The sequence below is a fragment of the Dreissena polymorpha genome, chromosome 3, assembly GCF_020536995.1.
Source record: "Dreissena polymorpha isolate Duluth1 chromosome 3, UMN_Dpol_1.0, whole genome shotgun sequence".
NCBI classification, from domain to species: domain Eukaryota; kingdom Metazoa; phylum Mollusca; class Bivalvia; order Myida; family Dreissenidae; genus Dreissena; species Dreissena polymorpha.
Genome location: NC_068357.1, coordinates 9866105 through 10101217, shown reverse-complemented (window position 1 = coordinate 10101217; position 235113 = coordinate 9866105). Strand labels below are relative to the sequence as shown.

Here is a 235113-nt window from a genome sequence, read left to right as displayed (position 1 = left end):
TAAAGGAATTCTGATTCATTATAGATCTTGGCATCTCCACTTGAACCGTATCCCGAAAATACAAAAGGATAAGAAATTGTCAGTTTACAACTGTACATTTAAAGCAGCGCTAAATGTTTATAATTTATGTAATTACAAAATAATGCAGTTAAATTAATGTAGACTAATACTCAAAACCCAGATCACACCATACCAACTTGTAGTCCGAGTCGACCATGGCCAGTAAGATGATGCTGAAGAATCCCTTATAATTATTATATAAGGAACCAGTGTTGGCAGGCTTTCTGATAGCTATGTGCGTGCCATCAATAGCAGCAACGCAATTTCCAATTCTTGAGGAAACCATTAGCCAGTTGTCTCCATTCTTCAAGTGTGGAGGGGGCTGTCATGACCTCATCAACATATTCTTCACATATAGCATGACACACGTCTCTGACCACTACAGAGAGGGTATTCTTAGCGACCCGCCAGAAATACTGCATGTCTGAGTACTTGACATCAGAAACTAGGTGACGTAGTGTGACAGCTAACTTTAGCATTGGATCCAAGAGCACCTTGTACCAAGTGTGTTGCTTCACGAGGCGATGACGAACCTTCCCAAAATTGTATCGTACATTTCAGTAGGCATGCGGAAGAATTTCTTGAATGTTCCAGGATCTTCTGAGCTCAACCATGAGCTGATCATAGATGCCAATTTGCGCCGTCTCCCGGAATGTAGCCATGGTCTCAACCTTAGTCGGCCTCTCAGAAAGCGGTCAATGTTAAGTTGTTGCTGGACTACTTCTTGATTGGCCATAGCAGCAACATACTGCAGTTTCAGGCGTTGCATATCTTCCATTTGACGAAGAAATAATGTTACCTTCAACATTATATATATGAAATATAGGCATATGTCTGCACAAACTACTAAAAAAATCATGAGCGCTATGGATTATTCGGATGGATTCGCATAGATTTGCCTATCGTAGTTACCCTTCGGATTGATTCGTATACGAGCGTATACCATTCGTTTTCTGAACGTTAACTTATCGTTATAAACCGCTTAAATGCGTCGGATTTAATCCGACGCCTAGAAATGCTATTGTTCGCAAAAGTTCGCAAGCTATCGCAAAGATTTGTTTTCGGATCGTCCTCTTTCGCTTGATATGCAAATCAAGTAATCATGATATGCAAATTAGCTGAGAGCTGCGACCTCTAACACCAGTTGACGAACGCTATGCGAAGACTTTCCGATCGGTCAACGTATTGAAACGAATTTTAACGAACGACGACACTTTTATTCGCCAACAATTTTTGAACATGTTTAAAATTTTCCGACGAACAGAACTAATCGCAACGGACGCAAAAGCTCACAAACGCATCCATACGAAGACCACCAACGATGTGCAACGTACATATACTAATGAGAACGAATTTCGCTATTTTACACATAGACGTAACGTCGTTTTAACGACGTTCTGCATATCTACGCATTTGGCGGACGCCAAAAGATCAACAACTGGTTGGACATGATATTATTTTATGTGTTTTTTTTCTACTGTACATTTTACAGTTCGATGCATCATTAACAGTTCCATTATTCAGTATAAAAATGGATAACATAAATATCTATTAAAGGGATCATTTCACGCTTTGGTAAATTGACAAAATTGAAAAAAGTTGTTTCAGATTCGCAAATTTTCGTTTTAGTTATGATATTTGTGAGGAAACAGTAATACTGAACATTTACCATGGTCTAATATAGCCATTATATGCATCTTTTGACGATTTTAAAACCTAAAAATTATAAAGCGTTGCAACGCGAAACGATTGAATAATTTGGACAGTTCTGTTTTTGTCGTTAAATTTTGTGAAACTACGAAGATTGCTTATATAAGGTATAAAATACGTCATGCATATGTACTTGGCGGAATAGCTCAGTAGGCTAAAGCGTTTTTACTTCAGGACTCTGGCAGGACTCTAGGGGTCACTGGTTCGAAACCTGGTCCGGGCAATGTTCTTTTCCTTTTTTTAATTTTATTCTTGATTTTTTACTGGAGCTTTTACGATCCAATGTTTACATTTATCGATATAAAGCATTTAATGAATAAGTTAAAAAATGCCAAAATCTGTGAAAAGGCCCCTTTAACAGTAAAACAACCTCGTTTTTTTCAGTAAGTATTGTCAAAATTGTCAAAGAGTACTCGCGACTATTCCGTTTATTTATACAATTATTTTTATCGGCAATATAAACAGCATGTAAGATACATCAATAAATAAAACAAATAATGCTATTTACTTCTGGTATTATCAATTTTATTATTATTATTATTATTATTATATTTTCTATGCAGCTCGTGGGAATGCTTTTATTTAAATATTTTATTTAAAATGGTAGTTTTCCACCTTCATTAAATCATTGATACACGTCAGTAAATCGTACAACGCGTCTATGAAACAATATATGAAGTATTTTAAACAGGATTTTCAGAAAGACAAATATTTACTGCGTTCATCTCCAAAACGGATGTATTATACATTTTATTCACGCCATGTTCCCAAGTATTCCCAAGTTTATTTAAAACAATGGACAACATTGAAAGTACTTCATTTAAAAAAAACAGATATACGGCGTTGATTGTGGTTGGAGTTTATGAAAGGTAAAGAGTTCAATGAATGAGATCAAGGATAGCGAATGTCTTTCTGTGCAGTTCTTAGCTGCATCACACGCAGTACGGATGTTAAGCGGAGTTTTTGCGGCTTATTTTACATTATTACATATTGCTGGTCATAAACCTTTAGATACAAAACAGAAAACATATGGAAGGGAATATCCGCCAGTCCATTCATGTTGCCAAATGACAATTACATATTGCTAAATGACAATTGCATACTGCTAAATGACAACTGCATACTGCTAAATTACAATTGCATTTTGCTTTATTTTATTTGTTACAAAATAACTGCGTCTTCCTTACGTCTTTATGCTTGTTTCTATCAGTGAGTGAAATATCGCTTGCATACTTCTTTTTAATGTTTACTCGATGTATGTTAATCATGTATTCTCTCGAGTAAATGACAAATGAATTATTTCAGTTAAATTGTTCATGTGGCTATCTTCTTGTTGCTGACATATTATCATTTCAATACTTAGTATTGCTAGATATGGCATTTTTTTGTAAGTTCTACTAAGCGAAATGAATAAGCACAAGGCAGCAGCTCACATAAAGTAAGCCGAATGCCGAACGAATGCAGGTCATAATACACCAAATAGTTTCCCTATATAATTCAATGTAAAAGCGACAACTTTGAGCGAAAATAAATGCAACATTTTGCACATAGAGACCCCCATAACCATACCTTTTCTAAAAGGCCATTCTAAGCGGAATCGATTTATGCAATAAAAAAGATATGTCATGTACAATGCAAGAAAGAACTTGACACAAATCAAAATCGACTGTTTTTGCAACTTTTTTTTTCGGCCGTTTCTTAGTGGAATGTAACCTTTTCTAGTGCAATGGTTTACTATAGTCTTCAAGTGTATCATATTTCAGGGATTCAGTAGTGAACACCTATTCATGCCCTACCATTATCTCCGCAAGATAACACCTGAATAATGGTAAAAAGTGTAAAACATGCCTTCCTGTCAACTATGATATTTTTTTAGGGAGTACAGCCCTACATGAAGCGTTCATTTAGTGTATTGTAACCTATAAGACAACGTTTACTGTTAACATCGCGAAAAATAAGCACTTCTCGATACTTATAAACCTATTTTCTATGTGCATGCCAATTTTCAGACCGATCTTTCACGTAGAAATGCTTGAAAATGCATTTTATTATAACGCCTGATAAGCCATGTGGCTTTCGCGTTCGGAGCTTTGATTTATAACGGGCGTTCAGGCGTAAAACGATTACCCTAAATAATTACAATCGGTCAAAAGACTGGAATATTGTTACAAGCTTTGTAGAAAAAGAAGTAAACAACTATTAAAACGTGTTCATGAGCTCTTTCAGCACAAATTGTTGCGATTTGAGATGCTCAAGACGAGTTTTTGTACATTTTTTTTCTTATTTTCCTCTGAAAACGTATTTTTTTCTTAAAAACTCACGATGCTCCTTAAATTCGTGAAACAAACGCATTTATTCCGTGAAATTTGCCAAAACGCATCATATCTCACTAAAAAAATGATGATTTTCTGTAAATACAGCTTCTTTGTGACTAGGCCTGGTTTTGCGTTTAGGTCATAATACACCAAATAGTTTCCCTATATAATTCAATGTAAAAGCGACAACTTTGAGCGAAAATAAATGCAACATTTTGCACATAGAGACCCCCATAACCATACCTTTTCTTAAAGGCCATTCTAAGCGGAATCGATTTATGCAATAAAAAAGATATGTCATGTACAATGCAAGAAAGAACTTGACACAAATCAAAATCGACTGTTTTTGCAACTTTTTTTTTCGGCCGTTTCTTAGTGGAATGTAACCTTTTCTAGTGCAATGGTTTACTATAGTCTTCAAGTGTATCATATTTCAGGGATTCAGTAGTGAACACCTATTCATGCCCTACCATTATCTCCGCAAGATAACACCTGAATAATGGTAAAAAGTGTAAAACATGCCTTCCTGTCAACTATGATATTTTTTTAGAGAGTACAGCCCTACATGAAGCGTTCATTTAGTGTATTGTAACCTGCATTAGTAATACTTAATTCATACACGACGGAGAACCAGAGTTGTCGGTCGTATCCGGTAGTTTTCGTAAAAGGTTAATATTTAGAACGGTGTTGTATTATATATCTTCCAGATGAATTACTCTACCGCGTCGTTTCGAATGTATTTTCACTGTTCTTATTCAGGTTTACTTGTTAAGTGAACTTGTTAAATTTGATAATAGGTGCTACCTAATTTACGGGCAAAAGCTTATTTGATAACCACGTATCGTAAGAAATATTTGGACATTATTGTGTACAAAACATTATAGTTGTTTCAATTATAAAGTAAATCAGCCAAAATAAATCATATGTTTTGCTTGATGAAAAAAAAGCATCTGCCAAGCTTTAACATTTAATATCTCATAATTGTGTGCTTTTTTAGCCTCTGGAATTTAAAGCTGGTTCGGTGGCTGCGGCGTAGTAGATATGGTGTCCGCTTAGCGACTTAGGGGTCTTAAAGGGGCCTTTTCACAGATTTTGGCATTTTTTAACTTATTCATTAAATGCTTTATATTGATAAATGTAAACATTGGATCGTAAAAGCCTCAGTAAAAAATCAAGAATAAAATTAAAAAAAGGAAAAGAACATTGCCCGGAGCAGGTTTCGAACCAGTGACCCCTGGAGTCCTGCCAGAGTCCTGAAGTAAAAACGCTTTAGCCTACTGAGCTATTCCGCCGAATACACATAGTTGACGTTTTTATACCTTATATAAGCAATCTTCGTAGTTTCACAAAATTTAACGACAAAAACAGAACTCTCCAAATTATTCAATCGTTTCGCGTTGCAACGCTTTATAATTTTTAGGTTTTAAAATCGTCAAAAGATGCATATAATGGCTATATTAGACCATTGGTAAATGTTCAGTATTACTGTTTCCTCACAAATATCATAACTAAAACGAAAATTTGCGAATCTGAAACAACTTTTTTCAATTTTGTCAATTTACCAAAGCGTGAAAAGATCCCTTTAAGATGAAAACTGTGTACTTAATCGCGCAAAAAAATAGAATTTTCTTAAATTCTAGGGGAGATAATTCTGGACTTATAACTCCGATATTGCTCATTTTCAATAGGGTTTGACTCATCATTCAGATAAAGACACTGTGCAAGTTCGGAAATAATTGGATGAAAACTGTGGACTTTATTGTGTAAACAAGCCTTATTTCACAATTTTCTCAAATTCAAGGGAGATAATTCTGGACTTTTTACTCTGATGTAACCCATTTTGAATAGGGTTCAAGTCCTCATTAATATAAAGACACTGAACGCGCAAACAAGGAGAATTTTCTCAAATTCAAGGGGAGTTTATTGTGTACTTATTTCTCCGATACTGCTCATATTCAATAGGGTTCAAGTCCTCATTGATATAAAGATACTGTGCAAATTTTGAAATAATTGGATGAAAACTGTGGAATTGATTGTGTAAACAAGCGGAATTTCAAAATTTTCTCATATTTAAGGGGAAGTCATTCTGGACTTATTGCTTCGATATTGCTCTTTTTAAAAAAGGGTTTGAGTCCTCATTGATACAAAGACACTGCAAGTTTGCCAAGAATTGGATGAAAATTATGGACTTAATCACATAAAAAAACAAAATTTTCATTTTTTTTCTTAAATTCAAGGGGAGATAATTCTGGACATATAACTCCGATATTACTCATGTTCAATAGGGTTTGACTCATCATTCAGATAAAGACACTGTGCAAGTTGGGAAATAATTGAATGAAAGCTGCGGACTTTATTGTGTAAACAAGCCTTATTTCACAATTTTCTCAAATTCAAGGGGAGATAATTCTGGACTTTTTACTCTGATGTAACCCATTTTCAATAGGGTTCAAGTCCTTATTAATATAAAGACACTGAACAAGTTTGAAAAGAATCGGAAGAAAACTGTGGACTTGATCTTGTAAACAAAAAAGTCTAACGCACGCACGCAAGGACAACGGAAACCACGCCATGACATAAGCTCTTCATGCCTTCGGCCAGTAGAGCTAAAAATAGGGGAAAAAAGTATACTATTTTAAGGGAGGAATGGGGACGAATTTCAAAACGGCCAAACTAGGGCCCTGCCATGCAGCATTTTGTTGCAAAAGATAAACATCTATCAGTGGAAAACATGGAATCTAAGAAAAATACTTTTCAAATGCAAGATTTTATTACAGATGTTCATCATACTGGCTGTGTATTTATCAAGATCATCACCTGTCACATGAACAAGTTGCAAAAAACCTGTTTTCCCAAGCATACATTGTACTATTATTCTCCTGTTTATTCTACCACTTAAGAGTTAAATAGTGAAGGAAAATAATTATAAGACATGTTATGAATCCTTCAATATTGTTAAGTTTGTAAAACAAAATAGAGGCAAAATTATTTAAGATATTTTCTTAGAAACAGGCAAATTCTAAAACCCACTCTCCCTCTGAACCCTGATTTGTTTGAAAATCCTATATATCTGTTCAGTAATCAGTTTGAAATGAAAGCTCTAAACTTTTGCAATATTTGTGTACAGTAAATTTCATGCAAATTGACAATAACAAACAAAAAATAATTTTCTAACTATAGAGAAATAATTTATATGTTATCAGGAATGTGTCATTAATCCCGAAATATGCCAGAAGCTGATTTTAAAGGGATTTTAAATCTTTTTCACAGATTTTGGAAGATAATGACGTTTGTCATTAAATGCTTTATATTGATTAATGACAAATGTAATCATTGGATCTAAAAAGCTTAAGTAAAAAACATGAATACAATTAAAGAAAGAAAAATAGTAACCCTCAACTGGGCTCGAACCACTGATTCCTGAAGTAAAACTCTTTCACTTAGACCACTTGCCGATCCATGCTCTTAGTCTTACAATGAGTGATTTATTCTATACTTAAAATATGCGGCTAGATTGAAGTAAAACTCTAACGCTTAGACCACTTGCCGATCCATGCTCTTAGTCTTACAATGAATGATGTATTCTATACTTTAAATATGCGGCTAGATTGAACTTTTAAAGTACACAGTTGATTACCACTATCGACAAAACGGGGGTTTGGGGGCGGTAGCCCCCGATACTAAAGGATAAAAAGGATTATTAGGTGTTGCGTTGTGTTATGTATTGTGTGCTTAGCAATCATACAATTATAGTTTTTATAGGCTTTTCCATTTTTTTTTCGTACCGATAAAGTTCAATCGTCCCAAATATGCAATCCTCGTAATGTCACAAAATATGACAACAGAACTTTCCAAATTATTCAATCGTTTCGTGTTTCAACACTTTATAATTTTCAGGTTTTTAAATCGTCAAAACAATAGGCATTATGTCGACGGGCAAGTTTTTTACTCTATCACAGCTTTTTACGAAGGATTACAGAAATACCCCGGTAGTCGATGTATCACGGTTGATACCGGAGATTTTGATTTTGATGTTAAGAGTGATCTGCGGGGTCCCTGATCTGCGCTGGAATTAGGTTTTTTAATACTGGTTCCCCTTTATGAAAAAGAAAAAAAAAATGCCAAGACCATGTATCAGAAAGCATAAAATGAGAATGTCATTTAACATCATGCATGGACTGGCGAATATTCCCTTCCATACGAATGATTCCAGAAATAGTCGATGTATCACGGTTGATACCGAAGATTTTGATTTTGATGTGAAGAGGGATCTCCCGGCAATAGTAATTTACGCTGCAATTTGCGCTGGAATTATGTATTGTAATACTGGTTCCCCTTTCGGATTGTGAACTATTTATAATGGCGGTGTATGCAAAACCAAAGACTAATTCTTAAACAAAGACGCAATAGCAATCGACTTAAGAAGTAATATAGATCCTTAAAAATATTAACAGCTTGTTAAATTTAGTAGCAACATAGCCAAATGCACATAGATAAACAAAGAATGCCGTTAGAATAAGCATTAATACAAATCCCCAAAGTTCAACTGCAGTTGTCAATAACACACACGAAGTAAAGATATATATGAATTAATTATTAAATTATCAACATGCGACATCGAGATGAAATGCTTGCGTAGCAAATGTAACTAGGCAAAATGCAAAGACCATGTGTCAGAAAGCATATGACAGAAGTTAAAATGAGAATGTCATTTAACATCATGCATGGACTGGCGGATATTCACTTCAATACTCGTCGAACTATTTTATGTCTACGAGAATACATATTTCCATGGGACTTTAGTATTCCTTATTTTCTTGGTAACGTGTGTACAACATAATTGTGTACGTAGTTAAAATGACAAAGGTCTTTAGTATGACTTGTGTATAAGAAAAAGGGTCGTATTTAGTATCTGAACTGTATAAAAAAGGATCATGCAATAAACGAAAGGGGCAATAGCAATATGTACATGTTTGAATGAAACGATTTAATCGTTACTTCTGGAGTTCAAATAATACGTAAACGAACAAGTTTCGATCACTCTACATGTCGATTGTTCAAATAACACACGACAAAAAGGTATTTAGTTCGACAAAACCAATATATATCGTTAACTTATTTCCATTAATCCATTTAAAGGGGCCTTTTCACAGATTTTGGCATATTTTGAAGTTTGTCATTAAATGCTTTATATTGATAAATGTAAACATTGGATCTTAAAAGCTCCAGAAAAAAATCAAGAATAAATTAAAACAAGGAAAAAAAAGTAGCCGGTACCAGGGCTCGAACCAGTGACCCCCGGAGTCCTGGAGTCAGTCTGAAGTAAAAACGCATTAGCCCTCTCGGCTATTCCGCCGAGCATACACGGCATTTGTATTTTATACCTTATATAAGCAATCTTCGTAGTTTCGTAAATTTAAACGACAAAAACAGAACTCTCCAAATTTTTAAATCGTTTCGCGTTGCAACGCTTTATAATTTTTAGGTTTTCAAATCGTCAAAAGATACATATAATGGCTATATTGGACTATGGTAAATGTTCAGTAATACGGTTTCCTCACAAATATCATAACTAAAACGAAAATTTGCGAATCTGAAACATTTTTTTTCAATTTTGTCAATTTACCAAACCGTGAAAAGATCCCTTTAACCCCGGTATACATCATGTAGATACATTTAAAAAAGTATTGAAGACTTAACGCGCATATTGAGCACAAGCTGGTATTTTTGTCACCGACGCTCCACGAATTACTTGCGTACACTCCAACCCTGATTAAGTAAGTGAATTAAAGCATACAATGACGCTAATTAGAAACAAAAGAAAATGAAAATGTGCGGGGAAATACCGAATATTATTGTATTATGCCTATAAATTGAAGTTATGTTGTTGGTCACGCAGTAGGAGTAGATCGTTTGTCTTTATGTGCGTTAAATTCTTGAATGATGGTTCAGTTGATTGTAAAGAATTTTTTATTGTTACTTTCAAAACTTCATTAGACTTAGGTAAAAACAGATATAATATATAACATTGATCGTGCTTTTAAGCTCAAAATGCTCGAGAATTTAACATCTGCCATTTGAATGCTTTATCTTGTGTTCAACATATGTTAGATAAAATGCTCAATTGGCGATATTTCAGTTACTAACGTCTTTTGATCGGACATTATGGGTTTACATCGTGAACAGTTGTCATGCACAAAGGCTGAAAAAGTCAATGTCTTGAAAACAGCCATAACTCAGTTAACGATGAACCAAACGCAACATTTAACTGCACAAACAATTAAACATCGCCTTGTTTTTTCAAGAACAAAATCCTGACATTTGATAAATTTTTGTAGAACATATCCCATTATATATTTGTGCAACAAATAACAACATATAGGTTTTATTTATTAACAAATACGTTGAATTTTGTGGTTTTTACTTCTTTATTTTCAAACCAAGTCGAAAAACCAAATCCCCATCATTCCGTTAACCGGTCTGGCCGGTTTGGGGGGGGGGGGAGAGGTAGTGAGGGACGACGAGACAGATAGCCTTCGCCAGTCAAGTCTGTTGTGTTGTAGGTCACTCATGAGGAGGCACGCCCACTCGTTCATACTGTCAATCCACATTTTTTTCTGACGGCCTGGACGGCGACCTCACTCTAGCATGACCTGAAGAACAATCTTGCACAGTGAGTCGTGCCTGTTGACGTGCCAAAACCAAGACAGTTTTCATCGTTTTACGGTCGCCAGACACTTGTGTTAACCCATTTAAGCCTAGTGGACTCTCCCATCCTTCTAAATTGGATCTATTTATTTCCAAAATTAGGGATGTCTTGTATATGTATTTCTTCATTAAGAATATTTCTTACAGAAATTCCTTTAAGCAAACAGCGCAGACCCTGGTGGGACGCAGCATCATGCGGCGTCTCATCTGGGTCTACGCTGTTTGCCGAGGCCTTTTTCTAGACGTTAGGCATAAATGGGTTAAAAGGCCTTTATCCTGCATTCTGTGTCAGAATTAATTGTCAAGGTCTAGCTGTCGAACGGTTGAATGGAGAGGTGTATGCCCTTTTCAGAAAAGAAATCAGTGAAAATGTAACCTATAAATATTTGATGATCAGATCAACTTATTATAAAGAATTAAGAAAATATATCAGACATGAAACCAAATGGCATGTCCGATCATAGACAAACCTTTTTGCCAATCTAGACAGCCACGTATAAATCAACCCGGATGAAAATTGGTAAGAAAGTTTATTTTACAACAAATGAGCCATGTTTTCATGCGGATCAAGTGTGTCCAGAAGCTATGTCCAGTCTTCGACAAGTGGTATATCTTGAATAAGGTGTACTCTTCAGGGCTTTAAATTGATGGCTCGCTTGTTTTCTTTAAGTAAGAGTTCTCTTTTCCATACAACGTTTGCAATATGTTAGCTCTGTAAGTAGAACACGAGATTGTTAGTTCAATTACGGAAACGTGTCAAGGTTTCCCCTTCATGGGGCGTTTTTAGACAATCATGTAATCTTATTCATCATAATCAATTGGTTTTAATTCAAATAGTTTTATTGTCAAACATAGGAAGCAAGCTTTTTTCATTGCTAATTATATTTATATTATTGTCTTAAACAATTACAAAACAAACAACCTCAAAAAAGGTTAAAGGTTGGTTGAATTAAAGGTTATTCGCGCTTAACAAAAAATCCCATAACTACCAGTTTTGGAATGTGCATCTGCATTATCGTTATTTATAAAAGCGTTGAATAATATGTTTTAGCCATTAAATTGAATGAATATATTATATATGACGTCCAATGTGATTTTAAAACGGCATTGTTTACTTAAGATGGCAATAAAGAGGTCTTAGAGCGGCCTTAGACTTTTTTGACATTTTATTTTCAGCAATCATTTCAGGTATTTTTTTTAAATATCCGTGAATACAACTCGAGCTTTAACTATGTTTTCTTAATTCCAATATTGCGTATACTGCATAAAGTCCATATGAGCCTTGTTCTGAGAAAACTGGGCTTAATGCATGTGCGTAAAGTGTCGTACCAGATCAGGGACGACACTTTCCGCTTTTTGGTATTTTTAGTTTCAAGGAAGTCCCTCCTTACCGAAAATCACGTTAAGGCGGAATGTGTCGTCCCTGATTAGCATTTGCGGACTGCACATGCTAATCTGGGATGACACTTTACGCACATGCATTAAGCCCAGTTTTCCCAGAACGCGACTCATATTTACGGGAATTGATGGGACTAAGAGCTGTAAGCCTCACGTCTTTTATGTTAGTTTTGTGTAATTAAAAAAATGAAGACGACAGGAGTCGAACTTAACAAATGATTCTAATACTGCATGGATGGCTGCCAGTTCCATATATAAACGTTCAGTTCATAAAACATTATTCACAAATAATTTACCAAATTAAGTAAATTGAACCCACGCTTAGTTTTTTTACAATATTGGTAAACATAACTTATTTTTATAATATATATCTGATATGTCCATGACTTAAGATCCCAGTCTACTAACATGTTAAATAGGATTATGAAGCAATCGTTTGAAAGGGCATCTTACCTTCCAAAATGGTCATTAAAATCGGAGTTATAATACGGAGTTTGTGAGTATATATCGTTTCTATGCACGCAATAGCGAGTGTTGCCTCTGGAGTCAACCTATTTTTAAAATAACGCTTCGTTCTAATCGTACGGTTAAGTATACATTGTATTCCCAATAAAACTTTGGAGCATAAACATATTTAATATATGTGTACAAGAGGAACATTGTTAAGTAAAACAAACATCAAGTTGTTTCATAAGCACTGATGCCATTTCAGCATGCATTGAATTATTGGATGTGGACAGGAACTTCAACTATGGTACACACAGAGAGCAAATACGACACAAGTATTTAACAAAAGAATACAAGCATAAGAAACTGCAACAGGACAGCTTACAGTAGCAATACTCTAACATTTTCAACACAACACGTTTGAGAACGAAGAGCCCCGCCCTGAGAATGTAAGTTAACCCAGTTATGCCTAGTGTCTAGCAAAAAGGCCTTGGCAAACAGCTTAGACCCTAATGAGACGCCGCATGATGCGGCGTCTCATCAGGTTCTAGGCTGTTTGCTTAACCCTCTCCCACTCAGAAATAAAGTGAAAATGGCTATGTGCAAACAGCATAAAACCAGAACAGCCTGCGAGTAACTCACACTGTTCAGGTTGTATATGCTGTTTGCTGCTCATCAGTTTATAAGGGTTGGAAATGAAGCCTTTAAAACTTGAATGTAGTAAGAAAGGTCTTTAATTAATTTAACTTTTTAAGGAACCACACATGTGTCAAAATACGTATTTGAATGGTAAAGGGTTAAGGGAATTTCTGTACGAACTATTCTAAATATAGAAATAAATATACTAGACATCCCTAATTTTGGAAATTAATTGATCCAATTTAGAACGATGTATAATTTAGTGCGGCAATTCTTATACTGCATTGATTCTGCTTTTATTCTTTGGTTCTTGTTATGATACTGCAACAGGAACAATATCGGAATTTACGATGAATTCAACTTTCCCGCCTCACATTAGTTCGTAATGTACCGGTATTAACTATTTAGACCATTGCCCCTTGGTGTCGTTCAACTGTGGGTATTATAGGCATCATTGTATCTTAATTCGCATTTCAGTTTTACTATCATCTCGTATTGGCGTTCGTGGTTGCGCCTACTTTCGTACGGAGAAGTTTCATTTTAAAAATACTGAGATATACACACATTTTGTGGATTTATATAAATGCCATACCATGTTAATATTTCGAGTTGATGTCATCCTTACATAAAGAATGGCACCATGCTTTTCAGCTTCAAGAACATACTAATGGTTGAACACATAAATACAACCAGCATTTCTCTTTCATCGTTTTTTTTGTCCAATGTTTAATAATATCAGAATTTCTTTAGTGATTACTGGTTGTTAAAATTCCATGAAGATATTGTCCACTTAAAACGGGTAAACATCGCTGATTATGACTGGAGTCAGGTTGATATTGCACTATATAGTGCCGCATCTTTCCTGAATGCCGAATCTGTGTTATTTTATTTTTTAAACTTTTTATGATTGCCAGTTGTTTTAAGAGAGATTCGAATAAGTATTCGAACACAATATGGCTATATTGTTATCAGAGTCGGCATAATATTGTATCGGAACGTTAACGTTATGTAATAGAATGTTATATAACCATCGTGCCAAAATAAATAGTGTCATACACCAATCAGAATACATCAGTGTAACACATACAGTTTAAATGACTGATACACATAGCCGAACATGTGCGTGTATATAATACATTTTGTATTATCTATAAAATGATTTTCTTGGCATTTCAATCTTTGTCATTTTAAAGGAAACATTTAAATCTTGGGTCACCATGGAACGGTCTATGAAATGCATTTAGGAACCCCAAATCTTTTACACACAATTAATGAAGACATGCAAGTGGAAATAAACATTGTCCTCAAACATTGTTAAGTCAAAAAGCAATTCAAGAGAAATGTTTATGTCTTTTATTGGACATAAAAATAAGTAACACAAAGCATAAATAGCTTAGTATAAATATTGTAAACATAGAAATCCATACTAAATCAAACATAGATCATCCTGGTATTTGATAACAAGTCATGTGGTAGGATCCAGTGTGGTCTGCTAGGCAGTGATGGGCTGCTGGTTGGTCTCCCCTGCTGACTCTCCCACCTCCCCATCAGATTTCTCCCACTGAGTGAGGAGTTCAGAGGTCACCTCAGTAAACAACCTGTCCCAGTCCCACGGCTTGTCCTCCTGAAAGTACATTCATGGTCAGTTAATACTTATGGGTAACACAGGAGATCATTTCCTGAGTACAGCCTGTACATGGTTACTTAAAAGAAAATATGGACAACAGTCCCAGAGTGATAATTAAATCCATGACCTTCTGAACACTAGGTGCACATCATATCCACTACACCACACTCAAGGTTCCTATGGAAGATATAAACATTATTGTAAGACTTAGTTTAATATTTGAGATACAATGACTTCTTTTCCCACTTTTATTTCTTTGGGTCTAGGGAAGATAAATTGAACACTGTTTGGACATAAACAAGAACACATAGCTTTAAAAGACTGATTGCTTATGATCTAGGATCATAACACTAAAACATATTAGGCTATTACGCTGCTTATTATACAATGTGTTTGATCATTTTTCAGCAATAAGTTTGACCCAGAATGTGTGCTTAAATTTGTTTCATTCAATTGTTTGACGAAAAAAACAGCATTAAATCAATGACTGACATTTGTAAACAAATTAATATATATGCATATATAATATGTATCTACAAACAAATTAATATATATGCATATATAATATGTATCTACTATGAAATCAGTCATAACTGTTTTGCAGACAATTGCATGCATATACGATCATTGGCTTTATTGGCAAAGTTTCTCAAAATTAATGGGCACAACACCATGCACAATTCTTTATCTTTGCAATCATTTTGTAAATTTTCCACACACATTAGGACTGTTCTCTTTTCTTTTTTCTTATTAAATAGTACCTTACTATTGCAAGAACATTTGTGAGACATATTTGTTTACTGTTAAGTATCCAAATAGTAGCCAGATCAACCTTAATCCCAAATGACTAAATGAGATGCATTCTGAGAAAACTGGACATAATGCTTGTGCGTAAAGTGTCATCCCAGATTAGCCTGTGCAGTCTGCACAGGCTAATCCGGGATGACACTTTCAGCTTTTATGACATTTTTCGTTTAAATGAAGTCTCTTCTTAGCAAAAATCAAATTGAGGCAGAAATTGTCGTCCCTGATTAGCCTGTGTGGACTGCACAGGCTAATCTGGGACTACACTTTACGCTAATGCATTAAGCCCAGTTTTCTCAGAAGGCTGCTGAAATTGTCCCAAGTGTATAAAAAAGAGAATAAACACAGTTACCTCGACGAGGTCTGCTTCTGTGGAGAGGGACTTGGTCAGTAATTTCAGATCTATCTCGCCATCCTGGAAACAAAATTAATAAAAGGATCTTAAATACATGTACATTTATATTTTATTATTATCATGTATATTTATATTTTATTGTAATGTTAACAGAGATGGAAGATGTTACTTTAAACTTTAACCTTTATTAATACATTGCTCGTCTTTAAACTTTGCATGAACCAATCCCCCCCAAAAAAATGTAACTAAATTTTAAATGCAAATATATCTAAAATATTTTTTTTTAATGCATATATGAAGAGATGTAAGTACAGTAAGTTTTAACACGACTTAATATCTTAATCACCATATACAAACTGTAACTTGTCATTAAGGCCAGATTTATTTGACTTAGAGTGATGTCAGTCCCAGAAAAGGTTTTAATATTACATAACTATTTAAGTCTCAATCTAGGAAAAGGGGGCTTAAAGCATGGGTGTAAAGGGTTGTCCCAAAAGAGCCTGTGCAGTCTGCACAGGGTAATCTGAGATGACACGGAATACACACGATAATCTGTAACAAAACTTTACCGACGTGCATTAAGCCCTGTTTTCCCAAAGCAAGGCCCATTTCAATGTAAACAGAATAACTGACACATCTCAATCTGACAGTGCCTGCCCTACCAGCGTGAGAAAGGCTGCCTGCTTAAGCAGGTCATTATCCAGCTCCTTGTACGTGGCCACCCTGTTGACTGCCACACTAAAAGAGGCAAGGCATGCAATACAAATAAGACTCACTTTGTGAAAAGGGGTTTTATGCGTGTTCATAAAGTGTCGTGGACAGATTACCTTTAAACTAAAATTACAAGGAAAAGGGAAAGTATTATCCTTGATTTGCCTGTGCCGACTGCACAGGCTAATCAAGGATGACACTTTGCACACATGCATTAAACCCTTTGTTCACAGAGGGAGGCTGCAGATTAACAGTTGAATTACATAACATGTATGTATCAATAATTTCTCTGATGAACATCACTTAAATCTGCTCAAGGTATTTTGGTGGAAACATCCGATTCTAATTTCACGTAATTTAAAATAATTAACTTGCAAGCATAAGCTATATGACTTACTTCATAGCACTAGCTATATGTTTTCTCTGAAGCAATGGCTATATAAATTACTTTGAACACTCCTTTTGACTGATGTCACTTACTTTGGAGCACTTGCTCGGGACTGATGTCACTTACTTTGGAGCACTGGCTATAGACTGATGTCACTTACTTTTAATAACTGCCTTTTCACTGATGTCACTTATGTTGGAGCACTTGCTCTGAACTGATGTCACTTACTTTGTAGCACTGGCTATGGACTGATGTCACATACTTTTAAGCACTGCCTTTTGACTGATGTCACTTACTTTGGAGCACTTAGTCTTGCTCTGGACTGATGTCACTTACTTTGGAGCAATGGCTATGGACTGATGTCACTTACTTAGGAGCACTGGCTAAGGACTGATGTCACTTACTTTGGAGTACTGGCTATGGACTGATGTCACATACTTTGGAGCACTGGCTATGGACTGATGTCACTAGTATTTTGGAGCACTTGCTATGAACTGATATCACTTACTTTGGAGCACTTGCTATGGACCGATGTCACTTTTTTTGGAACAGTGGCTATGATCTGATGTCACTTACTTTGGAGCACTTGCTATGGACTAATGTCACTTACTATGGAGCACTGACTATGAACTGGTGTCACTCACTTTGGAGCACTGTCTATGGACTGATGTCACTTACTTTGGAGCACTGGCTATTGACTGATGTCACTTACTTTGGAGCTCTGGCTATGGACTGATGTCACTTACTTTGGAGCACTGGCTATGGACTGATGTCACTTACTTTGGAGCACTGGCTATGGACTGATGTCACTTAGTTTGGAGCACAGGCTATGGACTGCTGTCACTTACTTTGGAGCACTGGCTATGGACGGATACCACTTACTTTGGAGCACTGGCTATGGACTGATGTCACTTACTTTGGAGCACTGGTTATGGACTGATGTCACTTACTTTGGAGCACTGACTATGGACTGATGTCACTTACTTTGGAGCAAAGGCTATGGACTGATGTCACATACTTTTAAGCACTACCTTTTGACTAATGTCACTAACTTTGGAGCACTGGCTATGGTCTGATGTCACTTACTTTGAAGAACTGGTTATGGACTGATGTTAATTACTTTGGAGCACTGACTATGGACTGATGTCACTAACTTTGGAGCACAGGCTATGGTCTGATGTATCTAACCTTGGAGCACTGGCTATGGACTGATGTCACTTACTTTGGAGCACTGGCTATGGACTGGTGTCACTTACTTTGGGGCAATGGCTATGGTCTGATGACACGTACTAGTATTTTGGAGCACTGGCTATGGTCTGATGTTACTTACTTTGGAGCACTGGCTATGGACTGATGTCACTTACTTTAAAGCACTGGCCACTTACTTTGGAACACAGGCTATGGTCTGATGTAACTTACTTTGGAGCACTGGCTATGGACTGATGTCACTTACTTTGGAGCACTTGCTAGGGACTGATGTCAATTACTTTAAAACACTGGCTATGGTCTGATGACACTTATTTTGGAGCACTGGCTATGGTCTGATGTCCCTTACTTTGGAGCACTGGCTATGGACTGATGTCACTTACTTTAAAGCACTGGCTATGGACTGATGTCACTTACTTTGGAGCACTGACTATGGACTGATGTAACTTACTTTGAAGCACAGGCTATGGTCTAATGTCACTTACTTTGGAGCACTGGCTATGGTCTGTGTGATATCTTCCTCCTGTTGGTCCTCCAAGTCAGGTATCACAGGAATGTCTGCAAAAAAATGTGAGCTAATAAATTAAAAACTCATCTATGACAAAATGCTTAAATAAAACATCAGAAAATCATTTTGTATTTATGTGATGACAACATAATTTCACAAATTAAGCATAACAATAGAGTTTCATTGTAAGTGATGACACATTTCTGTTTATTACTTACTTTACTATACAAATGCTGCAAGTATTTTAAACACTATGTTGGGACAAGCCAGACATATTGTATGATGTTTCCTGCTTTTGATACACTGGAGACAATAACGATCTACAAATAGTCATAAGTTGTATTAAAGGTTTAAAAACGTAAACCCTACCATTGTCTGATTCTTCGCTTTCCGGAGTGTGGGGCCTCAATCTTTCACTGCTCAAATATACAGCAAATAGTTAACAACAGGTATAAGATACACTCAATCAAATAATAAGGCAGCTTTACTCTAATATTAGGATTTGGAAACAACTACATTAGACATTACACAAACAAACACAACAATAAGTCACCGAACATGCTATCATATTATTCTGATTAAAAATAATCAATATACCTTATACAGGTGAGCTCATATTTACTTGTGACTTTTCTTTATATCCATGATTAGGTTTATTTACCAAAAATATCAGCAATGTCTATGGTCTTTTCATCATATGGCTCCAAAGTCATGACTTGGATACTCACTTTAGATGTTTGTTTTTTACTTTGTGCTTTGATCAGATTTCTTATTTTGTATTTTATTTGATCAAAGTAGTGAATATGTTTTTTTTATGTCCATCAATGTATAAGTATACATTTCATAACTGAATGAATCCATTTTCTCCATGCCAAGTCCTTTTAGCATTGAAATGATTATAGAAAGTCTACAATTCAACCAGAACACATGTTGTTCAGAAACAATAAATTTTTACAATTATGCTAAATTTAGTAGCCAGTTTGTTACAATTTAAAAGCTTCAACCAGTTTTATACACTAGGTGACCATGTGCGAATGGTGCTGGTAGATCAGGTAAATGTGAGAACAATTCAAAGCATTTTCCACACATCATTATTTTGGGTGTATTAAGACATTAAACCATCCATGCAGCTTACAATGTCATACACAAACATCAGGAAAGGGGTATACAAATTGAACATGTTCTTTATATGAACAGTTGCATTTTTGTGTAATTCCTTTTTTAATTAAAGAGTTTGTTTCATCATGTATTACTTTTAAAAGTTTTTTTCATTGGATAGAAACTTTTTTGGTTCATATTTGTTCATTTTGGAATTTTCGCTGTCTTCAACTCAACTTCAGTTATATCACGGAGGTCAGTTAACGCTTTCCCACTCAGAAGCGAAGAGAAAATGGCTTTGTGCAAACAGCATAAAACCAGAACAGCCTGCGAGTAACTTGCAGTCTGTTCAGGTTTTATTCTGCTTGCTTCTCATCAGTATCTAAGGGTTGGAAATGAAGCCTTTAAAACCTGAATCTAGTAAGAAAGGTTTTTAAATAATTTTATCTTTCTTAGGGAGTTCAAATGCACAAAAAGTTTGTATCTAAGTGGTAGAGGGTTAAATACGTTTTTAAGTGGTAAAGGGTTAACCACCTCACACTTGTCCTGAGTTCCCTGATTCACCAATTGTTTGTTCACTTTGTTATACCAGTAAATTACAATTTGCCCTCGGTGACTCACAAGGCGGTGGAGGATGGCAAAAAAACAACAAGACTATTGCCAAGCAATAAAAGTCCCCTACCTCTCCATATTGCCATCAATCCATGTTTTCAAGTTTCATGAAAAAAATTAAGAACTTTAAAAGTTATCGCAGGATCCACCATATTCAGCAATATTTCTAGTCTATTCGTTGCCATAGCAACCAGAATTCTTGAAGTAGGAACAAAATGAAATGACGTACATAATCTCAATATTACCCTCTGTCCATTTTTTAGTTTCATGAAAAAATATGAAGAACTTTTAAAGTAATCGCAGGATCCACCATTTTCAGCAATTTTTCTAGTCTATTTGTTGCCAAAGCAACCAGAATTCTTGATGTAGGAACAAAATGAAATGACGTGCATAATCTCCTTATTCCCATCTGTCCATGTTTCAAGTTTCATGAAAAAATATGAAGAACTTTTAAAGTTATTGTAAACCCAGAAAAGTGTGACAGACTGACAGACACACAGAGCGCAAACCATAAGTCCCATTTTGGTTTCACCAGTAGAGGACTAATAATTTCAAGAACAATGAATTTGCAGTCCAGCACTATAACAACTGTGCTAGCAACCAGGAATGAAATTTTGTAACAAACCCATGCTTTATTGTACTATTGAAAAATCCAATGTGCTCACAAACACGTAGGATATAATCATCTTTGAGTAGTAAGTTAACTGCTTTCAGTGTGAAAAGCATTGATACGCACCATGCAAGCAATATAGCATGCTATATACCACATAACTTAGTATTTGTTACTATGAATTTGCAACAAGCATACATATGTATATGAAGCATTCCATTAAAGCCATCCTGCTGAATTTCATCTTCCAATTATACCATGTTATGAACGGAAATATCTGGTCACTCATGTCTCCAAGTACATAAACCCTTTCATATTTATAACCAGGTGTTACTCACCCTTTTTTCCTGGAAAAAAATCAGACTTTCTAAAAATACTTTTGTTTTATTTACTTAGAAAAAGAAAATTTATATTGCTCCAAGTCAGAGATTGAATCACGAAAGTAAAACAAAATGCTTTAAACAAATATATTATTCATAAATATATCCAATATTCAAATATAGAATGGTCGAAACAACAAACCTACGACAAAATTCTTAGACTGACACCTTGTAACAATTTATTGGCAAATCAAAAACATGAAAACATTAATATACCAACTGAAATGAAAGCAATGCAATTACCAAACACTTAAACACATACTATTTTCATTAAGTGTAATATTAAAGAAAATCAGGGTCCAGATGCAAGGTCACAAGTTGGGAAAATGCATTGAAACAGGGCACAAACATAGGGAGACACACGTGATATGGGGAACAAATGGGACCCAACTCAGCCTCTGTTTGCCATCCAGATTTTTGACCACGTGAACGACGAGAGCGGTCAGCAATCTTAGCCATCTCTGACTCAATATCAAGTCCTTGAAATATCTCGCTACAAACACAGTAGTGAACACGGAATACGACAAATGAAAACATGCACACCAAATATGGTAAATGTGGTTTGCACAAAAAAAAAATTTAATTAACCAAATAACACTTCAAGACAAATACCAGTTTATGCAATAACATTTCAAAATGAAAGTTAAGCAATCTTTTACTAAATGTTAAGCCATTAAAGCATTTCGTTGTAGCATAACACTAATCGAAGTCAAAACGGAAGACGAAAAATCCACACACACATTTTAGGGTTTTAATGTTAAACAATTGTACCTGTTTAACATTTCTTTTATAAATGAGCTGTGCTCTGTGAAAAGGGGGTTTAATGCTTGTGCGTAAAGTGTCGTCCCAGATTAGCCTGTGCAGTCCACACAGGCTAATCAGCAATGACACTTTCAGCCTAAACTGGATTTGAGAGACATTCTTTACACAGAAAATATCATAAAATCAGAAAGTGTCGTCCCTGATTAACTTGTGCGGACTGCACAGGCTAATCTGGGACGACACTTTACGCACAAGCATTAAACATCCTTTTCACAGAGCACGGCTCAAATACAATAGTTTCATAATAAAGCCATGATATTCATTGATACAAAAAGTTTAATAGACAAAAATAAATACCACTTTAAGAAAAATACTGAATTCAAGATAATTCAAATGCTAAATAACAAAGTCCACCTTGATCTTGGCAAATGCCAATGCTCTTGTTATTACTAAAACTAAAAAATGTCTTGGTGGATACTTCTGTTTAATTTTCATTTAATGTATTTTCAGAGTGCCAACAATAATGTTGTTTCTCAACTAAAATGTGCAATTTGTGCTGAGAATGATGGTGAGTACTATTTTAATTTTGCCCAAAAATGTGCAGGAATCTATAAAAACTTAAATTTTGCAAAATCACCATAACATAGCTAAAAATGTACCTTTGGGGGACTTTCTTGGCCGTGGAGAGCCTTAATTTGTTAAAGGGCAAATTAATGTCTATTTAAGAGATACATTGTATATAGTTAAATACAATAGACCCAGCCTAATATATTATATTTTCTATCATCGACGTAAGCCAATAGATTATACATTACTAGTCTAACATGGATGAAAAGACAAATGTTAAACTGGGTACCACAAAAAGTTAAGTGCTTGATTTCAATTCATTTGAGATGGATGATCCGGATCCAAATATTGACCATCCTTCCTTTAAATGCCATGCAAAAACGTTTTTTTTCCGCTTTATGCAGCCAGGGTAGCTGCATAGCAGCCTGCGCATTCGCCAGGAGCTAACCTGCCCACACTTAAGTCATGTTTGATTTTTTGGTCTAAACATCAGATCTTACTCTTGACTAGACTTGCGAATATGGCATAAGACCCATGTTCTCATAATGAAGCTTATATGTAATACTTTAATAAATGCACTATGCGTCTAAACAACATCTAACTGCTAAATTACTATAATAAAGACTCAAAGAAACACTTATCATAATTATCACCAAAAGACTTACTCTTCAAATGTTTCCATTCCTGTACCAGGTGCACGTCTGAAAAATACAAAACAAACTAGAGTTTTTTAACAGGCGTGACATATACCCCCACATGCTGCATTGACACAGAATATTTTGCATGCTGTCTTCACAAAACAAGAGAACCTAATTAATGGCAATTTTTAAGAATTATTATGCCATTATCATTTATGGCCATTTTGACCTTTGAATTCTTTCGCATGACACACCGTCCAATCACTGTGAACAAAATTAATGTACAGAGTCATTTAAAAATCTCACAATGAATGACATAGTTATGGTCCGGACAAGCTCATTTATGGCCATTTTTCACTTTGAACTCCAAGTGTGACCTTGACCTTGGAGATATGGACGTAATTTTTTCGCATGACACACCGTCCAATGATTGTGAACAAATGTACTGAGAAATTTTAAAATCTCACAATGAATGACATAGCTATGGCCCGGACAAGATCATTTATGGCCATTTTTTACCTTTGAACTCAATGTCTGACCTTGACCTTGGAGATATCTACGTAATCTTGTGCATGACACACCGTCCGTCCAATGATTGTGAACAAATGTACTGAGTAATTTTTAAATCTCACAATGAATGACATAGTTTAGGCCCGTACAAGATCATTAATGGCCATTTTTGACCTTTGAACTCAAAGTGTGACCTTGACATGGCAGATATCGACGAAATTCTTTCGCATGACACACCGTCCAATGATGGGGAACAAATGTGCCAAATGATTTTAAAATTTCACAATGAACAACATAGTTATGGCCCGGACAAGCTCATTTATGGCCATTTTTGACCTTTGAACTCAAAGTGTGACCTTGACCTTGGAGATATGGACTTTATTCTTTCGCATGACACATCGTCCAATGATGGTGAACAAATGCGCCAAATATTTTAAAATCTCACAATTAACAACATAGTTATGGCCCGGACAAGCTAATTTATGGCCATTTTTGACCTTTGACTCAAAGTGTGACCTTGACCTTGGAGATATCGACGTAATTCTTTCGCATGACACACCGTCCAATGATGGTGAACAAATGTGCCAAATGATTTTAAAGTCTCACAATAAATGACAAAGTTATGGCCCGGACAAGCTCATTTATGGGCAACTACAAGTGTGACCTTGACCTTGGTGATATTGACATACTTCTTTTGCATGACACATTGTCCCATGATGGTGAACAAATGTACCTATTCATTTTAAAATCTAACGATAAATGACATAGTTAAGGTCCGGACAAACTTTCGGTTTAAAACTCACTAAGTGAACCCTGTAACCTAGTTTTTGACACGGCATGACCCATATACAAACTTGACCGAGACATCATCTAGATACAACTTCCGACCAAGTTTGGTGAAGATTGGATGAAATTTTTGGGACAGACAGACCGACCGACAGACAAATTGTGTTCTCATTAATACCATTTATAAATGTACAAAGTTGACAAAGAAAGCTGGTATTTTTTAAAACCATACACATTATTATAGGAATGAAAAATCATAATGACCTATTGCAACAATATTATGAGGACACCTAATTTGTTAGTGAAGTTTTCTTCTGCATGTTTTATCTAATTATAATAAAATACGAAACTTAACTATCAAAGTAATTCTTATAAATATTATGTGTTAAATAGTTTAGTATGGACAGTGAACAGACAAGAAACATATTTGAACAAACTATTATATTCAATGTGTTGTAGTTTGACAATATGGTGAACAAAATATATTAAGCGAATAAGGAAGCTGACTTGGGATATTTTAATAAGACTAAGGCTTTGCAAGCTTGAATAAATTGTTTTAGATTTAGTATTTTACAGCCTTGTTTGCTATGATCACACATATATACATACATTTATATGTGGAAATAAAGGTAAATATGTTTAGTTAACAGAGAGCTCATGTAGATCATGAAGTTTCAAGTAACCTATACAACAATGGCAGACAGACTACACAAACCTGGGCCGCTTGGGTGCATCCTCTCCCCAGCCTGATACTCTGTTGGGCTTTGGTGGACCATCATCTGAAGCCTTAAGCAGTAACAGGACCATTTCATATGTACAAAATACATGGACTTGTATTAGTTCTGTATTCGTCAGTTATACCTTATTAGGTCAATAGCTACACAAAATATAACAGAAGGATCCCTTTCAGATAATCAAATGGAATATCTGTTTTATGTTTTACAGCGGTCGAAAGGAACATGTATTATGTCAGAATAATGGTCCATTTCCCATAGATGGGAAGTCCCAGTATACCTGGCTTTTCCTTTACAACAACACTTGACAATTTAACAGAAACAAATCAAATTTGGGAAGCATGCATGGATTTCAACTGAATATGAAACTGGGAAAATTTGATTTGAAACATACTTTTTTGGGGTCACAAGTTTATTAACTGTAAAATAAAATTGTATAAAAATGGGCCAAAACTTGGGTTGTTTTAAAAATGTACAAACCAAAACATGGAGGTGTAATTATTCACATGCCGATTAATGTTTTTATAAATTTTCAGCTCATCAACAGCAATCCTTTTTTAGTTTTGTGTGAAAAAAGTTAAAAATATAATCTTTAAATAAGAAAGGGGCCATGAGTCTTGTTATAGTAATAATATCCTTCTCAAAATATGGAGGTATCTCAAAATATGGAGGAAAGCAAGTTCAAAATTATGCTTGTTAATATTTTTGTAAATGCTTGAGCTCCATGCGACACAAGTGGAAAGTACTTTATTTAATGTTAAGTGGCCATAATTCCAGAACGCCAAACACATGCAAATCATACAATATAGCTGTGATTGTTCACATGCTGGTAAATATGTATCTAAAGTTTAAATCCTGAAGTAACAATACTTATTGAGGTTTGGGCCAGAAAAGTTCTTCAATGTAATTGTTTACTTAAAAAGGTTTCCATTTCTTCGCATAATAGCTGAACCCAAAAATGTAGGTTTGCAAGTTTGCATGCTGGTCTATATGTTTCAAAAGTATCATTCAAGCAACACAAATAAGTTTAATAGACAAAATGACGGATAGATGTAAGTACAGAGGACAAAAGGGAATCTCATTAAGTGGGGAGAGACCAATTGACACGACTGCTACCTCTGCATGAGTATTCTGAGGAGACTGGTTCCCTGTGGATTCAAATTCCGGAGTGGCTGGAGCCTTGGCTGGCTGTGCCCGACGACCCTTTTTTGCATCCTACAGAGAACAAGGGACAAAATTGTCACAAAACCAGGTTTTCATTGTGAAAAAAAAATCTGATAAAGGGAGAAAACTCAAACTGAACTTTTGAAATGACCAAAAAAAATTAACCCCCTTTGTAATTTTTTTTTTTTTTTTAAATCTATTTTTAGTCGTGGCGACCTTGACATTGGAGATATTGACGTGATTCTTTCGTGGGACACACCGTCCCATGATGGTGAACAAATGTGCCAAATGATTTTAAAATCTCACAATGAATGACATAGTTATGGCCAGGACAAGCTCATTTATGGCCATTTTTGACCTTTGAACTCAAAGTGTGACCTTGACCTTGGAGATATCGACGTAATTATTTCGCGCGACACACCGTCCAATGATGGTGAACAAATGTGCCAAATGATTTTAAAATCTGACGATGAACGACATAGTTATGGCTCGGACAAGCTCATTTATGGCCATTTTTGACCTTTGAACTCAAAGTGTGACCTTGACCTTGGAGATATCGACGTAATTATTTCGCGCGACACACCGTCCAATGATGGTGAACAAATGTGCCAAATGATTTTAAAATCTGACAATGAACGACATAGTTATGGCCCGGACAAGCTTATTCCACCAGCCCGCCAGCCAGCCAGCCCGCCAGCCAGCCAGCCAGCCCGCCCGCATTCGCCAATCTAATAACCAGTTTTTTCCTTCGGAAAACCTGGTTAAAAAACCCACTTATGTTGTTAAAATTCTAATATAACTTGCAATTTGATTTCCATGGACAAAAAATGAAGTTTAGGTCACCGTAATTTACTCTACATTAAATGTTTTAACATCCTCATGTTTGCACAAAATACTTATTTTCGGGCATCCTTTTATGTTCAGACATAATTAAAGAATATAAAGTTTCTTACAGTTGAATGCAATAATATATTTTATACATATTAAAAGCTGTTTGCTGTTTTATCAGCACACTAACAAAAAACATGCAATCATTGCCACATGAAACAACCTGCCAGCAACATCCACTAGTTTTAAAATTACACATGGTTATTGGCATTAACAGAAGCACTGATTCACTGAAATTGAAATAGGAGCATACAGCACTCTCACATTCAGATAAATTAGTTTTTTGCAAGTTTTCTTTACCCAGAGCTGGACATTAACAGTAGTCAGATATTAGTTGCAATAATTCAACTCTCAGCTTTATAACCCAATGGGCTGCTGAGAGTTGCAATGTGCTCTCTCTTGTCCATGGGTGCAAAATGTTATCAACAATGCAAGGGTTAAGGAACACTGAAACTGCAAGAACTTATTTAAGTTTACCTGTCTAAGCCACAAACTCATCCAAATGGTACCATTAAAGCAATAAATAATTGCTTTTTATTGACTTAGTTTTTCTTAATTACGCTGTATCCGCCATATTGGAAAATTGACGCAATATTGGTTAGGTTGCAGTACACCAATATTTTGCACGTCGGGTTATGTGATGGAGCCTATTAAAGTCGACAACGATATCGAAAATTCGACACAGAAAAACTGTTTCAAATTTCAACATAAAAATGTCAACGAGAATAGTGTGTTGAAACATTGTTGTATTTATTAGGGTGCATGCAAAGGATAACGTCCATACGTTGCTGTTCAGGTAAATTTAACATGTTTATTAAGTTTATTCATTATTTTTATCAATATGTCTCGAACGATGTCTGTTAAGTGAAGCGCACGGATCTCTGCGGTGAACTGCACCCATGTTTATATAGGGGTGCAAATGGACTGCCAGAGCCGCCATAGCAAAAATTATCACAGGCTCTGGGAGTCCGTTTATATGGACTAGTCAGATATGTTCATGTGTGTAGTGGTTACAATATGCTTCCATAGCTTTGTAAATCTACGAGCTGGTTATTGTGGGTTTGACTTCTTGGTTCAAATGCAACATTAACCACCCTATGTCTCTCCATTTTTTCTTTTACCTGTGTTAAGTCAAGCTGTTGTTACATTGCTAAAATGTTTACCGTTTATAAAACACAGACAAAACATACTAAATTCTTACGGAATACATTTAAAATGCAGATATAGATATTTGAACATTTTAGTTGAATAACGATATATCTTAATCTACTACGAAAAGCATTTCATCCGAACGAAAGCGTCCGAAATTTGTATCATATTTATCCATCTAATAAATAATCCATGCTCCCTAGTTTTCACAGAGATGATTGTTACTTTCAGGAGGTCAATGAAATCTGTTTTTACCCTTTTGCTTGCGTCGTTATCGAAACCTATATCTTCATTCATTTTAGTGTTGTCAAATTAAAAGTGCACAATTGTTTACATTGGATAGGAATTTGTCAAGGGAGGTAATTAAGATTAAGATACACTTGTGATATGGAATGTCCCTGACGTTGTCGTCAACTTCTAATATCTTAGCCCTCCCGAGCACATTTAAGCATACAGTGGTTGACTTCGTCCGTCAGTCCGTGCTTACTTGCGTGACTTTATTTTTTCCTTCAAATAACTGAACCACTGGACTGATTACAATAACAATTCATACATTTGATCATTTAGTTAGATCTACCCTCATTAAAAGTTGTAACAAATAATTACAGCAAGACACTGGGCACGGTCACAAATATAATTAAGGATTTGAATTGGAATACCTTGCAATCAAGAAGACAACAAGCTAGACTCATTCTGTTCTATAAAATAGTATATAACCATGTTGATGTCAATCCCCTTCACTATCTCACTCCATACATTAGACACTCACGCCATCACCATCACATGGCATACCAAATACCAACAAGTACAGCTGATTACCACAAATTTTATTTCTTTCCAAGAACAGTTGTACAATGGAACACACTTCCATCTTATGTAGTCAGCGCTGATACGATCCCTGGATTTAAATCAGTGCTGTCTACATCAGTGTTCCTTCCTTAGATCACATGATTCTGCTTTTATCCTGTTTTTAACTCTACTAATATTCTCACCACATTCACAGTTGTATATGTATATATTTAAGTCTTAAGGGCTTAAGGTGTTAGGTTTTGCACCTTTTTTTATCACTGTTGATAGGATTTCCCTGAGTGGATTGAGTAACTCGAGAAACCTATCAATCTATTTCTTTGTAACCCCCCACGCATGGCCATAATGTATCAGTATTGAACATAGCCATTATTATAAAAGAAAAAAAAAGAAGAAGTTCAAATCGTATTGATCCATTGCATATGTTGGTCATTGGAGCTTGAAACACATTGAACACAAGACAAGGTTAAACAATCTCTGAAACCACACGTGTTAGGACTTATATGGGGTGAATCATTGTCTTGTGGTAATCTAAGACGTTTTTTTCAATCATGTCACTAGGTTAAAAACTGGCCAGGTCACAGGGGCCACATGATTTTTACAGACTTACATAGTAAACAACTTAAAAAATATTGTATGGAACTGCAAAGTTCGAGGGTTTCTTATTCGGTGTGAAACATTGTATGGTGTCCCAGTACAAAGTTAGTTAAAATACTCCCCCTTGATTCAAAATTGGCTTCACCCTGGGATTTTCTGGTTTTCCTTATGTGTACATGTATATAGTATTTTTTAAATCTTCATCAATGTAACTGGCCTGCAAGGCTGAGGTCTGGTATTTGGCATGTATCATAGTATGATTACCTCCACTAAGTTTGCTCATATCATGCCTCGGAGGTCAAACCTGGCCAAGCCCAATGGTTAAAAGTTTAAATAGACTTACTAAGTAAAAACCTTTTAAAATCTCTGTAGCCACTAGGGTCAGGGGTTTGATATTAATTTTGATGTTCAACATTGTATGGTGGTTCTCTACCAAGTTTGTTCCCATCATGCCTCTGATGTCAAAGTTGGCTTCGCCAAACGGGTTTCTTGTTTTCCTTACATTAATATAGTATAGATTTGTCATTTGTCATATTACGTCTTATAGTGGTCCTCTGTTAAGTATGTTCAAATCATGCTCCTGTGGTCATAACTTGACACACGTTGTGGCTTAAATGTTTCTATAGAATTGTGAAATTATTATGGATAAACTTAAAAAAACTTTTTTGACACTGCAAGGGTCAGGGGTTTGATATTTGAAATGTAACATAGTACAGTTTTTCTCTTATATTTTTGTTTAAATCATGCGCTGAAGGTGAAAACAAAATAAGCCTAGATGTCACATGATTTATATGGACTTACTTCTACTTCGTACTTCCTACAGTCAATTGCTGACTATTAAAGGAAGGCCTATTATAGGCAGATATGGACACGGTCGAGTCCGTTTCCTGGAAAGAACCAGTACTTTGTGTCTATGGAGGAGATAATGAGAACGCACCCCGAGTAAGGAGCGACCCACAAACTCCCTATCGCTAGGCCGACACCTCATCCACTCTAACACCGCGTTTATAAGACAATATTTTTGCCAAGCCTTTCCGAGGTGTTTCATAATCTGTCATGACTATTCTTGCTGCATTTAAGCTCGTAACTATAAATCCTGGTTCCACACTAATAGATTTCATAAGCTGGGAAAAGAACTTACAGCAAAACAGATGGTTTATCATTTTTTTAATGTTTATGATAATTTGCAAAACACAAAGATCAGTTTTGAATATAAATAAATTCATTACTCTTCATACTGGGCTTAAACTACAAAAATGACGGTTTATTGTGATAAAACTTGCTGAACAACTAGCTAAAATGATATTAAACAAAATGCAGGCATAACATAACAAATGAACTTTGTCTGCAAACATCTACATTCATCAAAAAGATATAAACAAAGTTTTGTGTCAATAAATCTGAAGGCTGAGAATAAAAGCTTAAACATTAAGAGTGGACATGGCAGTAAACATCCATACAAATGAAATTGAAATTAAAACCTTTACAATAAAAAAGTGAAGTGCAATCAAACTAAAAAAATATGTGTGAAATGTAAGCTTATGTTAACTTCGGATGTAATTTTCTTCTTCCAATAGATGTTTGGTAATAATTAACAATGCTAAGATAATATTACTTGAACACAAGGTGAGCTCAATGATAAACAAGAGCACCGCCTTGCGGGTGCAGACCGCTCATCTATTTTCTTTTTAAAGGTGAAGGGACTCTCATTTTCAATCACAAAGGATGGAGGGGTGGAGTGAAGAGCGGTGCATTGTGTGGGGGGGTGGACATTTATTACATTTTCTTCCAAAAATGCGAAAAAAAAGGAAAAAAAAAATCGGTGGGGGGGGGGGGGGGTGGACGGTATTTCAAACATAAAATAATAAAAATAAATATTTGTGTTTTTTAACCGTTTCATAAAAAAAAATTGGGGGGGGGGTGAGGTGGGGGGGTATAGTGTGAGGGTGTGGTGGTAATTTGTGAGATGATCTTAAAAAAAAAAAAATAGGGGGGGGGATTCGGGTGGGGGGAGGGGGGGTGGGGGGTGGGGATTCTTGGGTGCGATGGTTGGACGGTATTTCAAACATAAAATAATCAAAATAAATAGTTTTGTTTTTTAACCGTTTAAAAAAAACATTGGGGAGGGGGTGGGGTGGGGGGGGGGTATAGTGTGAGGGTGTGGTGGTCATTTGTGAGACGATCTTAAAAAAAAAAAAAAAAAAAAAAAAAAATAGGGGGGGGGGGGGGGGGGGGTTGGGGCACGGGCGATGGTTTGGGTGGAGTCTATTGTGGTATGTCAGGTAAGAGTAGTTTTGTCAATGTATCAATCAAATCTAATCATAAATAAAGAAGTTATGGCAATTTTAGAGAAATTTAATAATTTGACCTTGAGAGTCAAGGTCATTCAAAGGTCAAGGTAAAATTCAACTTGCCAGGTACAGTAACCTCATGATAGCATGAAAGTATTTGAAGTTTGAAAGCAATAGCCTTGATACTTAAGAAGTAAAGTGGATCGAAACACAAAATTTAACCATATATTCAAAGTTACTAAGTCAAAAAAGGGCCATAATTCCGTAAAAATGACATCCAGAGTTATGCAACTTGTCCTTTTACTGTACCCTTATGATAGTTTGCGAGTGTTCCAAGTATGAAAGCAATATCTATGATACTTTAGGGGTAAAGTGGACCAAAACACAAAACTTAACCAAATTTTCAATTTTCTAAGTATAAAGGGCCCATAATTCCGTCCAAATGCCAGTCAGAGTTACATAACTTTGCCTGCACAGTCCCCTTACGGTAGTTAGTAAGTGTTGCAAGTATGAAAGCAATAGCTTTGATACTTAAGGAATAAAATGGACCTTAACACAAAACTTAACCAAAATTTTCAATTTTCTAAGTATAAAAAGGGCACATAATTCTGTCAAAATGCACGCCAGAGTTATCTAACTTTGCCTGCCCAGTCCCCTCATGATAGTAAGTAAGTGTACCAAGTTTGAATGCAATAGCATTGATACTTTCTGAAAAAAGTGGACCTAAACGCAAAACTTAACCAAAATTTTCAATTTTCTAAGTATAAAAAGGGCACATAATTCAGTCAAAATGCACGCCAGAGTTATCTAACTTTGCCTGCCCAGTCCCCTCATGATAGTAAGTAAGTGTACCAAGTTTGAATGCAATAGCATTGATACTTTCTGAGAAAAGTGGACCTAAACGCAAAACTTAACCGGACGCCGACGCCGACACAGACGCCATCGCAGACGCCGACGCCAAGGTGATGACAATAGCTCATAATTTTTTTTCAAAAAATAGATGAGCTAAAAATCAATATGCTCTTAACTATTGGAGATCTTAACAAAGACACAGAAAACCTGCAAGAAAAGCTAAAAAAATATCACAAGATATAAATGTATTTATCTTAAAACTAACAGAACTTTCTAACAAATATAACAGAAACACATACAGCCACTCTCCACCAACAATACCAAAAAATCGCTGCTTCAGAGGGAAACTATTGTAATTGCTAACATTTCCCTATCAGATATCAGTTCCAAACCCAAACAATGAAACAAATCCCTATTAAGAATGTTCTAGTGTATTTAAAACTGTATGAACTTATTTTTCCAATAAAAGTAAACAAAAAAATACAGTAAAACCTATTTGATAGCGACTAGAATATTGGGTTACCCACATATAATATAAACATTCGGAAAATAATGTTTACTAAAAGGGTATCAATGCTGTTAAAAGGATAGAGATACACTGTTTAAACGGTAGCATTTAGTTTAATGCATTCCAATTAAAGGTAATTTTAGGTAAACCAAACAATGTAAACATCAGACCATATAATCCCTAAAATTTAACCTAAAACTAAATTCCAATTCTTGACAGTGACACATAAATGAGCACTTAAACTGGTACAGGGAACAGAAAACTTTTACTAACTTCTCAAACACAGCTATGTAACAGTAAATCAGGTAAAACAAGAGGTGTCAGAGGACAGTGCGCTCGACTATTCGAGTGCTTGACGGTATAATGTAAGCCATCATGGAGAGGGGGGGTATAATGTGGGTGGGTGTTCATTTAATAGATGATCTTTCCAAAATAAAAAAATAAAAAAAAAATTTGGGGGGGGGGGGGGGTGGGGGTTGGGGGGGGGGGAGGGGTTCTGGGGTGGGGCGTGGGGGATGGTTTGGGTGGAGTGCATTGTGGTATGTCAGGTAAGTGTTGTTTTGTCAACGTATGAATCAAATCTGATCATAAATAAAGGAGTTATGGCAATGTAACCTTGAGAGTCAAGGTCATTTAAAGGTCAAGGTCAAATTAAACTTGCCAGGTACAGTACCATCATCGTGTAAGAAAGTATTTAAAGTTTGAAAGCAATAGCCTAGATACTTGAAAAGTAAAGTGGATGTAAACACAAAATTTAACAAAATATTCAAAGTTACTAAGACAAAAAAGGGCCATAATTCTGTTAAAAAGCCAACCAGAGTTATGAAACTTGCCCTATACAGTCCCCATACCATAGTTAGCGAGTTTTCCAAGTCTGAAAGCAATAGCTATGATACTTCAGGAGTAAAATGGACCAAAACACAAAACTTTACCAAATGTTCAATTTTCTAAGTATAAAAGGGGTCATAATTCTGTCAAAATGCTTGATACAGTTGTCTGCTCTTGTTTATAGATTGGGATCATATTGGTAAAGAAGTATGCAAAATATGAAAGCAATATGTCAAAGGACATAGGAAATATTTGGGGTAGTATGCAAACTTTAACATAGATTTATCAATAATATGCATATTCTAAGTATAAAAGGGGCCAAAATTCTGTCAAAATGCTTGATGCAGTTGTCTGCTCTTGTTTATAGATTGGGGTCATGTTGGTTAAGAAGTATGCAAAATATACAAGCAATATGTCAAAGGACATAGGAAATATTTGGGGTAGTACGCAAACTTTAACATAGATTTATCAATAATATGCATATTCTAAGTATAAAAGGGGCTATAATTCTGTCAAAATGCTTGATACAGTTGTCTGCTCTTATTTATAGATTGGGGTCATGTTGGTTAAAAAGTAAGCTAAATATAAAAGCAATATGTCAAAGGACATAGAAATATTTGGGGTAGTACGCAAACTTTAAAATTTGCACGCTAACGCTAACGGGAATGCCGACGCCGGGGTGAGTAGGATAGCTCCACTATATAATATGTCATATATAATAGTCGATCTAAAAATGAATAATGAAGTTAAACAGACTGATTGGACTGCACAGACAATGTAACAGCCACATCCTATGTCAAAATGACGACAGTTGCATTCCTCTAAAATTCACCCATCAAAATGGTTCACCCAAGAGGAAATCTAAAACAAATTGTAATTGTACTACAATTATAATTACAAAACATGTCTCTTGGCAATAAACTAGGTTTCAAACATTGAATTACAATTTAGGTATAAAAGATTCATGCTTCTTGATACAAAATTACACACTTAGTGTGCATTTATATCAATAAGTAGTAATTTTTATTTGTGAGGGCATCTTAAAAATGGTAATGATGTGTGATTAGTGCTTAGCAAAAATTCTGACACAAAATGATGATTTCAGACACAAAATTATTCAAATGACATTTCACTTTCCCCATGCAAACATTAAGAATATAAATTTTTAAGTAACTACAATGTTATATCAGCTGATCAAACAATACAAGAAGACTGCTTACCATACAATAGAGGGTTAGAGAAGATTATACAATGAGGCATGCTTTCAAGCTAGCACTTAACAGTGAGATAAATGAAACTACAAGTGCCACAACAGTCAACAACAATAAAACCAACACCTTAGAGACTATGAAATAAGCGATACAAAAACATTGACATCTGTACAGATAAAAATAAGATCTATACACAACAATAAGTTTTCTGTACAATAAAACTTGATAACTGTGTTATATGCACTTTGTACATGCATATTTACAAGAACTTACAGATGTTTTTACAAATATTGCTGTTAAAAGTGTGACTGGGCACTTATACCTTGCCATGTAAGGACTTCGTGTCCCGTTTATCTGTAAACAAATATAAAGTGACATAATGGCCTATTATGCATATATATTTCCTTTATCAACATGCCTCTAGGTAAAAGGACAAAATGTTTATTACTGTTAAGAAAGAAAGTACATCCCATGGTTTAGTGTGAAACTATAGTATCTGCATAGCATGTCTACAATATATCCCATACTATGGTTTCACACCCAACTCTTTACATTCTTTGACCATCCAGCAGTTGGAATGGGCAGTTTGGCCTGGCAATTCAGAATTCTGCCATTAAAGCATATTGATTTAGGCTAATTTTGGATCCCTGTGACTATCAAACAAAGAATAAAAGCTAGAGGAGTCAAGGACGTGTCTTAAATTGAATGACAATACAGATTACATAATAAGACTCTTTTAAATGAAGAAATGGCATACATGTGGTGAATTTGTACATTTTATAAGTCAAGTTTTTAAGACATCATTTCTCTATTTTAAAATATAGGATATTTTAAATGGGAAAACACATATTTAATACAGTCCAGATAAAGAATACATAAGTTAAATGTAACTTGATAAAATACAAGTTAAAGAAGAAAGAATATTGAAATGAACTTACCATATATAAGCTTCAAATTAATGTAGAAATTGTAGGATTGTTTGCAGGATAAGTATTGCTAACCAAGTAGTGACTAACCTATACAAATAATTGTATTAATAGTAATACTGCTAAACTCATAACTGTGTCATACCATAGTAATGGTGATTTTGAAAATTGCAACAAGTGGTTGCTACCTTTGCATAAAAATAATTCTAACTTTTTAAAAATCAACACTTTATTTTGATATAAGCCATAAAATACCCTAACTACTTAAGATAATGGTACATAGCGATATAAAATATGAACATATACAAAAAATAAGACTAAAAGTTATAGGAAGAGTTATCTGAACTTCAAAGTTATTACCCATTTTACCCATCGAGGGCAAGCAAAAATGATGTTTAAATAAAAACTTATACAAAATGGAAAATGCTATTAATAAAAAAAAACAAAATTTTCATATAAAAATGATTTACATTAAACACAAATGCATACTGGTCATATGAAAACATCTATGGCCACAACAGAATTTGTTGTTAAAATAACAGCACCAGAAAATATAGGCTCTGACAGGATAATCTACACTGTGCAATTAAATTGTGTGCATAAGTTTGAGTTGTGATCATTGTATATAAAAAGCTGTACAGCAGTTGAAGAACATACTTATCTTCTACATTAACTGTTGTTCACAGATATGATGAATTGACAACTCTACAATTTTTTATATCAAAAACCAAAAGACAAGTGTACACAATAGAAGAATGGCACTACTATATCAAAAACCAAAAGACAAGTGTACACAATAGAAGAATGACACTACTGACATTAGAATTAAGTTAAAATACAAAAAGTCATTTATGAGTAGGGGATCATTGCTTGCAATGGATAAGATTACGAGGCATTACACATGCAAAACAATTGAATGATTTGGGACTGCTTCTGTTGGCTTTCTTTGAGATTTTAATCAGCGCGTGGTTTTCTTACTTGTGCTAAAACATGCATGATGCAATATAACTGTCAAGATGGTTAAGGGGTGAAAAAGGCAGATTTTCATTCCAAAACGACCCCGGTTGGGTCTAACATTCTTAAAAATATTTTAACGTTTGTTTTATGTTCATGTTGTTATATGTTAGTTTTCTAAATCCTTTTAGTATGTCAAGTAGGCATTCATGACAGGTCAGGCATTCATGAAAAACTTTAAAAAATGCTGAAAATCTGTGAACAAGTACCCATTGTGTATTTAAAAAGTTAATCTCTGTCTTCTTCAAAGAGCTATATGTACGTTCATCACTGGTTTCTACAGCTGTGAATATACAAAACAAAATCAAATTCCATTCCCTCATGACTGCATTTCTTAACAGAAAAATAAGTTAAGGTATCTGTAACACAAGGTATTCTTCTACACAAGACACACTTTTTGGCTTTTGGCATGGTAAGTGTTGGCAAAATTATTTCCACTGCATGGTAGGTGTTGGCAAACTTATTTCCACTGCATGGTAGGTGTTGGCAAACTTATTTCCACTGCATGGTAGGTGTTGGCAAACTTATTTCCACTGCATGGTAGGTGTTGGTGCCCATTCAGCATGAAGGTTCAGTTTAATCGCACTGTATGAGACTCCATGGGCGCAGCCGAGTCGTAAAGGGTGTCCGTGTCTTGCGTAGGCTCACCCTGTAGTCGACACGAATTGTTCAAAGTTCCTGCGCCACAGTCACAAAAGAAGCGGTCATGTCGTATAAACTCAACATCATGACCGCCGTGGCAAGTTTTAATACAGTTCACACATATGGCATTTCTTTCTGTTGTGTTGCACGTCTTGCACCTGAAGGACAGAACCATTTTTAAGTTAATAAATTTCTTCTTATCTTCTTACAAAATCAGATCCATTTCACAAAATATAGGGATGATACTGTCTTTCTATTAAATAAAAATGCAATTTATACAAGACAGCATGTTCCTCACCCAGAAGGCTAGGGACCAGAAAAAAAGCATTTAAGTGTAAATTCTAAGTGACACTTGGATAGTAGTTTAAGATTCAAACAGTTTCGCAATGAACAGGCCATAATGCTGTGATTATGTGAATTTGTGTCCCTTTTTTGGAGAACAGCTTAGTGCTGAGGGTAAGTTAGACCAAGACGCTGCATTCAATCAACCATTTGCTTTCTTGTCAGTTTTGATTGATGGGTTCTTTTGAATATGTCCATTAGTAGGTACATGTAAAGGTGAAAATGCTTTCAGCGATGTAGAAGTATTGATAATAGACAAAACATATCATTTTGGGTTCATCTAGAATATTGAGCACCAGAATTAGTTTCAGTCCAAAAGAAGGTGAACATACAGGTAAAAATAAATTCAGGTGATGTGGATGTGTTGATAGTGCTTAAAGATATCATCCATTCAAGTATTAAAGCTTCGTAGGTAGTATTATTGATGTTTGCGAAACTTGCTTTAACCTGTTAATGGTGGACGGAAAGAAAGCACAAGGATGGGCAAATCAGTGTATCACTGGTATTTGTAGATGCTAGTAGTATAACAAGATGTGTTTGTGAAACACTATGTCCACGTATATAACGTTTGACCTTGAAGGATGACCTTGACCTTGACCCTTCACCACTCAAAATGTTTAGCTCCATGAGATACACATGCATGTCAAATATAAAATTGCTAGCTTCAATATTGCATAAGTGACATTACATGAGAAATTTTGACCCATATATTTGACCTTGAAGGATGACCTTGACCTTTCACCACTCAAAATGTGCAGCTCCATAAGATACACATGCATGCCAAATATCAAGTTGCTATCTTCAATATTGCAAAAATACTCATAAAATTTGGCCACATATATTTGACCTCTGACCTTGAAGGATGACCTTGACCTTTCACCACTCAAAATGTGCAGCTCCATGAGATACACATGCATGCCAAATATCAAGTTGCTATCTTGAATATTGAAATATTGCAAAAGTGTACATTAAATGAGCGATTTTAACCCATATATTTGGCCTTTGAGCTTGAAGGATGACCTTGACCTTTCACCACTCAAAATGTGCAGCTCCATGAGATACATATGCATGCCAAATATCAAGTTGCTATCTTCAATATTGCAAAAGTTATTGCAAATGTTAAAGTTGGCGCAAACCAACAGACCAACCAACAGAACAAAAAAAAGGGCAAAAACAATATGTCCCCCACTACTATAGTGGGGGACATAAAAAGACAAGCTTTGAATTGTAGTAAAAATCATTAATGCCATTACACTGAATAACAAAAATAACAGCACATTCACTAGTACATTTGAGCGGTGCTCTATGAAAAGGGTGTTGAATGCATGTACGTTCACACAGGCTAATCAGGTACAACACTTTACACTTTTATGGTATTTTTCGTTTATAGAAAGTCTCTTCTAAGCAAAAATATAGTTTACGCGGAAAGTGTCATCCCTGCACAGGCTAATCTTGGACGACACTTTACGCACATTTCTTAAACCCCTTTATCACAGAGCACAGCTCATATCTGCATACCACAACAGAAATACACAAGACTATTCATCACCTGTAGAAGTCATGCATGGGGAAGCTTGTGTAACTGGATATCTTGTACAGGCACTGGCCGGAGCTGACTGCTTTCTGAACCATGTTGTGGTTGCCGTAGATTTGATTATCTAAAATCAGTACAAGACAAGGGTTGACATTCAAGTTTCAATGTCCTTCACAAATGTTCTTCACAACATATATGTGCTGAATAGGTGACATTAGATACTTAACTGGCACTAAACAAGGGCTGTTTGTAAAACATGCATGCCCCACATATGGGCTCTCCGTTGTAGTGACAGCCATTGTGTGAATATGTTTTTTGTCACTGTGAAATTGACCTTTGACCTAGTGACCTGAAAATCAATAGGGGTCATCTGCGAGTCATGATCAATCTACCTATCAAGTTTCACGATCCTAGGCATAAGCGTTCTTCAGTTATTATCCGGAAACTATGTTACTATTTTGGGTCACCGTGACCTTGACCTTTGACCTAGTGACCTGAAAATCAATAGGGGTCATCTGCAAGTCATGATCAATGTACCTATGAAGTTTCATGATCCTAGGCATAAGCGTTCTTGAGTTATCATCCGGAAACCATTTTACTATTTCTGGTCACCATGACCTTGACCTTTGACCTAGTGACCTCAAAATTAATAGGGGTCATCTGCGAGTCATGATCAATGTTCCTATGAAGTTTCATGATTGTAGCCATAAGCGTTCTTGAGTTATAATCCGGAAACCATTTTACTATTTCGGGTCACTGTGACCTTGACCTTTGATATAGTGACCTGAAAATCAATAGTGGTCAACTGCGAGTCATGATCAATCTACCTATCAAGTTCATGATCCTAGGCATAAGCATTCTTTAGTTATCATCCGGAAATCATTTTACTATTTCGGGCCACCGTGACCTTGACCTTTGACCTAGTGACCTGAAAATCAATAGGGGTAATCTGCCAGTCATTATCAATCTACCTATCAAGTTTCATGATCCTAGGCATAAGTGTTCTTGAGTTATCATCCGGAAACCATTTTACTATTTCGGGTCACCATGACCTTGACCTTTGACCTAGTGATCTGAAAATCAATAGGGGTCATCTGCGAGTCATGATCAATCTACCTATAAAGTTTCATGATCCTAGGCCTAAGCGTTCTTGAGTTATCATCCGGAAACCATTTTACTATTTCGGGTCACCGTGACCTTGGCATTTGACCTAGTGACCTAAAAATCAATAGGGGTCATCTGCAAGTCATGATCAATGTTCCTATGAAGTTTCATGATCATATGCCCAAGCGTTCTTGAGTTATCATCCAGAAACCACCTGGTGGACGGACCGACAGACCAACATGTGCAAAGCAATATTCCCCCTCTTCTTCGAAGGGGGGCATAACTATCAGTACAAAACTATACTGACTAACTTAATAAGCATTGAGCTTTTGCCTTTGATTCCATGGTATCTACCGGTATACTTATACTTTATTGTACTGAAATTTCCACATATAACTTGACTGGATTTTTTTTTACAATTAAAACAATCTCAACCATATCAAAGTGTACCCATAAATTCCCAAAAGCAAACAGATATAATTTTTTTTTAAAGGAAATGAAAGTAGGAGCAATCATACCGCTGTAATATATTAACATTTTTGCTAACAAATACATCCAGCCAATTTTTATTCTACCTTTCATTATAGGGTTAACACCACTTGCGAGACATAATCCTCCAAACTTATTATTGAACACTTTGTTGCCATCGAGATTGGCCGTCGCGTTATTGGTGATTTCAACACCCGCCGCTTGGCCATCAAAGATCCTGTTCCGTCGCAGTACTGGGTTACTCTGAGTGCTGATTAGGAGGCCTGCCTGAGCGTTGCGAAAAATGTCGTTTTCTTCAAGGATCCCTGGAACAGATTAGTTTTGCAATAAGAGCTAATGCACAAAAATGCCCTGCCCCACTTGTTTTTTAACCAACAGGAACAATTTTGGAACTAGTCCAATATATTATTGGGACAAATCTTCTGACTAAGTTTCATGAAGATCAGACAATGAATTTGGCTTCTAGAGTGTCAACAAGGCAAATGTTGACGACGGACAAAAGGTGATCACAAACTTGAGCTAAAAACATTCTCAAAGCTGAGTGTATATTTTCTGACAAATCTACAACAATTTTGACCGGACAGCATAACTACTGAAGCAGAAAACAAAATACTAAGATACCTAGATTATTTATTTTTATATATGCCGAACATAAGCATTACACTAAACCCTTTACAAACTTTGAATACAATAATCTAGCAGCCCAATTCCCATACCTTTGCCACCATTGAATATGCAGATGCCACCATCACGGCCATCATGGATTTTATTATGCCTCAACACTGGGTTACTGTCCGTTTTAATCCACACGCCAGCCATGGCATTGTCAAATATCTCATTGTTCTCTATCATCCCGAGACCACTATTATACACTAGGATTCCTCCATTTTGTCCACCCCAGATCTTGTTCCGTCGAATCAGTGGATTACTCCCAGTTCTGAAAAACCAATTAAAATAATTGTCAGTATATCTGACAGTAGATTGTGATGAAATTCATTGGAATTAGACAACCATACTACCTCGAAAATTCAAGTTTACTACCTCGAAAATTCAAGTTATCATGGTTTTTAAAGTCATCTTGCAGACAAACCAGACAACCATTCATACAGTCAAAAATACATATTCACCAATTCAAAACCGAAGGTTTTAAACACTGAAAATTATATAAAAAAAAAGATCCTTGAACACCTTTTTCCTTCACAATACCTTATTTTAAACACCTCTATCCTTCACCCTACCTTATCTGAACACCAGAGTACAGATGATTGAAGATATCATTATCCTCCAACACTCCATGACCATTATCATAGAAGTACACTCCAACCTGTAGTAGAAATAAACACATGGAAGATCACAGGTAAGAGATCAGATGAATTTCTCAAAATTATTTGAAGGATGAGACATTTTCCCTGTTAATAGTTGTGCTTTAGAGAATTTGAAAATACTAGTACAATTAATAAAGTCTACATCTAGGTTTAATTCCTTAATGCTAAGAAACGTATGAATATTAGCTTTTTGGTAGTTAAAATATATAAATTAGTTTTTAATTAATAAGGCCATTGGGTATACAGACTTCAAGTATGAAACAAACACATCAGGAGTTTATATTTGAAAACCTGTCAGGGGGAAAAAACAACATACCCCTGACTGGGTAAACCAATTCCTTTTTAACATAATAATACAAATTAAGAACTATTTGTGCAGCAACATTGACACTCAAAATGGAGAATCAGCTGAAAGACAAAATCTCACCCCATGAACCTATACATAGTATTTTGAAAATGTAACCTTGATGTTCTCCCATACCTGTTTCCCGCTGTGTATCCTATTGCGTCGCAGGACTGGCGTGCTACCTGTGGTAATCCACACGCCGGCAAGTGTGTTGGAAAACACTTCGTTCTCCTCAATAAGGCCCTGACCTTTCTCATGCTGCAAACAGAAGAGTACACATATGTATACCATAGTATCTTGGACCTACACATGACCTGCATCATGCTAAAATGAGTCTTATACCATATGCGGCAAGCATAGCTCCAGACCAGCCTGCATATTTGCCCAGGCTAGTCAGGAAATACCCTGTCTGCTAATGAAACAATTAAGCCCTGTGTGACTATTAAGTGCACATAGGTCCTGGAACTATGGACCGAATTGCGTAGGCTCGTTTGGTGCTAAGCTGGGCACATAACACCCATTTTTTTCAATGACACAGGTCATATCAGGAGTTGCTTAAAGAAAGTTTAGTATGTAGTAATTTTGTCCTCAATAATTTCAAAACTTCAGTTATGGATTCATTAAACCATCCTTAAACAAGGGACAAAATTGTCACAAAACCAGGTTTTCATTGTGAAAAAAAAATCTGATAAAGGGAGAAAACTCAAACTGAACTTTTGAAATGACCAAAAAAAATTAACCCCCTTTGTAAGTTTTTTTTTTTTTTTTTAATCTATTTTTAGTCGTGGCGACCTTGACATTGGAGATATTGACGTGATTCTTTCGTGGGACACACCGTCCCATGATGGTGAACAAATGTGCCAAATGATTTTAAAATCTCACAATGAATGACATAGTTATGGCCAGGACAAGCTCATTTATGGCCATTTTTGACCTTTGAACTCAAAGTGTGACCTTGACCTTGGAGATATCGACGTAATTATTTCGCGCGACACACCGTCCAATGATGGTGAACAAATGTGCCAAATGATTTTTAAATCTGACGATGAACGACATAGTTATGGCTCTCGGACAAGCTCATTTATGGCCATTTTTGACCTTTGAACTCAAAGTGTGACCTTGACCTTGGAGATATCGACGTAATTATTTCGCGCGACACACCGTCCAATGATGGTGAACAAATGTGCCAAATGATTTTAAAATCTGACAATGAACGACATAGTTATGGCCCGGACAAGCTTATTCCGCCAGCCCGCCAGCCAGCCCGCCAGCCAGCCAGCCCGCCCGCATTCGCCAATCTAATAACCAGTTTTTTCTCTTTTCCTTCGGAAAACCTGGTTAAACATGTGCTGCAACCATACGTGCAGAATTCTCCCACAGCATCATTTTGACCATAAGAGTGATTGTGACCTTCAAAGTTGGAAACACAACCAGTATTTACTTATTATCTTACTAAAGAACATAATCAAAGATAGAAAATTAAGAAGCCAAAACACATTGACATAATGCTACCAAACATTATTCACAATATTTTTTTTTAAATCACTTAAGTGTCCGAGATTTGTATCGTGTAAGTAGGTTAGCTAAATCAAACCAGATGGTTATTCAATCTACGAAAGCAATATTAAAAGTGACATTTATACTATGTTGTGGAAAATTACAATTAAATAAAGCTGCATCGTTGAGATACAAAACAGCAGCCTTCCTATCTGTACATCAATGTACCTATCAATGCACATGTAATTTAAATGTGTCTTGTTCTGAGAAAACTGGGCAAAATGCATATGCGTTAAGTGTTGTCCCAGATTAGCCAGGGACGACACTTTTCGCTTTAATGGTATTTTTCGTTTAAAGGAAGTCCTTTTTTACCGAATATCTAGTTTAAGCCAAAGGTGTCGTCCCTAATTAGCCTGTGCAGACTGCACAGGCTAATCTGGGACGACATTTTACGCACATGCATTATGCCCAGTTTTCTCAGAACGCGACACATTTTTGTATTACTTACAAAATCCTCGTCATCAAATTTCTGATCCATACATCAAATGACAAGCAAATCTGCCAATCCAAAGAAACAGCCTCATTCTCTGAATAATGAATGCAAGTATATTTTTCTTTACTCACCACATAAATTCCGCCATGTTGACCATGGTGTATTTTGTTGTGTCTAACTATTGGATTGCTATTGGTTCGGATTTGAATGCCCGCAAGAGCATTGCCTGCAACACAAAAACAAATATACAGTATGTATGCTTTGTTAAAAATATAAGTACAGCTGCAAATAAAAATTATTAAAATTTAAAGTAACTAATACCATGAACTTGTTGAACATCATCAGTTACAGATTGATGAATTTTCAGCAATATGGATCCACATGACAACAATAAAACAAGATATGTGTTTGTCAGAAACACTATGTCTCCTTTTGCGCCGCTTTGAAGCTATATATTTGACCTTTGAGCTTGAAGGATGACCTTGACCTTGCACCATTCAAAATGTACAGCTCCATGAGATACACATGCATGCCAAATATCAAGTTGCTATATTCAATATAGCAAAAGTTATTGCAAAATGTTAAAGTTGGCGCGAACAGACCAACCAACCAACCAACCAACAGACAGGGCAAAAACAGTATGTCCCCCACTATAGTGGTGGGGGACATAAAAACATGAACAAGAGGTGTGTTTATCAGAAACACAATGCCCCCTTCTGGGCCGCTTTGAAGCCACATATATCACCTTTGATCTTGAAGGATGACCTTGACCTTTCACCACTCAAAATGTGCAGCTCCATGAGATACACATGCATGCCAAATATGAATGTCTTCAATATTGCAAAAGTTATGACCAATGTTAAAGTTTTCGGACGGACGGACTGACAGACAGTTAAAAAACTATATGCCTCCCTTTGGGGGCATAAAAACATAATCATGCATTCTGCGCCAAAAATGTCTTGGCTGTTCATTGGACTAAAAATTTTGCCCAGATCAAAGTCTCATTGAGCTTTCAAAAAATAACAATATTGCTAAGAAACTTTTTCCCAAACTTATAACTACACAATCAATACTGAAAAGTTCTTGCATCCAAAATATCAGCCAGCTAGTTCTGGAAAAACAGAGCTAGGTGTATAGAGATAAATGACTTATATGTTCCCACTTCAGTACGGAGTTTATGTTTATAAATGATATAAAATCATTCCATTGTGATTTACAAAAGGGTTGAACTTGCTGGAAATGAAAAATGCAGCTATGCAACTTTTGCCACTTGTGTTATTGTACATTTTTGATAACTGTTCAAATGTCTGTACTTTATAAATAAATAACGTCCGTCATTAAAGAGAAACTACCTAAAAATGCAGTTTATTGTCTACATATACTTACTATTTTTTTGTTTTGCATACAAATAACAAATGAAACAGATAGGGCAAGCCAGCCGGCCTATTCCCTACTCAACTTGCGAGATTTTCCTTTGTGCATATATTTATGAGTTAAACAAAACAAGAGATTGCCAAGCAATATTGTCCCCTACCGGTGAAACTCCACCATTAGCAGTACAAAAAATATTTTATTTTATATTTGTTACCATAGCAACCACAATTTTTTGACGTAGGAACAAAATGAATTGATGTGCATAATCTCCATATTGCCATCTGTCCATGTTTCAAGTTTCATGAAAATATGAAGAACTTTTAAAGTTATCGCAGGATCCAGAAAAGTGTGACGGACTGACAGACAGACTGACACATAGAGCGCAATCCATAAGTCCCCTCCGGTTTCACCGGTAGGGGACAATAAATACACATTTATAAGAAGTGGCACTTCTATTCTAGACTATAAAGCAAACATTCAAGCCGTAAAATTCTTCACATCTCATAGTCCAAAGGTCTTAAGTCTAAAAAAAGGTCTTTGGGACAGACTGATCATCACATATTAGAGAATCATAAAAAATGATTTATCCACACAATTTCATTGAAATATCTTGCATTAATAGACAAATTATAAAGCTTACAAACAATCAAAATTACCATAAATATTATTATGTTCTATGAGGCCCCGGCCTTCCCCAAATATATACACGCCCCCTTGATGCCCATTGTAGATCTCATTCTTCCTGATGGTTGGATCACTGTTTGACGTTATCCAGACACCAGCAAAGTTATTTGAGTGAATTTTGTTTTCGATAAACTGGCCACGGCCGTTTTCATGGACGTAAATGCCACCTGTCTGGCCGTGATGAATCTCGCACTGGGTGACAGTTGGATTGGCACCTGCCTTCACCTCAAACCCAGCAATCCGGTTGTTGTGTATATCACAGTTCTCAAAGTAGCCCTGTGGGGAAACACAATGATGACGGATGAAAGATTATACACATGTGACCATTGCAAGTTCAACATCAGTCATTAAAATTAGAATTTAGGAAATCAAGATGATTTGTTGTATTGTTTGCAGGAGAACGAAATTGTAACAAGCCTCTATACACATTTGACACTTTAAATACACATGAATCAAAATTTTCAGTTCAGGAAAAACATGTGAAAACAAACTCCATATTTCCTCTTGATTGTGGACCTTGCACTCAGTATGACAAATAGTATATACAAAACTAACATTCTAGATACAAGATAACAAATGAAGCTAAAATATCCCTATTTTGTATTTACATCAAGTGACCTTGTTTTTGATGTGATATAATAGTTCTTTAATTGTGTACAAAAAAATTAGTCTTAAAAAGATTTCTGTATTGATTGTGGAAATTCTTCTCAAATCCAGCAAACCTCACCTCAGAAAATTGTAAATTATTTCAGAAACAGCTAACAACAAAGGTACTGACCTGGCCATAATCAAAGGTGAAGATCCCAACGTCACGCCCATGGTGAATGTGGTTACGTCGCATGATGGGGTTGGCATAGTTCTTCACCCAGATTCCTGCCAGCGCATTTCCACTGATTTCATTATCCTCATAGGTCCCCTATTGCGAAACAGAAGTGTTACTTTAACCAAACATATAACTATGTTGTGTTATTTAATTAACAGAGTGAACTGATTTTCTGTGCATGCAATTACAGTCCAACCCCTCTTAAGCAGCCAGTCAAGGGAAACGGTTAAATTGGCTGCTTAAGCGGGGTGGCTTCTTAAGAGGGGGTTGGGTCATAGGGAGTCTGGAGTTGATGAGTGCATGGCCAACTGTTCATTTTTTGTATAAACAAAATGGTAAATATGTGTACATGTACTAAACAATGTATAGATGTAAAATCATTTTATTTCTTCTCTATAGATAAGCTATAGAACAACATTTTCATTCAAAAAAATATTCATCCTTCTAATCATCATCAATATCATCATCAGAAATAAAGTCCATGAAAAAGAATACGTGTAATTCTCATCATCATCTTAAGTATCATAAGAATAAACATTATTCTTATCACCGTCAATCATAGTCATATGAACTATGACAATAAAATAAAACATCTGACAATTTATTGTTTGAAAAAGTCACTTATTTTGGTCTGTTTACATGATGCCTCCACATGCATTTCAACAAACAAGTCCTCAATGTGCATGACATGATCTAACATTGATCCCTGACCCTTACACAAAGCAAAGTCCATCAGACCACTCAGATACTCTGCAACCTGAGCGAAAGTCACATTTTTAGGTTCACTGGTGTCCTCTTCTTCCTCCGTTTCAAAACTTCCAGTCAGTGGACTCACCATTAATATCATTCAAAATCTCAGATACGTCCCTCTCCCAGTTCGTCATATTGTTATCACATGTATGCACTGCCTTGTCAATGTCAACTAAATCTCTAAATTTACAATTAAACAGATCCCTGGCCATTTTAAGGACAGCTAGGGGATATTCATCATCATCATCAGTGTCTGACTCTTAACACTTCAACCTCAGCTGACTGGAATAAAGCACTAGATAGCACCTCTTCTGTGAACCCACATTTTCCGAAGCACTTCACAATTGTGTCACTCTCAACCTCCCTCCAGGCACCAGACACCCAGTAGATAGCCTTAAATTGGTATCTGTCGGAGGATTTCTGGCCCGAGTTTGGTCTTATCCTTCTCCAGTTCAGCCAAGACGTGCTAAAGTTGGCGTCGCCAGTAGTTCAGTTTGACTGCCTGAATGATCCCAGCATCCATGGGCTGTAACACAGAGGTTGTGCTCTTGGGGAAGAACTTCAGTTTCACATTCTGAAAAATTCTACAAAAAATTTACAAAATAAAAAATTATTCAATTTAAAACCTAAACCTTGATTAAAATTTAAATGTGTAATAAATTTACCTTCAATGTTTATTATTTTTACAAAATGAAAAATTATCCAACTTCAAACCTAAGCCTCTATTAAAAATTAAATGTGTAATAAATTTACCTTCAATGTGATTTTTTTGTGTATTTTTTGTTAACACAATGAAAATTTATTCAACTTAAAACCTAAACCTCTTTTAAAATTTAAGTGTGTAATAAATTTACCTTCAATGTATTATCTGGATGGACAGGTGCGTTGTCCAGCAGAAGGAGTATCTTACGATTCTGTGCCCGCATTCGTTTGTCAAGGTCTTTTACCCATTTCTCAAACAGCGGTGTCAGCATCCAGGACTTGCTGTGAGACTCCTACTGGACTGGTAGTTTATCTGTGCTCATGTGTCCGAAGCAGCGAGGTCTGGCTGATTTACCAATTACCAGTGGTTTTAGTTTCTCTCCTGAAATTTAATGAAGCCACGCTTAGGTAAATTACGCACACCAGCTACTACTGTCTTCGGTGTATATGGCCAATATCAATTTTTCTAACTCTGCCTACTATCCTGTTATCAGCGTGTCGCTGTCATGATGTTTACACAGGTTTGATTGACAGCGGCTATTTTCGGAAAACATAATTGTCAGAGTCAGCAAAACATCAAAGAAAATGTCAAATAAAATCTTTCTATTTTCTTCTGCACTAGGAAGTTTTATTTATCAATAAATACGCCCACGCTTTTCTCATGGAAAACGTGACGTTATACATGCGCGGTTCTTGTCGATCAAAAGATTTACGCGGAATAAACGTGTCCTGTTAAAACAGTTGCTAAATAAAGTCACCCGAAACTAAAAAATCGGAATGGTGTTTCAAAACAAAAACACTTACCAGTCATCGAAGCACATAATGCTATTGTGTTACGTTGTTTTGAGGCTTTTCCTCCACTGCATGAATCACCTTTCTTAAAGAATGTTGTTTTAGCGGTATCATGGTAGAACACTCCACTTTCATCCATGTTGAAAATATCAGATGGATCGTATCCTTGACACACTTCTGAAAGACTGTCTTTCCAATTTTTCACAGTATCCTCGCACACTTCCCCCCGTTCACCAACACGCGAATTAAACACTATGTTGTTTCTCTTAAGAAATCTATCTAGCCATCCATTTGAACCCTTAAATTTAGTAATTTTCAAATCCACTGCAAGTGATTGGGCTTTCTCTTGTATCATCAGACCAGTCACATTCACTAAACGGGCGGTAGCATCCATAAACAACCTATACACAAGTGTGTTTAAATCTCCAAACTCAGAACTAGGTCGCTGCCGTTTTATCTCAAGATTACCGACCGTTTCCCTCATACTCATCCATGATCTCGCATTTTCTCTTAAGAACACCCTGAACCTGGGTACGGCCAACACCCATTTCAGTTGCAATGACACGTGAACTTGCCTTGTTCTAATAATTTGATACACTCAACACATTCCTCTAACGTCATACATTTTCTCTTTGTAGCCATTATTCTAAACACAAAATATCCGATATGCACATAAGAAAAACTTTTGAAAGAATGACGGTTTCTAAAATCATAGACACCTTAATTATCGCGACAAATCGCCAAGCAGAAACTTTTAATTAGCCGATAATTGTCATAAAGGTTCGATTTAAATATTATGATTCAACAGCTACAAATAATAAATTAAGATTCTCTTTCCCAGTAATAATAGGTGATATTCGCATGTGCGGAAACAAAAAGATCAAACGGTCGCATATTGCTTTTAACCTGATAACCCGATAATCTGCTGCTAACTAATTGCAATTTGCAAACTGGCTGTCAAAATGTTTATCACACGCTACGCTTCAGTACTAAAGAGCCTAAACCGCACTCTGGAAGTACGTATTGATTTTTTCGCTGTTGCGTCGGTGTAATTTTGCTGATATACATGACCGACTTACTCCCGCGTGACCACTCATATGGGGGAAATTTAACATTTGTGATGCAAAATTGCTGGCCGCTGGCCGGAGAAACGGGGTTACCGCTAAAGAGGGGTGCATTATATAGTGTTTATGGACGGTCGCAGCACAGACCGGCCACATACACGGGGCGACCGGCGATGAGGGGTGACCGGAAAAAGGGGTTGGACTGTATACTTGAAAAAAATAGTTGCAAAGAAAGTTACATGCATTTGAGAAACAATCCTCCTTATGTAAATACTATTCTTAAACCTAATGTTGTCTGAGATTTCAAAGTGTCGTCCCAGATTAGCCTTTGCATTCCGGTCTGCACCTGCTAATCTTTGATGACACTTAACGCACATGCATTTAACCCCCTTTTCACAGAGCACGGTCCATATGTTAAATATATAATTTCAATCAATCAACACAATACAACCACCACCACCCACCTGTGCATAGTCTGTAACATATAGGCCAACATTTTCACAGTCCTTGATAAGACAGTGGTGAATGAAGGGGTCAGCACCTGAGCCTGCCACACACACTGCAGCACCTGAATGTGTGCAAATACATATCATAGAATACTGTGAAACCATTATTAATCGTCAGGCATTAATTTTCATAAATTTCGTCAGTCAACCGATCGGCGAATTTAAGATCCTTACGAACAATCATGCTCTATGTTTGAACAAAAACAAACACTAAGTTGAACAATATTTTAAAACTTTACCGTAGACATGAGGCATTAAATTCCAACATAATCCATGCACACATTCACTGCTGTTTCATAATCAAGATTAATCCGGTTTTGACACAAAGGGATGTAGATTACACAAGGTACTTAACTGACACGTTACACTTCTTTAAAACGCGTGTGCAGTACAGCTGTATCAAATGCGTTGACTTCGTTTATGTAGAATGGTAATGAATTAGCGCTAATTGTTTATAACTTAATTACCCATTAGGTGCATTGTGTTTTTTAGGGGTGTTGCATATTAGCCATCACGCAGCGAATGCCGATGAAAGACAATAAACCAAATGAAAAGATGACGATGTGTGATCAACATGCGTATTTATCACAAATTAATAAAGAATATTTTAATTGCTGTTTGTTATTTGATTGTTTGCGTTTAACCGCACTTATTACTATTTTATATGTATCAATTTATTTATTTTTAAATTATTGACATTATTGATTTATATACCGGTAGTTTACTTTTTAAGAACAAACACACACATAGAGTTTATAATTTTGTTCGCACCTTCCCTAATTGGTGCCGATAAAGGTACGATTGTTATCAGTATGGCAATTATAATAATAGAATAAGACTAATTGGCAATTGGCTTCGTTGTTACAAACACTTGTTAACGGTTATTCGATCCCACTTGTCCGCTAATCATAACAATGAACGTGTGAATGGCATACATTAAGAGGGTCCATTACTGTCCCTTGATAACAAAAGACTAGTTATTTGGCATGTTACAAACAGGCCCCACCTCCTGCAGTGATTCTCAAGTGTGTTTCCGCATTCGTACCACGATGTTTCGCAACTTCGCGAATATGTATTACACACAAATCGGATATTGACTGACGCATTTTTTTAAATTCAAAATCAGAAATCGGCGAATTTAAGTGCTGACGAAATCGTCATTTTTATAAAAATGACGAAATTTTGTGCTGTCGAAAATAAATGATTTCACAGTATGCAAAACACATCATGAACTTATACTGAAGTAAACTGTGTTCACTTATTTTAAGGATGTTCAAGCGGTGCAATTTAAAATAATGTTAAACAATTGCCTTTTGCTGTTTCAAAATACTAATGTAAGGGAGTACATTTAATGGTTCATACATCAAAGTTCTTTTCAGGCCAGGACTCTTCAATGAGAATTGAAAGAAAAGCAAAAATAAAACATTTTTCAAGGAAATTGCATCAAATTTAAGGTCTATGTGAACCACGATTGCCTGCGCAAAGTAATCCATTGTGTGGATATCTATTTCTTTTTATAAGCCAACAGCTACCTGATTGTGTACACATACAAGTATGATAAACATAAACAAGAAACCGTCGGAGACGGGTGATGCTCCCCAAAGGTTTTTTTGTCACAATATTGCACTATATATTCAGATAAAAGGAAACGTCTTGAGGGCACAGTAGTTGGGGGGACAAGAATTTTTTTATATAAAATTTCAAAGGGCCATAACTCTATGAAAAATCATCCGTCCAGAACCCGCTGATAATATGCACACCTTCTCTTGGTAGTGAAGCTTCCCATAAAGTTTCATTGAATTTCGGTTATAAGTTGCTGAGAAATAGCCCGGACAAGAATTGCACTTTATGTACAGTTAATGGAAAATTTCAAAGGGCCATAACTCTGTGAAAAATCATCCGTCAAGAACCCACTGATAATATGCACATCTCCTCTTGATAGTGAAGCTTCCCATAAAGTTTCATTGAATTCCGGTCATTAGTTGCTGAGAAATAGTCCGGACAAGAATTTCACTATATGTACAGTTAATGTAAAACTTCAAAGGGCCATAACTCTGTGAAAAAAATCATCCGACCAGAACCTGCTGATAATATGCAAATCTCCTCTTGGTAGTGAAGCTTCCCATAAAGTTTCATTGAATTCCGGTCATTAGTTGCTGAGAAAAAGCCCGGACAAAAATGGTGCACGGACGGATGGTCAGACGATGCGGCGACTATATGCTCCCCCCCAAATTTTTTGGGGGAGCATAAAAATAACTTAATAATTATTATTTATTTGTGCAACAAAGACAGAGTAAAACAGAAACAGTTTTGTTTTAGATTTTTCAAATTACTTTATTTTTTTTTTTTCATCTTCAAAATTTAATGTCTTTTGCTGCCATTATTGATGTATGCACATACCAACTGACGTGCTCTTGATTCTGCAGTGGGCAATGGTGGGCGAGCAGTTCTCTGTCACTTCCAGTGCGTAGTGTTTGTGATGGGGCACAGACGATGCAATGTCTGGGGTAAACTGAAACACAGCAGTTGGATATGAGAACAGTCTGTGGTGTAGAATATCCAGGATAAACAGAAACAGAGCAGTATGGATTACGTTGACTTACCCAATTGCAAGACACTAACTGGAGCTGTTGGACTTGGGGTTAGCACAAAGACTACACTTTCAATGAAGAATTCACATTAACCATTCAGCATATAATCTAAGCTTTAATATTACAAAAATTAAATCCCTGTACACTGTTTGAAGTAGAATTTGATACAACAAAATGCCTTGAATCGATATCCCCCGCCAAATAAATTGTGTTTATGGATGGGTGCAAATCCCTTGATATACAGTCTTATCTTAAACAATTTTTAAGTGCATGGTAATTGTTTTTATGCATTGCAATTCTCCTCATTAATACGTATACACCCGTGAAGTTTCATGTTGAAATCTTGTAGCATATCTGAGATATAGCCTTGCAAAGTTTGTTAACATCATACGCAAACAACAAAGGGCAATAAGCAGAGAATAATCTAGAATTTACTACCTATGGATCCTTGAACTAGCACATTTTAGACCAATGAGTCCAAGGCCATAATGAATTAGTCCACCTTGAAAATGAATGAGTCCCAAATTTTGAAAGATACCAAGTAGTGAAAACAAGAGGGCCATGATGGCCCTGAATCGCTCACCTGACTCATTAAGATCAGATGAAAACTATGACCTCTATTGTCTACACAATGTTTTTCTATGATTTGACCTAGTGACCTAGTTCCTGACTCTAGATGACCCAAATACAATCCCAATTCAGATTTCATCAAGATAAACATTCTGACCACAGTTCATAAATATTGGATGAAAACTGTGACCTCTATTGTCAACACAAGGTTTTTCTATTTATTTGACCTAGATTTTTACCCCAGATGACCCAAATACAATCCCACCCAGATTTCATCAAGAATTCTGACCAAATTTCATAAAGGTTGGATGAAAACTGTGATCTCTAATGTCTACACAAGGTTTTTCTATTATTTGACCTAGTGACCTAGTTTTTGACCCCAGATGACCCAAATAAAATCCCAACCCAGATTTCATCAAGATAAACATTCTGACCAAATTTCATAAAGATTAGATGAAAACTGTGACCTCATGGTTCAAACAGAAATCTCAAACCTAAATTCAAGCACTTTTCAAGGACTTTTCAAGGCCAAATTTTCATTTTCAAGGCCGAGCACCGTACGTTAGTTTCCTTTAAAAACTGCATTTTCAAACCAGATTTACATAGTAAATATCATTTTTTTATTTGCTCAAACACATTACACTTATTCCACAATAACTCATACGTGTTATTTCTAGTTATTACATAGAAATACAGGTTATCCATCCTTAACACAATGAGTGTCACATATGTACAGTACAGCCAACGCGGCTCAAACATAATCCGCGGCTACGCCACGGCCAGATTATTAGTACGCGGCCGCCGAATCGTGTGTTCACGCGGCGTATCGCCGTGGCAATCGGCATCGATCCGCGCAACGACGCAGAGTCTGTATTAACCTCGCGTAATTTCGCGGAGTAAATCCGCCGCATACGTACGCGGCAGATCGAGTGAAAAGATATCCACCCACATGTACATACATGTATGTGAAGCGTAGAATTAATTACGCGCAACTGTTAATGTTTCGTTCGATTATCATTATTAAATTTGTAATCCGAAACACACTTTCGAATTTTAATGCTAACGCGACCTTTGGCAAATTCTAGCGTCAAATAAACAGTGCTAAAATATCCTTTGTTTCATAAAAAGCGCGCGAAAATTATGCAGACATGTAGAACGTCGTTTGGAAAGTTTGGGTGTATTTTATGTTGTATAAAAACATGAACATCACGTCAAGCGTAAATCGCGTGTTCAGTTGAAAAAAAGCACCGATTAGACGTTATTTCATCATCTCTATAAATAGTAACACATGCCAAAATGTATTTGATACTTAAGGAAATATCGAGAATGTTTGTGTATCATAAATATTTACCAGCATTTGCTTTAAAACTGGAATATACAGAATTACCGGGTAATTAGTAGCGATATTAACTGTATAATATGAACAAAATAAAACGTGTTTACATACACATATTCAAACAATAGTTATAATAAGCTGATAATTAACAAAACAACAAATACGTCGTCACCGTCTTGATTATTGATGTTGCTTCACGCTGCTAATTTTCTTAGCTTAAATATAATAGCAAAATCAACATGCAATTAATTCATAAATCAACCATATGCTGGAGCCTTGACCACTTGTATGTGCGAAAACATAATTACGTGACAGTGTTTATGTGTGAAATACATACACTACGGGCGGGAAACAAACTTAATTGGCCAGACACATTAACTATGCTTACATGTATATGCTAAGACAATCCGCGCACAATACATTTATTATGATTTTAATTATTATTATAATTGTTCTTTCAAAATTTGTAAACTACATGTAACTAAAAAAATTGAAGATTTTTTATTTCATGATGCGCATCGATTCGGCATCATGTCGCGGATCGCGGCATGCCTCGGCGGACAGATGCGAAGTTTCGCGGCGAAATGCGACTTGCCGCCGCATACTGACGCGGCTTCAACGACTGAAGCGGCATCGACTCGTTTCGCCTTGCCGCCGCGGATCGCGAAATACGTTTGTTCCGCATTGGCTGTACTGTATTTACATTTAAAAGTTATTACAAACAAACACATTGTCTCTTTCTATGCTCACATCAAACAGACTAGTTCATTACATTTGAACAGCAGTCAGTTACTATAACATTTTGTCTTTAACAGAATTGATTTCCTTTTCCAGTTCTTCCAGCTCTCTCCTCTTATTCAGTTAACCACCCTGGTTTGAAACGACACTTCCCCATCCCTGCGTTTTCACTCGCAAAAATTGATCACAATGAAGAACCTCTGACGTAGTACACATAATCTGTGACGTGTACACATAACGTTTCGTACTAAATAGTGTACGAAACTTATATTTCGTATTCAACTTTTTTTGCGCGAAGGAATTTATGATAAATTTTCATAATATTTCCCTTAAGAACGATTTAAGTAAAATAATAAAAGCGATGATAAAAGTAATTTTGAGCATAAATAAACATTTTCAAGGCTTTTTTACATGAAATAAGCACTTTTCAAGCACTTTTTCAAGGCCAACCTTTGTTCAAGGGCTTTTCAAGCCTTGGACTCGTTTTCAAGCACTTTTCAAGCCCTGTGCGAACCCTGGACCTCTATTGTCTACAGAAGGTTGTTCTATTATTTGACCTAGTGACCTTGTTTTTGACCCCAGATGACCCAAATACAATCCCAAACCGGATTTCATCAAGATAAACATTTTGACCAAATTTCATCAAGATTGGATGCAAACTGTGACCTCTACTGTCTACACAAACAAATTGTTGACGGACGGACGCACGGACACACGCAGGCACGCACAACGGACGCCGGACATCACACGATCACATAAGCTCACCGTGTCACTTCATGACAGGTGACCTAAAAATATGTGTCGGAGATAAACATGAACAGTTGTGGTTAAAATCCCATAGAAACAAGGGCTGTTTGTAAAACATGCATGCCCCCCTATATGGGCTATAAGTTGTAATAGCAGCCATTGTGTGAATACGTTTTTTGTCACTGTGAATGGTGGTGGTGGTGGTGGTGGTGTAGTAGTAGTAGTAGTAATAGTAGTAGTAGTAGTAGTAGTAGTAGTAGTAGTAGTAGTAGTAGTAGTAGTAATAGTAGTTGTAGTAGTAGTAGTAGTAGTAGTAGTAGTAGTAGTAGTAGTAGAAGTAGAAGTAGTAGTAGTAGTAGTAGTAGAAGTAGTAGTAGAAGTAGTAGTAGTAGTAGTAGTAGTAGTGGTAGTAGTAGTAGTAGTAGTAGTGGTAAAAGTAGTAGTAGTAGTGGCAGTAGTAGTAGTAGTAGTAGTAGTAGTAGTAGTAGTAGTAGTAGTAGTAGTAGTAGTAGTAGTAGTAGCAGTAGCAGAAGCAGTAGCAGCATTACAAGACCAATACTTAAGAATGATCAAATGGGAAAAGGTAACCTAGCACTGGCAGTAAATATGGGGCTCATTTACAGGTCAGATTTGGAATCTCTGCTGTAAAATGAGATTTTGAATGAATTAAAGGGAGGCAAATCTGTAATAAAAAGAACATGCATAAACCGTAGTTGTTTCCCTTGTTTGAACCATGCAAAATCCTTACAAGTTTGGAAAGAATTGGATGAAAAATTTGGACTTTATTGCATAAACACCATTTTCTCAATAGAAGGGGAGGTAATTCTGTACTTCATGGACAAATAATGCTCATTTTTTGTAGGGTTCGTGTCCTCATTGATATAAAGACACATTTGGAAAGGATCTGACAAAAAATGTGGAAGATTTTTGAAAGTTTTCACAAAATAGGCAAAAACGAATAAACATGCAAAGTTCAACGAGCTCCTGCGGCCATATTTTTTGACGAATCAAATTTCTTTGAACAACTTTTTCAGGGGAGCCCTCAAAGGTCATCCCTGTGAAATTTTTTGAAAATCTGATGAGCGGTTTCTGACAAGAAGATTTTTTAAGGTTTTTACCATATATGGTCATGGCGGCCATCATGGTTATGTGATCAATTTTTTTTTAACAATTCTTTTGTCCCATGACCTAGGGATGCTCCACATGAAATTTAGTTGAAATTGGCTCAATGGTTTAGTAGAAGAAGATGTTTACAAATTGTTTACAGACAGACAGACGGACGGACGGACGGACGCCGGACGCTGAGTGATCACAATAGCTCACCCCGAGCTATCTCTCAGGTGAGCTAAAAATGACACTAGCTCAATAACTTTATTTTGCATTAAAACTTTAATGATCTCAAAAACAGTAACAAAATACAAATGTTTGCCTCCACATTAGCTATAACAGTGTATCAAATGTTTAATTTGTTACATGAATGTAAACTCTTTATGTGTCTACAGAGTGTGGTTCTCTCAAAATTTCTGTTTTTTGACTTTTTACATATACATGTACCGTTTTTTGCCCAATGCTGCTCACGGACATCACAGAACATATAGTCGTTGTCACGTACGAAAATGTATCCAACCAACTGCGTTGGAAAGTACATGCTTTTCTTTTCGAGTTAGAATCCGGTTCACTGATAGTATTATTGCTTACATTGGTTGACCGGCCATAACTGGTATTAAAGTTAAGAGTGGTTTGTTTAGGGCCCAGCTTTAACACCTTTTGGCAGTATTATTTCTGCGCAAAAAGTTAAAACAGGCCTCCACCTAGGGACTCCAGAAAATATCATAACACACTCTATTTAAAAGGTCAATTCTGATTGGTTCGCATACAGCAGTGGCTCGACTATAGCCAACCAAAAGACTTCTTGCATTCTTGTAGCCTCATTCGATTAAACTCAGCGTTCATCGCTACACCTTTTGACTCATACTAAAAATGTTTTGAACTTATCGTGATTCGCATATGCATTAAAGGATTCGTTTCAGCAATGCGTCTGAGTGGACGCACATATTTCAAAACAATGCGTCTATTTCGATATTTGTGCGTCATCGACGTGGGATGCGCTGGTAGATTATTCCCTGAATAAGCCTTAGATAAGAAAGAGTAGGTTAATGGATCTTGTTTATGGCACTTCTTCCCATTGATTTCTACACACCCATGAAGTTTCATGTTGAAATGTTGTATTGTATCATATCTGAAATATAGCCCTGAAAAGTTCCATGATAAAAAAAACAAAAGGCAATAACTCTTATTACAGAAAGTGTATGGTTATGGTTCTTGTGCACTGAACTTCTGCTCATTGGTATCTATACACCTATGAAGTTTCATGTTGATATCTTATATAGTTTCTGAGATATAGCCCAAAAAGCAAATAAGTTTTGTTAAAGAGGGACAACAGTGTTGTTGTTTTTTCATTCTAAATCGGGTCCGGTAATTGACCCCATTCCCTATGGAAAAAAAAAGGATATATTTTTCCTCAATGGGAGCTAAAAGTTTCCAAAAAAGGTTTTCATAAATATTTTTTTTTTATATCTCAATATTTTTTTCATCTCCCATCCATATAAGTTCAACCTTAGTTAATATAAAACCAAAAATATTTGTATTTTCAAGTTTGAAGCTTTTTTTTAGCAAAACAACAACACTAATTTCCCAATTTTAGTCAAAACGCCGCAAATTTTTCCAATCCAAAGGGACCCATCCCCATTCCCAAAATGGTGGTAAACACTGGACAGACAACGACAATTCTATATCATTAAGCCTTTGGTCAGGACCACAAAATTGAAAATGTTTACTACCTTTAATGTGATATATCCAAGATAAGCATCCTTTGATCCCTCTGCAAACACAATGGTGGACTCACTCTCTCGTTCAATGATCACCTGGTCCATCACGTTTCCTGGAGCTGCAAGTAGTTTGGTATATCAGCAATACAAAAAACACACAGTCTGTTTGGATGCTAGACAAATATTTCATTTTTTTTGGCAGATATAACAATTAGAGACAGCTTCTACAACTAAATGATTGAAATGAACAAAATATATTTTTTGACAATTACAAGTGAATATATTGCAAAATACCAACAGTTGTACTTAACATTGAAGTGATTCCAGAAAATAGCAAGAAAAAAAAACAATTAGTTTTTTCAAGTGGATATTAATTTTACTGTTCCAATTATATCATTTACTCCGATTAAATATCAGCAAGGCCAAGGTGCATGATTAACAAAGTCAACAACCACTTTTCTCCTCCTCCTCGTTGTCATCACAATCATCACTTATATCATCACACCAATAAATTAACAATCAAACATCATCATCATTAGCAACACTACAACCACAATCATCACAATTACTAGTGAGTAATATAAATATATGTACCATAAACATTAACTGTACCATCCAGTGATTTTTTTTGCTCAAAATTACAGCCGATTTTCGGCTGCTTCCCAATCGCCGAAATCCACGTTTGTTCCCAAACATCTGACCAAAATTTCCCAAAAAGAAGCCCAATTTCCCCCCCCCCCCTTAAGAAAGAAGTCTAAACTCTAGATCTCAACTTTATTTTTTAAACATCCTACAAAATATATAACTTTAATTTAGTCCTTTTTGTCCATAAATAATTCCTTAATTTGCCACTTTTATTGATTTAATTAAAAAATCCCAATTTGACCAGACTCTTTTTCTAGAAAACCCCCAGAACATGCATTTAAATTCAATATCTATTCTGTTACTTATAATCCTATTTATAATGCTTATTTTTTTCCAATTTCATGGTTTATCGCGCTATTTTTCCCAATTTCATGGTTTATCGCCCTAATTTTCCCAATTCAAATGGCACAGGCTGTAACAAATTAAAGCAAAAAAAATCACTGCCATCAAATAATGACAACATGGTGCCTACCTGCCCCAATAATGATGACCCCCAGATCAATGAGCAGGAACTCCCCCACATATATCCCAGTGTGCACAAAGATAAGAGGGTCCTCATAGACCTCAGAGTCCACCCACGTATATGCCTGCTCTATGGCATCAAAACACTGAAACAAGACAGTCACATTGTGTGTGTTTTTCATTTTAAAAATAATGAAAGATCAGTTGTAATTATTATTTGTAAAAATGTCTTCAATATACATGTACTCAAGCTAGTTCAATACAGACAGCAAACCCATACTTAAAGTCAATTTATTGAATTAATTACATTCACATCACCCTATATCCGTTTCAGGGTCTTCCCCAGGCCATTTAAGCGCCCCTTGCCGGGGCGCTTGAATTTCGAAATCAGAGTCCCCGGGGCGCTTGAAATTTACCGATCAGTGTATTCTTCAGTAAAAGAAAGTGGAGATTTTCCAAAAAAATCAAGGTTTCCCTATCAGTTGTATCAATATTCCCTGTTTTAAAAGAGCACTCGGTACCAACTTTCACATGTAATCGCCATAAACACCACATGGGGTAATGGATAATCCACTGCAGGGATCGACATTAACTTTTGAAGCCACTTGTCCAGTCGGACAAGTAGACCATAATTTCACTTGTCCTGACCAAAAAGCAACTTGTCCTGGCCATTATATCTTATTCTGCTCAGTACTTTGCAAAATAATGAAATAACACAAAATGCTCAAATCATAAAGACTTGAATCGTTAAAAATACATGTAAACATAATTGTAGGCAATTTCAATACAAAAATAACTGACTAGAATAACAGGAAAACTCAAGATTGTTGATTTTTAAACATTTTACAAAGCCATAATATCTGACAAAATCTTTCCAACATCAAACAGAAAATGTTAAAAGTGGTGTATATGTACAGTACTTAACTGATATTAAAAAACAAAAACATTCTATACATAGAGAGGACGTCACTACGTTAATTGTCTGTAAGATCGGTGTGTGCCGGTGTCGTAAAATGCATATTCTTTACAAGGGAGAATATTCTTGTTATCTTGGCAAAGAAAAAAATGTTATGGGTTGCTTCCCTTGTGAACAGTACAGTGTAGTGCATGTATCACATGGAACTATCGGAATATCTCGGGCTTCGACGATTAAATGTATACAAAATATACTCGGAAAAGTTGAGTGATATCTCCACAGAAATAATGGCTTTAAAGGCATTTTTTCTAAGTTATACAATTATAATGACCACTTGTCCCGTCAGACTAGCAAATTCTTTATTTACTTGTCCGGACTAACAATTTGGTTGTCCCGGACAGTCGGACTACCTTTAATGTCAAGCCCTGCACTGATAAGAGAATAGCATGACGCGCGTATCGATTATTCTAGCCATATAACACGGTCATTAAAATGCTGACAAGGATGTATCTGGTAACTTTCCAGTCGTCAAACTGTGAAGTTCATCGTCCAATCGGTTACGCGAATGGTTATGAGGGCGGGTTTAACTATCGACCATTATTTTTGATTGACGTCGGGCATGAAGTAAGAGTTTATCGCAGCTTGATTAGCAAGAAGTTGTACCATTTGAGTAATATAAAATCGGTAATTAGTACAGTACAGAACATTAAAGACGGTTTCGGGCATCATCATCACACCTGTTTACTGTAAACAAGTGTTACCTATGACTCATAATTAATACGAGAAATTAATTGCAAGTGGTAAACAATTAATTATTTTAGCGAGTAAGTTGTGCAAATGACTCCCGGTTACAATTATGTGATAACAATTTATTTAATTCCAGTACATGTATATGTCAACATGTCCATTTATAGAACTGATTCACCTCGTTTTTCTGACATTTATGCGACACGTAATGCGCTTTAACAAATTTTCGTTGAATTAATTACGCACACTTGTAAATGTTTCGTCCGATAATCGATAGTTAGAAGACTGATGATGGCAACCGGCCGTGATCCTCGTGGACAACGTGAATTTCATGCATAATTCCGTCAAAACATTTATTCGACTCGTAAAGTGTTTTAACAAATTATCGTTGAATTTATAACGCAATGGTTAATATTTGTTGAAATCTCAAATGGGAATAATTAAATTTGTAATCCGAAGCCCATTCCGTAAGTCGATGTTAACGCGTTTTTAATCCGAATGTAAATGTTACCGCAACGTTAAATATTTTTGCTTCAAATTAGCAGTGCAAATTTATTTTGTGTCGAATCTTTTTCTCAATTAAAAAGAGCGCGAAAATTATGCAGCATGTACAACGTCGCGTCTATTGCATACAAATGGCGTGTATTGAGCGTTTTACCAAGCACATAACAGGTCAGGGGATTGACGCATATTCAGAGGCAATATTTCATCAATCTATAAATAGTCACTTAAAAAATGGCAAGGTTTGTGTTAAATAAATAACTGAAAGCTTTTATCGTAAATATTTACCAGAAAGAGATTGATAAAAACGGAATAAACGGGATTATCGGTTAATAAATAGAAACTTGAAAAATAGTAGGTATACAGTAATAGAGTCGGGTTGAAACGGATGTATTGGGGAATCGTTCGAGTCGGGATTTTACTATCTGTGCGGAAAAGTTTTAAAACAATTAAACAATATTAAAAAAATATATATTTTTAAATGACTGGGGGATTTTTTTGGAGAGTCATAGCGCACCAAATGACGTCTTTTGACGCTGTTTTTCTTTGAGTTATAACGCACCACAGAACGTGAATTGACATGTTAAATTTAAAAAAAAATCAACGTCGGGAGGGGACACCCCTCCCCAACCCACTCCCGATCGGCCCCGGGGTGCCTGAACAAATTCCTGGGGAAGGCACTGATCCGTTTCTTAGGTTTCACTATCAGGTGCATGACATATATTTGAATTGCAGTATTAAGTGAAGATATCATTTTAACCTCTGCCTACTTACAAACATTTTGCGACTGGCCAGCCTTCTACCGCCATAGTAAGAGTACATGTTACTGCAGCCGGGTCGTACATGAACACCATGATACTGGAAAACAACAGAAAAGTTACAGTGTTTGGAGGGAAGGTGTTGAGGGTCCTTTAAAAGGGGAAATTTTATGACAAAAGGGGAAATGTATTTGTTTGATTGGCTTGATAACATGTTAATATTTTTGTTTTTAATAAAGCAAACATCTAATTCTTTGCATCTAAAAAAGTAGCTAGGTCTTAAAAAATGTAAATTTGTATTGTTATAAACTCCTTATTACTAGCTGGTGACCACACTATAATATTCAATTAGCAAAATTGAAACATCTGAGAAGTAGTATGGGATAAAATCCTTTGTTTGTTGGACTATAACCAGGTTAACTGGTTTTGTCTCTTTAATTAAATTATGGAGTTTTGGAAGGCTAGCTATTATGCCTGAGTGATACTATTAAAAGACTAAAAGGACACTGATATATGCAGAAAAACAATAATGCAGTAGTGATACCATACAGGGAGTAAATAAAGAAAGGTACTTTACCAGTTGTTTAAAGCTTTCTTTCCATGGATTTGCAAACTCTTTGTCATCCTTTTCAAGGAATGCAAACACCTTTGGCTCACGTCTGATTAAGGGCAGATCATACTCAAATATTTCTTGGTATAACTTTCTCCTGAAAATATAGGAAACTCTTTCAAAAAGAAAAACACTAACAATTTACCCATGGTTGGCCACCAGTGTTGTGTAATTACATGTATATTCATTGTTTAAATATTTACCGACACCAGTAAAATTAGAGGGCCACCACATATTTAAGGGGCCACTGGCAAGTGGGCACTTACTTATTACTGTCCTTTGAGTTGGTCAATTACCAAATGTAGATGCAGATATTACTTAATTCAAAACGTTAGACACCCAAATACTTTATTGATGAAAAAAATGCAGTTGGACTTAAACCTGAGCCTATAAGAGTAACTTATTTAAATTGCAGATGTACACAATTAAAACAATAATAACAAGGGACAAAATTGTCACAAAACCAGGTTTTCATTGTGAAAAAAAAATCTGATAAAGGGAGAAAACTCAAACTTAACTTTTGAAATGAACAAACAAAATTAACCCCCTTTGTAAGTTTGTTTTTAAAAAAATCTATTTTTAGTCGTGGCGACCTTGACATTGGAGATATTGACGTGATTCTTTCGTGCGACACACCGTCCCATGATGGTGAACAAATGTGCCAAATGATTTTAAAATCTCACAATGAATGACATAGTTATGGCCAGGACAAGCTAATTTATGGCCATTTTTGACCTTTGAACTCAAAGTGTGACCTTGACCTTGGAGATATCGACGTAATTATTTCGCGCGACACACCGTCCAATGATGGTGAACAAATGTGTCAAATGATTTTAAAATCTGACAATGAACGACATAGTTATGACCCGGACAAGCTTGTTCTGCCCGCCCGCCAGCCAGCCAGCCCGCCCGCATTCGCCAATCTAATAACCAGTTTTTTCCTTTGGAAAACCTGGTTAAAAATTAATGGTCAGACAAAAGCGATTTTTGTTTAAGTGCTCCCAATAAAGTGGCCCAAGAACAACTTTCATTATCATTGATTATCAAAATGTATATTTAATGGCGCATTTACAAAAGTGAATCAGCTGATGAGCAATACATTAAGAAATTCTCATCAACAGATAATCTTTGGTGTGAAAGTGCATTAACTATTAAGCCTTCGATATTCCCCATTTCCTAAGAACTACGAAAAACTAACCCAATATAAGTTCATTCAACTGAAAGTGCATTGTGATAAGTTTGCATGGTAAGTCTTTTCTATACAGTGTAAAACAACTGTAATATTCCTGCATACCACAGTTCGATATCCTCTCCGATAGCCCGAAACCGCTTGCAGACCCTAGCCGCACGACACAGGTCAAACTCAAGCAGGTAGCTGAATATCTTGAGTAGCACTTCGTCTGGTAGATCCTCCTGGAGGTACCTGCCCCCCACTGCTTCACCTGCAACCAGAGGCACACCCAAATGTTACAGAGTTTAGAAACAGCATGTAGGTTTGCTGTATACAATGTAGTTTTGATCTGATTAACCAGTCTTTTTAATCAAGTTGGATTAGTTTGACCAAAGGTTGCACATGTTTAATACTTTGAATACTACCATAAATGCACATTTTGAATTATTTACCCCTTGGGTCTCTTTTTGATTTCCATCTAGTTTAGCAGCATGCGTAACCACCAGAAAATCAAACATAGACACTTGATGTTTATGATGTATGTGCACAATTGATAATGATATTTTTGCACACCAACTAGCCTCAGGCTTAATCATCAAAAACAAACACCAAATAATTTAAGAATGTGTGGAGCGTCCCTTTGAAAAAAAGTAAACAGGATTTATCAAGATTGAAAAATGAACAGACCTCTAATTTGTGGAACAGATGGTTTGGAGTTTTTCTTCCTTTTTGCTGGGACAGTGGTGTTACTGGCATCACCTGGTCTGCGGCGTAAATTATACTGTGGCACGTTTGGCTGCCCTACAGCTCCAGATGTGGAAGGTGTCTCATCGCTGTGTTCACTCTCAGCTACATAAACAAATGTTATCACTTAAGTTACAGGGCCCTCAATCTATCAAATCTGCCGCCGAATTTCGGCAGCAGTCCCCACCTGAAGTTTTTTCCCCCAAAAAACCTGATTTTTCCCCCTCAGAAAAATAAAAAAATAAAAAAAAATCGCTGATTTAAAGTTGAAAATTGAATCCAATATATCAAGCTAGTATTTTACCCTTTTTTCACCCACTTTTATTTTGTGTTTAATCTGACATTCATAATCCAGTTTTGACCAGATTGTCTGCTTTCATTGTACATCACTTTAACACATGTGTACTGCGATAAACAATAACACCATTTGCCAAACATCACAGGTCATTTCGGGTGTACCATTCTCTGTTGAATTTGCTCTGAACTGCCGAAACACACCAGTGCACACATGAAGGTGTATACAATTATAACTGTAAATTTCACGAGTCAATACTGACCTATCCCAACAATCTTTGCGCGTTAGATACAGTGTAAACTACTTGCTTTTAATTTAGAGGTACTATTAAAGCCCATGCTTTCCATGAGAATGAATGACGTCATTTTGTACATGGGTCTAATTTGTGCATGCTTTCTTGAACAATAAAACTTGACAATTGTTTTCGGATCACAAATTTAATTACATGTATACGCATTTGAAAATACTTACATGGAATAATTAATGTTTTGTTTTATACCAATGAATAACATATGGATATAACACATACTTCAATAAGGTAGGTAAATAGCGTGTTTTGAGATTGCCAAACTAAGCTTATACATACATACACATGCATGAGTAACCTGACAATTTGTGTCTTGTTCTGATAAAACTGGGCTTAATTCGTGTGCGTAAAGTGTCCAGTGTTTTTTTTCACTTATAGGGGAATGGTGGCGGGGCCCGTCCAAAGGGGAAAAAATGCGTCGTGTTTTTAGGAAAATTAAAAATTCACTCTTTTATATGTAATGATATTTATTATATGAATACACATGTTTGTATGAATATAATATTCACAGCAGAATGTCTCTGTCCTTTTTCTGAAATATATATCAATGATTTTTTCAACATTAGTTTCAGACAGTTCAGCCTTCATGCACAGTCTCAGTTTTCTTAGCCATTTTGAGTCTAATTGAGTTTTTTAAATCAATTAAATGGCAAATTTGAGCATTTTTTATCAATAAAATGGACCAAATTGGAATGTTTTTATCAACAAATATTGACACAATATAGATACATCAGGCCTTTTCCTGGCCATTTTGGGAGAAAAATGCAATTTATGTGAAAAGTCCACCGATTTGGGAAATTCTAATCTAATTTAATATAACACTTTATAATAATTAAAAATCATATCATGTCCTATATAGACAGTCACATATATAGAAATATATGTTTATAACAGTTAAACATAGTTTGTTTGTTTTTTTCGTTATAAAACTTCCCCCATTTACAAAAAAATCCCCCTCCTAAGGGCTGCGGACCCCTTCCCCCAAAGTAGCATGAGGGCGCTGAGTTACTTTGTATGACAACAAAGAAGTATGATAAAGGATCCTTTGGTAGTTACATAAAGGTAGTGTATCTGTTAAAGAATTCTTTTTAACCAAAAATCATTTTACTATTTCCTAAATCTGCAACACTTCTGGGATTGAAATACAAAATACACCTGTATTATCAGATGGTTTTCAGCACTGTCTGCGCCTCCGGAAAACTGAGGCATTCCCAAAGCAAACGGACCTGATCCCAAACGAAATTATGAAAAAAAAAATAATTTTTTTTTTAGAAAGAAGTGTCTTATGACTTATGATTATTAGAATATTAATGTTTCAACTCGTCCAGCTGATGTGTATCATACCAACAAGCACTGCTGAGGTTGAGCGAGGATTCAGCACCATGGACCTGCTGTGCTCCCTATTACGCAGCACTTTCACACAACCAAACTTACTCATCTGAAGCTTAACTGCATTGAAAGTCTAGACCTGAATGACAAAACATTGGAGGAGCTTTGTGATGCTTTCAAAAACAGAAAGCAGAGAAAAATTATGCTGTAACTTGTGTGACTAGCCAGTGTTTGTTTTGGTCAAAAATATCTGCTATAAGTTTTTGACTGTACAGTTCTTATCTCAGAGTGTAACTGTAACTGAAAAACAAAATTGAAGTACTAGAATACAAGTTGAACATGCCCAATATTGCAAGAGTTTATATAAAGAAGACAAAATGATAAATTCACGAAATGAGCTGTTTCATTGAAGCAAAAATTCCCAAAATGGACAATTATGTCGATAAAAAATTCCCAAATTGGTCAGACTCCTTCGCCCAAAATAGGCAGAAAAACCCTGATTATGAGCTTTTACCATATAATTAAAAGGCTAAAATATCTTATTTAATCCCGAGAACAGTTAACTATTTTAATACAAATTAGTCGAACCTGGGATGTCATAAGTAATGCACCACACTCGATTGTGTGAATATATTTTCAAAATCTGTGTCTTTGAAATCTACATGTATCAACGCTGTGAACTTGATAAACATTTTTTACAAAAAAAAACAAGAACACAAAAATCATTAGTGCCTGTATCTTAATTTGTTTATGCACAGATGGTTTGTCACAGCTTCTGGCAAAAACCAGTTTGATAGGAACTGGCAAGCACTCTAACATTTCAAGTGTTGAATAACCATGATCAGACAATCTGGCCTTATGGCTGTGCTAAAATTCCAACTGCCAAGAATACGTAAATTATTAATCAGAAAGGAAAAATGAATTCATGAAGGGCCAAACTGGTTTTTATACCGTAAAGAAGTGAGTTAAATGGTTAAAAAATACCAAAATTCTCTTTAACAAGTATATCCTCCAATTACCCTGTATTGAGCGGTTAAAGAAACAAGTAAACATATTTCTGAAATAATGCAAACATTGCAGAAATAAACGATTTACCTTCAGATATTTATTAATTCCCAATACATCTATGTCTAAATTGCTTATTGAAAGCTTGTTTAACCACACAAAGCCAATAGTTCCAGACGCACACACACACACAACAACATCCACTATACATGTTGTTTACCTGGTATCAAGACGTTACATCCGGAAAGGGAGAGCACTCAATTGCAATAGGCCAACAAAACTAAAATTTTTGATTCACTAAACTATTAAAAGATTTGATATAATAAACGTCCAATGGGAATGGGGGTATTCCTACTGAACACGGGTATATTGTCTGACGCAATGTGCAGGAACTTCTCTTATGCTAGAATCTACAATTATTCCATGTAACTTTTTATGAAAATGCAGAGAAAGTTAATTTAAAGTGTTGTATTACCACTACAGAATGCAGTTTTCATTTTCACTTTGCAATTTAGGAGGAAATTTAATGAAAAGGACAAAAAACATGGATGGAATATAGATACCGTAAATCTACAAATATAATACGCACTTTTTTACCTGCCGATTTTTTTTTCAAGTAGGGGGTGCGTATAATATACGAGTTTAGAGCAGAACAAAATTTTTCCTGTGCAAACTTTCAACTTAATCGCTGTTATTCGCTTCGCGGCAGCCATTTTGAACTACACCATTACATCAAAGGGGTGCAACAGGGCTCGCGCTGTCGTTTGCCATTTGAGTCATTTGCGATAATATTGAGAATTTGGCTCAATAAAAATCTTAATTGTTAAAATGCGAAAACCTAGTAAAATTTCATTGAAAACATCCGCCATTTATATCGGACTGGTTTTCTATATTTGTCTCTTTGTTTTATTGAAATTGTTTGCAATTTGAACAGTAAACGAAACCCGGTCTGTACCCGATTATGAGACATCGCTTGACCTTATTGTTATTGAAGTGCGCATGGTAGATGGCCAATCAACATTGAGCTCGCTTACACATGAAATGACGTTGTCGAATGAAACGTGAGAACGGGAGGAGCTATCGGATAATATTGGGTCATCCATGTGCAGACACTGTATACTTTGAATACACAGTTAATATCGTCGTCTGCTTACAAAATAGCGACTGGACGCCAAGTCGTATAAAGAGATTAGCAAATAAAAAAACAAACTGACAATACCCGTAAATAAATATTTCTTAGCTGACCACTATTTATCTTTCTACCGCATATTTATCATATCTGAAGTAAGGAGTGGTAATTAAATAATTAGTTTTATGATGCTAATAGAGTCTATTACACCTGTCTGACGATTGCCGCATTACATTGAAAGGTGATAATTAATTAATTTTTTGTTTAACTCCCAAACTAGCCTTAATGACAGCAGCATTTTCAATTAACTAGATCATGAAAAACACGAGCGGTTTATTTGTATTTTAAGTTATATTAAAGTATCGAGTTTGTAACTCGAAAAAAGAAAAAGTAATTCATGTAGAAAACTATAAAAACGGAAGTAACCATTTTGTCTTCTTATTACTTTATTATTATTACAATTATTATCGTCCCGAATATTGTCAAATTGAATTAAATGTGAAAACAAAAAACAGCGTCTCTGCTTCTTTCTTTTTCAATTATGACTGCTTGATCGGGATGTCAGCAAGGGGCCGTGTGTATCGGTAACAATCAATGGTAATATAAACAATAGACAGAGATATTTATTATGCAACTGTCATAACAACAGCCCTATAACACATCCCGATCAATATACCGGGGTAACAGATAGTTGACAACACCAAATTGATTTGCTATTTTCACAGCACAAAAATATATTGACACATTTTTTCGGAAATGGCCGAGTTCGGACACTGATTTTTTTAATGCGTATTTTACTCAGATTTTCAAATTTTACCGATAAATTTTGACCAAACTCGGGGGTGCGTATTATGCACGAGGGCGTATTATATTCGTGGATTCACGGTGCATTTAGATTAGTTGAAGTAAGATTTTGAAATGCAATTATACCAGTTTTTCCTCAATTTAATTGTGTTTATTTTCAAGCTTAGGAATGTTAGGAAAATCAAATACTCGCAGCACTTGCCTGTGACTTCATTAAAAGAGTGGCATCAGTGCTTCTCCTGACTCAAAAATGTCTTTAGCCAAATTCGCCTTGCTATGGGAAAATTCTTCTATTTCTTTTTAAAGTTTTAAAGGGATCTTTTCACGGTTTGGTAAATTGACAAAATTGAAAAAAGTTGTTTTAGATTCGCTAATTTTCATTTTAGTTATTATGATATTTGTGAGTAAACAGTATTACTGAACATTTACCATAGTCCAATATAGCCATTATATGTATCTTTTGACGATTTGAAAACCTAAAAATTATAAAGCGTTGCAACGCGAAACGATTGAATAATTTGGAGAGTTCTGTTGTTGTCCTTTAAATTTACGAAACTACGAAGATTGCTTATATAAGGTATAAAATACTTAAACTGTGTATAACCGGCGGAATAGCCGAGAGGGCTAATGCGCTTTTACTTCAGACTATTTCGAGGAATCCGGGGGTCACTGGTTCGAGCCCTGGTACCGGCTACTTTTTTTTCCTTTTTTATATTTTATTCTTGATTTTTTACTGGAGCTTTTAAAATCTAATGTTAACATTTATCAATATAAAGCATTTAATGACAAATTTTTCAAAACATGCCAAAATCTGTGAAAAGGCCCCTTTAATGAGGAAAAAGTTGTAGCCAAATATAATGTTCTTTAGCCAAATAGGTCAATTTGTAGCCATTGGCTAATTTGGCGAATGGCAGAGTAAGCCCTGGGCATTCTTAGTGTTAACAAAATGACTGATATCAGAAGACGCTTGATATAAGTGAATGATAAGATACAAATTCAATTTACAACATTCCAGGAAATATTACATTCTCTACAGCATAACAGAGATATGCCTTTGTTTCATTTTTTCTTTACAATTACATTTTTTGGGTAATATATTTAAACCCTACGCCAAAATGATTGTGCTTTCATAGAAACAGATTAACAAACCTAATAGCCTGACTGTAATTGGGTATAATTAACTTACCTCCCTTGTCATAATTGATAACATTATGTCAAAATCAACAATTCAACATTTATATCAGATAAAACATTTTTATTGGCAATTTTTTAACTTTTTTGTCTATAACAAACACGTGGATTAAAATTAACCAAAATACATTTCTTATGTTTACACGAAATAAGCGTGCACAGTTGTGATATTGATCCATTCCAATTTCTTAACAAGAAAAGTTGTTCCAAACAAAGAATAATTTACCTGCAGATGTGGCTGAATAGGTCCGTTTCTTGACTGACGAACGCCGTCTTTTAAGTCTTGAACCCAACCTTGTAGTTATACCACTTTGTGATGGCATTTTAAGAGCTTTAGTCGACACGAATCGCAAAAAGAAATATTATTTATGTCCGATGTTTCTCTCTAGCAGCCATATTGAAATTTACAATTATGCGAATGGGCAACTGACATTGTCACGTGGATGCGATCGACCAATCACTCGACCGGAAAAGGGATTTCCTGTCGAGGCTAGACAAACGTGCAAGAACGAAAATTGAAACACTAAAACGTTGAGATGTCTGCTAGAATTGGATTTACATTGAACCCTGAAGGTTATGAATTTATAAGAAGAGAAGTTAAAAAGGAAGATGTCGCACTGATACAGCGTGTAAGTTGTAGGCTACGAATGATGTAGTGTTGTTTAGCATTTGGCTGCAAAAACCGCGGTTTGAAAGTAAAAAGCGTGGAACGTGAAACTGCAGCAGTGAAAGAGGGGATTAATCTATTGTTAAAATCTACATGCGTGTGTAATGACTAATGGTCCCTGTTTTATTATTATTACTTATAATTTGTATTATTTAATATGACATTAATTTGAAGCAAACAAAATGAATTATCATGCAAATTAGGTCGCACCATAGTCAAAATTAATTGCCGCCTTAGAGTCTTTAGATGATTTTTGCTTTGGCAGACTCTTGGCGTCAATAGTCCACTCTATCTTTTTAATAGCGAGAGTTATCCTTCTTTGTCTATATTGATGCGCAAGGAATTTGGTGCGCAACATTCAAGCCCCGATATCAGACAGTTAATATCAACGGATTGCAATAATATTTACATACCTGTGTAGATAATTCATTTCTCAATAATGTTCCTTAAGAATTACTGGTCATGTACGTAATTCCGGCATGTACGTAAAAAATCGGCCACCTGTGTAAAATCATTTTCATGATCTTAACGCACATGTTTTGTTTTTATTCAGAAAAATCAACATGAAAACCATCCCTACTCTCAGTATTTTGCAAATGTAAGAACCATATCACTGTAAACTATTGTGTTAAAATGTCACAAATATAGCAGGAAATATTTGGCTCGTGGGGAAAGTGATGTCATCATTAGTTGCAACAATTATATTCATATAAGAAACAAATATATTTGATAAAATTATTTTTATTTTATCTAATAAACTTTAATTAAAGTTTTACCAATTAATTGTACAAAAAATTATATTCAAAACATAAAAATCAGAACCTAAATATAAATTTTTAATATATGAATTACCTCCCTTGATAAGAATATTACTAGGTTACATGTTTTAATATTATATATAAGCGTTTACTAATAATCAACACTGAAGTAAACTTTTTAGACAAAATGTTTTACTTTTTTTAGCTTTGTTTGAAAAAATTGATTAAACCCTTAAAAAAACAAATATTTTTTATGAATTAGCAGTTTCCCATTGTTTATATTTATTAAAATAGGTAGGGGGAGAAACTGGTATAATAATTTTGCATTTATTTTAAATTTCAAGTCAAAAATTTTAATATTATGAACATTGATTAATACTCTGATATTGAGGACATTTGTTTAAAGATATTGCTTTGTAATTTTATCTGCAGATCAAACTGAAAAGTGGCCGATTTTTTAGGTGCATTTAACCTACGAAAATGGATAGTTTACATGTCATCATTTTCTGTTCATTAAGTAACATTCACCGATATAATTCTATTTAAATTTTCATGCTAGGTGAGTTTTGAACCCAGGATTGTATATGTGAAGTTTAGTTTCAACCAGTTGCCTAACACTAAAGATTTTTCTTAAAAAGTCCCAAAAGTGGCCGGAATTACGTACATGACCAGTATGTAATGACTCTTTCAATTTTGCACGCCTGACCAATTTAAATCAACACACTACTCACATTTTCCAATCGCTGTGCCCGCTGTATACCGCAGGTAGATTTTAATCGATAACGCAGCGTATAACACCGTAATGCCTTCTTCTGATTGGTTGATATTTAAATATTTCATAACATGGCGAGAGGTCAGTGATTGTATTGTGATTTAAGCAGAAGTTTAACTGAAACAAATTATGCCTTTTAACTTCAATTTGACGCTATTTGAGGTAAAAATGGACTTCTTAACTAAAACTTGATGAGTTGGTAATGTTATTTTGCAATTTTAAGCATATTGATATAATAGTATTGTATTTATTTTTCGTTATGGTTTTTACAGACCGCAGTTTCAGCGTTCAGATTTATTCTGAATGCGAATTATTTCAGCTAGGTCGCACCATAGTCCATATGATATAAACGGACTCCCAGAGTCTTTGATAATTTTTGCTATGGCGGCTCTTGGAGTCCATATGCACCCCTTCATTAACATGGGTGCAGTTCAGCGCACGGAATCCGTGCGAGGAATCCGTCCGCTTCACTAAAATGACGTCGTTCGAGACAAATTGAGAAAAATAATGAATAAACTTCATAAACATGTTAAATTTACCTGAATGGCAACCTACGGATGTTATCCTTTGCATGCACCCTATTAAAACATGACGATGTTTCAACACACTTTTCTCGCTGACATTTTTATGTCGAAATTTGAAACAGTGTATTCTGTATCGAATACCACATCTTTATCAACTTAAATAGGCTCCATCACATAACCCGACGTGCAAAATATTGGTGTACTGCAACCTGACCAATATTGGGTCAATTTTCCAATATGGCAGATTCAGCGCACAAAAGTAAAACTAAGTCAATAAAAAGCAATTATTTCTTGCTTTAATGGTACCATTTGGATGAGTTTGTGCAGGGGGTTTTCTGCCTTCTTTGGGAAAAGGAGTCTGACCAAATTGGGAATTTTTATCAACAAAATTGCCCATTTTGGGAATTTTTGTTTCGTGAAACGGCTCATTTTGGGAAAAAAAATGAATTAATCATGCTTAAATAAGTCTGTGATTTAAAAATTTTCAGGGCCCTCAATCTATCAAATCTGCCGCCGAATTTCGGCGGCAGTCCCCCACCTGAAAAGTATACTTTTTTCCCCCTAAAAAAACACATCAGGGCCCTCACACTACTTTGGGGGAAGGGGTCCGCAGCCCTTAGGAGGGGGAATTTTCGCGGCGTTTCCCTTTTTGGGGGATTTTTTTACTTTCTCTCTCATTATTTCATTTGTACATGTTTGCACTATATTCATTGCATTTTTCATAATTTAGTATGTTTGAAAAGATTAAATTGAAATAGAATTGAGATATAATAATCATGAGACACATCTTTCTATTAAAAAAAAAAAAAAAAATTTTTTTTTTTTTTTTTAAGGGGAATTTTTCCCCCCAAAAGGGGAAAAAAAGTATACTTTTCAGGTGCGGGACTGCCGCCGAAATTCGGCGGCAGATTTGATAGATTGAGGGCCCTGCACATGCAAAACAAACACTGCCCAAACACAAGTTACAGCAACATTTTTGGCCGAGCTAAAATAGAGCCATGGGTATTTCATTTCATACTTTCATGTATTAAATGACGATTGAACTACAACTTTCTTACAAGGCTCTGAGCATTCAGTTGCCTATTTTGTGATTGACGGCCCTGGCATTACTTCGGTTGCTGTTACATTTTTCTGCGTATCGTCCAAGCCTGTCTGTTCAGGGTTATTCGCGGCAGTAATTTCGGAAGATTCTGAGCGTTTCGAAAACATCGATGATATCGTTACACATCCTTTAGCGCCTATTTTTCGTGTTTTTTTTTAAATGTAATATTTACTATTGTGCGAAGCCATGATTGAAAATAAGCGTCTACAGATATGGTATAGAATGTGTATTGTGCGGCTCTATATACTCTTTTGTATAATGCGGAACAGTTCGAAGGTCATTGCTGAGAGTAAATGCATCCGGCAAATACACCAAAAAATCTGTGTCACTAAAGGTTTTATTACGTCGCGAATGAAGGGAAGTCACTCTTTCGATATAAATAATGTTTACTTTTTAAGATTTTGGAAGATTTTATTTTTTGGAATTGGGAAAAATGCAATCAAAATTCGATTGGGAATGGGTCCATTTGCTTTGGGAATGCCTCCGTTTCCCGGAGGCGCAGAAAGTGCTGAAAAACCCCTGTTGTGGTTTAGACAGGTAAACTTTAATAAGTTTCGGTGTTCCTTAAATATATATTATTATAAATATTATTATAAGTAACAGAATTAATATTGTTTTTAAGTGCATGTTCAGAGGGTTTTCTAGCCATTTGGGGAAAAGGAGTCTGGTCATATTGGGATTTTTTTTTAATCAATAAAAGTGGCAAATTTGGGAATTATTTATGACAAAAAGGACTAAATTAAAGTAATATATATATTTTGTAAGATGTGTTAAAAAATGAAGTTGAGATCTAGAACTAAGAAATAATAATTAAGTCATAAGAGACTTCTTTCTTTAAATGTTTTTTTTTTTTTTTTTTTTTTTGCAAATTTGGCTTTTTTGGGAAATTTTGGTCAGATTTTTGGGAAAAAAGTGGAATTTTTCGATTGGGAAGCAGCCAAAAATCGGTGGTAATTTTGGGCAAAAAAAATCACCGATCATGCATGCATACTCAAATTAAGTAATGTAAAGGTTACGGAAACATTGAGTAAAAATCACTAAAATAATACATTTTAAGATTCTTCTTAAATGTTTTAATATTGTCAGATTTACAAATATACGGTGGTAAATTGTTCCACAACTTTGGACCAACGGTAGAGAAACTTATGTCACAAAATGTCTTTCGTTTGTTGAACAGGACTACATAACACCCATACAGTCTGTCAGCGGATCTCATGCCTGTGTGGCTGGGTGCATACGGTGTCAGGAGTTCTTTGTACCCTGGTCAGGGCTCAACATTAACGGTTGTCTGATTGCCCCCGGCAAGTAAAAGTTGGGTCCGGGCAAATTATTTTATAATCTAGTTGTCCTCCCGGGCAAGTGCAAAAAGAACAAAGAAAAACATGTGTTTCTGTGGTTAAATTGTACAAGTACAGTCAGACCTGAGAACAGCGGTCGGTCAAGGGAAATGACCAAAGTGACAGTTGTCCACAGGTGACCGTTTAATTCGGATCACAATTTTAAAATGGTTCGTCAGTTGGTAGTATTGCTACGTTGTTACCCCACCCAGTCGTTTGCATACAGTGTAAAACAATGGCTCATTGCCGTTAACTAAGCATACTAACAGAAATAACTTACGTGTGTTAATTGAATAATACAGAATAATATCTTATAGAATGATTTAATTTCATATTATCAGGGGTCTAGCTAGGCTCAAAATTTAGGGAGAAGTCACTTCTAGGTAACATCTTCCCATTTGATCATTCCAACACTGTATTATGTGAATTGGGAATAAGACATCAAACTGGGAATGGACATCATTTTGGTGATTTTCTCAAACAAAACTATTCATTTCATGATCTACATATATTTTTGTAATACATTATCTATAATTTAAGCTTAATAAGAAATTTTCCATGACTTTTTCATTAACAGTGATTGAATTTGTATCATTTAAAGTGTATTGTAGTTTCATTTCATGAGGATTTTTTTTTAAATTAATAAAAAATCCAGTTTTGAATTAAAATCAATTTAAATGATGCTATTATATATGCAAGTATATGTTTTAATTATAATTTGTAAAACTAGATAAATGCAACATATAAAACTGCATATTATGCACTTTTGATGAAACACAATTTATTCCCAAATTGATGTCTTATTCCCAATTCACATAATACAGTGTTATTCCTTAGTATTGTTTTAATGGACCATTTAACATTGCTGAATCATAGTTATTGGTAGCCAGCAGAAGGCAATTAATCAAGGCATCATCTATTAACAATTTCAAGAAGTGTAATAGCTCCAGACTGTTCTTTTGAATGTTCAACTTTGCATGACCTGTAAATGGGACAACTTATGGCTGAAAATCCTCCTGTGTCCAATTCTCCTCATCAAATTGATTTAAATCAGTCAATGTCTGGCACAAAGTAAATCATTAAAAGGAGGAGTAGTCACTTCCCCTTCATGAAATTAATGTGTGCAGTGATGGCGAAGTGAAGATTAATTGGGCGAAAAAATCGCCCACTTCGCCCACTCGCAAGACCCCTGATTGTTAAACTAAAGCAATGACTTTTATCAACTCTGGTATAACTGTTTACAGGGGTTTTTTTTACTAAGAAAGTGACGCCGATATTCGGCGTCTTCCCCTACCAGAATGTTTCCCCTAAAAATACAATTTCCCCTCCAAAAATATAATTTTTCACCAAAATATAATATTTTACCCTCAAAGCAATGTTTTTTTTTCTTTTGGGAAGTCGACACTTATCCAATTTGTACCATGTACAACGATCTCGCTCTCTCTCTCTCTCTCTCTCTCCCGACGAACACTCAAATCTGGGAATACCAGTGATTCTAAATATAGCTCTTAAATTACGTCATGGAAACCGAGCAACTAATCGTATTAATCATGGGACTATTTTACTGGATTCCGGTCTTGCGCGAGAATGGCGTTTCGTAAATTAATTACCGGAAACCAGTCGAATTTTCATCCGGGTTATGTGAAAGCCAAGATATAAACGTTAAAACAGAAAAAGTCTAACAATTGGCGTTCAAACACAAACAAAATAAAACATTCGGACTCGGAAAATATTAATTGCGTCGACGCATTTTTTAAGAATGAATCATCAAAAACAGTTGAAACCCAGCAAAATTCGGAGGTACATGTAATAAACATCGAACATTGTGAAAGTGAAAGTACACAATCGGCAGCTGCCGCACCTTTCCCTTCCAATACTGTAGCAGATCTAAATCATCTACCCATTCATCATGAAATTGAAATCACAATATTGACATCGTCCCCCGGCCCCAGTTGAAAACATTTCCCATTTTTAGATCTACCCCTGCAACTTTATTTAGGACTTTGACTTTAATATCATACTTGTTCATGTGTTTAAGAACAAAAAGGTCAGAGACATTCCTCTTTTTCTAAAAAACAACAACTGAAGTCTGTAGGTGAGTTATAGAAATTGAAATGAACAGTTTTTATTTTTTCCCCAAATATGACTCTTTCGCGCTCTATTTTCCCCTTTTACCCAGCGTCCAGCGTCTTCCCCTTTTTCTAAAAAAAACCCCTGGTTTACTCGTGCATCTCGTTCATTCAGTAAATAAAGCTTGTCACGTGCCGTTGACGTCACGTCTGTACAATTCCATAAAGCTGATTGGCTGTCATAAATCGATAGTACGATGTAATTGTACTTTTCGAGCTTGCTTTTTCTTGAATCATTGGTCCAGAAACATTTATCAAACGAGCCGTAGCCTCGGTGAACCACTTTAACACCAGATCGTTCAACCGTCTGTATTCCGTGTCATATTTTGGACGCTTCAAACTCACATTTGCATTCAATTCATACTCCTCCATAATTTCTCGCTTACGCTTGAGCACACCCTGCACTTGCGTACGTCCAACACAGCGCTCACTTGCTATTACACACGAACTTTTTCCTGATTCAAACAGTTTCAAACACTTGACTCGCTCCTCTAATGTGAGGAACTTACGTTTACCACTCATTGTTATTCCGTGATTCATTATTCTGATTGCTTTTAAAAGTGTTGTGTACGCTAGAAAGCTCTTTTAAAGAATGATCCGAAAATGTTATTTTCAAATCGATACTCAATGTTGTAAGTACAATGTACTAATTAGCAGTCATTTAATTAGCGATAATTACTTAAAACGTATCAGAAACTCTGACATATTTTCTTTTGAAGATACCTCACAATTATCCTCGGTAAACAAACCGTCTCAACGCCTTATTATTTGTTTACTCGCAGCGGGCCACTTTGATAATATCAAAGACCATTACCGCTATCACACGCTTTAATCGCAAAATAGACGGACAAATGATGTGCTGTGTTTTTAATTTTCGGAACTCGAGACGACTGATGCGTGACCGTTTATTACAGGTCAAACATAAATTTCTGAGTGGAATATAGTGGCCGTTGGCCGTTATGGACAGGTGGCCGTTAAATTCAAGTGTAATATAGTGTTTTTCGTCGGGGGAATTCAGACTGACCGTTGTTTGCAGGTGACCGGTAAATTCAGGTGGCCGTTAGGTCAGTTTCTACTGTAATCAAGAACGATTTGCCTAATGCACAAATTTACCTCGGCAATTGTTGTTTGCGGTCCAAACTAACTACGCATGGTGCGCATGCATTTCCAAACTGATTTTTAGAAACACCCTAAATGGTTTGGGATCCCAAACATCGGCTTTCGAATGCTTTTATGTTTATCTTTTTCATAGCTATTTAGTTACAAATCACATCCTTGGTGTTTTCAGTCACGAAGAAAACTACTAAAATTATATAAATACATAAAAACAAAAACAAATAGCTTCAGTATATATATATATATTTCATATTTTGTGACATGCATGTTCAACAATCTTTTGCTTAACGTCAATTTTACTCATTTTTATGATCCTCTTCGAAGAAGAGGAGGTATATTGTTTTGCTAATGTCGGTTGGTCGGTCCGTCCACCAGATGGTTTCCGGATGATAACTCAAGGTCACTAGGTCAAAGGTAAAGGTCACAGTGACTCAAAATAGTAAAATGGATTCCTGATGATAACACAAGAATGCTTAGGCCTAGGATCATGAAACTTCATACAGTGCCCTCACACTACTTTGGGGGAAGAGGTCCGCAGCCCTTAGGAAGGCGAATTTTTTGTAAATGGGGGAATTTTTATAACGAAAAAACAACAACTTGTTTAACTATTATAAACATATATTTCTATATATGCGACTGTCTATATAGGACAGAAAGGTGGACTTTTACTCAATCAATATAACAGTTATCTTATTTAAAAGTCCACCATTATGTCCTTTTTGTTCCTAAAACAAGCTAGTGCTGTGTCCATTTGCATGCAAAGTCTGTCATAAACCAAAGATGGTGACCATGATATATCCGGCGCCCGATATAAATTGTCAGGTTATTCATGCATGTGTATGTATGCATGAGCATAGTTTGGCTATCTCAAAACACCCTATTTACCTACTTATTGAAGTGGTATATCCATATTTAATTATTGGTATAAAACAAAACATTATTCCATGTAAGTATTTTCAAATGCGTATAATTTAATTTGTGTTCCGAAAACTTTTGTAAAATTTATTGTTCAAGAAAGCATGCACAATTATTAATTGACGAAATACCCTACTCGCGCAAGACAGGAATCCAGTGAAATAGTCAGGTGATTATTGCGGTCAGTTGCCCGGATAAAATTTCCATGACGTATTTATTTAATTGCTTAATTGCTATATATATTTAGAATCACTGGGGTTTCCAGTTTTGTGTATTCATCAGGAAAGAGAGAGCGAGATCATGGTACAAATTGGATAAGTGTCAACTGACCCTAAGGAAAAAATATCTTTGAGGTGAAAATATTAGATTTTGGGGGAAAATGATATTCTTAGAGGGGGAATTGTATTTTTGGGGGGAAAAATTCTGGTAGGGGTTCCTAGTAAAAAAACACCTGAATGTGCAAAAATAAGAAAGGTTTTGTGGTGTATCATTTTGATCTTTATTAAAAAATATGAGGTTTACAGTTCATGTGATATTTTATGTTTGGGCAAGTGGCTTTACGTTCAAGGCAAGTAAATTTTTAAGTACTTGCCTGGTAGGGCAAGTTGGAATTTAGGTTAATGTTGATCCCTGCTGGTGCTCTTGAAGTATGGCAGTTATACATATAACACAAAATTACTGCTACGTGTATCTCAGTTATGAGTTAAGATTATAATTCAAAATTGTACATGTGATCATTTGACTACATTCTAAGCAAGCTTACGATAAAATATCTGTGACAATCAGACGATTTAGGATGTGTTGTGTGTATGGTTTTATCTTTTGCAGTTGCCATCAAATAATATTTAATTATTCAAGAATGTTACTATTTTTTTAGGTGTTTCACACAAATGATGAAGGGAAGAAAGGGTACCTTACAAGAGTGGACCTAAAAGTTGCAGTGGTCGAGTTGCTGGGATATAAACCTGCCAAGGTACAGTGAGGGGAATACAGTGCTTGGAGAGATATTAAATGTTTACTTACATGTACAACAGATTGAAGTTATCATATTCAACAGATAGAAAAGTGGTTTCTTTGCAAGATCTTTAACATTGTAATTATACCCCCATTACCATTTGTAATGGGGGCTATATAGGAGTCACTTTGTCGGTCGGTCTGTCCCAAAATTTCATCCGATCTTCACCAAACTTGGTCAGAAGTTGTATCTAGATGATGTCTGGGTCAAGTGTGAATATGGGTCATGCAAGGTCAAAAACTAGGTCACGGGGTCACTTAGTGTGCTTTAAACAGTTTGTCCGGACCATAACTATGTCATTTATCGTTAGATTTTAAAATGACTTGGTTTATTTGTTCACCATCATGGGATGGTGTGTCGTGTGAAAAAAGTATGTCGATATCTCAAAGGTCAAGGTCACACTTGGAGTTCAAAGGTCAAATGCTTGTCCGGGCCATAACTTTGTCATTTATTGTGAGATTTTAAAATCATTTGGCAAATTTGTTCACCATCATTGGACGGTGTGTCGCGCGAAACTAAGAATTACGTCAATATCTCCAAGGTCAAGGTCACACTTTGAGTTCAACGATCATAAATGAGCTTGTCCTGACCATAACTATGTCATTCATTGTAAGATTTTAAAGTGACATGGCACATTTGTTCACCATCATTAGACGTTGTATTACGCGAAAGAATTACGTCAATATCTTCAAGGTCAAGGTTACACTTAAAGTTCAAAGGTCAAAAATGGCCATAAATGAGCTTGTGCAAGCCATAACTTTGTTGTTCATTGTAAGAATTTAAAAGTATTTGGCATATTTGTTCACCATCATTGGACGGTGTGTTGTGCAAAAGAATTAGGTCTATTTCTCCAAGGTCAAGGTCACACTTTGAGTTCAAAGTTCAAAAATGGCCATAAATGAGCTTGTCCGGGCCATTACTATGTTGTTCATTGTGAGATTTAAAAATCATTTGGCACATATGTTCAACATCATTGGACGGTGTTTGGCGCGAAAAAATTACGTCAATATCTCCAAGGTCAAGGTCACACTTTGAGTTCAATGGTCAAAAATTGCATAAATGAGCTTTTCCAGGCCATACCTATTTGGTTCCTTGTGAGATTTTAAAATCATTTGGCACATTTGTTCACCATCTTTAGACGTTGTTTTACGCGAAATAATTACGTCAATATCTTCAAGGTCAAGGTTACACTTAAAGTTCAAAGGTCAAAAATGGCCAGAAATGAGCTTGTCCGGGCCATAACTATGTCGTTCATTGTGAGATTTTAAAATCATTTGGCACATTTATTCACCATCTTTGGTCGGTGTGTCGTGCAAAAGAATTACATGGATATCTCCAAGGTCAAGGTCACACTTTTAGTTCAAAGGTAAAATGGCAATAAATGATCTTGTCTGGGCCATAACTATGTTTTTAATTGTGAGATTTTAAAATGACTCTGTACATAAATTTTGTTCACTGTCATTGGACGGCGTGTCATGTGAAAGAACTCAGAGTTCAAAGGTCAAAATGGCTATAAATGATAATGGCATAATAATTCTTTAAAATTCCCATAAATTAGATTCTCTTGTTTTGTGAAGACAGCATGCAAAATAGTCTGTGTCAATGCGGCACGTGGGGGTATATGTCACCAGGGGTTTTTTTTAGAGAAAGGGGAAGACGCTGGACGCTGGGTGAAAGGGGAAAAAAAGAGTGCGAAAGAGAGATATTAGGGGAAAAAATAAAAACTGTTCATTTCAATGTCTATAACTCATCAAAAGAGACTTGTCTCTGTCCTTTTTGTTCTTAAACACATTTAACAGGTATTAAAGTCAAAGTCCTTAATAAAGTTGCAGGTGTAGATCTAATAATGGGAAATGTTTTCAACTATATTTTTGTACTGGGGCCAGGGGACGATGTCAATTTTGTGATTTCAATTTCATGATGAATGGGTTGACGATCTTGATTTGCTACAGTATTGGAAGGGAAAGGAGCGGCAGCTGCCGATTGTCTACTTTAACTTTCACAATGTTCGATGTTGATTACCTCGGAATCCTGCTGGGTTATAACGGTTTTCGATGATTCTTTCTTAAAAACTGCCTCGATGCGTTCAGTATCTTCCGAGTTCGAATGTTTTATTTTGTTTGTGTAAGAACGCTAATTGTGAGACCTTTTTTTCTGTTTTCACGTTTATACCTCGGTTTGCACATAGCCCGGATGAAAATTCGACTGGTTTCCGGTAATTAATTGACGAAACACCCTTCTTGCGCAAGACCAGTATCCAGTAAAATAGTCACATGATTATTACGATTAGTTGCCCAGTTTACATGACGTTATTTAAGAGCTATATTTAGAATAACTGGGATTCCCAGATGTTGTGTGTTCGTCTGGAGAGAGAGAGCGCGAATTCGTTGTACATGGTGCAAATTGGATAATTGTCGAATGCCCCAAGGAAAAATAAACATTTCTTTAAGAGAAAATATTATATTTTGGTGAAAAATAATATTTTTGGTGGGGAAATTGTATTTTAAGGGGGAAAATTCTGGTAGGGGAAGACGCCGAATATCGGCGTCACTTTCGTAGTAAAAAAAACCCCTGGTCACATCTGTGACAAAGCTCTAGTTTAATTTTACCTTCGCTTATACTAAGATTCAATAATTTGTGTGTAGTACATTATTTGTAAACAAAACTTCCAAGCAATTTTGTTTGAGATTATTATCATAATTGCTTTGTTCTTATTGCTCACCTAAGCATTGATATTCAGAATAACATAGTTCCCATTATATAGAATACTGAATAGTTTGATTGTGGATAAAATTATGGATAGTTCATTATCAACTCAGTGTTTTTATGCCCCCTTTCGAAGAAAAGGGGGTATATAGTTTTCGCACTGTCTGTCGGTCTGTCACACTTTTCGTGTCTGCTCTCTAATTCAAATAGTTATCCCCCGCTATAGGCGAAGGGATATTGTTTTGGCGTTGTCCGTCTTTCCGTCGGTCCGTCCGGAGCCATATCTTGGAAGTGCTTTGGTAGATTTCATTGAAACTTGGTATGAGTATATATATGGATAAGAGAATGATGCACGCCAAATGGCATTGTACACCAACTGTTAATAACGGCGTAATGGCCATTTGTATCTTGAAAAATGCTTTTTGTGTGTGTCCGGAGCCATATCTTGGAAGTGCTTTGGAGGATTTCATTGAAACTTGGTATGGGTATCAGGGTTTTTTTTTACTAAGAAAGTGACGCCGATATTCGGCGTCTTCCCCTAACAGAATTTTTCCCCTAAAAATAACATTTCCCCCCAAAAAATATAATTTTCACCCAAATATAATATTTTACCCTCAAAGACATGTTTTTTTTCTTTTGGGAAAGTCGACACGTATCCAATTTGTACCATGTACAACGATCTCGCTCTCTCTCTGTCTCTCCCGACGAACACTCAAATCTGGGAATCCCAGTGATTCTATATATAGCTCTTAAAGTACGTCATGGAAACCGGGTAACTAATCGTATTAATCATGTGACTATTTTACTGGATTCCGGTCTTGCGCGAGAAGGGTGTTTCGTCAATTAATTACCGGAAACCAGTCGAATTTTCATCCGGGTTATATGAAAGCCAAGATATAAACGTTAAAACAGAAAAAAAGTCTCACAATTGGCGTTCATACACGAACAAAATAAAACGATCGGACTCGGAAAATATTAATTGCGTCGGCGCATTTTTTAAGAATGAATCATCAAAAACCGTTGAAACCCAGCAGGATTCGGAGGTACATGTTATCAACATCGATTAATACTGTCGGATTATTGTGAAAGTGAAAGTAGACAATCGGCAGCTGCCGCACCTTTCCCTTCCAATACTGTAGCAGATCTATATCGTCAACCCATTCATCATGAAATTGAAATCATAATATTGACATCGTTCCCCGGCCCCAGTTGAAAACATTCAAAACATTTCTCATTATTAGATCTACACCTGCAACTATATTTAGGACTTTGACTTTAATATCATACTTGTTCATGTGTTTAAGAACAAAAAGGTCAGAGACATGCCTCTTTTTTAAAAACAAAACCTGAAGTCTGTAGGCGAGTTATAGACATTAAAATGAACAGTTTTTATTTTTTCCCCAAATATGTCTCTTTCGCGCTCGATTTTCCCCTTTTACCCAGCATCCAGCGTCTTCCCCTTTTTCTAAAAAAAACCCCTGGGGTATGTATGTTAATGAGAGGATGATGTAGCCAAATGGCATTGTACACCATTTGTTAATAACGGAGTTATGGCCCTTTGTATCTTAAAACAATGCTTTTTTGAGTGTCAAATATAACACTTTTGTGTCAAGAAGCATATTGGCGGGGGATATAAATTCAATGAATTTGCTTGTTTTCTTCCGATCTTTACCAAACTTGGTCAGAAATTGTATCTAGACAATATCTAGGTCAAGTTCACATATGGGTCATGCCGGGTCAAAAACTAGGTCATGGGGTCACTTAGTGCATTTCAAGGATTTAGTTTTTAGGTTTCGAAAAATGCTCATAACTTCTATCAAAGTGTTTATGGGGGGCATATGTCATCCTATGGTGACAGTTCTTGTTTTCGTTCAAATTTTGGGTCTATCAAAGCGTTTATAGGGGGCATATGTCATCCTATGGTGACAGCTCTTGTTTTCGTTCAAATTTTGGGCCTGTATGGGGACCCATTCCCTCTGGAAAAAACTATATATTTTTTCCAAATGGGATTACAAAAATTCTCAAAGTTTTAAAACAATAATTAAAAAATAAATCTCAACATTAATTTCATCTCCCATCAGGCTCTATATGCAAGTTAAACCTTGGTAAATGTATTCAAATAACTTTAATTCTCAATTTTTAAGCATTTGTTATTCAGAAGACCGCAACACTAATTTCCAAATTTATGTAAAAACATTCCGATTTTTCCCAATTCAAAAAGACCTGGTCCCATTCCCACAATAATGGTGAAAAGAAACACTGCATGGTGTTCATGATGGGCAACAGATAAGATTTAACCCTTTACTTTGCATGATGGGAAATTTGTCTTCTGCTAAAATGTCGTCTGCTGAATTTCTAAAATTAGCATTTTCTTCATTTTTTTTCAAAGAATACTATCCGAATAGCAAACAGTTTGGATCCTGATGAGACGCCACGTTCTGTGGCGTCTCATCTGTATCCAAACTGTTTGCAAAGACCTTTAAAATTCGGTTCCCGCACTGAAAGGGTTAATATAAATTTGTTTTTACTACAAGCTTTTTGTAACAATTAGTTTTTTCCCTCAACACTTAAATACACGTACAATGAATAAATACACGTACAATGAATGCGATGTTGGGTGATTGCCAATCAATAACTGTCTATTGATCGTCCAATCTTTTTTTAATCTCAACTCGATTCCTTTACGAGCCTATGTGGGGTTACATTTTAAGCGACACTTAAAATTAATCTGAAAGCCACCCGATGCTACCAAATGACCTGATGTCCATGCGATCATCGGCTGGGTGCCAGCCTGATGAGCGGAAAAATACATCATCTGCTTATTGGACGGTGATGTGTCTTTATATGTGACTGAGGTATTAAACTGTGTCACTCATCGGACGGCGGATGGCTCCGACGTGTTAAGTCTTCCCAATACCCGGAGATCGGACACATCAGCTGGCGACCAGATTATTTGTGACTGAGGCATAAGCACATTTTCAGAAAGAAGTACACAAATTCAGCACAGTATCTGTTTCAAACCATTCCATGGTAATCCAAAAACAGGAAATATTGTGAAATTTCAGTTTGAAGTCAACCAGATCTTTGAGAAGTATGCAGTGGAAGTAGCTGAGGATATTCAAGGTATTGCTTTATTTGAAAAATATGCTCCTACGATACAGTGACTATGTTTAAAATCTCTCGTTCGTTGATATCAAACTGAATTTTTTATTGTCATATTTATGCAGTCAAACTAAGAAAGCCCAAATTCTTATATTTTTACTTATGATCAAGAGAATAATTGAAGCCTGTTTTGATGAGGCTGAAAATCTGAGCAAGCTTTGTCCAAAATTTACACCAGAGCTCAGCATGGGCTTGTCGGTATTTGGATCACAAAGTTGAGTATCAATAGGAATGTTCTCTTGGAAAAATGTAACATTGTGAAAGTGAATGAAGGTAAAGAAAAAAAAGTTAGTAAAAAAAGAAACCTTTAGCTTATTGTGTTAATGTCCTAGTGATCAATGTTATTTGTGTATTTGTGTACATGAAACTTTTTAAAATGGTGATAAATAAACAAGAACATACAAACAAAACAAAGGGCTAGCATGTTGTTTCAGGCCTTCATCTTGAAGGGTTCACCTCATGTATGTGTGCGAAGCTGGCAGGGCAGGATGAAGATGATGAGATCAGGCATACCTTCATGGCCCTGGACGCTCAGTGTAAGGATAAATGGTGCTCAGAGTGAGGCTTGAGGGATGATGCTAATCCGTCAAACTCATTTGTTCTAAGCTCACCTGAGCTTGTGTGATTAAACCTTGTCCTTAGTGTATCATTCACTCTTTAATTGGTATCATTCTGGGGGCTGCATTTATTCGGTCATCAGGTTGAAAGCACCTTGGTCAGAGCATTTGCACTGCAGCATTATATCTGTGCCAAGATCCAAACTGGTTGGTAGGGACTCAAATAACTTGGTCAAATTAAAGAAAGCTGGTTAACCCTGTTAGAGGCCACATTTGTTTTCAAATCTGTATGAAATATGCAAAAAAGTAAAAAAATGTATTGAGAATCAGCAACTGGCGTTATATATATGACAACCCACTGTCATTTCAGACAAATCTTATTTAACAGATATGATTTGTGACTCAAAATCTTATAGATAATGAAAGCATTTATTTTACACCGATAGACCAAATTTATAAGATTCATTGAACATTACGTTAAGACAAGCCTTATAGTGGAGTTTGATTGCACCTAGAGTTGTGGTTGTTATCTTTGGTAATAAATATTAGAGATTACATTATATAATTTTCCAACCTAGTTCCTAGCTCAGTTGTCAGTGCTATGTAATGCTAATAAAACGACTTTTGGTTTAGTTTTTTCCCTGCAGATCTTGAAATCATGAATTTATTTCTGACATTTATATTGACAATCTTCCTCTTCTGCTGGTTCAACAAAAGCAATTGTGTTTTGTTGATAAAATGTATGTGCCTCCCAGTGTTGTAGTAGCTTTTTTATGTCCCCCACTATAGTAGTGGGGGACATATTGTTTTTGCCCTGTCTGTTGGTCTGTCTGTTGGTCTGTTTGCGCCAACTAACATTTTGCAATAACTTTTGCTATATTGAAGATAGCAACTTCATATTTGGCATGCATGTGTATCTCATGAAGCTGCACATTTTGAGTGGTGAAAGGTCAAGGTCATCCTTCAAGGTCAGAGGTCAAATATATGTGGCCAAAATCGCTCATTTTATGAATACTTTTGCAATATTGAAGATAGCAACTTGATATTGGGCATGCATGTGTATCTCATGGAGCTGCACATTTTGAGTGGTGAAAGGTCAAGGTCATCCTTCAAGGTCAGAGGTCAAATATATGTGGCCAAAATCGCTTATTTTATAAATACTTTTGCAATATTGAAGATAGCAACTTGATATTTGGCATGCATATGCATCTCATGGAGCTGCACATTTTGAGTTGTGAAAGGTCAAGGTCCAGGTCATCCTTCAAGGTCAGAGGTCAAATATATGTGGCCCAAATCGCTTATTTTATGAATACTTTTGCAATATTGAAGATAGCAACTTGATATTTGGCATGCATGTGTATCTCATGGAGCTGCACATTTTGAGTGGTGAAAGGTCAAGGTCATCCTTCACAAGGTCAAGGTCATCCTACAAGGTCAAACATCATATAGGGGGACATTGTGTTTCACAAACACATCTTGTTTAGTTCAAATTTTTGGAGGGTATTCAGTCCCATTCCCAATTAAAAAAGTATATATTTTTCCCAAATGGGACCTAAAAATTCACAATTGAGGGTTTTCAAAATAAATAAATATTTTTTTTTATATCTCAACATTTAGTTTATCTCACATCCATTTCTATAAGCTGAACCTAAGTGAATATATATTTGAAAACACTTGTATTCTCAATTTCAAAGCATTTGTTAGCAAAACAACAATAACACTAATTTCCCAATTTTAGTCAAAACACCACTATTTTTCCCAATCCAAAGGAACCTGGCCCCATTCCCAAAACCGTGAAATAAAACACTGCTTTCAGGACTGGTAAACCAGCTAGCAATGGTGAGAATCCTCAGTTGTGTGTCCATTAGGTATAATAGTTAGTAGATAAAGAAAACAAACACTCGTCAAGGCTCAATAACCTTTTTATGTCCCACACCACTATAGTGGGGGACATATTGCTTTTGCCCTGTCTGTTGGTTTGTTTGTGTGTTTGCGGCAAACTTTAACATTTGCCATAACTTTTGCAATATTGAAGATAGCAACTTCATAGCTGGCATGCATGTGCTCATGGAGCTGCACATTTTGAGTGGTGAAAGGTCAAGGTCATCCTTCAAGGTCAAAGGTCACATATATGGGGACATAGTGTTTCACAAACACATCGCTTGTTAAAGTAAGTTTTTTAGCTCACCTGAGCGATAGCTCGAGGTGAGCTATTGTGATCACTCAGCGTCCGGCGTCCGTCTGTAAACAATTTGTAAACATCTTCTTCTACTAAACCATTGAGCCAATTTCAACTAAATTTCATGTGGAGCATCCCTAGGTCATGGGACAAAAGAATTGTTTTAAAAAATTTGATCACATAACCAAGATGGCCGCCATGACCATATATGGTAAAAACCTTAAAAAATCTTGTCAGAAACCGCTCATCAGATTTTCAAAAAATTTCACAGGGATGACCTTTGAAAAAGTTGTTCAAAGAAATTTGATTCGTCAAAAAACATGGCCGCAGGAGCTCGTTGAACTTTGCATGTTTATTCGTTTTTGCCTATTTTGTGAAAACTTTCAAAAATCTTCCACATTTTTTGTCCGATCCTTTCCAAATTTGCACAGTGTCTTTATATCAATGAGGACATGAACCCTACAAAAAATGAGCATTATTGGTCCATGAAGTACAGAATTACCTCCCCTTGAATTGAGAAAATGGTGTTTATGCAATAAAGTACAAATTTTTCATCCAATTCTTTCCAAACTTGTAAGGATTTAGCATGGTTCAAACAAGGGAAACAACTACGGTTTATGCATGTTCTTTTTATTACAGATTTGCCTCCCTTTAATTCATTCAAAATCTCATTTTACAGCAGAGATTCCAAATCTGACCTGTAAATGAGCCCCATATTTACTGCCGGTGCTATGTTACCTTTTCCCATTTGATCATTCTTAAGTATTGGTCTTGTAATGCTGCTACTGCTACTGCTACTACTACTACTACTACTACTACTACTACTACTACTACTACTACTACTACTACTACTACTACTTCTACTACTACTACTACTACTACTACTACTACTACTTCTTCCACTACTACTACTACTACAGGGTTGGACATTAACTTTTTTTAGAGCAAGACCGTCGGACCAGCTCTTCATAAAATGTACTAGCCCGAACCTGATGTCTACTAGACCATAAATGACATAATCATAGCAAATTAACACAATTGTGTCATGTAATTGTTCGATCAGGATTTATCAGTAAATAATCAGTGAACACCAGATTTTTTTATGCATAGAGTAAAACAATAAAATAAATCTTTTTTTTTTTGCTTTTCTTCGTCAAATTCAAGCCATGGGAACTGACTCGATTTTCCATCTAGGACAAGATTGACGTTTTCGTGTTTCTTCATATTTACGTTTCGTGTCAGTTTGAGCGTCGGATTCTTTTTAGTAACTGATTTGTCGGACGAAAATCCTAACTTGAACAAAGCCATTCTTTTAATAACATTCTCTTGTCTGCTACGCAAAAATGTTTACATTGACGATACCGATTTTCGATAGAAGTCGTAAATTCATGCTCTACAGTTTTACGACACTGCAGAAAATCATTAATATTCATGACAACTTGACCAATGGAAACCAGGAATTTCTGCAGGAAGCTCTCCTTTGCGTCTAAAAATACCGATGAATCATGTAAATGCTCTGCGTTTATTTAAATACACTAGTTTTGTTTTAATGTAAATAACGGATACGACAGTAATTTTACACATTAAAAATAAAGGTTTTCACAGCGGTTAGTTATAGTTATATATATGAATCAGTATAGATTTTTTAATGTACGACCAGTCGGACAAGCTAGCCCGCAGTTTTACTAGCCCGACCACCAATCTTACTAGACAATGTCTGTCGGACGTGCCTTAGTGTCGAACCCTGTACTACTACTATTACTACTACTACTACTACTACTACTACTACTACTACTACTACTACTACTACTACTACTACTTCTACTACTACTAGTAGTACTACTACTACTAGTACTACTACCACCACCACCACCACCACCACCACGTCTACTATTACTACTTCTACTACTACTGCCACTACTACTACTACTTTTACCACTACTACTACTACTACCACTACTACTACTACTACTACTACTACTACTACTACTACTACTACTACTTCTACTACTACTTCTACTACTACTACTACTACTACTACTACTACTTCTACTACTACTACTACTACTACTACTACAACTACTATTACTACTACTACTACTCCTACTACTACTACTACACCACCACCACCACCACCACCACCATTCACAGTGACAAAAAACGTATTCACACAATGGCTGCTACTACAACTTATAGCCCATATAGGGGGGCATGCATGTTTTACAAACAGCCCTTGTTTCTATGGGATTTTAACCAAAACTGTTCATGTTTATCTCCGACACATATTTTTAGGTCACCTGTCATGAAGTGACACGGTGAGCTTATGTGATCGTGTGATGTCCGGCGTCCGTTGTGCGTGCCTGCGTGTGTCCGTGCGTCCGTACATCAACAATTTGTTTGTGTAGACAGTAGAGGTCACAGTTTGCATCCAATCTTGATGAAATTTGGTCAAAATGCTTATCTTGATAAAATCCGGTTTGGGATTGTATTTGGGTCATCTGGGGTCAAAAACAAGGTCACTAGGTCAAATAATAGAACAACCTTCTGTAGACAATAGAGGTTACAGTTTTCATCCAATCTTTATGAAATTTGGTCAGAATGTTCATCTTGATGAAATCTGGGTTGGGATTTTATTTGGGTCATCTGGGGTCAAAAACTAGGTCACTAGGTCAAATCATAGAAAAACCTTGTGTAGACATTAGAGATCACAGTTTTCATCCAACCTTTATGAAATTTGGTCAGAATTCTTGATGAAATCTGGGTGGGATTGTATTTGGGTCATCTGGGGTAAAAATCTAGGTCAAATAAATAGAAAAACCTTGTGTTGACAATAGAGGTCACAGTTTTCATCCAATATTTATGAACTGTGGTCAGAATGTTTATCTTGATGAAATCTGGATTGGGATTGTATTTGGGTCATCTAGAGTCAGGAACTAGGTCACTAGGTCAAATCATAGAAAAACATGTGTAGACAATAGAGGTCATAGTTTTCATCTGATCTTAATGAGTCAGGTGAGCGATTCAGGGCCATCATGACCCTCTTGTATTATAAATTGGCTAGATTTTCCGTTATGTTACTCAGAAAAACAATTGTATATTGATGTTATAAAGGAAATGTAAATGATGTTAGAATGTTAACCCTTTCCCACTCAGAAGCTAAGTGAAAATGGCTATGAGCAAACAGCATAAAACCAGGACGAGTAACTCGCAGTCTGTTCAGATTTTATGCTCTTTGCTGCTCATCAGTTTCTAAGGTTTGGAAATGAAACCTTAAAAACTTGAATTTGGTAAGAAAGGTATTTAATTAAATGTTACTTTTTAATGGACAACAAATGCATCAAAATACATATCTAAGTGGTAAAGGGTTAAAGCAGCAGTGATGCAAATTAAAGCCCAAAGCAATCACATGCTCTTACAAATACTCTTTTATTGTACTCTTTTGTTGTAATAATGATGATAATGACCATAAAAGAAAAAGTAATAATAATAACATCAAATTTCAAGCAACAATAATAATAAAATATTAACAGACATGTAAGTGGTTTAACTGAATACAATGATATTACAAAAATATTTTTTTAAAACAGCGCCTTCTGTCATGAATTTCTAGAGTAAAAGTTATTTTTACAGAGCCATAAAATTATTCTTTTTACGTAAATCACAATGATTTATACCACATACAATTGATAACCACACCCCCTTTGGTCAAAGCCCTAGAAACAAGCTTTATAGCAGCAATTGTTTATGTCCCCGGTAGGGTGGCATATAGAAGTTGAACTGTCCATCAGTCCCTCTGTCCGTTTGTCAGTCTGTGCATCCGTCCGAAAACTTTAACATTGGCCATAACTTTTGCAATATTGAAGATAGCAACTCGATATTTGGCATGCATGTGTATCTCATTTGCACATTTTGAGTGGTGAAAGGTCAAGGTCAAAAGGGAAGAACATTATATTAATTTTGTTCCAAAAGTGCATTATCTGCAAGTTTACAAATAAAATGACCACAGAAACTGATCATTTCAAGCTAACATGCATGTACATGAATATTTGAATTGATTTGTGCAGTTTAAAACAAGCAATTAAAAAGACACAGAATTCCCAATCTGATGATATCACGACAAAAAATTCTCAACTTCAAGGTTTTTCGCGTTTTAAATCCCCACTAAACAAAGTTTAAGGGTGTATATAGGAGTGAGCTTGTCTGTCGTCCGTCTGTCCGTGTCCTCTCTCATCTTAGTAGTTTTGATCAGATCTTCACCAAACTTGGTCAGAAGTTGTATCTACATGATGTCTAGGCCAAGTTCGAACATGGGCCTTGCCGGGTCAAAAACTAGGTCACAGGGTCACTAAGTGCGTTTTAAACATTCAGCATGTTGTCTGCTCTCTCATTCAAGTAGTTTTCATCAGAGCTTCACCAAACTTGGTCAGAAGTTGTATCTAGATGATGTCTACCGTATACTTTCGCTTGTAAGACACATTTTTAAGACTCAAATTAATAAGTTACAAATGGGGTCGCGTCTTATAAGCGAGATACTGGTGAACATAAACAAAAAATATCAAAATATCGAGTTTACTTGGCTTATTATGCTAGCCAAGTTGGACACTTGTCAGTTGTTTTGAATCATCGCGGCAGCTATTTGCATTTTCTCTAAAGTCTGTATTGGCCCGTACCGTGTGTTGGAACGCTATGTTCAGTTACCGATTTATTTGTAATAAAATGTATTGTTACTCATTTTGTTGTCTATTATTTTAAATTTGAATTTTGTTATTTTTGGGGCGTAAGACGTTATATTGTCCGTGATTATTCTTGAAAAGTTTGTATCACCTGATTGTCTGCGCGCGACGTTGTTAAATGTCATATAAATTGGCCATTATAGTATATAGCCCATATAGGGGGGCATGCATGTTTTACAAACAGCCCTTGTTTCTATGGGATTTTAACCACAACTGTTCATGTTTATCTCCGACACATATTTTTAGGTCACCTGTCATGAAGTGACACGGTGAGCTTATGTGATCGTGTGATGTCCGTTGTGCGTGCCTGCGTGTGTCCGTGCGTCCGTCTGTCAACAATTTGTTTGTGTAGACAGTAGAGGTCACAGTTTGCATCCAATCTTGATGAACTTTGGTCAAAATGTTTATCTTGATGAAATCCGGTTTGGGATTGTATTTGGGTCATCTGGGGTCAAAAACAAGGTCACTAGGTCAAATAATAGAACAACCTTCTGTAGACAATAGAGGTCACAGTTTTCATCCAATCTTTATGAAATTTGGTCAGAATGTTTATCTTGATGAAATCTGGGTTGGGATTTTATTTGGGTCATCTGGGGTCAAAAACTAGGTCACTAGGTCAAATAATAGAAAAACCTTGTGTAGACATTAGAGATCACAGTTTTCATCCAACCTTTATGAAATTTGGTCAGAATTCTTGATGAAATCTGGGTGGGATTGTATTTGGGTCTTCCGGGGTAAAAATCTAGGTCAAATAAATAGAAAAACCTTGTGTTGACAATAGAGGTCACAGTTTTCATCCAATATTTATGAACTGTGGTCAGAATGTTTATCTTGATGAAATCTGGATTGGGATTGTATATGGGTCATCTAGAGTCAGGAACTAGGTCACTAGGTCAAATCATAGAAAAACATTGTGTAGACAATAGAGGTCATAGTTTTCATCTGATCTTAATGAGTCAGGTGAGCGATTCACGGCCATCATGGCCCTCTTGTTTTTCAATACCTATCAAACAATACAATTAAGATGACTGATACAATCAATTTTGCTTGTGCATTGATATTACAAACGTAATATGTTTGCAATTGTTAGGGCAAATGATTAAATACGCAATTATTAGAAATTTTGTTAATTTGATAATTATTTTTTATTGCATGAATAATACTTAAAAAATAAATTAAAACCCATTAATATATCATAAAATAAACGAATATTATTTACTTTGTTGTTTGATTGTTTTATTTTTCAGACTTGCGTGAATTACTAATTGTATGCAGCGCGAGTTTGAAAAATTCTCAATGTGTTACTTATTGATGAATTTCTTTAACATTCTGTCTTTTTTCGGCCGATGAAAACGGCTAAATTTGACCGCGTCTTACATGCGAGTCAGTCTCAAATCCACCCATTATAAAGTCCGAAGTCGGGGTGCGTCTTATAAGCGAGGGCATTTTATAAGCGCAAGTATACGGTAGGTCAAGTTCGAATATGGGTCATGGTAGGTCAAAAACTAGGTAACGGGATCACTTAGTGCGTTTTAAACATTGAGCAAGGGGTCCGCTCTCTAATTACAGTAGTTTTCATCCAATCTTCACCAAACTTGGTCAGAAGTTGTATCTAGATGATGTCTAGGTCACGTTCGAACATGGGTCCTGGCAGGTCAAAAACTAGGTCACGGGGGTCACTTAGTGTTTTTAAACATTGAGCATGGTGTCCACTCTTTAATTAAAGTAGTTTTCATCTGATCTTCACCAAACTTGGTCAGAAGTTGTATCTAGATGATTTCTAGGTCAGGTTCGAATATGGGTCATGCCTGGTCAAAAACTAGGTCACGGTGTCACTTCGTACGTTTCACACATTCAGCATGGGGTCTGCTTTCTAATTCAAGTAGTTTTCATCCGATCTTCACCACACTTGGTCAGAAGTTGTATCTAGATGATGTGTAGGTCAAGTTCGAACATAAGCCATGCTGGGTCAAAAACCAGGTCCCGGGGTCACTTAGTGCGTTTTAAACATTAATCATGATGTCCGCTGTTTTTTGTGAAAAATGCAAAATATTCTGTGTCAATGCGGCATGTGGGGGTATTCGTCACATCTGTGACAAAGCTCTAGTTCTTTCCGAATTGGTATTGTACAGGTACTTTTTCCAATTTTGGAAAAAAATGTAATTGTATAGATTATTTGTATGATTGCTCACAGGGTGGCAAAATCTTTTGTCTGTCTTATCACATTGTAAGGTCAAGTTAAACTTTTGTATAAAGTATGCCATATACACAACACGTCCAGTGTTATGTATGCAGGTCGAGGGTTTCTGACGCTGGAAGAAGTGAAGAAGGCATTCAGCAGTGTTGCCCCTCATGTTCCTGAACAGGTCATACACTCTGCCTTCAGGTAGGCATTACAAAGGGTCTTGACCCATACAGACTGTACTTCATAGGTATTACATAACATTTTGCCAACATTTGCCCACAGTTGTTCTGACTGCATTTCTTGTATTAAGAGCTGAAGAAAAACTGTGGGCCCAGCCCAAATTTAAGGGGCTAAGGGCTGCCTGGCTCCTTCTTATTCATATCTCTGTATGATCTTAGCTCAGCTATTTTCTTGCTTACAGTTGTCACTCTAAAAGATTTAGAATTTATCAGCTCTGTATATATAAGACAGGTTAGGTAGTGGTGATAAGTTTGTGACATCAATTTGAAGGGATCCAGTGATTATTTTTAGCTGACACCTGAGCACAATGTGTTCATTAGTGCTCACATGGGTACCTGAAAATACCCGAAACTGCGGGTAAAAAAATACCCGCGATTTCGGGTCAAAGTTAACGCAAACGGTACCGGGTCGGGTCAATATTTTTTCAAAAAACGGGGTTAAATCAACTCTGCCGTTTTGTTCTTGCCGTTTTGAAATGTGCCGTTCTGACTTTCCATCTCGCTTCCGGAACAAATAATATAAGAGCGTGGTTTCAAATCTTGTGCTTCAAAGCTCATGTTTCTGTGTAGTTATAAGTATTTTGTCAATCTTTGTGTATTGATTACCAACTGAATGAAGAGGAATGAAAAATATTGACGCCGTAAGGGGTAAGATTCACAGTATTTCGGTTTTAAATCTGAAAACAAAAAGGACATTATGATACTGACAAAGGCATGACTGTTTGTAAAAATTGTAAAGTTGAACTTGTGTACAAAACTCCTACTACTGTCGAGGTGGTAGAGCTACCTGTCCAGTCGTTTTTCCTAAGATTCTGATGATAACAACAACATTCCGAAGCTCTGGTGTGGTGTAACAACAAACTGCACTTACTGAACTGTTTGGGTATATCTTTTCTGAGCGTTGTTTTAGTGTTCCTGATTCTGATAAAGTATCAACTGAACTGAATGGTTACCATGCTGAACCAAGTATCAAATTGGACGAAAATCCACTTCAATGGTGGAATTCCAACAAGGAGAAATACCCACAATTAGAACACATCGCCAAGAAGTATTTAATTACTCCAGTTGCCAGTGAGTGCGTGTTCTCCACAGCTGGTTACATTGTGTGTGCGCAAAGATCCTGCATGAAAAGTGAAAATGTTGATATGTTGCTGTTTTTGAAAAAGAACTTAGTGATTTGACTTGTATAGAATTGTTTGCGCTTAAGTTTTGTTATGATTATACCCCCACAAACGAAGTATATAGGAGTGAGCAATTGTCTGTCTTTCAGTCGGTCCAAATTAAGTGTCCGCTCTCTATTTCAAGTAGTTTTCATCCGATCTTCACTAAACTTGGTCAGAAGTTGAATCTACATGATGTCTAGGCCAAGTTCGAACATGGGCCTTGTCGGGTCAAAAACTAGGTCACTGGGTCACTTAGTGCGTTTTAAACATTCAGCATGTTGTCCGCTCTCTATTTCAAGTAGTTTTCATCCGATCTTCACCAAACTTGGTCAGAAGTTGTATCTATAGATGATCTTTAGGCCAAGTTCGAACATGGGCTTTGCACGGGTCAAAAACTAGGTCATGTGGTCACTTAGTGCATTTTAAACATTCAACATGTCCGCTCGCTAATTCAAGTAGTTTTCATCCGATCTTAACCAAACTTGGTCAGAAATTGTATCTAGATGATGTCTAGGCCAAGTTCGAACATGGGCCTTGCCTGATCAAAAACTAGGTCAGGGGGTCACTTAGTACGTTTTACACATTGAGCATGGTGTCCGCTCTCTATTTCAAGTAGTTTAAATCCGATCTTCACCACACTGGGTCAAAAGTTGTAACTAGATGATGTGTAGGTCAAGTTCGAACATGGGCCATGCCGGGTCAAAAACAAGGTCACTGGGTCACTTAGTGCGTTTTAAACCTCACCATGTTATCCGCTCTCTAATTCAAGTAGTTTTCATCCGATCTTCACCAAACTTGGTCAGAAGTTGTATCTAGATGATCTCAAGGCCAAGTTCGAACATGGGCCTTGCCGGGTCAAAAACTAGGTCACGGGGTCACTTAGGGCGTTTTAAACATCACAATGTTGTCCGCTCTCTAATTCAAGTAGTTTTCATCCAATCTTCACCAAACTTGGTCAGAAGTTGTATCGAGATGATGTCTAGATCAAGTTTGAATATGGGTCATGCCGGGTCAAAAACTAGGTCACAGGGTATTTAGTGCATTTTAAACCTCACCATGTTGTCCGCTCTCTAATTCAAGTACTTTTCATCCAATCCTCACCAAACTTGGTCACAAGTTTTATCTAAATGATCTCTAGGACAAGTTTGAACATGGGCCATTCCAGGCCTAAAACTAGGTCACAGGGTGGGGTCACTTAGTGTGTTTTTTAACATTCAGTATGGTGTCCGCTCTCTAATTCAAGTAGTTTACATCCGATCTTCACCAAACTTGGTCAGAAGTTTTATGGAGATGATCTTAAGGCCAAGTTAGAACATGGGCCTTTCTGGGTCAAAAACTAGGTCAAGGGGTCACTAAGTGTGTTTTAAAAATTGAGCATGGTGTCCGCTGTTTGTTTTTTTTTAAGACGACATGCAAAATATTATGTGTCAATGCAGCATGTTGGGGTATTCGTCACGCCTCTGACAAAGCTCAAGTTTAAATTAGTTAAGAAAGTATTTCCTTTCCCCAGTTTTCTAGTCATCTTTCATCTTATATACGTCTTAATTAAGTCTTGATGTGGTGAGATAAATCTTGTTTACAGTTTGATACATCAAGTTACATTTGTTCACAATTATTGTAACAAAGTTATGAAGAATTTTGTTTTAAGGCAGTCTATATTGTGCATTTTAGCCTTTTGATTTTGTGTGCCTAATTTGAAGAAAAGAATACTACATATCGAAATAAGATGGACCTCTATTCCCATGATCTCTTCTAACTTTATTTGCTCTAGTTAGTCATTTTGATTCTAATAGATGCACCTACATTCTTATAGAGAAAGCACATCGTAGCAGTGTTTTTTTATTGAAAAAAAAATGATTTTTTTAATACCCGACCCGACCCGAAATTACCCGTACTTTGAAAATTTGACACGCCGACCCGACCCTAAGACATTTTTTGACCCGTGGGAGCCCTAGTGTTCATGGTGAGCTTTTGTGATCGCCTTTTGTCCGTCATGCGGCGTCAACATTTGCCTGGATAACACTCTCGAGGCCACATTTATTGTCCAATCTTCATGAAATTTGATATCTTTGATGAGTTCGAAAATGGTTACGTTTGCTTGAAAAACATGGCTGCCAAGGAGCGGGGCATTTTCTTTATATGGCTATAGTAAAACCTTGTTAACACTCTAGAGGCCACAATTATTGTTCAATCTTCATGAAACTTGGGTTTTATAGATTCATACCAATAATATCTTAAATGAGTTTGAAAATGATGCCAGTTGGTTGAAAAACATAGCCGCCAAGGGGCGGGGTATTTTTCCTGATATGGCTATAGTAAAACCTTGTTAACACTAGAGGCCACATTTATTTTCCGACCTTCATGAAACTTGGTCAGAAGATTTGTCCCAATGATATCTTGGATGAGTTCGAAAATGGTTTTGGTTATTTTAAAAACATGGCCACCAGAGGGCGGGGCATTTTTCCTAATATGGCTGTATATGGCTTTAGTAAAACATTGTTAACACTCTAGAGGCCTGATTTATTGTCCAATCTTCATGAAATTTGGTCAGAAGATTGGTCTCAATGATATCTTGGATGAGTTCAAAAATGGTGTCGTTTGCTTGAAAAACATGGCCACCAAGGGGCAGGGCATTTTTCCTAATATGGCTATATATGGCTTTAGTAAAATCTTGTAAACACTCTAGAGGCTACATTTATTGTCCGATCTTCATGAAATGTGGTCAGAAGATTCATCCCAATAATATCTTGGACGAGTTAAAAATTGGTTGAAAAAAAATGCCACCAGGGGGGGAAGGCATTTTTCCTTATATGGCTATAGTACAACCTTTTTAACACTCTAGAGGCCACATTTATTTTCCGATCCTCATGACACTTGGTCAGAAGATTTGTCCCAACGATATCTTGGATGACTTTGATAATGGTTTCGGTTGTTTTAAAAACCTGGCCACCAAGGGGCGGGGCATTTTTTCCTAATGTGGCCAGGGTTTTTTTTAGAAGAAGGTGAAGATGCTGGACACTGGGTAAAAGGGGAAAATAGAGCGCGAAAGAGACATATTTGGGGGGAAAATATAAATGGTTCAATGTCTGTAACTAATCTACAGAGGCATGTCTCTGTCACTATTATTGTGAGTTTCAAGTCTCCTAGAGGGATTGTCCCCTAATACAGCACCAGTTGTGACATAGGAACCCTTGTCAAATAAAAACGCACTTTTTACCAAAACACACATTTAGCGCACTTAAAAGTGCGTTAATTGTGTGTTTTTTGTTAATATGTGTGTTTTCAGTGTTCAAAAGTGCATTTAAGTGCGCTTTTTGTGCGTTTTTTCTTTTCAAGTGCGTTATTTTAGTGAAAAAGTGCGTTTTTTGTGTGTTTTCTTCATCTGTAAGTGCGCTTTTGAGTGTAGATGTGAGCAACATGTGTGTTTTTTATCTAAGAAGTGCGTCTTTTATTTAGGAAGTGCGTTTTTTGTGTGTTTTCTTCATCTGTAAGTGCGCTTTTGAGTGTAGATGTTAGCAAAATGTGTGTTTTTTTATCTAAGAAGTGCGTCTTTTATTAAGGAAGTGCTACTTTTATCTAAGAAGTGTGTTTTAAGGTTTACAGATGTGGGTTTTTTCTCACAAAAGTGCCTTTTTCTATTGTGATGTGCGTCTTTTTTAAGCATAAGTTAGTCTTTTATTTCATAAGTGCGTTTTTATCATATGATCTGTTTTAAACGGATGTATCTAAAAAGACACATGTTTAACACACTTCTTAAAAAGTGCGTCTTTAACAACCGTTTAGCAAATGTTGTACAGAAATTGAACAAGAAACAAAATTGTTGCAGGCTCTAACAATTTATTTACATCAAATGAATAAACATAGACATATATCTCAGTAACCTGTAATAATATAAGGGGCAGTTTGAATAATTACTGTTTGTCCATATTAACCTGTTGAATGTTGACATACTTTATCATACAATTCCAATGCATACCCTATTGCTTACGTTTTAATCTCAAACATTTCTAAAAAATTCCACCTAAATCAGACTGTGTGTAACTAATTAAAAATATTGAAAGTGTCAAAAGTATTATGTGGGCTTGATAGTATCAATGATATTTCCTTAACATAAATAAGTATTTGAACTTTCTTATACTGATATTTATACCCTAATACAATTAATGTCTACCACATTGACCATAAACATACATTTTAAAAGGCAATTTAAATAATATTTACATGTATACTATTAATATTATTTGCTAAAACCATTCAGCATGTTATATTTAAATATTTACAATTAAATATAATGTGTTAAGGGTGCTGTGTATTATTCAATAAATATTTTGGTGTTGAAATGACTGCCTTATCAGTATTTCTCAAATTATGCAATTTTTGGCTTAGACACAGCATGGAATCAGATAAGAGAATAGCCAGTCCCTATCAGTCCTCCATCTAAGCCTAACTAAGGGGTGTTGATATACTTTTGATTTGTTCAGGCACCATCTATTTGAGAACCACAGATAGGAAGTTATTTTTTTAAAACAAGCAGCATCAGCAACTGACTTTAAGCTAGAATTAAGACTTATTATTCTAGTGTAAAATGTCTTGAAATACTTTCAGCATGAAGTATTGTGTGATGAAAAAAATGTGTATTTACTACAATGTGTAAATCAACAATAAGTTTGTTGCAAAGGAGATTAAAAGTGGGTGGTTAAAGACATATAAAGTGATATGGTCTAGTTCAACAACTGCCTGTATTTTTGGAATACTGAAGAACAGTCTGTTGTAACAGGTTCGTATTTTCAATTCTGCATCCCTTTTTTATTTAGTTTTTGAATTAATTATGATCATTATCATATTTATGTATTGTCACTGGGAAATGTAAATGGATGAGTAAATGTAATGCAATTTTAAAGAAAAACAACACCATTTGAATTATTATGGCTGTATTTTATGGTTATTGTCATCTTAAAGTTATTAATACCTATTTTTGGTCATTAATGAACAGATTTTTCCCCCATATTAAATGAGAAATTTTAAATTTAAAGGTTAAACCCCATGGTGACCGTGAAATTTACATTGATCAGAAGATCCTTTGGAAAGAATGTGCATCATCGCATCGCCTGCCAAAAAAGGGAGCAAAAGAGAGACTACCTGATGTATGGACTTGAATACCAGGTTTTACCCAGCACAAGCTGGCCGACATGAGGAGAACAGGAGTGGGGAAACCGCGCCCTCTCCTTGACCAAGAAAAGCTGGATTTGTTTAGAGGTAAAACTATACAGGGTACTGGTTATTGCATTTTAAAGGTGTCACACTTCCGACCAGTCCACACAGCAAAATGAGACCACGTATCTTGGTACATTTGCGAACAGTATTTTCTATCAAACGTATTTATTTATGAAAAGCGTTAAGTCACATGTGATCAGGGGATTAAAATTGCAAAATAAACAACCAAAAACAACAAGCAAACAAACTAGTTTTGATTTAAATTTATAATTTTTATAGCAACAAGATTACCATAACAGCAATATTCAACACTTACATTATAAAATATCTTTCAGGACCTGATCAAATGAGATCATGCACGAGACGCATCGCGCAAAGGCCATGACAGTATAATAGTTGCAAAGAAGTTTGACCGGCTGGTGGCAGACTTGGAGAGAAAGATGAGAGCTGCACTCCGCCGCCTCAAAGAAATGCTGACAGGCCTTGATTGATATGCATCTTTCTTATGTATATAGCTGTTCGTGTGTATATACTGTACATGTTATTATAGTATGCTATTATTTTTTGTTTATTTATAATCAAATTATGTTTATATTTATTTCATCAAATTGCCATTGATATTTAATTACTCATGTATGTTAAAAAATGTTGGTGTACATTAAAGTATAAAATTGAATTATCTTGTAATTATTAAAATACACAAATATATATGTTTATATAATTATTGGTTTTTATTGCATATCTGAATTAAAAAAAACTTTTAACAGCATATAATTGAATCAACTGTTAAGGCAAAAGATGCACCTTTAACGCACATGTGTGCTTTTTGTGAGTGCGTTTTTTGCTGCCATTGTGCGTAAATTGTGCATTTTGTGTGGGTTATAACTGCGCTTAACGTGCGTTCAATGTGCGCTTTTTGTGAGTTAAATGTGCGCTTTTTTATTTAAAAAGCGCACATTTAACGCGCATAAAAGCGCACATTTAACACACATGTGCGCTTTTATGTGGGTTGTGGGTTATAACTGCGCTTTTCGTGAGTTAAATAAAAAAGCACACATTTAACTCACAAAAAGCGCACATTTAGCGCACTTAAAAGCGCACATTTTACACACATAAATGGCAGTCAAAAACGCACTTATAAAAAGCGCACGTTTAACGCACATTTAATGCACTTAAAAGCGCACATTTTACACACATAAATGGTAGTCAAAAACGCACTTATATAAAAAGCGCACGTTTAACGCACATTTAACGCACATAAAAGCGCACATTGAACACACTTATAAAAAGCGCACGTTTAACGCACATAAAGCGCACATTTATCCACAAAAAGCGCACATTTTTTCTTGTTTGTTTGTTTTTGTTAAAAACTCACTCGGTAAGAAAAAGCGCACTAAAAACGAAGTGCCAATACCGCCATGTTTAACACACGCAAAACGTACTTAAAACGTACATTTCACACACTTTTTTGAGAAGGGAAATGTTTGGGTCACTACTTGATCCAAATATCTCGCAATATTTACACATAATTTTTAACCCATGTTTGGTTTGACTGTGATATAGCCATAGGTATCGGGATTCGTATACTTGAGAATTGAAACTATCTCGCAATATTTACACATAATTTTTAACCCATGTTTAGTTTGACTGTGATATAGCCATGGGTATCGGGATTCGTATACTTGAGAATTGAAACAACGACTATCACGTTTTGGTTGCGTTTCGTCTGGCTTGGAAAATAAAGTTGCAGGGGTAGATCTAATTTTGGGAAATGTTTTCAACTGTTTTTCTGTACTGGGGCCGGGGACGATGTCAATTTTGATATTTCAGTTTCATTATTAATGGGTAGACTATCTAGATCTGCTACAGTATTGGAAGGGGAAAGTGCGACAGCTGCCTATTGTCTACTTTCACTTTCACAAGTTTCGATGTCGATAACTTCCGAATCCTGCTGGCTTTCAACGGTTTTTTATGAATCATTCTTAAAAAATGCGTTGATGGGTTTAGTATTTGCTGGGTCTGAACGTTTTATTTTTTCGTGTATGAACGCCAATTGTGAGGCATTTTTTCTGTTTTCATGTTTACATCTAGGCTCTTTTATAACCCAGATGAAAATTCGACTGGTTTCCAGTAATTAATTGACAAAATACCCTACTCGAGCAAGACCGGAATCCAGTAAAATAGTCAGGTGATTATTGCGGTCAGTTGCCCGGATAAAATTTCCATGACGTATTTATTTAATTGCTATATTTAGAATCACTGGGGTTCCCAGTTTTGTGTGTTCGTCAGGAGAGAGAGAGCGAGATCGTGGTACAAATTGGATAAGTGTCGACTGACCCAAAGGAACAAAAATATCTTTGAGGGGAAAACATTATATTTTGGGGAAAAATGATATTCTTAGAGGGGAAATTGTATTTTGAGGGGAAAAATTCCGGTAGGGGAAGAGGCAGAATATCGGCGTCACTTTCTTAGTAAAAAAACAACCTGGTGGCTATATATTGCTTGAGTAAAACCTTATTAACACTCTAGAGGCCACATTCATTGTCCGATCATCATGAAACTTGGTCAGACGATTTGTCCCAATTATATCTTGGATAGTTTGTAACTGGTTCAGGTTGGTGGAAAAACATGGCCGCCAAGTGGGTGTGGCATTTTTCTTTATATAGCTATAGCAAAACCTTGTAAAAACTCTAGAAGCCATAATTATTGTCTGATCATCATAAAAAATTGTCAGAAGATTTGTCCCAATGATACATTGGACAAGTTCGAAAATGGTTCCAGTTGCTTTAAAAATATGGCCACCAGGGGGCTTGGCATTTTTTCTGATATGGCTTCATGAATCTTCATGAAACTTTGTCAGAATATTTGTTTAAATGATATCTTGGATGTGTATGAAAATGGCTTTGGTCTGTAGAAAAACGTGGCTATCAGGGTGTTCACTAGTCATGAAAGTTGGTAAGAACATTTTATTTTATGATATCTTTGGCTGCACAGAACAGGTCCATGCCTTTGAATCTCAGGTGAGCGACTTTGGGCCTTTCAGGCCCTCTTGTCTGTTTAGCTCCTTATAAGTACGAAAAAATCATGGATGGATATTTTGGGATGATATACACAATATATTTTTGTGTGGTAATATGTTTTCCTCTCAAGCGCATCTCAATGACGCCAGCATGATTCTATTCCATGTAGGGAAATAGACCAGGACGGAGATGGTAGAGTGAGCTTTAAGGACTTCCAATTTCTGATGAAGTACAGCTTGGAAGATCACATATAACTGTCATTATCAACCAAATTCACCATGGGAACAGCTCAGTGTGGACAGATACGTACGGCTGTGAGGATGTAAGTAGATCTTTTATTTTCTTCTGCCTCTGGTACCTATACGTTTGGTAAGTCAAGATTGTTTACCTGCAAATTTGTCCAATAGTTATTATTTAAAATATTGTCCTAAATTGTTGAAAATCTTTTTTCTGCTCCAGTAAACAACTGGTCTTATTTCGGAACATCTTTTGGTGGATGGACAGCATCATAGGTGAATTGTGTCAGCTTACTATCTCAAATAGTTTTAATCGGATCATCATGAAATTTCTTGATAAATGGTTCGGTTCATGTTTCTTGGGGTAATTTCTTTGTGTTTGTTTTGTTTGTGGTGTTAACACTGTCTTACCAGATCGACTGGCATTATATTCGTTTCAGAGCAACAGGATTTAACTTCTAAAACAGACCCACAATAGGGCTTTGTTTATGATGTCCCAATGAGTGAGGCATTATGCATCAAAATTTTTAATTCATATTTTTATGCCCCAGAATCGAATGATCGGGGGTATGTTGTTTTTGGCCTGTCTGTCTGTCAGTCATTCTGTTCCAAAACTTTAACCTTGGTCACAACTTTTGCAATATTGAAGATAGCAACTTGATATTTGGCATGCATGTGTATCTCGTGGAGCTACACATTTTGAGTGAAAGGTCATCCTTCAAGGTCAAAGGTCAAATATATGGCTTCAAAGCGGCGCAATAGGGGGTATTGTGTTTCTGACAAACACATCTCTTGTTTCCCAATCCAAATGGCACAGGCTGTAAAATGTAAAGTAAAATCACTGCCTGGACTGGAAAAACGAAAGGCTGGGCTGCTTTAGGGGGGCCTATGCGGCTCTCTTGAAGCAGGATGAGGCTGGATGATTAGCCCCACAATTTGTACAAACGTGGGCGAACCTACAAACAGTCCAAGCACATGAGCCCTTGTTAAAATCAATAGAAAGGTAAGAGTTACCAGTCCTACCCCTTGCAGTTTCGCTGGAAGATGGCAGATTATCACTTGAAAGGGAGCACCGCAACCAAAGATCTGTATTGATCACTGCCCTAGACGCTGGACTGACTTTCTGTCGAAGTCTAAACTGTACGTCATAAGCTCGCCAAGCAAATCCTACTTGCTTGTTGGCAGCCTCCCTTTTGAACATGTATTTCAATAGACTAGGGGCCTCATCTTTATGGTGAACTATGTATACGGCCATGAAGATAATAGATGCATCAGTCCATTGATTGATATTTTGAACCTGGGAGTTGTCCACTTTGGGTTTAGTTACAATTTCCCCGTTTGGCCCCTGACATAATGTGCCCACAGCACAAAATTTCTGCAGCTCTGAGGAGCCCTTCAGCAACAAGACTTCATCAATATTTTGGCCTTTCCAATTTTTTTCTCTTATCTGGATTTGGACATGTGCAAACACTTTGTCGCTTGTGCAACGAGTCATGTCCAAACCAGCCAAAGAAGAGGAACGAAGACCACCACATCCTGAAGCCATGTTCAAACATGTGGTTGTTTGAACTTCAGGACTTGGAACAATTTTGGAATAGCAGACTATTTGGTCATAATCGATAATAGCATTACCTGCTGGCCGATCGACAGTCAGCTCGGATAATATCTCTGCTACTGTTGTTGCCCTCCTTTTTCTACCGCTGCCTTTTGGCATGGCGATGCAAATACATATTAAATCAACGTTCTTGTCTGATGCGAGAAAGCTGCTGAATAATCAATGAAACAGGATGCTTAGTTAAATTGACTGGTGCATATTCTTTATCTAAGAAAATGCGTTTCTATCGAAATATATGTGTGGCACAGTCTAAACACAGGGGTTGTAATGGACCGAAAGTCCCAATTCTGAAAATCAGCCGGGGTCCAGGGGCTGCAAGCCCCCGGTGGGGTTTAGGGGTGGAACCCTTGTAGGGGATTCCGAGGGGCAAAGCCTCCCAAAAATTCGCCCCCCAAAGCAAAATAATTTTGAGCCTTTTAGGACTTAAAATGTGCATCCTTGCTATGTCAAATTGTGTTTTATTGTTAAGGTAAATGTATTGACTGACAGACTAAAACTTGACCTTGCTTTGGACACATGAAATCATTATAAGCCTTTTTTTCATGTTGTCACTTATTCCATATACACCCAATAATAATTAAAAAAATGAATAATTGAAAAGAGACAATTAGTAATTGACTTTGAAAAAGCAAACACACAAATAAACTTTGACTATTTTTATCAGAAACTTGTGCAGCTATTTGTGAAACAAGAAAATTTCAAATGACTAGAATTAAGAAATCAAATGCATAGCAACACTTAAATATCACATATAAATGATAAGTATACACATATAAAACAACATGTAGATCACATATCTGTCTTGGTACTGGTGGGTCTTGTTACATAGAATACAAAAGGCCTGCCCAGGTTGCTTTGTTTTTCTTAAGTACTGCTTCATTAGATCGTTCTCAAACCAATCCCAACGCCACTTATTTCTAACAGAACTGTCAATTTCCCGCACACCGTCTTTTGGAGTAGCAAAGTCCATCGTAAGGCTTGAAAAATAAACACTTATTTTCAAACAAAAAAATTATCAACTTGACAAGCTCAGATTTCAAAATAATAGACTAAATAGGACAGGTTTCTCCTTAACATTTTGACCACAGTGGCCCATCTTTGATCTTCAGTACTTAGTTATTGAATAGGTGTAAACAAGTTATTAAAACTTGGAACAAATGACATGAAAACACAACGTATTATATACGGTGCAAAATTGGTGGGTGGGGTACATTTAGAAACAATACGAAGATTTCGATGTTCATCGCTTCTCGATTCCATATTTTTGTTAGAACAACGAGATAAAAAAACTGGGTAGGGTAAGTTCAGGAAATCGAAATACTTGCATTATATTTTATAAAACCATTATAAACAAGTTTATGTTTGTTTAATACAGATAGGTATGGATAATCGCAGATTTTTGCGTTCGTATAAATATGTAGATGAGATAACTTACCATTTATTGTCGTTGTTTTCTCGCACTTTGGATTTCTAGTGTTTTTTTGTTTTTTTTCGCACATTTAGCAGAATACTTTTAAACATAAGCTCCGAAAATAACCGGCCAATCAATTTATCGCTTTAAGACAGACGGTATCATACGAAAAGTAACACATGCAAACGACTGGCAGCCAGACTTTTACGTTTCTGCAGAATTTGACACGGTCCAGATCAATCGCAAGTACCCGGATTTCGCTGTTCGTCACCAATATACTTCCTACGGAGACTTTTTTTGCACCCTAACCCTCTCACTTCACTGAAAAAAAACTCCTCGGATTTAGGCCGATCTCAAAACTGGTCCGATAGCCTCCAAATCCGGATTTCTGGATTATTCCGGAATTTTACAACCCCTGTAAACAATATCATTCGGAATTATGATGATAAAGACCGAAACATTCCGTAGAAATGTCAACAAAATAAGCTTATTCATTTTTTAAACCTTATTATGATATAATAAATATCAAGTAAATCTGATAAGCTGTTTCTTTGCCAATTCAGCCTACATCCTATATATTTTTAATTCATTATAGTTCTTTGGATTTAGAGGATAATTGGTTAGTTTTAAATACTGATGTTCATTTGCAACTTGCCAAGACTTACAGCTTCCTAAACTTTGGTTGCCCAGGGCTAATGGGCAACCACTTAATTCAATCCATTTTATGTAGATAAAATGTGCTGAACTACTTGAAATTTGCAATAGCCATTTTAGTGATTTTATAATAACTAATCTGTTTCATGCTGATGGACAAACCATACAATATCAGAGCCCCAGATAAGGGTCGTATTTTTGTAATAACGAATTATTTTCAAGTCCGTTACGTATTTATTTTAAAATCGTGTCGTACCATTAAGAATAAAAAAATCAAGTTACGAATATTATTTTTACATCGGTTCATATCAATTTTTATTGAGTTCTTTTCGCATATTAAATATCTTTTCGGTTCTTAGATAGAATGGTTATCGAGTTTGTTTAACAAAGCACATTTTTTTTACAATTTAAGCGGCGTTTACAGTCTATCTGTCAAAAAACAATGGCGGCGCCCAGAGAGCGTCCTAAAAAACTGCAAAGCGTGCAAATACACGCTTTTAACATATTGTACGCAAAGTGAGCCGAAGTTGAATGTTAAGAAAGACATTATAGAAAAGATCTTATACGATGTTGTATGTTCAGTTGCCGACACAGTCGGAAAAGCTAAAAAAAACGCGAAACGACGGGTCCAAACTTTAAAAAAACAACATTGAACGAGTGAAAGGGACAATACCCATTGCTAATCGTTGAAAAGATTGAAGGGGAGATCCATTTTAATTGTGAAATATGAAAAAATTCATCGAAGGCACAGTTTCGGAATATGAAGGTATTTGAAAAGTAAAATCTTATCATACTGAATAGACACTGTTGAACTTGTATAAATAAAGTTGCTAGTATGTTTATCTTGATTGTTTGCATGAAAATAACCATTATTATTCATTTTTAGGTCATTTAGAAAAGTTAAGAATTATTTTCCAAAACTTAATAGTAACGTTAAGAATAAAATTTCAGAGTTAAGAATTCTTTTTGAAAATCTGGTAGTAACGTTAAGAATTTCACAAAACCTTATCTGGAGCTCTGATACATGTTGCTCAATCAAATGTATGCAATGCAAGCAAAACTGCTTAAGACACAGTTATCCTCACTAAACATAAATCCCAGCATGCATTCCAGCCATCACTGTAACTTTGTTTATAGTTGAAACTTAATGATGTATTTAACTCATTATAATAACCTATTAAAGCAAAAACTATTGACACATTTGACATCAAATAGACAGTGTATTTATTATGCATAATCGAAATAAATAAATACTGGTCTTTGACCAAGAAGGTTCATATGAAACATAGAATCCATCTGGATCAGGGAAGGTGTTTGGTATTGCCAAGGTGCAGCAGGAAGGCACTGGCCGCCTCACGCCCAGTCCCAGCCGACCATGGTGAATAAGGATGTACTGACGATAGCCAGCATGTCGAAACGACTTATTATCTTTTTCTATTGCTGCATGTCTAACAAAAACATAGTTCAGGTACAGCATCTGGGTGTGCAGGACACCAGCATCTAGGATCATCAGACGCATCTCCTGAAATGTAAATAACAAGTTTGAAAAAATGCAAACATCTGGGTTATCAAGTCAAGAAATCCAATAAAACACATGTAGAACAAATGGTTACTAACTAAAAAACTTATTCAAAGTTATATAAGAACAATTAAATGTGTCTCTGTACAAATAACTTACAGCATTTATGCTATTGCACAGTTCTGGGCGCATACCACAGCACACATGCTGCTGCACCGTCTCCATAGGCCTGAACCGTGTGCAGACACACTAGTCCGGAAAGTCGCCCAGCCTGGATCTAAAAAAACTAGGGATAAACGATAATTCGAAATAAACATTTGACCGACGACTTCTTTGATTCTGTAAAAATAAAACGTGGCATTCGCATGGTTGGGTTTTACACTACTTTTAATAATGTTTTACTTAAACACGTTAACTAGTCAGATAGCAATAGGTTTGTACTTGTAACAAACAGGGGAATAAAACGATTCTTTTTCTTTTTATATTTCTTTAATTACAGAACATATAAAATATAACGAATAGCACAAATTTTCATACATGTAAATACATATGAATACATTATCGGAAATTAATTAAAACATTTGTTAAATAAGACGCGATGGCTCTTTCAACACCGGTGTTAGCAGCACTAAACTGGTCGCGTATAACATATTTCTCCAATTTGTCAAGGAACGGACGGATGGCGGACAATATCCCCACGCTTTTCAAAAAGCGTGGGAATAATAAGTACTTGCCTTGTTTCACAGCATTTTCTGCATTCCTTTTTAGCAATGTTTCCCACCCCATTGCAGGGGCCCTTACCATGTCCTGCTTCGAAGTAATGCCAAGATGCAGTGACCCCAAAGTGTTCCTCGAAATGCCCTATTAGATCAAACATGGTTTTGTTCCTATAATATGATGATGTGGAGTCGGTCCAAAAATGAACAGTTTCTACATTCAGCACTACATCTTTTACTAGAGACATCAGCTTATCTATGATTGTGATCACCATTGCAGCGTTGTGATTGAGGACCTCAGAGATGAATAGCTAGTGTGCTTTAACTCATTATCATCATTCCTGGAATAGATCACGGTAGGATGGAGAGTCACCATGCAACTGTTCCAATATGCTGATTGGATTTTCTTCCAGTGTGTTGCGTGTATAGTTCTCACTGAAATCCATTAGGACATGATTCTTTTGTAATTTATCTTTCATATCACACTAGAGGCTCCGCCTCTCGTGATATACTTCATCCCATAAGCCACTCGACTGATACAAACACTTGGAACAAGTGACAAGCGTAATATTAATATTAAGTGTAATTTAGCGAGATTGTTAATATAAATTGTAGCAAGAAATCTCATAACAAATGTTATACTTTGTTCAAAAGTAAAAAATATATAACTAATATCTAACCTCTCATTTGAGTCATCAAAATTGATTTTGCCTCATCCAATAGCATCCCTTTGATAGAATTTTCTTGGCTGTTGTTGTTTAAGGCTTTCTTCACATCTTCAGCAGTGGTATTCAGATCCTCATACTTAAATTTAAATTGTATTCTCAAACCATTTCATAATAGTCAAGCTAAAAATCCGGTAAAGAAGATTAACACGGAAGAACTGCACACATGGATTTCTCAGAACCAAATAAAGTGTTATTATGAAATTGGACGTTTAAAAATAGGGTTACATTTTTATGCTTAATAGTTCTGAACTCTTTATTCAAATTACATAGAATGTTTGAATTTTAAAAACATTGTAATAGACAATGAATTTTTATTACTGAACTGTTTCCCATAAGACCAAAAAAAAATCTTGTTTATGGTCACCAGATTGACCATCTTTTTTGTATCCCCACCCAATCTTTTTTTATATACACTTTCTTTAAATATGTCAAAAGTCAATTATTTATAAGTAAGTTCTTTTTAAGGTAAATTTGATCCTTTTTCAACCAAAATAAGCATAGCAGCACAATTAAGAACAGAACAGAAAAGAACTTTATTAGGTAACTTATACTACATGGTATATCGTTACAAACAAATGTTAATTTATAAACATAAATCACGCAACTCCCGTACCATTCTCACACAGTTTCACCCATACGTACTATCCTCAGAAACACACAATCATACACACACACTCACACTAACATATGCATTAATTCAACATACAATATACATTTTCATCAAACATAAATGATAAATAAATCAATCCAATCAAATATATTTAAAATATTCGAGGATAGACTTTCCTAAAAAGATGTGAAAATTCAATTAATCAAGGTATCTTGTAATAATAATATGTATGCTAGTAGTTAGGTGACAGTTTACTAAAATCATATTCTATCCCCACTTCATTATTACACAAATCACAACAAATTGAAAACTGTTAGACTTCCTTAGTTTCAAAACCAAAATACTGGTTATGCTAGGTTTACATCTGGCCACAATTACCACGATGTCCCCGATTCCAGAGCATCGTGGCAAACGTAACAGAGCGTGGAGTCGAATCTTGGTGATCGTGGGGGAGCGTTACGGAACGTGGTTGAATCGGGGACATCGTGGGCATCGGGACAGATTTTAAATCAAACTTAAATTTCACCACAATTGCCCCGATTCATTTTCTAATCTCAAATCGTAGGTCAAATCGCAGGAGATCGCAACAAAGCGGCTTTGTTGTGGGAGATCTTAACAGGACGTAACAGAACGTGGTGGAGCGTGGAAGCCAATCGTGTTGATCGCAACAAAGCGTAACAGAACGTGATGCAAATCGTGGGCTCGATCGTAGAAACAAAACGTGCTGATTTCGTAAGGAAGCGTAACAGAACGTGGAGTATACCATTTAATCGTAGAGCTCCCCGATTTTTTAGCCTCTGGCTAATCGGGGAGATCGTGGCCAGATGTAAACTTAGCATTAACTAAAGTTCTTCGGCAGATAGTTGAGTTTCCACAATATTCCTTCATTTCTCTGGCCATATGTGCAGATGCAATGACTGATTTGATAAAGAGAATGGCCAGGGCTTCAACATGGCTTCTTCCTGCTCTGCCGATATCTTGTATGTAAGCTGCAAATATAATGTGTGTGTATATATATATAAATGAAGATGTTCAGGATATTCATTGGTTTACAATTGTACATTTTGCTAAAAATATTAGGAAAATTGTTTCTAGTTTTAGGAAAACTTTGTTTATAGGTAATAAACAGCTTCAGAAAAAAATAGGATTATTTGTGGTCATGTTTTAGCTGAGAGCACAGATTAGAACTTAAAGCACAAAATAAAATTGTACAAGCTCAGGTCAGTTTGTTTGCATCAGCAGATCAAAACTTCATTATCTATTATCTTGTTTGTGCTCAATGCTCAATTCTGTGATCATTGCTTAAACTGCAAATAGTTTTGTTGACTTATATATCTTATATTGGAGCTTAAATATGCTTACATTATGACCAATGTTGTTTAATTCTGTGTTCGCAATCAGAGACGTAGATAACAACGTCTCTGTCGTAATGCATCTGTAACTGACTGGCTGTTGATAACCTTAAAAAAGAAGAAAGTAGTGTCAGGGCTAGTTTAAATAATTAGACCTTGGTTACACAGGTTTATCATCCCACCAAGAAAAATTACAAGCATCTGGATATAAGCTCGCTTGGTAGGCATGCTAGAATAATGGTCATCACAGGTTTTAGTCTTGCATGTGTCATAATCTCTTTCTCTTGTGTACTATGACTATGTAAATTGCTTAGCAGTTGAATTTAAAATTTAAAAAAAAATACTGATTATTTACAATAATAATTATTTAAACTCAGCTCTCTCAGCCATCTTGCAAGTACAATAGGACAATGTAAATAGTTCTATTAGAATGAGCAGTGGCTTGTAAAATTTATTATATAGTTGTTTGTTATAAATGAGCATTGATAAAACAATCAAATTAATGGATGTACAAAAATTAATACATTATCGATTTTTAAACAGAATAAATTGTATTATGTAAGCCAAAAATGTATATATTATTGGTAAAAATAAGGATTTTGACGGTACTATTAATCCATATAATTAATGTTATCCGAAATTTACTTTTTCCATTTATTTATCCGAAAACTATTCAACTTATGAAGAATGAAAAATCTCATACAAAATCAATCGTTCCGTGAAAATGAGTCATACCAATGAAATACTTAATTATAATACTGATCAAGAGATAAATAGTTTGCAAAACGAACCACCTTTTAAAATTTGCTAGTTAACTTACTTTTGCCATGGCCTCCGCTATAACTTCGTCTGTACCTGCTGACTCTTTGTATACAAAGGGGCAGGTAATCCAGACTTAACAATTTGATTGGCTGAGCTAAGTCGGGATCTCGAGATAGCGAAAATTCTCTACTCTTTTGTTTAATGCACTCTGCCTTTTTTTACTGCACCGCTATTTTTTTAATTGTACGCCGCTTTTATTTAGTTTTGCACTCCTCCTTTTTCTATCTCGTGGCCACGACATAGCTAACTCTTGGCTACGAGATAGAAAAAAGAGGAGAGCAATTTAAAACAAGAGAAGCACCGCTCTTTTTTTTATTTGTACGCTGCTTTTATTTAGTTTTGCAATTTAAAAAAAGAGAAGTGAATGCCATATATATAATTTTTTATGCACTTTTCATTTGTTTTTTGTTCAACGATAGATCAAATTAATGAGACAACATTAATTAACAGTTGCTATGACAACAGTAAATTGTCAATTGCATATACCTGATATTTGTTATCAAATAAATTCATTCATTGCATAAGCAGTTTGAAAACATGCTTTTCAACTAAAACAAAATTAAAGCAACAAGCACTACATATTTAATGCCAAAAATCACCATTGTTTGAACTTATCACAACGAAATGTGTGTTTATAACAAAAAAATATACACATAACATGAACATGTACATTACATCACATATCTTGATGTCAATATGACCTACTTAGTGATATTTTTAGAACACAAACTAGGTATGTAATACAGTGTATTTACTCTTATGTAAAGAAAATTTTATAGTGAATATCACTATGAAAGAGTTAATTATCATTATTCATTAAATAGAGTTAAAGTATAAGACTTAGTGTGCAGAATTAAAAAAAATGTATACAATGTACATTATATTCCCTTATGATTACTGAACATACTGTAACTTGCTTACTATGTTTTCTTACGGTACAGAGTGATTAAAAACATCAAAACTTAAGCATAGTTGATTTTATGTACTACAAAATCTTGAGTATTTCCCTAAGGTCCCCACGATTTGATACCACACCTGGCCGGGATGAAATCCTCGAATTTGCATCCGTACTGATGACTAGGGCATTTGTAATCTCTGGGGCAGATGCCAAGTCTGTGTCCGGCGTAAGGAAGCGCTCAGCTGGTGGGGGTATCTGGGGGCGGAAAACCATTTGGTCCTCCACTAGCTCAATTTTGACTGGTGCCTCAGTGGGTGCTGAGTACTGTACAATACCGAGTGCAGTACTGGTTGACACTGCAGTAAATACTTCAGCAGGAGCTGAGGTATTGATAGTCTCGATGACAACAGGATCGCTCAGAGCGGATTCTGGCCTGACATCTTCTTTGCTAGCAACTGTTATTTCTGCAGATGCTGAACTAAGAGTCACGGTATGCACTGTTCGGGTACAGGATATACCAGATTTAAACCATATGTCTCTCGTGCAATGTCTGCTGGTGGCCTGCGTCCCCGGTGCTGACCAACGGTTTGGTTGCCTGTAGCCCTAATGACTCGTCAGCCATGAATCTGCCTGATGGAGAGATGCATACAGGTGCAAATCTTTAATGAAGCTGGAGCGTTTCTCGGCCCTGGCAGTCTCGTATTGAGCCACTAGGAGCTGCTGGATCAGCTCATTATCCGTCTGACTGGACAGTTTGATGTGGAGTTGTGTCACCAGCTCTCTCGCTGATGGCCACAACCTTCTCTCGCAATTATGAGTAAGTACTTCATCCACAAACGTCAATAATTTCTTGAGGGTAAGCCCTGGGGCAAGCACGGGTTTCCGTGCCCTCCAACTTCTTCGAGGGCTGGACTCCGAGGCTTCCGAGCTGGACAACGTCCGCTCCGGTGATCCCCCCTCGGCCATTGCTCTGTTATAGACAAAAGCAAATTAAACCAAAATGCATTTGTGTTGTGTTATCCCTTGATAAAACATTATCTGTTATGTCTGGAATAAAAAAATATATGTTCAAAAAAAGTCAATCACAACACACTATGAGCACAATATATTGTCAATATTATTATCCACACAATGTCCAAATGGACAGTAATATGTAAACTTGGTAATCTGAGGTTGCACCAGAATTGGAAAACTTCATATTTAAAGATTCTTGACTCATTATATGCAACCTTCTACAAACATGTAAAAAATACATCACACAATGGAGACCACATAAAAGTCCACAATTTATTGCAATTACAATCAATAGGATATGCAATCTTTTTCTCCATTTATATTTTTCTTTTCAAACTTGTTGGTGTGAAATTTTTCTTTTCAAACTTGTTGGTGTGAAAATAACACAAAAAAATAATTAATCAATTTTTTATTTTGTTTTAAAATATTCTTGCTTTGTTCAAAATTCACTCGGAACCCTCGAGATATGCACAGAGAACAGAGCAAAGTAAATGTTCTTAATTAAAATATTAATATAAAGTATAATGCATAACATGTCAGTATTTTTTTTAAATCTGTTACACAGGTTTAATGTCTACCAGTAGTCAAATGTCTACCAGTAGTCAATGTATACGACTGTGTATTGTCCCCTACCGGTGAAACCGAAAGGGGACTTATGGTTTGTGTTCTGTGTGTCCGTGAGTCTGTCAGTCAGTCTGTCGCACTTTTCTGGATCCTGTGATATATTTGAAAGTTCTTCTTATTTTAGACCATTAGCTGGACCCCCATTTTTCCCCCTTAAATGTTCCCACTGACTCTGAGGCTTTTTCAATGGACCTATCATTTTTCTACCAGGCGTTTCCCGATGATCATGGCAGGGTTCAACATTAACTTTTTTTACAGCCAGACCATCGGACCAGCTCCTCTTTAAATGTACTAGCCCGAATCTGATGTCTACTAGACCATAAATGACATAGCAAATAAACACAATTGTGTCGTGTAACTGTTTAATCAGGTTTTATCAGTATATAATTAGTGAAAACAAGACAGTTATTTTGATGCACAGAGTAAAAAATAAAATAAAACTATTTAACAACATAAATTGTTTTTTATAATTTCACTGTTTACCACCAGTTAAACAAATCATGTCTGTACAGCAGGTGACATTTATTCAACGTCATCAAATTCTGGCCTCCTTGACCGCTGTGCTCCATGCTACCACAGCTCCAAGGCTCTTTTTCCATCATAATCTGTGTCAATTTTACCGTAGGATTCTTATTTATTAACTTATTTGTCGGACGAAAATCCAATCTTGAACAAAGCCATTCTTTAAATTACATTCTCTCGTCTGCTACGCCAAAATGTTTACATTGATGATACCGATTTTCAATAGAAGTAATAAAAACATTATGTTAAGTTCTAAGACACTACAGAAAATCATTACTATTCATGACAACTTGACCAATGAAAACAAGCAATTTCTGTGGGAAGCTCTCCTTCACGTCTAAAAATAGCAATGAATGATGTGAATGCTCTGTGTTTATTTATATACGCTAGTTTTGTTCTAATGTCAATAACGGGTTTATTTATATACGCTAGTTTTGTTCTAATGTAAATAACGGATACGAGAGTTATTTTACACATTAAGAGAAAAATGTTTTCGGTTAGTTATAGTTATATGAATCAGTATAGATTTTTTTATGTACGACCATTCGGACAAGCTAGCCCACGGCTTTACCAGCCTGATCACCAATCTTACTAGACAATGTCTGTCGGAGGTGCCTTAGTGTCGAACCCTGCATGGTGTGAGACGGTTGCACGTGGCCACTGGCAATTGGGTACTGATCTATCATCTCCCCCATACTCCCATTTTTCCACCCTTGAGATAGACCCCAACGGTGTGGGTTAAAAACTCTTCCGGTTCACACCTACCATACCAGGGCCGACCACAACCATGACCTCTGGGGACACACTTTTTGCTACAGCGATGGATTTTTATGCCCCCCTTCGAAGAAGAGGGGGTATATTGTTTTGCTCATGTCGGTCCCAATGTCCGTTTATTAGATGGTTTCCGGATGATAACTCAAGAACGCTTAAGCCTAGGATTATGAAACTTCATAGGTCCATTGATCATGACTCGCAGATGACACCTATTGATTTTGAGGTCACTAGGTCAAAGGTCACGGTGACCCGAAATAGTAAAATGGTTTCCGGATGATAACTCAAGAACACTTATGCCTAGGCTCATGAAACTTCATAGGTACATTGATCATGACTCACAGATGACCCCTATTGATTTTCAGGTCAAAGGTCAAGGTCACGGTGACCCGAAATAGTAAAATGGTTTCCGGATGATAACTCAAGAACGCTTATGCCTATGATCATGAAACTTCATAGATACATTGATCATGACTCGCAGATGACCCCTATTGATTTTCAGGTCACTAGGTCAAAGGTCAAGGTCATGGTGACCTGAAATAGTAAAATGGTTTCCGGATGATAACTCAAGAACGCTAATGCCTGGGATCATGAAACTTCATAGGTACATTGATCCTGACTCACAGATGACCCCTATTGATTTTCATGTCACTAGGTCAAGGTCACGGTGACCTGAAATAGAAAAATGGTTTCCGGATGATAACTCAAGAACGCTTACGCCTAGGATCATGAAACTTCATAGGTACATTGATCCTGACTCTCAGATGACCCCTATTGACTTTCAGGTCACTAGGTCAAAGGTCAAGGTCACTGTGACTTGACACAGTAAAATGGTTTCCGGATGATAACACAAGAAATCTTATGCCTAGGATCATGAAACTTCATAGGTACATTGATCATGACTCGCGGATGACCCCTATAGATTTTTAGGTCACTAGGTCAATGGTCAAGGTCACAGTGGCAAAAAACGTATTCACACAATGGCTGCCACTACAACAGACATCCCATATGGGGGGCATGCATGTTTTACAAACAGCCCTTGTTCGGATTTGAGCTGGTGTGTTTCTACCGACCTTAGTTAGGTAACTGGTTCTCTTACCTTGACAGGCATGCATGGGGCAGCTGCCGGCAACACTACCAGACCGCTCAGCTGTTATAAGTTGGGCAGCCTCTGCCCAAACCTTGTCACAATCTTCCATCTGTTCTGCCCAACTAAGAGGCTGGCGTTGCTCCCCCTCGGGGTCAAGCAAACATGAATCGGAATCAATCTGAATCTTACTTCCATGAATAGACTGCAAATAGACTAGAAATATTGCTGAAAATGGTGGATCATGCGACAAGTTAAAAAGTTATTCATATTTTTTTCATGAAACTTGAAACATGGATAGAGGGCAATATAGAGATTATGCACGTCGTTTCATTTTGTTTCTACATCAAGTATTCTGGTTGCTATGGCAACACATAGACTAGAAATATTTCTGAAAATGGTGGAGTTTCACCGGTAGGGGACAATATTGCTTGACAATTACAGTCTTGTTGGTATAGGTAATGTCGAACTATATGTTCACCATTCTAATTATACAATCATAAATAATTTACTTTTAATTTGTACAAAGACTGATTTTGAAATAGTTGGAAACCCTTCTCACTTGTAAAGGCTTGAGTCTGTCTGACAATGGTCAGGCGTGATTAGTTTCTCTATGCAACAGAAAGTTTTATATTAAATACTCAATATACAACTTATATAATATTTTTTCTTTATGGTACTACATGTTTATTAAAGAAATGAGATAATAAAAAAATCACGCAGTTGTGAAAAATAATGCTTCATGTGAATTATGGCATGATGGAAAACCGGCAGTCGGCCACATCTGGAAATATGTGGAAAACTTTCCACAAATCTCTGGCACTTTCCTGGCACCATGTCACGTGGCCCCCTGTAGCATCTACAAATAGGAAAAGGTCAATAACAAAAGGTATTAATAAAATAAGACTGGATAATTTATATAAAAATATTTCAGATGTCTGAAACTATTATTAAGATTGGCCATTATCTACATTCAATGTATTTATGTCATGTACAAGAAAAAAAAATCAATGCATAAATTAAAGCGACTTTCTTTTCTTTCTTTTTTCAAAAATAAGATGCCATTGAAAACAATTACTTCATAGATTGACTGCAGGGTTGGCAGTCACTTTGCAGTGGGGCCTCCTCTGCAGGCACCTTCTCCACCTTAGACATGCTCGCAGCACTGATATTGTTAAAATTTTCGTATAGACAATTAAGTATGCCAGCAAAGTCCTTTTGAAATGTGTTTTAGTTAAAAGAGACAAATTATAATGGCAACATATTAAAAGATATGTCAAAAATTTACATTTTGCAACAACAGTGTATTGTAACTAATGACGACATAACTTTTACAGTTACCTCCAAGATGTATTCTTCAAAAAACACTTTATGTTGTGTTTATGGAAGACAATCAGTCAAATAAAAATGTATAGAAAATAAAACAATCCCAATACCTGACTCGATATAATCTCCAGAGGATTGTCATCGCCTTCATGTTCAATGGGCATCGATGAAGTGCTACATTAAAAATGCATGAAAAATAACCACAAAATCTTATCTGCATATCTGTGATTGCTGACTGATAGGATGGTTTATGTTGAGTAGATAAGCAATACAAATAAAAAAATTAACAGTTTTTATGTCCCCCACTATAGTAGTGGGGGACATATTGTTTTTGCCCTGTCTATTGGTCTGTTGGTCCGTTGGTCTGCTGGTCTGTTTGCGCCAACTTAAACATTTTGCAATAACTTTTGCTATATTGAAGATAGCAACTTCATATTTGGCATGCATGTGTATCTCATGAAGCTGCACATTTTGAGTGGTGAAAGGTCAAGGTCAAGGTCATCCTTCAAGGTCAGAGGTCAAATATATGTGGCCAAAATCGCTCATTTTATGAATATTTTTGCAATATTGAAGATAGCAACTTGATATTTGGCATGCATGTGTATCTCATGGAGCTGCACATGTTGAGTGGTGAAAGGTCAAGGTCATCCTTCAAGGTCAGAGGTCAAATATATGTGGCCCAAATTGCTTATTTTATAAATACTTTTGCAATATTGAAGATAGCAACTTGATATTTGGCATGCATGTGCATCTCATGGAGCTGCACATTTTGAGTGGTGAAAGTTCAAGGTCATCCTTCAAGGTCAGAGGTCAAATAAATGTGGCCAGAATCGCTTATTATATGAATACTTTTGCAATATTGAAGATAGCAACTTGATATTTGGCATGCATGTGCATCTCATGGAGCTGCACATTTTGAGTGGTGAAAGGTCAAGGTCATCCTTCAAGGTCAGAGGTCAAATAAATGTGGCCAAAATCGCTTATTATATGAATACTTTTGCAATATTGAAGATAGCAACTTGATATTTGGCATGCATGTGCATCTCATGGAGCTGCACATTTTGAGTGGTGAAAGGTCAAGGTCATCCTTCAAGGTCAGAGGTCAAATATATGTGGCCAAAATCGCTTATTATATGAATACTTTTGCAATATTGAAGATAGCAACTTGATATTTGGCATGCATGTGCATCTCATGGAGCTGCACATTTTGAGTGGTGAAAGGTCAAGGTCATCCTTCAAGGTCAGAGGTCAAATAAATGTGGCCAAAATCGCTTATTATATGAATACTTTTGCAATATTGAAGATAGCAACTTGATATTTGGCATGCATGTGTATCTCATAGAGCTGCACATTTTGAGTGGTGAAAGGTCAAGGTCATCCTTCACAAGGTCAAACATCATATAGGGGGACATTGTGTTTCACAAACACATCTTGTTTAAATAGGTTATGAAGTGATTATTCATTAATACCCTGTAACATGTCTGTTTCTGTAATAGGTAATTTAAACTACCTTAAAAAGAGCTCCACGGCCGGAGGCTGATGCCCCCTAAAACAGTGTTGAAGAATAACTTTATTTTCATATACTGTCAAAAATTACAGCAAACAATATGAGAATCCAATCAAAATCATTTAGTACTGTTTAAGACCTATGGCACGTAACAATCTTGTTAACATTGTTCGCAGCAAACACACAGGCATTTTAAAACACGTTTAGTATTGAATGCCATATGAATGGTCCTAGCATGAAGTTGACAGCTGACGAGAGTACAGGGACTCCTATAACAGCAGTCAATTCGAGACTATTTTCTGTAGGAAGTATCGAGATTGTTTGTATTCATGAGGCTTCTTTTCCCTGGAATGGTACTGCCTTTTTTGGTCAATTCGCTTTAAATTGATGTACATTTGTGAGTTTTTCGTCACATTAATGCCAACAGCCCTTGCTAGTATCAGTGTAGCCCGTCCTCAACCCATTGTTCAACAGCCCTTGCTAGTATCAGTGTAGCCCGTCCTCAACCCATTGTTCAACAGCCCTTGCTAGTATCAGTGTAGCCCGTCCTCAACCCATTGTTCGCGAATGTGTTGCTGAGTGGCAATGTCCCGAGAAGTTTCGCGTCCAGCATGTGGTTGTATAATGTTTCTTAAGGTAAAACAACAAATTATGAAATGATCAAACACCCATGAAATATGCTTTTGTCTAATTATTTATCCCTAAGGTTTTGTTTCTTAACAGGGCCCGTATTCACCAACAATTCTTTCAGCAATTCTTAGACTTAGGAATAAAGAAAATTCTTAAGTCTAAGAAAAATTTCTTAAGTCTTATTTACCAATTCAATTTGCGAAAGAAAATTCTTAAGAATAAAGAATTTTATTTAAAATTCTAAGAATGCTTAGGGGCATTCTTAGAATAATTCTTTAAGCTTCCAAGATGGCCGATCGCGTTATGCGTTACGCCAATATGAAAACGTCGTAAATGTCCCGCATAGAAGATTGTTTGACAGAGAAAATCCTCTAGAGGGTTTGTTGGAAATGGAGGTTTATAGGAGATACCGATTTTTTCAGGCAACTTATTTATAATAATAACAATTTGGATGGCATCATTTGAGATTGAAGATTTAACATTCATTACTTGAAGCTTTTAACATTTGAATTTCTTCCTCGATTTTTTGGGCCTTTAACTTAGCAACTTTCAGTTGGGCCAGTAGCAACTGATTCTTCAAGCGCAGATTAATTTGTTGTAGATGGATGTTCTTTTTTTCAGCCTTAAGGTTTTCCTCTGCCAATTTGTTGACACTTGTCCTAGCTGAAACAAATAACAAACACTTAATTAAAATTTATAAGGTTTTTTGTTATCAATGCAAAAAAAAAAACAAGCGTGTAAATGTAGATGCTACTAAATCGATTTTACAGTTTTCAGCCCTGAAAGTTTCTTAAATATGTTTATTTAAGTTTCTTAAATATGTTTACTTCACGCATATCACATATTAGTCGTCTCTTAGTTTTCTCAGAACGCGACACATAAAAATTTATATTGACAACCATTCAAAGAAAAGACACATGTTGTTACTTCAAGTTTACATTTTTCATATTGACATTATAACATGTATATTGTTTATTACCTGCATCAGTACCAATGCTTTTTTTAACATTGAATAACACAAGTTTAGTTGTTGTTGTTAGTCTTCTCTATATTGTTATCCTTGCTTCAGTTTCATGAAAAATGTATTTGTTGATTATCAAAATGTTTCTGGCATTGAAATATTTCTTAAGCGTTCATTATGGATTACAAATTAATAAATTCTTTACATTTTGGTGAATTACACTTTTTACTACTTAGTGTTATGTTATATGCATGTATGCCTTTGTCATACAGTATTGAATGTACAAAACAAATCACACATACAACTGTATGTATAACAACTGCATTAAAAAACAATGACTATAATACTATAATACAAATAATTGTGAATATTCAATAATTGTTTACCTCTTTTGCTTCTGTTGATTGTGGCCACTTTCATTGATTTGGTCTCTGTAAAACAAGTATTTGAACATGTACTAGAATCCTGAAAGTTCATTGAAAGAGTTTGCAATGATTATACTAGTTCTTCATTTTCATACCTGCACATTGACATGGACCTTGACCTAACTAGCCACAAATGCAACCACATAGGTATGCATGTCATCTAGAGGAATGGTTGGTGACCTCACACAATTACATTGATAACATGTGTGATGGTTCAATTGGATAGAGATATGAAGATGTTGCATGTTTACATCAACAAAATTACTAAGTCAAATCACATGTTTTAATTTATTACTTGTTGTAAAAACAGTGATATATAGATGCTACACATAAACATTAACCAGGGCATTGTGTAAATAACATAGCTCGGACAGTTCTGAGGAAAATTGAGCTGGAAGATTATTAATGTTAAAATTCAGCTAAAATTGTAAAGAATTCTAGCTAAATGTATTTTAAAATAACACATAGCACTGTAAATGTGTAAGGAAATTGGCTAAATACAGAGGGAAAAAGGCATGAACTTATTATGAATACATTTGATGAAATACATTGACTTATAGTACTCACTGTATGTGGTCCCTGAAGAACATGGTACAGCTAAATCTGCCACTTCTTGTTGGCAGTCACATGACTTAAGAGCACCTTCACATATCAAACAATTAGTTAGTTTTTAATAAAAAATAATGAAATTTAAATAAATGCATTCCTGTAATAAACAAAGTTCATCTTCACAAGAAGTTAACTCACATGCTAAAATTCTTCATTTTCTTCATTGAATTTACAATGGAATTTTTGTACAAATTTACCTGTTGAAATGTACTTACAAAACTTTCATATTTTGAATAGTTTTGGCAAAATGTATAATTCACTTTCATACCTGCACATTAGTGTGTAATTGACTTAACTAGCTTGTGACCTCACACAATTACATGGATAACATAAGTGATGTTTCATTCAATTGGAAAGTGATATTTCAATGTTTCAATTTATTACTTTTGAAAAAAAACCAGTGATATGAAATGCTACACATGATAGGGATGAATTGAATATGTACATGTATGCATTTGGTGAAATATAAAATAAATTCACTTATAATACTAACTAGTCCCTGACGAACATGGTCCAGCTTCATCTACCGATGCAAGTTGTGATACACAACATGAAGTCTTTTGAGCACCTTCAAAAATCAAACAATTTTTCATATCCAATAGCATCAGCAGCTCCTGTCTTGCGGCTTAGAAAATATATCTCACATCCATCTGGGCCAACATCACAGCTCCTTGTGTTCTCTTGGCATTTCTGAATGAAGCAGAAACAATAAATTATACAATTCATCAATTTCAAACCCAAGTCCACCACGCAGAATCGAAAAAAAAGGTCAAAATTTAAAGCCGATAAAAAATGGCGATCTGCACGGTGTGTCTCCAGAAAAGTAAGATGATTTGCGGTTCATGATTTCAGGTTAGGTTACATTGTACTATGTTTAACCCGATCTGTTTTCAGTAAGAGAGGCTGCCGAATTCAGGCGCTTGGAAGATTTCTGGAGAAGCTAACCCACCTTGAAAGGTATAGCTAGGGATAGCAGGTAAGTATTTAATAATTAAAATGAATTTTATTTTAAGAAAATTTGTTTCACAACTGTGATCTTAATAAATAATTAGCAATTGAAATACACATAGCTGTAAATGAATGCACTGTTTTTACACCCACCTACTTACCTACCAAAACCATTTCATACATACATACATATGTCCCCTTTGTCTGTTGATTTTTTTAATCTTCTGTACTTGCGTTCACTCAAAATCTACTTTACTTTGGAGCAATTAAATGCAACTTAAGTATATATGTAAATGAAATAAATCGAATTAACATGTCATTCAGACTTAGTTTTTCAAATTTATTTAAAACCTTAAAGATAAAGTCTGCATCATCCCTTCCATTAATTCTGTTACAAATTGGGTTTGTGCATGAATGCTTTCTAGTAGATTGGTGCAATCATCAGGAAGTGGTAATTGCATGCTAAGACTTAGATATTCCCAGAATTCACCTTCATGGTTGAAATGATGACCCTGGTCAAAGATACCAAGGGTCATTGTTGTCTTGTACACTCTGGTCGTGTGGTCTGGTCATCCGGTCTGGTCATCCTCATTTGTCTCATCCAAACCCAATGTCTATGTCATTTTACATTTTCATCCTAACTAGCCTGTTGTTTGGAATTACTAGCTTTCCTATGTATATTTATGATTCTGTAATATTTCGTAATGTTGACAGAGGTTTTCAGGTCTGTCTATGTAAAAAAATGTGTGTTTAAGAAAACAAAATGGTTGCACCAAAATAAACAGAGAAACCTGTCAAGTAGTTTCACATTAGACAGCTTAAGTCAATGTCAAGAATTAAAGAAAAATGTACATATTTCTTTGTTATTTTTGCTCTCAGTTTTTTCCAAAGTATTTTCTGAAAGTAAAGGGTCAGTTACATTTTGAATAATGAAATGCTTGAAAGGTTTTATCATTTATCTAAAAAGGAGCATATGGCAACATTTGACATTGGAAACATCAATAGTGGCCATAAAGGAAATACTTTGTTGAGTATATGCCACATGTACAAAACATGTCAGGATTGTCATCAACATTGGAATATGATAGATGAACATAAGAATCATCTTGGAAAAATCCAATTGAAAAGATTGGAACCTAATTGTAGCAAATCAGCATAATATTGAAGAAAATTGTTTACTTTGCCTGAAGGGTCAATGCTTGCGTTTGGTTAACCATTTTTGTTTCATCTCATGCCATACTGTCACTCTTATGCTGATTAAAATAAATAAATAAAATGTTCCCTGAAAATTTTCAATTTATATCACACGTGTTGGAATGTAAGAACCTATTAATATTCAATACCTATCAAAAGCTAACAAGATGAAGACTAGTCAATGATTTTGTTATGAATGTTGAACGAACATTAATTTAATTAAAACATTGTACAATTGATGCACTTTAATAAATTTCACATAACTATGTCCACCAAACACTCATTGACATGTATGTGTCTAGTGGTATTCAGCATTCCAGTACGATGAACTCCTGCAATATGACACATTCGTTTGATATTACACTCCATGTGCACAAATTATTCTGTTTAACTGTGAGTCACAATCTTGAATGTTCATATTTTGTTTCCAATTATAATATACATAATAAATTTTGTTAATCCAAGTCCATTCATGCATGGATGAATGTTGATTTGTCCATGTGTGTCTTGCCTGTTTGGATAAATGTGTGTGCATGGAATAATGAAGGTTTGTCCATGTGTGCATTGCAGATTTGAATAAATTTATATTGAATGGTTCCTGCAATAATGTTGATGTCTATTATAAACCTGTTTAATGCTTATTACAAAATACAGGTTGTGTCAATCGTTGAAATAAAAAGTCCTGTATTACGCTACTCGCTGTTTCCAATTCCGTATTACCATACTAGCCGGACTACTTCGACCCATTTAATGACGTCACATTACGCGCACCGAAAATAGAAATATTTTATATTAGGAAAAATATTACGTAGTACGTCGTGTGACGTCATTTCTGGGACGAAACACAATGGTTTTATCTTAACTCTCTGGAATTTAAGGACATGTCGTACATGGTGGTTTTTAACAGTAAACTATTTGTTAAAAACATAGAACGAATTCAAAACGTATTTTGGAGTGTGTGTTTATCATGCATAAATGCATCTTTCGATAGGAATACAATAAAATATTGTGGTTTAAACTAAGTTTCGATTAAGACTTGGAAGATAGAAGAGGAAGTGCATATCGTTTCAACATCATAACATATGACATCATAACAACATATCGTGCTCTCGTGGCTTGTGCTATTTCGCATCACGCTGAAGGCTCCGCCTCTCGTGTGATATGTCATCACACAAGCCACTCGAGTGATACAAACTCTTGGAACAATTGACTAGCGTAATATTCTGTTTGTACATGACTGTGTGCGTACAAAATATGGGTTTGTTAGAAATTTGAAATAAATCAATTGAAAACAGGAAGAAAGGACTATTATTACACCTAAGCATACAGTATAAACAGTTTATTCTTTTACACATATATTTTCTATATTTCCCCATTTTACAGTATATGGAACATCTTTAGAAACCTTTTGTATTGCATACAAATTAACTACATACCTGCTCCTTCTTTAAATAATATTTCATGTTAGATGAGTGGCATATTTTGCTGAATATTTTCTTAGATTTCTAATTGTTTTCAATTGCTTACTTAATTTGGTCTATTACTGACAGCTTAGTTGGTGCAAATTCCGTTGTTGAAGATTTACTATTTCCCTGTGGAGTTGGTTTTAGTTTAGTTTCGTCATCTAAATACTGAATCAACATGAATCTATCAGAATTAATTAATTTATAAGTAAGTCTTTGAAACGCCGTTGAAATACCTTGATCATTTTTTGACTTGTCCCTTATCTTGTAAATTGGTTTGAAAACTTTAGGTTGGTCCGCAGTTCTTGTGTATTGCTTCGTCCCGTCATGTCTCCAAAAGTGTATGTCATAAAAAGCGTCTTTTCTGTTTGGTAATACGTCCGTGTCCATTAAATATAACTCGCCTCCTTTTGGTTTAATAGGCACTTCTGTTGAGACTTTTTCGCTAACTTCGCTGTTCATGGCGTTGTTTAATATGTCAATTGCGTCCTTGGTTTTAATTCCATTTGATAAGTTCATGTACACTTCCAAAGTACCGCTGCCACATGGAAGAAAGTGGTCATCATTTGTGTGTTTCTTTTTCAAATGGCAGGTTGACCCTCCTGATCCTGGCCAGCGGGGCGGTACATCGCACCGCTCTGAAAGTCTGCAGTGTTTTTGTCGCTGGCGACATTTGGATAGGGCAAAATCATGTAGTTTTATCTTTATAATAACTCTTTATAATAATTTAAATTAGAAAAACAAGATCATATCAACTATAGTTATATACTTTGTTAGATGTATTTTAGATGTAATAGAAATTTAATAAGACACTTCTTTTTTTTAGCTCATCTATTTTTTGAAAAAAAATTATGAGCTATTGTCATCACCTTGGCGTCGGCGTTGGCGTTGGCGTTGGCGTTGGCGTTGGCGTCGGCGTCCGGTTAAGTTTTGCGTTTAGGTCCACTTTTCTCAGAAAGTATCAATGCTATTGCATTCAAACTTGGTACACTTACTTACTATCATGAGGGGACTAGGCAGGCAAAGTTAGATAACTCTGGCGTGCATTTTGACAGAATTATGTGCCCTTTTTGTACTTAAAAAATTGCAAATTTTGGTTAAGTTTTGCGTTTAGTTCCACTTTTCTCAGTAAGTATCAATGCTATTGCATTCAAACTTGGTACACTTACTTACTATCATGAGGGGACTGGGCAGGCAAAGTTAGATAACTCTGGCATGCATTTTGACAGAATTATGTGCCCTTTTTATACTTAGAAAATTGACAATTTTGGTTAAGTTTTGTGTTTAGGTCCATTTTATTCCTTAAGCATCAAAGCTATTGCTTTCATACTTGCAACACTTACTAACTATCATAAGGGGACTGTGCAGGCAAAGTAATGTAACTCTGACTGGCATTTTGACAGAATTATGTGCCCTTTTTATACTTAGAAAATTGAAAATTTGATTAAGTTTTGTGTTTAGGTCCACTTTATTCCTACAGTATCAAAGCTATTGCTTTCATACTTGCAAGATTTATGAACTATCATAAGGGGACGGTGCAGGCAAAGTTATGTAACTCTGACTGGCATTTGGACGGAATTATGGGCCCTTTATACTTAGAAAATTGAAAATTTGGTTAAGATTTATGTTTTGGTCACTTTACCCCTAAAGTATCATAGATATTGCTTTCATACTTGGAACACTCACAAACTATCATAAGGGTACAGTAAAAGGACAAGTTGCATAACTCTGGTTGTCATTGTTACGGAATTATGGCCCTTTTTTGACTTAGTAACTTTTAATATATGGTTAAATTTTGTGTTTCGATCCACTCGAAGTATCAAGGCTATTGCTTTCAAACTTCAAATACTTACATGCTATCATGAGGTTACTGTACCTGGCAACTTGAATTTTACTTTGACCTTTGAATGACCTTGACTCTCAAGGTCAAATTATTAAATTTTGCTAAAATTGCCATAACTTCTTTATTTATGATTAGATTTGATTGATACTTTGATGAAACTACTCTTACCTGACATACCACAATAGACTTCACCCAAACCATCCCCCGTGCCCTCCCCCCCCCTCCCCCCCTCCCCCCCCCCCCCCTAATTTTTTTTTTTTTTTTTTTTTTATAAGATCATCTCACAAATGACCACCACACCCTCACACTATACCCCCACCCCACCCCCCCCACCCCCCCCCCCCAAATTTTTTTTTTGATTTTTTTTTTTTTTTTTTTTTTTTTTTTTTTTTAAGATCATCTCACAAATTATCACCACACCCTCACACTATACCCCCCCCCCCCCCCGATTTTTTTTTTTTTTTTTTTTTTTTTTCGCTTTTTTGGAAGATAATGTAATAAATGTCCACAACCCCACACTATACACCCCTCTTCACTCCACTCCTCCCTCCTTTGTGATTGAAAATGAGAGTCCCTTCACCTTTAAAAAGAAAATAGATGAGCGGTCTGCACCCGCAAGGCGGTGCTCTTGTTTTTGTATGGTGTAACTTTTCAAGGCTATACAATGTATATCAGATAAACCTCAAGACTTCAAAATGAAATTCCAAGGATGTAAAGATATCAATGAGGAAATTTGCAATGCACAAAAACAATTACCCTGCACTAAATTGTTTTTAAGGACTATACCATATATTCTGGAATTTGCACCCTGGATGGCTCGAAATTAACACTCGCACACTCGCAAAATGCGAGTAAAAAATACCGATTGCGAGTTAAGTTTTAAGCCACTGGTATTTTTTTGCGAGTAAATAAATAGTGAAAAGAAATGAGTAGGTATAATGCTGCTCGACGACATGATCGCTAAATCTTAGGTCAATTTATAGAACGCCCAAATACCCTTATGCGGAAGCGCGCACCTTGTATGTAGACTGGTATATACAGATACGCGGATGGTATTGGTACAAAGGAAGTGAAACAGTCGACTATTCACACATGTTCATTGAAGCGAAAAATAACTTGTCACTTTATTCCCACAAACGGAAATTACACAAAATATACATAATACAAAAGATAAAGCAAAGTTAACCGTTTAGTTAGAAAAAAAGGATTTTAAATCCTGCTACGAAAACAGTGAATAAGTGGGAAAAATAACTTAAAATAAGACTAAAACTTGTTGTAGATGAAGATGGTCAATCAACCTGATGTGGGCCCTTATGGTCGAAGGAACTGATATCTTTGTATGGTTGCAGAAATTAAATGTATATACATGTTAAGTACTTTTATTTTGTTTAAATAGTACTAAAGGTTTTTTATGTTTTTGATTTTGCGAGTTGGTATTAAAGCTGTTCTCAATTTTTTGCAAGTAGAAAAAAAGTTAAATTCGAGCCCTGCCATCCTTAAACAAAATGTATTTGGCAGGAGTGTAACCGGTTTCCCTTCGTAAATACTGTTTACAACCAAAACACCTTTATGCAAGACACATTTTTATTTAGATTCTCTGTTGTTCCATATAAACACAAGTTAAACATAAGGCCACGACTTTTATATTTCTTGGTTTACAAAACCGCCGACCCTAATTTTTGGAAAATGGGAAAAAAAATAAAATCGGAAAATCGTCTTTTTTTATATATTTTATTCCCGACCGCACTGAAAAACGAGCGAAACGAGAAAAAAAACGATCCGGTTTGAGAACGGTTGCGAATAAAATCAAGTAAGTACAATCAACGATTGGTTCACATATATTAGGCCACGACTTTTATATTTATTGGTTTACAAAACCGCCGACCCTAATTTTTGGAAAATGGGGAAAAAAATCGGAAAATCGTCTTTTTTTTTTAAATATTTTATTCCCGACCGCACTGCAAAACGAGCGAAACGAGAAAAAAATCGATCTGGTTTGAGTACGGTTGCGAATAAAATCAAGTACGTACAATCACCGATTGGTTCACATATATTGCAGAGATCGGGATATTTTTCAATGTGACACATTATGTACCAGTCCTTTTATGGGCACTTCTCAAAATTTATTTCGGGTAAAAATTACAGACAATAAGAAAATCAGCGTCAGTAAAATGTCGACCCCATCAAAATTTATTTCCGAGTCTGTGACGCAACTATATTGTTTAACATGTTAATTATATTAAACAAACCCGATATTATAGTAGATAAAAAAGTATTTGATAATTAGTATAAATAATACAATAAAACACTGCCATTATCTACGATATATGTGTTTAGGAATTTTGTAAACACGTCCGCCATAGTTTATAGGAACTGTACAGAAAGTTTGGCAATCGGAACAAATCGGTATATCTCGGAAAATCATTGATAAATGTATTTGTCGTTTCAATGCTTAGGGCCGAGTAATTTCGGCAAATCGGAACTCAACTTGCGTAAAACACTTGCTCAATTAACAGTTAAACTCCGCCTCCGTTCTCTGCAAAAGATTCGAAGGCGGAGCTATGCACGTGCTTTTATTAAATTGGAGGATTGCAATTGAGAAACAAACACACGATTGGTTCGGCATGTTGATTGCTAGACAAAGGAAGCCAATTTTTTCGGCGCGAAAGTTGTCGCTTTATTGCTTCCGACAGAAAGCGGCTTTCCTTTGATGACGTCAAACTGTCAATTCACACAGGCTGCACATTTTCGGAAGACTTTAACTGACTCCTTGTTTACAATTCCAGTAAAAAAAAACACTTGCTAACATTAAACTTTGGATTAAATTATCAAAATAAAGCAAAAGCGAAGTTGACAAATATGATTAAATTAATTCGCGTCAGTTCAAATAAGATGTTTTGCTTTGTAAATCAACGAGTTTTCATGACAACAACAACTTTGACAAACATTACCGCGACGACGCATGGATCGATCTACCTCGATTTTTTTTCATGCACGATCTCATAAGTCGAGTAAGAGCAAACACATACCAGGTAATTTGTGTATGAGTAGTTTATCTTATATAAGATTTATGCAACGGGCATCGCATTGCGTAATGGTGCGCATCGAATTATGGAAATGAAGCGCAGTTTTTCGTTTTAATGGGAGAAGAACGCATGTCATGTAATGGAGTGTTTAAAATTGCCTGATGTTACAAAAGGTGCTTTTAGGACTCATTTCAATTGAAGATATAGATGTGTTTTATTGCATAATTTGATTTTTTGTCTCTGTGTTAAGGTTATAAAAGATATGTTGTCTTTGTTCTGATGTTATTAGTATTAACTTTTTTTTCCAATGATGTTTTTTTTTTTTTTTTTTTTTTCGACCGCCCGATGGACCATTTTCAAAATAATTTTTGTAAACCAATAAAAAAAAAAGTCGTGGCCTTACAGAGATCGGGATATTTTTCAATGTGACACAGTATGTACCAGTCCTTTTATGGGCACTTCTCAAAATTTATTTAATTACAGACAATAGGAAAATCAGCGTCAGTAAAATGTCGACCGCATCAAAATTTATTTCCGAGTCTGTGACGCAACTATATTGTTTAACATGTTTATTATATTAAACAAACCCGATATTATAGTAGATGAAAAAGTATAACCTTGCAATTTGATAATTAGTATAAATAATCCAATAAAACACTGCCATTGTTTACGATATATGTGTTTAGGAATTTTGTAAACACGTCCGCCATAGTTTATAGGAACTGTACAGAAAGTTTGGAAATCGGAACAAATCGGTATATCTCGGAAAATCACTGCTAAATGTATTTGTCGTTTTAATGCTTAGGGCCGAGTAATTTCGGCAAATCGGAACTCAACTTGCGTAAAATACTAGCTCAATTAACCGTTAAACTCCGCCTCTGTTCTCTGCAAAAGATTCGAAGGCGGAGCTATGCACGTGCTATTATTAAATTGGAGGATTGCAATTGAGAAACAAACGCACGATTGGTTCGGCATGTTGATTGCTAGACAAAGGAAGCCAATTTTGTCGGCGCGAAATTTGTCGCTTTATTGCTGCAGACAGCAAGCGGCTTTCCTTTGATGACGTCAAACTGTCAATTCACACAGACTGCACATTTTCGAAAGACTTTAACTGGCTCCTTGTTTACAATTCCAGTAAAACACTTGCTAACATTAAACTTTGGATTAAATTATCAAAATAAAGCAAAAGCCAAGTTGACAAATATGATTGTATTAATTCGCGACAGTTCAAATAAGACGTTTTGCGTTGTAAATCAACGAGTTTTCATGACAACAACAACTTTAACAAACATTACCGCGACGACGAGGGGATCGATCTACCTCGATTTTTTTTTCATGGACGATGTCATAAGTCGAATAAGAGCAAACACATACTTTGTGTATGAGTAGTTTATCTTATATAAGATTTATGCAACGGGCATCGCATTGCGTAATGGTGCGCATCGAATTACGGAAATGAAGCGCAGTTTTTCGTTTTAATGGGAGAAGAACGCATGTCATTTAATGGAGTGTTTAAAATTGCCTGATGTTACAAAAGGTGCTTTTAGGTGACTCATTTCATTTGAAGATATAGATGTGTTTCATTTCATTGCATAATTTGATTTTTCGTCTCTGTGTTAAGGTTATAAAAGATATGATGTCTTTGTTCTGATGTTATTAGTATTAACTTATTTTTCCAATGATGTTTTTTTTTTTTTTTTTTTTTTTTCGACCGCCCGATGGACCATTTTCAAAATAATTTTTGTAAACCAATAAAAAAAAAAGTCGTGGCCTAATCACTGTTTTATAAATACTTTAAATACTTAATTTAATGAAATAATCTAAACTTATTTGACAAGTCCTAATTAAATGAATTTAGCTTTCTAATTATTGAAAACAATTTACTATTTAAAGGGGAGGGAAAGGCTCCGTTCTTGACTTAGGTAAAAGTTACCTTGGGTGTCTCTTGAACTCGCCGATCAATTTCAAAAATCCAAAGCCTTATATACCCTTTTAGCAGAGACAAGCATGGGAATCTCATGCACAAAAAGGCGGCAACTGCCTAATGTTAGAGGGACCATACAAAAGTAATCTATACATTGAATAGATATTTAAATTATCCAATATAGACTAAAAGGGTTTATAGCTTATAGTAACTCTAGTTTAGTTGTGAAACAGCCCTCCTGTGTATTAAATAAAATGCACGAGTGATTCAACATGTACACAGGCTTAGACAACCTTAGTTCAATAACTGGAAACATTTGCAGAATAAGATCTATAATATATAACAATAGTAGACTTATAATAGAATGTTAATCTAAATAGTAAAGACTAGATTTAATACTAAATTATATAAGACTGTAATGTAAAAATCATTCCTGCTACACTTCCCCTACCTTAAGACTAAAATTAATTAATTAATTTTATCAATACCAATGAAAGCAGGAATATAAATGAAGAAAAAAAATAAAATGACTTGTCGCTTGATCAAATACAGATAATAACAGAACAAATGTGGGTTTACTTATGAATTTAAAACAAAGCTTTAAGTTTTTCTTGCTTAATACCATTATAACAATTGTACTTCCATAAAAATATAAAAAACATTTTTAACATCAATATCACACAAGTATTTCCAGTAAAATATCATTAACATTTTAAACACATTTTTAAAACTTTAGATATAATTATTTCATGAAAATTCCATTATATATTTTTTTTTTAAATCAACATTTCAAAACTGTTCACTGTTCATAATTCCCACAGTGACTGATGTTTTAATTTAAATATTGTTCTTTAAGTTGTCTTGAATTTTTTCCCTGTAACGTTTCGCTCTTCATCAAAGGTGGTTTCTTCATCCCGACAATCGGCTCGCTCGGTGGTTAGGTCTGGGGCCACCTCTGTCTGCTTCCTCTTCTGGCGCAGCCGTTGCCTATGATCTACCTTATAAGGTAGGATGCCCTTAGGATCCATATAATGGATGTTTGGGATGGTCTTGGATGTCAGCTGACCCGGATATTTATGCACTTTAAATAGTCACAGTTGCATTGTGCTTCATGGCCCAGTGCCTCTGGTATGAACTGTGACCGTTGTACGGGCCGGCATCGCACGAATTACACTTCGTTGGTGTCATAGGCCAGTTTGGCCTTTCTTCATGATTGAAGAACGAAACTTCCTTTGACCCCGTCTAGAATATCTAGCGACATTGCAAATCTGTAAATATATAAGAATTATTTAAATACATTAAGTTAAAACATAAACTTTATTCTCTGATCAACCCGAATTATCTCTCAGCCTGGGAGCATGTAAACCTCTGAGCTGGCTCCCATCGTAGAATAAATTCTAGGCAATACTTTGGTCATATTATTTAAAAGAGATAACCATCCCTTTATAAAACACATAAGCACGACATGTCCCTTATAAGAAGCGTTTATTGGAGAGTAAAGATTACAGTGCTAACTTAAGCTTTTCAAGTTTAAAATGATAAATATAATAAGCATCCCAAAATATCTTTACAGAATATAAACTTTATATGAACATAATTAATGGAAGAGTAAAACTATTAGGTTTCCTGAGCTGGACGATTGTAAATATTCAGGATAATTTCCATAGTTGGACCTTAAAGTCCTAGGCATGTCCGTACCACACAGCACCACAAAGCCATAAAATATGTTGATAGAAAAACCATATTAAGTTCCCCTAAATGTTATATGTGATTACAACATTTGCTAATCTTAAATAATTATTTAAAGAGAATTCAGAAATAAAGACTTAGAACCCTTACACGAGTTTATTCATTTGTTTGGGCCATCCAAAGATGGTACAACAACAACAACATACAAAGATTCAAGAACATGTTAATAGTGTGTAATATGTGGGATGAAAAGGCCGTGTTACGTTACTGACTATATGATTATGTCTTAAGGACTCGACTATAGTCAGAGGTCGGGAGGTCTCCGTGGCCGAGAGCAAGCCGGGCTGAGCAACAAGAGTTCCCTCTTAATAAAATCAGGGTTCGCACAGGGCTTGAAAAGTGCTTGAAAACGAGTCCAAGGCTTGAAAAGCCCTTGAACAAAGGTTGGCCTTGAAAAAGTGCTTGAAAAGTGCTTATTTCATGTAAAAAAGCCTTGAAAATGTTTATTTATGCTCAAAATTACTTTTATCATCGCTTTAATTATTTTACTTAAATCGTTCTTAAGGGAAATATTATGAAAATTTATCATAAATTCCTTCGCGCAAAAAAAGTTGAATACGAAATATAAGTTTCGTACACTATTTAGTACGAAACGTTATGTGTACACGTCACAGATTATGTGTACTACGTCAGAGGTTCTCCATTGTGATCAATTTTTGCGAGTGAAAACGCAGGGATGGGGAAGTGTCGTTTCAAACCAGGGTGGTTAACTGAATAAGAGGAGAGAGCTGGAAGAACTGGAAAAGGAAATCAATTCTGTTAAAGACAAAATGTTATAGTAACTGACTGCTGTTCAAATGTAATGAACTAGTCTGTTTGATGTGAGCATAGAAAGAGACAATGTGTTTGTTTGTAATAACTTTTAAATGTAAATACAGTACAGCCAATGCGGAACAAACGTATTTCGCGATCCGCGGCGGCAAGGCGAAACGAGTCGATGCCGCTTCAGTCGTTGAAGCCGCGTCAGTATGCGGCGGCAAGTCGCATTTCGCCGCGAAACTTCGCATCTGTCCGCCGAGGCATGCCGCGATCCGCGACATGATGCCGAGTCGATGCGCATCATGAAATAAAAAATCTTCAATTTTTTAAGTTACATGTAGTTAACAAATTTTGAAAGAACAATTATAATAATAATTAAAATCATAATAAATGTATTGTGCGCGGATTGTCTTAGCATATACATGTGAGCATAGTTAATGTGTCTGGCCAATTAAGTTTGTTTCCCGCCCGTAGTGTATGTATTTCACACATAAACACTGTCACGTAATTATGTTTTCGCACATACAAGTGGTCAAGGCTCCAGCATATGGTGGATTTATGAATTAATTGCATGTTGATTTTGCTATTATATTTAAGCTAAGAAAATTAGCAGCTTGAAGCCACATCAATAATCAAGACGGTGACGACGTATTTGTTGTTTTGTTAATTATCAGCTTATTATAACTATTGTTTGAATATGTGTATGTAAACACGTTTTATTTTGTTCATATTATACAGTTAATATCGCTACTAATTACCCGATAATTCTGTATATTCCAGTTTTAAAGCAAATGCTGGTAAATATTTACGATACACAAACATTCTCGATATTTCCTTAAGTATCAAATACATTTTGGCATGTGTTACTATTTATAGAGATGATGAAATAACGTCTAATCGGTGCTTTTTTTCAACTGAACACGCGATTTACGCTTGACGTGATGTTCATGTATTTATACAACACAAAATACACCCAAACTTTCCAAACGACGTTCTACATGTCTGCATAATTTTCGCGCGCTTTTTATGAAACAGAGGATATTTTAGCACTGTTTATTTGACGCTAGAATTTGCCAAAGGTCGCGTTAGCATTAAAATTCGGAAGTGTGTTTCGGATTACAAATTTAATAATGATAATCGAACGAAACATTAACAGTTGCGCGTAATTAATTCTACGCTTCACATACATGTATGTACATGTAGGTGGATATCTTTTCACTCGATCTGCCGCGTACGTATGCGGCGGATTTACTCCGCGAAATTACGCGAGGTTAATACAGACTCTGCGTCGTTGCGCGGATCGATGCCGATTGCCACGGCGATACGCCGCGTGAACACACGATTCGGCGGCCGCGTACTAATAATCTGGCCGTGGCGTAGCCGCGGATTATGTTTGAGCCGCGTTGGCTGTACTGTACATATGTGACACTCATTGTGTTAAGTATGGATAACCTGTATTTCTATGTAATAACTAGAAATAACATGTATGAGTTATTGTGGAATAAGTGTAATGTGTTTGAGCAAATAAAAAAAATGATATTTACTATGTTAATCTGGTTTGAAAATGCAGTTTTTAAAGGAAACTAACGTACGGTTCTCGGCCTTGAAAATGAAAATTTGGCCTTGAAAAGTCCTTGAAAAGTGCTTGAATTTAGGTTTGAGATTTCTGTTTGAACCATGAAAATGCATATATATCAATTTGGCTAGCAACTGTTAATAGTGGGTAACGCAACAACCCAAGAAAACGCAACACGCAATACAACACGCAAAATCCGGGTCGCCAAGTACTGTGGGCGAGTCCCAGGCCACCAGAACGACGCAATGCAACTCGCCCCACGCAATTGGGGTGACGGACAACAGTCAGTGTAGCAAAGTTGAGACACAACATGTGTCGTGCATTAACACCGACTCATATGCAATATAACCCACAGAATTATATATATAATTACATTATAGTTTATTATTTTCTGCCCAACTGCCTAACCATAACTCCCTGTTGATTGGCGACACAGAGGAGCCGGTGAGACAAGCCCAATGAAAAATGAAGCCTATAGTGAAACCCTTGATGTTTTTGCCCAACTGTGGTTCCCTCAAACCACCGTGATAAACGACCGATTGTAAGAGGATGCACAGGTCCCAATGTGAGTACTAGTATACATTAACAGCTCAGTGAAAGTATATTACTGTAACCAGCCCGACTGACTCTCGGCCAATGTAAATTTTCCGCCACAAAATTGGTGAAAGCAATTTCCCCAGAAATTTACATTCCTTGCAACAGATTTCTCTTTACAACTTCAGTGAGACCATCAAGATAAAAATGGAGCCCCAGAGTATTTAGGTGCACACCATCCGGGCGGAAAAAACCCTGCTCGTCGGCGGAGATGTCCGGCCGCCAGTAGTCCGACTTGCCTGTGGACGACACCTCCACACGACCGAAGCGATTGACTCTCCTCATCTTGCGTCTGTCTTGTAGGTCCCAGCTACCCAGGTCCAGGATGTCGGTCCATATGAGGATTGTCTCAGGCCAGGCATCCCAGAGGTAGCGGATTTCAGCACACATGATGTCTAAGAGGTCCTTAAGGGGAACCTTTAGGTCATTTCCACCAAGATGGATGACAGCAACCTTAGGGGCGTTGTTAAATATCACCGCCATTTCAATTTCCTTGCGCAAATCCCCCCAGCCTGCTCCCCTGTAACAATGCCAAGCAACTTGCTGTTCGAGCCTTGGTACATTTCCCGTCAAATAGAGTTGTGACGCCCAGTATGGATTGGAATCGCCTATTACCCACACATCTAAAAGGAATAAACGATAATGGTACACAAATTATCACAAACGAATATATGGGTGTGTTATTTTCTAACGGATGTAAGATTTGTAGGCAGTAGACTTCCAGCGGCCCAATTCCATAATGGCCTCTGTTGTGACACCCTGTGTTGCTAAGTCTGTTGCCCTGCCAATGTGGAAACTATGTGTTCTGAAATGTGAGCTGGAAAACTCTGTTAAGTAAAGGCACTTCTGAAGTACAGCATTGAATTGGTACCTTGTCACAGCTTTTCCATCTGCATGACAAAAGAAAGGACCCGACACTGCTGTGCGACGTGCCAAAAAACGTTGAATTGCTTCTAGCGGGCAAGGTGGGGAAGGTTCACATGGAATTTTGACCTGTATGGGCAAGCCATGTTGATTAGTTTTAAAAACATTAAGGGTGATAATAAGCTTCCGGGCACTTGTGTCGACCTTTATTGCTGGATACTGTATTCCAGAGTTTGGTGACAAGGGGTAAGACGCCACTAAACCGGGTTTTCCATGATTGTGCTCCAAAAGCTTGTCTTTGAGATGATGAAGTTTGAGCTTGTGAATGGTTTGGGCAGTTCATCTCTGCGTGTGACGCACCACAACTGGAGCAGTGGTGGGCAAACTTACAATTTGGCCAAGAGCATCTGCCTTTGTTAAAATCATTACAAGTGTATCTCGGGTTTGCATTTGATGTGCGAGCGGCATTTTCCCTCAACGAGATGCAGCGCCACCACAGGTCATTGTTGATGCAGCCCCAAGACGCGGGGGTCTGAGCTTGGCGGAGACGGAACTGCTCATCGTACGTCCTCCATGCTGAACCGCCTTGGCGGACTGCACATTCACGGATTGTGTACGCATAGTGAAGTAACTCCGATGTTTTATCAGGAAGAGCCTTCAAGTAGATGGATACAAAAATTAAAAAGGCATCGGTCCACTTTTCAATGGACATGATCTTGTCTTTGCACTCAGACTGTTTGGTTTCTAACTTGCCTTCTGAATTGATGATCAGATAACCCCCTGAGCAAAGAGCATTCAGCTCAATTCCTCCTTTTAGAAGGATTGCCAAGTTAATATACTCTCCACGAATTATTTGTTGTTTAATTTGAATTGGTACGTGGATGGCTAGATCGTCGTTTGAAAGGCGGACTTGCTGCAATGCAGCGGTGTTTGAAATAGCAGGACTGTCGATTAGGGGCTGTTGCATGAAAGGTGTGTTTGTTACGACGGACAGTGTAATGGATGGACGTTCAGGGTGATCAAATGGTGGTAAAGTGTTTCCCACCGAGCCACACCCAGCCGTGTTAATATCTTGCACAATGCCAGACTGAGCAATAATGTGTTCGAAATCGATTACATTGCGATTATTACCCGATTCCCCCGAATCTGTGGGTCCATCGATGGGTGGTAATGCCTCCTGCACCCGGCGTTTCCTACCACGACCTCTGCCCGACATGGTATACGATTACAAGCGATTCAATTTCAAACCAAGAAAATGTGTCTGACTGCAAATGCTCGTTACCGGATGAAGTAATCAGACTGGTTTAAATATGGTCTCTAAATTATTGCTATGGAACAAGATAAGCATCAAACCCGTCAATAACTTTAGACAATGAAAACCGAGGGTTCCGAATGTGATATGTAAACAAATAGATGACGAAACAGCTGAATTGCATAAATAATATAATTTATTCTTAAAGGAATAAATTGCTTTATAATACTGTTTGAAATGACCTCAGTAGAATTTCATTTTACCATTTAATACTCTATGCCATTCTAAATGATGTGTAGGACTTGTCAATATTTTTTTTCAAATATGAGTACTGTTCAAATTGTTTTCGATCAATCAAACTTTGAAAATGTGTTGTTATTTTGTTTTTAACTTTTCTTGTAAAAGAAACGTGTTTTAATTACTTTAATAAATGATAATACATTCAACTAACCATTTTCTAAAATTCTAAATATGTCTTGCATATTTTTACTGCTGTCTTAACTTCTACTAGTGAAATTCTCTTGTAAACATTTGTAAGCAAATTAACAACTACATAACTACCAACAAAATATGTAGGAGATAATTTATATTCTCCCTAGCATAAACATTTTACGACAATCAACAACACTACAACTTTAAATCTGTGAACCAATGAATCCATTTAGGTTAACAGATACAATGTCAAAACTACCTACTAGCAAATAGTCGAGAAATAACTAATACAAAAACGAAGTGCAATTTACAAGCTACTACCTTTATACCGTAATTATAATAAGGTCAAGGTAATTTATATAACCTTTTGACCCCTACAATCAAATAACTGCATCTAATAGAAGTTATCGGTGTAACATTCTAACTTTAAATGCAATTACAAGCTACAATATATTGACTATGTACAGATAGACCACACAATGCAACTTATTGTCAACCAAATCATTATTAAATCAATACAAAAATATGTTTCACCAATCAAACCGACATGTATCAACAGATGAACAAGTCTGAAATAGATAATAAATCTCTCCTTGTATAAACAAGAAATATGCTATCATTATTTCTAATTAACTTAGAAATTTAAAGACAATCTAATAATCACATTATATACACCATTTCTTATATACACTATTTGTTAAACTAAGGAAAGCTATTTACTTTAGCCTAAATTTTCTGAAACTAGAGAGAAAATATTTTCTTTGGCTTAACTATTCTCCCTGCTCTGGTAGTATAAGGATTTTCTATCCTTTAATCATCAACTTTCTGTGTATCTGATTCTAGAATCTCCATAGAATCATCAGGATGTACCTCCTCCTCATTTTCCACAGAACTTAACTCCATATCATGGGGTGGACTTGGAGAAAGACAAGGTTTTAATTGATCTACATGGACCACCAGTATTTTCTCGGAATGGACATGTTGGATCTGATAGGTGACATCAGTTACCTTTCTCAATACTTGATATGGCCCTACCCACCCTAAACCTAATTTTACTTTTGCATTTGGTGGATACCAGCGCCATACCATGTCATTTTCTTGAAATGTTCTGGGGTTTAAACCCCTGGCATATGCTTTATTTTGTCTTTCAGCTGCTCGCTGTAGGTTTTCAGCAACCTTTTCATAGGCATTTTTCATTGTATTTCGGAGCCATATCACATACTGTGAAGGACAAGTAAAGTTGCTGGGACTTTCTCTTGTACTATACATAATGTCAGTAGGCAGCAGTAATTCTCTACCAAACATAAGTAAATTATGTGAACATTTAGTGCTCTCATGAACAGATGAGCGATAAGCCAACATTATGAAAGGTAAATGGTCATCCCAGTCATTTCTAGTTTCATTCACAAACATTGCCAGAAGTGATTGAATTGTTCTATTATGTCTCTCTACCATTCCATCTGATTTTGGATTGTATGGAACTGTTCTGTTTTTTTCAATGCCCAGTAATTTACAAGTATGTGCAAATAGATGAGACTCAAACTCTGGACCTTGATCGGTATCTATGATAGAAGGAACTCCGAATCTACATATGAAATTTGTAACTAGCCTGTCAGCTACTGTAATGGCTGTATGATCAGGCAAAGGATATGCCTCTGTGTATTTCGTGAAATAATCACGGACTACCATAATATATGTCATACCATTGGTTGTTGTAGGTAAGGGACCCATTATGTCTATGGCTATCCTATCTAATGGTTGGTAAGATATGTCCTGTTTCAAAGGAGATTTACCCATACCAGGCCCAGGTTTGCGCCTTTCACAAGTTTCACACTCAGCGACCAAGCGTCTTGTGTCAGCATTCAAATTTGGCCAATAAAATCTTTGTCTGATACGAGCAATAGTTCTATCTCTACCCAAATGTCCTGCAGTTCTGTTTTTGTGCAAAGAATCGAAAATCTCAGACCTAAGCTTCTGCGGCAAGATCAAACGTTTGTTATTACAGTCTACTCTATACAAAACATTGCCTTTGAACTGTAAGCCATCCCACAAACTCCACAAAGTTCTGTTATGCCGTATAACAAAGAAAACAAAGAGTTAATTCAAAATTTCTACTTTTACTTTCATTTTCAGTTTCCTTATCAATTCTATTACAACAAAAGCATATATTCATAAATATCATATGCAATCAACAATAAAATATCAGTACCTGCATCTTATTCTGTAGTTATGTTTCTTGTTTAATAATAATGTTAAATAATTTACCTTGACCGGATGTTAACTTTTCATATCAATATTCCAAACTGAAACTTGTTTATTTTTGAAACCGCTATTTATACTTTTTCGGACGTGACGTCAATGACACGTGACGACCGTTAAAGTAAAAATATCTACCAATGAACGTTATATGAAATGGCGGATTTAATGAATGAATGAGATGCAAGCGTTAACAACAATATTATACAAATACAATGACAAAAACGTAAGTTAAGCAATAGACATCGGTTGAAATACATAAATATGATGTTTATGCATATTGTGAATAACAAGTTATTTTAATAATAAGCATTTTAATTTAATAACGAGCGTTTGTTTACGTTACGCTTTGTATAACAGAATGGGTGGGTTAACGGCCTAGCAGTACCCTCACCTTTCTAAGAATTGTCCCAATTCTTGTGAACAACAGATCAATTATAAGGTAAGTATACTATTTTTAAATTACATAAATTACTTTGACATAAAAATTTATTTGAATAAATGTTGCAATATATATTATATAAAAACAACCTGTCAACATTTATGATTTCACATAATATTTACATGAACACCATGACCTTATGACAAAACATTGATAATGTTATTATCCGAAATTTGTTTTATGATATTACATGAACAAAATAACTTTCTGACAAAACATTGATTCTGTTATGAAAAAAAAAAACAACATAAAATGTTGTAATGACAAATACTTCCATGAAATGTACAACATGTATTTATATCATTTTACCTTACACTTTATGACTAATGTGACTGTTCTAATACACAAGAACAACATTATAATAAATTGAATATAGACTATGTCAATATGACACATACATTCAAGATAAAGAAAACAAAGCAACTTTATGTTTATCAGAGATATTCATATATTATGTTTGATGAACTATAAATTTATATTTGAAATAAAATTAACCTATAATTAGTTTCATACATATACATTTGAAATAAGAGCAATACATACCTATAGTCTAAACAACAAGAAGCACATAGTCTGTTTTATTTACACTTTGTATTTTGACTCAAAGTTTGTATTTTCTGCTCACTGTTTTTATTTCGTAAAGGTACCCGTCATTTACGAAGCTGCTCGACTCTACGGTCTCGGCGATCAGGGTCCTTGCCCGATTAGAAAGTTCCTGTAATTTTGCCCGCGCATTGTCCAGCGACTTCATCTCCTCGTCTGTCGTACATGGTTTGTTTTTTTTCTTTTCAAGAATGTCTGCTTGTTCATTTTTTCTCTTCTTTCCTCTGTTTGTTGATTTGTCTCCATCAATGTCTTTTATCATTTCTTCCTTATTCTTCTTTTGTTCTTCTTTTCCTTTCATATATCTTTCTTCTTCCTTATTTTTCTGTTCTTCTCCATTCATAGCTTTTTCTTCTTTTCTTCATTCTTCCTTTTTCGCTCTTCTAATATTATTATCTCCTCTGTTTTATTTTTCTGCTCCTCTTTTTCCTTCTTTACTTTGTCTTCTTTCTTCTTCTGTTCGTCTTTCGTTTCTTCTTCTTTCTTCTTCCGCTCTTCTGCTTTTTTCTTCCGCTCTTTTCTTCCTGCTTTACTTTTTCTTCCTTCTTCTGTTCTTCTTTCATTTCTCCCTCCTTCCTTTTTTGCTCTTCTTCTTCCTTCTTTACTTTTTCTTCCTTCTTCTGGACAGTATTTCAAACATAAAATAATAAAAATAAATATTTGTTTTTCAACCGTTTAAAAAAAATAATTTGGGGGGGGGGGGGTGGGGGGTAAAGTGTGAGGGTGTGGTGGTCATTTGTGAGACAATCTTAAAAAAAATATATATATATAGGGGGGGGGGGAATTCGGGTCATGATTAACATGTCTCTCTTTTCTCTTTTCATTCAAATATATTTGAGTTTCTTTCAAACGCCAGCTGGTTACAACCACAACAATCAATTAAACTTTGAAGAATAATTAATTTATGCTTCTTTCAACAGAAATCATTACGTTTAGATATATGAACAAAATAATACAATGAATTAACCTGAATAACCAAAGTTCTTTGTGCTGTAACCAATTATGTAACGATTATTCGTATCAATTTCATTTCTTTTTATGTAAGCTTTTGCATCGTCAAAACAATTAAATAACATTTATGATTATTTTGTCTTCGATGCGATTTCTCGCGTGGAGATTTATAGACGCCATCATGAAAACTACGACCAACTTTCGGTATCGGTCTCTTTACGGCAAATTTTTTGTTTTCTTACATTGTTGCCAAATTGCCCATATGATACTGACTTGACAGTTTACTTTTATTACCGGTGATGACATTATAAGTGTTCACTCAGACTAAAGACATTTTCAGAAAATCACAGTTAACTAAACTAAACTTCTGTACTGTCGAATATATACAAACAAAATTCCTACTTACCCGAAGAAAAGACATTATTTAGAGTACTTTTCGTTTTGACAGGTACCGGCAAAAATAGTAAACAGTCTGCGACGGAAGTTGTAAATGAAAATGCCGAAAAGGATTTATGACTAAGTTACAAAAAGTTAAAGTGGAAGCAAACACAACAAGGAGCGAGGCATGGTATTGTAATGCGCATGGACGGGTTAGAGGGTTAGGGTTAGGTTTCACCTGATCCTGTTTTATTAGCTACTAGTAGTAGAAACTTATTAGACTTGTTAGACTACTACTACTAATAATAAAAGATGCCTTTCCTACTGCGGTAAAATTTTAGTACTACTGCCAACACTAATAAAAAGATGCTTTCGCTAAACGGTGCTTGTTCATTTGGCGGACAATGGTGTTCCATGTGTGAGGAATTATGCCGTTATTGCATAGCTGATTGTATTTCCTGCCTTTAAAATGCTCGAACGAATATGAACTCTGGATGTTTGGTTTCAATAAATTAAAGCAGATTACACGATTGAAGCACAATTTGATACCTATGACGAGAATTCAGTTTAGTGCTACTTTTAAAATAACTATATAAAATATATAGTTTCCGGTTATGTAGTATTATGAATAAATATTTACGAGATATCGCTGTTCTTTTTTACAAATGATATTATTATGCCCCCCTTCGAAAAAGAGGGGGTATATTGCTTTGCTCATGTCGGTCGGTCGGTTGAAACTTGATAGGTAGATTGATCAGGACTCGCAGATGACCCCTATTGATTTTCAGGTCACTGGTCACTGGGTCAAAGGTCAAGGTCACATTGACAAAAAACATACTCACACAATGGCTGTCACTACAACGTAGAGCCCATATGCGGGGCATGCATGTTTTACAAACAGCCCTTGTTTTTAATTAAATTTGTCTGCGCAGTGATGAGCATTTAAAAGCTATTGGAGTGGTTCGATTGCGCTTCAGCTTTACATCAAGTCTTATCTAGCCGCAAATTGAACCTTTCTGAAAGGCGCTTATACAGTCAATCGTCTGATAATGCTGACGTACCGGCGTTCGCGGGAGATACGTGTCTGTGTTATTTTAATTATAGAATACAAATAATTATGGGATAATAAAGTGATCAGCCTAAATTAACTAAACATCATGCCAATGATCCAGATGCGAAAGCTTCATTCTATTAAAACGGTGTACAGGGGGAAAAGCCGGCGAACAGTACATGTCACTGAGAAGTGGGGCAGTAAGCAAAAGCTTGGAACGCAATCACATGAACTTGCAGAAGTTCAGATTGAGAATGAGAATCCAGAAACAAACTTAATTGCTAACTGTGCTACAAGTAGCAGTTCAGTATCAGACGTAGATACTTTGGTTACATTTGGTTAGTAAACAACAACCTAATTGGTGCATTGATTGAGATTAATTCAAGCCTCCGTCCAAGGCCGGCTCTAGTCACATGTCAGCTGTCCTTGGTTTATGGGTGTCTGTGATCATATATATCTATTCACAAAGTAATGTTTCCAAAACCAATGATACAGTATTAAGGAAAGTTTAAAAATCTGAAGTTAATTATTATTCCAGACTTGATATTTGGATAATTTTTTAGCTCAGCGTTTTTCGGAGAAAACCATTATTATTGTCATAGCCAGCTCGTCGTCTGACGTTGGCCATCCGCGTCGTGCTAAAACCTTAACATTGGCTCTAAAATCAAAGTGATTCCACCTACAACTTTGAAACTTCATATGTAGATGCACCTTGATGAGATCTACACGCCACACCCATTTTGGGGTCACTAGGTCAACGGTCAAGGTCACTGTAACATTTAAAAAAAAATCTGACAAGCTTTCATTTATTCAAAACTGCACCCGTAGCCGAGTGTGGCACCCGTTATGCATTGCTCTTGTTTTTAATTCCCAGCATAGTCACACAACTTCTGACACAGGGCTCTTGCTACACTTTGGGGGATTGGGGCCGGGGCCCTTAGAGGGGGGAATTTTGCGTTTTTTTGGGCGAAAAGGGGAATTTTAGAAGATCTTATCACCAACCATTCAACACTTAAAATTGCTATATTTTAATGTAATTAACATAAATATACATGTAATCAAAGGTTCATAGCACGATGCCAGCTGCCAACATAGGTATTAAAGTAAAAAAAAAAATTTTTTTTTTTGGAGGGGGGAATTTTTAGTTGAAATAGGGAAAAAAAAGTATATTATTTTAAGGGGGGAATGGGGCCAAATTTCGGCCCCAAAAACGGCCAAACTAGGGCTTTGTGACATTACCTTATAAGATCACACAGCTAGTATAAATATATCCTCCAATTACCTTCAGTCAAGCGGTTAAGGAAACAAATAAAATAATTTCTGAATTAATTCAAACATTGCCGCAATAAACAATGTACCTCAAACAATTTATTTCATTCCCATTAAATCCATGTAAAAATTGTTTATTTACAGCATGTTAAACTACGCAAAGTCGATAGTTCCATGCACATCCGCAAATAATATATACTACACGCGTTGTCTACCTTGAGTCAAAAGGTTACATTAGAAAAGCTCTAGTACTCGATTGCAATAGGCATGATGTCAATTAAACTAAGAAAATTCGAATCACTGAACAAATTTAGAGAAACTGAAAGATAATTTAACTTTTTTATAACTTCTATTTACCATTTAACAAGTTTCTGTTTTATCGGTAGATCTTCTGTGACAAAAAGTGCTCAAGAATTGGAAAAAACAAAAACGTTCGCAATTTGTTCAAATAAAATTTTGGCATATATGTTGCTATTAAAAGATTTGATAAAAATATCAAATCGAGACAGGGTATACCCACTGAACATGTGGATAAGGGATGTCACCTATTTTCGTGATGTACCTGCAAAGATTTTTCCATGCAACATTTTCTGGGAATAACTATTAAGCTAAGCTAACTTTGATGACCTGATTATATTACGAATTGATAATCATGGCAGTGATGCTCCCGAACAATACCCCATCAAAAAGTCCCTTAAAAATGATTTTTAATCCTCCAGCAATAGATTGTTTCTGATGCATTCAGTAGATGTCAACCGGTACCTGTGATGTTCAAAATGGTCCTTAAATCGTTTTCTATGGAAACAGGCGTGAAGAAGTTCAGGGCCTTTTCAGTCCCTACTGCAATCACTGAGCTTCCGTTGGCATCCATTCCTATCCCACCAAAATGGTACCCAGCTTCCGTTGGCATCCATTCCTATCCCACAAAAATGGTACCCAACCGAGTTCAAAACTGCAGACTGTAAAAATACAGGTCAAATTGAAGAGTTATAGCTGCCTTCTATTATTTTAGTTATTTGTACAAAACATTACAATTATAACTTATTTTAATGACAAAGCTAAGCTAACGGCTTCTAATTGAATAATTTCGCTTCATCGTATGATTTTTTTTCCAAGATTAAGCATTTGCTATTGTCTGCACAATAATTATTCAGTTACGTGAATTTTAAATTCTAATTACACACAAATTTGGGTTTCATACCCAAATCATTCATATTAATAGACCAGTTCTAAGTATTACTTGCATAAACAGATGGGACATCACAATAATACGACTTGCTTACTTTGCGTATCAGACAAAACAAAAATTAACAAATATAGCGATATTTAAAGTACAGTATTAACAAAAAAATGTTTAATATATCAATCAATTTACTTCATTTTAAGATAAATTATCATCCAGGTAATTGGGTGTTGAGAAAGAAGTCCGGAAATTATGCTGTTGTGTTTTACATGAAATGACTCACGTCCTCTTAAATTGTCTATTATGGTGATATTATTCTGAATAGTGCAGTGTAAAATAAGTTAGCCTTCAACATTGAAATACCGTCTGTGTTAATGGTATGCTTCAATTTTGTTAATGTTCTTTTCAAACAACATACTGAAATTAATGTAAAATACAACTGTACAACAATTATTCAGAATATTGTTATAATTATAATTTTAACTGTATACTAAGGACAATTAATTACACGCCCGGAAATCATCGTTGAATAAACTGCAGATTTAGCATATGGTTACCATATTTAAAAAGCTACAGATCAATTTAGCACATCTACTTCTATTGTGTCATTGTGTCATACATACTATGCAAAATGATATATGCAAATTCTTAAAAATCAAGATAATATATATATATATATATATATATATATATATATATATATATATATATATAATACTGTATCTGATATAACTCGCATCTGTTGTTTGACAACTTCTTTAATATCGGCCTTCTGGTGTGGTTTGTGGCGGATTTTTTCAGCTTCTTCTGTTAGCTGCTTTTTTGTATGCTCATCAAGGTTTCGCCAGGCTTCGGACGTTTCCTTGAAGAACTCTTTCTTATCCTTTCAACCTGCTATTAAGACTTTATTTTATCTTAAAGTGTTTTTCTTCAATTTTGTGAAAGCGCATGTTTCAGGTGTTGAGCCCCAACAATGTTTAATGCGCAAAAATTTACAGTAAATTTTATGGTATCGAAGCCAGACTCGAGTGTATTCTCATCAGTGCAAGCTTTCTACGTGCATTAACATTGAATTTAGTCAAATATTGATACCTGAAATCATTGTCATTAAAGGCCCAGATAAAGATAAGCATTCAAATATAATAAACGGTAATTGATTGTATATTGATATATATATTACTTTTATTATTACGCAAAGGTTTTCATTCTGATGAACTGCACTTTTCCTACATACGTTGCGTAAGCAAGTTCACTAAAGATTTTTTTAACATTCTACATATATGGAACTAACAATATGTTTGCCACATTTTATCCATACATGTTTTTCGTATTGTATGTTCTTTACTTACAAAACAAGTGGAGTCTATTAGTAATATTTGTAATATACATAACATATACTTTTGATTTCAAACGTTAAATTACAACGACATTACCTTGTTTTTGAGTGCTCACGAACATGGCGTATGCATTTGGCCCGCTCTTGTAGACTCTTTTTCTATGGTATTATTTGAACGTACTTTTATTACCTGATGAGTTGGTGTTTTTCATTTTTGACCTCTAAAAGCGATGTTAAATTTGTATGACTATAAAAACTACATATCCATGAAATTAATACTATTTAAGGATTACCAAGTATAACTCGTTTACAAACATCCCTACATGTGTAACTAGTAAAATTAGTTACTAGTATTTTCTATTTGCACGGACCTGCCCCTTTTGAAAGGTAATACAACTAGATGACCCTAGGCCCTACGAGACACAACTGAGAAATAAAGTGAAACGGTCAAATTAAGAATAATAAAGTACATATTTTTTAAGTTGATTTCTATGGGAAATACAAATCTTCACACAACCCGCATTGGAACTTCTGCTGTAAATAAAATATCATTCTTCTTTATGTCCTTATTCTGTATACCATTTGCTTGAAAAATATATTTTTAGAGGTTGCACAGTATTTTAATATTTCATGTTTGTTTGAGATCAAGATACATGAATTATAGATATTCCACTACCAATCAGGTATCATTTTCCCTCTGTAAGGTTTAAGTTTATTGTGATGAACTATTTTTAGCGCATCTATTTTTTGAAAAAAAATTATGAGCTATTGTCATCACCTTGGCGTCGGCGTCCGGTTAAGTTTTGCGTTTAGGTCCACTTTTTTCAGAAAGTATCAATGCTATTGCATTCAAACTTGGTACACTTACTTCCTATCATGAGGGGACTGGGCAGGCAAAGTTAGATAACTCTGGCGTGCATTTTGACAGAATTATGTGCCCTTTTTATACTTAGAAAATTGAAAATTTTGGTTAAGTTTTGTGTTTAGGTCCATTTTATTCCTTAAGTATCAAAGCTATTGCTTTCATACTTGCAACACTTATTAACTATAATAAGGGGACTGTGCAGGCAAAGTGATGTAACTCTGACTGGCATTTGGACGGAATTATGTGCCCTTTATACTTAGAACATTGAAAATTTGGTTAAGTTTTGTGTTTTGGTCCACTGTACCCTTAAAGTATCATAGATATTGCTTTCATACTTGGAACACTCGCAAACTATCATAAGGGGACAGTAAAAGGACAAGTTGCATAACTCTGGTTGTCATTTTTACAGAATTATGGCCCTTTTTTGACTTAGTTACTTTGAATATATGGTTGAATTTTGTGTTTCGATCCACTTGACTTCTAAAGTATCAAGGCTATTGCTTTCAAACTTCAAATACTTTCATGCTATCATGAGATTACTGTACCTGGCAAGTTGAATTTTACCTTGACCTTTGAATGACCTTGACTCTCAAGGTCAAATTATTAAATTTTGCTAAGATTGCCATAACTTCTTTATTTATGATTAGATTTGATTGATACTTTGATAAAACAACTCTTACCTGACATACCACAATAGACTCCATCCTAACCATCCCCCATGCCCTCCCCCCCCCAGACCCCCCCCCAATTTTTTTTTGTTTTTTTGTTTAAGAACATCTCACAAATGACCACCACACCTTCACAATATACCCCCCACCCCATCCCCCCCCCATTTTTTTTTGAAACGGTTAAAAAACACAAATATTTATTTTTATTATTTTATTTTTGAAATACCGTCCAACCATAGCACCCAAGAATCCCCCCCACCCCCCACCCCGAAAACAATAATTTTTTTTTTTGGCATTTTCTTTGCCGCATTTTTGGAAGAAAATGTAATAAATGACCACACACCCACACTATACACCCCTCTTCACTCCACCCCTCCCTCCTTTGTGATTGAAATTGAGAGTCCCTTCACCTTTAAAAAGAAAATAGATGAGCGGTCTGCACCCGCAAGGCGGTGCTCTTGTTGATTTGTTTCTTGGCCCTGTTTTTATTCGGTAAAGAATATCGTTTACTTTATTGATAACCTTACATGGATCCGTCCAAGGTCTAAGAAATTTGCTACTAAGTCCCTTCTTTCTTACTGGATTAAAAATACCATACCAAATCATATTCTTTATAATTTTTATACGCCCGTTTTTAAAAACGGGACGTATTATAGTTTCACCCCGGGCGGGCGGCGTCCACAGCAGTGTCCGCTCTCTAATTCAAATAGTTTTCATCTGATCTTCACCAAACTTGGTCAGAAGTTTTGTCTAGACAATATCTAGGTCAAGTTGGAATATGGGTCATGCCGGGTCAAAAACTAGGTCACGGGGTCACTTAGTGCATTTCAAGGATTAAGCATGGTGTCCGCTCTCTAATTGAAGTAGTTTTCATCTGATCTTCACCTAATTTGGTCAGAAGTTGTGTCTAGATGATATGTAGGTCAAGTTCAAATATGGGTCATGCCGGGTCAAAAACGAGGTCGCAAGGTCACATAGTGCATTTCAAGCATTTAGCATGGTGTCCGCTCATTAATTGAAGTAGTGTTCATCTGATCTTCACCAAATTTAGTCAGATGTTACATCTAAATGATATCAAGGTCAAGTTCAAATATTAATGTTATCTCAAGCCATTTCATACACCTTGTGTAATCTATTTTCTAAATCTGTGACATATTGTGCTTTTGAATGTTCCGTTTCAGCTTCATCTTTTTCAGTGCTTCCATATATCATGTCAACCGGTAACCTTATTTCTCTACCAAGATGTAACATTGATGGTGAAAATTCTGTAGATGACTGGACAGATGACCTGTAGGCCATGAGTACTAAATCAATGTGTTTATCCCAGTCATCTTGATTTGAAGAAACATAAGGTGAGGGCATGTTGATAATGGTAGAATTGTGCTTTTCTATAAAACCATTTCATTGAGGATGAAAGGGAGAAGATCTTGTCTTTTCTATGCCTTATAGTTGTATTACTTCTAAAAATAATTTTAACTCAAAACTTTTTCCTTGGTCAGTGTGACATAATAATGGACATCCCCATTTACTTATATACTTGTTAACTAGTGTTTTGGCAACTGTACTAGATTCTAAATTCTCTTTAGGATAACACTCAGTCCATTTACTAAATAAATCTCCTACTACAATCATGTATCTTTTTCCACTTTAAGTTTTTACAAAGGGCCCCATGAAATCAATAGCAATCTTTTCATTTGGATAACCAACATTATATGTGGTCAAAGGAGCTTTAGGTTCCCGCAAAGTACCTCTTCTACTATTGCAAACATCACAAGTCTTACACCAGTTTTCCACATCTTTTCTCAAAGCAAACCAGAAATAACAATCTCTAACCTTCCTTAGAGTATTCTTTACACCTAAATGAGCTGCTGTTTTATTGCTGTGTAACTGTTTAAGTACATCATCTCTATGTGACCTTGGTATCAAAATTAATAACTTAAACTTCTCCTTGTAATTTGCATCTTCCCATTTCAGAGCAGCGAGCCGCCACCGGGAGGAGCAAGTCTGGACGGGCGCACCACCGTTGCGGCATCTTCAAGCGGGCTGTGGTTAACACAGTCAAACACCTGACCTCCACCCATGGGCTCACCAAGGGCTCCGAGGAATACCTCCATCACAAAAGCCAGTTGACGAAGGTAAGTGTTACATTGTGTTGATGTGTATTTCGTATTCAATATGTTTAAACATTATACACACTTTGATGCAATTGTTTATAACACGTTCAGTTAAATGCCATGGTAAACTTTTCAGATGTAGGCACGGAAGCAACCGGCCACCACATTGGCGTTGGCGTAGAGGTCCACATCTGGGTCCACCTCTAGGTCAAGAACCGGATCCAGGTCCTCATCCGGCCTTTCGTCTTCATTTCCTTTTCCTTTTCTTCCGCTTCTTGAGCCAGCGCCTTTGCCGCCTTCACCCCCAGCCTTTACATCAGCCGTCACCCCAGCATCTGTTCGGCCCTGCTTTCCGCCATCAGAAGAGGTCTACACGGCTATCCAGCAGTGGATGGCGTGCCTCCCGAACCGAAAGAAAGTATACTTGGACCCTGGCATTCGGAAGACTTCTTTGCAGGTATCCGGCAGCAGGCCCAGCAGAGGTAAGTTTCTGTAATATTAGCTGACATTTGTGTAATATGACTTCATGTTCGCAAATGTTTGGCTATTGATGTTTATTAGTGCGAAAGTTAACAATTATAAAATCGCGTTTTATATTTGTTCCTTTTCAGATCAACCCAGAAGCCCTACCAGCGGTTTCGGTGGCTTAACGCACAGAAGGCCGCCGCATACCCTAACTCGGAGCTACCCACCGTGAAGATCGTCAAGAAGTGCGCCACGGCGCCGAACTGAGCCAGGGCTTTAGTTCGTACCCCTGCTAGTGGACAACGCACCTGCCCCCACCCACTTCCCGTCCGTGTGGTCCAGGACCCGTGGTCGTACCCTTGGTCATACTTGTCGTCCCGGCTGGACAAAGATACCAATTGTAAGAAATTGTAAGTTAAGCCAATGATTTCATTACGTTATTATCAATTCGCATTGCAGATTTCATAACAAATATCAATAAATCTTTAACGGGAAAAATAGCAACGTATTCAGAGTTTAAAAAATCATATATGATATCATGTTTAATTCATTTGCAACAGGTCACGGAGTCATCGTCATTGTCCCCAGCTTCCACAGACTGGTCAAACTCAGACCTGAAGATCACGACAGACTGGAGCCAGGACGACGTTTTTCTGCCTCTACCTAAATTTACGCTACGCCTGTCCTCCATTAACGAGGAGGTCCAGCAGGTCCAGCAGGCCCTGAACACGTCGTCCTCGTCGCGGCCACGGACCACCAGGACGCGAGTCTTATCAACCGAGACTGGCGAGATTTGCGAGGTCTTTGCCGACAAAATCACACAGTCTGCCAACACGGGTAGAAATGTGTCTATTGTAGCTGTATGCACTAAGCTTACAGCTGCGATGGCCAGACTCACGTATCAGCAAATCCGTGAGAAGGTGCGCAACTTGGTTAAGTCATATGTTGTATATATTGAAGTGTAGTTTTGCACAGAAATAACTGTTAACATCATGTTTTGTGTCTTCATTGTATGTATCTTTCAATTGTGCTTTATATACCAATTCAATTGCATGTTGTAAAATACAGTTTTATTTGCATGTTTTGTAATGCTAGTAGTAGTAGCAGTAGCAGTAGTAGTAGTATGTTAATTTTTGCTTAATAAAATATAATTAAACTTTATTTTACTTTTGTTATGCTGCACACAAAACATATTGTCTGTAAAGGCATTGCGTGCAGACTGTTTGTAAATAAAAATCCAAAATATTTTTTTATAAAAAAAACTGTTGTCAGAGATGATGATGATGATGATGAGGGTGGTGATGAAACGTGTTGAAAGTCTTTTTGGGCATTAATCATGATAATGATACTGCAAAAATATAAATAATAACATGTTGTCGACGATGAATATGATGATGATGCAGATGAGGATCATGAGGTGAAGAACCGTGTTTAAAGACTATTTAAACATTAATCATTATGATGATACTGGTGTAATAACAAACAAATAGACGTAGAGAAATTATTAGTTTCCTATGCATATAAATTTTGACAGCTGTGACCTACTTAATAAACAACCAGTTTTATACCCTTTTTCACCGGTAATAAGACAATTTTAGGCTTTGTAGAGAATTCCAGACTATTAACTGTGCTATTAAAAAAAACAATATATATAATATATATATACTTAAAAACGCCCACATATTGGGTCTATCTTCCTATACCTAATTATCGGGTCCAAGCAGAAAGACTGGTGTTATAGGCATACCAAAGTTAAAATCACATAGGTATACTTTCAAAGACTGGTGTTATAGGCATACCAAAGTTAAAATCACATAGGTATACTTTCATTATAGTATGTATTCCTTTATACATCAGTTTAAGCTGACAGTTTTTACAAATATACATACCCCTACATATTGGGTCTGACCTAATAATTCAAAAATATTTATTGGGTCTACGACCCAATATTAATGTCTATAAGCGAAAAGATTTTTCAAACACAAAAGTGTTTTGAGCTAAGCGAAAAGACTTCAAACACAAAAGTGTGAACTATTTAAGTTAGTGAGTGACTGACTGTGTACAATTTGATGACTTTTCTATAAAAAAAATTAGCCTGTGCAGACTGCACAGGCTAATGAGGGACAACACTTTACGCACAATTGACTAACCATTATGTTTATTTTTTTTAAAAATAGCCTGTGCAGTCAGCCTGTGCGGACTGCATAGGCTAATCCAGGACGACACTTCACGCACAATTATAATGCCTAACCCTCATGTTTTATTTAAAAAATCGCCTGTGCAGTCAGCCTGTGCGAACTGCACAGACCTAATTCGGGACAACACTTTCCAGACAATTATGACTTTGCAGCTCCATAACTTTTTAACGGCTCAAGATTTCTAAACAAATCAAACGGATTCGTGCTCAGCGTGGTGAATTCTTACAGATTGACACATTCAATTATTTTATTTCGAGATTAAGTTGTTTGACTGAAAGAAAACAATAGCGGGGTATAATACAAATTCTGACAATGGTGGAGCCGGTAGGGGACATATTGCTTTGCAATAGTCTTGTTTACTTAAATCACTTATAAACTAAAAACATGTATGCCATTTTTAGTCAGATCATTCACATTCACATAATTGTATGAGCTATACTACTTGTTTAAATGTCGGCATTTGTTTAATGCTTTGATTAAGGTAACAGTGCAACTTCACTTTTTTTACTTATGTAGTGTATTGAAACTTCTTACATGTTTTTGGGGCTGTCATGTGACATCACTTCCCTAGTGGAATAACTGTGACTTTCAATTTAGCAGAATTATGTCCCTTTTCATACTTGTATATATTTACTACATATAATGAAGTGAAAATGTCACACATGTGTTCAGAGATCTTTATGAACATTCACTGATTGCAGAACAGCCTATAAACATGATAATGCCTTCTACTGTAAAAGTTGCCTGCAAGTTGACTTTCACTTACAAGTTTGCATACAATATGTGTATATCTCTGTTACTACTACAGATATTGAATTGAAACTTCACGAAGTCATTGGGTTTATCATGCAAGCTTTGTTTGTTTGTTTTATTTGTGCATACATGTCGAGCAATTTACAATTCGATGCAATCAAGGCAATAAATAACTTATTGATTGCATTATTATCATATTCAGAAACATGCATTACATGAATGGTGCCATTTATCACAGATCCAAATAAGATTACGACATGATGTATACACAGGATAACCCGTAAAGCTTAGACATGTAAAAATGAAAAAGCTTATTTCCAATGGGGTCCCTGGATTTAGTCGAACAGATCTTCTAAGTGTCTATAAATATATCGTTTTTTCAGTTTTTAATATAGAATCGACATGATCCTACACATTATTTCTTCTACAAATTAAGTGAATCTTTCAAAAGTTTACATGATAATACACTGACACAAATAAATAACATAAAAATAATGAATTACATAACATAAAACAAATCTAAAAGTAAAAATACATGGAATTCTCGTCTACCTTCATATCATTTAATAGATGTGTCTTAACAAGTTTCTTAAAAGTAAATTTCGATTCGATGGACTTTATATTATCGGGTAATGCATTCCAATCCGTAATACTATTGTAGTAAAATGAAGAACTATTAAAGCCATCAACTTGAGGTACATAAAAATTAAATCGGGATATATTCCCATACTGATGGACATCTGTACATTTGACAAAATTGTCTTTCATATAGCTTGGACATTTATTGTAGAAAATCTTATGGATGTGGTTTATTTATTATTCCCAGTATTATACTTTGTTGAATTGTCCAACAAATTATATCTCTAATTGACATGCAGATCAAGTATTAGGCTGCAGTTTTGCTCGTTGAATTGTCCAACAAATTATATATCTAATTAACATGCAGATCAAGTATTAGGCTGCATTTTTAGCTCGTTGAATTGTCCAACAAATTATATCTCTAATTGACATGCAGATCAAGTATTAGCATGATTAGGCTGATTTTTTAGTTCGTTGAATTGTCCAACAAATTATATCTCTAATTGACATGCAGATCAAGTATTAGGCTGCATTTTTAGCTCGTTGAATTGTCCAACAAATTATATCTCTAATTGACATGCAGATCAAGTATTAGGTTGCATTTTTAGCTCGTTGAATTGTTCAACAAATTATATCTCTAATTGACATGCAGATCAAGTATTTGGCTGCATTTTTAGCTCGTTGAATTGTTCAACAAATTATATGTCTAATTGACATGCAGATCAAGTATTAGCATGATTAGGCTGCATTTTTAGCTCGTCTGTTTTCGAAGCCAGCTCGTCGTCCGGCGTCTGCCGTGCTTGAAACTTAACATTGGCTCTAAAAACAAAGTGCTTTTGTGTAGCTTAAATGCAGCCACTGTTTTCAAAGTAAATTCAATTCAACTTAATTAATTGGTTAAAGATGGAAATCTTGTTATCTTACATTGTCACAATTCTTGTTTTAATTGATAAAGTTTCAACTTAAGTTTACATAGACTATATATACATGCTACATATATTCAACATCTAATATGTCTTTGTGGTCATTATAACAGGTAACTGACAGAGCATGTACATTATAGTTTCAAAGTGGAAGAAAAGTCAAGCCTTTGGAACTGTTAACTAAGTGGTTTCTGTTTGATGAAAAATGCCTTGTGCGATGATCTCATAATCTCTGTGATTTTGATGTGATTAACTCGTGTAGATACTTTTTTATCATAAATATTTTAGTAAGTTGTGCATAACCACCTCAGAATTCTATGACAAAATGAACAAGACAATCATACTTGAGAAAATTATGACTTTCTGTTTCTTATTACCTGTCACTTTATGTTTACATCAAACTGATAGTATTATCACTATATATATATATATGTATGAGTTGCTGTTAGATTAAATCCATATTGTAAACAAGCATAATTTTGTATACTTAATTTGTATTTCTTAACAATCAACTATAATAAATACTATAAGAACTTCAAATATGTGCAACACATTTATCTAATTATGCATTTAAGTTTTATATTGTCAACATGAAATAAAACATACATTAAAATAACGTAAAATTGCACGATTGCATGTAAATATATGCGCACAATTATTTACATACTATCTCGTTAGGAAAACCAGGCGTTTTTTTACATTCTTATGAAAGCTGATGTGTGTAATATTTTACAAACTTTAAATAGATACATGTAGGTCTGATATGTAATTGCTATATATACTTCTTAATTACTTTTCGTTCCGTATCTGTCATAATGACACCGATGACACTAACGTTTTATTATATAAAAAACCACATTATTGGTGAATGTCATTTCTTTCCAACATGCTTCAGCATGCATTTTCAATTGTTCTTTGACTAATGTCATTTAATTCAATAAAGAGTTTTACATTTAACTTAGCAAGCTATGCACTATTAGTTTTTAGGCTTCTTCCGAATCTTAATGATGGCAGTATTTGTGTCTCATCGACCTTATAACAATACCGAACCAGCTTTACTCCTTTTGTTAGTTCATTCCACTTGGAAATTCTTCCATGCTTCAAGCTCTTGCGACCCGTCCTTTTATCGAACATGTGATACCTTAAATTGATCGTAACGGTAGTTAAACATTATTGTAAGAATGCGTAAATGCTGTTGGTTTATCAATACAAATGATATATTTTATTGCGATTAATCTCAGAACATTTTACCAATATGTACGTATCCAATATTAACACTAAAACCCTTACCCAGATCACTGTTATTGTGCATAGATTTGCAAATAATTATACCTGATTTGAACTGCCGATAATTCTTCCGTAAAGTCGAAGTTTGGACCGTGGTAGGTCTGTCGTTATGCTCTGTTGATTGGTTCGTCTGCTCAGTCGATGTCACATCAGGTTCAAGATCGTCGCCAATGCAAATCCCAATATCCTGTGGAACTGAATAGGTCCTTGATTGGTATGTCTTCATTTGATAGGACCTGGATGCGAATAGTATTACATATGTAAGTATAAAACATATGTTAAGTACCAATGTTTGGAAAAAGAAGCTTAATCGTTTACATTTTAGAGTGTGTTTTGTAGTTGCTTACAGTAACTTTTGTATCAGACCTGCGAGGCCGGAGTCGTGAAGTATAAGTGAATACATTAACATTTACAACAATGTAGGGTTATTCAAAATGGTTAAAAATCGCCGCTTTCAATATCCCTGAAATTAATAAAGTTTGATAACTATGTAGTGTAATATTGGACGATTGCTACACAATGTTCTGAAGAAAATTTGCGAGTATGTGTTCAAAAAATTAACTATCCGTGTGGTTTTAACCTCATAAATTGGAGTGCCGAAATTTTCATTTCCATGGGTTAAGAATTCCCAGCCGGGACACTGGTTGTTATGTGAGCGTTCAGCAAGTTGACTCATGAAGTTTTCCGCTACAAGCGTCGATACTGACCGCCAATTGTATGTTCCGCCCTTAACCAGGGCCCGTATTCACCAACCGATTCTTAGACTTAAGAATAAAGAATATACTTGGAACCAAGAAAAATGTGTTCAGTGTTTGAATATATACAGGCCTCCACTGGTGATTATGTCATTAACAAAATGTTCTATATGAAGAATAATATAGATAGAGATGTTTACTGCAGAGTTTGACTCAAAATTAAAGAAATACTTGAATATTCTAATTTAAAGAATTTTCTTTATTCTTATACTTAAGTCTAAGAATTGTTTAGTGAATACGGGCCCATGGCGTAGATGAATACATGGGTGTCAATACTACAAACTAATCTCTCGAACGTGACCGTTGGAACTCCATGTACAAACATTGTAGTGGGATGAAATGTACCAAAATCGTTTCCTTCCATAAGCCAATCACGGAATCAAAGACTCCGTTTAACTCTTTCTTCTGCCGGGATACTGGCTTTGTCCTCGGCATCGTGCCATTCGCGAAATAAACGGCAAAACTTTGCCTCTACTAAATCAATATTTGTTTGCATGACACGTTCAACATCTTCTGAGAACATCGTGCGCACGAAAGGATCGCTCTGTTGGTGCATTATTTTCCCATCATGTTGAACCTCCAGCATTTCAGTCGGTGAAGAGATGTCTCAACTTGCAAGCATCTCCGATCCATGTTTTGGACAACGATGTAATTTTTATCTACTTTGATTATCTCATTATCAGCCAAATGCCCATCTGTAACCACTGCCCAATCAGGATTTTTGTAGAAATCAGAAATGCTATTTATAAGCTCCCTTTACGTACGTTTAAGCACGTCAGACCAAACATTTCGCTGCTATGCGAATAATGTTAGTGGCTGATCCATTTCATCGTAGTCCTTCAGTCTTGCAAATTGGCAATCAAAAGTCAAGCATGGAACGTGTGCATTCGCTTTGTAGCACGCATTTAACATCTCTTCAAGTATTAGGCGAGACGTATTTATAGAAAGACTTTACACTTAAAAAAGATACGTAATTGGTAATCCATGACCAACTTCTCTATCCCAAGACCTGTCTATGTCGCTCATCAAGAACACAAACACTTTGATGCAATAGGTTCTTGAAGCGTATATGCCTCCGACAGTTGTCCTAGTCGTTTGTGAAGAAATTGCCTTGTATGTTGCAATGGTAATGGCTCTATGAATTGCTCAACAGCCGGGTTCTGCTCGTAGTACACATTACGGCTAAAGTTCGAAGTGGCCATTCTACAAGATAAATTAGCTATTATGGATGGAAACTCTCCGTGAAAATCTGCTTTTTTCGACTCCACATTGACCATCTTCGTCAGCGTTTTTGCAGGATCTGATAGTTTTCTTGGCACCGTAGGATACTGACTGTAGTATGCCTTGTTTACATCATTCAAAACCAAATGTACTAAGTCGGCGGATTGTGTCATTTTGAACACCGTCGTTGTATCCTTACTCCAACTTAAGTAAAGGTGTTCGTTGGCGCTCAGTACTTGTGCTTCAAGGTTGCACTACATACGACGTGTCTCGGTTTGACTTCGTAGAAGACTGGTATGGCACCCGTATATGATGTAAATGGACATTTTATTTCAACTTAAATCATATGGTTACCATTTTTCAAACTTCCATCTGGAGAGACTAGCAATATTGTGTTACCATCTCCATTTGCTATGCGATACGCACCTTCTTCATGATATATGAAGTCCGGATAGAAGACTGGAATTATATTTCCTATCAATGTTGAAAATTCATTAATTTCATTCACGGAACCACGTGCCATTGCTAGTTTTTGTTGTGTGTTTGGTTCTGCTGGAGTAGCATCGCTAAACACTATATTAAAGTGTTCATTTTACTTGTTTAACGACTCAAGACCCAGCGCGTTATGTGCAACGCTTCCAGTAACCTTGGTTGTTTTCCTGGCCTCGAAGCATTCTGGAGTTTTCTGTTTGATAAATTAAAATGGAACATAATCGGTTTCAAGATGTTCTCAACATTTCTGGTGGTTTCAGCTGTCGATAAGACATGTGCTTTGACGAGTCGGACATCTTTACTCGTAACTTTTTGATGGTCTGGTTCAATTCTGCACAAAACTGTCACAAAATATCAACAACTTCCATCAGGTCTTCTACACAGATCTTATTTTTACACATTAAAATTATTTATTTTATATCAGGAAAACTTCAGATTCTCTTCATTACTCTTAGAAAATGTCTTCTCAATAGTTTCTAGATACAATGCTTTTTTTGCACTTACATTCACGTAATGACTTTGTGACGGTTCCAATTACTCTGATTGCTTCTTTGCTGAGCTCAAGAAGTTTTCTTCTAAGATCTTCATCGAAATCGCATACCAAATTGGTGTCTTTTTTATCAAGTTCTCTTTTGTAACCAACAGATCATTTAAGCATTTTCGATTCATTTTATAGTGGCCTTCTATTGGTGATATTTTTTGCTTCTTCTTTATCTAGCAAATATAAGTCGGCAGAATTCGGAATGATCTTTTTACCATCAATCATGACAATATGCGATGTGTCAGGCATGGCTTTTGATGACATTTCAATATTGCTTTTGAGGATTCCAGGATGTATTTGATCTTGTAGAACGTCAACGACGTAAGGCTGTGTAAATTCAGCTAATACTGAATCACAAGGCACGACACAATTTATTTGCGATTCCGAAGGATCAAAAACTCCTTTTTGACACTTCCCCTCCGAAACGCACCCTTGATGGGCGAATCCTCTCATGAACCGTATAAATTGGCCACCAAGTGAACGTTTACCGGTCCAGAACAGTTCTTTTGTTTCGTCGAAATACCGCATGCCAGATGTGTTTCCACTTGCATGCCAGCGGAGAGTTCAAGAAACAATTTATAACAAATGTTTGACGTCGAAAATCTTACATTCGATAATAGTGTGTTTAGTAAACTTACGATTTCTTAGTTTCTTCTAAATGATGATGGTCTTTCTGCTGCTGTTGAGTGTCTGTAAAAGGCAGTTTTTTAGTTTAATATTATTGGCAGTTGTTGGAGTGAAAATGGCTTAGTTTCAATAATACATGTAGTTTACGGGTGTATTTATAGAATCGTCTAAATGATTTTTTTCTACCGTTGCATGATATATTCAAACGCAGTCTACTAGTACCCGGCTTTTCCATAGATCTTGGAGAGGCTGATACATTTGTACGTTTGACCGCTCCGACAGGGGAAAACATATGACATCGTTTTGTGGTTTTAATTTGCGTGGCACCCAGACGAAATCGTTTCATTTGCATGAAGGATGTGTTTTCAGGAACCGGCCGCTTTCTTGAGCGATACACACTTAGTGACGCTATTTTCTCGAACCTTGGCATTCTTGACGTCACAACGTCTCAGCGTCTTGTTACGTTGCTACTTGGAAAAAGTACGCATATGAATCCGTTTTTGGCATATTCAAACTCAGGTATGTACATACGTTTGACAATACACATGTTAAGCCTATACAGCGTAACTAAGGCCGTAAAATGCATTAAATTACGCATGCCAGATGTTAGGATTCAGTATGTGAGTAAAGATATAAAAAAAAGTTTCATGTGCAAATAGCTTAAAACTAAACAATTCACCATATATTACATACCGTGTCAACTGTATGGGAATACAATATTAACATTTAATCTCTTATATAACCTTAACCTTGTGCATAGGGGTATTGAGTCTTATAAACGTACTTTTTAAAAGGATTTTACACATGGGCCATAGTTTGAATATAATCATAGATCTTTCTGTAATTTGTTTTTTAAAAACTCGCACACATTTTGTCCGGTTAAGAGTATGGCCGTTTTGAGGAGTTGATACGTTTACCTGATTTGCTGATTAAGCATAATTGCAGCTACATATATTATTTGAACTAACACGGATACGGTTTCATTAGTCAAAATTTCCTTTTTCAAACGATCAAATATGTAATATACTCGATCTTCTGCCTCTGAAATATTTTTATAGGGCAGTCGATAGTAAGTTGGAAACCAGACGAAAAACGTATTTGTTTATTACTATAATTGCAAGCATGATTGTCACCATTTGTTGTTCTTAAATGAATATAACAGTCTAGTATTTTTATGTCCCCCACCACTATAGTGGGGGAAATATTGTTTTTGCCCTGTCTGTTGGTCTGTCTGTTGGTTTGTTTGCACCAACTTTAACATTTTGCAATAACTTTTGCTATATTGAAGATAGCAATTTCATATTTGGCATGCATGTGTATCTCATGGAGCTGCACATTTTGAGTGGTAAAAGGTCAAGGTCAAGGTCATCCTTCAAGGTTAAAAGTTTCAAAAAAAAAACTAAATCAAAGCGGCGCAGAAGGGGACATAGTGTTTCTGACATAGTGTTTTTTGTTTTTGTATCGATGCACTTCATTAATTATCTGAAGTGTTCGCAATCTTCTTTGCACAATAGTGAAAATGGTAAAAAGAATTACTGAATCTCGGTTGCATTTCAACGGCCATGACACTATTATTTTTACTTTTTTACTGAAATTAAATTGACTGAAATGAAATTCAGAATTATAATTAAGCGCATAAGTCGTGAAATCGAAGTTTTACTGCGGTTGGAACATAATATTCCTTCCCGAAAGGGCGATATGAGGCTTAATAGTATATAACAAAAAATAGTGAAGCTCCCCACGTATAATGTCGCACTTTAAATCAATTAAAGTTCTGTTTGATCTTTTGTAATGTAGCTTGAGATTTCATTTACTTGAAAAGTATGAAAAAGGTATACATTTTAACAGACGAAACGTTCTTTAAAACATTCAAATCAATCGCAAATTCATTCACGACAGAAAATTCGTGTATTAGCTTCTTACATGGGTATGAGCTGTGTTGGTCATTTGGAAATCATGTCCCTAAATATGCTGAAAAGGAAGTAAGTTCCAAAAAGGGGGGTAAACCAATAGTTTTTATGCCTCCGGTAGGGTGGCATATAGCAGTTGAACTTTCCATCAGTCCGTCCGTCCGAAAACTTTAACATTGCCCATAACTTTTGCAATATTGAAGATAGCAACTTGATATTTGGCGTGCATGCGTATCTCATGTAGCTGCACATTTTAAGCGGTGAAAGGTCAAGGTCATTTTTCAAGGTCAAAGGTCAAATATATGGCTTCAAAGCGGCGCAGTAGGGGGCATTGTGTTTCTTACAAACACATCTCTTTTGGCAATAAATTAGTTATAAGAGATAAAACGGCGCTGGGAAAATGAAATAATCATGACTTTAGTTATATTTTACCGTACACGTGCGTCAATACTGTGTATTATAAGAGAAAATGAAAATTGTACATCCCATTTCTCAAACGTCACGTTAGGAGACAACAGATTTGTGGACGGTTTTCCTTCAATATCTTTTTTATCCCGACGTCTACGATCTGGAAACAAAAACCCGAGGGAAGCGCAACCAACGGAGAGCCGAAAGGGCGTATTCATTTAAGATAACTATAAATACAAAGGGGCTTACCGGATGAAAATATTTCCTATTCCTTCAAGAAACCCCAAGAAACGACGCCATCTTTTAAGTTTAGTTCCAACTGACCTCATTTTAACCCGGTAAGCTCCCGTAATCGCATGACCCCCTGATATTAGAGGCAACTGAATGCTTCTGAAGAGTGCTGATTTTGATTTCCGAAAGGAATTCATATAGTTTTAAGAGGAGAAAAGCTTTAAACCTCTCTGGTTAGCCCATTTACAAGCATATCCCAGCCTACTTGTGCTGTTTTTTGCTGTTGGACCTAATAGGACTCATTTAAGCTCCTGAGTAATCTGCAAACTGGCATATAAGCATTCCTGAATCTTGTATTGTTTCAGGCAACCCGTCTTTGATGACAAACAACAGCTTATACAAAAGGTTTTATCCTTGTGAGGTACTTCTAGAGGGAGATGTAGCAACTGAGGCTTGATAATCTGCATTGACTGCGATGTGCGGCCCCTAAAAGGTAGCCATAACGAAATGGAAGCCGTGCTCAGAGATACCGTAATATACCCTCAAATGCCATGTCAAATCGAATACGGCTTGCATATCTAGAAATATTGCTAAAGATTGGCAACCCGAATTGTAACCAAAGGTAATATAATGTTGTAGTATGTTCAACGTTGGAGCTACCTTTTCTAACAACCGAACTGATTTTTAGCTCGGCTGTTTTCGGAGAAAAACCGATGTATTGTCATAGCCAGCTCGTCCGCCGACCGCGTCGTGCTTAAACTTTAACATTGGCTCTAAAATCAAAGTGCTTCCACCTACAACTTTTTAACTTGATATGTAGCTGCACCTTGATGAGTTCTACACACCACACCCATTTTTGGGTCACTAGGTGAAAGGTCAAGGTCACTGTGACCTCTCATATATAAAAACTTCGAACAAGCTTTCATTTATTCAAAACTGCACCCGCAGCCGAGCGTTGGCACACGCTATGCGGTGCTCTTGTTATTAATACTATTGATAGTTTCCCAAGAAATATTTATCTCTGTTCTTAATCATACAGTTCAATTATTTTATATGAATTAATTGTTACATTAAAGAAAATGGTATATAAGATTTGTGATCATTTTTATTCTAATTTAGGCATCACGCTGACCTCCCTATACTCCCTGGGGCTCTCGCAGTACACGGGAATTCTTCTTTCTCGAGATGGCTGTTTTAAGTGTGGACATTGTATTAGAAATATATAATGGACTATCGTTATCATAAGGCTTGTTGATATGTCGTTTTGTTGTGATGGTTTTAAAGATGTCAAAGTGCCTGAACAAAAATTAGAATCATTACTGGCTATTTCATAATGTTTAATTAAATACTGAACCTCTGTCTCTGGGATTAAGTGCAGTTTCTGTGTTTTTGAAAAATGCTGCTGGATAATACATATTTCCGTTAATGTATGTGCTTTTTTTAAAGCAAAAGACCTTACTGACCTTATTGTTAATCTTAAGCGATTCATAGAATGAGTGCCAATGTTGTTTTTAATTGTACAAAATTCCCCTCTCTTTGATGTTTTCACATCATAGGCCATCATACTTCTAGAAAAAAGATTGAACTGTACATTATGTAAGAATGTTTTGTCAGACAGAAATAGCCGTGTACAAGTTGCAATTAATCAATTAAATATTCAAATTTCTGTACATTGCCGGAGGTTTTCAAAGTCAATTGTTAAAGAAACTATGTGTTGAGATTCAAATAAACAAGAAAAAAATACAAAGAAAAATCCTTTATTTATGCAAAAGACGTATATTATCTTAAAAAAGAAAACAATACAAAGCAAAAAAGTAACATTATGGCATGGCTTAACTATATGTTAAAAAAGTCAAACGCACACAAAAAGCCAGTTAAAACACGAGTTTTAATAAAAATGGGTTTATGTGATCATATAAACCCGCTTGCATGATCATATATGTCTGTTTTAAAGATCTAATCATTTGCATTAGGCCTTACAACTAATATCAAGTCCATAAGTCACAACACTTCCCAAGCAAGATATGGTTTAGGTTCTTCACACATAAACATTTTTACAAAATGATTATTATTTGAAGTAGCTGACCATTTGTTTTAAGTACCTTTTCGACAGCTTGCAATGAAAGCAAATGGTTTTGCTTTAATGATAAACCTGTTTACGTAAACATAATAATGTATGTTTTGGAATTAGGTTCTTAACATTGTAACTTCTTATTTTTCTCGATTCATAACGTCATGTACTTAAAAAATACACTAATAAGATTTAACATAAGTTTAAACAAAAAACAATACAACTTGTTAATTTGTATATAAAAAGAGGTTTATGTGATCATATAAACCCGCTTGCAAGATCATATATGCCTGTTTTAAAGATCCAATCATTTTCATTAGGCCTTACAACTAATATCAAGTGCATTAGTTACAACACTTCCCAAGCAAGATATGGTTTAGGTTCTTCACACATAAACATTTTTACAAAATGATTATTATTTGTTGTAGCTGACCATTTGTTTATAAGTACCTTTTCAACAGCTTGCGATGGAAACAAATTGTTTTGCTTGAACGAGAAACCTGTTAACGTAAACATAATAACTTATGTTTTGGAATTCGGTTGATAACATTTTGACTACTATTTTCCCCGCTGGATAAGGCCGTGTACTTAAATACACTCATCAGATTTAGCATACGCTTCAACAAACTACAACACTACATGTTAATTTGTTTATAAATAGAGGTTCATGCGATCATACAAACCATACTTGCAAGATCATATATGCCTGTTTTAAAGATCTTATCATTTTCATAAGGCCTTACAACTAATATCAACTGCATTAGTCACAACACTTCCCAAGCAAGATATATTTAAGGTTCTTCACACATAAACATTTTTACAAAATGATTATAAGTTGAAGTAGCAGACCCTTATAGTTTGTTTTAAAGTTCCTTTTCGACAGCTTGCAATGAAAACAAATGGTTTTGCTTGAACGAGAAATCTTTTTAAGTAAATATAATAAAGCATGTTTTGATATCAGTTTCTAACGTTTGAACTACTTTTTTTTCTCGTTGATATTGCCATGTATTAAAAATACACTGATCGGATTTAACATAAGTTAAAAAAAACTACATGTTAATTTGTTTATAAATAGAGGTTTATGTGATCATACAAACCATACTTGCAAGATCATATATGTCTGATTTAAAGATCTAATCATTTTCATAAGGCCTTACAACTAATATCAAGTGCATTAGTCACAACACTTTCCAAGCAAGATATGGTTAAGATTCTTCACACATAAATATTTTTACAAAATGATTATTATTTGTTGTAGCTGACCCTCATAGTTTGTTTTAAGTACCTTTTCGACAGCTTGCAATGAAAACAAATGGTTTTGCTTGAACGAGAAATATTTTTCAGTAATTAAATAAAGTATGTTTTAAAATCAGTTTTTAACATTTGAACTACTTTTTTCTCGTTGATAATGCCATGTTTTTAAAAATACACTGATCAGATTAAACATAAATTTAAAAAAAAACGCTACATGTTAATTTGTTTATAAAAAGAGGTTTATGTGATCATACAAACCATACTTGCAAGATCATATATGTCTGATTTAAAGATCTAATCATTTTCATTAGGCCTTACAACTAATATCAACTGCATTAGTCACAACACTTCCCAAGCAAGATATGGTTAAGGTTCTTCACACAAAAAACATTTTTACAAAATGATTATAAGTTGAAGTAGCCGACCCTCATAGTTTGTTTTTAAGTACCTTTTCGACAGCTTGCAATGAAAACAAATGGTTTTGCTTGAACGAGAAATCTTTTTCAGTAAATAAATAAAGTATGTTTTAAAATCAGTTTTTAACATTTGAACTACTTTTTTCTCGTTGATAATGCCATGTTTTTAAAAATACAATGATCAGATTAAACATAAATTAAAAAAAACACTACACGTTAATTTGTTTATAAAAAGAGGTTTATGTGATCATACAAACCATACTTGCAAGATCATATATGTCTGTTTTAAAGATCCAATCATTTTCATTAGGCCTTACAACTAATATCAAGTGCATTAGTCACAACACTTCCCAAGCAAGATATGGTTTAGGTTCTTCACACATAAACATTTTTACAAAATGATTATTATTTGTTGTAGCTGATCCTCATAGTTTGTTTTTAAGTACCTTTTCGACAGCTTGCAATGAAGACAAATGTTTTTGCTTGAACGAGAAACCTGTTTACGTAAACATAAAAGTATGTTTTGGACTTCGGTTTATAACATTTTAACTACTTTTTTTCTCGCTGGATAAGGTCATGTACTTAAAAATACACTTATAAGATTTAACATAAGTTAAAAAAACACTACATGCTAATTTGTTTATAAAAAGAGGTTTATGTGATCATACAAACCATACTTGCAAGATCATATATGTCTGATTTAAAGATCCAATCATTTGCATTAGGCCTTACAACTAATATCAACTGCATTAGTCACAACACTTCCCAAGCAAGATATGGTTAAGGTTCTTCACACATAAACATTTTTACAAAATGATTATTATTTGATGTAGCTGACCATTTGTTTATAAGTACCTTTTCAACAGCTTGCGATGGAAACAAATTGTTTTGCTTGAACGAGAAACCTGTTAACGTAAACATAATAATTTATGTTTTGGAATTCGGTTGATAACATTTTGACTACTTTTTTCCCCGCTGGATAACGCCGTGTACTTAAATACACTCATCAGATTTAACATACGCTTCAACAAACTACAACACTACATGTTAATTTGTTTATAAATAGAGGTTCATGCGATCATACAAACCATACTTGCAAGATCATATATGCCTGTTTTAAAGATCTAATCATTTTCATAAGGCCTTACAACTAATATCAACTGCATTAGTCACAACACTTCCCAAGCAAGATATATTTAAGGTTCTTCACACATAAACATTTTTACAAAATGATTATAAGTTGAAGTAGCAGACCCTTATAGTTTGTTTTAGAGTTCCTTTTCGACAGCTTGCAATGAAAACAAATGGTTTTGCTTGAACGAGAAATCTTTTTAAGTAAATATAATAAAGCATGTTTTGATATCAGTTTCTAACGTTTGAACTACTTTTTTTTCTCGTTGATATTGCCATGTATTAAAAATACACTGATCGGATTTAACATAAGTTAAAAAAAAACTACATGTTAATTTGTTTATAAATAGAGGTTTATGTGATCATACAAACCATACTTGCAAGATCATATATGTCTGATTTAAAGATCTAATCATTTTCATAAGGCCTTACAACTAATATCAAGTGCATTAGTCACAACACTTCCCAAGCAAGATATGGTTAAGATTCTTCACACATAAATATTTTTACAAAATGATTATTATTTGTTGTAGCTGACCCTCATAGTTTGTTTTAAGTACCTTTTCGACAGCTTGCAATGAAAACAAATGGTTTTGCTTGAACGAGAAATCTTTTTCAGTAAATAAATAAAGTATGTTTTAAAATCAGTTTTTAACATTTGAACTATTTTTTTCTCGTTGATAATGCCATGTTTTTAAAAATACACTGATCAGATTAAACATAAATTTAAGAAAAACGCTACATGTTAATTTGTTTATAAAAAGAGGTTTATGTGATCATACAAACCATACTTGCAAGATCATATATGTCTGATTTAAAGATCTAATCATTTTCATTAGGCCTTACAACTAATATCAACTGCATTAGTCACAACACTTCCCAAGCAAGATATGGTTAAGGTTCTTCACACAAAAAACATTTTTACAAAATGATTATAAGTTGAAGTAGCCGACCCTCATAGTTTGTTTTTAAGTACCTTTTCGACAGCTTGCAATGAAAACAAATGGTTTTGCTTGAACGAGAAATCTTTTTCAGTAAATAAATAAAGTATGTTTTAAAATCAGTTTTTAACATTTGAACTACTTTTTTCTCGTTGATAATGCCATGTTTTTAAAAATACAATGATCAGATTAAACATAAATTAAAAAAAAAACACTACATGTTAATTTGTTTATAAAAAGAGGTTTATGTGATCATACAAACTATACTTGCAAGATCATATATGTCTGTTTTAAAGATCCAATCATTTTCATTAGGCCTTACAACTAATATCAAGTGCATTAGTCACAACACTTCCCAAGCAAGATATGGTTTAGGTTCTTCACACATAAACATTTTTACAAAATGATTATTATTTGTTGTAGCTGATCCTCATAGTTTGTTTTTAAGTACCTTTTCGACAGCTTGCAATGAAGACAAATGTTTTTGCTTGAACGAGAAACCTGTTTACGTAAACATAAAAGTATTTTTTGGACTTCGGTTTATAACATTTTAACTACTTTTTTTCTCGCTGGATAAGGTCATGTACTTAAAAATACACTTATAAGATTTAACATAAGTTAAAAAAACACTACATGCTAATTTGTTTATAAAAAGAGGTTTATGTGATCATACAAACCATACTTGCAAGATCATATATGTCTGATTTAAAGATCCAATCATTTGCATTAGGCCTTACAACTAATATCAACTGGATTAGTCACAACACTTCCCAAGCAAGATATAGTTAAGGTTCTTCACACATAAACATTTTTACAAAATGATTATTATTTGATGTAGCTGACCATTTGTTAATAAGTACCTTTTCGACAGCTTGCATTAAAAAACAAATGATTTTGCTTGAACGAGAAACCTGTTTACGACAACATAATAATGTATGCTTTGGAGATCGGTTCTTAACATTTTAACATTTTTTTTCTCGTTGGATAAGAAACTCCGTACTTAAAAATAAACTACTCAGATTTAACATAAGTTAAAAAAATACATGTTAATTTGTATCATTTTTTTGTTTTTGATTTTAAGGCTCTATTTGTATTCCCTATTTTATGCATGACGAATTGAAACGAACATTACTTATTTACAGATCTATACACATCAACATGGTTTGTTTCTTGTAGTGAAATAATAATTAAAACACTCGTTGAATGAAATTTAGAAATTGACATGTTCAACAATTTTTTAAATAACTATATATTCATCTTTAACAAATGTATCCTTTGAGGTTCAGTCTAAATAATTAAGGTTTTAATTATTTTAAGAGGCATTTCTGTTAAATATAACTGAGTTGTTGAATCTGTGCGTCGTCCGTTTAATTTAGAGCTTCTTTGTTAGAAATCAGATCAGCAGAAGGGTCATTGATGCTTCAACACCAGCTGCGTCTGAAAAGTAACAGATCACGATAAATTTGAAGAATAAGTTAAATGTTAACATACCAGGTACAACACTGATTAATAAAGAGTTTGCGTGAATGACACAATGCAAAACTTGTCAAACTTGACAATCTTAGTTTTGCGTAAAGATTTGTTTTAAAAATGTAAATATGATCATTTGACTTCATTCTGTGCAAGCGCAATATAAAATCATTCATCCGTGACGTCGGTCGCTTTAGTACTGGGTTAATTCTTTTGCAAGTGGAATTGGTTAAAAGCGATGATTCTATTTTTGTTTTTAATTTCATCACCAGGAAAACATAACATTAATTAAAACAAGTAATATCTATAAAAAAAAGATATACGGCGTTGATTGTGGTCAGTGTTGATGAACGATCAAAAGTTATATCTATGAGATCAAAAATAGCGAATGCCTTTTTTCTTCGCAGTTCATAGCTGCATCACACGCACATCAATTACGGGGTGTTGCGCCAGATTTCGTGGCTTATTTCGCTGTATTAGTTCTTATTGATCAGAAATCTATATTTAACTAATAGAAATACACAAGAAAGCATAAAGGTAAGCCGGCAACACACGAATCATCCGAACATATTTGAAATATTTATACGCGCGTTTGAACAGATATGTTTTTTGTGGTTTGACGGACATTGTCATTTGACTCCATTATTTATAGTATCGTGAATCATAACGCTCATTAAATTGGTCTACATGGTTGAATGTTTCTAATTAAAATAATCAAAACTGGTACGTATCTTGCAATTGTTGAAAATACATTATAATCTATGCTTGGAAAACCACAATAATATCACCGAATATCTTCCTTTTATATCTGTCTGATAAAATTAACTTCAAATGCACATATTTAACGCAATTATCGCCTGTACGCAGGCCAGGCCCCCCCCCCCCCCCCCCCCCAGCTGGCCGTCAAGTAAGGATTTTTTTAATAATGGGCCTACTGCTCATGAAAGGACCCATTGTACACTTTCAATCAATACAAAATAGGAAATGTGTTTTATTGTCCTGATAAACAAGGGTATAAGCGCTATTGTACGCGCCATTGGAGATAAGCCCCTAAGCTATGTTTTATTGTACACACATCCCTGATCAGTCAATTGTACGGAATCCGGATAGTGTCATCTATAATCTCGGCGGCGACGCACGATATTTTATTTTTCAGATATTGCCCTAGTAACCGAATCTCGTGTATCGCGGTCAAATTTCAGACCGCAACACTAGACACACGAAGCGATACTCGATATTTTTCTTCGTGTGTCTAGTGTCGCGGTCTGAAATTCCATAATTTCACTCAGAATCAATGGATCAATAAAAGTCAAACTTCATCCGTAAGTCATATAGGTAGAATTACACACCAAATATAAAGTCAATATCGAAAATAAAGTTTGAAAATGAAATGCCGGCCGGACCGTGCTATATGCCACCCGACCGGGGCATTATAATCAGGTCAATTTCAGAAAGAGTTCGCAAAAAAACGTCAGGAAAACGATTTATAGTATAAAGAGAAATTTTTTAGTTGAATGCCCATAACTTCGCCAAATATCAATGGTCCGAAACGAATTCCACACTATCTGATGGTCATGAAGGTAGACTCACATACCTAAAATCAGCTCAATATCTTAAATATTTCCGTCAAAAACTAGAAAACAGTTATTATAGAAAAAAAGGTCCAATCTAATGTCGCAGTTGTAGACGATTTTGATAGTTGATCCGTGTTAATGATGGGGAAAGTAAAACTGTGTAGTAGATTATAAACATTTCATTAGGAATTTACTTTGAAACTTTTTAGGCGGTTTTAATTCAAAGAGAAAATAGTATAATGGTTATATGTCAGTCATACTTTATGATACATTTCTTAAGAAAGGTTTTTGATTTTCAAAGTTTGCTTTCTTTCTTCATCAAACGTCAATAATTTCTGGCATTTAATATTTTAAACATTGGTGTGAATTTCACACCAATGTTTAAAGCTTTATACTTCACGAAGGTGCTGATTGACTTGTTATATTCCATAAATTTATATAACAAAATAAGTTGTGTAAGCTAAGATGAAAATACATGTATTTGAAATTGTTTTGAAATAGACCGTAAAACACGTCAATATATATATTTCGAATTAGGCGGTAAAACACGTAAATGTTTAAAGATTAAAACAAGCCGTCGTTCCAGCAGTAGACTCGGTTCCTCACTTAAATGCATTGCATGCCAACCCGCAAGGCATCTAGGTCAGTTCGCGGTCAGTTACGGCAATCGTTATATAAATGCTATCGCAGGACCGTTCCCAGGAATTTTTGACTGGGGGCCAACCGAGGAGAGTGCGGGAGGGGTCTCCCCGCCATACATATTTTATTAATTTGGCACTATTCATGGTGAATTTTAATGCTTACACTACTTATTTTGTAATATAAATTTATGCAATATCGTAGTAATTACCAAATATGAGAAAACAGCCCTTAAGTAGAAATTCTCTTGCGCTAACAATCTTTTAAATCTAAAGGGGAACTCACAAACTGTATTGATGTCGAGAGTTGAGTGTGAAACTGCGTTATCTCTCAAGCATTATCATTAGAGATAACATTGATACATGCTGAATACGAAGTTAGCATCGTTGCTAAACGAACTGTAGTATCCCTGTTAGTACTCTATACTTCCCCAAAAAATAAAGTCGATTGTATGACATTATTAATGTAAATGTGGAAATTGTTTGTAGATTGCACGTTTTTTTACTTCGAAAAGTTTCAGGCCTACCGGCGGGAAATTTTATATTCGAATTGATTGGTCGCTTACAAAGTCAGGTGCAGGTGACATCTTTCGTATAGACAATCCCAGAAATCGATTACTCCCGGATTACCGCCCCTGGCGCCGCCATCTTGGCACTGATTAACAACGACGCGATTTTATTAAATGTATTTGAAGATTAAGAAGGCTTCTGTTATCGATACAATAATCATATAACAGTTCGTATGTTTTAAATAAATATTTTTATTAGGTCCATCTGCATTGTTAAAGAGTCATAAAACCTGAGACGAAGATCTACGACCTTGATAAAACTCAGCATGAATTAGGCCTTTATTGTCATTTGCCATGTTATTAGAATGTGAGGCATGGTATCTTATCTTTATAACAGCATCTACACATATGGTGTCACAGACATCAATTAACACTTTTAATTCACCATTGGGACATCGTCTCCCACTGAGGGAATGCTTTCGTTCCTCAATCGCAGATGGTGTTTATTTTACCATTAATTAATTAAATTAAATTTACAATCCGTAATTAACGAAGAAAAACATCACTGCGTTCTTGTTTTAATAGTTTATTTTAAATCTTAACTGTAAAGTGAACAATTAAGAAATAAATCGATACGTTGACGGAATGTAGCGAACATTATTGGGGCTATTTAAGTTTACGTATGACTACGTAAGTGTCATGTTGAGCATTTTAATGGTACATTTAGATTGTATTAAGAAATTAAGTAAAATATATAAGAAAGTAAACACATAAGTAAATATTTAGAACAAAGCAAACACAGTTTGTTCAGGCTACAGACTTTGATTCTACTATTAGAATGGTATTTAAATGATAAAATAAAGATAAAGTTATAAGCAAAAATAGATATTCACATTGCAATTAAAAAAACCTGCCATGTTCTGATATCTTACACATTTTCGCTAATGAATATCACCTGGACTAGTACATTTAAATCACAAACATATTTTCCGGCAAGAGATTTTTGTTTGAAAGCGATTTTTAAATAAAATATATTAAATAAACACAACAAAGTTTTAGACTTGACCATATACTTTTTAATAAGAAAAGTTTGCCACTACATGAAATCTTACATAGTTTCGCTTATAAATATTTCCGGAATAATTTTAGTTAAAATCACAAATTTTATTTTGGCTAGAGCTTTATCATTACCTTAAAAATGATACTTTAATAAGCAGTATTATTAAAGAATTAATAAATCTCTAGAAAAACAAAGATATGTACTATTAAAAAAGTCTGTCTCGGTATTGAATGGTATACATTTTCTTAGTGAGTATATCAGGAACTTTCCCGGTATATACTTTTTTTATAAAGAAAGTATAACGTTTTAATCAAAGGAAGATATCTGATTTTCAAAGAAATTGTATATCTCGGTAATAAATCTTAAAATATTTCGCTTAAAAAACATCTCTGGAATTATTAACTTTAAAATTCACAAAGTTTTCATCAGACTTTATATGCGAAAATAACCTTAATAATTATCTTCGAATAATAAAATTCAATAAAGAAATAATTGTGTTTTAAACAAAAGGCATAACTGAAAGGATTTCCTTAAAAATAACAGCAAGTTCGGCCTTACTTATTACGTGAAGAATTTGACAGATAAGTTCTAAATCGCTGTTATTTGTCAAATTCTTTAGTACCAAAATGGCGGCGGGGTCACGTGATAGCCAATATGGCAGCGGTCAATTTATCGATTCTGGGATTGTCTATACAGCTGCGCCGAAGAAAGATAGGCTGGCATGCATATTGAGTAGAGCAATTTGCATGTTGCAAGCTATCTACCCTACGAGCTTTAGCTTCCGATCGTCACGGATTTTATCGTGAGCTCATATATATATATATATATATATATATATATATATATATATATATATATATATATATATATATATATATATATATATATATATATATATATATCTTGCATTCTTGCAACACCATTATAATTCATGTTAAGGAAAAGCAGTTACAACAGACGTTTTGTTTCTATCAACTGAAAATGAAGACCGCATGGTGAGATAGATCTAAAATGCTATAAATTATCTTAGTTCTTTATGATTGATGTCTACCATATATTTTTCAAACGAATACACTTTCGAAGTATCCATATCAGGAAACGACTTACTAGATTTAGTACATTTTCCGTCGACCCAGAGAACATAGTCGGTGTTACAGATGCATCTGTCCGTGGCCTGGTTTCCAGAACCCATTAAGTTGGCACTGTGCATAAAGAAAGAATATATGGCTTAATAGTAAAAACGAAATTTACATGTCAATTCCGTAATTGTTGTAGTATATTTTGACTTTACCTCATCACTGGTTTTTATACTTATATTTTTGGTTTTATTTATTATGCAAGTTCTTTGAATATTGTTAAATATAAACGTATCTATATTGCATGCAAGGCAGGATGCATGGAAACGCGTTTGTTACACACTTTTTGAAGCAGTTGCCTCCATTGTCGAATATTTCATAAACTGTATGAGTAGTTGATTTCATTAGTATTGTTTTATACATAATTAAAATCTGTATTTTCTATTGTCTTTGAAATTTTTATTGAACTAAATATTGATTTATAAAAAGTATAAACAAACCGTCGTTTCTGATTTGGAAGAATGTTACTTAAATCCAAACTGTGTGCATATTATCCAATTTGTTTCCACAAGAAAAAACGAAAATAATTTATCACGTATTCGTAAACACGAACTGGCTTAAAATTCGGACTGTGTCAAAGAAAGCGTACGAGTTGCGAGTTGAAATCCAATGAGCCAATTTTATAGGATCAGCATTGTTAATAAATTTGACATATAGAGCGTAACAACAACAGCGATACTTGCTTGCTCAGCCTTGAACAAATGGTAGTCACAAATAAAAGGACTAATTGAAGGTTTGAAAGTCACAAATAAAAGGACTAATTGAAGGTTTGAAAGACGTGATTGACCGAACGTATTTATGTTGACATGAAGATAAACCTTAATAACTATTGAAAATGTTCAACCGACACGCTCGTTGTATTATCGGGTTTTCGTTTATTTTAGGCTTTAAGTAAGTTTTGAATATACATGTCTTGTAATCCCCCCAAGTATTTCTTTTACATACAAATGAAGTTTATTGAAAGCAGCGCGAGAACCGTTGATATGAATACGATAAGAAAGGGGTGCCTATACTGATCAATATCCTGAGGGCGTTAGTATTCAAACATCCGACCGAATGGGAAGTTTATTTTAATTCCCGTTTGCATAATTCAGAAGAGGCTGTTTCCTTGGAGACTTAATTGTTAAAGTATCAAGCACTAAACCATTACAAACAGGCACAGTTTTTTAACGGACGCCAATCTCTGGTTGGTGTTGCACATATATACGCGGGTCCTAATTTGCCCTAATTTTAAACATTAACCGTGTTTTTCCTTCTAATTAATCTCATCTAGTCAATACGCGCTGAAGAGGGATATTGTGGTAAATCTATACCCGACGCTTAACGGTCTGCGTCGTTCATCGTGAGCTCGTCATCACTACACATACCACGTTTCGTTCATCCAATATGGATGACACATGGTCAGAGTGTTTTTGTGAGAATATCTTAACCACGGTTGAAACAAGTTCATGTGTTTAAAACAATATGTCACCAAATACATCATCTACCATAACAAGAGGGTCTAAAGGTGACATTCAGAAACTTAATTTTTATGTGCAGATTTTGTGATGCTTGTGTGTGTTTTTTTTTTAATATTTTCGGAGACACAGATAGAACGAGTTAAAGTTTTTTCTATGAAAACACATTAACATCGACCATTTAATGGCTTAAACATGGATGCAGATTTGAAATTTAAAGCAATAAAGCAATATAATTGTACTTAAAATCATAAACCATGACCGATGTGATATAATATTTGTTACCAGCGAATCGGAACCATAGTTCTATAATATTAAAGGATTTCAAACAGAAATAAAAAAATCTGAAGGCAAATAATGGACTTTGTGGTATGAGGGTCCAGAATACACAACACGACGATTGATGCACACTTGATCAGCAGATTGGGAAAGCGTCATATCTTGCTTAGAATTAAAAATACTAAATTATCAACAATTTGAATTCCAGAGCAACTGAGAATACAAAAACGAGACAGGGGTCTGTTATTTCAGAGATTATTATCGTATCGTACTTTGAATCCATAAATAGCTAACTATAATAAAATTCAAGTACCGGTAGCTGAGATAATGAAATTAGTAACGTGTACAAATAGGAAGATTTAAATAGTTAAATATTAAGCTGCAATAATACAACTCCAAGCCATTGACCCTCCGGATCGCTTGGAATTGCAACTTTTTTTCATATTTACTATTAAATCGGTAATATTAATCGGCCTAATTAAAATGGGTAAGTTTTTGCAATGGACAACGCCGAGTATTTCGAATTTAAAAAAAAATGTATCGACTATCTGTGGAAACCTCCACAATGTAGATCTCGTTTCTTATTAACCATTCGTGATACTCCGTATATCTCTGAAACCTCAAAGATAAAACGAATAGTCTTTTCAAAACTTTTGCTTTCGGTTTGATAGCGTTTTTTATATCAAGTTTTTGTTTTGATCCTTTCTCCATAAATGACACGCAAATTGGTGTCGATGGTTACAGTTACGTTTTGTGTTTTGTACGATGTATTCGGTTGATTGAACTAGATTTTATAGACATAGGTGAGTCATACGTTTATATGTGTTTGGTTTTATCAAAGAGAACGTCTGTCACAGCCTTATTTCGGCGTGACTTAAGCTGACGACATTATATGTGTTGTGACCGCAAAATTTCTTGAAGAGGATATGCTCAAATCATTCACTAGGATAGAATGCTATTACAAAGCCTTTTACGCGTAGCCACATGCTATGCAAAGGCTTTCCCCTTAACAATATGCTATAACAAAATTACCACAAACCAAAAGGCTTTTCCCTGTAGCAACATGTGCATTTTGTTTTCATCAATGAAATGAGACATCATCAACGAACCTTGGGACAATGTGTCTGCTTACCAAAGATCGCGATATAATTTAATAATTAATTTTTAAAAAATCCGATCAACTTAAAACATTAAGGAACGCAATTTCGTTACCGAAAACTCTCTCTACTTTTAAATGGCCCTTACAGTGGACACTAAGAAAATCCGCTTGTAATAACAGGGACCTTTTAACATGTGGGTAAATTGACAAAATTGAAATAAACTTTTTCAAACTTACAAATTTTAGTTTTATTTATGATATTTGCGAGGACTTAGTAATGCTGAACATTTTCCATGCTCTAAAATATCAGTTATATGCATCTTTTGTCGATTTAAAACCTGAAAATTGTAAATGTTTACAAACGTAAAACGAAAAAAAAACCTTGGAGAGCTCTGTTGCTCTGTTGTTATCGTTATAGTTTGTGACATTACGATGAGTGTTTATATAAAGTATAAAATTAACGTTTCAATTCGTGAGCACGGGTGGTAATGTGGTGTAGGAGTCAGTATTTTACTCAAAGGGTCAGTGGTTCGAGCCCAGTTGAAGATTACTTGTTTTCTTTCTTTGATTGTATTTATGTTTTATATTTGAGCTATTTAGTGCCCATGTTTACATCTATCAAATATTAACTTCAAATTCAACTTCATATTAAGCCAAAATATGAGAACAGTCCCCATTAATAGTATAACTAAATAATACTATACAAGAAGATATAATGGTATAGCAAGCAAGAAGCCACGAGTTAGCTTAGTCGGGATCTCGAGATAGCCAAAATTCTCTCATGTTGTGTTTAATGCACCCGTCCTTTATTTACTGCGCTGCGCTTTTTTAATTGCACTCCTCTTTTATTAAGTTTTTTTCTATCTCGTGGCCACGACACAGCCACGAGTTAGTAAGTCGTGGTCTCAAGTTACTAAGTTGAGGCCACGAGATAGAAAAAAGAGGAGTGCAATTTATAAAAAAGAAGTGAAGGTCACCTCTATGTCATCGTAGGAATTAGAAAAATATTTTATTTTTTTTTAATTTTATATTAATTTGCAAATGCGGCAATTAGAATGTTAATATCGTTACTCGATCTGGTTATATGGCAGAGAAATGCACGTGGATGTGCGGCTGATATGATTGGTTATTATTTTCATATGGAGATCGGGTTGTTGACTTGCGAACTCAGTGTTAGGTAATTGTTTTTGACAGTGAGTGTGATTGGCTGTTTTTCCATATAAACATTGGTTGTTGAGAAAGTGATCGTTGAGTGGCATTATAAGGTGGTTGTGTTGGCTGTGGAACTCGGTTTGGGAATAAAGATACCGTGTCTGAAATATCGACATAGGCTTGGGTTTGTGCGATATTACAAGTTTGATTGGTGAGGTGGAATCTTTAAGAAGAGCTGCTTGTGTAGGGTTTGCTGTTTTGCATATTAGAAAAATAATGATATTATTGACAAAAGTAATTAATAGATAGCTTGATTTTCCCAATATTTACTGTGACAGTTTGATATTGTTTTAAGCTTCGCACTCTTGTGTATTAAAATAAAAGTCCGAATTAAGGATATAGAAACAAACATATTCTTATTTACTGGTTTTACAAGTATACAAAAAATAATATGTTTTGATCAATGATCAATTGATGCTAGTTAAACTAATAGATATATTCTTTGATTTGATGTGCGACTATTGGAGACAAAAATACTCTTATGTGAGCTAGAATTGCTATCAAAGTAATATTCTGTTCTTTTGTGCAAGTACTTAAGATATTATTTTACTGAGTCAACCTAAATCCTCATGTTATTGGTGTAAAATAGTGATGTTTCATTTTTATAATTCTGAAGGTGCATGAAGATAATCATGTAGGTATAAACTAATAAAGAATCAATAACCTTTTAATGTTATACTCTGTTATTATTTCAACATTGTATGAAGGGTTTTTAAGTCATTGTGTTTCCTTGAACTATAACAATAACGATACACTTTCTCAATGAAGACATCAAAATTGGAGTAATCAAAAGAATTCATTCAATTTGTGGTTAATATTGCCTCGTTATTTATCTCTGTGCCAGCGTTTTACATACGTGTTTAATAAATTCAAAAACAATATTAGCGCATCATAACATAAAATGTAAACAAATTTCATTGATCAAAAACAGTCAAATGTCTTGAGTCTTAGATGACATGTCGATTTCTTGAAATTTCTTAAAGATCATGCAAAGCATAATTGTATAATTATATAGTCAGATGCACGAGTGGTTTTTATATTACAATTTAAAGCCTATAATTAATCAAAACAGTGCGAATTTGATGTTAATTGTTCAGACCTTTTTGTTGGAAAGTTAAAAGGCAAGCTATTTCTAAATTGTTCTTCCAATAACAATTCCATATCCAGTTTAATGTCTTTGAACACATTCGAATATAACACTGCTAAACTGTCAAGCGATATCAAATATAATTAGAGTTCTCAACTTTGCGTAATGTGCATCTTTACCCACTGTTTTATCGAGCTTAACCTTTTAAAGGGGCCTTTTCACAGATTTTGGCATTTTTTAACTTATTCATTAAATGCTTTATATCGATAAATGTAAACATTGGATCGTAAAAGCTCCAGTAAAAAATCAAGAATAAAATTAAAAAAAGGAAAAGAACATTGCCCGGAACAGGTTTCGAACCAGTGACCCCTGGAGTCCTGCCAGAGTCCTGAAGTAAAAACGCTCTAGCCTACTGAGCTATTCCGCCGAGTAAACGTACTTGACGTATTTTATACCTTATATAAGCAATCTTCGTAGTTTCACAAAATTTAACGACAAAAACAGAACTCTCCAAATTATTCAATCGTTTCGCGTTGCAACGCTTTATAATTTTTAGGTTTTAAAATCGTCAAAAGATGCATATAATGGCTATATTAGACCATGGTAAATGTTCAGTATTACTGTTTCCTCACAATTATCATAACTAAAACGAAAATGTGCGCATCTGAAACAACTTTTTTCAATTTTGTCAATTTACCAAAGCGTGAAAAGATCCCTTTAAACATGTTCGCTAGTGTGTGTGTTTGCGTGTGTATCTAATGGCAGATATGCAAACATCAGAGGGGGTAATCACGTGATGATCTAAAGGAAATCAAGATGGCGGCGTCCGTTCCGAAACAGGTATTTTTCGCCGTTTTATACTCTTTATTACTTTAATTTAATTATTAAATGCAGCTCACTTTCCAGCCAATACAGCAAGAAAGTGATTAGCGTTTATTTCGTAGTAATATTCGTTTTATATCTCGACTTTACCCTGTGCACACTTCCTTAGCGGGAGCCGTTCACCATGTAATTTGTGATCTTTGCTGGGTTTCACTTATTGAATTACTGTCCTGCATACACCTAGATGCATATTTATATTTTTAATCCGTATACGAGTATGCTGTTTATGTTTATAAAGCGGTCTGGTATGAGGTAGATGTCTTAAACCTGTCTTATACAGTTTTATTAACCAGAATCGTGCATGATCTAAATGGGTCCCAGATTTGATATGATCACAAAGGGGTCCCGTTTTTAGGAAACAGCAAATCCTCATTTGATACTTATGTTTTAAGGTCATTTACGTCCCGGTATTCACACAGGTTGCAGCTATATATGCTTGTGTGTGTGCGCGCGCGTGCGTGCGTGTGTAAAGTGATGCGTATTTAGGCTTAAGGCAAAATTGTAATGTTACCCTTAGTTGTTGATTTATTTTGCTAGGTTTTGCTAGAAATATTTCATGTAATGTTAAGATGTAAACACGTAAAATAATAATGATCAAACCGAAATTTTCAGGCGAATATGGCATCGACCTCAAGCCCTTCAAGCACGGCGCGTCTCTGCACTGAGTGTGGCCGACTGTTCAAATCAAGGATAGGCTACAGCCGTCATATCAGACAGCACAATGGACAAGCCCCATACCGGTGTTGTGGGAAAATGTTCTTTGACAAGGACAAGCTGAAAATGCACAGGTATTGCAGATCATCTCGTGAAATAGATCTCGATTTTACTTGTATTTAATAGATCTCGGTGTGTCTGTACCTTTTTATACATAACACAAGTTGTTATATTATAAGACAAGTTGCTATCAACTCTATTACTATAAATACGTGTACCTCTTGTGAATATATTGTATGATGAATATCGATGATCGTTTTTCGTTGTTAAATGTCTATAAGCTTGTGAGCTTTGTATTCATAATTTATAATCGATAATTATTAAAGTACAGTGAGTGGTATTCAAAGCATACGTTGTCACAAATGTATTCAGCTAGCGCACAAGCTATATAAGCCCGAGTTGTTGAAAATCCAACAATTTCTAACACGTTACATCTATCATTCTATTTTTTTTTACAGAAATCATATTCACAGAGAGGCGGCCCGCGAGGCATGTTCACAGTGCGGGAAACTGTTTCGCCAACAGGTGAAAAAGCACGTGACTGTTACACAACGATAGTACAGGAAACTTTACCTGCGACACGTGTGGTTCACAGTACACGTCAAAACAGGGCCTACAAGACCACAAAGCTAGTCAGCACGAGGATCGTGCGGCGAATGCCTGCCAATGCGGTAAATAATACCGACACGCAACAAATCTGTACAGGCATACAAAATCAAAAAAGCACTTAACATATGTATCGAAACAGTTATAACTATGTATATGCTTTTTATGTTATTTTATGTGTATTTCCTCTTAATTAATTGATCTCACATATTTGGTCTAATGTTGTTGAAAATTGTTATATATACTTGATCTCTTATACATTGATTTATGTGATTTAAAGCTGTGATTTTATGTTAATCTCATTTATATATTGATTGATGTGATTTGAACCTGTGATTTACTGTTATATTGTGCAATTGACAACCAATAATACTCAAATATTGTTTTGAGTCGCTTTACTCTTCTTGTCTGAATTTAATGGATAATTTTATTCTGATCAGTGATCTGAAATTCTACCCATGGTGTATCATCTGTTTTTTTATAGTTTATAATATGTTTTGAATGAAGAAACGAATTAAAATAATAAGACATTACTTTTTTTCTTGATATATAACTTACACAGGGTGATTGCAAAATGATTTATTTTGTATACATGTAAATATATATTAAAAGTAGCACATAATACAATTAAGACAATTAATAAAGACAATGCGAATGCTAGTTTTACACTGTTATAACACTTAAGAGGTCAACAAATTTGAAGTTAAAAGTAAGATGTAATTCCTGTTGTCTCCAAGATAGAGTTGAAATATCTTTGAAATAAAAAATATCACTAATGAATCAGTTTTGTCAATATCAGTGAAGTATACCCACGAAGGTATAAGTTATAAAATGGGCATCATTTGGAATAAGAGAAAATTATATTGGACGTTTCATTCTTTGGTGGGTGGAAACAATGAAGATGTGTGTTGACAGATCTAAATAAACCTATCAGATTCATAATTATCTAAGACTTTAAGCAGACAGACCTACAGTTAACACAGATTATAAACACCGTATGAAAACTGGTGTTTTGCATACAAAAAATGTAATACATATAAACGCCAAAATTAGGATGCACGGCCCGTTTCACTATATGTCAATGGTCAGTTAATTGTTAATAAAAATGGAAAAAATGGTACACTTACGTATTAATAAAGTCTTAATTAAAGATATAGAAATGTAAGTTGGTATACACATTTTACAATGTGGGGCTACTACTATATGTTCATGTGATAAACCTAGAATATACAAACACGGCAGTGACAATTGAACATGGTACATGTATGTCGATGCAAAAATAATGCACACTTTTATTTTTTAAGGCTTTTCACCAGCGTCACTTAAGTATTATTTAAATACTGTCACAGTCATTTTACTCTATGCCCATTATTTTGGTTGGCAGCATTTTGCTGTAGTTAGTTCGGGCCTTCTCCCAGCGCACCCAATAGCCCCTTTCTGAACAGCATTTCTTTCCGTGGCGACATGGTCAATTCTTTTCCGCCCAGGCAATCGCTTCCTTCCGGGCTAATCGCTTCCTTCCAGGCTAATCGAACGCGTGGTCACTGTCATTATACATTAAAATAGATATTAATTCATTATACGTTAAAATGAGGATAAATGAAGTGCTAAATAAAATTAATGGCATATGCAACATGAACATTATTGGCAACTAACGTAAGTTTATTTCAGAAAGATTTGATAAACTGTTGTAATGTATTGGTAGGCTGAAGAAACATTACTTAAACACTACATTTAAAGGTGGGTTAACACAATGCTTATTGTTTAGGCCGGTTAGCTCATTTCATGGACCGCTCGATAGCAAGTCAAGGATTCGAGGTAGATCCAGCTCGGCACTTCATCCCGATATTAATGGTGATTATTAAATTAAGACAAATACCCTCTGTAACTAGTTCATACTTACATACCTTGCAGTTATTATTCTTGCGGAAGCCCTTTGGTAGGCCACACGTTTTCCCGTAAAAAAGTGTTTTAAAAACCTTAAAGTCATGCGTAATTTTTAAATAAAAGGGAGCAGCATTCACAAGTTGTGTTTGGTTTTGATTAATTAGATCTGCTAAGTTTCGTTCTAGTTAACATGTATCTTGTCTAAATACTTCTATAGCGTTTACTTTTACACCAGAAGGGCATTCAACGACCTCACGTTTTTCGGCTGAAATCGGGATCCCGTTGTGATCATCTCAAAAGCGGGACCCGTTTAGATCTTAAAACATTTTAAGTTCTTATTACTTGAAAAACGATTCGTACACATCTGTATTTTACCAAACACATTAAGAAACATTCAAAGAATAGTCGTATATGGATTATAAATACAAATATGTCTCTATTTGTATGCAGAAGCGTTATTTCACAAGTGAAACCCAGCAAAGATCACAAATTACATGGCGAATAGCTCCCGCTAAGGAATTGTGCACAGGGTAAAGTCGAGATATAAAACGAATATTACTACGAAATAAACGCTAATCACTTTCTTGCTGTATTGGCTGGAAAGTGAGCTGCATTTAATAATTAAATTAAAGTAATAAAGGGTATAAAACGGCGAAAAATACCTGTTTTGGAACGAACGCCGCCATCTTGATTTCCTTTAGATCATCACGTGATTACCCCATCTGAAACATGCGCGCCGGCATTTGCCAATTTGAACTTTGTGTCTGAATTTCGACGACATTTGGCGCGGCCATATTGTAAGAAGTTCAAATTAGCGAAAATTGTACCAGATATTGCTTTATGCGATACATCGTCTGCTGATTCAGTGTTTCGCATGCAAACAACGGCGTCCCCATCCGTTAATGACTGCCCAGTTTTAGACCTTCATACAGACCTTCATACTGCATATAAATATTTATATAATTTCAGAGTTATGAGAATATTAATAGCTTTATTGCTTAGGTTACATAAAATTCAAGCACATTCAGAATTCAGAATGCGCATTAAGGAAGGCATTAAAGCTAATAAAGCTATCTTGCAAAGTTTAAGATACTAGTTTGGGAGTTTTTTTTCGAACGTGCATTTATGATGTTTTTTAGGAATATACCACATAGGAACTTAATATTGGGAGGGATAATTATCACTGATGATTCCATACGAACTTTAAGTATGGGTTGATAACTCTCACTCTATACGAATCATCGCTCTATTCAATACTTGAATTATATATCAATACATAAAAATTTACTTCTTATAATAAAATTCCCTCATTTACAAAATAGTAATCACGTCTTGATTTTTACAAATTTATTTAATTGCTTTAAACACCAATGTTGTTTCCTTATATTTTATGTTTGTAGGATATTGATCGCACGGGTATTATCTTAATAGGTTATTTCAACGGTGGCCTTTAGTAGTAAATTAAACATTACTACAGTAGCGTGATAAACTCGATCGTGCGTTAAGCGAAACAGTTTGTTGCTTGTCAATATGATCAAAATAATTGCTGATTGCTGTTATAAGAGACCATAACAGTGTTATTAAAATACCTTCATAATTATGTTTCGTTAGTAATGTCAACACACTAAGAATATCAATTACACCACGTATTGAGGACTAAAGTACCATGTCAATAACTCAAAGTGCGATATATGGTCAATTATCTGCTTGTACAAAAGATAATAATCTTTCCGAAACTTTGTTGAAAAGATTGGGGACTAGGTTACATTACACCAATTTATAAAAGTGGTGACCCAAATCAATCAGAAAACTATCGCGGAATAATCCTAAATAATATACTATCAAAGATCTATTCACAAGTATTATTAAACCGAATAACTAAATGGTGCGAATTGAACAAATCAATATCTGAATTCCAATACGGATATCAAAAAAAAAAAAGTACGGTAGATTGTATTTTTATACTTAACAGTCTAATAAATAAAGTACTAAATTCAGGGCAAAACTATACAGCGTCTTTATTCATTATGCTAAATGCTATGATAGCATAAACCGCACACTATTATGGCAAAAACTGATATCGCAAAAAATTAGTACCAAGCTAGTATCCGCGTTGCGAGCTATGTACTCTTCTGTTAAGGCAGCTGTTAAAATTAAATCACAAATATCCGATCATATAACATCCCACACAGGAGTAAAACAAGGAGACCCGTGTTCGAGTATACTTTTTTTAATGTTCGTCAATGATATTGTAGAGAATATAAATGCAAACCTTGAAGGAATTATAACGAGTAACGACATTAAGTTTTTCTTGTTATCATACGCAGATCAAGTTTTATTTTCGACATCACCAACATCATTACAATCAATGTTGAAAGACATTGAAAACTACTGCATAGCGTCTCAACTTAAAATAAATACAAAACAAAAGTCATGATCTTTGAAAAAAGTAATCGCCATACAAATTACAGCTTTTACCTCTACGGAGAATTATTAGAAATAGTGACATCCTTCAAATACTTAGGTATAACACTATTTAAGCATGGTAAATGGAATAGAGCAGCCCAAACACTAGCAGAACACTAGCAGAACGCGTAAATAGAGCTCTACATAGACTATTCACTATTATAAATCAATACGAATTCTCAACACGCGAACAATTAAATCTATTTGATAAACTAGTCACACCGGCCCTACACTATTCAGCAGAAGTGTGGGGATTTGCGAAGGGTAAAGAAATCGAAAAAATACATACAAAACTACTTCGAAAAATCTTAAAAGTAAACACATCCACAAATCTAGCCGGCATGTATGGAGAATTAGGACGATACCCGCTATTAATAACACGCAAATTACATATATTCAGATATTGGTTAAAAATACTTAGATCGAGTGATAACAGTAACACAAAAACAATATATTCTGTAATATTCAATGATGCACAACAAAAGATCACATACAACCATCGAAAGTGGGCGTCACACATAAAAAACGCTCTTGACGAGCTTGGGTTAAGCAACATATGGGCAGATCAAACTACTATCACAAATCAAACAGATCAAACAGTCATCTTAAATACAATTAAACAACGTTTATTAGATAACTTCAAGCAAAGCTGGTATAGTGAAATAAATAATTCCCCTAGACTCATGAGCTATTGTAGATTTAAAAACACATTTGAGTTAGAACCATATCTTGATTTTATAACAAATAAGAAATACAGAACATCACTAACACGGTTTCGATTATCGTCACATAAACTGGAAATAGAAAGAGGTCGGTATAATAACATACTACGCGAAAATAGAAAATGCAAGATGTGCAACGGAAACGCTATAGAAAACGAATACCATTTTTTACTTGTTTGTCCTCTATATAGAGAAATTAGAAAAGAACATTTTAAACCATATTTTCAAAGGTGGCCAACGTTTAATAAATTTGATATTCTAATGCAGTCGGCAAATAAAAAAGACATTATAAACCTCGCTAAATATATTTTTAACGCTAATGAAATTCGTAATAATATAGACAATCAGTTATAATTGTTAACTCTTACAAGACTATAGCCAGCAATGTTATTTGATTTTTCATTGAATATGTTTGTATAAGTAAATAATTCTACAATTTCCTCGTGTAATAATTGAAGATATAATTATATTGATTACTGATGTATTACTGTCTTTTTGTAAACTTCTCTTAAATCATTGTATATATATTAGTATACACACTGCGTAACTTTTTGTTTTGTGGCAAAAAAAGCATTGTATTATGCTTATATGCTAATAAAAGTTGTTGTAGTTGTTGTTGTTGCATGGTATGATTAGTTAAAGCACTATTTATGTTACAATACTTTGAAGATATATGCCATTTTCCCTTTGGAAAAGTGTTACAGATGACTTTGTGCTTGACGGGAGACTATTCAATGCACAGCTGAACAGAAAATGAAATAAAGAAACATCAGAAAGATTATAATTGTTTATTTTTGTACTGAGCATTCGTTTATGGAAGGCAAAATATCAATTGCTTATGTAATAAAAGACAATTTAAACTGTTTTCTGCATGACGTATTTCATATTTCAACCCATTGTCAACAAAAGTTGATATTTCCAAGAATAGATTCTGCTGTAATACACGTATTCAATTGCAATTATTATTTAACGGAGGGAATAGGGACACACAATTATTTTGCCCATTATTTTATGACAGTGTTAATATTTGAACATATGAAGGCACTTTTGGAAAATACAGTCAAGTAACATATTGGTGAATGAAAACTCAAAAGTTATCTGTCATAATTGAATATAAACCAACTGGTATAACTAAATATTAGCTTTTTTTATTCGTTGCTCATCACGTCACGCAAAGTTAAAATGTGAATGAAATATGACTTACGGATAACTGAATGACAAGCTTATAATACAATGTGCATTACCATTTTGGCACTTAACTTCAAAAAGTTGCAAAATGTTTAGAATTTGAAGAGTGTGCTTTTAGAAATCGGGTACCTACGTTGAAATTAGATTCTGTTCGGTTTGTACACAATAGTTGTATACTTTCAAGTGAACACCATACTGATCTTTGGCCACCCTATGCAATAGAAAAAGTTCGTTGGGAGTGAGTATTTGCAGATTAAATCTAATCATTAAGTTACACATCCTGTAAAACCTGTCATGCTACCACCTGGTGTACTCTATCGTTTATATGTTTGAAAATGTGGAACAATACGTATGAGATGCAAATAAGCCGAAATAACAGATTATAACGTCAGGAGCACCATTGGTAACAACATTGACAAAAGATGAAGCAACAGTGTAGAAATATCCATAGCACAATGAGAATGATAATGTAGAAGGAGTCGGTAGCAATACATACACTTAGGGAATAGAAGCAACATACACAGATAGGAATGAATTGAACAAAACTAAAATACTAAATGTAATGTTGACGGTTATAAAATTGCAACCAAGAAGAAAACAAGAAATGTCAAATGTAAAACAAGAAACATTGTGTACTCTGCAAAATTAAAATTAGATGTAATTCTATTCATCTACCAAATAAGAATATTCTTAGCGCAAAAATAGCATGTGCATGAGAATAAACAACAACCAATTACATGAAATTGGTGAAATAAAATACCTTCAAATTCAGAAACCCTTTCAAATGATTAAATGCAATTACTGTAGTCTTGACATATTTCAAATACTTATAATTATATAAATTAAAAATATAGCAATTTAGCCTAGTACCGTATTACCGTTATCTCACGGACTAAGTTATTATGCCGATATTAAAGAAGGTACCTTACACAGAATATTTAAAATTGCGATCGTACCTCGTGAATATTCGAACTGAATTAAACCGGTTTGAACCTCCAGTATCTTGAATTGTAACAATGTGGTTTCAGTTGTTTTCATGGTTGTATTTGTTATGAGTTTTTGTTATATTTTATGAGTTTTTGCTGCGACGTTCTGTTTGGCAAAATGTCATGTTCCACAAAACAATTAAAGCACCTCGATTTACAATAACTTGTTTTTATGGCTGATGTAGGTGTATTTTACGTTTTTTTATTTGTACGTATAAAGTACGGTGACAATATTGACAGGTACATGTGAAGCATCACTCTAATGTGAACGGGCAGTGACGTAAAGCAGACAACTGATAAACACCACATCACTCTAATGTGAACGGGCAGTGACGTAAAGCAGACAACTGATAAACACCACATCACTCTAATGTGAACGGACAGTGACGTAAAGCAGACAACTGATAAACACCACATCACTCTAATGTGAACGGGCAGTGACGTAAAGCAGACAACTGATAAACACCACATCACTCTAATGTGAACGGACAGTGACGTAAAGCAGACAACTGATAAACACCACATCACTCTAATGTGAACGGGCAGTGACGTAAAGCAGACAACTGATAAACACCACATCACTCTAATGTGAACGGGCAGTGACGTAAAGCAGACAACTGATAAACACCACATCACTCTAATGTGAACGGACAGTGACGTAAAGCAGACAACTGATAAACACCACAGATTTATATAGAAATATGTACTGTTCTGAAGAGACGGAAATACATCAACCACTCTTACATACCGTCCCTAAATCCTTAAAATGGATTAACTATTCTCTACTTAGTATGACACACTATTTAAATTATACCCCACAACCTGTAGGTAGGGAGTTGGAATAATGTGCGCCACAGCCCATTCTGCACTAAGTTGAAAAAATGTGTTAAAATGTGCTGTAATTATAACATGCTCTTATAGTCGACTAAGAATTCTCAATAGTGTGTACATAAACACACAACGATCTCACGAGTAATTAATTACTGTCTTTATTACTATGTTGTTTTTTTTCACGCATGTATGAATTTTTATATTGATCACGATGAGCTGTAACATGCTTTAGTGAATACAAATATTTGATCTGTTCTTAAATTCCCACATCTGATTTGCAGGATGAAGTATCAAATGTCAAGTAATAAGATAATTTTATTCAAAGTTGCTTTTGTAAAGATTGACCTCTAAAGTAATTAAACATTTTTTTAAGAAAGTCGCCTGTTAGCTTTTAAGTTTGCATAAGTGTTTGTGTGGTACATAACAAGAGTTTCGATTTATGTTGAGGTAGCAGATTGCTTTTACTTTTATTGTTCAACATGCCTAATCCTGACTAAAATGAACCGGTTTAATGCGTTGGTACTAAAACAAGTTATAAAAAGCGCTTAATAACATAAATTATCTTTTAACTCATGCGTGTATTGAGATTCAGTCAGCTGAACGTGTGATCAGTGCTCACACGACCGCATAAACGAAGCTTAAATATCTTATAACCAAGACGATTCTCAAACGGCCACAGATAATTTGTTGATAATTTTACTAATGGGTTAACCTTTTCTCGTTAGTTAATAGACGTTGAAATTTGGTATTGATATGCATGTGATAAAATAAATAGTGTTGAGACCAGATTTTTAAAATACCACAGGTTAGTCTCACACGAAAACTTGTTTACGGATTCGTTCATTTTCTTCATTAAGGTTAAGCTATCCAATGTCTTTATTAGGTATTTTTCAACTAAACGACTATAAAAGGTCATGCATAATTAAATATTTAAAAATTGTATTAAAGAAAGATGTTGCGACGATCTGAAAAATTGATCACCAATCATCGCTAATAAACAGAACAGAACAGAACAAATATTTTATTTCACTTAAGCATATAACAGCTCATCGTGATGATTCAGAATAATACATGCATGCGTGAAAATAAAAGGCGTACACCGTTACCAATCGGTCATTTTTCCTGTACTAATTAAATGTTCAAGACTGTTAACAACAGTTAATATAATGCTAAGTTCAGACTATTTTGCATGTTTAAGTAAGCATTCGGAAAAAATGTAATATCATACAATATAAAAGAGTAGCTCACCAGTATGTGGAACTTGAATTTACAATCCGTAAACATCCAGGAAACAACCTGACTTGTCACTTTAAGTCCAATTATAATTGTCCAACACGATCCGCGGCGAATCCTCCCTGTCATCGGCAGAATTTAGAAGTCTGTCCGTTCAAATGTTTAGGCGCACAATTGAAAATGTATGTCCCCGGGGAAGAAAGACACGCAATCGGGTTATCCTTGGAGCAAAGAACGTCCGTCTTTTTCTAGGTAGGACTCCTCCTCCCTGGATACGTCGTGTGTCGGAATGTTGCGCTTGGAGTCCGGGTACGGTCGTCGGTTGTAAAAGCCGTGTACTATGACAACATCGGAACCGTGTGTCGACGATAGTCGAATATGTTTACTGGTGTCTGAATGTTGCGCTGAGAGTCGAGTAAGGCCGGTTGTACACGCCGTGTAACATGACACCATCCGAACCGTGTGTCGACAAAAGTCGCAGATATTATCTGATACGTTACAAAAACGAGTCAGTAGGTTGCGTCCAGGAGGTCCACGATTGTATATAGCCTAATTCGCAGTCGATGTTTATAGTACTTCTTCTCGTCTTTAAATAACGTTGGGCGCAATTGTCACTGTATGGGTTTTCATGTATATTTGTTGCGGTATGTTGCAGCCAATTCCCAATACGTGAAAACCAGGGTGGTTACAAAAACAACCCTGCAACGAACATAATATATTTCAAATATATCTATTAGCGTTCACGTCAAATAGCTGATCACATCATGATCTAAAATGCGCCTTTTTGTCACCTCCATGTCGCAACGACACATTTCATTGGTTAAGACATTTAAATATCATCTATTTGATAGGTTAACTATAAAATCAACTCATAACTGGTGTATGTGATAATGTACGAGTAATTTGTGAGCATTAGTTAACGTGAAACAATGGGGATTTGTACTAGTTTCTAATTGTGATCCACTATAATAACTTAAAGTAACTGCTACAGGTCTAGTTATGCGATAATTATACTTTATTTAAAATGCCGTTACCTTAACAAAGAATCGTCAATTAAATTATATACATCTACACGTAAATATACGATACATAATACAAATGTAAGTCCGGTAACATACTTTAAAAGGAGGCTCTTCAGCGTGTTTTTATTTAAATCTATCCAGAGTAGTTCCCCTTCGTAAAATTTACTTTAAATTGGGGGTAACAATGGGGAAACCAAAGATATCTAAAAATGGTTCCGGTAAAACAATAAACATTATCGATAATTTTCACTGTTATGTTTCACTGTTTGAAACAGTGAAATATCAGTTTATTTCACTAATAGTTATCTATAAACCATCGGAAAGCATAATATAATAAATAATAATTTATTGACTCACATCAATATTTTCTTTCATTGTGGATGTTATTGACTTGGGCAATAATCAATTCATTCACCAAATTATCAGTTAAAGTTACGTTGTTTTATTCCATTCAGACAACATTTACACTGGTATAATCAAACTATCAAATGCTTTTTGAAAATCGACGCAAAGCACATAAAACCTACCGCCAGGTTTGCACGTATATTTTTGAACCATGCATTGAAGAGTAAATAAAGTATCAATGGTTGAATATCCCTTGCGAAAACCGGCTTGTGATTCCGCTATTTTATTGTTTAAATCTGCCCATTTGCATAGTCTGTTGTATACGATATTGGAGAATATTTTATACATTACATTAATTAAAGATATACCTCTATAATTAGAGGGGTCATCTGTAGCGCCTGACTTATATACCGGCAGAATTATACTTTCCCGCCAAGTATTTGGAAAAAATCCTGTATTGAGAATCTTATTAAATAAATCGCGAAATAAATGTGTTATCAGATGCATCGTACTTTTATAAAATTCCGCCCCAAGGCCATCGGTCCCTTGCGATTTTCAATCTTTGAGTTTTGAAATACTTTTTATTATTTCTTCGTTAGTGATTTCTGTGTTTAAAATTTGATCTTGATCCTCTTCAGTTTCGTTAACCTCTAGGTTTATATCATTTAGACTTGGTTGATTGTCTTTCCAAAGAAGGCTTTTAAAATAATCTTACCATGCTAATGGAGCTATATAACAAGAAACTTTGTTGTTCGTCTTATTACTACCTTTTATTATTTTCCAGAACAAATCTGGTTTAGTACGCGATAAAACCAATTCGTTCCGTTTCGTCGTTTGATACGCTGGTTTTTTGGCAGAGCACATATTTTTAAACCCGGAGTGATATGTAGTATTGAAAGTCCGATATATCATTGCTTAACCGGAATCTTCTTAATGCTGCGTACTTCGTTTGTTTAAACGCGTTACATTCTCTATCCCACCACGGTTGATTTACTGAACTGGCCTTTTCATTAAGATAGTTTGTTTTATAATTTACCTTAATATCGGATGCAGCGTATTTGACTAAATTTAATATTTTATCGATCGCTTCGTCAATATCCGTGCACGCGATTGATTCCAATATTTGCTTGTGCGCGTCTTTCCATTTATACTTTTCTATTTTTGGATAGTCTTCCATACCGTTATTTAAGTAATATTGATTGACGAAGTTAGCACGAATAATTTTCTTTTTGCCTAAAACTATTTTAGAGCTAATAGGCATATGATCAGACTCGTCCCTCATCTCCACGCAAAAATAAGTAATATGAGAAAATAGCTCAGTGGATACAACATGGTAATCAACAACACTAGCGCCATTATATGTAAGACATGTAAAGTTTCCTAAAAAATCATCGTTGCTACGCCCATTTAAAATATGCATACCTTGCGTACAACAAAGTTCAACGAGTGATTTCCCAAAATTGTTATATCGTTCAGAGTCTTTATTATTACGTGTGCGATCAAAAGGATCCGTGTTATAATCAACCTCTATATTAAAAATGTTATCCACATTATCATCAGGTTTATAATCTAATAAATTGTTTGTGCGTGCGTTTAAATCTCCTGCTAGGTATATACATGCATTAGCATAAAGTACTCTTAAAGAAGAAATATTGGAGTCAATACTAGTGATACCATAAATCTCATTCATTCTTTCATAAATTGGTGAACCTTCTGGTGATACATAGGCTTTATATAATATGATATCTTTTAAAGAGCTATAAATAGAACTTTTGATATACAGAACAATACAATCCTGATAGTTATGACATATTTGTGAAATAAAGCCATCTTTTAGCAGCTCGTTTTTTACAAAACACGGCTATTCCACCACTATTACGATATGCATTAGTTACTTTAATTCTCACAGAGTCAAAACATGTATAATTTGCTAATAAATCACAACATTCATTGTTTTTCTAACCCCATGTCTCTAATAGACCTATGATGTCAAATGAAAATAAATAATTTACAAAGTCACAGATATGTACAAGTTTCCTAAGACCACACACATTCCATGTTATAATGGTAATGTTTTCTGTTGGGCCTTGACCTCGATCCTATTCCACCCCGCCTGTTGCCCCAGCTTCGCTTTTGCCATCGGACCGATCCGCCTCACTGCCATCGCGGTAATCCCCTCTCACCACATTTCGCTGGCTATTGTTCATGTGTGTATGTTGTCTTCCGCGGTGTATTTCCAATTCTCATAATCTCCCCGGTCAAGTCGTCGTACTTGAACACCTCGCTATCAATAAATAGCTTGTCAAAACGCAGTGAAGCCTATTGTCCTTGTTTTCGCGCTTGAAATAATCGCTTTCCCAGTTCACGCCTGTGTAGTTGAACTCGCTCAGTAAAATCCTCGCGCACGGAAAATTGTGAATGCCTGTCCAAAACCTGCCTTGATTTTTTGAGTATGGTCTCACGGTCTTTGTAACGAGAAAACTTTGCGACAATCTGTTTTTTTTTCAGAATTTGTATTACCCACTCTGTGCGTTCTTTCTATTTTGACGTGCTCAAAATCGGGCAACCCAAGTGTGTCTTTGATGTAATGTCGTACCTTCTTTCCGTATCCTCCCACTTCTCCCCTCTTGTACCCGATATCCCGAGAAAACGCAGATTATTCCGTCGTGAATGACCCTCTTAACTGTCAATTTTCGAACAAAGACTATGCATTTGCTTCTTCATTTCTTGATTTTCTTTTTTGAGCGATTCATTTTCCGATTTTAACATATTTACTGTGTTGCTTATGTCATCAACTTTTGAGTTTATCGTAGATAAGTCCGAGCGCACTTCGGCTTTCAATTCTCTGTAACTGTATTTAAATCGCTCAATATGTATGTACCTGTAAGGTCGTTAGCTGTATGGTTTAATCCATTTATTCCTAGTGGACTCTCCCATCCTTCTAAATCGGATCAATTTATTTTCAAAATTAGGGATGTCTAGTATATTTATTTCTATATTTAGAATATTTCTTACAGAAATACCTTTAAGCAAACAGCATCATGCGGCGTCTCATCTGGGTCTACGCTGTTTGCCACGGCCTTTTTTCTAGACGCTAGGCATAAATGGGTTAATGAAGCAGCCATTTTAAAATGAATTGATATTTTTGTACAATAGATGACAAAAACATAAAAAGAGATTTTCATTTATTAATGTTGTTTAATTACTGGCGCCTGTGTTACAAATTGTCGATGATATCAGTTTTTCTATCCATGTTTTATTTGAAAATGGACTAAATTAATGTACATAAATACCGAATAACTTGTGTATAACATTTACATTTTTGGCTACTTACTTCAGGTAGAGGACAGTGTGGGGTCGAAAGAACAGCTCCAGTGTAGGCTTGCAGACATAAGTCATCGATGTCATTCTTCAGTATGGGGTGGATACAGTAACGCTGACTCTTCGAATAAAGTTGATAGGTTTACTGCACAATAATATGCTTCAATCATATGTATTTCTAAATACATGTATACAAATTAAAATGTTTTTCATAAGTTAAGTTTAAATATTAACTGAGAATGCACATGTATGCGATGTAATATTAATTGTCTTGTTATATATTCATAACTCCTTTTTTATTTTTTTTACCAGTCAATATTTTAAATATTATTGAAAATTGTTTAACTCTATTTGGACATTGATAGCTGTTCATAAAAGTTTTAAGTCTCATTCAGGTGCAAATGTTCCATCATTTTCAACATACTGTCATTTTATTATATAGTGATGTGATAAATATAGCAAGGATTTTTAAACAAAAAAGCGCTCATTGTTAACTTGTATTGAAACTATTTTAAACAAACATATGGCAAGACAAAAATCTACATTTTCATAACTTAATCATTTTCACCATCTAGTGCTGTACCGGAAGTTTCGAACAACACTGCATCCAGCAGCCATTTAAGAGGTCGCCCTATATCAGAAGTGCGTCAGCCATACAAGAGCCACCTGAGGGATAGTAGGCCAACTGACTGGTTTGCAGATCATGATCTGCCTTCAGTCGAAGAATCTGTCCTTCCCCAGCAGAGAGATCTTGCTTGCAGTGGTGGGTAAAATGTGGCATTGCCTACAGCAGAGAAAGAAAGATATGTAAATTCTGATTTCCAGAAAACCATATATAACACTGGACTGTTTGAATTTCCACTGGGTGCTAATATGTCAAGTGATAATCGTACATGTTTTACAAAGCCAATCGGCATGTTAATGAGATTCAATACCACCCAGAAACAGGATGCAGCAAAGGTTTGAGCGGGCAGGTCGGCATTCCCAAGAATATAAAGAATCCCTTTGTCATTCGCAATTGCAGCAGCTTGTGAATACAACGCCTGATTTGAATCAGTTTGTTAGGTTTGATAATTCAACTGATTATACAATGTTAAAAGGTTAACATGTTTGACACTCTTTCTATTATTAAGGTGCAAGAAAATATGATTGACGACATCAGGCAATATTTGAACAATCTTAAACGTAATACGGATGTAAATGCGTCTATAAAAACAACTGATATATTTGTAAAAAATGTGACCGCACCTTTCCTGTTACTGGAAAGGGATGATCTTTTTGAAAACGAAATGCTCGTAAATAGTTTGCGCTTTAAATCTGAAATTTCAAAGACAAACACAAACAGAAGGGAACCTGTACCAGATATGTCATCAGTTAATAAAGACGAGGCGGGCTGGTCACCGCATCAGCTCCCGGTAACAGAAGCCTGTGATGGTGATAATGTAGGTCAAACTACTATTAGCAAGGTGAAACGTAAGTTACACCAGCATGACCACACTCCAGACATTTCACATATTACGCATGAAATGAAGGTTCTGATTTGTTTGTATTTTGGTTGAATGGATTTTGATTCGTCATTATTTGACATAAACTTGTTCGCTGATACAGGATATTGCTCCACTATTCACCAATTATTGTTGGCATGTATGTTTAGTATGTAGTATTCTAAGAGTTCGCTTGATCATTAACACAACTTTGATATTTAATTGTGATTCTTGATTATTGTACCTCCACCAGAAAAAAACCTGTATAACCATTTCTTCTACCGTCTAGTCGCCCGTATGACATTAGTTTTCTGATAGAAAAGATAGTAGCACAATAAATGTTCGTGTGTCCTTTTATGTTTAGATTTTGAACAGATCAAAGCTTCCGAGCTAGACTTAGCGCCAAACTTATGTAAGAATCAACATGAATAACCCTGACATTTTATTCATCTTCTGTATCTGCCTTATGAACAAGCGCAAAGAAATTCAATTTAAAAAAGTAAGTACAAATAAATATAACATATTGCGCCAGCCCGATGAGCAGAAAAATACGTCGTCAGCTCATCGGACGGTGATCGGTCTCTATTTGTGACTAAGGTATTAAACTGTGACACTCATCGGACGGCGGACGGCTCCGACTTGTCCAGTCTTCACGATGCTTGGAGGTCGAACACATCGGCCCGCGACCGGATTATTTATGACAAAGGCATAAAAGCAGTTATACCCCCGATGGCGGTTATCGTCGCTGGTTTCACATCAAAAATTGCTTTTCAGTTGTAGGAGGGAAAATTGCAACTCAAAAACATATGAGTCGCGCTCTGAAAAAAATAACTGGTTTAGATTCATATTCGTAAAGTGTCGTCCCACATTAGCTTGAGCAGCCAATCGTTGCCTTCAAATGTTCAATAATATAAAACAATTAACATAACAAAGTGTGTAGATGTTAACATCAGTTTAATTGCTTAAAGTGTATATCAATATTTATCTTTATTATACCCGCATGAACATACTGAATATGCAACAGTTCCATTCCCACAAACTATAGATCCACTTTTCTGATGCTGAGATTATGCAGTGAAAGGTTATCAAACCGTCAAACAACAGACACACTTGCAGCCTTAGAGTGCTTAAATTATCATGTCTTCATTGATTTGCCACTTAAAAGCCTTGTAAACGTAACAATATGCTGTTTCTTGCACACTATTGTACCGGCAAGTTTATGTGAATTGTATACGTGTAGTTGTTGGCACACAATTGTGCTGGCAGGTTCCGAACATCCCTTGCGTGCCAATGTGTTGTTATTTGACGAAATTTTACCCGCATTTTTGGAACAGTCACATAAACAAACCTACGTTTTGTAATTTGAACGCTACTGTACGAAACGTTTACGCACAGCCATGTAACTGTACCTATATTTTGTTACTAGCACGCAATTGTACCGGCAGTGTGCGAACAGTAATGTTAATGTGCTGATGTTTTGCAACTTGCATATCAGTTTGCCCTCAGGTTTCGACCAGGCACCAGCGTTTTATTTAGTTCAGTTATATAACCACAGTGGCAGTGTCGACATAAACTGATCTACTGACCGGCAGACATAAAAACTGACAGACAGACAAATATACAGACAGACAGACAGACCGGCAGACAGACAAACAGACAGACAGGCAGGTAGGAAGGCAGGCAGATAGTTTATTAAAGTCTAATTTATGTACACCCAATTGTACATATGGTTAAAACATGAGTCATTTAATAACATATAATGAAAGAAAGTTTAGTTAAAATCTATACAATAAAATGTACAAAACCACTCAATTTTCTCATTTAAAAGCATGTGATAAACAAGATCTGACACTCGTTGTCATTTCATACCATATTTTATTAAACTCGTCCATGAAATTCGTAAGTAAGCTCGCCAAAAGCTCGCTTACTAATGTAACCAGTCACAAATTCTATTTAAAAGTTGTCTCCCTTGTGTGCATAGTTGTTTTTAGCCTATTTTTTTTTCCTGTACATTGAATCTGTTGGTCAAGTTTTCTTTCCCGCTCTGGCAGTAGTATTTCATGGGTTGAGCTGGAAGGACATGTTTTTTTCAAATGTAATTTAAGAGCCGTGCTTCTTTGAGGTTAGTATAAGTCTCTTGGTTGCAATAGTGTTTTTATAAAGATTGTGGCTAATTGATTTGTGTTGTACAAGTAATTATCTAATATATTGTGCATTTATATCAATTTGTAATGTGTTTCCGCGACTTGGCAAAATGGCAGCACTTCTCAGAATTGCTCTTTCCTATCTTAGTCACTATTTCTGTATGCTTTATTAGCACATGCATTTAACTTGCAGAGCTTAACATCTGCACGGAGAATCCTGTGTGTAAGATCAGTGTGTGAGGGTAAAGCAGCCATTCCATAAATGGTAAAACAATATTGAAATATTGTTAAAGTCATGAATGTATTATAAAAGCGGATATGTATGTTTTATATTGATCATTATATGGTTTTCTATGCAACTTTGTATAAAAGCCACTAGATGACCATCATATTATTATGTATGTTATTTTACTATAATTTGTGTTATTATTAATTTCAGGTTGTCTTCATATCTGGAATTCAACAATGAATATTTAATATGTAGCACTATAATAAAGTATAAAACAACCTTATAAAAGGTTTGCATGTCTTAAATCTTCCTGAACATTAACGAACCCGCACTTGTGGAACAATATAATTAAGTATAATTAATATATAAATACCACCAGTGTTACAAAATGGCGCCCAACGTGTGTTTTTAACAGAATTTAAATTTTAAGACATTTTAAGTGCTACTTCGTGCTTAACTATTTTTTCAACTATTGTCGACATATTGCAAAATGTGATCGACGAGGACATCGAGTTTCGGCTTCGGGAGGAGCAGGAGCCGCTCGGGTTGGCAGACCAGATATCGTATGTACATGTACTGTACATAGGGTTGCTGTTCGTTGCTGTTCCATCTGCAGATTTTTGTACTTCACCTGGACGGTTTGGTGCAGTTTTAAGTGGCCATTGTGCTTCCGCTTTTGTTTCAAGTTTCCAGTTATACTGGTTGGACTATTTTGTGGGTATTTTGCCCTCATAAGGCAAATCTTCGAGACCGTCATCCTGCTCGTTAGATCTTCACGGAAGATGGGAACAATTAACATTTCAAATTTCCATTAATGTGAACATTGAACTATTGAACAATTGTGCATCTAGTGGCTAAAACAAATTGTGTACAGTATCCAGGTCAACTGAGCGTGAGTAGAGTTTTTGTATGAAAGGTTCACTTGCATGATATATTAATATTTGGTGATGGAATATCTCTATTTTAATATAAAACCTAGTTAATTAACTAATATTGCATTTAATTCTGTAGAAATGCTGCTATTGTCTTTAAAATAAGTTAATTTTTTTAAATCACGGTGTATTGAGAAAGTAAAACTATTGGCAACCTTCCAGTGTTGGTGTCTGTTTTTTTCATGGAAATTGCTCACCTTTTGTATACAAAGTCTTAAAACTGGATCAATCCTGTTTGACAGTGATTTAATCTTGTGTTATACTTTTACAAGGTGTTTGATTGCTTGATAATTTTGATGTTTTGTGACATCACATAATTTCTTACATTTCATTGGTTGACTTTATGAATGACATTCACTGACCAGTCTTTTGTAGTAGTAATTCCTTTTAGGGAATACACAGATAGTAAAACTGTGTTTTGGTTGTACAATGTACATGAATGGTAGTAGTTTTGTGTAGTGTAGACATGATGCATAGGTTCTTGTAGTATTGCTCTGTGGATTACAAGGTAAATGAAACAGAAAAAAATTAAATTGAAATATTGGTTGAATAATTAAATCAGTGACCGAAAAAAATAATATAAATAATAATAATAATAAATAATAATTGTTGTGGCATAAGGCATAAATGTAGGTGTTGCTATATGCACAACAACAACAGTAGTCATCAACAACAACAACAGTAGTCATCAACAACAACAGTAGTCATCAACAACAACAGTAGTCATCAACAACAACAATGATCATCAACAACAACAACAATAGTGATCAACAACAACAACAATAGTAGTCAACAATAATAAACAACAGTAACAACAATACGTCAAATATTAAACAATTATTCGCAATTTTTTTTATTATTATGGCATTTAATGTGGTTTATTTAAATCTGAATTTGAAAAATATTTTATATAGTTTGTACTTGGATGTTTATTGTGACATTCATTACCATTGATTGGAATTGAACTTGCATGTGGAAGGGAAATAGTTATTTTGCATTTGAGTTGAAGTGTGATGTTTGTATTTGAAACATTTAATTGGGTACACACTGGAATAAGGGAATTGGAGTGGAAATAATTTCAAGTTGAATACTGTGTTCAATTATTTTATATTGTGATGTGTTATTGACATTACACACATTCAACAGAAATGAATTACACATTGTCTTATGCAAACAACTTGTGTGTGTACAGTGAAATAAAGTGTCTTGAAGTAGCATATTTGGACATTGTTGTGTCGTAATAAATATGTGCCTGTGTATGAACAATATAGTGTGAAATTGACAATTATTTGGCGTGAACATTCAAAGCGAATCGTGTTCTTGAAAAGTGTTGAATCGTGAAGTTGTGTTTTATTGTGAACAGCTCAAATGGCACTGGCGTAATGTGTTTTGAGATTGAATTTTTTTTAATTTGTAGTACATGGGTAACTGGATTTCAACCTCAAGTGACAATTGTATGGTGTTTATTGAGTATATGTTATACCAATAATCAATAAATGTTATGTGAACATTTATTTAGTTTTATGATGTGTAATTTATATGAGTTTGCTGTATGTGGTGACTTGAGGAGGTAGTGAAGTGATTTTCAATTTTTTTATTGAAGTCTAGTAATAGTAGAAACATGTCTAGCGAGGATTTGAAGTCAAATGAAGCATCGAGTGGTACTGAAGTTACCGCTGCTCAATTAAAAATTATTGAAAGCTTTTGAAGAGCTTCATATTGATACAGAGTTTGAGACAGCTGCCGACTTAGCTACTTCTATGCACAATTTTAGTGTAGTAAAGCCAAAAACAAAGTCTAATGTGATTATAAAACAAGACCCTGTACATACTGATAACAAAAGTAATGTTCATGGGGGACAGTTTGCATCCTTTAATTTCCCTAAAATACAAAATTTTAGTGGGGAACAAAATAAGGGAGAAGTTTCTTGGCCATGTTTTAAATTTGAAGTTGATTCTCTATTGGCTGAAGGATTGTTCAGTCAAGAACAAATATTACATGGTATACGAAAGGCTGCCAAAGAAAACGCAGCAGAAAGTCTTAGGAGGCTAGGCGTTGGAGTGAATCTTCAACAAGTTTTGATTAAATTAGAAAGTGTATATGGTGACATTGAAAGTAAGGAAGTTATTCTAAGAAGTTTGTATAATTGTACACAAAAACCCAATGAATCGGTGTCATCTTTTGCATCGAGAGTGGAAGATCTTTTTGATAAAGCTGTGGGTGTAGGTGGTGTTAAAAAGAATGATTTTGAAATTTTGAAAGGTGTTTTATACCAAGGTTTGAGAAAAGAGTTGAAACACATGGCAGCATACAAACATGATACTGTGAATAATTATGATACCTTTAAAATTGAGCTGCGAAAATTAGAATTGGATTTGATTGATGAAAAGAATAGTGAAACAAAACCTTGTAAACCAGTAGTAACACCTGAAACTTCTGAGATTAATGAAATCAAGAACCTTTTGAAAAAATTAAATGAACGCATAGATAAAATTGAAAATGAAAAATCAGGTAAGTATGAGCATGTTCAGTACATACCCTATACCAGTAGAGGTGAGAGGCGAGGACAGTTTTATCCCAATAGAGGGGAAAGGCGGGGTTTCCGAAGTCAGGTAGGTAGAAATTTTCGACCCTCTAGGCCAACCTCCAGTTTTACGTTTGCCAGATCCTGTCATAAATGTGGACAAACTGGACATTTTCAAGCTCAGTGCCCAAACTAGACTGTGCTCCAGTTAGGGGATCGAACCTGAGCACTAAATCTATGAAAGATCCCACATTAGTAGGGGAGATCAGCGAGGTAAGTATAGTGTTAAGTAACATCAATACCAGAGCATTGTTAGACACTGGATCTTGTGTAAGTATCATTTCAGAAAGTTTTTACAACAATAATTTTAAAAACATCAGCTTGGAGCCATTGAATGATTTACTTAACATTGAATGTGCTGATGGTAATCAGTTGCCATATCTTGGTTTTGTTGAACTTGAAGTACACATTTGTGAAGGACTTGAGAGTTCGAAACCAAGTTATTGTTTATTTTTAGTGTCACCCGACACAAAATATTCTTCAAAAGTACCAGTTATTCTGGGAACCAATATTTTGAACAGATTGTTGGAAGAATGTCATGATACATTTGGTGAACAGTTTTTACAGAAAGCTAAGTTACATACACCATGGTATTTGAGCTTTAGAGCTATTTCATTGAGAGAAAAGTCTTTGAAAAGAAACAATGGCAGAGTTGAAATTGTAAGAAGTTTGAACAGAGAGACTATTTTGTTGAAGCCAAATGAAGTAAGAAATTTTAAATGTTATACAGATAAACACATTGCTTATCCATCTTCAAGTGTTATAACTGTAGCTTGTACTGATGTACACATTCCAGATTTCATTGATGTTACACCTTCTGTGAATGTGTTTGAATTTGGTAAATACAATGAAATATTTGTCACATTGTCAAATTTGACAACAAACACAGTTGCCATTCAACCTAAAGCAATTTTAGGGGAGTAACAACCTGTAACCATAGCAACGGAAATTACAAATGTGAAAGAAAGTGATTTAGATTACAAAAGATCAGAAATTGTTCACAATATTGTGATTTGAAAATAATGATCTACTTACTGCTGAACAAATTGTTGAAATAAAAACTTTGTTGTTAAAACATAAAGATATTTTTTCAACAAGTGAAACAGATATCGGTCAATGTTCAGAAACTACACACCGAATTGACTTGACGAATGACACACCTTTTAAATTGCGTCATAGGCGTATACCGCCTGGCATGGTTGACGAAGTGCGGGAGCACTTAGAACAATTACACTCATGTGGTGTAATTAGACCATCAAAGTCACCATTTGCTTCACCAATTGTTTTGGTTAGGAAACGCAATGGGAAATTAAGAATGTGTGTCGATTACAGAACTTTGAATGAAAGAACAATAAAAGACTCTTATGCTTTGCCAAGACTTGAAAAAATATTTGATTGTTTAAATGGTGCTCAATACTTTACTACTTTGGACATGAAGTCAGGATATCACCAAATTGAAATAGAAGAATCACATAAACAAAGAACAGCATTTACTTTAGGACCATTTGGACTTTGGGAGTTTAATAAAATGGCTTTTGGTTTGACGAATTCGCCTGCCACATATCAGAGAGCAATGACTGAATGTCTTGGTGATTTAAACATGAAAATTTTTGTCGTTTTTATTGACGATATTATTATTTTTAGCAAAACTTACAAAGAACATTTGGATAATATAGAACAAGTATTTGAACGTTTAAAATCTTGAAATTTGAAGCTTGCACCTGAAAAGTGTAAATTTTTTAGAAAGAATTTATCAGTGATGGAGTAAAAACTGACCCTGAAAAAATTGATAAAGTTAGTAAGTGGCCAACACCTACAAATCCAGATGAACTTCGAAGTTTCCTTGCTTTTGCAGGATATTATTGTCGTTTTGTAAAAGATTTCAGCACCATTACACGTTGTTTGGCGGATTTACTTCCACCCACTAATGAAAAAAAAAGGGAAATTGAAGTCTAAAAAAGAATGGCAATGGGGTGCAGATCACCAGAAAAGTTTTGAACTTTTGAAAGGTATTTTAACTTCTTCGCCTGTATTGGCATATCCCAATTTTAAACTTCCTTTTGAATTGCATACTGATGCTTCTTCCAAAGGACTTGGTGCAATTTTATATCAAGAACAAGATGGGCTCAAACGCGTAATTTCATACGCTAGTAGATCTTTGTCCCCATCTGAAAAAAAACTACTCAGCTTTTAAACTAGAGTTTTTAGCTCTAAAATGGGCAGTAACAGAAAAGTTTTCTGATTACTTGACCAGCAATCACTTTCGTGTGTTAACAGATAATAATCCGTTAACATAAATTTTAACAACTGCTAAATTAGATGCTTCTGGCCAACGTTGGGTATCAGCATTAAGTTCTTTTTCTTTTGACATTCAATACCGTAGAGGTATAAATAACAAAGATGCGGATGCTATGAGCCGTTATCCATATTCTCAGTATTCAATGGACACTGATGTAGTGAACGCAATATGTGGTTGTATTTCACCACCTTTTGTAGAACTACTGCCATCAATGAATGTCAATATTGTTGAAATTACTGAAAATCCTGGAAAGCCAATGGCTCAAATTGAACTAAGAGAAATTAGAAAACAACAAAGAATGGATCCTTTGATTGACAAATGGAGAATAGCCACCATCGATAAAACAATTCCACAATGTTTTTCCAGAGAAGACCAAATAATGAAAAAACAATTTCGTATTTTTGTCATTAAAAGAGGAATCTTATTTAGAAAGATTAGGGAAAATGATGAAACTGTTGAACAATTAGTTTTACCTATAGTCTATAGGCAACAAGTTCTTTGTGGTCTACACAAGGATGTTGGTCATCCCGGAAAAGACAGAACAGCACGTTTGCTGCGAGAGCGTTTTTACTGGCCATTTATGTTAACTGATGTTGAAAACTGGATTTTAAATTGTGACAGATCTTTGAGAAGAAAAACCACATATTGCGTTAACTACATCAGTGTCCATTGAATACTTACCTGACTCCAGTTGAGAATATGGATAACGGCTCATAGCATCCGCATCTTTGTTATTTAAACCTCTACGGTATTGAATGTCAAAAGAAAAAGAACTTAATGCTGATACCCAACGTTGGCCAGTAGCATCTAATTTAGCAGTTGTTAAAATATATGTTAACGGATTATTATCTGTTAACACACGAAAGTGATTGTTGGTCAAGTAATCAGAAAACTTTTCTGTTACTGCCCATTTTAGAGATAAAAACTCTAATTTAAAAGCTGAGTAGTTTTTTTCAGATGGGGACAAAGATCTACTAGCGTATGAAATTACGCGTTTGAGCCCATCTTGTTCTTGATATAAAATTGCACCAAGTCCTTTGGAAGAAGCATCAGTATGCAATTCAAAAGGAAGTTTAAAATTGGGATATGCCAATACAGGCGAAGAAGTTAAAATACCTTTCAAAAGTTCAAAACTTTTCTGGTGATCTGCACCCCATTGCCATTCTTTTTTAGACTTCAATTTCCCTTTTTTTTCATTAGTGGGTGGAAGTAAATCCGCCAAACAACGTGTAATGGTGCTGAAATCTTTTACAAAACGACGATAATATCCTGCAAAAGCAAGGAAACTTCGAAGTTCATCTGGATTTGTAGGTGTTGGCCACTTACTAACTTTATCAATTTTTTCAGGTTCAGTTTTTACTCCATCACTGCCCACAACATTACCCAGAAAAGATACATTCTTTCTAAAAAATTTACACTTTTCAGGTGCAAGCTTCAAATTCCAAGATTTTAAACGTTCAAATACTTGTTCTATATTATCCAAATGTTCTTTGTAAGTTTTGCTAAAAATAATAATATCGTCAATAAAAACGACACAAATTTTCATGTTTAAATCACCAAGACATTCAGTCATTGCTCTCTGATATGTGGCGGGCGAATTCGTCAAACCAAAAGCCATTTTATTAAACTCCCAAAGTCCAAATGGTCCTAAAGTAAATGCTGTTCTTTGTTTATGTGATTCTTCTATTTCAATTTGGTGATATCCTGACTTCATGTCCAAAGTAGTAAAGTATTGAGCACCATTTAAACAATCAAATATTTCTTCAAGTCTTGGCAAAGCATAAGAGTCTTTTATTGTTCTTTCATTCAAAGTTCTGTAATCGACACACATTCTTAATTTCCCATTGCGTTTCCTAACCAAAACAATTGGTGAAGCAAATGGTGACTTTGATGGTCTAATTACACCACATGAGTGTAATTGTTCTAAGTGCTCACGCACTTCGTCAACCATACCAGGCGGTATACGCATATGACGCAATTTAAAAGGTGTGTCATTCGTCAAGTCAATTCGGTGTGTAGTTTCTGAACATTGACCGATATCTGTATCACTTGTTGAAAAAATATCTTTATGTTTTAAGTTTTTATTTCAACATTTTGTTCAGCAGTAAGTAGACCATTATTTTCGATCACAATATTGTGAACAATTTCTGATCTTTTGTAATCTAAATCACTTTCTTTCACATTTGTAATTTCCGTTGCTATGGTTACAGGTTGTAACTCCCCTAAAATTGCTTTAGGTTGAATAGCAACTGTGTTTGTTGTCAAATTTGACAATGTGACAAATATTTCATTGTATTTACCAAATTCAAACACATTCACAGAAGATGTAACATCAATGAAATCTGGAATGTGTGCATCAGTACAAGCTACAGTTATAACACTTGAAGATGGATAAGCAATGTGTTTATCTGTATAACATTTAAAATTTCTTACTTCATTTGGCTTCAACAAAATAGTCTCTCTGTTCAAACTTCTTACAATTGCAACTCTGCCATTGTTTCTTTTCAAAGACTTTTCTCTCGATGAAATAGCTCTAAAGCTCAAATACCATGGTGTATGTAACTTAGCTTTCTGTAAAAACTGTTCACCAAATGTATCATGACATTCTTCCAACAATCTGTTCAAAATATTGGTTCCCAGAATAACTGGTACTTTTGAAGAATATTTTGTGTCGGGTGACACTAAAAATAAACAATAACTTGGTTTCGAACTCTCAAGTCCTTCACAAATGTGTACTTCAAGTTCAACAAAACCAAGATATGGCAACTGATTACCATCAGCACATTCAATGTTAAGTAAATCATTCAATGGCTCCAAGCTGATGTTTTTAAAATTATTGTTGTAAAAACTTTCTGAAATGATACTTACACAAGATCCAGTGTCTAACAATGCTCTGGTATTGATGTTACTTAACACTATACTTACCTCGCTGATCTCCCCTACTAATGTGGGATCTTTCATAGATTTAGTGCTCAGGTTCGATCCCCTAACTGGAGAACAGTCTAGTTTGGGCACTGAGCTTGAACATGTCCAGTTTGTCCACATTTATGACAGGATCTGGCAAACGTAAAACTGGAGGTTGGCCTAGAGGGTCGAAAATTTCTACCTACCTGACTTCGGAAACCCCGCCTTTCCCCTCTATTGGGATAAAACTGTCCTCGCCTCTCACCTCTACTGGTATAGGGTCTGTACTGAACATGCTCATACTTACCTGATTTTTCATTTTCAATTTTATCTATGCGTTCATTTAATTTTTTCAAAAGGTTCTTGATTTCATTAATCTCAGAAGTTTCAGGTGTTACTACTGGTTTACAAGGTTTTGTTTCACTATTCTTTTCATCAATCAAATCCAATTCTAATTTTCGCAGCTCAATTTTAAAGGTATCATAATTATTCACAGTATCATGTTTGTATGCTGCCATGTGTTTCAACTCTTTTCTCAAACCTTGGTATAAAACACCTTTCAAATTTTCAAAAAAATTCTTTTTAACACCACCTACACCCACAGCTTTATCAAAAAGATCTTCCACTCTCGATGCAAAAGATGACACCGATTCATTGGGTTTTTGTGTACAATTATACAAACTTCTTAGAATAACTTCCTTACTTTCAATGTCACCATATACACTTTCTAATTTAATCAAAACTTGTTGAAGATTCACTCCAACGCCTAGCCTCCTAAGACTTTCTGCTGCGTTTCCTTTGGCAGCCTTTCGTATACCATGTAATATTTGTTCTTGACTGAACAATCCTTCAGCCAATAGAGAATCAACTTCAAATTTAAAACATGGCCAGGAAACTTCTCCCTTATTTTGTTCCCCACTAAAATTTTGTATTTTAGGGAAATTAAAGGATGCAAACTGTCCCCCATGAACATTACTTTCGTTATCAGTATGTACAGGGTCTTGTTTTATAATCACATTAGACTTTGTTTTTGGCTTTACTACACTAAAATTGTGCATAAAAGTAGCTAAGTCGGCAGCTGTCTCAAACTCTGTATCAATATGAAGCTCTTCAAAAGCTTTCAATAATTTTAATTGAGCAGCGGTAACTTCAGTACCACCAGATGCTTCATTTGACTTCAAATCCTCGCTAGACATGTTTCTACTATTACTAGACTTCAATAAAAAAATTGAATATCACTTCACTACCTCCTCAAGTCACCACATACAGCAAACTCATATAAATTACACATCATAAAACTAAATAAATGTTCACATAACATTTATTGATTATTGGTATAATATATACTCAATAAACACCATACAATTGTCACTTGAGGTTGAAATCCAGTTACCCATGTACTACAAATTAAAAAAATTCAATCTCAAAACACATTACGCCAGTGTCATTTGAGCTGTTCACAATAAAATACAACTTCACGATTCAACACTTTTCAAGAACACGATTCGCTTTGAATGTTCACGCCAAATAATTGTCAATTTCACACTATATTGTTCATACACAGGCACATATTTATAACGACACAACACTGTCCAAATATGCTACTTCAAGACACTTTATTTCACTGTACACACACAAGTTGTTTGCATAATACAATGTGTAATTTATTTCTGTTGAATGTGTGTAATGTCAATAACACATCACAATATAAAATAATTGAACACAGTATTCAACTTGAAATTATTTCCACTCCAATTCCCTTATTCCAGTTTGTACCCACTTAAATGCTTCAAATACAAACATCACACTTCAACTCAAATGCAAAATAACTATTTCCCTTCCACATGCAAGTTCAATTCCAATCAATGGTAATGAATGTCACAATAAACATCCAAGTACAAACTACATCAAATATTTTTCAAATTCAGATTTAATTAAACCACATTAAATGCCATAATAATAAAACAAATTGCGAATAATTGTTTAATATTTGACGTATTGTTGTTACTGTTGTTTATTATTGTTGACGACTATTGTTGTTGTTGTTGTTTATTACTATTGTTGTTGTTGTTGATAATCATTGTTGTTGTTGTTGTTGATGACTACTGTTGTTGTTGATGACTACTGTTGTTGTTGATGACTACTTTGTTGTTGATGACTACTGTTGTTGTTGTTGATGACTACTGTTGTTGTTGTGCATAAAGCAACACCTACATTCATGCCTTATGCCACAACAATTATTATTTATTATTATTATTATTTATATTTTTTTTTTCGGTCACTGATTTAATTATTCAACCAATATTTCAATTTAATTTTTTTCTGTTTCACTTACCTTGTAATCCACACAGCAATACTACAAGAACCTATGCATCATGTCTACACTACACAAAACTACTACCATTCATGTACATTGTACAACCAAAACACAGTTTTACTATCTGTGTATTCCCTAAAAGGAATTACTACTACAAAAGACTGGTAAGTGAATGTCATTCATAAAGTCAACCAATGAAATGTAAGAAATTATGTGATGTCACAAAACACCAAAATTATCAAGCTATCAAACACCTTGTAAAAGTATAACACAAGATTAAATCATTGTCAAACAGGATTGATCCAGTTTTAAGACTTTGTATACAAAAGGTGAGCAATTTCCATGAAAAAAAAAACAGACACCAACACTGGAAGGTTGCCAATAGTTTTACTTTCTCAATACACCGTGAATTAAAAAAATAAACTTATTTTAAAGACAATAGCAGCATTTCTACAGAATTAAATGCAATATTAGTTAATTAACTAGGTTTTATATTAAAATAGAGATATTCCATCACCAAATATTAATATATCATGCAAGTGAACCTTTCATACAAAAACTCTACTCACGCTCAGTTGACCTGGATACTGTACACAATTTGTTTCAGCCACTAGATGCACAATTGTTCATTAGTTCAATGTTCACATTAATGGAAATTTGAAATGTTAATTGTTCCCATCTTCCGTGAAGATCTAACGAGCAGGATGACGGTCTCGAAGATTTGCCTTATGAGGGCAAAATACCCACAAAATAGTCCAACCAGTATAACTGGAAACTTGAAACAAAAGCGGCAGCACAATGGCCACTTAAAACTGCACCAAAACGTCCAGGTGAAGTACAAACATCTGCAGATGGAACAGCAACGAACAGCAACCCCATGTACAGTACATGTACATACGATATCTGGTCTGCCAACCCGAGCGGCTCCTGCTCCTCCCGAAGCCGAAACTCGATGTCCTCGTCGATCACATTTTGCAATATGTCGACAATAGTTGAAAAAATAGTTTAGCACAAAGTAGCACTTAAAATGTCTTAAAATTTAAATTCTGTTAAAAAAACACGTTGGGCGCCATTTTGTGTGTTTTATTTTGTTCTAAATATGTGTTAGTCTATGTGAGGACACATATTAAAAACAGAGGAGAGCTAAATGTGCTGGCTACATGGTAAGTATGAGTAGTCTGTATCTGTAGTCTGTACAGATCTAGTTTTACGAGTTGTATATTTGTACTTGTATAGTTAGTTACTGTACAATTGTAGTGGTAATATATTGTAAGTTGGTGTAATGCTTACTTTATTGTATTGGTATAGTACTGTATCATAGTAAGTTTGTATTTTCTTATGTAAGACAGGCTATGTTATGTGACAGGGACAATTCTTGTGACATTTGACAAATATTATGGACATACACATGTTATGATAAGGACATCATTTCTGAGCTGGGGGAAGTGTGTAAACAGTCACAAATTCTATTTAAAAGTTGTCTCCCTTGTGTGCATATTGTTAGCCTATTTTCTTTTCTGTACATTGAATCTGTTGGGCAAGTTTTCTTTCCCGCTCTGGCAGTAGTATTTCATGGGTTGAGCTGGAAGGACATGTTTTTTTCAAATGTAATTTAAGAGCCGTGCTTCTTTGAGGTTAGTATAAGTCTCTTGGTTGCAATAGTGTTTTTATAAAGATTGTGGCTAATTGATTTGTGTTGTACAAGTAATTATCTAATATATTGTGCATTTATATTAATTTGTAATGTGTTTCCGCGACTTGGCAAAATGGCAGCACTTCTCAGAATTGCTCTTTCCTATCTTAGTCACTATTTCTGTATGCTTTATTAGCACATGCATTTAACTTGCAGAGCTAAACATCTGCACGGAGAATCCTGTGTGTAAGATCAGTGTGTGAGGGTAAAGCAGCCATTCCATAAATGGTAAAACAATATTGAAATATTGTTAAAGTCATGAATGTATTATACAAGCGGATATGTTTGTTTTATATTGATCATTATATGGTTTTCTATGCAACTTTGTATAAAAGCCACTAGATGACCATCATATTATTATGTATGTTATTTTACTATAATTTGTGTTATTATTTATTTCAGGTTGTCTTCATATCTGGAATTCAACATTGAATATTTAATATGTAGCACTATAATAAAGTATAAAAAAACCTTATAAAAGGTTTACATGTCTTAAATCTTCCTGAATATTAACGAACCCGCACTTGTGGAACAATATAATTAAGTATAATTAATATATAAATACCACCAGTGTTACACTAACAAATTACCTGAACTCGTTTAATAAAGTATGTTATGATATGACAACTCGTGCCAGATCCTATATATATATACAGACGATGTAACTGCTATTCCTCTATAATTTGTTGAATTTCGTCGTTCTGTATAAGAGTCTTTTAAGATCGAGGTTGACGTTCCACAGCCACAAATGATCTCGTATGAATACCCTTTAGGTTGTTTCGATACTATGTATATCCGTCTATTTGAATATTTTCACTTCGTTTTAAATGTATTTCTGCTAATTCTACCATGGCAAGGTCACGGTTACTTTAAATTTATTTTCTTATCATATAGTTTGCCGAACATTAGTCGTTGTTAAAACCGTTTGGGTTCCAAAACCCGCACGTTTCTTATCGTCTGTAGTAGTTACGATTTGCCCGACCGCCTCGACCATCATAACTGTAGCGATGTCGTCTGTGGTCGTCGGTCGTCTCTCGGTTGTCAAGACGGCTTGGTATACGCCGGTGCGTTTTTTCGCTTTGTCTCCTCTTGTCTCTGAATGGAATCTTGTTCCACTGCGCAAAATCGTATTTTCTTGTTGTGTCGCCACGAGTCTTTTTCCAGAATCGTGCCCTTATCGCGTCCGATAAGGTTGGCAATTGTTTGCAGGTTTGCTTCGTTGGCACGGGTATCTTTGCTCTTTTCATCTTTAATGTAAACAGTTTTGTACTGTAGTGTACTTTGAGTTCTTTTTAATTGACAAGATGGTGTCCTTATTTTTTTCTGTTCTGGCAATATGTGCTTTATCCTTCGTTTGGATTTAGTTCCATATAGAAAATAGCCCATACTACACTGATAACGTCTCATAATTAGACCTTTGAATTGTGCTCACCATGCTCGTGGTTAAAAATGTGTTTTAATCCTTACACAGACAATATTAAACAATATAAAAAATATAAAGAACGTTTGTTTTGACATACCACATTTGACATTAAACTTTTACATCAGCCTTTGTCAACAACCTCGGAAAACATCATTGGGAAAAACATGGAAACAGCCTTTGACAAAACACATGAACAAATAACCGTCAACTGAAACTTTGAACAACCTTAGGCAAAAACCTTTGGCAACAACCAGAGACAACAACCTTAAATAAAAACCTTAGTAAAATGTTCTGAACACATTTTTTTTTGTAATCAGGAAGTTGAAAGGGATAATAGGTAATAGTCTTTATTTTAAAGCCAACAAAAGCCAGCATCAGTATTCAGGAAGCGAAGAGTTTTCTTCGGGCTGTTTGTATCATGCAACGTTGTTCGGCACACTACCCGCCATCTGTATAATACAAATACTAATACCTAATACTTACATTAATAGTACAAATGTTACCACTAATAACACTAATTATAACTATAACTTTTATAATATTATAAATAACAATATAATAATAATAATTATAATAATTATAATAATAAAAATAATCATAAATAAAAATAATAATAATAATAATAATAATAATAATAAAAGTATTTATATTGATAATACTGAAAATAATAATTAAAAAAATAACATCATTGGAATATCATCATCATCATCATCATCATCATCATCATCATCATCATCATCATCATCATCATCAAAAGCATCAACATGATCGTCGTCGTCGTCGTCGTAATGGTCATCATCATCATCATCATCATCATCATCATCATCATCATCATCATCATCATCATCATCATCATTAAGCGAGTGAAGAACATGTGCATACAAAGAGAAACACATTATCTAGGGACAAGAAGATAGAATACTGTCAAGTTCATGACCATTATACTAAACACAATGTAACATTGTTGACCTGAATAAATACGTATTCTGAAGTTGAAACACCATAAGAAAAAATTAAATTACCCTAGTCGCTGTAGACATTGATCCTCCAGTCTCCTCCACATTTCATGGTGCTGTTCCCGGGGCACACATAATTACATTCAGACTCGGGCTTTCTCACATCCGGCCACACGTTTCCACAGAAACACTGCTTGCCAATCTACATAAAAAAAATCACAATTATGATTCCGCACGCATACGTTAAACGCATCGTGTATTATATCTTAGTATTATACAAAACACCGTTTTGCTCTCTATTTACCTCGATGCGGTTTAACTGAGCTACTGACGCCAATTCTACGGTGAAACACCGATTACCCAATTGCACAACTTTTCGCTGAATATTCGAACATTATTGAGGTAAACAGCACATAAACGGTTCCTTTTTTTTTCTATGTGCTAGCCGATCTTTAATTAATGAAACGAACCGAAATTATCTTCTGTGCGAATTGCCAATACAAAAATCGTCAGCCAGTAAATATGTCTATCATAAGAAAAAGTAATCGAGTTTAGTAAAAATCCTTTAAAGGAACATCATCCGATCATGATTGAAACAATCTAATAATTAAGTGATCCCCATTATGAACTGTAAATTTCCTGTCCAAATTATTGCAAAATGCCGTCCTGTTGGAAATTCAAAATGTTTGTCAGATATCTAAAAAGGGTGATCCATTTCTAGCAAAGAATTACTGATCGATATTATTGGTAAATGCCACCGAAATAGTATTTCAAATAATAATCTAACAGGACACATTTAATATCTTTGCAAGGTAATGACCTCGGCTTTTTTTTTCAATTTAGAATTTGAGTCAGTTGCTCAGTAAAACCGAATCGAAATGTACAGAGATAAACTATTAAAACAAAACTTTCTATAAAAATTGCTACATAGTTCTACTAAAAAACAATATTATTGTATGATTAAAGATTCATAATTATATAAACTGAACGCGTACTTCAAAGAGAGAATATATATGAGGGAAACAATTATTGTAACTTCGATTTCGTATAACACAAAGTTGTCAACCTTTTAATGAAATGTAAGCAGCAAAAGATTTTTGCTTACCTCAACGCCAGCAACTATGTAGGAATGGCATCGAGACGCACACTCCAACGGAGAGTTTGACGTCGAGTCGGGGTACCGCACAGGCAAGACACGTAGCGCCTTATCCTCAAAGCATCCGAGGTAATGGAAATCTGTCAGTCAGAGAACTTAGAGAAGCATTCCTCCCAACATCCTCCTTCATTAAACGGTTACGTAAATACTTGGTTACATAAATACCTTTTATCACATGTCACACCCTGTTTCCCATGTAATATAACCATTACGAATAGTTTTATCTTACACATGTGTAATATACTTTTTAAGCGCTTCATTGGCTTAGTTTTCCTTCGATTGACCAATCGCCTTTTGTTATTTTGCTGAAATGACGTTTCAACGTCAAATGACGTCACGAAATGTAAACAACATTCAGGATTTATCATTATGTTTGCGTCAATATTTATTTAATTTGCTCATTTAAAAGCATGTGATAAAAAGATCTGACACTCATACCATATTTAATTAAACTCGTTCAGGAAATTCGCTAGACTCGCTTACTAACAAAATTCCTGAACTCGTTTAATAAAATAAGGTATGATATGACAACTCGTGCCAGATCCTATATTTATAGTGTTTATGCATTTGACATTTATATGATCGAGCTAATGCCTAAATGCCTAATGCCTGAATATTTATATATAAATCTGATTAAAAAAATGTTTGTATTAGGTATTCTTTGAATAAAAACAATACAAATGTATATATTAGTACGTTATATGTCAAAGGTGATTGCTACTCAGGTGCTGGGCAGGATTGTTCTTCTTTACCCAGTTCTTGGCAAACAATTAAAAGATTTTTTTTAACTTCAGTGTTAAAAAAGTACTTAAATCCGGCTACTTCATCTTTGGATTTTGTTACGAAGACATTTCTTTTTATAAAACTTGATTCTGCAATTCCTCAATACACAATTTAGTATCGTATGCAATTATAATATTATATGCGATTACAAATGAATAGTTGTACACGTATGTGCATATCACACAACTTCTTTCAAACCACATTTCCTGATCTGAGTCACCTCTCACCGAACGATAACGCTACATGAAATAATGTCAACGACTTACGTTTCGAGCAGATGGGTCCGTCCCAAACTGGTGCACATGCGCAGACAACGTCTTCACTATAGACCGCATCAGTACAAGTTCCTCCGTGTAGGCACGGATTGGGAACACAACCAGCCAACACGCTGGATGTAACGAGTACGTTAACAAACATCTCGAAACTGAATCAAAATACATCAATTGAAATGTTTAGTATTATTTTTTTTAAATATCTTGGGTAAAAATTATATTTTAATAAACAATCTCAATATAATTGATAAAACAATAAAGTTTTTATTTCAAAAAGTCATACATTTACCTTTTTCATTAGTCGGATAATTCAAATCGAAAATAGTAAAGGTAAAGAATAATTTAAACTAATGTACTTTATTTTTTGTTTAGTAGTTTTCAATACAATACCACTAACCGTTTGAATACAGAAGTAACTCAAAAGAATGTAGTATAGTCTAATTGATGACTGGCAATATATACTAATCGAAAGTGTTTGGTAAGTGTGTTTTACATAACAACTTTGATCAATTTCAAGATTTTTTTTTAAATAAATAGGTTTAAACTAAATCCCATTTGCGGCGTTTATCACATGTAGTTTTAGCTTTTTTTTTCATTACGATTTCATCAAAATGTCAGTGTTATAAAATACATATATGCGTGAAAATAGAGAATATGCAGCACTATAATCTATTAAATAATAATAGTTTAAAGTGTCTAAAGTTATGATGATGTTTTATCACATTTAACAGTGTTCTATGTAAGAGATGTCTATTTATGGGTTTATACGGTACCGAAACGTATTCATTTTCATATTAACCATGTGTACCTGAATTTTTTTGTAAGCAAAATACACCGTTATTCAATAATATAAATGTATAATAAGATATAAATAACATTGCCTATGTTCAGGAGCACATAACTTGGCAAAATTAAAAACAAATTGTATTTTATACACACCTGCTTCGAATAACGTATCAGCCACTCGTTCCAGTTTGAAAAGATGCAAATGATTAGCGATCTTCGGGTAATGGCAGATTTATTTATTCCGATAGATGTGGATCTGAGGAACTATCTAGAAGAAGAATGAACAAAATGTCGACAACCAATCAAAACCAAGACATTTGCGTTACCCATTTCAACATTTATAAAGCGTATTCGTTAGCTGGTTAAATCTAGGTAACACTCGATTGTTTTCGTGAAGATTTGCCAACTGTATTTGATGGCGTTAGTTTTATGTTTATCTTTTCGTGTGGGCATGATTTAAAAATATACCCCTATAATACTTAAAGGGTAGTTATATTAACTGTGAATGTGCATGTTGATCTGTGTTTGAAATTATGAATTCGCACTTTAATTCCATTTTAAGATATGAGATGTTATTAAAACTGTATAAATCTGAAAAATAAAGCGTGAATGCCATATGTTGTAATGTCATTATTTCGATTTATTAAGTATGCCGTTGGTAGTCAGGAGTTCGGCTGCCCTATTGTGTCTGTATATTTCTTACGATATGTCGTACACGGTATACAATGATTTCATTTTCGATATGCTCGTATTTAAAATACTTTTGTTGTTTGCAAACGGAATGACCTTGGCAGACAATCAGTCTGAAGAACATAGTATCATAGGATCAACGTTTCCAATATAAGGGTTTTTTGTTTAATAGTTAACACAAACATCATTGTATTCGTCATGTCATTTCACCGCGACTGGATCGAAAATGTTAAACAAGTTACAGTCCTCTAAACCATCTGTGGTCTAGTGTATACTGTTAATGGGATCCTATAGGCATTGGATTCAGTGAAATCCTTCCAGCATAATAGTAATGATAAATGTAAGGTACACGGTTAATGCTGCAGTAAGCATTTATACAATAATCAAATCGATTGTATTTTATATACTATTGTTATTTGCTTGCAATGTGTCTGTTGTGAATGTACATAAAAGCAGACGTTATTTACCTCAACATTGAAAATACATATCAATCGACTTATAGTCGGTCCCTTTTATTTACGTTATCATTGGTCCAGCAAGGCCTAAATTGAAGGGCGCTCCGCCCTGCCCTTCCGCAGTCCCGCCCCGCCCTAATAAAGTTTGATATTTATTTTTTGTGTTCGTATTGTTTTTCAATTCGAGCACGTGGTGGTCTATTTTATCTATTTTAGCATTTAATATTACCGAAAGAAAATAGCACATCCTTGAACTAAATTTAATGTGATTAATTTCCTAGCATATTGTTCTCCAAATCGTAATTTATTGTACCAAAACGCGACAGATGCCTTCTTCCTTCTGTGAACATACTCCATCCTTTTAATTGCGGAAATAAAGTACCAAAAGCATTGTAAATTTACAGCATAATTAAACTTTTAGTTTCCTGATTGTGCATTTATTACTCCACTCTATTTCTTAGGTCGAATTATATTAAAATTGTATTGAATACAATACCACTAACCGTTTGAATACAGAAGTAACTCAAAAGAATGTAGCATAGTCTACTTGATGACTGGCAATATATACGCATTGAAAGTGTTGGGTAAGTGTGTTTTACATAATAACTTTGATTTATTTCAAGATTAAAAAAATTTAAATAGGTTCAAACTAAATCCCATAGGCGGCGTTTATCACATGTAGTTTTAGCATTTTTTTCTCTCTACGATTTTATCAAAATGTCAATATTATCAAAAACATATATGCTTGGAAATAGAGAATATTCAGCACTATAATCTATTAAATAATAATAGTATACAGTGTCTTAAGTGATGATGATATTTTATCACATTTAACAGTATTCTATATAAGAGATGTCTATTTAGGGGTATATACGGTACCGAAACGTATTAATTTTCGTATTTACCATGTGGACCTGAATTTTTTGTAAGCAAAATACAATTATATTCAGTATTATAAATGCATAATAAAATATATATTATATTGCTTAGGTTCAGAAGCAAATAACTTGGCAAAGATAAACACAAATTGTATTTAATACATACCTGCTTCGAATTACTTATCAGCCACTCGTTCCAGTTTGAAAAGATGCAAATGCTTAGCGATCTTCGGGTAATGGCAGCTTTATATATTCCGATAGATGTGGATCTGGGGAACTACCTAGAAGCAGAATGAACAAAATGTCGTCAACCAATGAAAACCAAGACATTTGCGTTACCCATCTCAAAATTTATAAAAGCGTATTCGTTAGCTTGTTTAATCTAGATAACACTCGATTGTTTTCGTGAAAATGCACTTGTAAGCTAAATTTGATGGCGTTAGTTTTATGTTCATCACTGCGTTTGTACATGATTAAAAAATATACCCCGATAATACTTAAAGGGCAGATATATTAGTTGTGAATGTGCATGTTGATCTGTGTTTGTAATTATGAATTCATACTTAAATTCCATTTATAGATATGAGCTGTTATTAAAACTGTTTAAACCTGGAAAATAAAGCGTAAATGCCATATGTTTTTGAATCATGAATTCAATTTATTAAGTATGACGTTGGTAGAGTCAGGGGTTCGGCTGCCTTTTCGTGTTTTTATATTTTCTTACGATGCGTCGAACACTGTATACAATGGTTGCATTTTCGATATGCGCGTATTTTGAATACTTTTGCTATTTGCAAGCGGAATGAAATTATAAACAGCATGCAGAACATAATATCATAGGATTAACATTTTCAATATAAGGGTTGTTAGTTTTTAAGTTAATTATGTCAAGACAAAATTCATTGTATTCGTCATGTCTTTTCACCGCGACTGAATGGAAAATAATAACCAAGTTTCAGTCCTCCAAACCATCTGCGGTCTAGTTTATATTTTAATAGGATCTTTTAGGCATTGGATTCAGTGAAATCCTTCCAGCAGAATAGTAATGTTAAATGTAAGGGATACGGTTAATGCTTCAGTAAACATGTATACAATAATCGAATCGATTACATGTTATATACTATTGTCATTTGCAATGTGTCTTTTGTGAATGCACATAAAGCAGACGTTATTTAATTCAACATTGAACATAAATGTCAATCGACATTAAGTCGGTCCCTTTTATTTACTTTATCAGTACTCCAGCTATTCCCGCCCTGTCCATCCGCAGTCCCACCCTGCCCTAATAAAGTTTATGATATTTATTATTTGTGTTCGTGTTGTTTTTCAATTCGAGCACGCGGTGAATTATATTAACCATTTTAGCATTTACTATTACCGGAAGATAAAAGCATATCCTTGAACTTAATTTAAGGTGATTAATTTATCATCTGATTGTTCTCCAAATCGTATTTATTTTTGTACCAAAACGCGACTGATGCCTTCTTCCTTAATTTCTCATCTGATTGTTTTCAAAATCGTATTTTTTGTACCAAAATGCGACAGATGCCTTCTTCCTTCTGTAAACATAATTGATTGATTGATTGATTGAAATATAAGTAGATGGATGAATAGACGGATGGATGGATGGATCGATCGATAGATGGATAGATAGATAGATAGTTAGATAGATAGATATATGGATAGATAGATAGATAGATAGATAGATAGATAGATAGATAGATAGATAGATAGATAGATAGATTACATAGATAGATAGATAGATAGATAGATAGATAGATAGATAGATAGATAGATAGATAGATAGATAGATAGATAGATAGATAGATAGATAGATAGATAGATATATAGATAGATAGATAGATAGATAGATAGATAGATAGATAGATAGATAGATAGATAGATAGATTGATAGATAGATAGATAGATAGATAGATAGATAGATAGATAGATAGATAGATAGATAGATAGATAGATAGATAGATAGATAGATAGATAGATAGATAGATAGATAGATAGATAGATAGATAGATAGATAGATAGATAGATAGATAGATAGATAGATAGATAGATAGATAGATAGATAGATAGATAGATAGATAGAATCATGATTCAGCAAAATTAAAAATCAAAGTACTGACGGTACTGGTGTGAAGACGCTTTTGAAGAGGATGGATACAAAAGCATCAGTTTAAGTTTATCTACATCACCACAATTGTGTATGTGGGTACGAACCTTTGGGTACGAAACAAAATTTGGGTACGAAAATTTTGGGTAAGAAAAAACGGAACTCGAGCCGAGGAATCATAGGACCAGGTGTGGCAAAAGACTTAAAGCTCATGTCTGACGATGACTATTTTTAGTCAGGAAGTCAAGTGTGTTGTTTTCCCATGCAAGCAAGCCCTTTTGTAGGGTCAATTGACATCAGAAATGCTGCTTCTTCATGGGTTTTACCTAAAATGTGCAAAAAAAAAGTTTGTTCGAATCCAGTTCAAAACCTGCTTTGATGCACAAATAAATTGCCATTGATGATTTTTTACTTATCAAGCCATATGTTACATCAGCTTTGCCTCTTAGAATCGAAAATGATGCCTTGTATGGAGTCTAAGTGCTGCATGTATGATGTAACCAAGTTCCGCTTTTCTACCTTAATTCTTGACGCGAAACGCTGTTACGCATGGCGCTTTCAACGGCAACTTTTATGAATAAATCTGTGTGTCATTGTACCAGAACTTTGTGATCTTTCTCAAAACAGATTATACCTGTGGCAAAAGTGCCTTTAATTCAAATTTGAAGAGGTTGAGTTCTCTTAAAGGTCACATAACTCCAAACCGGAACTCCTGTTTGCAGGGTTACATGTAGTCAGTTTAAAACTAAGCACACATTGTTCAGTGCATGCTGCATAGGATTTGTAAAATACATTGCAAATGGAATGTTTTGGTATCAATTTGAAGGTATATTTGTAAGCAAAAAGAAAAAAAAGCCATTTTTGTGCTCTACTTTTTCTGTTGATGGTTCCCGGCTTTGAAAGTAGGTCAAACTATTTGAGCCTAAAATGGTCGCCTGCACAGCTGTCAAAACCGGTTTGCCTATTCTAAGGTGAATATGTTGAGTTACAACGTATAGAATTTAATGACATCCATTTTTTTCAAAAGATTATGCATTTATCTTTCCAATGATGTATGATGATATAGTAGGTCATTGCTTGATCATGGTAAAAATTGATATCGAACTTCAACTATTTTATATGTAATATGAAAGGAAATTAATTGCGCATGCGTAATCTTGAAGTGCCACCTGGCAGTTTCGTGTCTGGTTCCTGGTATCGAACATCTCGATAAAATTGAAAGAGGACGGGAACCAAGCTTCCTTTACCTTTATCAATGATAATCAGCGAGGTTTGCCGATTGAGAAAATTTAGCTCGGTCTTTTACATAGGTCGCCATTTTGAAGAATTTTTTCATGGTATGATAACTTAGACGAGCTGCCACGTCGGTAACGTGCACTAACCACTTGGTCACGCGACAAAATGTCCGTATGTAAAGCAATTTTCAATGTGATTCTAAATCAGATTCTTATGTACACACTTTTGTAAACGAATACAACTCTTTGTGGACGTACTTTCTGCAAAATCAGCTCGTTCTCAAATATAATCGTTTCGATAGAAGTAGTCTCAAAGCCTGAAATCATCGTACACCTGCCGGATTTGTCTCCCTGCAGAACAATTTACGTCCGATTTCTAATTGATTCTGGATACTGTAATAACGCAGTTCTTCAAAAGAAATTTCATATAGGCCGTTAATCGCCCAGTACATTCAGTAGCAAAACAGGCAAATGCCCCCTGGCGAGCACAGAAGATAAATACAAGGAGTATGAAATAACATTTGAATTTCAACAAATTTGAGAGTTCTTTATGAAATGTGCCTCATAGCTCATGCCTTGACAAACGCGGTCTCGTTACACCACACGCTAGTTTTTACTGACAATCTTGTATAGCCGGAACTCTGTAGACGACCGACGTTGTTCCACTGGTTGTGGCAAGAGAGATTACGGTGACCGGACGAGAATGTAGATTGTGCGACATGGATGGTTGGCATGAAGGTGTAGCGTTAACTATGCATGAACGTTTTCTTACATAACTTTCGCATTTTGACATGTCGTGTTTATTGTTTTTATCACCGCTTCTTCCAATAACAAGCTTCCGTTTTTACTTGGCTTTCGAAAGTGAGGACTGACAGCTTAGTAAAAGCGAGGATCAGGCAGAGCGTGAAAAGAGGTCTTACGTCTGCATACTTTTTATACTGTTTCACAGGACAAAACTCGTCACGTGCAAGGTTGCAAAATAAACATATACGCTATTTTCTACAATCAGCTATACGAATGACGTCAAAGTAAACATGCCATGCACAATTGTAAAAGATAATAGTATAAACGCATAGATATATGTTTACTCACAGCGTATCAACGTGCCCCTGACGACCTCGAAGTCCGAAATGGGTGGTGTTGAGCCAACGCAAATGTATTGATCATCCGCCGTAACTTATACTCGAGATAATGAAAAACATTTTTTTTGAACGGCAATGTTAATTTTATTTTATTAGGACTGTTCTTTAAATTTCGGGCTGTTCATGATATGTAAATAAATTGCGAAGCCGGTACAGGACTCGATAATAACCACGGCAAGACGAGAATTGCACAAGGAGCCCCGGCTCCGCCATTATTTACCTTTGTATTACATACCTTTTTATTACCATTAATATGTATCTGGTAGATTTTAATTGCGGTCTTTGTTCTGTAATAATAAAATTAGCAAATTATTTTAGATACGCCTGTTTTGGAACCATGAGGCGGATGGTCCACATCCGTCTGTACCATATATGGAAGTATTCCGAGGTGAACATACGGAAATGGCCGATCGATAACGGTCAGATTTGGAATGACTTCCATATTGGATTCGCTGAGTGGATGAGAAGATGGTTCACAAGATAATCAATTTGTTTTTCATTGTTCGTTCAGCAAACAACAGATGCTTGTATGAGCCGCATCGATATATTGAAGATTTGAGTAAATCAACAGATACATATAATAGTTGGCAATTAAATAGTGACAATCGTTCGGTGTTGTTTTATACTGTACTTGACCTACGTGTTTAGGTAAAGGGTATGATTATTGTACAATAAGGCTATCAAAACAGGAATTTAATCGGATTTGAGAAGGAATTCGTGTAATTAA

The 235113-nt window shown here is 35.3% G+C and overlaps 4 protein-coding genes and 4 long non-coding RNA genes across 13 annotated transcripts; 3 read left to right on the top strand and 5 right to left on the bottom strand.

Annotated features, from left to right (window-relative positions):
- Nucleotides 1-14615: 14615 nt before the first annotated feature.
- On the bottom strand, nucleotides 14616-29150 carry LOC127872963 (intraflagellar transport protein 43 homolog A-like). Of its 2 annotated transcripts, XM_052416486.1 has the most exons (10): nucleotides 29030-29150; nucleotides 26690-26788; nucleotides 25555-25625; nucleotides 23571-23606; nucleotides 21968-22069; nucleotides 19246-19292; nucleotides 18854-18926; nucleotides 16726-16801; nucleotides 16061-16123; nucleotides 14616-14901 (listed from the first exon to the last, which is right to left on the bottom strand). In XM_052416486.1, exons 1-10 carry the CDS (start codon nucleotides 29069-29071, stop codon nucleotides 14770-14772), a joined length of 741 nt encoding a protein of 246 aa, XP_052272446.1. In that variant the 5' UTR covers nucleotides 29072-29150; the 3' UTR covers nucleotides 14616-14769. The 2 variants fall into 2 exon arrangements, with proteins under 2 accessions (XP_052272446.1, XP_052272447.1); XM_052416487.1 differs by lacking the exon at nucleotides 21968-22069 and having other exon boundaries at nucleotides 29030-29136.
- A 5292-nt stretch (nucleotides 29151-34442) lies between these two features.
- LOC127872960 (F-box only protein 11-like) lies at nucleotides 34443-74104 on the bottom strand. Of its 2 annotated transcripts, XR_008045856.1 has the most exons (19): nucleotides 73926-74104; nucleotides 67583-67744; nucleotides 67019-67166; nucleotides 65692-65821; nucleotides 65131-65214; nucleotides 62203-62338; nucleotides 61098-61204; nucleotides 54676-54787; nucleotides 52234-52337; nucleotides 48417-48554; nucleotides 47611-47914; nucleotides 45712-45806; nucleotides 43726-43848; nucleotides 43158-43243; nucleotides 42636-42856; nucleotides 42006-42224; nucleotides 40342-40450; nucleotides 38257-38608; nucleotides 34443-38224 (listed from the first exon to the last, which is right to left on the bottom strand). XR_008045856.1 is itself a non-coding variant. In XM_052416482.1 (18 exons), the coding sequence occupies exons 1-18, from the start codon at nucleotides 74020-74022 to the stop codon at nucleotides 38380-38382; spliced, it is 2604 nt and encodes an 867-aa protein (XP_052272442.1). In that variant the 5' UTR covers nucleotides 74023-74104; the 3' UTR covers nucleotides 34443-38379. The 2 variants fall into 2 exon arrangements, 1 of the variants encoding a protein (XP_052272442.1); XM_052416482.1 differs by having other exon boundaries at nucleotides 34443-38608.
- Nucleotides 48828-52218, bottom strand: LOC127872971 (uncharacterized). The gene is made up of 2 exons (XR_008045870.1): nucleotides 50066-52218; nucleotides 48828-49785 (listed from the first exon to the last, which is right to left on the bottom strand). It is a non-coding gene; the product is annotated as an uncharacterized LOC127872971 (long non-coding RNA).
- A 75-nt stretch (nucleotides 74105-74179) lies between the features above and the next one.
- LOC127872964 (EF-hand calcium-binding domain-containing protein 11-like) lies at nucleotides 74180-161593 on the top strand. 4 transcript variants are annotated; one of them, XM_052416489.1, is made up of 8 exons: nucleotides 74180-74328; nucleotides 83897-83992; nucleotides 89806-89863; nucleotides 90337-90438; nucleotides 99667-99757; nucleotides 109362-109514; nucleotides 149470-149551; nucleotides 150195-150647. In XM_052416489.1, exons 1-6 carry the CDS (start codon nucleotides 74236-74238, stop codon nucleotides 109444-109446), a joined length of 525 nt encoding a protein of 174 aa, XP_052272449.1. In that variant the 5' UTR covers nucleotides 74180-74235; the 3' UTR covers nucleotides 109447-109514; nucleotides 149470-149551; nucleotides 150195-150647. The 4 variants fall into 4 exon arrangements, 1 of the variants encoding a protein (XP_052272449.1); XR_008045859.1 differs by lacking the exons at nucleotides 74180-74328; nucleotides 83897-83992; nucleotides 89806-89863; ... (1 more) ...; nucleotides 99667-99757; nucleotides 109362-109514 and adding exons at nucleotides 159052-159207; nucleotides 159830-159990; nucleotides 160106-160451; nucleotides 160581-160834; nucleotides 160995-161593 and having other exon boundaries at nucleotides 148357-149551; nucleotides 150195-150322; XR_008045857.1 differs by lacking the exons at nucleotides 74180-74328; nucleotides 83897-83992; nucleotides 89806-89863; ... (1 more) ...; nucleotides 99667-99757; nucleotides 109362-109514 and adding exons at nucleotides 159052-159207; nucleotides 159830-159990; nucleotides 160106-160451; nucleotides 160581-160844; nucleotides 160995-161593 and having other exon boundaries at nucleotides 148358-149551; nucleotides 150195-150322.
- LOC127872969 (uncharacterized) lies at nucleotides 105204-106994 on the top strand. Its single transcript, XR_008045868.1, has 3 exons — nucleotides 105204-105735; nucleotides 105992-106214; nucleotides 106508-106994. It is a non-coding gene; the product is annotated as an uncharacterized LOC127872969 (long non-coding RNA).
- Nucleotides 126644-129352, bottom strand: LOC127872970 (uncharacterized). The gene is made up of 3 exons (XR_008045869.1): nucleotides 129188-129352; nucleotides 128582-128626; nucleotides 126644-127897 (listed from the first exon to the last, which is right to left on the bottom strand). It is a non-coding gene; the product is annotated as an uncharacterized LOC127872970 (long non-coding RNA).
- Nucleotides 161594-179049: 17456 nt separating the features above from the next.
- Nucleotides 179050-201924, bottom strand: LOC127872972 (uncharacterized). The gene is made up of 3 exons (XR_008045871.1): nucleotides 201224-201924; nucleotides 184531-184625; nucleotides 179050-179609 (listed from the first exon to the last, which is right to left on the bottom strand). It is a non-coding gene; the product is annotated as an uncharacterized LOC127872972 (long non-coding RNA).
- Nucleotides 190469-192277, top strand: LOC127872965 (zinc finger protein 154-like). Its single transcript, XM_052416490.1, has 3 exons — nucleotides 190469-190533; nucleotides 191188-191363; nucleotides 191748-192277. Exons 1-3 carry the CDS (start codon nucleotides 190510-190512, stop codon nucleotides 191845-191847), a joined length of 300 nt encoding a protein of 99 aa, XP_052272450.1. The 5' UTR covers nucleotides 190469-190509; the 3' UTR covers nucleotides 191848-192277.
- Nucleotides 201925-235113: the final 33189 nt, after the last annotated feature.

Coding starts and splice junctions, on each gene's coding strand:
- LOC127872963 (XM_052416486.1), bottom strand. CDS start 29,071: ATGAATGAAGATATAGGTTTCGATAACGACGCAAGCAAAAGG. Junction 23,607..25,554: donor GATGCACCCAAGCGGCCCAG/GTTTGTGTAGTC, acceptor TGTATTTTTCAG/ACGTGCACCTGGTACAGGAA. Junction 16,802..18,853: donor ACCATAGCCAGTGCTCCAAA/GTAAGTGACATT, acceptor TGCCTCTTTTAG/TGTGGCAGTCAACAGGGTGG.
- LOC127872965 (XM_052416490.1), top strand. CDS start 190,510: ATGGCGGCGTCCGTTCCGAAACAG. Junction 190,534..191,187: donor CGGCGTCCGTTCCGAAACAG/GTATTTTTCGCC, acceptor CGAAATTTTCAG/GCGAATATGGCATCGACCTC. Junction 191,364..191,747: donor GACAAGCTGAAAATGCACAG/GTATTGCAGATC, acceptor TTTTTTTTACAG/AAATCATATTCACAGAGAGG.
- LOC127872964 (XM_052416489.1), top strand. CDS start 74,236: ATGTCTGCTAGAATTGGATTTACATTGAACCCTGAAGGTTATGAATTT. Junction 74,329..83,896: donor ATGTCGCACTGATACAGCGT/GTAAGTTGTAGG, acceptor CTATTTTTTTAG/GTGTTTCACACAAATGATGA. Junction 99,758..109,361: donor GTCATACACTCTGCCTTCAG/GTAGGCATTACA, acceptor TATTCCATGTAG/GGAAATAGACCAGGACGGAG.
- LOC127872960 (XM_052416482.1), bottom strand. CDS start 74,022: ATGCCATCACAAAGTGGTATAACTACAAGGTTGGGTTCAAGACTTAAA. Junction 47,915..48,416: donor TCACCTTTGATTATGGCCAG/GTCAGTACCTTT, acceptor GTTTCCCCACAG/GGCTACTTTGAGAACTGTGA. Junction 38,609..40,341: donor CCCATGCATGACTTCTACAG/GTGATGAATAGT, acceptor TCTGTCCTTCAG/GTGCAAGACGTGCAACACAA.